Raw genomic sequence first — 213,749 nt, forward strand, 5'->3', positions numbered from 1 at the left:
CTCCGGGCGGAGCCCCTGGTGGGGGTCGGTGGGAAACTTCGGGTGCCAGCTGTGGCCTTCGCCCTATGCCCCACCCTATCCCCACCCCACCTCCCCGCCCTTCTGGAGAGATTACAACCCCACAGGGACAGGAAGAAGGGGCGGAGGGGGCCAGAGAAGGCAGTGTCAACGCTGGGGAACTGATGAGGGTGGGAGGGGGACCGGAGGCGAGCAGGGGTAGCTTTGGTGACTGCCACGGAAGAGGAAGCATTGAAAAGAGGAGATAAGGAAGGGGGCATAGAGCTGGCGGCGCTGTGGCCTGGGAGTCTGGCCGGTTGAGTTGCATAATGGAAAAGCCCCCTCCTAGCTTCATGGTCTGTTGTGGGTGACCCTGGACACCTGCCCTCTCAGAACCAGTCTACGAACATGTAAAGTGGGATATTAACACCAGCGTGCAGAATTGTTCCTAGGTGTTTGCTGGCCTACCCCGAGTGCCTGACACACAGTAGGTGTCCAGTGAATGTTAGCCCATACTTCTGCAGGCTTCTGGGTGTCCTGTAAAATCCTGGCTGGGACCCTGAGATCCCTTCCTGCTTTGCAGGTGGTGGGAGAGTGTGAGGTCTTTCCCACCCCCTCACTGCTGGGATTTGACTAATTGGCCCTGATAGGGCCCTAATATTGGTGTATTAATGGGAGGAAAGGAAGCTATCATTTACTCTGATGTGATTGTGAGTCTGTAAACATCTCCTGTAATTATGCTCAGAAGCAGTTACCTACGCTGGTTTTACATAATTGGGAAAGGATATCCCAGTATAATTACTATAATTGTGTCCAGATCGGTGGATGGTTGAGAAGAGGAAGTGTTGATGGGCAGGCAGGGTGGTCCAGGGTCTGGACAATGTTAGGAATTAGGAGAGTTGGATTAGGGCCCAGAACCTTCCTCCTGGCCTTGGCCTCTGGGCTTCACCCTCACTCCCACAGGGGAAGGAGAGGAAGCTACCTGCTGTTTCTGCTGAGGTCAGGGACTTGAGAGGAGCACACCAGCGTCCTGCATGATGACAGGAGGCTTACCGAGTGAGCCGGAGAGGACCCTAACCAGGATGGAGAGTCCGGGTCTGGCCACTCTCTGCATCCATTTCCCCACCTAGAAAACAGGGGTTCAACCCTCCCACATGATCTCCAGTGCCTCTCCTCATGATGATGCCCAAAGCACCTGAATTTTAAAATTCAGGCAAATTCTGCATTTGACTCAATAAGTCTTTGTGTTTAGTTTACTATAAAACATAATGCTATAAATTACTTCCAAGTAAAACAAACAGTCCAGGAAGATGCATCGGATGGTTTCAGGGTAACCCCTGTTCCCACATAGCTCTTTCCAGCCCAGTTTGGAAAGCAAGGCTCTAACATTCTAGGGCCACTGAACAGATTGGTAAACTATGGAATCAACATGCAGCGTTTCAAGTACGTCCCCACTGCCCCCCCCATTAGACTATAAACTTCATGAGGGGGTGTATGGTGTGCCTGGCACTACTTGATGCTCACAATTCTATGAGATAAATGCTCTTTTCCCTTTTTTTTTTTTTAATAAATGAGCAAACTGATAGTTGGAGAAACTAAGTAGTTTGCCCAAATCCGTTGCCTCCTCTGGACTTTGGCCTCTGATTCCTCCTCCTCCAGCCCTCCCCAAAGGGAAGCTAATATGTGGTAGAGCCAGAGTGTGGCCCTTGATTCACTCTTCATTCATGAACTGTTTGTGGAATGTGCCATGCATGCATGGTTCTAGGAACTTACAAATCATGGTCAATAGGACAAACGGAGCTGTCATTTCAGTGAGGGATCTCACTGGCAGAAGACGAGTTTACCTGACAGGCTCTTTGGACAACATAGTTATGTATTCCTAGTAGAATTAAAATTAATAAAAATGTAAAAGTAGTAATGTTGAGGAGACCTCTATAAATATAAAAAGTCTAATTTCAGGCAGTGATAAGTGTTATGAAGGAAATAAAAGTGATGGAACAAAGAGTGATGGGGGCAAGTGTACTTAGAAAGAGGCTCTTCAAGGAGACGACCCCTGGGCAGAGACCTGCAGGGGAGGACTCAGCGATGTGCGGTGTGTGGGGAGAGCCAGGGGAAGGGCCACCCAGGCAGAGGAGGCGGCAAGGACAGAAGCTGGGCCTTCCTGAAGCACAGGAGCAAGGAAGGACAGGGTGCCTGGGTTTGGGTGAACAGGGAAGGAGTGGTGCGGACCGTGCAGGCTTGTGGCTAGGGCTGAGGAGTTTGGGGAGCTGGCAGAGGGCTTAGGAAATGAGTAACGGTACCTACTTTACATTTTTAAAGGTCACTGGCTGTTGGATGGAGTTGTTTTGGAGTGAGACAGGAGCAGAGGCGGGGCATCCCATTATTGGAGTAGGTCAGAGAGAACGGATGGTGGTTGGACTAAGGTGATGGCAGCAGAAATGAAGAGAAGTAAAGGGGTGGGAATTCCCTGGTGGTCCAGTGGTTAGGATTCCACACTTCCACTGCAGGAGGCCCAGGTTCGATCCCTGGTCGGGGAACTAAGATCCCACAAGCCATGTAGCATGGCCAAAAAAAATAAGAGAAGTAAAGGGGTTCATCTATATTTGGAGGTAGAGCTGACAGCACGTGCTGAGGGACGGACTGTGGACAGTGGAGGATCCAGGATTACCCTGAGTTTTGGGGCAGGTCTGTTTGTTCCACCCTCCATGCAGCCCACCTCCCCACACATTCTCCAAGGGTTGAGAAGACTGGAGACCCCTTCTTTCCTGTCTCAACTTATTTGCAATACATCCTCCACCTGAAAACCAGAGTGATTTTTCTAAAAGACAAATAGATTCTATTACTGAGGCCCATAGGAGATGGTCATCTCCAGCTATGTCCCAACTTGGGCCAGTCACTTACCAATTTACCTCTTACAGTAATTTTTTATCAAGGAGAGAGGGAGGGAGGGAGAGAGAAGGAAAGGGGAGGGAAGGGAAGACAGAAAGTACTGATATTATTCCTGCTTTATAGATGAGAAAAGGAAGACACTGGGAGGGAAAGTGCCTAAGCCAAAGACATAAAAATAAAAGAGCTGCAGCTCACTCCTAAAGCCTCTGCTTGGCTGCTCAGGTAGTTGACTGTCAGACTGAAGTGTGAGTGAGTGGGTGGGTGGGTGGATGAGTTTTCAGCTCCTTGTTCAGCAAAAGATGTGAGGCTGACTAGTACACACCTTTGAGATCTTAAAGGTGAATAAACTAAGGAGCTTCCCTGCCTCTGCCCCAACCAGAAATCTGGGTGTCATCCTTGACTCCTCCTTTGCCCCCCTCATTCCATCTCAGTCCAGTCCCCTGCTTCTACATCTAAGTGTCTTCCAGTAAGCTGGAGAGGTAGGTAGGAGCCTGACCATGCTGAGCCTGGAGGGCCGTGTTAAGGAATTTAGTCTTTATCCAAAGATCAATAAAGAAGCTTTGAAAGATTTTAAACAGAGTGGTGACATGCTCAGACATATGTTTTGAGAAGACGGCTCTGGCCGTTGTATGAAATGTGGACTGGACATGGGCCTGAGGGGATGTGGAGGGGGTGACCAATTAGGAGGCAGTGTCAGCAGTTTAGGGAGGGATGGTAACTGCATTCCAGGGAGAAGATACTCAACAGCTGCAAAGCCAGGGAGGAAGGAAAGGGCATGACACTTTGGAAGGATTCAGATGGATCTGTGGCCAAAGCACAGAGAGGGGAGGGTAGGAGCTGGAAAGGAGGATGAGAGCCATATCCTGAGGAAGAAGGCTCACAGATGGGTCAGCTCCCCAGTATGGCAGGGGCTGCTTTACATTTGTCTAACAAGATCTCCAGTTTGTCTAACAAGATTTCTTTATGGTGGGCTTACTGGTATTTAACTAGGTGGACAATTCAAGGTTCTTATTTGTAATCAACAGAAACCAGTTCTGGCTGACTTAATCATACAAAGAACGTATTGGCAAGATAGTCATGTAGCTACTACTGCTGAACGATGGATACCACACTCATACCCCCACTATTGCCAGAACCAAACCTAGCCCTATTGCTACCCCAGAAACAAGATATGGCCACTGTCACCTCTGTCACCAGAATGGATTCTTTGCTGGCTCTACATCTTTGAGTCAAAGTCCCCTATGCATCTGATTGGCTGAGCCTAGTCATGTGCCCTTGCCCTAGGTCATGTGATCCTACCCTTGCAGTATGGAATCACAAATGCCAACCACACAGATTCTCAGTGTCCATGTGCTGCAAGGACACTGAGAATCTGTGTGGTTGGCATTTGTGATTACCATACTGCAAGGCAGGCTTTAACTTACTCCAAGACTAAAAGGGTGGAGGATTCCCCAAACATGAGTAAGGAGTTTAAAGGCTGAGTAGCAAAAAAAAAAAAAAGACAAATATCCCCTTTACTGTGAAATGCAGTAGAAGGGAACTTCCTCAACTTAATAAAGAGAAACTATAAAAAGCCTACAGCTAACATGACACTTAAAGTTGAAGTACTGAATGATTTCCCCGTAAGATCAGGAATAAGGCCAGGCTTTCAGTCCTCACCACTTATATTTATTTTTTAAAATAAATTTATTTATTTGTTTGTTTTGTTTTTTGTTTTTTGGCTGTGTTGGGTCATCGTTGCTGTGCGCGGGCTTTCCCTAGTTGCGGTGAGTGGGGGCTACTCTTCATTGTGGTGCGCGGGGGTCTCATTGCGGTGGCTTCTCTTGTTGCGGAGCACGGGCTGTAGGCATGCAGGCTTCAGTAGCTGTGGCACGTGGGCTCAGTAGTTGTGGCTTGTGGGCTCTTGAGCGCAGGCTCAGTAGTTGTGGCGCATGGGCTTAGTTGCTCCATGGCATGTGGGATCTTCCCGGACCAGGGCTTGAACCCATGTCCCCTGAAATGGCAGGTGGATTCTTAATCACTGCGCCACCAGGGAAGCCCCACCACTTATATTTAATTTGATACAAGAGATCCTAGCCATTGCAATAAGAAATAAAAAGAAATAAAAGGCACAAAGATTGGAAGGAAATAAGTGGAGCTGTCTATATTTGCAGATGACATGATTGTTAACACAGAAAATACTAAGGAATGTACAAACAACTACTAGAATTAATAAATGAAGTCAATATATAAAAATCAGTTGAGTTTCCATATATAATACTAGCAGAAAAGAACTGAAAATGAAATTAAAAATTCTGTTTACAAGAACATCGAAAAACATAAAATCCTTAGGAATAAATTTAACGAAAGACATGCAAGACCTTTGCTTTACACACTGAAAATTACAAAACGTTGAGAGAAATCAAAGGAGATCTAAATAAATGAAGACATATACCAAATGTATGGTTTAGAAGACTCAGTATTAGGCTGTTATTTTCCAAAAAAATCAATCTATAGGGCTTCCCTGGTGGCTCAGTGGTTAAGAATCCGCCTGCCAATGCAGGGCACATGGGTTCGAGCCCTGGTCCAGGAAGATCCCACATGCTGTGGAGCAACTAAGCCCGTGCACCATAACTACAGAGCCCGCTCTCTAGAGCCCACGAGCCACAACTGCTGAGCCCATGTGCCACAACTACTGAAGCTCGCATGCCTAGAGCCCGTGCTCCGCAACAAGAGAAGCCACCACAATGAGAACCCATGCACAGCAACGAAGAGTAGCCCCCGCTCACCACAACTAGAGAAAACCCTCGCACAGCAACAAAGACCTAACACAGCCAAAAATAAATTAATTAATTACTTTTAAAAAATCAATCTGTAAATTCAATACAATCCCAATCAAAATCCCAATAAGCTTTTTCTTTAGTAGACCTTTATATGAGAAATTTATGTGGAAAAAGCTAAATCAATCTTGGGGAAAAAAAGAGACAAAGTTGGAGAACCCACACTACATGATTTAAAAACATAAAATCAAGCTATAATAATGAAGACAGGGACTTCCCTGGTGGTCCAGTGGGTAAGTCTCCACATTCCCAATGCAGGGGTGCCGGGTTCGATCCCTGGTCGGGAAACTAGATCCCGCATGCCTGCTGCGACTAAGAAGTCCTTATGCAGCAGCTAAAAGATCCCTCATGCCTCAACGGAGATCCTGCGTGCTGCAACTAAGACCTGGCACCCAAAATAAATAAATAAATAAAAATTTTTTTTTAAAAAGAAGAAGACAGAACAGTACTGGTGTAAGAATAGACAAATAGATTAATGGAAGGGAAAGAGGCCCACAGGTCAATTGTCAACATTCCCTTCTATATTGTAAACTCCATTTTTGTATGTGAATCTGTTTGGTCCCTTGCTGCATCCCCAGAGTCTAAACAGGGCTGAATTAATGAAGAAGTGTAATGTAACAATAATCAAGAGTGCAGTACATAGTAAGTGCCCAATAAATACTTATTAAATAAGTGCATTTTAAGGAATGAAGTGGGCCTAACAATCTGGTCTCCTCCCAAGGTCAAACTGTATGCCCCTCAGCAGAAATAGAGACATAGATGTAGAGAACAAACGTATGGACACCAAGGGTGGAAAGTGGCGGGGGGTGGGGGGTGTGAGGTGATGGGATGAATTGGGAGATTGGGATTGACATATATACACTAATATGTATAAAATAGATAAATAATAAGAACCTGCTGTATAAAAAATAAATAAAATAAAATTCAAAAATTCAAGAAAAAAACAAAACAAGAAACTGTATGCCCCTCAGACACGCAATTTTAGAGGCAAAGAAACCACCCTACCTTAATCTACCCCACGCCACCTCTCCTAGCTCCATTCCTTGGAGTCCTCTCTCCCTTCACCTTAGCCATCCAGAAATCAGAATCACCAGTTCCCTGATCTTCACCCTGCCTAACCTACTACTGCAGACCCTCCAAAATTCAGAAAGTAGAGCATGCTGTCAACTCTAGAGATGACTCCCACGAGCCGTGGGTTCCTTGATCTCCTCCAGCAGAACAAAGACTGAGGAGAAGTGACAGATGGAGCTAGCAATTGTCCCCTCGGAAAGGGTGACCAAGTGCCCAGGTTTGCGCAGGACAGAGGGGTTTCCTGAGATAAAGGACTTTCAGTTATAAAACCAGTATAATGGCGGGCAAACCAGGAAGGTTGATCACCATACCTCCCAGGAATCCTACCTCCACCTCCCTTGTCCTGAAAAGGAAAGTCAAATGGACTAGACCCTTCCCATGGTGGGGAGTGCCAGCTCTAAGGTGAGCAGTCTTTTGTAAGGGATTGATTTCAATTTCAAGGGCAAAGATGGCTCCCTATCCCCAGCTCCAAAACAGGATCTGAAGCTCAGCAAGTGCTAGGTAAGCTGTTGGATGAATGAACATGCTAAAGGAGCAGAGGGAAGGGGCCCTGCCTCTGGGAACACCTCTACCCAAGCAGGGCTGTGTTCTGCAGCCACAAGCTTACACACCCTCAGCCTCATCCAGCCCCGTCATTGCCATTCCCACCTTGCGCATTCTGTCAAGCACTAGCTTTTGAACCAATGTTCAACATTTACATACATTTAAATTATTTTTATAAAATATTACTTTAAAAACGTAATATATATTTTTAAATGCTTTAATACAGAATGTTACTAAGGAAAAAGTCAGTCTTACTCCACCCCATCCCACCCTGCTCTAGGCCCCCTCTTTAAAGGAAACCAGTAAGCTTTTCTGATTTGAGATGTGATGGCTTTTACCGTCATCAGATTGATCAAATCTGGCGAATATGCATATACCTCCATTTCTTGATTTATCAACTGGATTAATATTTAGTGACCCCCCTCATGAAAAAAATGAAGACATCTGCTCACTTACACTACTGCTCATCTTCCAATTTCTTCCACATTGTGGTAGTTATAGTGTTAGTTTATTCTGTTCATTACTACTTCAAGCTCAATGAACCTTTATTTCCACTTTCATCCACTTTAGCAATATCTTGTGATTTCTACTGTATAAAATGAAGAAATTAGCCCCTGTACTCTGTTCCATCTCTCCTCCACCCCAACCTTCTGACTCTGACAGCTATACTGTTACTTTTACATTGCCAAGAGTTCTAATATTTACATATACTCTGTAACCGTAATTAAGTCTTTTGTGCTTTATTTAGAGAGTAATTCTGATCATTTAAATCCAATAAACAGCATTTACAACCTTATGATTAGAAATAAATTCTAATTTGACATTATATTGGATCCATACAACAAGAAAGGACTCCTGGTAAAAAGAATCAATCAGAAAACAGGAAAGAAAAAGACAAAGATGGTGGAGTAGAAGGACGTGCTCTCACTCCCTCTTGCAAGAACACCAGAATCACAAGTAACTGCTGAACAATCATCAACAGGAAGACACTGGAACTCACCAAAACAAATACCCCACATCCAAAGACAAAGGAGAAGCCTCAATGAGAAGGTAGGAGGAGCGCAATCACAATAAAATCAAATCCCATAACTGCTGGGTGGGTGACTCACAAACTGGAGAACACTTATACCACAGAAGTCCACCCACTGGAGTGAAGGTTCTGAGCCCCACCTCAGGCTTCCCAACCTGAGGGTCCAGCAATGGGAGGAAGAATTGCTAGATGATCATACTTTGAAGGCTAGCGGGATTTGATTGTAGGACTTCAACAGGACTGGGGAAAACAGAGACTCCACTCTTGGAGGACACACACAAAGTAGTGTGTGCATCGGGACCCAGGGGAAAGAGCAGTGACCCTAGGGAGACTGAACCAGACCTACCTGCTAGTGTTGGAGGGTCTCCTGAAGAGGTGGGGGGTGGCTCTGTCTCACTGTGAGGACAAGGACACTGGCAGCAGAAGTTCTGGGAAGTACTCCTTGGTGTGAGCCCTCCCAGAGTCCGCCATTAGCCCCACCAAAGAGCCCGGGTAGGCTCCAGTGTTGGGTCACCTCAGGCCAAACAACCACAGGGAGGGAACCCAGCCCCACCCATCAGCAGTCAAACAGATTAAAGTTTTACTGAGCTCTGCCCACCAGAGCAACAGCCAGCTCTACCCACCACCAGTCCCTCCCATCAGGAAACTTGCACAAGCCTCTTAGATAACCTCATCCACCAGAGAGCAGACAGCAGAAGCAAGAAGAACTACAATCCTGCAGCCTGTGGAACAAAAACCACATTCACAGACAGATAGACAAGATGAAAAGGCAGAGGGCTACTATGTACCAGATGAGGAACAAGATAAAACCCCAGAAAAACAACTAAATGAAGTGGAGATAGGCAACTTTCCAGAAAAAGAATTCAGAATAATGATAGTGAAGATGATCCAGGACCTCGGAAAAAGAATGGAGGCAAAGGTCGAGAAGATGCAAGGAATGTTTAACAAAGACCTAGAAGAATTACAGAACAAACAAACAGAGATGAACAGTACAATAACTGAAATGAAAACTACACTAGAAGGAATCAATAACAGAATAACTGAGACAGAAGAACGGATAAGTAACCTGGAAGACAGAATGGTGGAAATCACTGTTGTGGAACAGAATAAAGAAAAAAGAATGAAAAGAAATGAAGACAGCCTAAGAGACCTCTGGGACAACATTATATGCAACAACATTCACATTATAAGGGTCCCAGAAGGAGAAGAGAGAAAAAGAGGACCAGAGAAAATATTTGAAGAGATTATAGTTGAAAACTTCCCTAACATGGGAAAGGAAATAGCCACCCAAGTCCAGGAAGCACAGAGAGTGTCATACAGGATAAACCCAAGGAGAAACACATCGAGACACATAGTAATCAAATTGGCCAAAATTAAAGACAAAGAAAAATTATTGAAAGCAGCGAGGGAAAAAAGACAAATAACATACAAGGGAACTCCCATAAGATTAACAGCTGCTTTCTCAGCAGAAATTCTACAAGCCAGAAGGGAGTGGCATGATATACTTAAAGTGATGAAAGGGAAGAACCTACAACCAAGATTACTCTACTCAGCAAGGATCTCATTCAGATTCGATGGAGAAATCAAAAGCTTACAGACAGGCAAAAGCTAAGAGAATTCAGCACCACCAAACCAGCTCTACAACAAATGCTAAAGGAACTTCTCTAAGTGGGAAACACAAGACAAGAAAAGGACCTACAAAAACAAACCCAGAACAATTAAGAAAATGGTCATAGGAACATACATATCAATAATTACCTTAAACGTGAATGGATTAAATGCTCCAACCAAAAGACGCAGGCTTGCTGAATGGATACAAAAACAAGACCCATATATATGCTGTCTACAAGAGACCCAATTCAGACATAGGGCCACATACAGACTGAAAGTGAGGGGATGGAAAAAGATATTCCATGCAAATGGAAATCAAAAGAAAGCTGGAGTAGCAATACTCATATCAGATAAAATAGACTTTAAAATAAAGAATGTTACAAGAGACGAGGAAGGACACTACATAATGATCAAGGGATCAATCCAAGAAGAAGATAACAATTAAAATATATATGCACCCAACATAGGAGCACCTCAATACATAAGGCAACTGCTAACAGCTATAAAAGAGGAAACCGACAGTAACACAATAATAGTGGGGGACTTTAACATCTCACTTACACCAATGGACAGATCATCCAAACAGAAAATTAATAAGGAAACACAAGGTTTAAATGGCACAATAGACCAGATAGATTTAATTGATATTTATAGGACATTCCATCCAAAAACAGCAGATTACACTTTCTTCTCAAGTGTGCATGGAACATTCTCCAGGATAGATCACATCCTGGGTCACAAATCAAGCCTCAGTAAATTTAAGAACATTGAAATCATATCAAGCATCTTTTCTGACCACAACGCTATGAGATTAGAAATCAATTACAGGGAAAAAAATGTAAAATACACAAACACATGGAGGCTAAACAATACATTACTAAATAACCAAGAGATCACTGAAGAAATCAAAGAGGAAATAAAAAAATACATAGAGACAAATGATGATGAAAACAGGATGATCCTAAACCTATGGGGTGAAGCAAAAGCAGTTCTAAGAGGGAAGTTTATAGCTATACAAGCCTACCTCAAGAAACAAGAAAAATCTCAAATAAACAATCTAAACTTACACCTAAAGGAACTAGAGAAAGAAGAACAAACAAAACCCAAAGTTAGCAGAAGGAAAGAAATCATAAAGATCAGAGCAGAAATAAATGAAATAGAAACAAAGAAAACAATAGCAAAGATCAATAAAACTAAAAGCTGGTTCTTTGAGAAGATAAACAAAATTGATAAACCATTAGCCAGACTCATCAAGAAAAAGAGGGAGAGGACTCAAATCAATAAAATTAGAAATGAAAAAGGAGAAGTTACAACAGTCACCGCAGAAATACAGAGCATCCTAAGAGACTACTACAAGCAACTCTATGCCAATCAAATGGACAACCTGGAAGAAATGGACAAATTCTTAGAAAGGTATAACCTTCCAAGACTGAACCAGGAAGAAACAGAAAATATGAACAGACCAATCACAAGTAATGAAATTGAAACTGTGATTAAAAATCTTCCAACAAACAAAAGTCCAGGACCAGATGGCTTCACAGGTGAATTCTATCAAACATTTAGAGAAGAGCTAACACCCATCCTTCTTAAACTCTTCCAAAAACTTGTGGCGGAAGGAACACTGCCAAACTCATTCTATGAGGCCACCATCACCCTGATACCAAAACCAGACAAAGATACTAGAAAAAAAGAAAATTACAGACCAATATCACTGATGAATATAGATGCAAAAATCCTCAACAAAATATGAGCAAACAGAATCCAACAACACATTAAAAGGATCATACACCATGATCAAGTGGGATTTATCCCAGGGATTCTTCAATATACACAAATCAATCAATGTGATACACCATATTAACAAATTGAAGAATAAAAACCATATGATCATCTCAATAGATGCAGAAGAAGCTTTTGACAAAATTCAACACCCGTTTATGATAAAAACTCTCCAGAAAGTGGGCATAGAGGGAACCTACCTTAACATAATAAAGGCCGTATATGACAAACCCACAGCAAACATCATTCTCAATGGTGAAAAACTGAAAGCATTTCCTCTAAGATCAGGAACAAGACAAGGATGTCCACTCTCACCACTATTATTCAACACAGTTTTGAAAGTCCTAGCCACGACAATCAGAGAAGAAAAAGAAATAAAAGGAATATAAATTGGAAAAGAAGAAGTAAAACTGTCACTGTTTGCAGATGACATGATACTATACATAGAGAATCCTAAAGATGCTACCAGAAAACTACTAGAGCTAATTAATGAATTTGGTAAAGTTGCAGGATACAAAATTAATGCACAGAAATCTCTTGCATTCCTATACACTAATGATGAAAAATCTGAAAGAGAAATTAAGGAAACACTCCCATTTACCATTGCAACAAAAAGAATAAAATACCTAGGAATAAACCTACCTAGGGAGACAAAAGACCTGTATGCAGGAAAACTATAAGACACTGATGAAAGTAATTAAAGATGATACAAACAGATGGAGAGATATACCATGTTCTTGGATCGGAGGAATCAATTTTGTGAAAATGACTATACTACCCAAAGCAATCTACAGATTCAATACAATCCTTATCAAATTACCAATGGCATTTTTTACAGAACTAGAACAAAAAATCTTAAAATTTGTATGGAGATACAAAAGACCCCGAATAGCCAAAGCAGTCTTGAGGGAAAAAAGCGGAGCTGGAGGAATCAGACTCCCTGAATTCAGACTATACTACAAAGCTACAGTCATCAAGACAATATGGTACTGCCACAAAAACAGAAACATAGATCAATGGAACAAGACAGAAAGCCCAGAGATAAAACCACGCACCTATGGTCAACTAATCTATGACAAAGGAGACAAGGATATACAATGGAGAAAAAACAGTCTCTTCAATAAGTGGTGCTGGGAAAACTGGACAGCTACATGTAAAAGAATGAAATTAGAACACTCCCTAACACCATACACAAAAATAAACTCAAAATGGATCAAAGACCTAAATGTAAGACTGGACCCTATAAAACTCTTAGAGGAAAACATAGGAAGAACACTCTTTGACATACATCACAGCAAGATCTTTTTTGATCCACCTCCTAGAGTAATGGAAATAAAAACAAAAATAAACAAATGGGACCTAATGAAACTTAAAAGCTTTTGTACAGCAAAGGAAACCATAAACAAGACGAAAAGACAACCCTCAGAATGGGAGAAAATATTTGCAAACGAATCAATGGACAAAGGATTAATCTCCAAAATATATAAACAGCTCATGCAGCTCAATATTACAAAAACAAGCAACCCAATCCAAAAATGGGCAGAAGACCTGAATAGACATTTCTCCAAAGAAGACATACAGATGGCCAAGAAGCACATGAAAAGCTGCTCAACATCACTATTTATTAGAGAAATGCAAATCAAAACTACAATGAGGTATCACCTCACACCGGTCAGAATGGGCATCATCAGAAAATCTACAAACAACAAATGCTGGAGAGGGTATGGAGAAAAGGGAACCCTCTTGCACTGTTGGTGGGAATGTAAATTGATACAGCCACTATGGAGAACAGTATGGAGGTTCCTTAAAAACCTAAAAATAGAATTACCATATGATTCAGCAATCCCACTACTGGACATATACCCAGAGAAAACCATAATTCAAAAAGACACATGCACCCCAATGTTCATTGCAGCACTATTTACAATAGTCAGGTCATGGAAGCAACCTAAATGCCCAACAACAGACGAATGGATAAAGCAGTTGTGGTACATATATACAATGGAATATTACTCAGCCATAAAAAGGAATGAAACTGGGTCATTTTTTGAGACGTGGATGAATCTAGAGACTGTCATACAGAGTGAAGTAAGTCAGAAAGAGAAAAACAAATATCGTATATTAACGTATCTAGGTGGAACCTAGAAAAATGGTACAGATGAACTGGTTTGCAGGGCAGAAATTGAGACACAGATGTAGAGAACAAACGTATGGACACCAAGGGGGGAAAGTGGGGGTGGGGGTGGGGGTGTGATGAATTGAGCGATTGGGATTGACACATATACACTGATGTGTATAAAATGGTTGACTAATAAGAACCTGCTGTATAAAAAATAAATAAAATAAAATTCAAAAATTCAAGTAACAAAAAAAAAGAAAGAAAGAAAACGGGAAAGAGTTCTGGGAAATGAAAAATATGATTGCCAAAATAAAAAATATGATTTGAAAGTCTAGAAGCTAGTGCCAGAAAGTAAGGAAGTGCTTAAATATATAGGATGGGGGTGTGTCAAAGGGACATAGACGCCAACCTGAAAGAGATCTCAATAGCCAAAGCTGGGACAATTTTAGCAACAAAATAATGGAGTATTACAGTATAACCCAAAGTATAACATAAATATACAGGAGTCCATGCTAAATAAGTGATTGAATAAATAAATACATGGGGAGAAGGGACAAATCTTACTAACAGAAGAATTCCAAATATTATATGTAGATACTCTCCCCTCCAGATGGAGCTTAATTGGCTCTCCGCCCGTAAATGTGTGCTGGACTTAGTGACTCACTGCTGAAGAAGAAAGTATGGAAAGGGAAAAAATAGTAATTTCACACTGGACAAATCTGACAAACTGCTTTAATCAAGTGATCAAGGGTACCATCACCAGCTGATGTCATGTGATGAGAGGGGCACCTCACCTTTGTGATATTCTCCCCCAAGCACCTCATCCCTGTCTAATCATGAGAAAAAAATTCAAATTGAGGGACATTCTACAAAATATCTGACAAATACTCTTCACCACTTTCAAAAGAAAAAAGACAGAAACAAGGAAAGACTGAGAAACTGCCCCAGAGGAGACTCAGGAGACAGGATAACTAAATACAATGTGGTATGCTGGATTGGGTCCTGGAACAGAAAAAGGATATTAGTGGAAAAACTGTTGAAATTCTAATAAGAGCTAATAAAAATTTTGGGAAACAAGGGCAAAAATAAACAAATGGAACTACATTAAACTAAAAAGGTTTTGCACAGTGAAGGAAACTATCAACAAAGCCAAAAGTCAGCCTACCAAATGGGAGGAGACATCTGCAAATGACATATTTAATAAGGAGTTAATATCCAAAATACACAAAGAATGCATAGAACTCAAAATCAAAAAAAAAAAAAACAAAACCCAATTGAGAAATGAGTAGAGGATCTGAAAAGATATTTTTCCAAAGAAGACACACAGATGGCCAACAGGCAGACACATGAAAGGATGCTCAACATCACTAATCATCAGGGAAATGCAAATCAAAACCACAACGAGATATCACCTCACATGTGTCAGAATGGCTATTACCAAAAGACACAAATAACAAGTCTTGGTGAGGATGTGGAGAAAAGGGAATCTTCCGTGCACTGTTGGTGGGAATGTAAATTGGTGCAGCCACTATGGAAAACAGTATGGAGATTACCCCCAAAATTAAAAATAGAATTACCGTATAATCCAGCAATTCCACTCCTAGGTATTTATCCAAAGAAAATGACAATACTAATTTGAAAAGATATACACACCCCTACGTTCATTGCAGCTTTATTTACAATAGCCAAGATATGGCAGCAATCCAAGTGTCCATCAGTAGATGAATGGATAAAGAAGATGTCATACACACACACACACACACACACAATGGAATATCACTCAGCCATAAAAATGAATGAAATCTTGCCATCTGGGACAACATGGATGGACCTAGAGGGTATTATGCTAAGTGAAATAAGTCAGACAGACAAAGACAAATACTGTATGATTTCACTTGTATGCAGAATCTAAAAAGCAAAACAAATGAACAAACAGAACTAAACAGAAACAGAGTCATAGATACAGAGAACAAACACGTTGTTGCCGGAGGGGACGGGAGAAGAGAAACAGTTGAGGGAGACTAAGGGGTACAAACTTCCAGTTGCAAAATAAATGAGTCAAGGGTACTAAATGTACGGCGTGGTGAATATAGTCAAGAATTTTGTAATGTCTTTGTATGGTACCAGACAGTAACTAGACTTATCATGCTGATCATTTCAAAATGTATAGAAACACTGAATCACTATGTTGTGTAACAGGAACTAACATAGTGGTGTAGGCCAATTATACTTCAAAAACAAACAAACAAACTCATAGAAAAAGAGATCAGATTTGTGGTTACCACAGGCGGAGGGTTGAGGGAGGGAGAATTAGATGAAGGTAGTCAAAAGGTACAAACCTTCGGTTATAAGATAAATAAGAACTAAGGACGTAATGTACAACACGATAAATATAGTTAACACTGCTGTATGTTTTATATGAAAGTTAAGAGGGTAAATCCTAAGAGTTCTTATCACAAGGAAAAAAATTATTTTCCACTTCTTTAATTTTGTATCTGTATGAGATGATGGGTGTTCACTAAACTCATTGCAGTAATCATTTCATGATGTATGTAAGTCAAATCATTATGCTGTACATCTTAAACTTATGCAGTGCTGCATGTCAATTCTATTTCAATAAAACTGGAAGGAAAACAATTTTTTAAAGCAAAGGATAATACCATGGTCATAAGTTTTATATTTCTATTTTACTAAGGATTATTTTGTCTTTTGTCAGGTTTCTTCCAACTATTAAGTACATCGTATCCTAGATTATTCAAGCGCAAAAGATGCTGCTTTTCCCCCCACCTGGAAATCTTGGAATGTTCTTGTTTTTAATCATTATTTGAGACTTTCCATTCTGTGTAAATTAATCCAATGACACATTTGTGGCGTCAGAAACTTGATTTGCAATTGGAATTGTATTTTATTTCAGTTAATGAAAATAAATTAATTTTGATATATTCTTTATTTTTTAAATTAATTAATTTATTTATTTTCAGCTGCGTTGGGTCTTCATTGCTGCGCACGGGCATTCTCTAGTTGTGGCGAGCAGGGGCTACTCTTTGTTGCAGTGCCCAGGCTTCTTATTGCAGTGGCTTCTCTTGTTGAGGAGCATGGGCTCTAGGCGCATGGGTTTCAGTAGTTGTGGCTCGCAGACTCTAGAGCACAGGCTCAGTAGTTGTGGCGCGCATGCTTAGTTGCTCCGCAGCATGTGGGATTCTCCCGGACCAGGGCTCGAACCCGTGTCCCCTGCATTGGCAGGCAGATTCTTAACCACTGTGCCACCAGGGAAGTCCCTTGATATATTCTTTAAAAAACTAAAGTCTCTTCGAGCCCTGGTCCGGGAGGATCCCACATGTCACGGAGCAACTAAGCCCGCGCACCACAACTACTGAGCCTGTGCTCTAGAGTTCGCGAGCCACAACTACTGAAGCCCACAAGCCACAACTACTGAAGCCCACGCGCCTAGAGCCTGTGCACCTAGAGCCTGTGCTCCACAACAGAAGCCACCACAATGAGAAGCCTGCGCACCACAACGAAGAGTAGCCCCCGCTCGCCGCAACTAGGGAAAGCCTGCGCGCAGAAACGAAGACTCAACACAGCCAAAAATAAAAATAAATTAAAAAAAAAAAAAGAATATAGAGACAGAAAAGATTTTTTTTTAAATAAGGGGGGAAAATTGAATCATAAAAGATCATTTCAAGAGGCCTGATATTTTTCTAATGAGAATAACAGAAAACAGAAAAAAGAAGCAAGAAAATAATCAGAGAAATAATAGAAGGGAAATTCTCAGAGCAACCAAAACAAACAAACAAAAAAGAAATTAAAAACCCTCCTAACCACCCTTAGATTAAAAATGCCTACTGATGGGAATTCCCTGATGGTCCAGTGGTTAAGACTCTGGTTAGGTGCTTTCACTGCCAGGGCCCGGGTTCTCAATCCTTGATCAGGGAACTAAGATCCCTCAAGCCAAAAAATAAATAAATAAAAGTGCTCATTGAATGCTGAGCAGAGCCAAAAGGGGGGAAAATGCATAACTAAGGGCTCACAAGGTTTCAGAAAGCCTAACAGCTTCTGGAACTTAAAAACAAACAGGTTATCTGTAAGGGGAGAGAATAAAGCTAAACCTGGCATAGGGCTTCTCTGAAGCTAGAAACTATGAAACGGCCTGCAGAGTTCTGAGGGAAATGTTTTTGAACTGGCCTAATGAAAGGCAAGTGTAGGGGCAAAATAGACTTGTACCTCCCATGCATTCATGCTGAAAAAATTACTTGAGCTTGTAGTCCAGGAAAACAAAAAAGTAAGATGTCATGTGCTGCTTTGGATTCTCAAAGTATAGCTCCAGAAGCAGCATCTGGCAACTTGTTAAATATGCAAATTCTCAGGACCTGCCCCTGACCTATTGAATCAGAAATTCTGGAGGTGGGGCCTAGTGATCTGTGTTTTAACAAGTCCTCTGGGTGATTCTGGTACACACTCAAGTTTGAGAACCACTAGAGTGGTGGATGGTGCTCTCAAATCCCCCCCCCCACCGACCTAGCGTACCCATTGCCCCTGCTGTGAGTTGCTGCACAAAATGCCTCCTTATCTCAAGGGGGAATGAACTCCAGCATCTCCAGCCAAGAATACTTCCCTGCTTAGCTTTCTTCCCCTGCTTTATCCTGGTGACAATGGTTAACTGAGAGAGTGGTCTCACTTTCACCAGAATCCTTGTCTCAGGCTCTGCTTCTGGGGAGCCTGAGCTAACACACTTAGTATCAATAAAAATAGAACTAATCCAGACACACGTTGAAAGGAAATCCTAGAGTGATAACTGTTTGCCTAGAAGTATTTGCTTTAAATTAGAACAGGAAAACAGAAGGTTCTGATAACAACGTCTTAAAAAGGTCTTCAAGAATTGAGTTCCAGTCAATAGATAATACAATTAAGGAGCTAGAACTCTTGGGACTTCCCTGGTGGCACAGTGGTTAAGAATCCACCTGCCAATGCAGGGGACATGGGTTCGATCCCTAGTCTGGGAAGATCCCCCATGCCGCAGAGCAACTAAGCCCGTGTGCCACAACTACTGAGCCTGCGCTTTAGAGACCACAAGCCACAGCTACTGAAGCCCACACACCTAGAGCCCGTGCTCTGCAACAAGAGAAGCCACAGCAATGAGAAGCCCATGCACTGCAATGAAGAGTAGCCCCTGCTCAACACAACCAGAGAAAGCCCACACACAACAACGAAAACCCAACACAGCCAAAAAAAAAAAGATATAAAAATATCATGAAAAAAAAAAAGAAGCTAGAAGCTCTTAGTCATATGGTAAAGAAGGCACAAGTTTCTTCCCTCCCAAACGAACAGGAAAAGTGCCAAGAAACTCCAGGAAAAACACATAGCTGCACCAGAAAATTGTGATTCACATGTGAAGGAAATAAAAATGTGGCATGATTTTAAGCAATTGATGATATGTAAGGAAAGGGAAGTATTTGAGCTTAACATATGAAACAGTCTATTTGGAGGCCTTATTTTACTTTTATTATGGAAAAATTCAAACATAGGCAAAAGTGGAAAAAAAATAGCAAAAAGAACCATGTACCCATCACTCACCTTCAACAACTATCAAGCTTGGCTTCATCTCAAATATCCAGTCAGTTTTCAAATTTCCCTAAATGTCTCATAGTTTTTCCTTTTTGACAGTTGGCTTGTTTGAATCAGGATACAGACAAGGTCTCTTTATTACATTTAGTTTCCATGTCTCCTAAACCTCTCCCAGGCTGCAGGGGAATGCTCCACTTTGGACAGAAACAATCTAGGGACTTGACACTTTCTTCTCTACTGATCCAGTCACCAGCTCAAACCTGCAGGGATTGTTTTGCCCCTGCTTTAAAGGCCAAATCCCTTGTTTTAATCACTATTGTTTCCTGGGCAGTTTTCAAGTTCAGGCTACTTCAAGCTCTCTCAAATCTTCAGTTTCTTTAGAGTCAAAAGAATCTCCGATTTCTTTCAGCCTTAAAGGACCTTTTCTTGGTGGTCCCGTCCCTATAGAAATTTGAGATCCCCCATTCCAGCATAAACACTGAGGCAGGTGTCTAGCCTAGAAATCTTCTGGACTTTTGTGTTTACCAAAGTTTATTAGGAGCGCCCCTGGTTACACACACTGTGAATACTTGAGTGCCAGATGTGATTAAAGATATCCAAACAATGCTCTAATTTATAAGTGAACTTCTCAGAAAATCCAGAAAGTTCAGGTTTGGAGCCAAAAGGTGTTTGGAGCTGCTGCCATGAATCCCAGGTTTTGTTATAAACAGCCCACTTGACCATGAAGATGAAGGAGGGGCCTGTCCTGGGGCACACAGACTGCCATTATGGGATCTTCTGTCTCTGGCCCAAACCTGGGTCGTAGGTTCTGGACTTTACCCTTTCCCTCCTCTTTATCAGGGTGGTTGGTTATAGGAGGGGCAAGAAAAATAGGCAGGGCTGGAACACAAGATGAAGGGAGCTTTGACCTTAGTTTCCCAAGACCTCACAGCTACTCAGTTGCCAGGCCAGAGTTTGAACCCAGGTCAGTCTGGCTGCATATTTTAACCTCTTCTTTCTCCCCACTCTCGTGGAAACTGGAAGCCAACAGGAGATGTCCTCATGGGACCTGGGGCGTCCTCAAGGGGCCCAGAGGGAATCAGAATGGCCAAGTTTCCTGCAGTTAAACAGTTGACTCAGACAAATATCAACAGACACTCCTGGAAACGTGAAGCCAACTAACAAAAGTGGTCCTTTTGACAGGTGAGAGAAATCGGGGAATTATTACAGTCAACTTCTTCACCGTTGCCCTAGAAGTCTGGGGAACTCAAACATTAACCTGCTAATTTGGAGGGCAGGGGTAGTGAATGTCTTGAACATGCCAGAACCTGAGTCCCTGCCCACAAGGAGATTTGCTGGGTGCTCTCTCCCCAGGAATGATGAGACCTGCCGGCAGCTACAATTTTCACCATGTTCTTTTTTTTTTTTTTAATTTATTGTTTTTGGTTGCATTGGGTGTTCATTGCTGCACACGGGCTTTCTCTAGTTGCGGTGAATGGGGGCTACTCTTCATTGCGGTGGCTTCTCTTGTTGCAGAGCACCGGCTCTAGGCGCGCGGGCTTCAGTAGTTGTGGTGTGCGGGCTCAGTAGTTGTAGCATGCAGGCTCAGTAGTTGTGGCGAATGGGCTTAGTTGCAACACAGCATGTGGGACCTTCCCGGACAAGGGCTCAAACCTGTGTCCCCTGCATTGGCAGGCGGATTCTTAACCACTGCACCACCAGGGAAGCCCGACATTTTTCTTTAATTGAGGTATAGTTGTTTTACAATATTGTGTTAGTTTCTACTGTACAGCAAGTTCTCATTAGTTATCCATTTTATATAAGTTACTGTATATATGTCAATCTCAATCTCCCAGTTCATCCCACCCCCCCTTTCCCCCGTTGGTGTCCATATGTTTGTTCTCTACGTCTGTGTCTCTATTTTGCCTTGCAAACTGGTTCATCTGTACCATTTTTCTAGGTTCCACCTAGATACGTTAATATACGATATTTGTTTTACTCCTTCTGACTTACTTCACTCTGTATGACAGTCTCCAGGTCCATCCATGTCTCTACAAATGACCCAATTTCTCTCCTTTTTATGGATGAGTAATATTCCATTGTATATATGTATCACATCTTTATCCATTCATCTGTCGATGGGCATTTAGGTTGCTTCCATGACCTGGCTATTATAAATAGTGCTGCAATGAATATTGGGGTGCATGTGTCTTTTTGAATTACGGTTTTCTCTGGGTATATGCCCAGTAGTGGGATTGCTAGGTCATATGGTAATCGTATTTTTAGTTTTTTAAGGAACCTCCATACTGTTCTCCATAGTGGCTGTATCAATTTACATTCCCACCAACAGTGTAGGAGGGTTCTCTTTTCTCCACACCCTCTCCAGCATTTATTGTTTGTAGATTTTTTGATGATGGCCATTCTGACTGGTGTGAGGTCATACCTCATTGTAGTTTTGATTTACATTTCTCTAATAATTAGTGATATTGAGCATCTTTTCATGTGCTTCTTGGCCATCTGTATATCTTCTTTGGAGAAATGTCTATTTAGGTCTTCTGCCCATTTTTTGATTGGGTTGTTTGTTTTTTTGACATTGAGCTGCATGAGCTGTTTGTATATTTTGGAGGTTAATCCTTTGTCCGTTGATTCATTTGCAAATATTAGTAGACATATTTTTAAAGGCCTTCCTGGGTAAAGCAGGGGAAGCAGAGGAGAGAACAACCAGGGTTAGTACAGCATTGCTGTATCTGCTGAGGAAAGGCTTTCACTTTCTGGAGCGGGTGTGGGACTGGCGAGGACATTGTACTGTGTCCAAGCCTTTCCAAGAATCCACAGCCCTGAGGTTGGGAAGGAGGCCGACTCTAGAACGGCTGTCAGGAGTGTATCTTCAGGCTTCCAGGAATGGGTTCATTCACTCACTCAACACGTATTTATTGAGCACCTACTATGTGCTGAGCCTTGTTTGAAGCACTGGGGATACAGCAATGAACAAAAGTTTAAAAATTCCTGTCCTGTCATGGAGCTTATTCTAGCCATGAGAGCAGAAAAAAAAAAATTAATAAGTGAGCTATAAATGCATTTACCCCTTAACCCAGTAATCCCATTTTGGGGACTTTAGCCCAGAGCTTCATCTATACAATAAAATGATGCAGGCACAAGTTTATTCATGGCAGAGATATTTGTAATAGCAAAAGACTGGATACAACTTTGACTCTTGAACCATGTGAATATATTATCCACTCAAGTCAAAATAATCATTTTAAAACTTCAATATAGGTATTATGAGATGATGATAGATGTGTTATGGAGAAAAATTAAGTAGGGGAGGGACTAGGTAATGTTGGGAGGGGGTGCTGCTATTTTAAATTGATTGTCAGGAAAGGCCTAACAGAGAAGATAACATTTGAGTAAAAACCTAAAGGAGGGACTTCCCTGGTGGTCCAGTGGTTAAGAATCTGCCTTCTAATGCAGCGGACGTCGGTTTGATCCCTGGTCCGGGAACTAAGATCCCACATGCCGCAGGGCAACTAAGCCCACGTGCCACAGCCCGAGAGAAGCCCGTGTGCTGCAACAAAAAAACCCCACGTGCTGCAACTAAGACCCAACGCAGCCAAATAAATAATTAAAATAAATAAATATTTAAACAAAAAAACCTAAAGGAGATGAGGATGTATTGAGGAAGTGTTCCAGGCAAAGGCAACAGCAGGTGCAAAGGCCCTGAGGTAGGAGCCGGTCTGGCATCCAAGGAACAGCAAGGAGGCCAGCTGGGTTGGAGCAGAGTGAGCCAGGGGCAGAGGGTGAATCAGCATTGCCACGCCAGGTGCTCGGAGTCTGAGGGGCTGCGTCTATGGGGGACTCTCGGGCCTGGGAGACTCCTTTCCCATGCTGGCATCCCCAGTTCATTCAAACATTTCCCTGAAAGACACCTGGTCACCCCTGGATCTTCTCTGCTGGTGAATGTTCGTCCTAAAGTGTGATGCCCAGAACTGTGCTGGCAAGTGGGCTCAATGCCCTCCATCCATGTCTCCAGCTCACCTGCCCTCTCAGCTGTGCTGCTTGCTCTCGACCACTCCTTCTTGGGAACTCTCTTCTCCCCCGGCCCTCCCGAGGATGTCAACCCCTATCTACCTCTCTGACCATCTCTTCTAAGTCTCCCGCACTGCCCCTAAACAGGGAGGCTCCCAGGCTCTGTCCTCACCCGACTCTCTCTCTTACAACTCTGGCTACCCCACACCCCACCAGGGCTTCTGCCCACATTTCTCTCCCAAGCCCAGAGCCATGGTTCTTCTTCTCCTTGGACATCTGTCCCAAATGTCTCCAGCGTCTTGGACTCTGCATATGTCCAGAGCTGGACTCACCACCCGCTGATCACCTCGCTGTCCCCAGACCAGTCAGGCTGGCCCTCTGGATGCCCTCTCCTGACAATGCTGATCATGCTCCCTGCCTGCACCTTCCACACCCGCTCACCTGGGCAGGGACCAGCTCGGCCTGATGGCTGACACCTCCCCAGCACCTAGTGCAGCGCCTGGCACACAGTGAGCACTCAATAAATGAACTTTATCAAATGACCGGCCAGTCTCACCCACTGCCTCTAGGTTCTGAACCTGCTCCCTCTCCCACTGACCCCTGCCAGGCCCAGTGGGCCCACTCCCAGGGTCCCCAAACTGGGAGTTAGGGAGTCCCCGTGAGCCTGCCCTCAAAGCAATCCCAGAGCCCAGGTGTGCCTCATTGGCAGTTTCGAACCCCAGGAGGCCACCAGCCCTTTACACTTGGCAGCTGGAGACTCAGTGTTGTTCTCTGGGTTTCAGTGACTTCTGCTTTCTGGGGGACAGAGTGTGAATAGGCCATGGAGACTCTTGGGGGGAGCGGTTTGAGCCTGAGGAGGAGGGAGAAGCAGAACCAGGAGATGAAGGACCCAGCCAGCACCTGAGGAGCTTTAGTGGCACATATGAGCGCCACATCCTGCTGTGAGATCTGAGATGAGATCGTAAGCCTCATGAGCAAGGATTTCCTCTGTCTGTTCCTTTATGTCTGATACCCTATAGCAGGAGCTCAACAGAAGGCCATCCCTTCACCCCACCCCTAGGTTGCCAGATAATATACATGCTGCCCAGGTAAATCTGAGGTTCGGATAGATAATAATTTTTCAGTGTGTCCCTATTCATTATGTCCTCTAGGACACACTTATACTAAAAAATTATTTGTTGTTTATCTGAAATGCAGATTCAAATTTAACTGGCTGTCCTCTATTCTTCTTAGTTGAACCTGGCAACCCTACCCCCAGGTGACAGTTGGTAATGTCAGGAGACATTGTGGGTTGTCACAGCTGCAGGGAGAAGGGTGCTACCAGCGTTTAGTGGGCAGTGGCCTGGCGTGCTGCTCAATATCCCACAGTGCACAGGACAGTCCCTCACAACCCAGAATTATCCACACCAAAATGTCAGAAGTGCCAAGGCTGAGAAACTGGCCCTCTGGTACCCAGAGCAGACAGAACTCTCCACCCCCTGCCCACATGCTTTCCTTCCCTCAGGCCATTAAGAGATGTGGAGAGAAACTCATGGACCTGCCACAGATGTTAACCGATGCCAAGTTATAAAGTTATTGGAAAAATAGAATACAAAATTGTGTAACTTCTCAACATAGCTCAAGGGTAAACTATGAGGAAAAAAATACAATGGAGGGAAAATGGCTAAAATGTCAAAGTGGTTACCTTAGGCGATCGAGATGTTTCTTCCTCTCTGTTTCATTTTTCTTTTCCTCCACGTTTCCTGAGAACACGTTTGTAACATATTTTTTTACCTTTTATTTCTGGCCGTGCTGCACAGCTGGTGGGATTCTCCAACCAGGGATTGAACCTGCGCCCTTGGCAGTGAAAGCGTGGAGTCCCAACCACTGGACCACCGGGGAATTCCCAAAATATATATATATTTTTTTTACTGAAGACTTTCATGTATTAGCTTGTTTGCTTTACCTCACATTCATGTAAGGACAGTTTTTCTTCCACTTTTACAGGCGAGGAAACTGAGATCTAAAAAATTACACGTTTTGCCTAATATCACAAAACTGATGAGATATGAGAGAATTAATTCAAGTTTTCTAATTCCTAGTTCAAGACATTATTTGCTATACCACATGGTTTATCATTTAAACAAACAAAAGTGCTTTTTTAAATTGAAGTATAGATAACTTACAGTGTTTTGTTAGTTTCTAGTGTACAGCAAAGTGTTTCAGTTTTATCTATCTATATTCTTTTTCATATTCTTTTCCATTCTAGTTTATTACAAGACATTGAATATAGTTCCTATGCTATGCAGTAGGACCTTATTATCTATTTTAGATAATAGATATAGTATCTATATTTATATATAGTAGTTTATTTATTTATTTTTTAAACATCTTTATTGGAGTATAATTGCTTTACAATGGTGTGTTAGTTTCTGCTGTATAACAAAGTGAATCAGCTATACATATACATATATCCCCATATCTCCTCCCTCTTGCATCTCCCTCCCACCCTCCCTATCCCACCCCTCTAGGTGGTCACAAAGCACCGAGTTGATCTCCCTGTGCTATGTGGCTGCTTCCCACTTGTTATCTATTTTACATTGGTAGTGTATATATGTACCTGCCACTCTCTCACTTCGTCCCAGCTTACCCTTCCTCCTCCCCGTGTCCTCAAGTACATTCTCTGTGTCTGCGTCTTTATTCCTGTCCTGCCCCTAGGTTCTTCAGAACCATTTATTTTTTGGATTCCATATATATGTGTTAGCATACGGTATTTGTTTTTCTCTTTCTGACTTGCTTCACTCTGTATGACAGACTCTAACTCCATCCACCTCACTACAAATACCTCCATTTCGTTTCTTTTTATGGCTGAGTAATATTCCATTGTATATATGTGCCACATCTTCTTTATCCATTCATCTGTCGATGGACACTTAGGTTGCTTCCATGTCCTGGCTATTGTAAATAGAGCTGCAATGAGCATTGTGGTACATGACTGTTTTTGAATTATGGTTTTCTCAGGGTATATGCCCAGTAGTGGGATTGCTGGGTCGTATGGTAGTTCTATTTTTAGTTTTTAAAGGAACCTCCATACTGTTCTCCATAGTGGCTGTATCAATTTACATTCCCACCAACAGTGCAAGAGGGTTCCCTTTTCTCCACACCCTCTCCAACATTTACTGTTTGTAGATTTTTTGACGATGGCCTTTCTGACCAGTGTAAGGTGATACCTCATGTGGTTTTGATTTGCATTTCTCTAATGATTAGTGATGTTGAGCATCCTTTCATGTGTTTGTCGGCAATCTGTATATCTTCTTTGGAGAAATGTCTATTTAGGTCTTCTGCCCATTTTTGGATTGAGTTGCCAAAATATTTTTAACTTTTTAAAAATAAATTTATTTATTTTATTTTTTAAATTTTTGGCTGCATTGGGTATTTGTTGCTGCGTGCGGGCTTCCTCTAGTTGCGTTGAGCGGGGGCTACTCTTCATTGCAGTGTGCAGGCTTCTCATTGCAGTGGCTTCTCTTGTTGCGGAGAGGGCTCTAGATGCACAGGCTCAGCAGTTGTGGCTCACGGGCTCTAGAGCGCAGGCTCAGTAGTTGTGTTGCACGGGCTTAGTTGCTCTACAGCATGTGGGATCTTCCCAGACCAAGAGTCGAACCCATGTCCCCTGCTTTGGTAGGCAGATTCTTAACCACTCTGCCACCAGGGAAGTCCCTCAAAATATTTTTAACTTTTAAACCTTATATTTAATTATACAACTAATGCATGAATACATTCTCCTTGGATTAGAAAAAAAGTTGGAAACAGTACAGTGAGGCCTGTCTCCTCCGACCAGCATCTCTAGTCTGGCCTCAGCGCCCCGCAGAGGTAACGGCTGCCAAGAGCTGATGTTGAGCTAGGGTAGGGACACAGCTCTACCTCTGGCTTTGAACTGACCTGGAAAATGGGATCGTGCCAGCATAGGGCAAATACTAGATAAAGCCAAGTTGTTTTAAAGTTAGCTGTAGCAGGACTTCCCTGGGTGGTGCAATGGTTAAGACTCTGCGCTCCCAATGCAGGGGGCCTGGGTTCGATCCCTAGTCAGGGAACTAGATCCCACATGCATGCCACAACTAAGAGTTCACATGCTGCAACTAAGGAGCCCACGTGCCACAACTAAGACCCAGTGCAACCAAAATAAATAAATAAATATTTTTAAAAAATAATAAAGTTAGCTGTATCATCTTACTCTGCCCCCAACGAGGTGTTACAGGACCGGCGTGAGCCAACACTTGACACCAGACTTGAAAATGCTGGCCAATCTGACGGATGAAAAGTATAATCACCTTGTTTTAATTTGCATGTCCCTTATTACAACTGAGGGTTTTTTTCCCAGCTTTACTGAGATACAATTGAAATACGACGTTGTGTAAGTGTAAGGTATTCCACGTGATGATGTGGCAACTGTATATATTGCAAAATGATTACCACAATAAGATTAGTTAACACATCACCCCTCACGTAGTTAACTTTTATGTGTGTGTGTGTTGAGAACTTTTAAGATCTACTTTCTTAGCAACTTTCAAGTATACAATACAGAATTGTTAACTATAGTCACCATGCTATACATTACCCCCCCTGTACTTCTTTAGCTTCTAACTGGAAGTTTGTACCCTCTGACCAACCTCTCCCCATGTCTCCCATCCCCTTAGCTTCTGGCAACCACCTTTCTGTGAGTTTGGGTTTTTGTTTTATAGATTTCACATATAAGTAAGATCACACAGAATTGGTCTTTCTCTGTTTGGCTTATTTCACTTAGCATAATGCCCTCAAAGTTCATTTATGTTGTCACAAATGGCAGAATTTCCTTCTTTTTTTATGACTGAATAATTTATATATATATACATATCTTCTTTATCCATTCATCCATCGATAGACACTGAGGTTATTTCTTTGTCTTGGCTTGTAAATAATGCTTCAATGAACCTGGGCATACAGATATCGCTTTGAGAGAGTGTTTTCCTTTCCTTCAGATATATACCCAGAAGTGGATTGCTGAATCGTATGGTAGTTCTATTTTTAATTATTTGAGAAACCTCCAAACTGTTTTCCGGAGTCGCTGTACCAATTTACATTCCCACCAGCTTTACACAAGCCTTCCCTTTTCTCCACATCCTCCCTAACACTCATTAATTGTTGTCTTTTTGGTAATAGCCATTTGACAGGTGTGCGGTGATATCTCATTGTGGTTTTGATTTGCATTTCCCTGATGATTAGTGATGTTGAGCATATTTTCATATATCTATTTGCCATTTGTATATCATTTTTGGAAAAATGTTATGACTGAGATTAAATATCTTCAGGTGTTCACTTTTTTTCATTTATTTATTTTATTTATTTATTTGTTTATTTTTATTTTTGGCTGTGTTGGGTCTTCGTTGCTGCACGCGGGCTTTCTCTAGTTGCATTGCAGAGCATGGGCTTCTCATTGCAGTGGCTTCTCTTGTTGCAGAGCACGGGCTCTAGGCACGCAGGCTTCAGTAGTTGTGGCACATGGGCTCAGTAGTTGTGGCGCACGGGCTTAGTTGCTCCTCAGCATATGGGATCTTCCCGGACCAGGGCTCGAACCCATGTCCCTTGCATTGGCAGGCAGATTCTTAACCACTGTGCCACCAGAGAAGCCCCAGGTGTTCACTTTTATTTTTAGTTAAAATTTTAATTGATATACATGCATATCATACAACATTCAAAAAGGGTAGTCAGTGAAAAGTCAGCTTCCTAACCATATCTGAAGCCCAGCTCTGCAGCCCCCTAGTTTCTGGCATTTCCTTCCAGAGATATTCAATCTACATATAAGTACTTACACATATAGCCTTTCTTTTTAGTTTTTATACAAATTGTAACATTTTCCACACTCTTCTGCACTTTGCTCTTTTTTTTTGGAAAGTGGTTCCTCCCACTGTACATAGAGCCATGTCATTCTTGTTCATGATTTCATCATATCCCATCTGATGGATATATTACAATTTGTTTAAACAGTTTCCTAATGTTTGACAGTTTGGTGGCTCCCAACCTTTTCTTACAATGACTTTCTTGTGCATATATAGTTTCTCACATATGGGAATATAGTTGTATATAATTCCCTAGAAATGCAATTGCTGGGTCAAAGGGCAAGTGTATTTAATGAGTTTCAGGTTGTAACCAAATTGCCTTCCATATCAATTTACTGATTATGCCATTTTATGGTTGTAAGGAAACTAACATATTTTAATTCAGAGAAAAATATAACACAGTCATTATCTTTGATGCTAAGAAGCCAGGATTTGTAAAACATCCACTATGTGTCAGGAACTTTACACATAGGGCCAAAAGCACTCATGACACCTTTGAGGCACAGCAAATTAAGCTTTTTGTTTAAGGCACCCACAAAGTAGGTTCCAGAGCCAGAAATCAAACCTATCCAGCTCCCTACCCTGGGCCTGGGCCTGGGCCTGGGCCTTGTCACCAGGCAGGAGGCTGACACGCTGGTATGAGGAACTAGATTCCAGCATAACTCATGGCGATGTCACATGACAGGTGACTGGCGGTCTGACCCAAGCACCTCTGGGAACACAGGACCAGGAGCACACAGGCCCAGGGGTGGGGCTGAGCTGGGGGAAGGAGCTTCACACAAGGCCTAAGGGTTGAAGGAATAGATTTTGCTGGTGAAAAGTAGAAAAGGGTGGCCCATGCTGACTCTGCAGCCAGGCTGTCTGGATTTGAATCTAACTTCTGCCACCTCCTACTTGTGTGACCTGTCTCCTCATCTGTAAAATATAGACTCTAATTCATAAAGTTGTTGTGGAAATTCAATGCATTAGAGCACGTTAAAAAAAAAAAAAAAACCCACCTGGCACTTTGCAAGTATTCAATAAGCATTAGCCATTTATTAGCAAATAACTAAATTATTTTTAAAGGTATTTTAATTGGTAAACTTTTTCTTTATGTTGTTTAAAAATTGTAGCTGGCAGACTGATAATGATGGGATCCATTTGGCTGGTGACAGGAGGTACTATCATAACAGCCCAATCCAGGCACCACAAACAAAGGTTTAATCGGAGCAACTCCAGGTCCAATACAGCAGCTGGCAGTTCTCAACAGTTTATGTATTTTGCCAAATAATAATTGTTTAAAAGGGTTAACATGCAGTTATGCAAAAGTTGATTTTTAAGAGTTAATATTTATTTAGCTCTTCCTATGTGCCAAGCACTGTTATAAGTATCTCATTTAATCCTCACAACATGCCTATTGGATAAGGACTATTATTACCTCTATTTTACAGATAAGAAAACTGAGGCACAGAGACAGCTTTAAGCCATTTGCCCAAGGCAACTACAGCTGGGATCCACACCAGGCTTGGTGATAGCAGAGCCTGCCCTCACCTCTCTGAGGGTCTGCCTCTCTCAGTGGGAAACTGAATATACAATCCAATCTAGCAATTGCTGTTATCATCTTCCCAATCACTGAAGGTAAACGATCTAAACTCTCAAACCTCTTTAAGACTGACCATCTCTGGTCGCAGACCAGAGGAGAGCGGAAGGGACACCAGGAGCCATGAAAGTTTCCTAATCTAGGGCCTGACATGCTGAGCTGCATTTCAGTAAGCAGCTCTGTGTAGCAAGGAGGGGCCTGAGAGATGAGCAGAGAGGTAGCAGCGCCCCGGCAGAAACCTGTACAGGAGGTGTTTTGGGGGAGGGGTTGGGGGTGTAGGTCAAGGCTGTAGGCTGGGCCAGAAGGGGTCCTTGGCCTGACCTTTTCCCTAGGATGCTACTGGAATCCTCATAAGGCCTTTGTCCTGCAGGAAGTACTTACCTGGAAGAAATTAAATATCTATAGTCACGAGTGGCTACTGAACCCTTGAAACATGGCTAGTCCAAACTGAGAAGTGCTGTAGTGAATAGAATATACACACCGGTTTTCAAAGACTTAATACCAACATTTTTTAAAGTAAGCTATCTCAATAATTTTTATATTAATTATGTGTTGAAATGATAACATTTTGGATATATGTGGGTAAATTTTAAAATGTTAAAATTAATGTCACCTGTTCCTTTTTTTTTCTTGTATAAAGTGGCTACTAGAAAACTTGAAATTACGTAAGTGGCTCATGTTGTTATTTCTGTTGGACACCGCTGGTCCATAACCTTCTTCCAGGCACCTGCCTCCCTTGCCCTTCAGGAGAAGCTGTGGGATAGGCGGTCAGTTCCCCCACCGCCGCCCCCCTCTCCCCACGCCCTAGGCCCGCCAGGCTTTTTCATTTGGCTTCTCTCGACATCAGGGCCGCGGTTGGGGTTCCCGTGACCGGTGCGGGCTCGCTGTGCTCTGCCGCCCTCTAGCGGTCCCTCTTCCAAGCTGTCCTGCTCTTCAGCAGCCATCCCATCTTCGCGATGGGACTGGACTGGACTAGGTATCCTGAAACACTTTGTGGTCCTCAAACATTTATTTCACTCATCTAGTGTCCTGTTTTGACTGTAGTTAATTCAAAGTCTCTTTAAGGAAAGAATTTAAGAATCATTCTGGTCCCTGGTTACTATCTTCTCAATAGGTCTCATTACAATTAAAATGAAGACATCTTCAACTTCTCTTAACTTCTCCAACTGTGGCTTCTTATTGGTGGAAAATTATCAGTAACGTCTGGAAAATGAGGTTGCCTAATCCTTTAAATTCCTGGATATTCATAAGTAATTTTATTTAGGGGGATAGATTTTGGGTCTTAGAAGACACTTTCCTTTTGTTGGTAAAATGGGTTATAGTGTGATAAATAGGTTAAACTGCATGGTGAGGATTATCGGGCAATAATGTTTATAAAGTACTTAGAGCAGTGCCTGGTACATTATAAGCTCTCGATATATGTAATTATTAGTGTGTGAAATTCCCTGTTGTTTACATAAGCAGCAATCTTTTAAGAGTGTTGTGGTTAGAAGCACCTGTGCCCCTGCATGCTAGGACCCTGGTTCAGACTCTTCTTGATGAACAAACAAAGGGTAATGGAAAGGAACTAAATTTCAACGGGTCACCAAGCTAGAAGAACACCCAGCTGGTTTGGGATCTTCCTGGAAAATCACTCCGCTGAGACAAACCCGAGTTAACTCAGAGTGAATGGGGGACAGGTCATGGATCCACTTCACAGGGAACTCTGGATTTTCCAGGGCACATGAAGATATTCCTAGGGCTGTGCAGAATGGAAATATAAGTTCAAGGAGAAAATAAAACAATCTATAACGTGCAACTGTTCAAGAAAAACTTGTTGTCTACCTTTAAAGTGGATAATTGTGGGTTCAAATCACTGTGGCATTTATATTCCTATGGATACATTTAAAAGAATGACTAACTGCTTTACCTCAAAGAGTTGACATTACGATAATACTGGAAATAATAGTCTTTTCAAGTTTGTTTAAACTAAGGGTGAAAAGTTCTACCTATGTTAAAGTTCTACATAACTTAGAATGTACAAAAGAAAACCGCATCCTTCAAATTCTTGTAGAGAGAATGCGAGCACAAAAATTTGAAGATCAGGGCTCTGGGCTGTATACCCAGGAGTGGAATTGCTGGGGTTTGGGGATGCACCACCCACATTCCTCAGGATACCAAACTTTCCAAGGCAGTTGTGCTAATTAACATTCCCCCCAGCAGTGGAGGCGAGTTCCACTGCCCCCAGTCCTCCCCAGTGCTTGTTGACTGTGTGGAGACCTGCAACATTCACAAGGTAAACATGGCCATGACTCTCTGGGGAAGCACAAGGCTAAGCAGAGGTTACTTGGAGCCTGAACCCCTTCTGAATCTTCTGAGCCTGTGGAATCAGGGTCTGGAGAACAAGATCAGATGATTCTAATGGCTTCTCTACAAAAAGCCAAAGCACTCACTGTTAAGAAAGAGGCAGCCAGCCCCCGTCATACCCCTGTGTTGGCCGCACGCCAGCCCTTGGCTCTTGTCCTCTCCCTTTGTCTCCGAGCTAACGAACCGCCCCTTCACACGACCTGGCTCTGGGTAGGAAGCTAGGCAGTTGGTAGCACTGGCTTGTTACCATCTTGTTCCTGTTCTCCAGTCACCTGAAAGGAGTCATGGTAAATTCAGCCCTAATGTGTGGACTCCGCTAGTCAGATTCTGCTAAGCCAGCCTCCTGCCTCTTGTTTCTGTGGAGGACTCTCACCTCCCTAGCTATGTTTTGTCCCACATTCTCAGGCCCTTGAATGGGGTTAGCCAAAGATGCCCACTTGGCCAGTGGACCAGCTGAAGGGGTGGAGAACTTCTGCGGGGAGAGCAGCAGTCCCGCCCCTTTCTGGGAAAGAGGTTGAACAAGGCACTGTAGTTGCCAGTTGTGAACGCCAGAGGAAGACATATGCAGAGCTTTGGGAGAGCCGGTTTAGGAAAGGGGGAATTTCATGTTCTAAGATCAAACTGGACAAACTTAACTCTTTCTGGGTACTGCAGCTGTGTTCCCCGTCCTTGAGCTGGGCTTGGTAACATCCACTCAGGAAAGGTCCAGCTGGTCTTTTTTACCTGCCTGCCTACCCCCTGCCCTCTCCCTCCTAGCCCTTACTGGCCCTGGGCAGGTCCCTGTTACAGCTGTCGTCAGGCAGCATCTCCCCTGACCAGAGGCTGATCTCACACCCCTGGAAGAAGCCTGATGAGTTGGGACCTCCTTGGCCTTTTTCTCTCCCTTGGCCATGTCTTTCTGCTTCTGCAGCCTGACCTCTGACCCAATTTTCCCCACATCTTTCTTTAAAGAAAGATTTCTCTGCCCTACGTAGCAAATAGCACCTGGTGTGTGTGAAAGGTACTGGTGTGTTACGGCCTTCTGCAAAGAGCAGAGGTGTGGGCCTATGTGTTAGTGTTGGCAAGGTGACACCCTAACCAAAAACACTGAAGACTAGCATAAACCTAAATGCCAAGTTCTTTATTTGCCTTAAAAGCCGTGATAATCTGTCCCACTTAATGAACACTTTCCACATGCTAGGCACTATGATCAATGCTTTAAAGACACCATTTAGGGACTTCCCTGGTGGCGCAGTGGTTAAGAATCCGCCTGCCAATGCAGGGGACACGGGTTTGAGCCCTGGTCCGGGAAGATCCTACATGCCACAGAGCAACTAAGCCTGTGCACCACAACTACTGAGCCTGCGCTCTAGAGCCCACGAGCCACAACTACTGAGCCCGTGTGCCACAATTACTGCAGCTCGCATGCCTAGAGCCAGTGCTCCGCAACAAAGAGAAGCCACTGCAATGAGAAGCCCACGCACTGCGATAAAGAGTAGCCCCCGCTCGCCGCAGCTAGAGAAAGCCCACACACAGCAACGAAGACCCAATGCAGCCAATAAATAAATTAATAAATTAATTAATTTTAAAAAATAAAAATATAAAGACACCATTTAATTCAATCATAGAAATCCTATGAGGTTAATGATCATTTCTCCACTTTCCAGATGAAGAATCTGAGACTCAGAAACGTTAAGTGACTTGCTTGAGATCACAAAGCTTGTAAGTGGTAGCACTGGGATATGAAACAGATTGAGCTGGCTTCATTATTTCCCCACTGCCCCACCTCTGACCAAGCTGTCCACTCCCTCGGCACCCTCCTGGTAGGACACCAGCATCCTTCATGGCACCCGTGCATTGCGGTAACCCCATCTGTGTGACATTGCAGGTGCACACCATTCATCACAGTGCATCTCACTGCCTGGAAAGAGATCTGGAAACACGTATCCCAAAATGTTTACACTGCTTAACCAGAAGACTGTTGTTTTCATTTGCTTCTCTATCTTTTCAATGTTTTTTATGAATGTATTTTATTTTTTGAATAAGAAAACTAGTTTCATAATGGTGGGGGCAGGGGGAGTCCTTCTTTTGCTCCCATTCATTCTGCCTCATGTGTCTGTCTGTCTGGCAACCACCTGAGTATCCTGTGAGCCTCAGTCCAAGGATTGGAGCTCTGTGACATCTTTTCCAACACCCTGCCCTCCTCAGTGCCCTATTGTCCCTATTTTGATACTTATGATGCTTATCACACTTATTTACTTGTCTGTATCCCCAGCCCCCAGCCCCAGCTCTGAGTTCCTGGAGGGCAAGAGCAGTGTCAGATTCATCAGTGTCCCCAGGACCTGACATAGGCAGTGGTTCCAAGTAATAGTAACTAATGCTAACTGAACACTTACTGAAACGGAGCAGGAGCCTATGGTCCTTGCCCCCCATGTCCTCAGCCTGCCTTTTGTCTGTGGAAAAACTTTAGCCAAAGAATAAGTTTAATCAGAGAAGTGAGGAAATGCAGAAACAAAGGAAAGCAGTCCAACAAGACTAAATAATAATAGTTAAGTCATTAAGCATAGTCCTTTAGCTCCTCTTCAAGGGCTATTTTTAACATTCTGAGCCATATCCTGGGAGCTGTCTTATAGATACTGAAAGCCCCACCAGGTGGAAAAAGTTAACTTCATGATGACCAGACTATAACCATGACATAAACTGCCACAATTCTGAGACTTGGCCTCAAAGAAATGGGAACAAACCGACCCTGGAACTAAAGACTAACTGTACTTAAAACAATCAAGATGACACTGATCAGACCACTGCATGACTAATTTCAAGATGACTTTCAGAGCTGACTGTGCTGTTTCTGAATGTAGCCCCCTCCCTCTGTCTATAAAAGCTCTAGCCCACTGATGGTCAGTGGCGGGGAGTCGGCCTTTGGATGGGAGTCCGCCCTCCCCCCTCCTAAGATTGCCAGCCTCCAAAATAAAGCAAACTTTCATTTCCACCAACTTTGCCTCCTTATTGGCTTTTGAGCGGTGCAAGCAGCTGGGCCTCCACTTTCGGTAACATTACTATGTTCCAGATGCTTTACTATGTGTTAAGCACTTTCCCTGTATTAATTAATTTAATCTCACCACCACTCTATGGGGTGGGTTAATTATTATTTCCATCCCATTTCACAGATGAGGAAAATTATGCAGAGATCACTTGACCAAGGTCACATAGCTGGCAAACAATCAGACCAGCGATGTGAACCCAGGCCATCTGGCTCAAGTCTGTGAACTTAAACACTATGCCACACTGAATAGATGCTTAGAAAACTTTTGCTGAATGAAAAACCCAGAGTTTCTCTAAAATATCATTCAAACTGAAGGATGTTTTGGCTGGTCCCAAAGGCAGGGATTTAAATCCATACCCCAGGCCGCTGTATGGATCCAGTGACACACAGGAAGTTTGCTCAGAAGAACCTGAACAAGGTTAAATGGTTGTTCTCACTGAGTTTGGCTCTATTCATTTGTTGGACTTCGTTGGGCCTCAGTTTATAGAAGAAAAAGGGCTTGTGTATATGGAAGAGGGGGCTGTGACAGTCTCACTTTCCTTACTCCAGGAACAATACTGAATTCTGCCTGAGGGGCCTCGTCCACCCTAGCTCCAGTCTAGAGCTGATCTGGGCCAGGGTGGGATTCCAGGAATCCACCGAGCTGAAACAGTTCTGAGTTTCCCAGTGCCCCAGGCAAACAGGTAAACAAGATTGGTATGTAACACTCCACTGTAATCTTCTGTTCATTAAGTCTGTGAACAATTACTAAGTGCCTACTCTCTGCCAATCACTGTGCCTAATCTCATGGAAACAGAGAAGAAAGACATCATTGATTTCTGTGGTTGAAAGGATTACAGTAGCATTATCCAAGGGAAATATAAGAGCCACTAGTGGAAGCCATATATGTAACTAAATTTTCTAGTAGCCACATGAAAAAAAAAAGCAGAAGAAACAGGTGAGCTTAACTATAATAGCATATTTTATTTAACTCAACGTATCTAAAACGTTATTGTTTCACCATGTAACCAATATGAAAATTGAGTTGTTTTTTTTTTTATACTTTGAAGTCTGGAGTTTACACTTATGGCCCTTTTCCACTCAGACCAGCCACATTTCAAGTGCTCAGTAGCCCTGCCAGGCCAGTGGCTGCCATATGGGACAGTACAGATTTATAGTCTGATTAAGAGAATAAACTTTTCTTTATCCTGAGCTTCCAGAAGAAAGGATTATGGGATTTGGTGTTGGAGGCTGGGACATTCACATTGTTTCACAAGCCACGTGATCAGAAATCCTATCTGTATGCGGCCCTTGAATATTTTTCCATTTTTATTCATTTTAAATTTCACAAGTGGGACTTCCCTGGTGGTCCAGTGGTTAAGACTCTGCGCTCCCAATGCAGAGGGTATGGGTTCGATCCCTGGTCGGGGAAGGTACTGCATGACGTGTGGCATGGCCAAAAAATAAAAAAATAAATTTCACAAGTGATACATGAAAATATTTTATTATAAGAAAAGTCAAGCAATAAAGTAAATTGCCCCTAAAGCTCCCCCAATACTATTGCAATTCCCCAAGTAAGCTTAGTTATCTATCGGTTGGGTATAGATCCTCCTATGTGTTTATATGCATATCCGTTTTATTTTATTGTACGTAAATATTACACAGTCCATATTGTTCTGAAAATAAGTTTGGTCACAGTGATATTTCTTGGTGCTCGTTTCACGTACCTACATATATTCACCTCATTCTTTTTATCACTACATAATATTCCATAACTATTTCCCTACTGCAGGGCTTTCAGGCTGTTCTTAATTTATGTTTTCATTGTTACTAATAGTACCATAATAAACATTCTTGCACCACTTTCATTTACATTTGTGTGTTTCTCTGGAGTAGATAAAAATGAACATATTTGCTGGGCCAAAGGGAATTGACATCTTAAGTTAGAGTAGGTACCGTCAAGCTGCCTTCCCAAAGGAAGCCCAGTTTACACCCCACCTACAGGGGGAGGATGCTCTCTTTCTCACACCCTTCTGTACACTGGATCTTATTTTTATCAGAAGTAGGGGTAACAGAAGTGTGAGTCTTTTAGCAATGATACAAAACAATAAATTTTTTAAATTCTTGGGGCATTCCCTGGCAATCCAGTGGTTAGGACTCAGTACTTCCACTGCCATGGGCCCAGGTTCGATCCCTGGTTGGGGAACTAAGATCCCACAAGCCATGCAGCGAGGCCAATAAATAAATTAATTAATTAATTAATTAAAGTTCTTTAAAAATTTATTCTATAGTATTGTTCTCTTGATATCCAGAGACTCAGTTCAAGGCCCAGAGTGAGTCACTGATGAATTTTAATCAAATCATTGAGAATTTGATGGCGTCATCGTATCTCGCTTGGAGGCATTATTATCTAAAGGAAGTGATGACCAAATATAGTCGATATTATCCTAAAACAATAATCTCTTAAGAGGTGCTCTAGTGCAGGACTCCCCAACCCCTGGACCAGTGTCGGTCTGCAGCCTGTTAGGAAGCGGGCTGCACAGCAGGAGGTGAGCGGCGGACCAGCAAAGCTTCACCTGCCGCTCCCCATCACTCGCATTACTGCCTGAACCATTCCCCCCACATCCTGTCCGTGGAAAAATTGTCTTCCATGAAACTGGTCCCTGGTGCCAAAAAGGTTGGGGACCGCTTTGTCTAGTGGAGACTGATGTACCTACCTTCTCTCTGTCATTCCAGTTTTCCCTCTAGGACTGGCACAGATCCCTGATTCTTCGGTTGAACACTGGAAAAAGTTGTTGGCTTATTCAGAGGTCTTGCAGGAAAAAAACATAAATCGCTGAACACTCAGCCCAGCTAGATGCTCACCCCAGGAGAGGTCCTCGGGAAGCAAGACCTACACAGCCTGGTTAAGCAGAAGGGCTCCTCTGTCCTCCCACCTCACTGAGCAGGGAGACAGGCACACCCACCGTCACTCACTCTATTTATTTATTTATTTATTTTTAAATTTATTTATTTATTTTTGGCTGCATTGGGTCTTCATTACTGCGCACGCGGGCTGTCTCTAGTTGCGTGAGCGGGGGCTACTCTTTGTTGTGGTGTGCGGGCTTCTCATTGCGGTGGCTTCTCTTTGCTGTGGAGCATGGGCTCTAGGCGCGTGGGCTTCAGTAGTTGTGGCACACGGGCTCAGTAGTTGTGGCTGGCGGGCTCTAGAGTGCAGGCTCAGTAGTTGTGGCCCACGGGCTTAGTCACTGCGGCATGTGGGATCCTCCCGGACCAGGGCTCGAACCCATGTCCCCTGCATTGGCAGGCGGATTCTCAACCACTGCGCCACCAGGGAAGCCCGGTCCCAACTTACTTTTTTTTTTTTTTTTTAAATGAAGAGTCAGGTGATTTTTTTTTTAATTAATTAATTTATTTTTGGCTGTGTTGGGTCTTCGTTTCTGTGTGAGGGCTTTCTCTAGTTGTGGCAAGTGGGGGCCACTCTTCATCGTGGTGCGCGGGCCTCTCACTGTCGCAGCCTCTCTTGTTGCGGAGCACAGGCTCCAGACGCGCAGGTTCAGTAGTTGTGGCTCACGGGCCCAGTTGCTCCGCGGCATGTGAGATCTTCCCAGACCAGGGCTTGAACCCGTGTGCCCTGCATTGGCAGGCAGCTTCTCAACCACTGCGCCACCAGGGAAGCCGCCAACTTTTAATTAGAATTCAGTGTAGGGACTTCCCTGGTGGTCCAGTGGCTAAGACTCTGAGTTCCCAATGCAGGGGGCCTGGGTTAGATCCCTGGTCAGGGAACTAGATCCCACATGCCGCAACTAAGAGTTTGCATGCCGCAACTAAAGACCCTGCATGCTGTAACAAAGATCCTGCACATGGCAACGAAGATCCGGCGTGCCGCAACGAAGACCCAGTGCTGCCAAATAAATAAATAAATATTCTTTTTAAAAAAAGAATTCAGGACTTCCCTAGTGGCACAGTGGTTAAGAATCCGCCTGCCAATGCAGGGGACACGGGTTCAAGCCCTGGTCTGGGAAGATCCCACATGCCGTGGAGCAACAAAGCCCGTGCGCCACAACTACTGAGCCCATGTGCCACAACTACTGAGCCTGTGTGCCTAGAGCCCGTGCTCTGCAGTAAGAGAAGCCACTGCAATGAGAAGCCCACACACCGCAACGAAGAGTAGCCCCCACTCACCGCAACTAGAGAAAGCCCTCGCACAGCAATGAAGACCCAACGCAGCCAAAAAAAATAAAAATTAAAAATTAAAAAAAAAAAAGAATTCAGTGTATTGTGACTACTATTATTTTTACAGCGTTATTTTGAGTAATATAATGTCTTCTTAATAATAGTTAGATAAAGTGAAAGGCATTATGATAAAGATAAAGGTTTCCTTCATGGGCTTTCTCCTGGGACCAGAGGACAATACCCAGGCAGGCATCCTCTTGTGTCATTGGGGAAGGGCAGCAGATGAGCTACTGTGGAGACTCCAGAGGTGACGTTTACCTCAAAGAACTTGCCATGGTCTGATCCTCAGCTTTGAGTCTCTACAACTTGGTTTTGTGGGCAACCCAGGTAAGATATGGCACTTGTAAGCAAATTCATATGAACCACACAACCAAAAAGTGATCTAGAATTCATGCATTGATTTGCTTGATAATCAAACTTTGATTGACACTGGGCCTGAGCCAGGCCATATCCTAGACTCTGGATGTAATGAACAAAACAGGCTTGGTCTCGGCTCTTACGGAGCTTACAGTCTAGTGGGAGAAATGTATTGACAGGCCATTCCAACCCAGTGAGATGAGTGTTATGGGAGCAACTAGGAGAGGCCCAATCCTAGAGGAAGTGACAGAGAGAGATGACACATGGAGAAAAAAGCCTGTTCCTGATTTCCTTACCTCAGTGAGCGTTGTCACTAAGCATCCACCCCTGGTGTCATTCTCAATTCCCCCCTCAACCTCAATCCATCACCAAGGCACAGCAGGTCCACAGCATGTCTTTTTGGTTCATCCAATTCTTTCTATCTTCCCTGGTCCCTCTGTACAGCTCCCCCCAGAACTCTGTTAATTCCATGATTTTAGGACAGAGCTCAGCATCAGAGTTGTTTCAGTGCTGGGGAAAAGCTCAAATGGCTTCTAGGACCAGACAATAAGTAAGTGAAGCTGCCAGAGACCTTGGCACATTGAAAAACCCTTTTCCATATAATAGGGAAGGAGAGTGCTGCTATGAGGAAATGTGGGCCCAGTATTTTGCTAGACTTTTCTATATTTTTAAGAAAACCTAGTTTTATAGAGAAATCTGATTTTTAAATGGAGGCAAACTATTCAGATTTAAAATAAAACTGTTCATCACAAGGAAAAAATTTTTCTTTCTTTTTTTTTGTATCTATATAAGATGATGGATGTTAGCTGAACCTTTTGTGGTAATCATTTCTTGATTACCACAAGCCATTTCATGATGTATGTAAATCAAGCCATTATGTTGTATGCCTTAAACTTATACATTGATGTATGTCAATTATTTCTTAATAAAGCTGGAAAAAAAACCTGTTGGTGAAGTGTTAAGGAGTGAAGTGTGCTGATGTCTTCAAGTAGCTTTGAAATGCATCAAAAGATGCATCGTTGTGTGGATAGAGGGATGGATACATATGTAATAAAGCAAATAGAGCAAAAATGTTAATTGCAGCACCGAGGTGATGAATATATGGGTGTGCACTGTACAATCCTTCCAACTTTTCTGTACGCTTGAAATTTTTCGTAATAAAATGTGAGGGGAAATTTTTTTAATTGAAAAAGAATTGTTTTAATAGATTTTTTTTTAATTTATTTATTTATTTTTAGCTGTGTTGGGTCTTCGTTTCTGTGCGAGGGCTTTCTCTAGTTGAGGCGAGCGGGGGCCACTCTTCATCGCGGTGCGCGGGCCTCTCACTATCACGGCCTCTCTTGTTGCGGAACACAGGCTCCAGACGCGTAGGCTCAGTAGTTGTGGCTCACGGGCCCAGTTGCTACGCGGCATGTGGGATCTTCCCAGACCAGGGCTCAAACCCGTGTCCCCTTCATTGGCAGGCAGATTCTCAACCACTGCGCCACCAGGGAAGCCCCCCCCCAAAAATTGTGAGCCACTATTGTGACTTCTGTTACAAGTTGTGACAGACTTTATGAAAGTGAGGTAGAGGTAAATGGGTTAATAATATAAAGGTCATTAAACAGTCCTTAGGCGGAAAAAAACCAGTCCTTAGAATATTTAATACATATTAGATACTATTATTATTATCATTTGGAACAGAGGAAATGGACATAGATTGGAAGAGATAGGCGCCTCAATGAATTTCATTGAGGGCTTTCAGCCGATTTGCATTACAGCGTAAAGTGTAGGGACCAGGGTTCTATGCATTTGTTGTGTGAGCTTATGCCTGTAATTTCCATCTCTGTCGGCCGTTGCTCGTTTTTAAACTGATGAGAATTTGACTCTAAGCTCCCTTCTAGTTTTTAAGTTCCGATTGATCTGATCCTGTTTCTGCCTATAGGTGTCTCCATTACTCTTCTCTCTCCTTTTACCTCCTTCCTAAAGTAAAAACTACATTTCCCATGAGCGCCTACAGGCGTCGACGTCGCGCAGTTCTTTGTCGTCGTACAGAGCCCTTTATCCGCACTTCCGCCCACTCGCCACTTCTTTTCCTTTCGGCGGCGCGTGGCGGCAAGATGGCGGTGCAGATATCCAAGAAGAGGAAGGTGAGACACACCGGGGCCCGGTTGCAGGGAACTTTGGAGTCCCGCGGTCAGGAGCTTCTCTGGGTGCCGTCGCGAGCCCCGCGGCTCCCTGCCATGCCTCGGGCAGTGGCTGGGCCGCGTGGCATTCCCGTGGGCCGCGGATGGAGGTTGATTGAGCGCAGGCCCGAGCCGGGCGAGCGCAGTATGGTGGGGATGGGAGAGAGAGATTTCTGCCGGTTCCGGGCGGAGAGCAGAGATGAGCACCGGGGACCCCTCCTGCCCCGGAGAAGGCGCTTGTGAGCATTTCTTGGTCAATAAAACTAGTAAACGTGTGGTGTTTTGAGGGCATGAGCCGTTTCCCTCGTCTTAACTGTGGCTTTGGGAAAGGGCGGTAGCAGTGTATTCTTGCCTTTTTACTAGTCCTGTCGGGGTGCAGCCTTCTGACCCCAAGGACCTTAGTCGGGAAGGTTACTGACAATTTCTTGTTCCATTTGGGGCCAAGGAAAAGTTCTGGGGAAATGGAGGGGGGACCTGGGGAAAACGCTTCCTTGAGTTTAATTTTTTGCTTTTCCATGGGAGAGAAATGTGTAAAGTGCATTTGCTTTTAGACAATTTGCCATTTTGTGTACACATGACATCGATGTTAAGGTGAAATCCACAAGCTTTTGTGAGTTAGGATTTGCCGACGTTGTGAAACACCTGGGAATAATTAAGGCGATAATTAAGGTGACTGGGATTCTTCTCATGGGCCCGGTTGTGTCTACAGGTGAGACTGCTTAACTAAAGTCACTATCTGCTCTTTTTGCTGGTTGCAAACATAGTGTTCCTGCTGTGCTGAATTAGTTCTAAATGTGCCATTTAAGAGCAGTTTTTTGTTTAGCATGTGTACATATAAATGACAGTTTTAAAACCCTTCAGTGAAGAGAAGATGACGAGTCTGACTGGAGGTGTTCTCTTTGTCCATGTGGCCCCTACTCTGTGCTGCGTTCTGTGGCACAGTTTTAAGGGCCCTGGGTCAAAGTAACTTCCAAAAGATGACCTAGAGGCATTTGTCTGAGAAGGGTTGCCATGTTCCCTCTGGAACAAAGGTAAAATAATCGATGATGGGTCATTTGTTGGAGGTGTTGAGTTTTGATGAGGGTTGCATTGGCTGAAAGACTGGGCTAGAAAAAGTGAGCCTGCGCCCACATCCTAACTTTGAATTTACTTTTTGGTTAGTTTGTTGCTGACGGCATATTCAAAGCTGAACTGAATGAGTTTCTCACTCGGGAGCTGGCTGAAGATGGGTACTCTGGAGTTGAGGTCCGAGTTACACCAACCAGGACAGAAATCATTATCTTGGCCACCAGGTAAAAATTCATTTTTTCTGGCCATCACCTATAATTGTCATCTGTACTGAGGTGGTCTGTTCTGTAAACTTAAGGGGACAACCAATGAACTTAGTCTTAGTGAATGTAATTTTTTTAAGCTGCATTTAGAAAAAAAATTAACTCTAGTTCTTGTCATCCAAAATTTATACTTGGCTTGTGTCAGATGAATGAGATTTTACTACCACACATGCGCAAGATTTAAAATCACATCTGGAATTTTACGAGAGCTGTGAATTGTCATTCTTTATTTTCCCCAGGACACAGAATGTTCTTGGTGAGAAGGGCCGGCGGATCCGGGAATTGACTGCTGTGGTTCAGAAGAGATTTGGCTTCCCTGAGGGCAGTGTAGAGGTGAGTGGTCCTGGTTTATGCCAGAGGTTCCTGTGGGCCTGGAAATGGCTCTTTAGGATGGTACTTCTGAAAACCCATATTATCACCCTGGAAAGTTATTTGTGATCAGTGAGTAATACAAATGGATTGGTATTTTGTTGAAGTTCTTCTAATAAGCAGTTAGCAGGATTTTACATTCACCTTGGGTGTAGTAATGATACATATGAGGGATTGGATGCCCCATCGGTCTCCTTGGTACGGCCATAGAAAGAGCTGGGGGTGGGGGGGCAATGAGGACTAGTTCAGCCTGTGTCACTGAGTGTGTGTTAGGTGTGGGCATTAGAAGTGCTTTAGTACTTGGGTAGTACAACGATACATAAAACGGCGTATGCTTGTATGATGGATGTACTGGTTTTTTTTTTTTTTTTTAAGAGGGCTTGAGTTTTAGCTCAGTTTTGTTTTTGTTTTTTTTAATCAATTTATTTATTTTTGGCTGTGTTGGGTCTTCGTTTCTGTGCGAGGGCTTTCTCTAGTTGCGGCAAGCGGGAGCCACTCTTCATCGCGGTGCGCGGGCCTCTCACTGTCGCAGCCTCTCTTGTTGCGGGGCACAAGCTCCAGACGCGCAGGCTCAGTAGTCGTGGCTCACAGGCCCAGCTGCTCCGCGGCATGTGGGATCTTCCCAGACCAGGGCTCGAACCCGTGTCCCCTGCACTAGCAGGCAGATTCTCAACCACTGCGCCACCAGGGAAGCCCCTGGATGTACTGGTTTTTATTTGAAAACAGTGGCAAAGGTAACAAGTTTAAGGATGTCCCTTGTTTCCTTCTTAAAGCTTTATGCTGAAAAGGTGGCCACAAGAGGTCTGTGTGCCATTGCCCAGGCAGAGTCTCTGCGTTACAAACTCCTAGGAGGCCTTGCTGTGCGGAGGTAAGCGTGCTGAGATTTTTAATGGTTGTGTCCTTTTGTGGATCAGAATATCAGCATTTTGGTCATTTAGTAAATGAACTCTTTTTATGTGACAGGCTCGGCTAGTCTGTGAGGGTTTTAACAATAAGATATTGCTAATCCATGTCGTCACTGAACTGGAAGCCTAGTAAGAAAGACTTGTAAAGAATCAAGTTTTAAAGAGTGGTGGGTGCTCTGATGGAGAGCTATTCTGGGTGTGCTTTGGGAGTAAAACAAAAATAGAACGGGGTGGTGCGGGGGAGTGGGTTTTTCAGCGGAGGAGGGACGCTAGAGCTGTGCTGTAGACAGGTTGACATGGTGGAGTGCTGTAGGCAAGGATGTGCAGAAGACTGGCCACCTGGTTTGAATGCCAGCTCTGCCGCTTAGAACAGTGATTCTCAGAAGTTTGGTCCGTGGGCCAGCATCACTGCCATCACCCGAGGAGTGGTTAGAAATAAAAATTCTCAGTCTCACAGACCTACTAGAGAATGGACTTGAGGATATGGAGAGGGGGAAGGGTAAGCTGTGACAAAGTGAGAGAGTGGCATGGACATATATACACTACCAAACGTAAAATAGATAGCTAGTGGGAAGCAGCCGCATAGCACAGGGAGATCAGCTCGGTGCTTTGTGACCACCTGGAGGGGTGGGAGGGAGGGAAGAGATATGGGAACATATGTATATGTATAACTGATTCACCATTGTAAGGCAATTATGCTCCAATAAATATGTAAAAAAAAAAAAAATTCTCAGTCTCCAACCCGGGCTCACTGAATTGGGAAATGGGGGGTGCGGCCCAGCAGTCTGTCTTCATAATCCCTCCAGGTGAATTTTGCACACACCAAAGTTTAAGAGTGGTTCATTTTAACCTTGAGACGATCCTAGTGTGCAGCCAAGGTTGGAAAGCACTTGGTTAGAAGGAACTTGGTGTGTTTCCCTGAGGAATTCCCTAAGATTAGGTGTGATGGGAGTGGAAGAAAGTTTCTAGCTCTTGGGTCAGGCTCTGGTCAAACTTATTCTCCGTTAAAGGAACATTGAAAGTAGTCAGTGCAGGCTAATGAGTGTTTTTTCTTTAGCAGGGTGGGGTTGAGCAATCCTGTCTGGTGATAACACAAATGGCCATTTGTCTCTTGTGCTCCCAAAGGGCCTGCTATGGTGTGCTGCGGTTCATCATGGAGAGTGGGGCCAAAGGCTGCGAGGTCGTGGTGTCGGGGAAACTCCGAGGACAGAGGGCTAAATCCATGAAGTTTGTGGATGGCCTGATGATCCACAGTGGGGACCCCGTTAACTACTATGTTGATACTGCCGTGCGCCACGTGCTGCTCAGACAGGGTGAGCAGCCAGGAGTGCTTGGGGCAAGGGGCTTTTTAAACGGGTAGATGTGGTTTTATATACACACCTCAGTGTTTGGGGGATTTGTCTGGGAGTCGTGGAGCATTTTTTTGTTTAGCTTCGTTGGAGAGAGTTGGTTTGTCCTTGTCTCGGCCACTCGGTCGAGTGTACCCTTCAGTGATGACACGATGACGAGTCAGAAAGGGCACATCCTGCTCTTGGTCCTTGTCAGTGCCACGTTCTGTGGTGCTGTGCATGGGTTCCTTTTGCAAAAGTGTCCTCTTCATTGATTGATCAGAGGCATTTGTCTGAGAAGGGACCAGACCCAGGGCTGCTTGAATAACTTCCTTTTTCCCTTCTGCCCTGTCCCGTCGTGTAGTGGGGGGTGATGGAACCATAGCTCCGTCTTAACTATGGCATCTTCTAGGTGTGCTGGGCATCAAGGTAAAGATCATGCTGCCTTGGGACCCAACTGGTAAGATTGGCCCTAAGAAGCCCCTGCCTGATCACGTGAGCATTGTGGAACCCAAAGATGAAATACTGCCCACCACTCCCATCTCCGAACAGAAGGGTGGGAAGCCAGAGCCGCCTGCCATGCCTCAGCCGGTACCCACAGCATAATAGGTATGTCTGTAAGGCCCTCTTGGGGCAGAATAGGACCCTATTCCATTGTCCTTGTTAACACTTGTGTCCCATGCTGTGAGAGCACCTAGTGAATAAAAATTGGATTACACTTGCTTTACATGCGAGAACACAGGTTACAGCCAGGGACTCATTTAACATGGTGTGCTATTGGGAGGAGTGTGTGCCTTTGGTCTCTTTAAGACGTTCCTGCGTTTACCACTGTTTTAAATAAGAGTTCTTCTTTATTGTCCTCCCTTAACTTAAAATTTTCAAGGCACTCTTGCTAGTAATTAGCTGTTCTAAAGCAATCCCCTTAAAACAGTAACAACAAGCCTCTCCTGTGCCCAGCGCCTGTTGTGTTGTTTGTTTCTAGACATTCTTTGTGTATTAATTTTCATGCAAACCCGATATTCAGGTGTATTTTCTGTTCTTATTGTACTTTATTTGTTTTATTTGGTTTCAGGGTCTCCTTGGCCGCTGGATCTGGAGTCTGGATGTTGCTCTATAAAGACCTTTAATAAAATCTTTTTAAAAGACCTGTGGCCTGACTAGACTCTACATCCAGTATTCAGACTGATGGTCATGTCACTCCATGAGAGCATTGCTTGATAGATTCTTAGGGCTGTCTGGTTCACAGTGTTTGTGTGCTTTCCCTAAAAATCCTGTTGGTTTCAATTGTACTTGTGAGGAGAGGTCCAGAACAGGAGGACCCAGGCAGAAGTAACCAAGAAAATATCTTGTGGGGGAGCAAATCTGGTGACGGTGATGGCTGATTGTTAACAGGACAGCACCCTGATTGACTCAACCTGGAGTTCAGGGTTAGAGGTTTAGAAGGACGTATTTAGGATCATTTTCTCTATTACACATAGAAAATATAATGACCGTTATATTTTGGGTTATACTGTGCTCTAGGTGGTGTTCATTTCTAGGTATATACATTCTCATTTAATCCTCAGCATCTCTAAAAGGGAATTTGATTGCGCTGCTGATGAAGAAAGAGCCTCATGCTCAGAAGTGAGTTTGCCTAAGCGTTATAGAGCTGCGATTAGAATCCACATTTCTATGTCCTGTTCTCTTAACCATTACACTCTAGAAAAGTATAAAGAACATTTAAATTATCTACAGTTTTATCTGTGATATTTTGAAGGTGTTTGCTGATACGTATTTATTAGAAATTGGGTGCTTTTCATTTATTCAGGTGAAACTAGTGAGGGACAGACTGGCATAAACATCCTACAAGATTAATTAGAGGTAGTGAATTATGTTGAGAGCACGCTGACATTATCTGTGTGTGTGTCCCCTTTTAACAGAGCCTTGGATGTTTCTACTGTCTAGAGAGTAACATCTCATTGTTTTTGTCAGTGTTAATGGAGTTGAGACCATGTCTCAGTAGTAGAAATACTTCTTTACAATTTTCCAACCACTGAAATAGCTAATGTGTTAATGACCATTTACTGTGTTCCAGGGAGTGGGTTCATGTAAATGTTTTATCTTGTGGCTAGGAACTAGAGCCTGAATACAAAAACATTTTTCATTTCCCTGTGCTTCGCCTTACCCTGGGGTGGCACATTTCCAGGAATGAGCCCTTTCTCAAGCGAAAGAAAGTTTTATGGAGAGGGCTGAGAGAGGTGGTTACTGAAAAATGTTAGCGTGTGAACTGAGCTAAGCTGATTTATTCCTGTATTTATTTCTGGGCTTATGATGTAGTTCATTTATGAGTAGACTATTGGTAGTGAAACCATTTCAACTAATTTGAGCCTGTGGAGTAGTGGTGCTGGAAACAGGTTAAGACAGTTCTGGTCATCTAGGATCTTAGTGTCTAGTACTGGCATTGCCAGTCAGTTCTTTGCATATTTGATCAGGTGATCCTTTAAATTTATTTTCCTAGTGAGTTTTCTGCAAACTTAAAACTGGAGGTCAAATCTGTGATTCAGTAGTGCTGTTAACATCCCACCAGGTGGTGCTGTAACAGGAAAGGTGCACCAAAGTAGCAGCTTGGGGAGGGAGAAGTAAACTCATCGAAGTATAACACATGTGCAGAAAAGTATGCAAATTATTAGTGTGCAAGTATACAGCTTGAATTATCAGTGTGAACTCTGTCTACCCATTACTCAGAGGTGGAGGAGGGGTTAAATTAAGTGTTTACTTAAGAAAATCACGTAATGTAGCGCCGAGATGAGCATTCCATAATCACAGCTCATCAAGAATTGCAAACTACCTTAGAGGATGTCATCACTACCACCCCGAGATTCCCAGTGAATGATTTTTTCAGCCGTCCTTTTCTTTGCTTCACTTCCTTTGAGGTTCAGGTTTCCAGGTGTGCATCTGACGTCTAACCTTGTGGCCAGACTCATGCAGTGGCCCCTCCCCTCAGTAGGCAAGGTGTTGATGCTGGTCAGCCAAGACCATGTTGTGAAATGGCCTTGGGACCGCCTGGTGGGAATAATGGCTGTTGGCAACATGGAAGCAAGTGCTGAAGCCTTCCATGGACTCTTCACCAAAAGGTTATTGTCAGGCTCTTCAGAGTTACTAGGTTCTGGTCATTAGGACTCCTGGCAGCTGGTGATGGGGGCCTCAAACAAAAGCTGGGTGCTGATTGAACCACTTGCCCATCAGGCAAGGAAAGAACACCTGCTGGCATGGGAGAGTGTGGGAATAGGCCTAAAGGGCAAACAAAGGTTGGAGACCAACAGACAGCACTGTAGAACCAGGAAAGGCACAGGAACTGGTGGGATCCAGATGATGGTTAATTTTAGGGAGGTGGGTTCCACCCCCAGACAGTCTGGTTTTGCAAACCACTGTTGAAAAGGCTGTTATAACCCACAGCAGAGTGTAGGCTTGGGGCTGGCACACCCTCCCATCTCCCCACCGCAGGTCAGTTAATGTCCACTCCTAGGTGGCAGATGAGGCAAAGGCTGTGAGGATGTCAGCAGAGTGAGAGTGGAGGCTACCTTTCTCCTGCAGAGCACTTTACAAAGGAGACTCAGGGGGTTGTGGGGAGAAACTGGGCTTTGCAATCAGAGATCTGGGTGTAAATGCTGGCACCAGCACTGATTCACTGAGAGGATGACTTTGGACTCTTCTGATCCTCAGTTATCTCACAGGGCTGTTATGGGAGTTAAAGGAGATCTAAATATCAGTATGTTTCCCTACTATTTGTCATTTATATCATCTGGAGACAAGTTACAAGTCCAGGCCTTCAGGTCAGTCTGTCTGGATTCAAAACTAGATCCACAACTTTTAGCAGTACAAGCATGGGCACATCAGTTACATACCTGTGCCTCTGTTCATCTGCATGTTCTTAGCAGTGCCTGGCTCATAGCAAGTGCTCAGTAAATGCTAGCTGTTATTACTACCTACTTAGCATATCTATCCTCTTGGAAATCATTAATAGCTAACTTCATGGTAATGGATTCTCCCCATCCTAACTGTAAGGGCCCTGACCACAGGGGCCATGCTTTCTGCTTCTACAGGGAGTGGGCATAGCTGGGCAGGTATCACTAGCCCCATTTTACATGGCCTTTTTCTGTGCCGTGTTTCATTTAGTGATTGTTTCTGAGCTCCAGTGTGGCTACGTATAAATGAAGCTGTTGTATGTCAGTAAGGCCTGTCAACATCAGACCAAGAAAACATTTAGGTATCATTGATAGTCAACATTTTCTGTCTCAAAAGATAGTTTTTCTTACTATTTTCTCCCTAAGAGACATGAGATCTTGACATTATTTTATGAAATGGCTATTAAGCCTTTTCCCTATTTGTTACTAATCAAAGCTACATTTATTTATAACTTGATAAGCAGCATGACCATGGTGAGGAGATTATTGTTACATGCCCTGAGCCTGCTGTGGATGTCTCATTGAATCTTCCCAACATCCCTGTTATGGGCAGATTCCATTACTAACTTCATTTTATAGCAGTGTTGATTAACCCATGCAATACATCTTAGGCTTTGGAAAATACAGTTTGACCCTTAACAATGGGGGCATCAGGGGTGCAGACCCTAACTTGACAGTCAACTCTGTATATGCGGTTCCTCCATATCTGCTGTTCAGCATCTGTGGATTCAACTAACCCCGGGTAGTGTAGTACTATAGTATTTACTATTGAGAAAAATCCACATATAAGTGGACCGGTGTAGTTCAAACCCACATTGGTCAAGGGTCAACTGTACTTAGACTGTCTTAGAGAGATTACCACTTCTCATTTGAGAACAAGTAACATTAGATCCTAGACTGGCAACAACTTATCTGATCCCAAACTCTTGTTTCTACAACAACAAAAAAGATGGAGACCTGTAGCTCTGAAATTCAAATGAAACCACACCTCTGCTGCTCAGTCCTGTATTGCACTAATAGTTCAGCCGGCCAGGTGCAGCTGGGCCTTTGTCCTCTGGTGAGGACAGCTATAATGGGTTCATCCTGCCCTCACTGGCAAGCCATTGACTGCCCCCATGACGAGCTTGCACCCGACAGTCCTTTGTGTGGTGAACCAGAGAAGCTGGAGCCATTAAAATCCAAAATTGCCTAGAGAGAGGGTAGGGCTCCCATAACCTTTAATAATGTATTTGCTTTACAGAGGGAGGGGAAGGGAGAGCATAGGTGCTGTAGGGGGGCTGCTTTCCCATCAGGAGGGGGACCAGAGGAAATGGATCTTTTACTCACTGATTTTACCCTTAATATACCAAAAAAAATAGCCATCACTATTTACCACCTGGGCCCATAAACACCCCCCTTTTATATTTTAAGTCACTTTAAGTAAGAATAAAGGGATAGTGAAAGTCAATTTTATTATAAATTTTAACAAGTATCCAAAAATATTAAAAATTTAGCAAGTATTAACAGCATAACAATATACTAAAAACATTGGATTGTAAACTTCAAATGGGTGAATTTTATGGTATGTGAATTGTATCTCAATAGAGCTGTCATATATACATATATATGTATGTGTATGTATACACATACATATATGAGTTATAACAGCAAACAACTTCACATTTTCATTGTCTAGAAGGATATATACCCCAAATGAGCAATGTTACTTGAAGGCAGTGAAATGCTTATCAACTGCCATGAAGTGAAGGTATTCATCTTTTAGCTGCTGATTCCAGATTTCAAATACATCTCTAATAAGCTCTAGCTTCTGGGGCTTTTTTGGTTTTGTTTTGTTTTACACTTGGATTGTCAACACGCAGTGCCTTAAAAAATTTTGGTTGCTTATAATTTTGTTGGAGAGGATAGCCATTTTCTTTGCTTCATAATTTTAAAACATTTTCACTTTTAGATTTATAAAGGTCAATTCAAATGACCAATCCAATGAATTTTAAAAATTTCTACAGCATCTGTTTCTCTCCACTCATCTTTATGTACAACTGCCTTCAGCTTGTCTCTATGAACTGTAACAAACTACCACGTAAATTTGGGGGCATAGGCATCATAAAAGATACATACTGTCACATTATCTTTGAGCAAACCGGGATAGTCCAGGTTTTTGTCACGAAGAATTGGGTGATGAAATCTTTCCTCTTGAACAACTTAATTGAATACAGTAGTCCCCCCCTTATTTGCAGCGGATATGTTCCAAGACCTCAGGGGATGCCTAAAACCGCAGATAGTAGGGAACTCTACATATACTATGTTTTTTCCTATACTAATGGGTGGGTAGCGTATACAGCATGGATATGTCTCAGATTTACAAAAGAATCCAAGTCCATATAGTGATTACAAAATATAAAGTTTTATTCTATTACGTAAGAAGTAAAGTTATCCTTGTTCTTTGAAAGCCGACTAAGAAAGAGTTACAGTCATAAAATACCAATCTTTACAAATAGATCTACTCAAAAAAGAAACTCAAAAATTAAATTTGGGTTCATCGCTTTCTGATTGCATACCAAGAGTTGTCTCTGTTCTCAGCCGGGGAGAAGATGGCAAACCCATGTGTGGCTGAGGGGTCATGGACTTGTCTGGCTTCCCTCCGAACTGAATGGTAACAGTTCACATTCAGCAGGCAGCCTGGGGGGCCAGAGAGCAGTGGACTAGGAGCCAGGGGGATCCTCTATATGTGGTCTCGGTCTAACCAGTAGTCCTGGAAATTAGGACACGTGGCTCTCACCTTTTGCTTGTGTTCCTGTGAGCCTCACTCACCAGGGACAAGCACCATGTCTCTCATCAAGTCGGAAGCCCAGAAGGTCAGGGACAGTATCCTATCCGGCTGGAATTTCCCACGGGGAAATGATGTATCTCCTACTTCTAAACAACTGCTTTGCTGTGCCCCACACCATTTTCTCAGATTAGCAGAGGCTGCATGGAGGAAGCAGACTTTGGAGATAGCTGGACCCGAGTTGGAATCCTGGCTCTGCCACCACTCACCAGCCCTGTGACCTTAGTTAGCAGGTCACTTCACAACTCTTGAGTCTGTTTACTCATTTGTAATCGGAGGTGGGAGGGGGGGAGGGGAGCAGTAGTACCTACCTCACAGGTATTACGAGATAGAAATCCAGGAAACCTTGATTTAAGATATTCAGTGGAAGGGTTTGTTCCAGGTACTGGAGGACCCAGAGATGAAGATGACACCTTTCCTGCCTCAAGAGGCATCCTATGGGTGTGTCAGGAGAGACCAGAGATGTCACACAAAGGCCTGGCCATATGTCAGGTGATGGAAGAAGGGCTGATAAGGAAGGGGTACAAGGAGGGAGTGGTCAGCTCTTGGGTGGAGGGTGTCAGGTCTGCCCAGGCAGACAGAGCAGGAAAGGGCATTGGCACTTGCATGAGCAAGCACTGGGGCACAAATGGCCATCATGGGGGAAACTGGGCAATCTGGCTGGCTACACAGAAGTGCTGAGCCTGGGTAAGATGCCCATGTCTCCGGGGAGAGCTTGCCCTGGATTTGCCCCTACCCTTTCCACTCCAGCTTTCGCCTGGGTAAGCAAGCAGTACAGCACCTTTGCTTTGTCCTGGGTGTTATGCATGGGGTGGGAGCAGGAAGGCTCTGAGGCTGGGCCTCTACCCCACTCCCCTCCCCCTCTGCCATTATCAGCTGTGTCCAGATGGTCACAGGCTCCCTAATCCGGGATAATCGGAGGGTAGGAGCTCAGCTGGGACCCGGGCCTTTATGCTGCTCTGTGATGGGTCAGCCCCAGCTGGAGAGATCCCGCAGACAGGGCCCTGGGGCTTTGGAAGATGGCGAGGGGCATAGGGCTGGCCCTGTGCTGGAGGAGATGGAGGAGCAGATGACAGCTCTTCAAAAGGCAATCTGAGTGCAAATAAGGGGAGCCCCAGATGGGGCCTGGCTAGCTCCCCTGGGCCTCAGAAATACAGGCACAGAATCTGAACCGCTGGGCCTTGATTCACAGAATCTGTGGCATCAGTCCTTTGTTCCCTCTCTTTCTACTGAGTTCACCCCTCCCGACCCAGCAGTTTTATGTTGCTGCCCTTGAGCCCCAGACCAACTCAGGTGCTTATAATGGCATCAGGAGCTTGTACCCCATGTTGATGTTGGGGATCTCGCACATCCAGGTGCAGAGCTGGGCTCATTGGTGTTTGAGAGGCCTGTGGCTCTGGTGCCCACTACCCTGGGCCTCCAGTTTACTGTGAGTCTTGACCCCCGAGGCTGCTCAGGGTTCTACAACTGTTCTGTTTTGTTTCAGCTTCTTTCATAATAAGGGGAGCCCCACCTTGGCCCAGGCTTCTAGCCGTGATCCTGGTTTGTCATCCTGGTTTTAAAGCCTTTATCCCAGAATCTGAATTTAGAAGCTTGAGCTTCTGCCTTATGTTTTACAATTCTGTTCTGGTCCTCAGACATGTTTGCTTACTTATAAGCCTATGCCTCAGTTGTCTGGCTTTTAATTTTATCTATCATTGCTAGGTGTTTGAATTGGAGAGGGTGGTTTAGAAAGGAAGAACCATCCTGACCCAGAAGTGTCTCATAGATTCTAAAGCTTCATGAAATCTATGAGTCATAGATTCTGCCTCTTACTAAGTATGTGGCCTTGGGTGAGTCTCCTTATCTTTTAAAATCAGTTGCTTCTCTGTAAAATACAGATATTAGTAACTAGCTCACTAAAAGTTTTTTTTTTTAAGTGCCGATAATCTGAAATTTAAGAATAGTGACAATTCCTGGGAGGAATGTGGGAAGGGATGGGTTTGGAAATAGAGGGGCCTACAAAGGCATTTCTTAAGCTAGTGATCTATTTCTTAAGCTAGGTCGTGGGAACACAGATATTTATTTTATTATAATTCTTAAACTGTACAAAATGTTTCTTCTTTTTATGCATGAAATATTTCATAATTTTTTAAAATGTCCACGCTGCTATTATGAAGGTAAACGAGGTAACATATGAAGGTGCTTTGTAAAGAGTCAAAGCAGGGAGCAGATATTGGGCATTACTTCTCCAGGCAAAGGAGGCTTGAGCTGGAACACAGACCCAACCTTTGAAGGTTTTATTTCTACAAGAAAAGGGGCAATAAGTTAAGAGGCTGTTTACACCGAGGTGCCATGAGGGGAGCAGTGGTGAACCTGAGTTCTCCCTCCCCTCCCCACCTCCTGGTTCAAGTATGAGTCACCTGCCCAGGCTCTGGACGATGGTGACGCAGCCATGGGAGCTGGTGCAGCGCTGCAGGGATGGCTGGGCCTCCACCTGCCCACTGCTGGGGTCAAAGGTGAAGATCCTGTCGGTGCTTTCCCCATGATCGTCCCGCCCGCCAAGGATGTGGACTTTCCCATCACACACAGTCACGCCACAGCTCTCCTGGGTGGACAGACAGAAAGACAATTAGCTATAGGGTCCAGCCTGGAGCTCCCTCTGTCCCTAGCTGGCCAGGCCAGACAACAAAACCTTGACCCACAGAATATGAGTAGGCAGTCTGGAAGGTAGAGAGGTAAGAATTGGGTGGACCTGACTTCAAGCTCTGGCTTGACCCTTACTAAATGAATGGTCTTTGACAAGTCACTTCACCTCTCTGGCCTCAGTTTCCTCATCTGCAAAGTAAGAAGAATAATAGTACCTTCTTCATAAGGTTCCTTTAACAGTTAATGAGATTAAGCATGTAAAGCATTTTACATAGTGCCTGAAATATAGTAAGCACTCCAATAATAAGTACCACCAGAGTCAGAGAAGCCAGAAATCTCAGGCTCTTAGAATCACCGGAGGCCAGAACTGGCAGGGATCACCAATCTATTCTTACCCCTATATAGTCTCTTTGGAGAGGGAACAGAACAGTGTGGGGAGGCAAGGAATGCAGGGGTGGAGCGTCCAGGGCCTAGACCTCCCTTCTCTGATATCACTGGGGCAAGGGAAACTTACCAAGTCCCCTCTCCATTCTCCCCCCTCCTCCAACAGTAAGCTACCACCTGGTAGCCTACAGATCAGGAGAGACTGCAGGGTCATTGAGACCAAGCCCCCCATCCAAAGCTACAGCACTTGGGACTGGGGTTCCAGGTTCTGCCTTACATGGCTTTACTGGTGGCCTCAACCTCTCTAAGGCCAGTCTCCTTATCTTTGAAGCCCAAGGCTGATTATCATTATGGGACAAAGCTAGAGAACTACGTAATTTTAGCCTAGCATGGAGTCAGACACAGGACTCACTACCTCTGAGAACCAGATCCTTAGAAGTGGGTTTTTACTCTCCTAAATGGAACCAGTGCCAGGGCTGTGCCCAGGACCCTCCACTTACCACAGGGCTGGGGAGGACAGCTGCCTCCCCCCAGACATCCATGCCAGGGTTGTAGGTGAAGATTTTGCTCATGAGGCCCCCAACCACATAGATGGTGTCCTCCAGGGAGACAGCCTCGAGACACCGCTGCGAGAAGGGCGCTGGTGACCGCAGGCTCCACCGGTCCTCCTTGGGGTCAAAGCACTGCACCTGAGAGGAACGAGTGGCAGAGGTGAAGCCTTACCCCTCAACTGCCCTGCTGCCCACACCTCCCATCTCTCTCGGTCGGGGGGACTCATTCAACACATTTGCCTATGTCCACCAGGCCTGAGCTTGCGTGTCTCCCCTCACATGTGCTCAGTCTGGTTCCACGTTCCAGCTCCTCCCCCTGGACTCCCGTTGTCAAAAGCCTCCTCATCTTTCAAGGTCCAGGAAGAGGTCTGTATCCCAGGAGGTGGAGCTACCGTCTGCATTCGTGCTGTAGAGGGTTCTCAGAGCTCCCATGGAGATGCATTCCTGGCTGCATATACTGTCAACCCTCTTCCTCCCTGGTGTGCTGAGGTCATGCCCAGATTCCAGCTGGGGTGTCTCACAGCCCCCACTTCTGTAGCTGTCCACAGGCCTCCTAGGCCCACAGGTGTTTACGACGCCTTTTACAATTTCTGAGGGTTCATACCTGTAATTGCCTGCTCACCGTACTCCCTATTTCCTCAGTTGTTTCCTTGGAAACCCCCAGAATGGCCTATTCATGTCAGTGCTGCACAAGAAGGTGCTAAAGGGCATTCCCCCAGCCAGCCCAGGAAGGTGTGCTGGGAGTGGAGCGGGAATAAGGAGGGTGAGAGATCCTAGTTCGGGGAAGAGTCAGATCTCAGGATCACATGCCTGTGAGGCCATCAGGGTGGGGAGGGAGCTGCCACAACGAAGATCAGTTTTTATTCACAGAAAGCCTAAATGTACAATAGAAAATTTGGTAGACTGTGATTCATCCAGTCCATTGACTGTTACACAGACATTGAAATGATGGCTGTGAAGAGTTTCTAAGCATGTAGAAAGTGCTTATACTTAGAACAAGAGAAAGCAGAATACAAAATTTTACTAAAACTAAAACAAAAGCAAAAGTCAACTCAGAGGAAGCCTAGAGGGCAATGCACCAAATATTAATGGTAGTAGTTATCCTTAGGTGGTGAGATTATGGATGATTTTTTTTTCTATTTCTCTGTTTTCTAAATTTTCAATAATGAGTGTATTTTTTTTTTTTTTCGGGCACACCACGTGGCATGTGGGATCTTAGTTCCCCGACCAGGGATCGAATCCATGCCCCCTGCAGTGGAAGTGCAGAGTCTTAACCACTGGACTGCCAGGGAAGTCCCAAGCGTATTGTATTTTGGAATGGAGGAAAAGCATTTTAACTAGTCGCACCCTTGCCCTCACTTAATTTTTAAAATCTATGAAACCAATATGGCACCAGCCCAAACGTCCAGGTCCAGACCTACTGTGTGACCTTTGGGTCATCTCTGAATTCATTTCCTTGCCTGAAACATGGGGATGACTCCTCAGTGCCTGGACGAGGACATGAAAGACCCAGCTCTGCGCCAGGCACACAGCAGGCCTCCACCGCCCTCTCCCAGCCCACCTTGTTGGTGCTGACGCCGTCCCGCCCGGCGCCTCCCATCACGTAGAGCCGGCCGGCGCAGGGTGCCACGGCAGCTGAGCTCACTGCCTCTGGGAGCGGGGCCGCAGCAGCCCAGGTGTTGGAGAAGGGGTCATAGCGCTCCACGCTGCACAGGCGCTGCAGGCCGTCGAAGCCGCCCACCACGAACAGCTGTGGATGAGGGGGTCGCCCAGAGTCAGGGCTGTCTGCGTTTCGGCCCCACAGCCTCTGGCTGTGTGTGGAGAAACTATCCCACCAGGGGCTCATCCCAGCTCCTGGCTCTGCGTCCTGACTTCCCATTACTGAACCTCCCTTAGCAGATTTTCCTGTATCTAACGGGATGATACTGGTTTGTAGGATGGGTGCTGAATACAGATTAGATGTGTAAAATAACTGGCACCAAGTTGATGCTTAATAAAAATACCTACTAATTTCTTAAAGGTTTACCACCTTACTTAAGTGATCCTAAGAAGCACTTTTATTTGCATTTCTGAATTAGGGATGTAGCTTGCAAAGATAATTGGCAGATTTTTTTTTCCTTTTTCTTTTTGGTCTTAAGTGGCAGAGTCAAGATTCAAACCGAGGCTCTTTGGCCCCAGAGCGCACACCCTTGACCACCTGACTACTAGGCTGTACTATTACAATAATTACTATCATTATTAGCATTAGCATCATTATGCAACTTTGGGCAGGTCCTTTTTCTTTTGGGGGCCTCAGATCCCTTCTTACAGAGAGCGGATTGTAAAGGGCCTTCCCCCAGGCAGTCCATAGATCTCTACCTTGAGCCCAAGGCAGCAGCTGCCGGGTGTCCCTACCTGCCCTTGCACGACCGCCATCTTGTGCCTCCACCTGCCCTTGTGCAGCGAGGCCACCTTGATCCAGGTGTGCAGATGGGAGCTAAACATCCACACATCACGGCTGTTGATGTGGCCTCCTAGGGAGAGAGAAGCAGCTGTTGTTCCCAGGCCCTCTTGCTATCCCCAGGGCACTCCAGGGGAGCAGGGACTGTGTTTTATTTTCTTGAGTCTTTAGGGCTCGAATCTCAGGGAGGGCACCCTTCATTGGTATCAAACCGATCTTTGCCATTGTCAAGACAACAGGGGAAATTCTTAATTTCCCTGTAAAATTGAGTTGTAATGGGAATTAAATAACTAATGTAAACTGCTTAGCATAATGCATAGCACATGGTAGGCTAGTTAAAGAGAAGTGATCAATACTAATCTGAGTTGAAGTCAACATTGCAAGGGTGGAGTCACACCAGTGATTGGCTCTGCAGTACCACCTCAGCCAGCAAGGGTGGAGTCACACCAGTGATTGGCTCTGCAGTACCACCTCAGCCAGTAACTAGGTTATCAGGACCGATCTGCTCCTATAGCCTGGTTGGAGGGAAGAACAGAGGGCGGCGCACGGGAAGTGATGTACCAATCCTGTGGGACTCCGGCTATGGCTCCGCCCTCACCAGAGACGTAGATGTCATTGCGGAGAGTGCAGGTCGCGAACTCTGAGCGCGCGAAGCCGGGCATGCCGGGCAGTGGGGTCCAGCGCCGGCTGTCTGGATGGTAGGCGTTGGCGAACGGCAGCTTCAGGAGCCCCTTGCGATCGCAACCGCCGATGACCACGATCACTTCAGCTAGGTCCATGAATCTGGCGTGGGGACAAACCCAATGCCGGTTAACCCACACACGTGTTTCAGCCCTCTTTCACCCGCTCATGGACTGCACTATATGGTCCTGCTGCCCTTCCGTGCGCTTCTGCCCCACCCTCCGCATGCTGGACTCTGCCACTTTCAGCCTCCCCTCTGGCTATTGAGGGGAAGTGGGGCACTGCTCCTTACCCCATTCTACTGACCTCTAAGTTACGGGAAAAAAATCTTTACAGAGTCCTTACCCTTACCTAGAAAAACCACCGTGTTTAATCCTGACTTTGGCTTGCAACAGTCATGTAGCTGTAAGAGACAGAGCTGGAATTCAAGCCCAGGTTGGTGTGCCACTAACTCATTCTCTTCACCCTTTTCTGACCTCCATCGTGGACTAATTTGGCTGTGCCCCTCCTCCTATAACCACCTCCTAAACTCATCCCCTAATCACTGACTCCACTGAACCAGGCTACACAACCTTTCAGCAAAGCATTCTCCCCTCCCACTGACCCCTCAGACTTCTGGCCCCACCAGAATTTCCAAACCCTTTAGCCAATTCCTACCTAATTCCTTTGACAAATACTGAACATCTTGTACCGGGTCCTGAGCTTACTGTTGGAGATGAGGCGATGAGTCAGACAGAGTCTGTCCCTTACTCCTGTGAGGGTGACAGACCGTCTTGACTACTCCACCCCAAGTCTTCTGGTCTGGTGTTCCAGGGGTGAGAATAAGCCTCTTTCTTTTTTTCCCCCAAGCCCTGCCTATTTATACCCCTTACTAGACTGCGCTCCCTGAGGGTAAAGGGTGTTTGCAAATCACTCCTGAGTCCGCACTGAGGCAGAATGTGCATGAGATGTGAGATCCCTGCATTTCCCCCACTGGACTGTGAACTCTTTAAGGACCCAGCACCAAGCCTATGAAATGTCTGTTGAATGTATGACTGAATCTCATTCAAGAGGCATGATCAAGTGATAGGATTAAAGGATGATGGAGGGCTGAGCAAGCGGTTGAACAGGGGAATAACGTAGGAAATAACGCACGGCAGGAGGCAAGGGGCGGCTGGGAGGGAGGGGGCGGGGCGTACCTCCGTGGCCGGGCCCGCAGTGTGCCGGTCTCGCGGCCCAGGATGAAGCAGGCACGGGCCTCTAGCAGCAGCGGGCGGCACTCGCCGCAGGCCTGCAACAACTCGTCAGCCTCTACCTTCTCCAGGAAATAGGCGGGCGCCAGCAAGGGCAGGCGCACGTGCTCCAGCAAGCGCCGCAGCTGTCCGCGGCGGGCTGGCGGGTCGTGACGCACCCAGCGCATGGCCGCTTCGAACACGGCCTCCTCGTGCGCCACGCCCAGCGCTGGGTCGGCCAGAAGCGCTGCCACCTCGTCGGGCGTCAGCTCCAAGAAGTCGGCGTGGCGCGCCACCTCGGCGAAGGCCTGGCGCAGCACGCGGCCGCAACGCTCGGCCAGAGAGGCGAGGGAGAAGGCAGCGGCCACGCGACGCAGCGCCAGGCTGTTAGCGGCGCGCAGGCGACCCTCGAGGAAACGCGCGCAGGCCTCGCGCAAGCCCGCCACGCCCAGCCGCTCGGCCAGCGCCAGCACCGCAGCCGCCTCGTCCTCCGCGCGCAGCCGCACGCCCGCTCCGTACAGATAGTCGAGCACCACGGCCAGCGCCGTCGCCACCGCTGTCCCGGCCGGGCCCGGCGCCTCGGGTACCACGGGCACCATGGCCAGGCCACGCTCTGGCTGCCCAGCCGCGAACAGGCTGCGGAAGTAGGTGCTGCCCGCGCTGAGCGCGGCGCGGTGGCATGGGAAGTCGCGGCCACCGGCACGCAGCACCACGTCGGTGAGGGTGCTGCTCCGCCGATACGCATTCAGGGTCTGCAGGATGCGCTGTGCGTGGCAGGACCCCGCGCACGGCGCCTCGGAGCCACAATCCCGCTCCGGCTCCTCCGGCACCGGGCCCTCCAGCGTCCTGCCGGGCAGAGAACACAGACCGCGTCGTCGGCAAATCCACCTGGCTGGGGCCCGGTTAGAGGGCAAGAGGCCTCTCACCCACCATTCCTGCCGTTGGTTCACTGGTTTAGTCAGGCAGGCGCGCATTATCTTAACTAGTGTGCTTTCATTCATGCAACCACTCTTCCTTCCATCCACCCGTCGAGATTCCTAATGGCCTCAATGAGCTAGTCCCTGCCTACCTGAAGGTCTAGACCCTGTCTTAGCTGTACCACCTCCTCCTCCACATACGCAATCAGCCATACTGCTGTTTCTGTTCTTCAAACGTGCTAAGCTTTTTCCTATCAGTATTGGCAGAAGACAGATGGCATGCTCTCAGATGGGGTAATTTAAGAAGATGCTAATAAAGGAAGGATTTACAAAAGCATAGACTGTTTTGGGACTCCCACAAGGGATAGAGCAGTGCCACATGGCTACCAACAGCAGGGAGACGTTACCTCCCCAAGGTCTAAAGGCGGAGGGCTGGGAGGTTATTGGAACCTGCACAAAATATCCGTATAAGGAGGGCCCTCTGACAGGAGCTGTAGCCTTTGGTCAAGGAGTTCAGTCGACCCCACAGAGATCCAGTATGTGCGGGGGGGTATAACTCTACCCCCATCTCCTCACCCCGTCCACTCTACTTGGGATCTCCGGCAGGTGATCCCTATTGACCACACCCTGATTATTCTATTTAATATCTGCCCCTCCCCAAGAGTACAGGATCTGGCCCATAGTAGGTGCTCAGTTAGTACCTGTTCAAGGTCAAGTGAATACATTAAGTTACTATTTATTGAGAGCCTTTTCTGTGCCAGTCAATGAACAAGATACAGTCCCTGCCTTCCTGGAGCTCGCAGTTTGGCAGGGTCCCATGGGGAAGTACAGAGCATTAGGGGAGCTCAGAAGGGGCACTGAACCCAGTTGGAAGGGAGTCAGGGAAGGCATCCCTGAGTGGAGACTGAGAATGATAAGTAGAATTAGCCAGGTGAAGGGAAGGGAGTGGAGGGAGGAAGTCTCCAGCTGAGAGAACAGCCTGTGCAGAGGCCCAGAGGGAAAGAGGACAGGAGGTTAGAGCCCAGGCTGAGAGGGAAGTTGACCTTTTTTGTAAGTTTTTTGTTCTCAAGGAAGCCCTGTGGGGGAGTGGAAAGAGCTGGCTCTAAGGAATGATCCGGGTGCTAATCTTGCCTCTGCCACTGACTCGCCGTGTGACCTGCTCAAGTTACTCCCCTTCAGGTTCCTCATCTAAAATGCGGTCATAATGCCTCTCTCACATGGTTTTTGTGACTTGGTGACTGTTAAATGGAATGTATGAAAAGTGCTAGGTATACAATACAAACTCAACAAATGTTTCCTTAACATGTTTTTACCCAAGAGGAAGGGAGCACACCCCATGTGTTAGTTGCTTTTATGTACATAATTTCATTTGATCCTCACAAACCTGAAGAGTTTCTTTAGACTCCTTCCCCTCTTCTTTTCTAAGTTTGTCATGAGGAAACGATCACATTGATGGAACCTGCCCTTCAGAGGTTGCTGTGAGGATCAAAGGAGGGGTGTTTGTGAAAGCATTCTATAGCATGAAGGGCTGTGACGGATTGGTTATGGTTTGGCCATTATGAACATATAGCTTCTGCTTGCATACTTCCAGGGACAAGGAGCGCACACACCTTTATGTAGCAACTTACTCTAGGGCAGCAGACCTTTGCTCTCTGCTCCTTGCTTCTCCCTCCATTCTCCTGATCCCAGCTGCTCTGCCTCCCCTGAGACTGCTTTGCCCTGGAGGTCAGATCTTGCCCAGTAGTCAGTCTGGCTCTCACTGTTAATGCCTGGGCCATCCAGGGTGGTGGGTCCCCTGTCTTAGCATCAAAGGAAATGAGCTCCCTGATGGGCAGGGTCCCAGGAAGTTAACTACTTTGCCCAAGTAGAGGGGCTGGGCCCTGAACCCACCTGGCTGTAGACTCTGCATGCCTAGCGGCTCAGCCACACTTGCCAAGGTTGGGGTGTATCCCAAGGAGCAGCGCAGGACCACTGGAAGGAGTTGATAGGGGTCATGGGAGCATGCTGCCTTCATTCTATTTTCCACTGGCTGAGAAGGCAACCCACTCTGAGGTGAGATCCAAGAGGGCAGGTCTCATCAGCGTCAGGTGGGACTTCTCTCTGCAGAGATGTCCCGGCACAAGGGGCTGCCAGGGGAGAGGGAGGGAGTCCCCTCCTGGGAAGTGTGCCAGTACTTTTTCATTCATTCTCCTGCTGTCTACTGCACTGGGCACTGTGGACACACTGGGACATCAGACCCAGTTTCCACCCTAGGGATTTCCAGTCTGGGGGCCGAAGGACACCCCATTGGAACATGAAAGGTAGGGATTCCCAGGCAGGGCTTGATCTAGTTTTCTCTTATCCCAGCTAAGAGTCTAGGCACCTCAAGCCGAGGGTGCTGACACAGACTGAGGTACCCAGCCCCTAGAAGTTGACATGCCACCCTGTTTCTTTTTCACAGTCACACCTACACCCACAAACACACACTCAGACTTGTAGACATGACACAGCCAGGGGAGTCCTGCATCCTAAGTCCCCAGAGGTACCTGGCACTTACCTGGCCATGACCTCTCCCAGGCTCTCTGCAGCGGCTGCTCCTGCACTGACCACTCCTGTTTGTCCTGCCGCCCTGCACCCCTGGCAGCCTGGGCGCAATGTCCCTGCCGCTCTGCCTGCCTGGACTCCCGCTCAGGCTCAACTGCAGGAGGACAAAGGGGATGGACGCTGGCGGGGGGGTGGGGGGGAGGGGGAGAGGAGAGTTCAGGGGGAAGGGGAGGAGGGGACACAGGGCTTTTGTTCTACTCTTGGATCAGCCCTGGGAGGGGGAGAAGGGAGGACCCGGGAGTAGGCGTGGGATTGACTGTGTGTGCAACTCTGGGAACCGTGTGGCTGGATTGGGGGTGACCTGGTGCTGGTTGTGCCCCTGAGTGATACATGGATGTGAGGGTGTGTGTGTGTGCATGCAGGCATTCCAGGGTACCTGTATGTGAGTGTGGGAGTGCATGGGGACGTGGTGACTGTGGCATCGGGGTGGGTGTGATTGAGTAGCTGTAGGTGTGACTAAGAATGTAACTGCACAGCTTGGAGGTCTAGGTATCCCTCCTGCCTCTTTGTGACTCTGTGCTGTATCTGTGTACGTGCTTGACAGCAGACATGTCATTGTGCGACTTTGTGTATCTGGTTATATGCATTGTGTGTCCCTGTCTTTGTGTCAGCATCTCTATATGATCATTTCTGTGTGTGACAGGGGTCTGTCTGTGCACAACAGGGGGCTGTGTCTTGTGGACTGTGTGTGTGGACAGCGTGTGGTCCTGGGTCTGTGGTATGGTATGGTTGAGGTGGTTTTCACTCGACAATGTACCCACCTTGGAGGGGGCACAGTGAAGTGGGCATGGTGGTACTGGGCCAGCCTGGTGGGGGTGGGGAGAGAACGAGGCAGCTCTGGGCTGGCCTGGAGCCAGAGGGAGGCAGCGCCATAGGCTGGTGTCTGTTCATTTGCTGCCTCTGCGAAGGGCCATAGGGCCTGGTGTCTGTGGGGCAGATGAGGAAATTTGCTTTCACGGAAGAGGGCAGCAGTTTGGGAGGAGGTTGCCTTGATGAGAGCCCGGATGGGCACAGGGCACCTGGGAGCTGGTACTGGCACTGCCGGGATTCTGTGCCGCTCCAGGCAGATCACTAACCACCCCTTAGCCCCAGCTCTTCATCTTGGCAGGAGCAATAGTCTAGTCATGGTTCCTGCTCTGCCTATCTTACTGAGGTGCTGTGAACTCAAGAGGGGTTTGTAAGTGAAAGCCATCTGCCCTGTGGAGTCGGTGAGGCTGGGATCCTGTAGGAACCGCCCTGTCCCCGCCCCCGGCAAGGCTTAGGCAGGCCGAGTTTGTGGGAAAGTCGTGATGGGAGGGGTCACTGTGATGACGGCCAAGCATGTGTCCTGAGGCCTGGGGGAGGGTCTGTTCTGGGGACTGTTCCAGGGAATGGTGTATCCTGCTTCCCCCTAAAAATGGATTGTATATATTGCTGTATGTTAAAGGATGTGAGAGATTTGGGCACCTAAATACCTGGAACAGAGGGGCTGAGGGTTCAGGGAGGGCCCTCAGCCTGGAGGGGCCTCACCCGCTAAGGTCCTAGGGAGGAAGCAAGGAGTGGGTCTGTAGAGATGGCAGTAAGGGAGAGGCCCTGTCTCCGGTTTCCCTGTTAAGGGCAGTCAGGCTGTCCTCAGTAGACAGGGAGAGGTCACGAGGAGGGCATTGGGAAGGTGGCCTTCTCAGTAACCCCTCAGGTCAAGGGACAGGAGCCAGGGTTGACCACAGGCTGTGGGCTCAGCTGAGGGTGAAGGGCTCAGCTATCGGCCTAGCTGGGGGATGGCCTCCATCCTCCTTGCATTGTTTGGGGTGAGGGGAGACCGCTGGACTGCCTCTGCACTGGGGACTGGAGGGGTGCAGTGTAGGGCCCTGGTGAGCGTGGGCTGCTGACAGGCTGCTCCACTCAGAACCCCCAGCCCCTTCTCCCTGCTTCTGAAAGACTCTAGGATGACTCAAGTTGCCCAAGTGTGGCCAGGAGCCCGGGACATGCAGCCAGTGGACCCAGGGGCACTGACTGAACAGGGAGGGGCTAGCATGAAAGATTGGTTCTGTTTTCCTGGGCAGGCCTGCCAGACACTGGAGAGGAGGTTACTGGGGCATTTGGGTAGGGCAGCGTGCCCCACTGCTGACCCAGACAGTCAGGTTTCACATACATTTCCTCATGCCCAGGGAGAGCCGGGAGCTGACCTCTGCCCCAGGAAGGGAGCACTTGGCAAGTGTTTGAAAGGGGGAAAGGAGGGTGAGTCCCCTGATAGTTCCCAGAGGGGCAGTCCTAGAGGTTAATATGGGGGGCCCAGTCTGGGTTCCAGCATTAGGAGGGGTTTCTTTTCCTTTCCTCCATGAAGGCTCCAGACCCCAAGAATTCTATCCAGAAGGCCCCTGTTTGGAGAAGAGACACATCCCTTGGCTCCCAGGAAGCACCATGTTTATTTAATGTAGGATGAAACTGGGGTTCAGCCCCCTCCTTTCCCCTAGGACACACCCAAGACCATGCAGACTTTTATGACAAAGATGGGATTTACATACCCCTTCTCATGGAGGGCAGAGGGCAGAGGTCCAAGGACTGAAAGACAGGGGCATCTGTGGTCCCAGGGGCTGTATTTTGGCTTTCAGCCCAGGTGCCCCACTGTGCCAGGAATGGGAATGGGCCTCTTCAAAGCTGAACCTCCGCCATGGGGGAGAGGCATCTCCTGGCTGAGGGCCTGTCCCTCCATAGGCCAGGGATCTCAGAAAGCCTCCATGTGGCCACAAAGGGACCTGCTCATCCCACTGCCCAGTCCTATGTCGGACCAGGGAGTCCTCCCCATCTGCCTTACCATTCCCGGCTGGTTACGGAAGGCACACAGAGCCTGAGTGGGATTCTGGCTCTGCCAGTTCTAAGCTGTGTGGCTCTGGATGGTCACTTTACCTCTCCAAGACGGTCTCCTCCACCACAGTATGAGGACACTTGCCCCCAAGCCCAGTGCTGTTAAGGAAGCCCCAGTGCCATGTGATGCAGGGGAGGGGCTCCACCACCCTGCCACTTTCCCATTCATTTCTGAGAATGGTTCTTCCTCAGTCATGGGACCCGAATCCAAACCCAGCAAGCTCTGTCCCCACCCTCCCACTGACAATTCAGAGATGACACGTGTCAAGATGGCAGCTTTAATCATCTTGGCCAAGGCCCCTCAGGCTCCCTCCGCTGAAGGCCTCCTTGGCCATATACCCACCCCTGACCATGCCTGAACACTTTTCCCAGGTGGCCCCTGCCCTTGGCCACTGACGTGGGAACCTGAGGTCATGTCAGTCTGTGCATCTCCTGGGTGTGGATCCAACAGCCATGTCAGTCTGTGCATCTCCTGGGTGTGGATCCAGCAGCCCCGAGCCTGCTCTTGCCATCTCCAGCTGCTCCTAGGGGATATGGCTCAGACTCTCTCCCGGGGCAGGGCCAGCGGCAGCAGGAGGCTGGCAGGGGAGGAGTGTCTCCACCACTGTAGCAGGCGTTGCTCCTGGGCCAAGCTTCCTTGTGCTTTGAGGCTGATGGAAGAGCAGAGGTGCTGGGGCAGAGGCCTAGCGCAGGCCCTTGAGGCAGGAGAACCACAGAGAAGGTGGTTTCCTCACAGCACAGACAGGAGGACAGACACACGTGGGCACACGCAGGCTCCACATCCTCCACTGCCGCAGGGGGCATGGCACGGCCCAGTGACCCTTCAAACTTCCAGGTCAGGATGCAAGGGAGGGCCTCCGGGAGTGGACCAGGCCCCGAGCCCCGAGCCCCAGACTTCCCAGAAAAAGGAGCCCCAGGCCCGCAGGGGCATGTGAGAGGCTGGCGAGGGGAGCCCCCTCCAAGAGAGGCCATGGCTGACAAGGGGCTGGAGCCAACAAGGAGACTGGGGCGCCAGCTCCCAGAGCATGCTCCTGCCAGCTCTGTGGGCTTCCCCGGTCTCCACATGAGGCACAGGCTGGACAGACGGGTCTTCAGCTAACGCCCACTCCGCTCTGTGAGGGTCGTGGCGCGGCTGCCGCTCCCTTGGGGGCCCATAGGGGAGGTGGTGCTGTTGGCATATGTGTCATAACTGTTGTCCGAACATACAGAGAGCTCATCGGAGACCTCCATGCCGTCGCTGATCTCTGTTGGGCCAGAGGGAGGCAGAATGTGAGTGCAGGAAGGAGAGGGGTGGACAGGTGGCTGGCAGATGCGGTGGGAAGGGGTGGCCTGGAGCCACTCCTGGTCAGCCACTAGGAGGAATGAAACCTGGGGTTTCAGGTGTGCTCTCGAGCTTGGCATTCAAGGCCCTTCTCAGTCTCTGCAAACACTCTGGTTGCACTTCAGTCTCCTCTCCCTGGAACTCCACCTTCCAGCCACAGAAAACTATTTGCACCCTCTTAAGCTTGGCACGCATGTGTTTACTCTCCTCAGGGCTTTGCACATATTGGCCTGTCTCCTGGGAGTGACCTCCCGATAACACTTCCTTTTCTTAAAATCTGGCTAAATTCTTCTCATTTCTGTTTTTGCCCCCAGGCTGGGATGGGGCCTCCTCATGACCACCCTGTTCCCCCCTGCCCCACCTGTATTGTCACCGTCTATGGCCCCCATCGGCTGGAGTACTTAAAGGACAGGGATGAGGTCTGGGCATCAGCGTCCCCAGTGGCTGGTACAGTCCTGGACACACAGCAGAGGCTTAGAAAAGGTCTGCTGAGGGGAGCTAAGCACACCCCAAGGGGACTCAGAGCACCTTGGTGGGGCTGAGGGTCCCTGGAGAGGACCTCTCAACCAGGAGTGGGCAGGGGGTGAGGCCTGCGGCGACTCCTCAGGGCCAGTGATGAGAAGGTGCTAGATGAATGAATGGCCTTTGGCACTGCAGAGAGGCGGGGGTTGGGGAGGTGCAGGACCTGACAGGCCCAAGTGCTGGCCTCCTGCCTGCCATTCATGCTACCCGCCCCTCCTGACTTCCCTGGGCCAGGCACAGTGCAGGAGCCTGGGGACTCCAGGTGCCCTGGACGGGCTCCTCCTTCCAGCAGCTCCCCAGTGTCGCCAGAGAGCTGTGGGAGGCCGCGGGAGGCCCTCCAACCCAGCTTCGGTGCTCAGGGAAGGCTCCCAGGAGAAGGAGGGTTTTTGAGCAAGGGTAGGAGGAATTAAGTACCCCAAAGGCAAGAATCTGTGTATCCTCAGCACCTAAAACAGGGCCTGGCATGCATCTGTTGAAGGAAGGGATAAACAAAGGAGTGAATAGATGAGTGGATGTTCACACAGTCGCTGGAGCCGGCCCCACTAAACCCACAAGCACCCCTCACTGGGCTCTGGTTCACTCGGGCAGCATTTACCAAGCACCCGTCTGGGCCAGGCGTGGCACCAACCCTCACAAGTACTCTGTGAGGGGGAGCTAGCCCATTTTACAGAGGAGGAGTCTGATGGTGAGGGAGGTTAGGTAATATGCTCTTGTTCACACAGCTCGGGGGATAAGCTGGGATTTGAATCCAGGTCCATCCGGCTTCTAGATATCTCTCAAATCTCTCCTCTCCTGTTTCCATGCCCACAATTCCCATCTGAATTATTGGTTTCCTTGCCTCCAGCTTCCCCTTCTAACCCACCCTCCACACTCGTTAGAGACTGAATTGTGGGGAATTCCCTGGCAGTTCAGTGGTTAGGACTCTGCACTTCCACTGCAGGGGGGCACGGGTTCGATCCCCGGTCAGGGAACTAAGATCCCATCCCACAAGCCCTGTGGCGCCGACAAAAAAAGAAAAAAAAAGAGGGATTGAATTGTGTTCCCTCCAAATTCGTATATTGAAGTCCTAACCTCAGCATTTCAGAATGTGACCCTCTTTGGAAATAAGGTCATTGCAGATGTAATTAGTTAATATGAGGTCATTAGAGTGGGCCCTAATCCAGAATGACTGGTGTCCTTGTAAAGAGGGGAACTTCGGACACAGAGATGCATCTACAAGGCAACGGGAGAGGCCAGGACCAGATCTTTCCCTCACAGCCCTGCTGACACCTCGATGATGGACTCTTAGCTTTCAGAACTGTGAGACAATACATTTCTGTTTTTAAGCTACCCAGTTTGTGGTACTTTGTTATAGCCCTACTGTAACAAAGACAAATCTGTCTGTGACCTTCCTCTTATTTCAGAACAAAGCCCAAGCTCCTGACCACACACTTGAGGCCGAAGTGCCTCCCCAGTGCCATCTTGGGGTGAGTCAGCCAGAGGCCCTCCCTTCAAGCCGCGTGGAATGATGTTTAGTTCTTGGTGCCCGGCAAGGAGTGTTCCCTCACTACCTCTGAACACATGCTGTTCCTGCCTTGAATGCCCTTCCTTCCCTCTGCTCGCCCAGCCCTCACCTCAAACCCATCACCCTCCTACCCTTCCTTCCCATTTCAACTACGTCACCTCCTCACAAAGTGGGCCCCAAAACCTTCCTCACTGCCCCAGGGAACTCTGAACCCCTCTCTCCTCGTTGCACCCCACTCTGGCTATTACAGCTCAGTGACACCTGATTTTCCATGTATGTGTTTATACAGCTGCCTCCTCCATCAATCTGGGAATGTCAACAGGCAGCAAGCAGGGGTGAAATCAACATTTGTGGGGTCTGTGTATGAACCAGCATGGCAGGATGGGCCTCCAGCCCTCCCCCCACCCCTGCATGTCACCCTTGCCCACTACCCATGGGGCTGACACTGAGCCACAGGACCTGGAGTTGATGGCTGCATGTGGAGGGGTGTGCATTTCTGTGTGTGTATGTGTACGTGTGCCCCTGTACCAGTGTGAGCGTGAAGCTAGGTGGGTATATTGATGTCTGTGCCGTGTCCCTACCTGTATGTGCTGTGTGTGAAATGTGTGCACACACACCCGTCTGCATGTGTGAGGTGCAGAGGACAGAGCCCAGAGCCTGACTCAACCTGTCTGCGGAGCTGCACACCTGAAAAGATGAGCTTCTCCTTCATGATGCTGACGTCCCGGCTGGTCCGGTGCACCGCGGCACTCAGCATGATCTGCTCGGGGTTGTAGCTCCGTATGCCACCCAGGCGCCACCTGCAGAGATGGCCCCGTGGGCATCAGGTCCTTCCCCACCTTTCCTTGGAGAAGGGATCCTGCCCACTTCCACAGACTCTCTGGATTTGGCCTGAGAGACCAGCAGGACTCTTGTCCGACTGTACAGACGGGGAAACTGAGGCCCAGAGTAGGGCAGAGCTGGGGCCTGAATCAAAGTCTGCTGACTCTCAGCCAGGGCTCTCCAGCCCTCTTACCTCCAGACCCCTAGATCTGCTCCCCTTGCCCAGGAGGATGGTTAGGGGTTGGTTAGTTATGTGTCAGGTGCCCCCAGTTATACACCTGGACAAATTTGGGGGTGGGGGCTTAGCAGGCATGACTGATGACCCACCCTGGGGTACAAACCAACCTAGGGGAGTCCCAGGTGACGTCGCCTACAGCTCCACCATCAGGACCAGGCTGAGTGAAGCCAGTGAGGAACCCCAGAGAGGAAGTGAAGGAAAGCAGGGAGGGGAGGGGAGACAGCGGGGAGCTTGTCTTATGGGGTCACAAGGCAAGGGTGCTGGAGTGACCTGGGGTGGGGCCTGCTGCTGCTCTGTTCCAACAGCCCTGGAAGAGTGGGGTGCATATTCCCTGGTGGAGAGGGACAGGCCGGAGCGTTACCCCTTTGATGGCTGGGGCAAGGTGGGAGCAAAACTGAATGGGCTGAGAGGTAGGGCTGCATAGGGCGTGCAGGGACCAGGCAGAGCCGGGAGGACTTGGGTTCCTTCGTCCAGCCCAGGGCACAGTTTTTGCTGTTACAGTTCCTCTGAACTAGACCCAAATCCCTGGCCTCTGAACTTAGATTCTTCCTGCAACCTAGACAGAAGGACTCACCGGACCCCCAACCCCACTCAGGGAAGTGGGGAACAGCTTGGAAACAAAAACCCAACCCCCAGGGCCCGACGCCCTGCTGCAGTTGGTGGAGGGAGCCCAGACTCCACGAGAAGTCAGTTGTTTCCAGATGGGATCAGCACAGCAGAAATGGACAGACAGATGGACAGGCAGACAGGTGGATGAACAGAGCAGACAGACAAGGGGAAAGCAGGAGGCAGAGGGGAAGGCAACCTCTGGCTGGGCTGGCCACCCTACGCATCCTTGAGAACAGCAGTAGGGTCTCTTATTTATCACTGCGTGCCTGGCACCAACCCCAATGCCTGCTGTGTGGTGGGTGCTGTAAGTATTGTTGAGTGAATGAATGGAAGAATGAGGCCCACAGGGAAATGAACTTCTCCCCCAGGGTCCTGTCCTCCATCAGGCCTTGCCTGACCCCCAGGAAGACGATGATGCCGCCCTGGCTGTACCTTGAGTGGCCCAGCGTGTCTGTGGAGCACCCTGGGGAAGAAGGCCCAGCACAGCACCAGCCAGCACATGTGGACATCTGCCGACTGAGAGGATGGTGGAGGGACCAGGCAAATGGCCCTTTGCTGGGCTCAGTCCTACAGTCAGTGAGCACAGAGTTCCTCCTCCTAGAAGCTGGTCAGTGAAGGTGCCTGACCTAGGAGGGCCCAAGGCACCTGACCAAGGGGAACTTGCATCTCCAAGACCAAGGTCTCATCTTGGAAATTAACGTTAAACCCAGGAGGAAAGTGTCAGGCCCGTGTCTCTGCAGCGAGGTACATCTAGGACAGGAAGCTCAACCACTGGGGGTATTTCCCAGGGGAAAGTGCGGGAGGCTGTGCTCATGGGGGGAGAGCAGTGGGGTGGGAGTCAGAGACAGAAAGTGAAAGAGAGAAAGAGAGAAGAGAGGTGGAGAGAAAGATAAACAGAGTGAGCGATGGGAAAGGCAAACTGGGAGTGGGAGGGCCACAGGTGGCAGGGAGAAACAGAACTTGGTAGGCTGTGCGCCGGGCACCGGGGAAGGCCTTGCTCAAAGTGCCAGGCTGTGGGGGGTGGCCCAGGCAGAGCCCCTCCCCAGAGGGAGACGCTCTGGTGCTGAGAGAGGCCAGGTCAGCAACCTGCAAGGAAATGCTGGTTCCCTGTCTGCGGGGGGATGGAGAGAGCAGAGGGACACACACGGCAAGATGGGGAGAGAGAAGGGAGGACTGCAGGGGAGAGGACGGGAGCAAGGACGGGGAGGAGGCTTCAGGCAGGGGAGGTGTCTGGGAGGGCGACCTGGGCCTAGGGCTCCTCAAGAGGCAGGCTTTCAGAGGGAAGTGGAGAGGGGGCGGTGAGGAGGAGGGAGAAAGAGGAACAGGAGGAGGAGGACCACACCAGAATTACCTGATCAAGTGATAGCTGTGAGATGCCAGAGTGCAGCAGAGAGTGGGGAGGGGGGAGAGAGAGGAGGGACATGCGCCGGATCAGAGCAGTATGGGACAGAGAGAGAACGTCAGTCAAGAGTAAAACCGCAGCCTGCTGCTTCACGGCTGGGTTGGGGCCCCGCCTGGCCCTAAAACCTCCCCAGGACCAACCCACTCCCGCTGCGACCGCCACCCCCAGCTGTCGTCCTGAAGGGTGGGTGGGGAGGCCTGAGCCCGGCACGAGTGCTGTGGAAACCTGTGCCCTGGGTGACAGGCGGGGAGACAAGCCTAGAGAGGAGCCCCCCTGGAGCTAAAACTCACCAAAGAGTCTACACAGCAAATCCTGGCCCAGCTTGGCTCTTGGCTCCCGGCTGGGTGCCCATTCCAGAAGCCACTGGGCTCTGGCTGAGGGGGACGGGCTGGGGGCCACAGGGAGGCCTCCTTCTCCCCAGAACAGGGTGGTCTGGTCAGGACATCTCCCGGCCGAGGGCTCAGGAGGACATTCACCTGGCTGGGGTGGGAGCTGGCCTGTCTCGGGCAGGGAAGGCCACGGAAGGTGGTCAGGGCCTACTCACTTCTGGAGCACGAAGATGCCAACGATCAGGATGAAGGAGATCAGGTCGGCGGTGACCCACATGAGACAGTACTCGTCCGGGGGCTGTGGACAGATGGCCCACGACCAGCTTCCAGTCACGGCTGGTCCAGACCAGGGCTCCAGACCAAGGGCCCATGGGCAGGAGGATCACACGTCACCATCAGGGAGGGGCAGAGGAGGACCTGGAGGAGGCTTGGGGGCTTGAGGTTATATTTTGTAGGAGTGGGCCTGGGGTTTGGGGGTGGGGGGTGTGTGTGTGTGTATGTGTGTAGGATAAAAGAGATCTGTGCAGTGTTCACTGTAGAGGTGGTGTGTTTTAAACCTAGAGGATGTATATGCTTAAAGGGGCTTCATGCAAGAACCAAAATATGAAAGACAAATAGATGAATGAGAGGGTGTGACGTGACAAGCAGGTGCGCAGGTGGGTATGTGAAGAGGCATGTGGCATCCGTGTGCATGTAAGAGTACATGCCATTGTAGGGTGTGGAGCGTGGGAGCTTGCCCTCCAGGGGACCACAGAGGGGGGCCCAGCAGGGCAAAGCCTGCAGAGCAGCCAGGCCTCGCACCCCCTTGACCTCAGGTAAACTGGGGAGGAGGGGCAGGGGTGGGCCAGAGGCACTTTTTGCTTTTTGTCAGTTCCTGTGGCCTGAAAATCAGAGTGTGCTCATAGCTACTGCTGCCACAGTCTGTTATTTCATCTCATTCCGAGCTGAGCCTTCAGAGGTTTTAAAAGACAATGGGTGGGTGGATGGAGATAACCACCCAAAACCTAGATCTGATTCACTGACACGGCATCATCTTAGCCATAATGAGACCCTCCATCTGCCTTTCATGACCTCAGGGAAGTGGCAGTGGGAGCACAGGAGGGAGGTCAAGGGCTCCGCAAGCCCCCTGGTTGGCAGAGCTGGGACTGGAACGCAGGCCTGTCTTCAGGTGCTCAGTTGGTCAACCAACTGAAAACTGGTTTTATTGGCTGTAATCTCTGAGCAGATTTTAATGTTCCCTATTTTTGCCCCGTTGCCCTCTTTTCCCAATGACTTCCCTTCCTTTAAAACAAAATATAATAATCTCCAAACCCCCCAAAAACCCAAGTAGTTGTTTATCTGTCTAGAGCCTTTGGTGCTTTTCCCCATGTGGCTCAGGCCAAGGTTCCTCCTACCCCCCAGACCTTGGTGCAGGCCCCAGAGGTCAGGAGAGTCCTCTTCATGCCTCAAGCCTGTCCCCTCAGGTGCTCCCCCCACCCCTGAGACCTCACCAGAGAGAGCCCGGGTGTGGAGCCTGCCCCCCAGCCCTGGAAGCCATAGGCAGCTCTCTGGACCCACAACAATCCCCAACTCACCATGATCCAGAGGGGGGAGGGCACCTGGGATAAGGTGTGGGAGTTGTCAGAGGTGACAGACGGGACCCCCGCGCACCACAGCAGGGAGAAGAGCCACGGGGCATTGACCGTGTAGAGGTTCACGCTCAGGTTCCAGGATGCATAGTCCCTGTGGGGCAGGGACAGAGGCTGGTCGGCCCTTTGGCCAGTGTGGGAAGCCTGTAAAGCATGGCCCTTCACAACCTCACGCTGTCCTCAAAACTGTCCCTGGAGGAAGGAAACTCCGCTCTCAGAGGGCCAAGCTCACATACAAACCCAGGTCTGCCTGATGTTCTCAACCTCTCCTCTTTGCACCCTGAGCCTCTGAGTCCAGTCCTCTGGGTGAGCCTGGCAGGATGGGGTGGGCACCTGAGCTCCTGGCGGGACACCTGAGTGTAGCGCAGGTTCAGCCGCTGGATGTGGCCTCTCCGCAGGCTGGCAGCTGCCTCCTTGGAGCCCGATGTCTGCTGGAAGCCGGGAGCCACCTTCTGCACGAAGGGCCTCTGCCTGTCAGGCAGCCACAGGACCTGCAGGCGGGAGAGGAGCAGCCTCTGATTTCCCTTCTGTAAAATGGGGTTAGGGTGTCTATCCCTCGTGGTGCACCTGGAGGGGTTAAAAGAGGCGGGACCTGGCACGCAGTGAAAGCTTTCAGGTAGTAATCACCTCCGGCCAAGGCTGGGAATTGCTTTGGCAACACCTCAGGAAGTTTCCCCTCCAGACCCTAGTCAGGACAAGACCGATAACGCCCCAAATGTCAACTACTGTGCATGTGGCCACCAGCGTCTAGTGTGCTGTCGTAGTTGGTATCGTATTTTTCTGATCCCCAGGTATCATGTAGGTAACACTTCACGGAAGTACCATGTTCCGAAGAATATGGCCCTGCTCCTGCCCTTTGTACATTTTATTTTTTTTTCCTTTGTACATTTTAAACGACTTTCTTGTTTCCCTCTTGGCCCCATGATGACCCTGTCAGGGAGGCGTGGGGCATGCTACCCTCATTTCACAAATGTGGAACCCTGAGGTCTGGAGAGGGGACACAGTGAGTTTACCGCTTGAGCGGGACTCCAGGCAGGCCTGGTCTCCCTGTGGGTGGGGCAGGGCTGGGCGTAGCTCAGCGCCTTGGGGACAGAGCTGGGTGGGACTGGGCTGCAGGGCCTCACCTGGTGCTGGGGGAAGCCCGAGCGCAGCAGGGCCTCCAGCGTGACGTTGAGGAAGCTGCCGCGGTAGGGGTGCTCCCGCGGCGGGTCACGCAGGTTGAGCAGCAGCGTGGCATTACCCTTGGCCAGCTCCAAGAGCTCCATTAGGCTGCAGATGGACTGGTTTTGGGCCTCCCTGTGGTCGGATGGTGACAGGGAGCTGGCCGTCCAGAAGGGGTCCGTCTGGCAGAGACAGGGACACACGTGGTTGTCTCACCAGTCCGATGGAGCCTCCACATGCCTTCCTGGCTATGGAACTTGGAGACGACTGAGCTGCCAGTGTCGGCTGGTGTGTGCAAGTCAGGCACATTGAAGGCTGGGGCCCTGTGGGACCTCTAGGAGAACCCAACCATAACTTCTCTATCCCAGTCTGCTTGCCAAAAGAATGATTTGCTTGGAACATATCTCAGACCCCAGTCCATTTTTCTCTCAGTAGCGTTTCAGACCAGCGAACCAACTTCCTCTAGAGTTTTACAGTGTTAACGATTTTAACTATTAACTATTATAATCAAAATCAACTTCTTCTGGTAGGGGAGGCAGAACCAGAACAAGTAGTGACAGCCATGATATCTGGGCTGCAGTGGCAGGAGCCCAAGGAGGCGGCCAACCAGCCTGGCTGTGAGTCAAGGAAGCTCGGCGTGTGAAGGTCACCTGAGCTGAGGGCTGCCCCTGGCCCTCTCCAAGGAGTCCCTGACCATGCTTTCCATGCCTAGGACTGGGACAGGTGCTGCCAGACCTTCAGGAACCACTGGCCAGCATTGAGCCTCTGCAGCAGGGTCCAGTTGAGCATGGAGGCGGGCCTGCGGGCGAGCTCCGGGAATTCCTCCTCCACGTTGGTGGTGCGGCGCAGAGTGGCATCGTGCATGAGGAAGGGCACGCCATCCAGGCTGTGGGAGGGTGGGGCCACGGAGTCAGTGCCCACCCAGGTCCCTCACCCGCTCCTCCCACACGCTCCTCCCCACCCACTTACACCAGCCCACCTAGGGACCCAGGCCCGCTCTGCACCTCTTTGGGCCTCAGGTTCCCCATCTGCATAGGGAAGTCAGTGGGCGGTAGGCAAATCTCTCGGTTCTCTCTGAGGGTCAGATGGGGGTGGGCACTGCTGAGGAGGGAGGGCTGAGCGTGTTCTCTCAGCAACCCTGGGAGGTAGAGGCTATCTCATTTGATAATGGGGAAACTGAGGCTGGAGACAAAAGTATCAAACTCAAGGCCTACCAGCCAGTAAGTGGTGGAACCTGGCTTAGAACCCAGTCCCTGTGATGCCATAATGAGAAGAGTGCAAATGCAGGCCCCTTTGACAAGTTCCACCCCGCTATCATCCTGGTCTACCCCACTGCTGGGGCTGCCAGTAGCCCCATAAGGTGCCTTAGCGTGAAACAGTAAAAGGCACCTGTGCTCCCCCTCCTCAAGGCATTTTTCTACCATCTGCTAGATAGTTTTGATAAATACACAATTCTATAATGTCTACAGTGGGAACGGTATCCTCACACTGTGCTACCCCTGTTCAGTACCCTGCCCCCCTCCCCTTCTCAGACATGATGTTATCAGATCAGTATGGACACTTCTTGCCCTTTATACAAACACATACTTACATATCTACATGTAGAAATTGTATAGATCACTTTTATGTGGTCTTTAAAAATATAATTGACATCACCGTGAACGTATCGCTCTGCACCTTGCTGATTTCACTCATCAGAGTGTTTGCGCTCCATCTTGCTGAGCCATATAGATCTAGTCTTTCCATTACGTGGATCTGTGGCAGGACTCCAGGTCCCCACCTCCACCCTGCCTGAATCAAGTGTCTGTTTTTTTCTCTATTTTATATCCTGGAGTATGGCACAAAATCTATTTGCATAAACATGGTGCCTGCCCTGCAGTGGACAGTCCAAGCCTCTGCTCTCCCATCTCGAAGACTCTGGGACCAAACAGGTCTCCAGCAGAGACCCGGGTGTGGTTGCATGGAGGAGGAGAAGAGGTGCTGTCCTCCCAAGCCCCACGCTTACCTGATGGTGACGTCAGCCTGGAGTCCATACAGCTTCTGCTCTAGGGCCTTCCTGAAGGACATCAGCGTGTGCTCTGGGGCCAGCTGGGGAGGAAGGTGGTGGTGAGGGAGAGCCAAGCTTTAGCTCAAGCGCCGCTCCCCAACCCACAGAAAATCTTCCACGTTGGGAGGCTGGGGTAGACCTGGTTCTAATTCCCACTCCTCTAAGCAGTAGCTGTGGAGCCCTGGGCATCCACGCAGCTTCTCTGAAGCTCAGTTTCCTCATCTGTTAAATCATGCCTACCTCATAGATTTTTTTGGTGGGGGGGGAGAGAGAAGCAGGGATGGTTAGTGTTGATGTATCTAAATGTGGAGGGTGGAGGCCTTTTTTACAGTCTTCTGCCTCTATGCAGTCTTGGGCTGGGCTGAATGCCAAGTTTCCTCCTGGTTATACCTTGAGTCCAGGTGGAGATCCCCAAGGGAGAGGACAGGGTAGATAGCATGGCAGAGTTTCAGTGGGGTGACTGGTTTCTTCATCTATACAGACATGACAAGACCATCTCCTAGACTGTTATAAGGATTAAAAGCCCCTGGCACGTTGCCTGATATACAGTAAGTGCTTAATAAATGACAACTGTTACCCTATAGCATATACATCAGAAAATCCTAGTTCTAGTCCTGACTCTGCCATTAACTAGCTTTGTGACCTTTGGTGCATCTCTTTATCCTATGGGCCTCAGTTTCCCCATTTGGCCTTTGGCAGTATATGTACACTGTTCTCTGAGTGTCCTTCCAGTTGGGGGAGTTGGGGTTCCGAGTCTCCCTAGTTGTTTGGTCTGATGATCCTGTCATACCCGTTGCTGCCACTGGGGGTCAGCACCATACCAAGGATTGGGCTAGGATCATGTGCAGTGCGGGATGCAAGACAGGGAAGACTTCTGGCAGTGAGGGATGGTTGGAAAGGGCTCCCATGGCTCATCCCATTCTCACCGAGACATGCTCATTCCCATCTTCTCTTCCTCCGGCCATGCTGTTCCCCAGCACGAAACACACTCCCCTCCTCTAGGAAGCGGCCTGGCATGGCAAGGGCTTTGAAGCTGAGAAGGAGCAATTCCCCTTCCCAGTCACCAACCTGGGCCATCACACCTCACCTTCTGGACCTCGGTTTCTTTAGCTATAAAATGGACTAATATGACCAAGCTCATAGATGAAGTAACAGACGTCAGCAGTCTCTGAAATGTGAGTTCCTTTCTTCCCCTTTCTGCAGGGCAGAGCAGCCTTGGGGGATATGCTGCCTTGTCTCCCGGTCAAGTGGGCTGGGTGAGACCCCACAGAGGCATCCAGGTGTGGACTTGGTGGGGTTCCTGCTCAATCACCTCTAAATGCCCTGTGGCCAGGTGTCCCACAAGTGACCACCAGAGAGGTACCAACACCCGCTCCCATGTGGCAGAAGGTAGACTGTGGGTAGACACAAAGAGCGTAGCAGGGGCTATGAAGACCCATGGGGGAAGGAGGAAGTGTTTGGGAGGGGCAAAATCTCTTTTCCGCAGGCTTTTTAAACTCAGGTCTCCCTGCGTTAGGTGCTGGTCTCCTTGAGAAAGAGGGTTGCTACTGCCTCAGGCCTAAAGGTAGATGAGGCTATACTGTCAGAAGTGTGCATGTGTGGGTGTGGTTGTCACAGACTCATGGTGGTGGACCACTGTGGTTAAGAGGCCCAACTTTGGAGTCAGTCTGACCAAATATTAAAGTATGCACACACGCACAGGCCACCCACATAGGAAGGACACCCCTGCCCAGGGCACACAGATACCGTCTCCAAGACAGGGATGAGCACTTGGGCTTACCACACACAGATGTGTGGACCCAGAGTCAAAACCTCCCACAGGCAGACATATACAGGTGTAGACACTGGTACTTATGCATTCACAGTGACACAGGGAGGACTTGTGTCAGACACCCACACCAGCCCCTCAAGGACCACTACCAGGATGCAATCAGCCAGATGCACAATGGGAGAAATTCTACAGGACAAATGACTCAGTTTCTTCAACAAATAAACAGCATATGGGGAAAAAAAGGGAGGGAGATTATTATAGACTAAAAGATACTTAGAAGACATCCCAGCCAGCTGTACCACGTGGACCCTGTTTGGATTCTGATTTTTCACAACTCAACTATAAAAAGATATTTTTGAGATGAAGTAAAGCTGAACACTGATTCAGTATTAGATAGTATTAAGGAATGGTTATTAATTTGGTTAGGTGTAATAGTGGCAGTGTGGCGTGGTCCTGATTTTAAAGTCTTTATGCATTAGAGATACATCCTGAAGTCAGCATGGATAAAATGATACAATACCTGGGATTTGCTTTAAAATGTTAAAGCAGGGGGAAAGACAAAGCAGGGCGATAGATGAAACAAGAATGGCAAAATGTTGATAAATGGTGAAAGTGGTATTGGATTCATTATACTATTCATTCCCCTTCTGTGAATGTTTGAAATCTTTCTGCTAAAACAACAATCCACATGGGGCCACCTCACTCCTTCCCTTTGCCCCCGCTTCCTGCCTCAGCACACCCCACCCTCTTGTCCTGTGGCCTCCAGAGCAGGTGGGGTGGGTAATACGGGTCATGGAAAGAAAAGCAGCTATAATCTGGGGCCCTGCCTCCTGGAAGGCTTTCCTCCTAATTTATCCTCACAAAAGCCAGCAGCAGGGAGGCTTGGAGGGGACCAGCAACCCCCCAGACACACGGGCAGCATGTGGCAAAACTGGACCCCAAATCCAGATCCTCTGACTCCAAAACCATGGCCTTTCTAGCTGGTTGCCTCCAAGAGGTGCCGGGAGCAGCATGGGGTGTGATGGGAGGGCACCAGCGTCCAGCTCAGGGGCGCAGGTCTCTGAGCCTTATCTAGGAAATGGGCACAATAATGGTGATTTGCAGCCCTGTCCGACGTGACACCTCCTTTAAATGCTTACTTCGTGAGGCCCCCTAGACTACCCTGAAATTCAACAATACCATGGAACTCCCAATTACTGCCAAAACCAAGAAAAAGCTCTCATAGAGCCCTCAAGTGCTCCCTGGTGGTGATGAGTGGTACTGCATCTGTTGAGAACCAAAGTTCAAGGCTTCCACAGGTCAGGAAACCCAGTCTAGAGAAGCAGGAGGGCTTGTCCGAGGTAACAGGAAAGCATAACTCTTACTTTCTGTGAGCCAGGCTCATACCTGGGCACATTACACATGCTAACTCTTGCTTCCTGTGGCCATACGGTGCAGACACTCCCATCATCCCAGGGGACAAGATGAGGAAACTAGGCACAGAGAAGATAGAATAGGCCCTGACTCCCACAGCTGCCAAGGGTCCTGGACACCTGGCTCTGGAGCATACTCCCTCGAGGGGAGGGCCTACTGCGGGGTCACAGGGGTGGCAGAGAAGGAGCAGGTGCTGACTTTGACTCCTTCCACTCTCCATCTCACCCCGGTGCAAATGTTTTCCTTTAGCAGTGGGCTCAGAGCTGCACCCAGCTCTCTTGCCTGCACAGCCTGGAGGGCTTTTCTGCTGCTTTGTCCCAGCCCCCCAGCCCTGCTCCCCTCCCCACACCCAGCATCTCTCTCTCTCCTGGGCCTTCCTAAACTACAACCTGGCAGTATCTGGCCCTGGCCTAAAACCCTCCTGCATCTTTCCAGGGCCCTCAGGATGAAAGTGAAATCTTTCAAGCAAGATGCCTTCAGGCTCTTCAGGACTTGATCCCATTGAAACTCTCCAGCCTTTTCACCAATCCTTTCCATTAAACCCCTCCCACGCCCACCCCCCAACACCACAACCACCAAAAAGGGCTAAAAATTGTGGCTATTATTACATTACATGTATTATATACATTTCCCTGCAAGCTCCTCCCTACAAGGAGATAGGTTTTTGCCTGTCTCCCCTCTGGAGTGGCAGCTCCACCCACCCCTCACCCCAGTCTTCAGGGCCCACAAGTGGCACTCACCATGGGGGCCCCGCGGTGGCCGATGAGGGCAGGTTTGGGACCCAGGTCCTTTTTCTCCATGATGCAGGGAGAGGAGATGGTGAGAGGGGCCAGGTAGAGGGCAAACACCACGGTGAAGAAGGTACTGAGAATGGCCATCTGGGAGGCTGCAGACATGGGCCCAACCATGAGCCCCGGGCAGCTTGGCAGGGCATGCTGGATCCCTCCTCCCTCCACTTGTCAGGACCCAGATGCTTTGAGGGGACCCTGCACCAAGAGGATTCCCCATTCTTGCTAGGAAGGTGAACCTGGCCTCTAACTCACACACACATGTAGAGACACAGAGGAAGAAACATGCAAGGCCGAGGCTGCAACCTCTGTGGAACCTGCAGGCCACTCTGAGCCAGGACTCCCCACACTGACAGCAAGGGCCGCACCGTATCCCCAGGCTACCTAGGTAATGTCCAGGCGGGGGCAGGACAAGCTGGCCTTGGTACTTGGAGCGCACGGAGGGTAGGTCCTGCCCAGTCATACTTACAGGATCGCTCTGCGCGGGCAAACTGTCCTGCCACGATCCAGGAGAGCGCAGTGACGGCGACCAGGGCCCCCATGTGCAGGAACGGCGCTGTGCCCTTGTGTGCAGGAAGGGGCAAGAGAGACTGCTGGTTCCCAGCTGTGCCCAGACCCTCTGGTTACCAACGTCCTTACGGCCTGTCTCTATCCATGGGGCAGGCAAGTGTCTCCATTTTTCAGTGGAGGAAACTGGGAGTCCAGGTACCCTGGATTGTAGCACCCTCCCTGCCTCTGAGTTGCTATGTGATGTGGACCCCTCCCTACTTCCTCTGGACCTTGATCTAGAGAAATGGGAGTGACCGTAAGGCACTGTCTTGTTTTGAGGGTCCTGGGGAAGCAGCCACCCCATCCCCACCCCCACTCACCTGCAGGGAGATCAGCAGCACCTCCCACTCGTCCTCCCACAGCTGGGCCACAGCTGACATGGCCACCACTGTAGCCACCAGGATGACCACCAGCCCTATCTGGAAGGGGAAGAGCCACCAGAGGGTCAGGGCAGCATCAGAGCCCCATCGGCCCAAGGGTCCCCAGTGTGTCTGAGAGGGAGGGCAGAGGTAGAGAGACAGAGAGAGAGGCTGAGATGCGGAAAGGGGAGAATAGAAAGTACAAGAGAGACCGACAAAGCAGGGCAGAGGCAGGCACTGAAAGAAAGCCAGAGGCAGCCGTGCAGAGGACAGTGAGAGAAGCAGAGGCAAGAGAAGGCAGGTGGACCCAGTGAAGAAGGGACCGCAGGAGAAACAGAAGGGAGGGTGGAGAAAAGACAGGTGGGCTGGAGCTGGGGTAAGGTGGGGTCATGGCCCCAGGGCTCAGGGTGTGAGGAGGGAATACATTCGGCAAATGGGGGGCCTCCCTGAGCCCAGTAGGTCCCATCCCGGGCCTTGCCCAGTCACCTTTCATCCAGCGTGACAGGTGAGGAAACCAAGGCTCCCCAGGAGATGGGGCAAAGGGGGACCTGCCCAGGTTGCAGGGCAGCAGGCTGAGGAGCCAGGCCCTCTGCAGGAGGCTGACACCCAGCCCGGCCTTCAGGCTGGAGTGGGCAGAGGTGAGGCAGGGGTCTGCCCCCCACGCCCCGTTGCCAAGGCCTGCTCTCGGCCTCGGCCTCCTAGCTTCCAGCCTCTCATGTGTTACAGGAGCTGCCTTCCCAGAGGAAGTGAGGAGCACGGCTCTGATGGAAGACCAGATGGAACCTTCATGGGACGGAAAGCTTTGGGGACAGATGGGATCTGAAATACGTCATGTAACACAAGATGCTCCCCCAAACTAAGTAATGCCTGGTTTCTGGTTACTCAGCCCCCCAGGGTCCCTGCCTTGGGCCCTGGATCTCACTCTGCCCAACCTCTCCACATCGCCAGGCCTGCCTCATAAAACTCAGGTCACACCTCTACCCCGAAGCCATTCGCAGCCCCCCGCAGCCCCTCTCTCCATAGGCGCCTGCCAAGACCGCCACATCCGGCCCTCCTGACTTCCTACTGCCTGCTCCCAGCTGCTCTCTTTGCCAGCAGGGCTCTCGCCTTCTTTTTCTTCTAACAGTGCCTTTCCTGGAGACAGCAGCATTGTGAGAGCCCTCTAACGACCAAACAAGCTCTAAATTGAGTTTCTAGCTCATCAGGGCAGAGACAGAGGCTGATCCATCTTCGTTCCCTGCCAGGCAGGGAAGATTCATCCCCGTCTGGGATTAAGTTTGCCTTTGGAGGTTTGTCGTTCCAGCCCATCAGCCTGGAAACAAATGTTCCAATAAGAAGCAGTAATAAGGCTGAAATGGATAGGAGCCCTTACGGACTGTGACATGCCGGTCCAGAGGACACGGGAATGAGAGACATGAAGGTGCATGGAGGGCCCGAGTGTGCCTGGCTCTGCGGGAGGCATTCCGCTTGCTCCTCATGTTTATCCTCGTAAAATCCCAGCTGAGATGTTATCATCTTCATTTTACACATAGGAAAATGGGGCTCAGAGAGCCTAAGGGTTTGCTTGGTCATGTAGCTTTGAAGGGGGGCAGATTCAGAAGCAAACCCCATTCTGCCCGTCTCGGAGGTTGTGCTCTTTCTGGGATGTCACAGTGCAGTGGAGGGAGCCCACGAGTGTCCTAACCATCCCTGCGCATCCTCCCAACCCGCCCACCCCAACACGCAGGCTCCCTGCCCCCTGCTGCCCTCCAGGCCATAGCAAGCATCTCTGAAGGGTCACCTCTGAGCATTTTATTACAGTATTTAACTGCTAGTGGAAATACTTGTAATAAAACTGATTTCCAAGGATCCTAATGCAATTAAAAATTTTATCCTCTCTGAATTCTGCAGTGGCTGTAGTGGCAACCTTATGCTCCACAGCATTACTGCAGTGGTCAAGTTCTGTGGGATTTCCCCACACACGCCGTGTCCTTAAGCCACGATAACAGCCCTGACTCCCAACAACTCTACCACCCTTCCTCAAGTCTGACTGGAAAGGATACATCCCACCCAGAAGGCCCAGGGGAAGCCTCTGAGAAAGCGGTCTCTGGTTTTCTGTGCTGGAGGCACTGTGGTTTGTAACGACGGTGGGAGGGGTGGAGGATACAGGAGCTACGTCCCTTCATTCAGTGAGCCTTGCCTGGGTGCTGGGACCCGGAGGAGCTGGAAACCAGCTCTGCCAACAGGTTGGCTTCTTGCGGGGGTAGCTGGAGTCTGGGTTCTGTGGTCCAAGTGGCAGATTGGCCCAGGGTTCAGGGACCCACTTATGTCACATCCCTCGGTGACTGTGCCTAATGGGGGTGGTTAACTTCTCAAAGCATGTTTCCTGAGCTGTGAAATGGGGAGAGTGAGCGCCTACCTGAAAGGGATTCGGAAAGATAAATGAGAAAATGCAAGAGAAATGCTCAGCACCATGGCTGGCACCAAAATAATAAGTGCTTACTAAATGTTAGTGGCATAATTTTTAATTTTTAAAAGTGGACATAATATCAAATAAACAGGATTATTTCAAGGAGTAAATGAAATACAGTGTGGAAAGCGCCTGACATGTAACCCAATAAATGATGGTTGTGGCACCGTACCTGACACGCAGGATGAATGTGCCTTCCTAAACCGCAACTAGAGGGATAGAGGCTAGACACCAGGAAGAACTGTGGAGCCTGGGCCGGTTGTTTGGAAGGAAGTCTGGATTCACTGGGGGTGCTGATGGGGACGGCCTAGGGAGATGGGAGCTGTGATCAAAGCCCCTCACAGCGGTGGCACCTGAACTGATGCTGGGGTGGTAGGTGGGGTAGGAGGGGGGGTATCTCAGGGAGACCACCTCCTATTTACTTCAAAGCCCCCAAGTACCCTTCCACCTTCTTCTTCACGTCCTGGACCCCTGGACTTCTCCTGGAGGCTCACCTGGGAGGGGTTTCTGGGAAATAGGAGCTTTGGGAGGACCGGGGAGGAGGGGGAAGGGCCCCAAGTAGACATCCAGATCCACTCACAGTACCCAGCCTGCCGCAAATAGCTCCCTCCCTGCACTGCCCAGAGGCCCTCTGTCCTCCAGCCCTCCCCTCCTCAGGACTCGGGGGGAACTGGAGACTCTCAGAATAAAGATTGTGATGAAAACATAGCATAAACTATATAGCATTAAGTATGGTACTGGTATAGGACCAGAGAGATAAATGAAAGTAAATAAAAAGCTTAGAAACGGATCTAAATACATAAAAATATTTAGTATATGATAAAAGTGGCATCTCAAATTAGAGTGGAAAGGATGGATTACTCAACAGAGAGCTGGGAACACTGAGAAGCCATCTAAAAAGCACAAAGTAAGATCACATTGTACCCTAAAATAACTTCCAAAAGGACAACAAATTTAAATGTTAAAAAAAGTAGAAACATAATTACCAAATGATACCACAGAGAAATTTTTTATCATCTTGGAGTGGGAAAGACTTTTCTGACACGAAACCCAGGAGCCAAAAAAGAGATGACAGAATCCCTAAGCATAAAAAATCCTTAAGGATAAAAAAATTCCTGTGGCAAAAATACAACAAGCAAAGTCAAAAGATGAATGACAACTAGGAAGGATGATTTGCAGTTCATCAGCCAAAGGCCTCATTTTCCAAATCTATAAAGAGCTTCTGCAAATTAATAAGCAAAAAGCAAATCTCACAGCAAAAAGGGCAAAAGATGTGAAGAGACAGTTTATAGAAAAGGAAATGTCAATGACTTAAGCAGATGAAAGATGCTGAACTTAACTCATCATAAGGGAAATGCAAATTAAAACTACACAGTATGGAGGGACTTTCCTGGTGGTCCAGTGGTTAAGACTCTGCGCTCCCAATGCAGGGGGCCCAGATTTGATCCCTGGTCAGGGGACTAGATCCCGCATGCTGCAACTGAGACCCGGCGCAGCCAGATGAATGAATGAATGAATGTTTGGGACTTCCCTGGTGGCGCGATGGTTAGGAATCCGCCTGCTGCTGCAGGGGACACGGGTTCAATCCCTGGTCCGGGAAGATCCCACATGCTGCAGAGCAACTAAGCCCGTGCACCACAACTACTGGGCCTGCGCTCTAGAGCCCGTGAGCTACAACTACTGAGCCGGTGTGCTGCAACTACTGAAGCCCGTGTGCCTAGAGCCCGTGTTCTGCAACAAGAGAAGCCACCGCAATGAGAAGCCCGCACACCGCAACGAAGAGTAGCCCCCGCTCGCCACAACTAGAGAAAGCTGGTGTGCAGCAACGGAGACCCAACGCAGCCAAAAATAAATAAATTTAAAAAAAAAACAAAAAAAACCCCCAAAACTACACAGTATGGACATTTCTTAAAAAACTAAAATTAGAGTCACCATATGATCCAGCAATCCCACTCCTGGGCATATATCTGGAGAAAACCATAATTTGAAAAGATACATGCACCCCAATGTTCATTGCAGCACTATTTACAATAGCCAAGACATGGAAGCAATCTAAACGTCCATTGACGGATGAATGGATAAAGAAGATGTGGTACATATATACAATGGAATATTACTTAGCCATTAAAAAGAATGAAATAATGCCATTTGCAGCGACACAGATGGACCTGGAGATTGTCACTCTGAGTGAAGTAAGTCAGAAAGAGAAAGCCAGACATATGATACCACTTATGTGTGGAATCTAAAAAAATGGCACAAATGAACTTATTTACAAAACAAAAATAGCGTCACAGATGTAGAAAACAAACTTATGGTTACCTACGGGGTAAGGCAGGGAGGGATAAATTGGGAGATTGGGATTGGCATATACGCACTACCATCTATGAAATAGATAACTAATAAGAACCTACTGTATAGTACAGGGAACTCTACTCAATACTCTGTAATGACCTATATGGGAAAAGAATCTAAAAGAGTGGATATATGTATATGTATGACTGAATCACTCTGCTGTACGGCAGAAACTAACACAACACTGTAAATCAACTACACTCCAATAAAAATTAATTAAAAAAAAAACTACACTGAGGTACCATTTTCACCCATTGGGACTGGCAAAGTCAGGAAATCCCTGAACACTTCATGTGCAAGGGTGATTTTATAGGCACAATCATACATTACTGAGGGAGCATGAATTGGTGGCACCTGGCAAGGAGGCAGTTTGGCAGGAACTATCCAAATTACAAAAGCACACACTCTTTACCCAGCAATTCCCCACACAGGTCACTGCCACATTGTGCAGCCAGTGAACTGAAAGTTAACTGGGATGTTGATCAAGCCCATCAACAGGGGACCGGCTAGATACCTCGGGAGCTAGGGATCAGATGGTGGGACAGGAGCAAGGGATGGACACCGATGGGCATGCTCTTATTGTACTGAAGGGGAGGGAGCTCCAAGAATTTTCTGTGGGGAGAGAGAGCGGGGAGGGGCATGATGGGGGTAGGGGATTAAGAGGTACAAACTATGATGTATAAAATAAGCTATGATGATATATTGTACAACACAGGGAATGTAGCCAATATTTTATAATAACTATAAATGGAGTATAACCTTGTGAATCAGGGGCTTCCCTGGTGGCGCAGTGGTGAAGAATCCGCCTGCCAATGCAGGGGACACAGGTTTGAGCCCTGGTCCGGGAAGATCCCACATGCCGCGGGGCAACTAAGCCCATGCGCCACAACTACTGAGCCTGCGCTCTACAGCCCGTGCTCCGCAACAAGAGAAGACACTGCAATGAGAAGCCTGTGCACCGCAACGAAGAGTAGCCCCCGCTCCCGGCAACTAGAGAAAGCCCTCACACAGCAACGAAGACCCAATGCAGCCAAAAATAAATATAAAAATAAAATAAATTAATTTAAAAAAATTGTGAATCACTATATTGTATACCTGTAACTTCTATAATATTGTATCTCAACTATACTTCAATAAAAAAAAAAATACTACCCCAAATTTTTTTTCTTAAGGTGCAAAATAGAGGGTATAATAGGCTACTACTTGTGTTTAAAGAAAAAGGAAATGTGTGTGTATGTGTTCATATATATATATATATATATATGCACACATACACACACATTTGTATGTACTTAAAATATCTCTGGAAAGATAATAGGGAGATTTACATTTTGTACTTCTTTGTACCTTTGTAATTTTGAACCATGTCAATGTATTAATGGTCAAAAGTTGGTTAAAACAAAACCAAAAAGAATAAGAATTCCTTAAAATCTTAGAATCAAATGATAGAATCTTGGAAACAGAAGGGTAGAATTTCCAGCCCCTGTTTGAATACTGAGCCCCAGGGAACTCCCTCCCTCCAGGTGCAGTGGGTCCAGCCATGGATCAGCTCCGCCTGGAAGGACCTTCCTCGTGCTGACATCTCTTGGGAAGGATCAGAGGGGAGAGGGAGGCAGGACCGGCACCCTGGGAGCTGGCACCAGTGCAGATGAAGCGACCTGAGCCCCCTTCCCCCAGGAGAAGACTCCGTGCACTGATCTGCTGCCCTGGCTGGCTCGGGCCTCCGGACGCCTCTCCACTGGGATCAAGCAGGTGCGCCCTGGCCTGCTGAGAGCCAGGCGTGCCCCGGAGGAGGTGGCTGCGGTGTGCGCCAGCCCCACCTGGGGTGCCAGCGGGTGCAGTTCTTTCAAAGTGTCAGCTTTGTAGGTGGGAGAAGAAAGTTCCTCACAGTGGGGACTTCAGAAGCCCAGAGGAGATCTTAGGAAAGAGTGACAAGCAGGAGGAAGGTGGGAGGGGACCAGAGGTGGCTCACTGCTTTTTTTTTTTGGCTGCGTTGGGTCTTTGTTGCTGCATGCGGGCTTTCTCTGGCGAGTGGGGGCTACTCTTTGTTGCGGAGCACGGGCTCTAGGTGCGCGGGCTTCAGTAGCTATGGCACGCGGGCTCAGTAGTTGTGGCTCGCGGGCTCTAGAGCACAGGCTCAGTGGTTGTGACGCAAGAGCTTAGTTGCTCCGCAGCATGTGGGATCTTCCCGGACCAGGGATCGAACCTGTGTCCCCTGCATTGGCAGGCGGATTCTCACCCACTGCGCCACCAGGGAAGTCCCATGGCTCACTGCTCTTCATCCCTCCAAGATTTCAGTCCCCCGGGTCTAACTCCTCAGTTCCAGATCTCAGAGGTCCCCCTGGATGCCCACAGGCACCTCCCGCTCCACGAAGCCCAACTGGAGCTCACCACGTTCTTCTTCCGGTTCCTGCTTCGTATCTTTCTAGCTGAAAGTGAGCGCCTCCCCTCAGAGTCACTCTGGACCCATCTCATGGGCTCGTGGTTATTTCTGGACATTTCTGCCCCTTCCTAAATGGCATGCTCACTCTGAGTCAGGCTCTAGGAAAAGAGGTGGCCCGTCCTTTCCTCCAAGGCCCAGGTGTTCCTGGGAGGGAGAGGCTCTCTCTTGGTCAGCTCTGTGCCACCGCCACCCCTGCGCCCACTAGGCCCTCAGAAAGAGCAGGCATCAGCCACATGTATTCAGCACCATGCGTGCCATGAACAGTAAGCAAGAGAGCCAAGGATCTGGAATGTATGAAGCCTCTTTGCTTTGGGCCCAGTCCTGCGTGGGGCACCAGGGACACGGAGATGGAAAGTCAGTTCTGGCCTGCATGGAGCTCCCAGACCAGGCACGGCTGGGGTCAGGGAGACAGATGGAAATGGACAATGAGATGTCAGGACTGTGGCAGGGGAGCCTGAGGGGGCTGGGGGAGCCTAAGATGCCAGGTTGTGTAGGTGGGGAGGAGAACCAAGGAAGGGTCCAGAAGAGAGAGAAAGGGAGGAGTGAAGGGGTAAAACAGAGAAGAGGCAGACATGCTGGGAGGGCCTGAGATGTCTCATGTGGCAGAAGCTGAGGGTGACAGTCCCATGAGAGCAGTTGGGAGACCTCAGCTGGGGCCAAGTCACGCAGAGCCTTAATGCCGGGTGGGGGAGTTTGGATCACCCTGGGAGCAATGGAAGTGGTGGGAAGGGCTTTAAATTGGGAAAAATATCACTGGATCAGAGTTTTAAAAGGAGCTCACTAAAAAGGAGGAGAGGGTGAGACTGAAGGCAGAGCCAGCCAGAGGGCCGGAGCTGTGACCTGTGCTGGTTAAGTGCACGGCTACAGAGCTAAAATCCTGGACCCTCCACTTATTAAGTGGGAGACCTTGGGTGAGTTACTTAACCTCTTTGTACCTCAGTTTTCCCAACTGCAAAATGGGATCATAACAGTACCTAACATCGCAGGGCTGCTGTGAGGGTTAAATGAGTTCATACAGTCTAGACCGTGAGAACAGTGCTGGGCACACAGTGAGTTCTCAGTGTTAGCTACTAGAACAATTATAATCACGATGCAGGAGAGGGAAGATGTGTCCGGGTTCCTCCTCCGCTGCTGCGGCCTCCGGCCTCCCCGCTCCTCCCTAAGCCCCCACGGAGGCAGCCCTTACCTTGTGCAGCCAGTGCAGGTTCATCTGCTGCCCCACGGCAATGTGACATAGTGCCAGGACCTGAACAGGGGGCCCACAGGGCTAGAGTCAGGCACCAGGTGTGACCTGGAGGTTTCTGCCAGTTCCCCAGACGCCCTGCTCCCCACTGCTCTCTGGGCCCGGCTCAGCCAGTCAGCAAACCTCCCTGAAGGCGATGGGAATGCCCAGCCCTGCCCAGCCCAGCCCAAGCCTGGCCTCCTCCCAGATTATTCCAGGCCTCCAGGCTCCTCCTCCTCTAGGATTTTTCCCTCAAGAGGTCACTGGGCCCTGCTTCACTTGGACTGCCTAATTAATGTTTTGGGAGTTCCAGGCTCCAGGATTCTGAAGCAGACTTCAGCCTTGTCCCCCAGGATGCCCCAGTCCAGCCTGGGGACTAACCTGAGTCTGAGGGAGTAGCGTATTGGGAGCAGGAACCAAAGCAGAAGTTCCTGGAAGAGGAAGTCTGCAGTGGGGCCTAACGGTGGGGTGTTCCACGGGGTCGGGGGAAAACATGCCAGGATGGGGCAAAGCGAGAGGACCTCCCACCTTGAAGGAACCAAGCCCCAGCAGCCAGGAGAAAAGCCAGCTGCCCTCCTCAGACCAGGGCGGGCCCCTCCGTCAGCCCAGCACAGGCCAGGTCTCCCTTCCCCTGGGCACAGGGCCACCTGCCCTCTGAGACAGCCCCACGTACCTGGAGGCCTGCGACGTAAGTGAAGGCGGCTGCTGTGGTCATGAGGATGGGCACGGACCAGTCGCTCCAGGAGCCCGTGCGGTTGTAGAGGTACCTGCCAGGAGGAGAAGGGGCAAGGGTCACACCTCCACCAGGGAGCCAGGACGCTCCCTCAGGCCGGCCAGCTCTCAGCTCTCACGCGGCCCGCTCGGTGACCCGGCCCTGCCCACTCAGTGAGGAGGTCATTGTCTCCCTGGTCATAGGTCAGCCTCTGGATGGCTCACGGGGGACACCTGGGCATGCCAAGAAGCATGAACAAGAAGACAATTCCCCTTAATTCTACTGCACAGAAGTAACCATCACCAAAACTTTGCTGACTCCTTCCAGTGGGTTCCCCCCTCTGCTTATATATATATATATATATATTTTTTTTTAAGAAGGCTGCTATTTTATAAATTTATTGTTTGTTTATTTATGTATTTATTTATGGCTGCATTGGGTCTTCGTTGCTGCGCGCAGGCTTTCTCTAGTTGCAGCAAGTGGGGGCTACTCTTCGTTGCGGTGCGCAGCTTCTCATTGCGGTGGCTTCTCTTGTTGCAGAGGACGGGCTCTAGGCGCTCGGGCTTCAGTAGTTGTGGGACGCAGGCTCAGTAGTTGTGGCTCGCGGGCTCTAGAGCGCAGGCACAGTAGTTGTGGCACACGGGCTTAGTTGCTCCGCGGCATGTGGGATCTTCCTGGACCAGGGCTTGAACCCGTGTCCCCTGCATTGGCAGGCAGATTCTTAACTACTGTGCCACCAGGGAAGCCCCCCCGCAACCCTGCTTATATATTTGTGTAAACAGCAAAGCCAGGACCCCGCTGCATACAGCACAGCAGTCAGAGTTCAGGCTTTAGAAGGAGGCACGCGCAGATTCAAATCCCCTGGCTTGCAGGACTCTGTGGAGGTGACAGTCTCCCCTGAATCTAAGATGCCATTGATTGTGACATTCATCTCAATTTCAATGTTAACATGTGAAAAGATGAGGTCTTAGGATTGATAAAATGTAATACCTGACTTCCCTGAGCCTTAGTTTCCTCACCTACAGGATGGGGATAACAAAGTGCCCTTCATAGTGTTTCCTGAGGATGAAGTGAGGTGAGGAACATGGTAAGTACTCAATTCTCTGTGCTTATTGACACAAGCATTTACTGAAGTCACTAAAATCCTGAGGAAATGTGATTTTTTTAATAGTCACGTGGTCTTCTATTGAATTAATGTACCATATGAAGCCAACTTCCTACTAACGACAATTAATAGTTTCCAATTATTCACTATCATAAATTAACAGGTTTTTTTTTTGCACATACCTTTCTGTATTATTAATTATTTCCTCAGGATAGACTCCTACAAATAGGATTACAGGGCCAAAGGGAATGAACTTTTTAAGGCTCCTGATAGATGCTGCTTAGTTGCTCTCCAGGAAGACTGAACCACCCATATCCTCCCTGTACAACTGGGGAAACTGAGGCTCAGAGAAGGCAGCAACTTGCACACGGTTGTCAGAGAAACTGAGCCGGCGCCAGGCAGCTTCAGGCCTGCTGCCGTCTTGGGCCTGGGCAGGGGGCTGGGAGGGGACACCAGGAGGACACTATGGGGCATCTGCCCTCCCCTGGCCCTCACCCTCAGATCCCAGTGGAAAATCTGTTGGGGAAACTGAGGACCAAAGGAGGGTAGGCCCCGGCCCTGGTGACTATTCCTGCAAAGTGTTCTGGCTCCACTTGTCTCTCCCCCCTTTTGGCAGGGAGCCCCCCGCCCCGGACGGCAACAGCCCAGATGGTCCCTTCCTGGCTTTCCCTGTCTAGCCCTGACCACCTCGGTCTCACTCACCTTCTCTTGCTTCATGAGCTATCCCTGGAGACTCTCTAGACCCTGAGGACCAGGCCAGGGGCTCCTGAATCCCAGCACCGACTCCAGGAAACTGAGGTGACAGGGTGAGGGAGCTGCAGGTCCTCAGGCCATCCCTAAGCCCCAGGCAGCCCTTCCCTCCGCAGCCTCTTCGACAGGGCAGGCCTCCCTCCTCTGCTTGAGCTGCCCAGTGACAGGGAGCTCACTCTCTGGGCAGAGTGGGGTAGCTCCGTGGACAGCATGATACAGTCAGGGGGGTTCAAGTCCCTGTCCCAGATTTGACTGCATCTTGCTGTGTGACTTTGGAAAGGCTATTTAACCTCTCTGAGCCTCAGTCTCCTCGACTGTCCCCAGTATGTGCATTTGGCACCAACTGGTTGTGTGGCCCTGGGTGAGTCCTACCCCTCTCTGGGCCTTAGCTTCTCCTTCTGTACATGTTGGGGGTAGACCATCACCTGGGCAAAAGACCTGCAGTTCAGCAGAACTGTCCAAGGTCTACAGTCGAGGGCCAGCAGGGAATGTTCCCATTTGCCCACAGCAGTGCCTGTGCTTTGGATACCTGAAGGATGAATAATTGATTTATGGCATTTAATAAAGGCCAGGGGCCACCTCTGGGACTCGGCTGGGGCTCCGGCTCATCTTGCTGGGCTGCGGCGGGACGGCAGCCGGTCCTTTATTGCGCTCATTAATAACAGAAGCACAGCCTAGTGCCACGCAGAGGGGAGTGGATGCTCAGGCTCCAAGAACCGAATCTTAGGATCATCACAAAATCCTAGGACCACAGCCCAGCAGAAGCCCAGAGTCCAGAAGTCCTAAATTCTAACATAATGGCAGCTGGAGATTCGGCCTCCCAGGAAGCAGCCCTCGGGTTTAGGTGAGCTTGGAGCCCTCTCGTGTCCATCATCTTATTTCATCCTCAGAAAGACCTGATGAGGTCAGTTATTGAGGACTCACACTTATGTGCCCATGGTCACACTGAGCTGAACTTCTTTTTTTTTAATTTATTTATTTTAAATTTATTTATTTATTTATTTATGGCTGCATTGGGTCTTCGTTGCTGTGCGCGGGCTTTCTCTAGTTGTCGCGAGAGGGGGCTATGCTTCATTGTGGTGCACGGGCTTCTCATTGCGGTGGCTTCTCTTGTTGCGGAGCACAGGCTCTAGGCGTGTGGGCTTCAGTAGTTGTGGGACGCGGGCTCAGTAGTCATGGCTCACGGGTTCTAGAGCGCAGGCTCAGTAGTTGTGGCGCATGGGTTTAGTTGCTCCGCGGCATGTGGGATCTTCCCGGACCAGGGCTCGAACCCGTGTCCCCTGCATTGGCAGGCGGATTCTTAACCACTGCGCCACCAGGGAAGCCCCTGAACTTCTAACCAAAAGGAAAAGGCAGCACTGGATGGAGAGGGAGCACTGGCTGCCAAGCCCCAGCTCTGCCCCCCAACTGGTTGTGTGAACGTGGGCCTCAGTTTCCACACCTGTCAATGGGGGAGTTCCCACTAGAACCGAGGGAACGTCCCCTCCTCTGTGCCTTTCACTGTTTAACAAAGGCAGACAATGGGGGAGCAGGGGTGGGGGTGAGGAAGAAACAGGTGCCCTCGTGCACCCAGGTACCAGCCTCGGCTCTGCCCTTGGACCCGAGGCTGCTGTCCACAAAGGACCCTGAGCTTTCCTAGAACCACCTACCAGCCCTGCCCAAGGCCCTGCTCAGGGAGCTAGGAGGCCTGGGGTCTGGGGCCACCTTCTCTGCTGAGGCCTTGGTCTCTTTGGGCCTTGGAGTCCTTGTCTACAAAGGGGTCCAGAGGTCCCAGCCCCCAGCTGAGCCCTGCCCCCACCTTACATTCCGATTTTCATGAGAGCAGCATGAGGAAGGAGTTCCCTGTTCTCCCCAGCTGGTCTCAGCTCCTCGCTAAGCCTCTGTTCTCTCCAGAGGACTGTGCCCCCAAGGCTATACAGAGATTTGGTGGCCAGTGGTGGCAGAGCCCTGAGGACCAGCCTGGGAGAGAGACTCAAACCCAAGCCCTTCCCCCACCCCGTCTCAGCCGCCGGATGACCAGGCCCCAGGCCCCCGCCCCCTGATACCCACTCACCAGTTGAATTCATCGTAGTCGTTGTGGACTTCCCACCAGAAGTACAGCCAGGTGAGCGTGAGGCCGAAGGTGAAGGTGAGGAGCAGGAACCAGAGGCGCTCCCACTGGAGGGGCCAAACGAGGAAAGGGGTCAAGCGGGGCAGGGATGGCCCCTCAGGCCACCTCCACCCAGAATCTTCCCACCCCTCCCCCTTTGTAGCCCAACTGCCAGGCAGGGATTACTGCCCTCTTCACACGGGTGGGGACCTGAGGCTCAGAGAGGGAAGTGACCTATCCAACATCACTGAGGCCGAAGTCACAAAACAGTGGGGAGCCAGAGCTGGGCCCTTTGTGCTGCAGCCTGAGGCCCTGCCAGTGTACACCAGTCTCCAGGAGCAAAGGCCATATCTGCCTAAGCCTTCACACTGGGAGGGTGAGCCGCAGTCTGAGGGGTCACATTCCTCACCTTCTTCCCTCCTCACACACGCCTGCAAAGTAGGTGTTCTTCCTCACCTCTGCCCCCTGCTACACGGAGGCCCAGAGAGGTGAAGTGACTTGCCCAAGTCACACAGCAAGTTAGAAGAGGATTACAGAGCAGTGCCCCAGCCTCTCGAGTTGAAGGAATGCGGTGTTCTACAACCCCCAGCAGGGGTGGCCTCTCTCTCCTGGCGGGGGGGTGGGCAGGGGGGTGCTGACGCCACCTCTGCTGCTTCCCGAGAGGTCTGCAGGCACTTCCGCTGGGCCCTTGGGCTCATCTCTGCTTTCATCCGTCCCCTTATCTCAGAAGCACAACAAGCTTGGAACATCCTGCTCTCTGGGAAACTGCTGAGATCATCAGTACAAACAACAGCCCTTGAGGGGAAGTCAGTGCAGGAGACAACCAAGACCACCCTCCACCTTGAGGGGCTGGAGGGCTTGGAGGAGCTCAGCATCTCTCACCCGGCCACTTCCTGGGCCCCTTGCCGGGCTCCCCGCAGCTTTCCGGGCTTCTTTGATCCTTCCTGCGCCGGACAGCCAGCTTGGAGCTACGGTTCTAATCCCAGTTTAACCTCTTGATGCCTCCATCTAGAAAGCAACCGCTCTCTGGTCCATAGGGCAACCCTCCTCCTCCCGGAGGCCTGCCCTGTCCCAGCAGGGCGAATCCCATCTCCTCAGAGCTTCCATAACTGTTGCACCCATGTCGGTTAAGGCACAGACCCTGCAGTTCTAGAACTGTCCTTCTATATGTCGGTCCCCCCTGCTACACTGTAGGCACCTTGAAGATCTGGGTGGTCTTCACATTCCCAGGGTAGGTGGCAACTTAGGAAAGATTCGATAGTGGGATGGCAGGTGAGCAAAGATCCTCTCTCCTACTCTGGCATGAGTATGCCCACCCAGGAGAGATTTCACCGGGGGCTTACCACCCTACCCCCACAGAGGAGCCCTTGGTCTTTTGTGAACCCCGAGTCAGCAGTGGTGAGTGGCCATCTGTCCACAGAGCTCACTCTGCCTCAGCAGGTGAGAGGCCTCTGGCCACAGGACAAGGTTCTGAGAAGGGCCCGGGGGAGGGGTAAGCCTCCGCCTATGATGGGTCCTGTCCCAGGCCAGCAGCATGGAGTCCCGTGGGACCAGGGAAATAGCTGCAGGGACAGTGGCAGGTAGAGAACCCGCCACAGGTGCCGGGGGGTGGGGAATGTCCTATGGTGATGTGTGATGCAGGACCCAGGGGCAATTCTGACAGGTGGCCAGAAAGACCGCAGGTGTCAGGAGGGCCCGCAGCACACAGGGGTCCTGTGCACTAAGGGCCACGGTCCTCACTTGGCTGGATCCCGAGAGTGGGGCAGGGAGGACAGGGCAAGAATAAGGGGCTACCGCCCCTCCCTACCCCTGGGAACCGCAACAAAGAACTAGGACCCCCATTATTGGAACCAGGCATGAGCTGGGGCTGGGGGCCACCCAGGGATGAAAGTCCCGGGAGCTGAAAGCCAGAGGTCCCATGGCCACAGGGAGCCTGTACATGGGGATGAAGAGGCCCCATCCACAGTAGGGATGGAGGGGGCAGGTCACTCTAAGAACAATCAGAGGAAAAAACTGAATGGCAGGGGCTGGAAGAAAGGGGAGGAAAGGCCAGGAACTGGGGGAGGAAGTGGCCTGGGGAGCAGCTGCACTGACAAAGAGGCTCCAAATGGCACTAATGGTCCTTGTCAGGGCGTGTTACAGGAGAGGGGCCTGAGCCAGCTCCGCCCCGCAACAAGCCAGCCTGGCCCTGCTCCAGAGAGGCAGGCTGTGAGGCCACGGCCACGCTGGCAGGGATGGGGGGGCCACTGGCCCTCCATCACCTCCCAGTCTGTACAATGCCTGGGTATTTATCCCCAACTCAGAGCAAACAAAGACACCGAGACTCAGAGAAGGGCCACCACATATGGCTGAGCAAGAAGTGCCAACACTAAGAAGTGCCACTCACATCATGGTCACCATTGATGTCCTTATTTGTCATGACAGTTTTCTAGCAGATAACAGTCAAGATCCCTGGGGAAGGGGCACTCTTTGCTAATTTGCAAATATGGATGAGTGGAGGTGAGTCAGAGATTGAGCAATGCATACAAGGTGACCAAGTTGGGGAGCAGTGGAGGTGGGGTTGAATGCAGGTGCCCCGGCAGGAGGCAATCCTCTACCGCCCCATTGGGAACCAGCCCCACACAGCTCTCCCAAAACCCACCCTTGCCCTCTGGGACCCAGGCATGTTAATCCCAGACCCAGCTCGGCCCCCTGAGAGTCCTTTATCCTCTCTTGCTGGAGTCCACACTCTAGGCCAAGCCTTCTTCTCCTTCAGGAAGCTCTCCCATCCCTCCTGCTCCCAAGACCTCCTTTTCTTTTTTCTTTTCTTTCTTTTGGCCATGCCGCGTGGCGTGTGGGATCTTAGTTCCCCTACCAGGGATCGAACCCACGCCCCCTGCAGTGGAAGTACGGCGGGGAAGTGGAAGTCTTAACCACTGGACCACCAGGGAAGTCCCAGGACCTCCCTTTCTTAACTGCTTCTGCACAGACTCTTGGTACCCATCAACTTGACTGTCAATCACATTCTGAATTGTGGCGGTGGAAAGAGCTCAGGCTCGAGAGGGAGATAGACCTGGCTCTGCCACTTGGGTGAGTTACTTAACCCCTCTGAGCCTCAGTTTCCTCACCTATAAAATGGGAATAACACCCCCTACTGTGGAGGGTTGATGTTCAATGAGGTGATATACATCAAGCGGCACACAGTAGGTGCACACTAAGGGACAGTTCACTGGGCTATGGACTCCTTCAGGGCAGGGATGGCTGAGGTATCTCTGTGCACCCTGGGCCCACATCCCTCGGATCACAAGGCGGTGCTCAGACATGCTGTGAGGAACAGAAGAAGGTGTGGACGCGGTGGGGATGCAGGGCGGTCTCAGGGCCACCAGTGGACAAGGACATCATCCAACCCCAGATTTATCCTCAGGTGAAGCCTGGGGTCCCCAGGGAACCAAGGGAAGGAGCTCCCACTGTGACACCACAGCCCCTTCCTTCCAGTCTTGCAGCTGCCTGGGAGCAGGATGACGGTCAAGGCGCAAGGAAGAAGGGCTGAGAGCAGCTGGGGAAGGGGACGGGCCCTGGCTGCGGGTGGGGCAGGGGGCTCCATCCCTGTTACAGGGGTGACTGTGGCGGAGAAACCCAGAGGCCCGGCCCCACCCCGTCTCCTCCACTCTTGCCCCCACCCTCCAGGAAGACGAGACCCTCCATCCCACACCGGGCAACCGTATGCCAGTTTCTCCTGCTCACTGTCTCCCGTTGGCTGTCACGTCTTCTCCTCACCCCTCTTGTCTCTGTCGCACCCCCAGCCTTCTGCATTTAGAGGAGAATGTGTGTGTGGACAGAGAGCCTATGAGCAGCTGGGGCTCACGGGGTCACAGAGCGCTGCAGCCACAAACCCCAGCCCCGCACAGGACGCGTGGGCGCAGGCCCCGCTGCTGCCGCGTGCTGCCCGCTGTGGGCCCCTGCCCACCCCAGACCGTGGCCCTGGGCCAGAACACACACAGACACTGCTCACGCTGCTGGGGTCCCCCCGGGGTCTGGAGCACCTCCCTTGGGTCCCCAGAATTGACCCTGGAGACTGAAATCTGCGTCAGGACGGCCCCTGAGCGCGAGCCGCCTCCCCGCCCTTAATGCCAGCATGACCTCAGGTTCACTGGCGGAGGCAGAGCTGTCTCGCTGGACTCCTGTTCCCTGCCTGTCCTCCGGGGCAGAGACGGGCACTCTCCCTGTGGGTGCTACAGGGCCCTCCTCTGGGCTGAAAATTCTTCCCTCTGAGACAGCAGCCGGATAGAGGCAGGCTGTGTTTGGGAGTCCAGGAACACTGGGTGTGACTGGCCACCTACTAAATGGGTGACCTTGGAGAAGACATTGCTTTATCCTCCCTGAGCGCCGGCTTCCTGCTCTGTAAAATGGGGATGGCAGTGTTGGACAGAAGTATCTGGCAACGGCAGGGTGTCAGAAGTTGTTGTCCTTGCCTCCATCCCTGCCTGAGGTGCAGCTGATTTCTGCCTCCTCGGCTGCCACCCTGCAGCTGGTTCTCTGACACCACAGAGAACAAGTCCAGCAAAAGGGCAAGAACATTGGGGTCAAATGACCAGGGCGTGGGGGAATACAATCAAGAGCTGGATTTTCATTCCCCACCCTCTACCACTAGCCGCCTGGCTGCGGGCCAATCACTCAGGACCTCAAGCCTCAGCTTCCTCCTCTGTTCGTGAGGATGACATCACCTCTACCTCACAGGAGGACTGCCAGGCTCAAATGGGATTACAGATGTAAGCTGTACGTTGCCAAATCCATGATCGTTCCTGTAATTATCATTTCGTGTCTGACAGCCCTTTAATTATGTGAAGACAGTGATCAAGTCTTCCCCGCCCCCAGCTCTACATCACATTTCCCCAGCTGATGAAGACAGCCAAGGAGATCACCTCCTCCCAGCCCAGGGTCGGTGCCAGGGTCAGGGGGATGCAGAGGTCAGGCCCAGCTCTGCAGGCTGCAGTCCTAGCAGCCAGCACGGCTGAAGGAAGAAGATCCCACATCGCTGGCCACGGAGGACAGAGCCCTATGTGAGCACTTAGCAGAGTTGGGGGTGGGGCAGTCCTAAGAGCCCTCTACCTGCTCCTTCGCATCTTGCCCTCTCCACAGCTCTGCAAAGCAGACGGAATAGTCGGAGGAAACCAGGACTCAGAGAGGGGAAGTGAGCTGCCCAAGGTCACAAAGGGCAAACATAATGATGGAGCCAGAATTCACACCCAGCTCTGGGTGCGTCCAGCTTCTTCAACTATCCCAAAGCAACAAGAAGCAGGACATGTAATTATCCTTGTCTGACCAAGGAGGAAACTGTCTCAGAGAGGCAAGGCCTTGCCCAAGGTCACACAGCAAGTCACAGGCAGTGCCAGGGCAGGAACCTTGGAATTTCAGAGTTAGAAAAGATTTCAGAGATCATCTTGCCTCATCCTCTAAAGGTCCAATTAAGAACTGGAGAAACTGAGACCCAAAGACAGGGAATGGCCTGGAAGGATGGACACAGGATTAATACCAGGTAAATTAGTACAGAAAGGATGGAGAATTCAACAGATGGTACTGGGACATCTGGACATCCGTTTGGTAAAAAAATATATAATTAGACCCCTACTTCATACCCCACACCAAACTAAATTCCAGCATCTCCCCTCCACATCCACGCCACCACTCTCTTCCAGTCATTCTACACACGTGCTGAGCCCTGGACACTGGGAGACAGATCAGGCTTGGACTCTCCTCTGAGCAACCTGCACAGAAGACTGACCAGCCAGCAGGCAACGCCAATCCTAGAAACGAGCGTGGCGAATGGGGCAAGCAAGGGCTGCCAAGGAGCACACTTCCAGTTATGGGGGAAGGGATGGTCTGGAGGGCTTCCTGGAGGAGGAGATGCTTGCAGCAAAGCTGAAAGGAATGGGCTTGCTGGAATGGGCTTACCTGACAAGGTAAGGGCAGAGGGAGGGAGCGGAAGGTGCAAAGGCACAGAGCCTGGCAGCTTTTGTTTGGGACAACTGGCTTCTTATGGGTTTATAAAAGCTTTCTCTATGTAAGAGTAGTAACTTTCATGTAGATTGTCTATTTTTTCTTATTTTATCAGTTGACTTTAATTTTGTTTTTCATGCTTTTTGTTTAAAATATTTAAATTTTTACTCAGTCAAATCTACCCCTCTTTTCCTTTATGGGTTTTTGCCTTTGGTATCGTGTTTAAGGAAGGTGGCCCACGATCATATATTTAACTCATATTTTACACTGATAATTTCTCTTTGTTTACACTTGAATCTGTAATCCACCTATCTATAGCTCTATATGTGTGTATACGTGTATGGAGAGAGGTTTTAAAGCCTTTCCTCTAAAGCATGAAGATTAGAATTTCTTTTACTTTACATCTTTCCGAGTTGTTTGAATTTTCTCAACAAATGTGTGCTTCCTAAACAGAAAAAAAGGAGCTTAAAAAAAGAAGAAAATACATTTTATCCATCTGGAATTTCTTGTGATTTGAGTTAAAAGACAGAGATCTAATTTTACTTTTACCAGATGGATACTTCAGCTGTCCCTGTACGGTTTGTGATATTTGCAATGATTTCCATGATTGTCTACCACACAGCACACTCTCAGATGTGTGTGGGTTGTTTCTAGGTTTTCTAGTCTGTCCCAAGGCAGCCCTTCCCCGCGTGCTGGCTCCGCCTGGCACAGCTCCTTCCACGTGGCTGAGCTCAGCTCCCTGTGCCACTCCTGGGGTCCCGGCTCTGCTTTGAGGCCCCAGAGTCCAGCTGTGCCCTCAGCACCACACAGCCTTGCAGAGACTGGAGAGCGATTGAGGGGTGCCTCCCCGCTTAGTCTGTCCACCTGCAGGCTGCACCTCGGGCACACTGGCTCCTCCAATCATCCGCCTGTTTCATCCTCGCCAGGTTCCTAACGGGGAGACTAGTGAATGTCAGCTGGGAACGGAGTGTGGAGCTCCCAGAAGAGAGAGCTGGGCAGCCCTGGCAGGATTACTCTGGCTCTGACCCAGGAGATTTGGGGGAGGGGGCAGCCTAGGGAGGTTTGAGATGGATCTCAGCATTAGGGCCGAGCAGGGAAAAGGATTAAAATCCCCACCCCCCAGCCAGCTCCTGACAGCCTAAGAGGCTGGATTTATTTTTCTGGGCTACAGGGAGCTGGGCAATTAGGCCTCTGTCTGCCCTTGCTTCTGCCAGGGTGCACTCAGAGTGGCTCATTAGGCAGGAGGATGAAGCCAGGCTCAGCCTGGAGCACCCCATCCTTCCCCGACCATCCTGTGGCTTGCATCTGCCCTTGGGGAGACAGGAGCAGAAGAGCTGGGGGCCCTTAGGAGGGATTATCCCAGCGCCCTGCAGGGGGCCTGGCCAAGGCCACAGGGTGGGGAGTGGCCACAGCCTCTTGCTGACGCCCATCACCTCCTGCCCCATACATGCTCCCTAAGCAGACACTCAAGGTGGTCACAGAGGTCATGAACAAGAGCTTATTCGTCTCCCCTGGAGCGTGGCACGACCACGCCCGGCCCCCTCAGTGCCGTTCAGAGAGGAGGAGGTGGGGTGCGGGGGTTCCCAAAAGCCAGCGACGGCCTGGCTTTATTACAGCAATAAATCCGTAGCTCCCTGCGCTGCAGCCTCTGCCAGCCTCTCCTCTCTCTCATGGATGCAATAATATCATCTCCCATTTTCTTATCCTCATGGCAAAACTGCAAGGTTTATAGGATAAAATGGCCCTTATCATCGCCAGTTTAGAAGTGGGAGAATTGAAGCTCAGAGGGCTCCTCTCTGACCTGCTGGGTCCCTTTCCCCCAAAGCACCGGAGAAGGGAACAGCCATCCCTTTGAAAGTGTGTAGGGAGGACACGTTTTCCCCAAGTTGGAACAGTGGTCTGTCCTGTTCAGGACGTGAGACACGTTGGTATCTGTTATCTAACTGGACCCTTGGGGCGTGGGTTTGTACCTCCACCTCACCCACAGCAAGCTGAGGCCCAGAAAGGGTCTGGCCTTGTCTAAGGCCACACACTAAGTCACTGGAGGAGGCAGGGTAGAGTTCAGGCCGCAGCTCCCTTAGCCAGGAATGGCCAGGTGCATCTGGCTGACTCCAGTCACACCCTGGAGCCTATTCCAAAGGCCGCTTCCTCCAGGGAGCCCACCTTGATTCCTGAGCGAGATCCACTCTTCCCTGCCCCATAGCCCTGTCACAGGCCCACGTGGTGTTGATAGGACAAGAACGTGGGGAGCCAGCTGGGAAACTCACGCCCTCCTCCTCCCACTGGCAGAGCCTGATTCTCCAAGGGTGGCCTGGGAGGTCCCTTGGCTGAGTCAGCATCCCTCCCTGTCAGCCACAGCCAGGGGCACTGGAATGCAGCATGCGCCCCTACTCTCCACACCACCCAATGCTCCTTGGGGTGCTCACCCGGGAGCTCATCGGGGGTCCAGCCTCCCCGCCCTCACTGGCTTCCTCACTTGCTCCTCAAGTCACCGGCTCAGTCATCCTCCTACTCCTTGCCTGAGGTCCTCCTCTGAGCCAGGCCCTGCCTTCAGCACACTCACAGTCCAGCGGGAGAAACAGGATGTCACGACCCACATGGGCAGCCCAGGCCCGAGGTGCTGCGGGAGCCCAGGGGAAGGGGAGAGGAAGGGAAGGAGGCCTGACTCTTTTGTCTGAAGGGGACACTTCTTAGAGGAAAAGAGATCTGCGATGAGCCTTGAGAGGCAGAGACCAGAGAGAAGGCATTCCAGGCAGAGGGGACAGCGGAGCGAAGGGCAGTGCTGTGAACTGGTGAGGTAGGTTATCCTGGGATGGCTGTGTGGAGGGTGAAGGGTGAAGGAGTGCTGATGGATTTCCCAGCAGCAGGTGTCTTCCTGCCATGGTGGAAGGGGCTCCCATTGACAGATGTAGGCAATGGTGGGGTGGAGGGGGGGGGTTATTTTGTCTGTGTTCCACCCGCCCCCACTGCGCTATTCCTGGACACTCCTGAGACCGCGCCGCCTCTCACACACCCCCTGGGCACAGCATGGTTTCCCGACTCCAGGAATGGCCTCATCCAGCCAGGTGGAAATCATGGGATGAAGGGAGGCATCATCAAAATTCTCTTCTGCAGCCAGTCTGCTGAATGCACCGTCTAGGTGCCTCTAGAATCCCTCCCTTTGCTACTTCTTTTCAGACCCCTCCCCCTAGTTGAGGCCTCAGCCTTTCTTGTCTAGCTCCCTGCCGTCCCCGCCTCCACTCAAGGCCCTTCAGCGCATTCTCCGTGATTGAACCAGAGTGGTCCTTGCACAGACCAAGTCCGACTGGGCTCCCACCTCCCAGGATGGAGTGCAGGCTCCCCAGCACAGCCTCTGGCTCAGGTCCCCTTGGCCACACGCTCTCCCTCCTAACACCAGAGCTGCACTGGGCCAAATCGCTTTCAGTTCCCAAACACAAGACACTCTTGTAACACGCAGCTCCCCTGCCTTCCCCACTCTGGCGTGACATGATGGGCTAACTCTCTCGGACACCAGCTCAGGCAAGCTTTCCTGCCTGCGGTGTCCCTGGGCCCCGGCACTGATCACCCTGGGTGGTCTGGATGTCAGTTCTGATCTGCTCCCCACCCACTTAGGAGCCCTTCAAGGGAGGGAGGAACCAGGTTTGATATACCTGTGACCCCTGGACTCAGGGCAGGTATCAGGACAGGTTTGTTGATTGAGTAAGTAACCAACGCATCCCAGACAAGACTGTTTGGTGTGGAACGGGGGAGAGGGCACAGGACTGGGAGTGCAAGCCGTGCCTTCAACTCCTCGGCTTGAATAAATCACTTCCTCTTCCTGAAGCCCCATCCGTAAGAGAGAGGGGGTCAAAAGAAGCTTAAAACACCCTTCAAAAGGCAAACATACTATAGAAGTGCAAGAGAGTTGACTGTCTCCTTCAATGTCTCGGGCTGGAAGTTCCACCAGGCATCCGACCTGTGTCCCTCTTGCTACAGAGAAGCTGGTTTTGACACTGTGCTGCCTCCCACAGATGCAGAGTCTTCAGGGGCCCCTGTGGGGATGGCCTGAGAGCTGCCTTCTGTCCTACCCCATCCTTAATTGGCAATATTAGAGTAATGAGTCACAGACAACAACCAATTAATTATCCCCAGTTAGAAAAAGCTTTTGCTTCCCCTTCCTAGCTGTCGAGTGAGCCAGCCTTCTGCTGCCAGGCTCCTCCACTCCCTCGGTGTTGGGGGGCAGGAGAGGATGTCATTTCATCTCTCCGGTCCTCAGTTTCCTGTTTCCTTATTTGTCAAGTGTGTGTCCTAGGGGGAGGGGACAGTGTGAGCAGAGGGTTGGAGGAGGTGGGAATGTGAGGGGCGGGGAGGGGCAGGAAGGAAGGAGGCCAGCCTGGATGGAGAGCGGCGGGGCGGGGGCTCATTCCCAGGCTCCCTGCACCCCTCTTCCCTCCCCAGGATCCCCGTCCAGTACCGCGGGGCCAACTCTTAACCAGGGAAGCACTGAGGGTGCGTAGCCTGGCATTCAAGCCATTCCCCAACTTGTCCCAAATGCTCCTGGTCCCTGCTCTTTCTCTCTGTCAGGCAACTTCCCAAGTCCTCCTCCCTGTCCCGCCTTTCTTCTCCTTGTAAGCTCTCCTTTAAGCACACCCAGACTTGGGGCTTCCCTGGTGGCTCAGTGGTTAAGAATCCGCCTGCCAATGCTGGGGACACGGGTTTGAGCCCTGGCCTGGGAAGATCCAACATGCCACGGAGCAACTAAGCCTGTGCACCACAACTATTGAGCCTGTGCTCTAGAGCCCCCAAGCCACAACTACTGAGCCCACGTGCCACAACTACTGAAGCCCACGCACCTAGAGCCCATGCTCCGCAACAAGAGAAGCCACCGCAACAAGAGAAGCCACCGCAACGAGAAGCCCGCACACCGCAACGAAGAGTAGCCCCGGCTCGTCGCAACGAGAGAAAGCCCGCGCGCAGCAACAAAGACCCAACGCCGCCAAAAAAATTAATTAATTTAAATTTATTTATTTATGGCTGTGTTGGGTCTTCGTTTCTGTGCGAGGGCTTTCTCTAGTTGTGGCAAGTGGGGGCCACTCTTCATCGCGGTGCGCGGGCCTCTCACTATCGCGGCCTCTCTTGTTGCGGAGCACAGGCTCCAGACGCGCAGGCTCAGTAGTTGTGGCTCATGGGCCTAGTTGCTCCGCGGCATGTGGGATCTTCCCTAGACCAGGGCTCGAACCCGTGTCCCCTGCATTGGCAGGCAGATTCTCAACCACTGCGCCACCAGGGAAGCCCCCAAAATTAATTAATTTAAAATAAATAAATAAATAAACACACCCAGACTTAAAACCTGCCTGTCTTCCCAGCAGCCTCCAACTTCCTGACGCTCTTGCTGCAAATCTATCACAGACGGGGCTTCAAGCCTTGATTTCCCCATCCATAAACAGGGCATAAAAATTAAACATGCCCCAGCAGGGTGTTAGAACAATCAGCAGGGCAATGCCTGTAAACCATAAGCTCCCTGCATACAATAGGTGCTCAATAAACATTAACTGTCACTCTCACACTTCATTCCCAGCCTGAGGATGAGTGCTTCTGTGACTCACCACCTGTGTGTCACCTCACTGCACACAAGAGGCCCAGAGAGGTTCAGCTTCACTGAAGAACTTGACCCTAGGCTTCCCTGACTTGGGAGACACAAGAGGCTCTCCCAAGAGGTCCTGAGGGGAGGCAGTGCCTGGTGGGGGCATGGGGGGTGGAGGGGTAAGGGGATGCCCAAAGGAGGAGGAGAAGGTGGGGATGAGGAAAGGCACAGGCCCAAAGCTGGGCCCGCTCCCCCTGGCCAAAGCCTCTCCTCCACCCTCCAGGCCCGAGGGGCTCTCCTTTCACTCCCCAAGCTGCACTCCCAGAACTCACTCTGGGCCTCTATTTGTTCAGCAAAATTTACAGAGCAGCTTCTCTGCACCAGCCGTGACTTTGAGACACGAGATTGCTGTTGCCTTCACTGTGTCAGGCCTGGAGCCCAGCCCCCATCATGGTTCTGGCCCAGCTGTCTGGGGAGGGACTGGGGAGAGAAAAGAGAAGGGAGGAGAGCCAGGGAGAGAAGGGTGAGCCGGCGGAGGCTGGAACCCAGGAAGTGGGAGGGGAAGCAGGAGTGGAGCTGAGTTAAGGGCCGGGCCCACTCATCCTCAGCTGGGAGGTGCGGGTTGCCTAAGGTGAGCTCAGCCCTTTCTGCAGAGGCCCTGCCACCCAGAGTTGCTGCAAAACCCTCTCCCCTCTCCCAGCCTCTCCCAGGCTTGTGGCCTGCAGCCTCCGGCCATTGCCCCATACCTGGCACCTCAGGCCTTGGCATTTGCAGAGCCTACGCCGCTTGGGCCCCCAGTCAACTCAAAACCGGCCTCAGCCTACCACTTCCTCCAGCCTGGGACCTGGGCGGGCCACAGCCAAGACCCATCACTTCCTGACTCCACAGCCTGGGACTGGCTGGCCCCGGGCCCACCAAGAGGTGTGAGGTGCCCTGGGAGAGAGCCGCCTTCCTCCAGTGTCTCTTCTGACGGCCAAGGGCTTCCTGCTTGGGAGCTTAGCGATCCTTCTCCTCCCTTCCTCAGCCTCGGCTGTCTTCCCATCCCACCCCCACCAAGAGTGCTGGACACCATGCAGGGCCAGATCCGAGCTCTGCCTCTCTCTAGCTGTGTGACCTTGTCCTGGTCACGGACGTCCTTGGCTTCTGTTTCCGCATGTGGAGCGGTGGCGATGACATCTAGCTCACGGGCTTGGGAGCAACAGGGGTGGCCGCGTGTCAGCGCTCAGCTCAGCGCCCGGCACACAGACAGACACCTGGGTGCCAGTGGACTGCGAGCTCCTGCCCTCCTGACACATGGAGGCCCTGCTGCCTTCCTTCCGCTGTCTCAGGGGAGAATGGAGCTCGGAGCACAGCACATAGGACGGACAGGCTGCCCTGGGCAGGCCCCTCCTCTCCCTTGCCTCAGTTGGGCATGTTGCCTCCTGTGTGCTAGAGTGGGTACACGGCAATGAATCAGGCCAGGTACCCACAGGTGGTACCTGCTTCTTACCATTTGGGGGTCATGAGAACAGGCTCCCGACTCAGTCGAGTGCTCTGTCCCTCTGTCCCTACCAGCACAGGCAGAGAAGGAGGGCAGGGAGGTGGACAAGCTTCCCCAACCTCCACATCCAGATAGTCTGGTGATGCTTGGCCTCTGACCTCCGGCCCTGGCCACTCCAGCCTGTATTGGGGCTGGCTGAATTTGGAGGCTGGCCTCTTTGTTCAGACAAGCAGGAGAGAGGAGAAAGTTGTTTTCCAGGCAGCAAAGCTTTTAGATAAACACCATTTATCTCTCTCTCCGTTCCCTCCTGAAGGAATTGGGTTCCTTCAGAGAAGAAACTGGATCCACTGGCTGATGGTGCCCCAGGGACGGAAGTGTGGCGTGGGTTTGGCTTGGGGAGCCGAACACTAAGGGAGGCTTTCTTTACCCAGCTGAGCACCTGCTGCCAGCCCTGGCAGGCTTGTGGCTCAGGTGACTGGGCCCTGGTGCCAGGCCATGGCCCTGCCAGCTCCCAGGCTCCGGGATGGCCTGGCCCAGCCCTTCACCCTCCCCTTGAAGAGCCACCCGTCTGCTTACCTGCCCATCAGGATCTGCCAGGAAGCTGAGAACTTCTGCTCACCTTGGGGGACCCCACCCTCTTGGAGCAGCCCTCCCTGCCCAGACCTCAAGAGCAGCCCACACCCCACACTGTCAGAGGGGAGTCAACAACTGGCTACACCCATGTTCCTTGCCCACCTAGTCAGGTAGATTCGGGAATTTCCATAGGCCCATTTTACAGAAGGAGAAACTGAAACCCAGAAAGGGCATTGGCCTGTCCAGAGCCACACAGCAGGGTGTCAGAGCTGAGACCCCTCCCCCAGGCCCTGGGGCTCCCTGGGTCCTTTGGCCCCATCCCAGCACAGCTCACCGGTGTGGTGTCATCGTGAGAGCGCTGGTAGCGCTTCCAGCGGCAGCCGTAGATGCCCGTGAGGCAGGAGAGGCAGAGCTGCGGCTCATAGTACTGCAGGGGCTGGTGTCTCACCATGCTCGCGCCCGCGGCCCTGGCGCCCTGCTCTCAGATGCCCATGGAGGCCCCCGGCTGGTCCTGGGGGAGGAAACAAAGTACTGTGAGGCGGGGGAGGGGTGGGGACTTGGCCCCAGCACAGCACGTGTCACTGCAGTCTAGGTCAGGGAGGGTCAGCCTCTGCTCAGAGCCCTGCCGTGCGTCCTTGTCTCTCTCGGAGTCAGAGGCCCATCCTTGCAAGTCCCCTAGGACAGTCCCCTGCCACCCACCCATGACCTAATCATCCAACAAAAATCCCCATACCTATTAGCAGTCACTCCCTCACTCCCACCCCCAGCCCCAAGCAACCTAATCTACTTTCTGTCTCCACGGATTTGCCCATTCTGGACATTTCACATAAATGGAATCATATGATATATGGTCTTGCGCGTCTTGCTTTTTTCACTTAATGTTTTCAAGGTTTCAAGGTTCATCCATGTTATAGCATGAATCAGTACTGCATTTCTTATTATGACTGAAAATTATTTGATTGTATAGATATACCATTTTATCCACTCATCAGCTGGTAGACACTTGGGTTGTTACCACTTTTTGGTTGTTATGAATAACTCTGCTATGAACAAGTTTTTGTGTGAATGTATATTTTCATTTCTCTTGAGTACATACTTTGGGATGGGATTGCTGGGTCATATGGTAACTCTATGTTTAACTTTTTGAAGAACTGCCAAAAGCTGTTTTCCAAAGCTGTTGTACAATTTTACTTTCTCCAAGTGTTATCATTATCATCCCCATTTTACAGATGAGAATTCTGAAGCACAGAAATGTTTAGCCAGTTGTCAAAGGTCACACAGCAGAGCCTGGCAGTCTGGCTCCTTGTTCTAACCCAGGGGTTGGCAAACTATAACTCATAGCCAAATCCAACCAGCCACATATTGTGTGTGTGTGTGTGTGTGTGTGTGTGTGTGTGTGTGTGTACACATTTAGTTTTATTGTAACAAAGCAACTTGTATAATTTTAAGGTTTAAAACTGAGCATCATCTTCCCTTTCCAGTGAAACAAAAAGAAAAATTTTTAAATAAACAGGAACAAAATTACAATAGAGAATGTCAATTGCAAATAAGATCCTACAGGTTCTGCTGCTTCTCCCATCGAGTGGCAGGGCTCAAGTCATCATTAGGAGAGAATTTTATTTTAAAAGTGTCATCTTAAACTGCAAGGATGTCCGTTAAACATCACAATTAAACACGCCAAAGGAGAAGCCATGTTGTCAAAATGCCCACTTAACCCACCGACACATCTCAAACCCACCCTTTGCTGACCTTCTATAACCTCATTTTTTAAAGTTTTTTTTTCTTTTTTTAAACAAGAGAAAGTAGACAGATACATGTTGGTAAACGCTAACTGTCCATATTCACATAGAGACACAGTGTAATCTCTGAGCCCAATATACAGAGAAAGGAGGGAAAAAGCTAGAATTCTATGCACTACTACACAGGGGCCTAGCACCCTCCAGCTTCCAGCAGAGCTAAGGGAGCAGGAGGTTTTTCTTTTTTCCCACAGAGCATGGTGGTGTTGATTCCATAAAGTTTTTTTGAGACAGGAAGGGATAAAAATGAATTTGGAACAGAAAGGGGTAGAGATTCTTTTCCCACTGAATTCTGCTCAAGGTATTTCTCCCCCAAATAAGTTGTGAGCCGTGGTATAAAGGAGAAAAGAGACCTCAAAAACAGGGCGACTGAGCACAAGAGGAGGAGAAAAAAGAAAAAAAAAGACTGCAACTCGCTCCCAGGGACTGGAGAAAATTAAAAAGGAAGGTTGGAATCCATCAGTGTTCCATTAGTCATCTTCTCCTTCATCTTCCTCTCCTTCCTCCCCCTCATCATCATCTTCATCTTCTTCACCTTCATCCTCATCCCCTTCTTCATCAGTATCTTCCAATCCTTCTTCCTCTTCATCGTCCTCTTCTTCTCCTTCCCCTTCCTCATCATCCATGTCCGGAATCAAGTAGTACTGTAATGGATTTGGCCAAATATCATCTTTGATGACCTCTCCTAACTCATCTGCACCTGCATCAGAATGATCGGTAAACCAGGTGAAGAAGCTTTCTGGTTCCTCATGCTGTCTCTTCCTGCTGGCTTTATGCTACGTTTCACTTGAACGTTTTGTCAAATCCTTTCCGGATTTCCTTTTGATTTCAGTGGACTTTGAAGACGGATCACCACTCTCATTCAGATGAAATTCTTTGGAGAGAACTTTATTTTCGAAGGGTTTTCATCAAAATAAAAATCTATTCTGTAACCTGATTTAATATCTTCAAATTCTGTCACTTCGACTCTTGTCAAATAATGCAGCACCTCTTCATTCTCCTCCCCAAGGAGTACAGACACTTGTGGATGGTTAACAAATGCTGTTACCCCCAAATTTGGGATTTTGGCAATCAGTTCCGACCTTTACTGAAAAAATGGTTGGCGGAGTTTGTTATATTTCTGTTCTACTTTCAAAATCTCCTCACTGGCTTGTTCGTTAAGTCTGTCTGTTTCATTTTGTACTACATCAATATATTCAATTGCTTCTTGCTGTCCTTTTTCTTCCTTCAGCAAGTTCGGAGAAGCAGACGTTTCCTCTGGCCTGGAGGCAGGAGTCAGTCTCGGTTTCTTTGCTTGGGGTGGAAGTGAAGACTGGTGTTTGGGGGCCATGCTGGGAGAAAAGCCAAGAATCCACCCAAGGGAAGAAGCTTGTACCAGGAGCTCTGAGAACTCCAGCCACGTGTTTTTATATAGCCCACAAGCTAAGAATGGTTTTTACATTTTTTAAGTAGTTGGGGGGAAAAACCAAAACAAAAATATGTTTTGATCCGTGAAAATTATACAAGAGTCAAATTTCAGAGTCTGTAAATAAAGGTTTATTGGACGCAGGCCCACTCACTCATTTATGTATTGTCTATGGCTGCTTTAAGTATAACTGCAGAGTTATGACAGAGACCATATGGCTCACAAAGCCTAAAATACTTACTGCCCAGCCCTTTATAGGGAAAGTCTGCTGACCCTGCAACCACGGGGCCACCATGGCTCCTGAACCGGTATTGTAAGTGCAGCATATGGTTGAGAAGGGAAAGGGTGCTGTGGGCACTTAATAGGTACAGGGAGGGTCAGGGCATGCTTCCCAGAGGCAGTGCTGAGCTGAGGCCTGTAGGATGAGCTCCCGTCTCTAACGCCCCAGAGGCCACACCATAGGGGCACCGGGATTCAGGCCCACCAACTACTTCCACATCTGGGCCTTGCTCAGGGCGTCTGCCCAACACCCCCTATCTCCCTCCCACTCTCCAAGTGCTAACCTCAGCACAGGGATTACAGCCTCCCGTCCGAGTGTGGAGACGCATTAGGAGATTGCTGGGCACGCTGACCGACCTGGAGCCTCCTAATTGCTGGGAATCGTCTGGTGCAGCCTCTGTGCCCGTGGCTGCCTGAGGAGGCATGTGGACACGGTGCGGCTGCTGGGGGCCCTCGGAGCCAAGCCGAGCCCAGGGCTGGGGGACGGTATAGGATGGGGATGCTGCGGCAGTCAGCTTAGCACCCATGCGGTTGGGGAGGTCGGGGTGGGGTCAGCAGGCAGGGGATCCTCTCAGCTTTACTCCTCTCTAGGAGGAGTGTGTGGGGAATTCCCTGGTGGTCCAGTGGTTAGGACTTGGCGCTTTCACGGCCAAGGGCCTGGGTTCGATCGCTAAGCTGGGAACTAAGATCCCACAAGCTGAACAGCGTGGCCAAAAAAAAAAAAAAATTAAAATTAAAAAAAAAAAAAATGGAAGGCGTGTGTGCTCACATATGTACTCCCACATTCACAGCCTTCCAGAGGAGGTAGAAGGCCCGAGTCCACAGCCAGGGACCACGTCTCACCCTGTGCACCCCGAGATGAGGGTCTCTGCTGTCAGGTGGGCCACAACACCTGCCCCTACTTCCCCCGGAAGGGAGGAAGCAGCTAACATGTAGAAAGGGCCCTCGATTCACCCTGCCTTGGCCAATGACTTGCCCTGTAGCCAGAGCCACTCAGGGCTCTTTGCTGAGCCTTGGTTTCAGCTTTTGTCTTGACTTCTAAAAAAGGTCAGATGACTGGGGGCTGGGGGAGGGGCGGCGGTGCCAGGAGGGCACATGGCTGCAGTGACTGAGGCACGGCAGGTGGGCATTCTGCAGGCAGGGGCCCTGCCCTCCCATTCCTTTCCCAGGACCCCCCCGACCCTGGGACTGATTCCCATGTGTCCCCTGCTCCCCCACCCCCCATGAATGAGCATTACAACCCACCCAGGAATGGAATTTCCATTTCAAATCTGGAAAAGAGGGAAGTAGAGCTGCCTGCACCAGGCCTCGGGGCGGGACTCAGCTGACTGTGGCTCTTGGAACTATTCCCCTCCCCCCACATCCCCACCATGAATTTTCACACTATTCAGAACTACAGAGGTTTGAGAGGCAAACCTCTTTTCTTTCCTCTGCATGTTCTCCTGGGGCCATCAAGATAGACAGCAGCTCCTTGCTGTCTCCAGGGGGGTCACCCAGACCCAGCATGGGCACAGTAACCTCATCACCCCCAACCTGCCTCTAACATCCCTCAAGACCCTTTTCTCAGCACCCGCTTGGCCACTGCCACTCACCTCTCCCCTGGATGGGGAACCCCTGCGGTGGGCCTTGCCCTGCCAATCCAAGGTCTCACCTGCAGTCAGAGTGAGTTTTTAGCAGACAAATGACCAGGATCTGGCTCCTCTAGCCTCACCGCTCCAGAACCTGCTGTCCCTTCACCTGGCTAACACCTCCTGATCCTTCGAGTCTCCGCTCAGATGCTACCTCCTCCGGGAGCCTCCCCTGAGCCCCAGGTTTGGCTAGAGGGCTCCCGGCATCCCTCCTTCTTCCTGGGCAGCCTGTGGGAGCACCGCTGACATGCCTGCTCCCGCAGGGGACAGCCTGAGTTATTCCCACTTCCCCAGTGGCCAGCACGGGTAGCAAGGGGAGACAGCCCTGGGGGCGTCCTGGACCACACTTCCGAGAAGGCCCGGAAGTTCCTGCTGCCCAGACCCTGAGTGGTCAGGACAAGCCCCCAGAGACCAGATTCTCCCCAGCCGCCCCCCTCCTGCCAGGGCTAATGGCATCACTTAGCATCAGTTGACTTCTCCAAGCCACCTCCCAGAGCTGCTGATATCAGCCAAGTTCCAAAGAAATCCCCAGCCTGGAGCCCCTGCTGGCTCTGGGACAAGAGAAAGCCCCACCTCTTAGCCCGATGTCTGAGGGCCCTCCTCAGCCCAAAGTCTCATTTTCTGGCTCAATTCCTGGTCCCTGCCCCCAACCGCCACAGCCTCCTGTTTGCACAGGGAAGGGGCTTCAGGAGGGAGTCAGGAGGGAGACGGAGTGAGGGTCCGCTATGGAGTGGGCGAAGGATGCTGGGGGTGGGCATACACCTCCAGGGGCCTCGCCCATCCTTACACCCTGGGAACGCACCTCACCCACTTCCCGGCTCCTCATCCCTCCCCTGACTGGCAGGTTGCCCGGCCCTCACTGCCCCCAGACCCCGCTGCCTCAGGCCCCAGGCCTGCTCTGTTTCCTGAGAGTGGAAAGAGTCTCAGGCCAGGTGTCAGTGCCTGGATTGCAGCCTGGTCTCCTTCAACTGACTTGCTGTGTGTGAGCTTGGAGATTTATCTTTTACCTCTCTGAGGAATGGGCACTAGATGGAATGACACAAAAAGGACCCAAGGCTGCAATCAAAAGGAGTAAAACACTGACACATGCTACAACGTGAACGACTCTTGAAAACATTATGCTAAGTGAAGGAAGCTAGTTACAGAAGGTGGTGTGGGAGCTTGTGGGGCACCATGCTGAGCACTGCACCTGTGTCATCGCCTGATGACAGCTGTCCAAAGCAGAGCTTGACAGTCTTCTTTTACAGGTTAGAAATATGGTCCCCAGGTGGATGGAGGAACAAACGGGTCCATCCAGACAATGGAATATTACTCAGCAGTAAAAAGAAATGAGCTATCAAGCCATAAAAATACATGAAGGGACCTCAAAAGCATATTGCTAAGTGACAGAAGCCAATGGGAAAAGGCTGCATACTGTATGATTTCACCGTATGACATTCTGGAAAAGGTAAAACCAAGAAGTGGTAAAAAGATCAGTGGTGGCCAGGGGTTGGAGGTGGGGAGCACAGGGGATTTTTAGGGCAGTGAAACTATTCTGTATGATACTGTAATGATGGATACATGTCATTATACATTTGTCAAACCCCACAGAACATATAACACAAAGAGTGAACCCTAATGGAGACTATGGACTTCAGTTAATAATATTGTAGCAACACTGGCTCATCAATTACAGCAAGCCTACGCCCTAAGATAAGACGTTAGTAACAGGGAAAACCGTGGGGTAGGGGAAGGAGAGTATGTAGGAACTCTGTATTTTCCGATCAATTTTTCTAAAACTGTCACCAAAAAAATCATCTATTAATTAAATACATATGTATTTAATTTAAATATCTATATCAATTGATCAATAGACAGCTGGATCAATAGATCTAGGCCTGAGAGATTACACGATTCACCCAAGGCCAGACAGCTAACCATGGAGAAGAGAGGATTTGAAACCAGGGCTGCCAACTCTAAAGCCTAGTCTTTCCACGGCCCCAGCCCTAGATGGAGGGTCCGTCTGCCCACGTTTCTACCGCCTTCCGTGTCTATGACAGCTGTAGCATGTGTCACTGAAAACTGCACCTCAAAGGGCCAAGTTCAATATTTTGGTTGGCACCAGGGCAGCAGGGGCATGGAGTGCGACCAAGAACTCTGGGCAGGAAAAAGGACCTCCCCACATACAGTGGGTGCAGGGCTGGGGGAGACGGAGACCTGACCTCCTCCGGCAGCCTTCCCGAGGCCCAGGGAAGAGGGCAGGGCGCACATGTGGAGGTGGAACCACGCCCTCCCCCTTCCCGCCCCCCCCCCCACCCAGCCCCGGGCCCGTCTTCTTGGCCATGGCCGCCCTCACTGCGCCTCAACCCCAGCCCAGACCCGGGGCTGGAGGGCTGAGGCTGAGCTCAGCCACCAGCAGGCTGGGTGACCTCCACAAGCCTCTGGTCTCAGCTTTCCCGTCTGTATCATGGGACGGTGTGAACAACATCGGATGATCTCCAAGGGCCTTTTCGGCGCTCAGCTTCTAAAAACCCTTTATCCACCTGCTCTCTCCCCATCCTCAGGAGATAAGCAGAGGTGAGGTTGCTCAAGGAGGATGGAAGGACAAATCCCACAGTCCTTGCCTTGTCTGGCGGGAAAGAGCCCCCTCCATTCCCAGGACCAATGGCTGGAAGTCAGGAGCCCGCTGCCGACTGGAGAGCAGTCAAGACGAGGTTGAAAGCTGCAGGAGGACCTGCGACAAGGTTAGAGGCCTGGTCATCCTGAGCCCCAGGCCAGGGCTCTGCCCCTGTCCAGGTGCCTCTACCATCTTTGACAGGGACTAAGGTATAGGTAGTCACGGCCTGGATAACTCACAGTGATGACCCCAAACTTGACTTAGAGTGAAACCCAAGGAGTAGAAGGCACAGGGCTGTGGGGACTCCTTCCCACAGTGCTCAGGGAACATGGCCTTGGAGCAAGACCAGGGCCTCCCTGTGGTCCTTCCTCGCTGCATGCCCATCCTCTGTTCCCAATGCAGGTGCGCCTGTGAAACCACCTCAGCTCTGGGCTCCTCTGACCACCTTGAGGCTGGAAAACTCCTGCTCACCTCAGCGCAGCAGCTCCTCCTCCAGGAACTCAGTCCTGCCTAGGTCAGGGTCTCTTCTGGACCCAAACTCCTGTGCTTCCTCTAGCCACGCTGCAGGGCGGCTTCCTGGAGAGCGTGGATGTCAACAGAACTCAGAAATAAGGGAGGATTTGTAGCACAAGGGGGAGAGAGAAGGGGGCTCTAGGTAAGCGGACAGCACAGGGAAAGCGTGGTGGCAGGGGGGTGAGCAGGGCCTCTCCCAGGGCCGAGGGCTCCGGCAGCAAGTTAAGCCCCGTGTGGGTTCCATCTGGTTGTGACGGTGGTGTCTCCTCCAACAGTAGCCTCCCAGCCCGCTGGGGACCCAGGGGCAGCAGGGCACCGCCGGGCAGCTTGCCAGCTGGGCTGTTTCTCCAAATAATTGACCAAACCCAAATCCACAAAACAAATCCCTGGCCCCAGAGCTGGGGCTGGAGATGTGGGGACAGAGCTGATTCTGGGACCTCCCGCTCCCAGACCATCCGATCCCAGGCCCCACCCTACTGCTCTCCAGCACAGCCTCTGGGGCTTAGCTTTTGAGGAACGCTCCAAGAGTCACTACATTCCCCGCTGCACGGGCCTCATCAGATGGCTTAAACCGAGAGATGTGGGCTGCTACATCTCACTGTGTGGCCCTGAGCAAGTCACTCCACTTCTCTGGGGCTCAGAGAAAGCCCTAGATTCTAATGAAATCAGCAGAGAAGATAGGCAGACGTAGGGAGGAAGGAAGTCTGTCACTGAGGCAGCTGCCGGTGGGGAGAGGCTGGGGGAGGAGGTGCCCCGAAGGAGGCCTGGTGGGCCAGTGGCCCCGTCATGGCCACTCATTCTTTGGGGGAAAAGCTACTCAGTGGTTTAGGCTGGTGCTCAACAGGAGCTGTCAAAGAATCAATCATGCCATAATTACGGTCATTGTTAATCTCTTTCCACTGTGGTGCCAGGGCCTCCTGTTTACCCAACACTTCTGTCCCAGAAGACTTCTGATTGCTCTTCCTCTGGGGAAATTCCCAGCAGGCTTGCTTCACCCCAGTTGTGGGTCCCCTTCTGTCCCTCCGGGCTGCCCTCCTGTAGGGAGCACTTCCTGCTTCTCCTTCGGGAAGGGCTGGCTTCCTCGGAACCATGGCCTCTGGTATTATCTGTTCCATACCCAGTTTACTCATTCAGTGTATGTTTAAGAAGCCTCTGCTATGTGCCAGGCACTGCTGGGACCTGAGAGAGATTCACCGAGAATCCGATGTGGTCCTTCCTTTCAAGGAGACAGTCTCATTGCAGCAACAGCAGCTACAATTATAACCACACTCACAGCGCTTTGCAGTGTACAAGGAGCCTCCACACACATCGTCTCCTTGAAGCGTGGCCCCAACTCCACGGGTAAGTACCGGATCCCCATTTTATGGATGAGGAGGTTGAGGCTGGTGGAGGGCAGGACAGGTTTGCTGAGCTGCACCCTTGGTTAAGGCCCTTGGGGGACAGACCTGCATGTTTGGGGCCATAGGCTGAACGGGGATCAGGCTCAGGACCCTGCCCAGGGCCCTTGGGTTCTCTTGGCACAGAGAGGACCTCTCTTTGGATCTCTCTTTCCCCAGGTCAGGGCTATGAGCTTGGGCTGAGCACTCACCAGGAACAGCCTGCACACTCTCTAAACCAGAGTCTTAGAATCACCTCCCCCAGGGCTCTTACAATCATGGAATCCTGGCACAATCCAACAGGGATCTTAGAACTAACCCTGGATTTCAGAATATGAAAGTCATCAAGTGTCAGCACCAGGAAAGATCTGGAGCTATTCCATCCAGCCTCCCCTCCCTGCAGAAATCCTCTGCACAGCCGCTAGTGGTGGTTCCCCGGCAGAGTGGCCTGCATGGGCTTGCCTACGCCTCTTGACAGGCCCCTCCCTCCCCGGAGGGCTGAGCGGTTCCCTCTTTAAACGGGGACAGAAGGAAGGCCCTCCTAAGAGGAGTGGCCTGCCCCCAGCCCCCCCTCCGCCCACCAGCACAGACAGGTTCTCCCTGGAGTGAGCAAAGGGCCAGGCCAGGGGCCTGGTCAGGGGAGAGACTTTCACCATCCTCTCACCCCTGGTGGATGCCCCAGCCCCTCCCAGGCACCCAGTGATTCAGTCACAGGAACCCGGCTGGCTTTTTCCGATGCCTCTCCCTGGGTCTCTGGAAGGAGGGGGCCCTGAAGGGGAGGAGGAGAGGAGGAAGCTGAGTCCGGCAGAGACACGCACTGAGCAAACTCGCCTCTGCCCAGTTTTTAGCCCCTGAGGGAACGGACAGCAATGATTTATGTTATTTATTTATGTAAAAGAGCAGAGTTGTTATACAAACAGGCTTCCCAGGCAGGCCCTGGGGATGGGAGGAGAAGCAGGTCCTGCCATTTTAGGAATCTCTCTGCTTCCTTCCCCTCACACCTACCTGTCTAGCCTCACCTGCCCCTGCCCCTCCTCATGCGGCTGTGCTCCAAGCACACGGCACCTCCCAGCCTCCCCCCTCCCCCGTAGCTTTGCTCATGCTGGGCCCTCCGCCACGAGAGCCCTCCCCCCACCCCCCCAATCCAAATCCCAACCATCTTGACAAATGCACCCTGGACAAAGCTTGGTCTGATCCCCCCGCAGAAGCCCACTGCTTCTTCCCTTTGTGCTCGAATCACCAGGCAGAGCTCTTGAGACATGATCATAGGCCTCTGTGCACAGTAATTATCTGCTTCCGTGGCTGCCTTGCCCACCAGGCTGGGAGCTTCCCCAGCCAGAGACTTCAGATCCATTTGGCCCAGCTTTTCTGAAGAGCCACAGTATCTGCAACCCTGCAGGTGATAGGGACACGCGATACCCCAGGCCCCGTCCCTGCTAGAGGAATCACTGGACAGGGGACCTGTGTTCCTGCCCTGGGCCAGCACCAAGGAGGCGCCCATTTATATGTCAGTCAGAAAAGCTGGTTAAATGTGCAAAGGAAGGAAAGAAAGAACCCATCAGAGCCTCTTAAACCACCCAATTGCAGGGCCACTTCGGAGCCTGTTCCCAACTCTGCCTCTCAATAATTATTAGCCTTTTCCCTATTTACAGGAAAAATTTAATTACTAAAAAAACTCTCAAGTATTTTCTCCCACAATTTTTTGAAACCTCTGATATCTGTTCCAGGTCTAGTACAAGATGACCTCAGATTTAGCACAGAATACTGACTTTCTCACTGCCACTTGCATCTCTCTTCATCACAGTGCTCTGTGACAAGCAGCAGCCCTGCCGCTCAGGCAAGTCTGAGAACCTGGGGCCTAAGCTTCTCTTCCCCTCTTTCAGATTTCCAGGTTTCCTTTCTAAAAACCGACCTTGCCTGAATGCTGAGGAAGAAAGTCCCAGGGGTTGGCTGGTCCAGTAAACCTTGAAGGTTCATGCTCAGTCCATGATTCAAGGCCTCTAATTCCACCATTTACCATTCATTCCTTCGGCTGAAGCATCACTTACTCTGGGATTCTCTCTTAAAATACAAATCTCCCCTGGAAATGGGAGCCCATTAAACCTCCATACTGAAGTTCAAGGAAACTTAGTTTAATGCCTGGCTCTAGAGAGGCAGTAAATCATAGGGGTTAGGAATGTGCACCCAGAGCCAGCCTGCCAAGTTTGAAACCTAGTTCTACCACTTACTAACTGAGCAGGTTCCTTAATGCCTCTAGACCTCAGTCTCCTTATCTATAAAGTGGGGATAATAATAGCACCAACCTCATGGGCTGTTGTGAGGATTGAATGAGCTAATATGTGTGAGGTGCTTTAGATAAGTACCTAGTCCACTGGAGAAAGCAAGAGACAACTCTACTCAGAGTTTCTGTTTTTGTTTTTGTTTTTTTCTTGCTTGTAAAATGGAAAAACAATCCTTGTTTCCTCTGCCTTTTACCATGAACTGTAGAGTACAGCTCCCGTGAGAGAGCGAACATCATTCTAGAACCCAGTGGGCTGCTCTCTGCAGCTTCCCTCTAACTCCTTTCCCACCCCCCTTCCTTGCTTTTTCCTTTACCTGGAAGAAGGCACCAGTGGCTGTGAGCCGGGCTCCTGGGGGGTCCTGTCCACCGAGGTGGTGATGTCACGTCAGTGGGAGAGCTGAGGGGACAAACCCAGTCAGATTACACATCAGTCCATCCTGCCTTCTCCCCTCCCACCCGGCCCTGAGTGAGCCCCCGCCCTGTGCCCACCCTGCGCTTGGTATGGGGACCAGGGATGGGTCACATCTAGTCCCTGCCCTGGGGAAGCCGCCAAGCCGGTGGGAGAGCCAAGGAGACGTACGTGACCCAGTCGTGTGCTGTGAGACCCCACACAAGCACCTCCACACATGCTGCCCCCAAACCAGCCCCAAACCCAAACCCAGTACCACCTGCTGCCTGAACCACTCCTGCCCCACCAGGACCCACAGAAACATGATCCAAGGCCCAGCCACCCTGGGGTGAAACCTGGGGCTATGCCTGGCTCCTGGGAGGCAGAGGCCCATTCGTGCTGACCAGGGACCTGCTTCTTTGGAGTCAGACGCCAAACCAGCTGTTCTAAAGCAGTCGCTGAGGGAGGGCTGGGTGGGCTGGAGGAGGGACCTGGGGCACCGCAATTATGTGGCTGACTTCTGACTCATGCCCCGCCTCCCCCATCACCAGCTCCTACAGCTGGCAGGGCAGCCCTCCTGCCCAGGAACTGGGAGGAGAGATGGTACTGACAGGCCCTGGGGAGAAGGGGAGAGGGGGAGAGGGAAGGGGTGCTGGGTCAGCACTGCAGGCTTCAGAGGATGTCGCCACATTGCCCACTAGGGGACACTGAGGCTGGCAGGGCCTATGTCACCCAGAGAGTCAGAGTCAGAGCCAGGGTGGGACCCAGGGCAGGGGTGGCTCAGGCCTGGTGTCCAGCCCAATCCCATTCCGACATGAGAACTTTCTCCAATCTGATCGGGCCCTGGAGCTACATAGCAGCAAGAAATACAAACAAGACTCAGCCTTGGATGGGAGGGGGACAGAGGTGGACGCACAGAAGCTTGGAAATGACATCCAGCTACTGAGAGATGGGCTCCGGGGGCACCCCCAGCCCTGCCTCCCTCCACTTCCAGTCCCCAGGTTTCTCGCAGAGCCCTGAATGCACCACACTTTACAGTTGATAAAACACTTATTTTCTTCATCTCCCACAATGATCCTAAGGCCTAAGCGACAGAGGGAATATAAATAGAGCAGGGCTTCTCAAACAAATCACCTAGAGATCTTGTTGAAAGGCAATTCAACTCAGTAGGTCTAGGCTGGGGTCTGAGATTCTACATTTTTTTACAAGCTACTGGGTGATACCTTGCTGCAGGTCCAGGGACCACAGTTTGAGTAGCAAGAACATAGTTGTTAACGGCATGGACACTGGGGTCAAACTGCCTAAGTTAGGATCTTGGCTCTTACTGTGTGACCTTGGGCAAGTTCCTTAACCTCTCTGTGCCTCAATCTCCTTATGTATAAAACAATAATCATAATAATAAAACCTACCCCATAGGGTTGATGTGAGAATTAAATTATGTAAAATGCTTAAAGTGATGATGATTATTTCAAATTTTTAAATGGAGGCTCTGAGAGATGGACACACTCAGCAAGGTGGCAGAGCCAGAATTCAAACACAAATCTCTTAATGGAAATCCTGCAATAACAACTTGCCACACGTCACAGCCAGCAAGCCCTCCACCATTAGACAGACATGGATACTGAAGCCCGGAGAGCGGCTGGGAACTGACAAGGTCACCAGAAAGTTGGTGTCGGAAATTCAAGTCCATGACCCCCGGCCTACTGATCTTTCCATCACACCTCACTGCCCTGCAAGGAAGAAACAGCATCACAAGTTCCCCCTGAGGGGGACCCAGCTCTGCTGTCGGCCCCCACCTGGGCAGCAGCTACCCTGGAAACCAGATGTGTGTGGGAGTGGCTGGATGTAGAGGCTGCCCTCATGCCCACCGTGGCCCCAATTCCCCTGCACTCTCAGAGCCCTGCCTGCCAGGCTGGGCGAGAACAGTCTAGCATCCTCCTTCCATGGCCCAGCTCCTACAGCCAGTCTGTGGCACTGTTCCGTTTCAGGGTCACCCAGCCTGGGTACCAGGCAGGGCGGGATGCGGCCGGGGCCCGTCTCCATCCCCACCTTGGCTTCCCAGCATGGGGCCAGTGGGAGCCTATGAGTCACCTGAAGGAAGTGCTTGGCCCCAAACAGTAAGTGGCTCTTCAGGCAGAACCCCTGACCCCCACGCCCAGGAGCTCCCCAGGGCAGGTGCCTCGGTGACAGAGGCTGGTGAAGGAAGGGAAGCTGATTGGGACATAGCGACACCTATTCAGATTTTACCTGAAACTCAAAAGCAACACCTATCGTCTGCATTGTGAAACCCGGCCGGAGGGCTCTCTGCTGTATGATCTTATGTACATCAATGCCCCTCTCTGAGCCTCAATTCCCTCATCTGTAGGATCACGGGGCTGCACTACAAGAATGCTACAGCCTGGCATTCTACAATGAAATAAAGGATTGGAGGACGTGAATATAGGTTTTAAATAAATGAACAAAAGCATATGTGAAAGAGGTGAATGAGTGTATGCCGATACCTAGATTTAAGCTGCAGCTCTAGCGTAAGCACCGTCATTTATCTCTCATTAGCTGCAGGATAGACATCTATCTCATGGGCAAGAAGACATCCCCTGAATCACCCTTAGGTGCAAGGAAGAAGGGCTACTGTCCTGAGCCCCACACATCACAAACACACGCTCACAAATAAATATATTACAGAACATACAGGAGCTTCTGTCACACAACATCCATGGGACCCACAAGCCTAATCTGCTCCCCTAACACAGCTCAGGCCCCTGAGAAACTCTTCGTTTCTTGGGTTTGAAGAACAAAAGGTGATTGTGTCCAGATGAAGGTCTGAGGGTTGCACAGTGGCTGACAGGGGCGAGGGTGGGGTGGGGGGTGGGAAAGGGAGGGAAACAGGATGCTACGGGGTGGGGGGGGGCGGGGAGGGGAGGGATGGAGGAAGGGCACTAAGTGGCAAGAATGTTTAGCAGGGCAGACAAATTAAACTTGTCAAATCCTTTCGGAGAGCAACAACTTCTTACATAACAAAGTATCCGCTTCCCAGTAATGTTGAGCATCTTTTTTTTTTGGCTTTTCTCCCTGTTCCAATTTGTGGTTCTAAAAGTACTCATGAATTAGTGTGGTATTCACAATAAATGCACATGGCAGCTGAGGAACATCTTACAGTATTTAACAATTCATATTACTTGGATTAATGTAACATGAAATGAGATACTAATTCTTTTTTTTTAATTTTATTTATTTTTTGGCTACATTGGGTCTTAGTTGCTGTGCGTGGGCTTTCTCTAGTTGTGGAGACCAGGGCTACTCTTTGTTGCGGTGCCTGGGCTTCTCATTGCAGTGGCTTCTCTTGTTGTGGAGCACGGGCTCTAGGCGTGCCAGCTTCAGTAGCTGTGGCACGCGGGCTCAGTAGCTGTGACTCGTGGGCTCTGGAGCGCAGGCTCAGTAGTTGTGGTACACGGGCTTAGTTGCTCTGTGGCATGTGGGATCTTCCCGGACCACGGCTCGAACCTGTGTCCCCTGCATTGGCAGGCGGATTCTTAACCACTGCACCACCAGGGAAGTCCCATGAAATGTGGTACTAATTCTTTACACTGGCAACTAGATGGACATTAATCACAACTATGAATAGTTTAATTTTTATAAAATCTTCAAAAATTTGAATTACTATAACTATTTTTAAATTGGATATTCATTAATTATGATGTCTATAGTTTTAATTTCCTAGATAATTTCAAGGAATAAAAACAACTTTTGAAAATATAAATTTTCCTTTCTTTACATTCAATTTACATTTTTGATGGAAATATATTCAAATTCTATACACTCTAAATACAACTGCATTTTATTTTTGATCCTTTAGATTATTACCATCCATACACAATTTTCAAATGATGTGAAAAATCTTGATTATAACAATTATAGTGATCTTGCTAAAATGAAGACAATAAAACATATTTTATGAAATATGTCTTATTACTCATCCAAATGCCACCAGCCCACCAACAAAACACCCAGATGTGTAATAATAATTAAATTGTCTTCCTTGATATTTTGTCCCTTTCAGTTATATAAAACCATAACTTTACAAGGTGGAAAAATGAAACTATCTTATTTAATACTTTCTTGGTTTGTTTTGTAACCTTCCAATATCTGACAAACATATACTGCATGGGCCTCTGTTTGTATTTTTGTCCTGGGCCCTGCAAATTTTGGGCCATGCCTGTCTGCCGACTCCCTGCCCACCAGCTCCCTTTGGTGGGGCCCAGGCCACCCGCGCTGGTCGCCTCTCCTCGCTAAGGATCAGCTGGGTGTCGAGCCAGCCCTGTGTTCCTGAGTCTGCCTTTTAGAAAGTGCTCCTCACATGAAAAGTCCTCATGCTTAGATGTGGGACTTATTTCCAGAGCTGATTCGAATATCCTTCAAGGGCAGTGGCCATGACTTGACTACCATCTCCCACAGACCTGGTGCTCCTTAAAGTCCCTTACATTCCAGCACCATCAGCAAAGGGACCCGGATGGGAGGGCCCAGCAGCCTGTGGTCCACCGGGCTGGTAGCCCCCATTGGCTCAGACTGAGCGAATGGCCCATGGCCCCCACAACTGGTTTTCTCCTCTGCACCCTCACTCCGTCCACCTCTACCCATGACCCCCTCCTGCCCCCTTACTCTGGGCCTACCGGCCACAGTGACCCCCTTTGGGCTAAAGCCACCAGAATGCACCCTCAGCCCCATGACATCTGGGCTGACAAACCTCCACATTCTGGACTTCCCTGGTGGCACAGTGGTTATGAATCTGCCTGCCAGTGCAGGGGACACGGGTTCAAGCCCTGGTCCGGGAAGATCCCACATGCCGCGGAGCAACTAAGCCCGTGTGCCACTACTACAGAGCCTGCGCTCTAGAGCCCACGAGCCACAACTGCTGCGCCCACGCGCCGTAACTGCTGAGTCCATGCACTGCAACTACTGAAGCCCACACACAACAAAGAGTAGCCCCCACTCACCACAACTAGAGAAAGCCTGCGCACAGCAACGAAGACCCAAAGCAGCCAAAAATAAACAAATAAATTTATATATATAAAAAAAAATCTCCACATTCCCTGCCTGCCACCTTCCCAGCCTCTTTCACAAAGAGCTTCCAGAACCTGGGTTCTGGAAGGGGTCAGGGTAGAGGTGTTGGAGACTGAGAGCCTGGAGACCTGGGTCTGGGTGTGGCCTGGCCACTGAAAGGCAGGTCGGTGTCATCTCTAGGCTCAGGGTCTTCACTTGTCAGATGGGGATGCTGTAACCAGCCCAGAATGCCTCATGGGATGAACAGGATAACCCAGTGAGCAGGACCTGATGGGGCTTTGGAAACTGTAAAGTACTGAACCATGTGATGGAGGCTCACCTCATCTCTTGTGTTTCCTACTCAGCCTGGCCCATGTGGAGTCCATCTACTAAGACACCGTCCACCATTTAAGGAGGGCTGGCCACAGCCTTGTACGAGGCTGACATTCCCTGTCTGTCCTCTCACTTACCCCTCTTAGCCTCCCACTACAGTACATTCTACAGATGCCAAAGCGGAGGCTCAAGGGAGTTTGGGTCCCATGCTCAAGGGCACAACTAAGCAAGTGGCAGAGCCAGGATTCATACTTTGTCTGACTCCCAAGCCAGGCTAGATAACATAAATCCAATCACCAACACACATTTCCTGAGCTCTCCGGTGTGCCAGGGGAGGCCTGAGGCTGGGTGGACAGACCTGCTGGAGGAGCCCACAGTCTACGGTACAGACAGATGCGCGGAGAGGGCGTGTGAACAAAGGAGGCATCCTGCCTGGGGAAGGGTGCAGGAGGGCCTTGGTGGTGGATCAAAACCACCTCCCAGCCTAGCCCAGGCAGCAACAGATACCCAGGAGTGAGCAAACCTGTTTCCCCTGCACCCACCACCTGGCCAGCCCCTCATGTCTGCTCCTGGGCGGAGCGGGGCCCTAGACATTTCAGACCACCTCCTCCTCTGGGGCCCCTACCTCATGTCCACCTTCACCCCTAGGGTCTGCAGATTCCCCAGGCTTCAGGACAGGGTGCAACCTTGCAGCAGACTAGACATGAAGCCTGGTGAAAGAAGGATCCTGCCCATCTGAGCATGCAACCCCTTACCCAGTAGGTGAGCAGAGGAGCTAATGACTAAACAGTAGTGACTGACCACTCTGGTACCCGGCTCAGTTCATCCTGACTGCAGGGAGGTTAGCTCAGGTTCTGAATCAGACTGAGGCTGGTGGGGACCAGAGCAGAGCTGGTAAAGAGTAAGGCGCTCAGATAAGCAGTCACAGGCGGGTGGGGGTAATGGGTCCTGACCCTCTCACCTCCACCCTTTCACTATGTGAACAGAAGCAAATCACTCTACCACTCTGGGTACGAGTCAAGCTGGGATTAACACCACATTGAAATCACCTGATTTTAGGTGGGCGCATATAAAACTTTGGTCAGAAACACGGGTCACGGAGGCTCAGAGAAGGCAGGTGACTTGACCAAGGTTACAAAGCAGGTGACAGAGTCTGGACTAGAACCCAGGCCTGTCATGCTCTGCGGGGCTAGACTCCCAGAGGTCAGGGTGGAGAGGCCAGATTAGGGTGACATCCCTTGTGATAACACAGGTGCAGGAGAGGGGCTGGGACAAGTTCCATCAGGGCCGACGCAGGCTGACATCACCAGTTAAAGTCATCATAGTCAGAGTCGTGGAAGCACAACTTCTGTTTATTTGTTCCTGGGACACGCTGACCAACACGAGCTCCATGAGCGATCCCTGAGCACGTTCTATGGAAAAAGCCCCGTAGAGCTGAGCCTGCACTCCACAACTACTGAAGCCCGTGCACCTAGAGCCCGTGCTCCGCAACGAGAGAAGCCACCACAATGAGAAGCCCGTGCGCCGCAATGAAGAGTAGCCCCCGCTCGCCGCAACTAGACAAAGCCCGCGCGCAGCAACGAAGACCCAACGCAGCCCAAAATAAATAAATAAGTAAATAAATAAATAAATAAATAAATTTATTTATTAAAAAAAAGAAAGAAAGAAAAAGCTCAGTAGACACAGTGGGGCGGGGTGGGCTGGGAAGAAAAGCCAAATTCAATTCAGGTGGGGGATAGGCCCCTGGGCCTCAGTTTTCTCCGTGGCGCTCAGTGCTTCCATGGCCCTGTGCCACCTCCTGACCGTCACTAATCCTCGTTAGGCGGTGCAGGCAGGGCTGGGGGGGGGGGTGGTGGCACAGAGACAGACTTCTCTGGAAGGGGCTATATCAGGGCATCAGACCAGCTCTGGCACGGCTGGATCGACTGCCTGACGTCAAGTAGTCAGGAAGAACCCTGGGGGCTGGGGCCAGGTCCTCTGGCTGGGGAGCTCTGAGGGATTCTGCCTCTGGGAGCTGAGAGACAGTGACAGCGCCTGGGGCTGGGGGAACAATGGGGGCTCAGGGCAGCTCTCAGAAGGTCCTGTCTGCTGCTGCCTACACGATCCTGGGGCACCCATTCTGCACCCCCTTTCTAACAGGTGGGCAGAGCTGACACTTAATCGGTGCTTCCTGTGAGCCGGGCTCCGCCTGGAGAACTCTGCCTCTGTTGTCTCCACCCACGTCCCCTGGGACCCCCCTCTCTGTTCTGAGTCATTCCAGGTTGCACTGTCCCTTCCAAAAGCCGAGAACTGCAGGGGCGTGTGGGTGAGCTGCCGTCAGGCTGCCTGAATCCCTTCGCCTGTGGGCATGGCTGTTGCCCAGGGCCCCTTTACCAGGGACCCCCTGGGCGAGGTCTAAGTGCTGCAGCACCCTTGCCCCTGGCAGCCAGCTCTGGGGACTGAGCCAAGTATCCCCTCCGAGGGGCTTGGCTTGAAGTCACACTCTTGCTTCTCCTTCTCTTTCTGTTTCTACTTTCCCTATCCCCTTAGCAGTTTTCTTCCCCCTGGAAAACTTCTTAGTAAGTCACTCTCACACGAATCCTTATTTCAGGGTCTGCTTCTAGATCCCCCAACCTCAGACAGTTATGAGGTAAGTGCCATTAGTTTTCCCATTTCAGAGATGAGGAAACTGAGGCTCAGAGACTCAAAGTTGTCAAAGACCCCCACATGGCAGGCATCAGAACACAGGCTTGAATTGAGGTCAGCCCCGTACAAAGCCTGAGCACTGACCCCTCTTGTCCACCGCCAGTATCATCTGAGCCTGTTTACATCTCAAATGCCATCCCCTCCCGGCCATCTGAGCTAATCTTTCTTTTTCTTTCTTTTTTTTTAATTGGAAGGAAAGCAGGAGAATCTGTAGATGATCCAAGGGGGATGACTAAGTCCTTAGATTCCTCTCGTTGGCTCAGATCCTGTTTTGGTCAATCCTTGTGAATCAGGGTGGGTCTGACATTCTGGGAATGCAGGGAGACTTCAAACCAACTTCACGAAAACAAGTTGTAAAAACACTGGCCGCCACTCAAAGCGGCCTGCTGATGAGCTTGGCTCCACGGAGCAGGGTTGAACAAGTTCACCAGAAGGGAACACACAGCAGGAAAGACTTAGGCTAGACCCAGAGGAAGAACTTCCCAGTAATTGGGAGCTGGCCCAGGCATGGTCATGGCCTCTTTGGGAGCAGGTGAATTGATGTCCTGACCTTCCCAGGCCTTACTGGTTTGAAGCATCTATGAAGTCACCTTGGTGAGCACTGAAGACAAAACCACAGGAGGCCAACTCCGCCAGCCCTGAGCTTCAACCACTGACCTGGAACCTGGTTTATGAGGATGCTCTGAGTTTGTGGGGTTTCTGCCTCCTAGGAGGTCAAAAGTGGGGGCCCCCGATCCTCACACCCACACCCAGTGTGGATGGAGGCCCTGGAGCTGGCAGAACTCAGGGTGGCACCGAGGGCTGCCACCTGGCCACCTCCTCTGCCCCTGCTCTCTGCAGCCAACCCTCGGGGGTGCAGAGGACCACAGCAGGTGTTTATAGGTGCGCATCTCTAGCTCCTCCTCCCTCTGCAATAAACAGGCGGAGTCTCACCCAGTTCATTCCCCTCCACCCCTTTCCAGCTAGCACTCCCTTCGTCCCTTCCTTCTCATCCAAACTTCTGAAAGACCTGTCGACACCCACGTCCCCACTTCCTCCCTCCCACCTGTTTCTAAATCCACCGCCCTCTGCTCCCACCAAGTTCAACTATGCCCTCCACGTGAGGAAGCCGCCTGGACGGTTCAGTCCTCCCTGACACATTGGCCCTCGCCCTCCTTCTGGAAACGTCCTCCTTCCCTGGCTTCCAGGACACCAGTTGCTCCGGTTTCTCTCCTCCCCCTCCGGCTGCCCCCCTGCGCCTTAGCTGGCTTCCCTCTCTGCCCGGCCCAGCCCCTCCCTCCTGCCCTGCCCTGCACACTCTTCTAGGGCGATACCACCACTCCCGTGGCTTCAGACACCCCGTCCCTGCCTGGACCAAGCACAAGGCCCAAGTATCCAATGGCCCTCTGATCATCCCCCCCACAGGGACCTCACACCCACAGTGGCCAAATGGGAACTCGTCACATGCCCCTGAACCTGCTCCTCCCCCTTTCTCCCAACTCAAGGTGCCTCCATCCTCGCAGTCTTCCAGGCCTGGAAGACCAGACTTACCCTCCCTACCTCCCCGCTCCTCACACCCCCAAATCCCACCCGACACCAAGCCCTGCTCTGCTCTCCCCGCCCCCGTCCCCTCACCTCCCACCAAACGTCCCTCACGTCCCTCTGCTCAGGCTCCTCTTGCAGGAAGCCCTCCTTGACTCTCCTGGCAGACTCAAGCCGGCCTTCTTCTGTTTCCGTGTGCCCTGTACAGCCCTAGTTCAGCAGCCACGCTGGTGACTGGCTGCACATGTGATGGCCACAGGCTGGTTCCAGAAGTGCAGGGCCAGGGCCTGGTCTGACTCTGGGTCCCGGCACCCAGGCCAAGCTCAGCGCAGAGAGGCCCCAGGAGAGGTTTCCCAAATCTGGGAATTGTCTTTCTGCTGAATTTGCCCCATCAGTGAGGTCTGGATCTCCCCACAGCCCACAGGCCCCCTGGGGCAAGGGCTATCTCTTTGTTCTGCTAAAACACATGAGCACTTAGTCCCCTTTTAGAGGCATTCTAACCTGTCTGCCTTTACAAGATGTCGCACAGGGCCTGCAAATGCGTATATGTAGACATACAAAAATACACCAAGCGCACATTCCCAGACAGACCCAGGCAAATGCTCATGCTTACTCGGTGCAAGCACACGGGCTCATGGAGTACGTGCAGATGTGCAGACAGGCCCACACAGACACAGCTTCCTGGAAGTAGCATGCCTCCTTTGGGGCACCAGCCTCCCTGGGCATCATGGGCTCCAGGAGTCAAGGTTGGCTTGGCCAGGGCTGGATCTCATGGATGCAGTGCAAGGGTCTGGGGAATGCCGGACCCCGGAGGACCTCTATCTGCCTCAGCCCTTCCTTCCCTCTGTTTCCACAAACTCTTCCTCCAGGAAGCCCTCCCTCATCACGCCCTTCCTCTCAGCGCTAGGGGAGGAGGCTGCCCACACGGGGGATGCTCCCTGGATCCCACCCCCATCTTTCCCTTGGACCCCTTCTCATAGATTATACAAGGGAAGGGCTGCACCAGCCCAGTCACAGCTCAGAGCTTTTAGGATCAAGATCCCCTCCTTTCCCAGCCCTAGTCCTGCCCTGCCTCCAAATCACAGCTCAAATGTCCCTTCCGAGTAACCCTTGGCAATTCCCTTTCCAGGTTCGGCACCAGCATCAGAGAGCTAACAAGTCAGCACTCGTGGGTTCATCTGATCCTCAGGACGACCCTGCTGGGGTCGGTGTTCTCACGCTCCTTTTACAGATGAGAAAACTGTGGCTCAGAGAGACAAGGTGACTTTCCCAGGGCTACACAACTGCTAAGACTTTCTTTTCTTTCCTTGACATCATATTCCCAGCCATGACCTCTCTCAGGAGGGAGCAGTGGCCTTAGACGGGGGCTGGGAGCGGTGGGCGGAGGGCCTGGCGGGGAGGAGTCCTGAGCACCACCACACGTGGCTGCAGCCACACGAAGGGCCCAAGGCGGGCTCCTTAATTAACTTGCTGCGGGATGTGGAGCAAGTCGCTGGGCCTCAGTTTCCCCACCTGTGATGTGAGGGGGGCTGGATACCACGACCCTTGGGGTCAGTTCCATCTGGACCTTGCCAGGTTGCAGAGGAGGAGGGCTGTTGGAAGGGGAGACCACGAGGGGTGCAGGGGCTGTTCTCCACATGGGGTGGGGACAGAGGAGGTGGCCACTGGGTGTTCTCTGGCCCTGCCGGCTGCCCCAGGGCTGGCTGCCAAGGCAATCACCACCACCCCCAGAGGGTGGTAACCTTCTACCTCCCTCTGCAGGAGAGCTAATCAAAGCAGAGAAAAAATGGCAAAGTATCCGATATACTGGCAGGGGTGGGAAAGCAAGCCAGGGGGATGCGCGCAGCACATGCAAAGCTGAAGCAAACGCCCCAGGCGAACACCTGGGTATGAGCCCCGTCATTCCTGTCCTCTCTCCCACCCCTGCCCCAGCCCTGCTGATTCCACCTCAGAAGTGGCTCCTCCGGTAGGGCACTCCAGCCCCGCATACTTCAGCCAAGGGCTCCCTGGGACCTATAGGAGCAAACATACCCCATATACAAAGCTGTCCTCAACTAGGCCTCAATTCACCTTCCTGGCCTCCCACACAGGAGAGCCCCAGCCAACCGGAGCTAAGTCCCTGCCTCAGGGACTCCACTCTCCAGCTCCAAACCTTTACACAGTTGGTTCCCTCTGCGTGGAATGTTGACCTCCTATAGATCCCTCAGTACCCAAATGGGAAATGCTGCTGGTTAATGAACTGACTTCTATAGTGGGAATCAGGTCCTAAAGTCAGCACACCACAAGTAAATTGCATACGGTCAAAATCACCCTTGACTATATATAGCTATCATTTATTTACAATGCCTAGGCATTGTTCTAGATATTTCCTGTGTTTTGATTCATCTAACTCTTACAACTCCGGCAGATTGTATTTCCAAAGACATCTGCAGCAATATCTCCCATCCTACACGCTCTCCTTATAACTCTGTCCCTTTTGCCATGGAGAGGTGGGGTCTATGTTATCACCCCCTGCACATGAATCTGGGAAGGCTTGGGACTAATAGCTAAAGTGACACTACGAGACTTCCAAGGCCAGGTCATCAAATGTGATGCATACTGTGGGGAAGCGCAGATGAGCTCGCAGAGAGAAACAAAGCCCTGAGACCACGTGAGTAACCATGAGCCAGAACTGCTCAGCTGAGCCCATCTTAAATCCTGACCTATAGAAACCATGGGGTTAAAGTGATTGTTCTTGCATAAAGTCACTACGTTTCGGGGTGATTTGTTATGTAACAGTAGTAACCGGAACATCATTATCCCATCTTTAAAGAAGAATCTGAGGCACAGAGAGGTTAAGCAACTTGCCCAAGGTCACAGAGCTGGTAACCAGCAGAACCAGGATTTGAGCCAAGGCAGTTTAGCCCCAGAGTCCACACTATTCACTGCCATGCCATACTAAATGCCTCCAAGGTCTGACTGGTCTCCAGGCCCACAGCAGGCCTCAGGGAGTGGTTGCTGAATAAACGACCAGGGAAGGGATAAGCAAAGGAACAGCTGAATGAGTGTGAACGAAAGCAGAGTGAGCTCCCAGGTGCAAGGCAAGGACCTTAGATGAGCCCAAACCATGTAAATGAGTCTGACACGAGCCCCTTGTCACCTGGAGAAGGCGGTGATCAGAGGAGCCTGGCAGATGCCACCCACCTCTGCCTTTCACAGATAAGCCTGAGATGCTCGTCTCCCTGCTCCCTACCTCCCTCAGCCCTGCATGCTGCAGAATTATCCCCTGGAGAGCCAGTCCCTCCTAAGAACAAGGCCTGCGGATCCTGGAGCCTGCAGCGGGAAGGTTCCCAGGCTGGGAGGCTGGAGACCTTGGTCTCATCCCAGCATGGCCAAGGCCTGGCTGTGTGAACCTGGGTGAGTCCCCGACCCTCTCTGGTCCCAGGTGCTCTCCAGTGACACTGTTCTAAGACTCACCAGATGCTGAGCTGCCCTGGTGGATGGGGGTCAAGGTGAGCTTCAGTATGTGGGTCCTATAAACCCCAAAAGGGATCTGACGCTAGGAGGAAACTGGATAACAAGAATGAATCCCCCTACCGCTCACCAGGAGCTTGCCGTGTGCGGGGCATCTTTCCGTGCATCCTTGCAGCAACCTCATTAGGCACAACAGCAAGTGACAAAGGACCCAGACCTACCACTCAAGTGATGCTGGAAACCAGGATCTGACCCAGGCCCACTCAACTTCAAAACTTATGCTCTTTCCACAACAGCAAGAAACAGAAGCAACCTAAGTATCTACTGACGAACAAATGGATAAACAAAATGTGGTATATACATATGATGGAATGTTATTTGGCCTTGAAAACGAAGGAACTCTTATCAGGTGCTACAACATGATGAACCATGAGGACATGATGCCAAGTGAAATAAGCCAATCACAAAGAGACAAACACCGCATGATTCCACTTACATGAAGTATTTAGAGGAGTCAAATTCATAGAAACAGAAAGTAGAGTGGCGGTTGCCAAGGTCTGGTGGGAGGATGGGGAGTTGTTGTTTAGTGGGTACAGACCTTCAGGTGTTTGAGATGAAAATGTTCTTGAGACCTGTGGTGCAACAATGTGAATATAGTCAAGACTATCAACTATGCTCTTAAAAATGATTAAGATGGTAAATTTTAAGTTATGTGGGTTTTTTAAAAAAAAAAAAAACCACAGTTAAAAAAAGATTCCCACTCTTGGAGTAGAGAGGGAGATTAGGAGACGTTTTGTGGGGGAGAGTCCAGGCAGGCTTCACAGAAGAGGGGACATTTAAGTTGGGCAGGGTTGGCGCAAGCATAGATGAGTCTGGGGCACTACAGACAGAGGCTCGGGCCTTTGGCCCTTGCCTCCCTGCCTGCCAGGATCCAGCTGACACCATCCCCTGGCCCACCCCAGGCCCCCCAGATCTCCACACAGAAGCAGCACCCCACAGGGGAGCAAGCATCGGCCTGGATTGAAGAAGGGATTTCTTGAACACCTACTATGTGCTCTCAGGCCCACTTACTTCATGACCTTGGGCCAGTCCCTGTCCTCCTGGGGCCTCAGTCCTCCTGTCTGTACAATCAGAAGGTGACCCGGAATTCCTTCCAATTCGCACACTGGGAATAACCTCTGAGGGGGAGGGGAGGTGGGAGGCACCAGTGACCTGCCGAGAGGGGGACCAGGACACTCCTGGTCAAAAGCCCAGGAATCGGGGCTTCCCTGGTGGCGCAGTGGTTGAGAATCTGCCTGCTAATGCAGGGGACACGGGTTCGAGCCCTGGTCTGGGAAGATCCCACATGCCACGGAGCAACTGGGCCCGTGAGCCACAATTGCTGAGCCTGCGCGTCTGGAGCCTGTGCCCCGCAACGGGAGGGGCCGCGATAGAGAAAGGCCCGCGCACCGCGATGAAGAGCGGTCCCCGCACCGCGATGAAGAGTGGCCCCCGCTTGCCGCAACTGGAGAAAGCCCTCGCACGAACCGAAGACCCAATACAGACAAAAATAATAAACAAATAAATAAATAAATAAAAAAGAAAATCCTTTAAAAAAAAAAAAAAAAAAGCCCAGGAATCAGAAGCTGCAACCTCAACCCCCAGGCAGCCTCTGCTCACTTCACAGAGTGGGAATCTGAGACCCAAGGGATTTGGTTTCATTCCAACTCTACAAACAGGGGCCTGCACCTACTATGTTTGTGACAGGATCACAATCTAACCTCCAATCCAGTACCGTAGCAACACAACTGCACTGAGAGACAGCGTCCTCCGTGCCCAGGGCTCTCGCCAAGAATCCCACTCTCACCTCTCCCCTGACTCAGGAGTCCTTTGTCCCCAGAAAGAACAAGGTAGGACAGTCCTTGGTTTCAATCCCAGCTCTGCCAAGCACAAGCTGGGCCTCAGTGTCCTCGTCTGCATTTTGGGGATACGGATACCTCCCCTGTGAGAGTTAGAGGAGGCAAGGGCACAAAATGCTGAGCCCAAGGTCTGGCATGCAGTAGGTGCTTAATAAATGGCCACCATCCTTGGCTCTCTCTTTGAAGACGAAGCCATTTTCATTGATCTGTTCGTTCCTCTCAGAGGCTGGTTTGTTTGTTTGAATTCTTCCCAGAAGAGATTTTCCCCAGCACTCCTGGGGAACGCTGAGTGATGCTCTCCAGCCAGCCCCAGGAAGGAGAAGGGAGGAGCAATGAGCTTTACTTGATGGAAAAAGTCAAATCATCATCATGTGGAAACGGGAGACAAGTCCTAGGGAAGCCCGGCGGCTGTCCCAGCACCCTTCACCCACCCTCTCCCTCCACCACCCAGGAGGACCCATGGTGACCCCAGATCCTGCCTCATAAGCTCCCTGAGGCCTGGCTGGGAGGCCTGATATGATCATGTTGCTACTTAAGTGGCACAAAGCCTTCTATTCTTAGCTGAGCAGAGCCCTAGCGCCCTCCCAGCTGCCTGTCCGAGCTACCAGCCCCGGAGGTGTGGGCCTGGGGGTCAATCATGACCACAAGGAGGCGGAGGGCGGCCTTGTGACCTGACTGAAGCCTGAGGCCAGCACGACGGGGCTGCAGAGTAAGCCCCTGACCCTGGGGTGTCCAAGGGGTCTGCAGAGGGGCTACATAAGGCTGGTTGGAGATCTGGATCAGATGACTCCGAAGGTCACTTCTGATTCTCAAAGTCTTCATTTCAAAGAGCCAAGATTCCGAGGTTCCATAATCCAACGCTTCCAAGATTTGGGAAAGATTCTGTGGTTCTAAAGGATCAAGTTTCCAAGATGCCGAAGAAGATTGGAGGCTGGCTCTAGTGTGTGCACCTCCCCTTCCATTTAAGAAGCAGAGGATCCTCAGCTCCATCCTCACCCTGGGGCGCCTGGCACGAGTGACACATACAGCCCTGGTGGACTCAGCACTGAGGTCAACAATGCTCCCGGGCCGCCCAGATCTGCTGGGGGCAAGAGTTCTTGGGGAACTTCTGGGTACTGCAGGAGAAACTGGGAAAGGAGGAGGGGACAGGCTGAAGCTGCCCTGAGGCCCACCATCACCAGACAGCGCTGGGCAGGGCATCCACTCTCAGTGTCTGCCCTGTGCTAGCAGGGCCAGCATACCCCCGTCAGACAGGCTTGGAGAGGCTGGGTGACCTGTCCAAGGTCAAGGCTGGGACATGGAGGAGCCAGAGTGAGAACTCCAGGCCTGGCTGGCTTCAGAGATCATTCCTCGCCTCACACTGCTTCATGTTAGCCCACAGCTTCCTGGGATCACCTCTCCCAACATCCTCTTTTAGATGCAAAACTGAGGCCCAGAGAGAGAAAGGTCAGGTGCTCAAGGTCACAGGGAATTGGTAGCACAGCCAGGCAGAATTGTTCCCACTGACTGTCCCCCGTCCCCTGACCAGGTGCCTGTCACTGATCCTTCTCTGGATCCTTTCTGCCCACCCAGAACCAGGCTCCTGGGGCAGAGCTGTCTCCTGCTCCTTCGGTCCCCAGCACAGCAACTGCTCCACGGGGTCATCTGAGGGATGAGCTGAGACTCAGGGGATGGGGTGGTGGGTCACAGCCTCATGCCCAGGGCTGGCCAGCTGAGCACAAGGGTGACAAGGTCTGGAGAGGGCTGACCCTGACACATGTCGGGAAGTTCACAGGGGCACTTGTCAGGAATACTCAGAGGTTAATTAACCAGCTGTCCCATTAAGCAAAGCAAATGAGGCTCCACTGAGCTGGCTGTCACAGAGCCTGCTGGTCACCAGAACGGGGAACAAACAAAGCCTCGGCTTCCTGAGCCACTGGCCTGCACCCCAGGCCACCCTCCCCCAAGCACCCACTATATATCAGTAGTGCTTTTTGTTTTCCAATAGAGTTTACAGGTAATTTCTCATCCGAATCTCACAACCCTGAGAGTTCGGTGTCCTTTTATAGGAGCAAGGAGACCAGGGACTCGCCCTAGGCCACTGGCGAGCACGCAGAATCAGGACTCACACCCAGGGCTGCTGGGCTGCCTGGTCCCAGAGACGAGTTCCTGAATGCCCCGGCGAACTAGAGCCTCCTGTGCTGGGCTCATGAGTGTGAGAATGTATCTAAGCTGCACTGACCACTTCATGGAGCCTTAAGTGAAATTTCCTCTTTCCTGCTTACAGAAATCACAGGTCAAGTAATCTAAAAACCCAACTGCTTTGCTCTGGGCTGGAATTAAATCCTTTCTGCAAATAGGTGGCCTATTACATGCCCGGCACCCTAGTAGGTGTCCTACCCACTGGGTGGTTTGATTTGACCTCGCACCAACCTTGTGAACTTCAGCCTAGGCTGAGTCTCAGACTGGTCATGTCACAAATCCAAGGTTGCACAGGCACGGGGTGGAGCTGGGACAGGAATCCAGGTGTGTCAGGGCTTTTTAAGGTCGGCGAGGGGGATAGACGTTTATGTTCACTGGGCTCTTCAATAAACTGTTTAAGTTTGCGCTGCTACTCTACTAGTATCCTGCTCCTTGCCTGCCCCCTCCCTCGCCCCCAACTCCATGCCAGCGGAAGCCAAGGGAGCATCTGTGGTACCTCCGGGGCCAGCCTATCCCAGTCTGCCTCCAACCTGCAGCCCTGGTGGGGCCAGACCATCTGGGAGACACTCAGGAACAAAGGCATTGAGAGGGACCCTCAGAACTCTTGGGGAAAGGAGGCTGGGTACAGCCCAGCCCTGCACCCCATCCTGGGCAGGGTGGCTTTGACCAAACACTCTGTGTGACAGGCTGTGGGCCTCCCAGAGGGGGTACCCCAGGCCCTGCTGAAATAAAGCAGCATCCACACCAGAGATCTGAGTCGCTCCCACTGATGCCTCCTGGGAAGTGGAGGGATGGAGGGTGACAGTCTTGTTCTGCCCCCAGGGATACAGGTCAGAGTCCCCTGTATAAGACAAGCCCTGTTGGACCCAGCCTGTGAGCAGAACAGACAAGTTGGGGAGGGGGAGTTCCTGACATATGCCCCTCACCCTTCCCCAGAAGCCAGACCCAACTCTCTGCAGGCCTCCGGGGTACAGCTGGGGAGGGGTGGTGTCTGGTCCCAGGGCTCAGGAGAACGGAGGGGCAGCGCCATTTCTCCTCCAGTTGGAAGGCACACAGACACAGGAATGCAAACACGCAGGCCTGGCCTGCATGTGCAACATGTACATAATTCATGGGCTCCTATCGCTTTGGCCTGGATAAAGTGTACCCAACAGAAGTCCGCGTGGAGATTAGTGAGTGGCCACCAGGGAGCACTTCCGGGAAAGGGGTGAGTGGGTCAGAGGGCTAGAGGATTGGGGGGAGGGGGGTTGGTTTACTATATGCTTTCACAAATTTTATCTCATTGAATTGGCACAAAAGCCCAGTGTGGGAGTTAATATTGTTCCCATTTTACAGATGAGGAAACTGAGGCTCAGAGTTCAAGTAACTTACCCATTTTCACACAGAAGGAAGAAGCAGAACTTCCTACCCTACACCAAGCTGCTTCATGCACACAACCCTCAACCCCAGCCTGGCTCAACTCCCCCCACCCCCCACCCAGTCTGGGGCCTTAGAAGAGCCATCAGTGAGCACATCAGGGCACTTCATCCTGAGCTCAGCAGGCTAACTGCTGAAAGAAAGAGAGAATGAGGAGCGAATTCCTCCAGCAGAGCCAGCCTGACCTCCGCCCCAGCAAACGTCTGACCCCCAACCAGGGAGCCTCTGGCCCCTGCCCAGCTAGGGCAGCCCAGGAGACCTCGAGGCTGGGGAAGAAACAGTCTGGTCCTCCCCTGCATACATGCCAAGAATTCCTGAGAGCCCTTCAGAGCTGGAAGGGACACGCTAGGTGACCTTGCCTGACTATGAGCATGAGGAACTCAAGGTCCAGAGCAGGGAAGGACTTGTTCAAGATCCCAGAGCGGAAGAGTCCAGTCAGTCCATAAACCTACCAGGCAGCAGCCAGGTGCTGGGCACACTAGGCTGAATGGCCTGGCCCTGAAGGTGTTCCCAGTCATGCAGGCACCCACTCAGCTGGTGTTCGGACCCTCGTGAGCTGCCCCAGCCAGCTTCTCCAGCCCCATCTCCAAAGTCCCCCCTTTCCTCCCTCTTGCCCCCATCACCCCAGGTTCCTCACAGTGCCCTGAAGGTGCAACCCACCTGTTGACACCTTTGTACATTTGCTCCAGGCTGCTGCTTTTCCAAGAGTGTCCTCCCTGGCTGGCCAGAGCCTGCCCAGCCCTCCAACCCACAGGTAACCTCTGTTCTTCTGTGTAGAGCCTCACCCCAGCTCCCTCACCCCCCAGCTCAGGCTGATGGAGCCGGAAGTGCTCCCTCCCCCCGCTTCCCTCCCTCCCTCCTCCCTCTTTCCCTTCCTCCCTCTTCTGAGCTTCCCCACACTCCTGACAATATCTGCACTCCCTGCCCAGGGTAACTGTTCCTGGAACAATCTCCCTTACACCCCTCAGGACTCGGGACTAAAGAGCCACTGAATCAAGTAACTGTGTCACCCACCCACCTGCCATGAAGACCCAGAACAATGAAAAAAAATCACTTCTTCCTTTTAAGGCTAGCATTTGTCTTTCTTTAAAAACCCTTAGTGTGCACGGGGAAATGAAATGGAAGGTTCTTAGTCAGACGCGTCTTGGCATTTCCAAACGCTGGCTCTGTGCCTGGCACACAGTAGATGTCTGAGATATGTGCGTTTGGTGGGTGAAAGAATCAAAATATCTCCACTTTCCACTTCCCCTTGCTGCCTGAAACTCCACCATTATTACCAATTCTTTCCTGGGGCAAAATGGTGCTCCCTGGGATCCTCTCTCAAAAGGCAAGCTGCCCTGGGCAAGAAACAAGCTCTAGCTGGAGGCTTCTGTGCAAAATGGGAAAGTGAGGGTTCGCTGATCAGCTCTGCCCAGTGTCTTCTCTAGGCTATCCGCCCCAGACCCTGCTCTGTGACAAAGGAGCTGCATGTTCAGACAAGCTTGGGAAAGGCTGGTGGCACCCGTGCCACCTGTCGGGGATCCCTCATTCATATCAACACATTAAAGGGAGAAGACCCATTCTGACTTATGTGACCTCGCATTTCCCAAATCTGTATGCGTCCTGGGACCCCTAACCATCCCAGGGAACTAGGGCTCCCCAGAGCCCTAGTCCGGAGAGTGGGGACTAGATGGTGTGCCCACGTCCGCCGCAGGACAAGTATGCGCACTAAAGGGTGTTTGAAGCAAGCCCATACTCCCCCGCGCTGACCATTCCAGAGGCAGAAGATCCCACCCAAGCCACCAACAACACTCCTTTGTGACAGAAGCAGTAAATGAACGAGGCATCACGTGGCTTGCAAACGGAGCCCAGAGGAGGGAAGAGGTAACAGGCCAGCCTGGAGACCTGAGTTCCCATTGCAATTCTGTGTTCACTGCTGGCCACTGGGCAAGGGACCTTCTCCTGCTGAGCTCTGCTTTCATTGTCTGCAAAACAGGGATAATGCTGTTCTCAGGGCTGTTGTGAAAATGCAGTGTGGTACTGCAGGCAGAGGTAGATTATAAACTGTAAAGTCCTGTACTGGCCTTTGCTATGTACATCATGATTTCCCCGCATGTGCTGCCAGGAGGGTGTGGTCACGTCTTGATTGATCACAAGCCACTGCAGAGGTCCTCAATCAGGATGGATGGATGGATGGATGGATGGATAGATGGAATCCCTAGCAAGACCCAGGGTCAACAATGGCTGGTTGAATAGTTATGAATGAATGAATCAATGAACCAATTCTAATAAGCTCCATTGTCCCATTTCTCAGTCCCCAGCTGGTAGAAGCAGCAAATTAGGAAACACACACAAGAGCAAGAGGGGAGGAAAAAGAGGTGCCGGGCTGCTGGAGGCAGGTCTGTGGGCAGCAGAATGAAGGTGCAGGGGGAGAAGAGTCAGGAACCTACAAAGGCAGAAGCTGCTGCTGAACAGGCGAGCAGCCCAGGGCCACGGGGTGCAGGGACCAGCTGGTCTCGGCTCTCCCAGCAGCTCAGTCAGTGTTCACAGGGCCCATCCCGGGACTTTAACCATGTGGGCCTCGTGCAGGGAAAGGAAGCGATCACTCCTTTTCACAAAGGTTTCCAACCAAAACTATTAAAGGGTTGTTTTTAAAGGGAACAGGGAGCAAGAGGAAGCCTCAGGGACACAAGCCTTAGCTGCCTGAAAAAATACTTCTTACATTTTTATACCTACTCATCAACATATTCAGGCACAGGACAAACATTTTTAAAGTACCTACTCTGTGCCAGGCAAGTGCTGTTAGGCACTGGGGGGAGGGGACACAAGGCCTCCTCAGTGTCACACATTAAAGACCTGGATAGATCAATGAGGTGTTGGGTCACTTGAGGACAGAGAAGGAGGTGTTGGAGAAAAAAGGCCACAGACAGGAAGTCTGGAGGATGAAGCTAAATCACCACGTGACCTCAGGCAAGTCACCTCCCCCCTCTGAGCTTCTACATTCCCATCCATAAAGTGGGGTGGATGATAAAAAATAAAAATAAAAAAATCACAAAAACTACTACATTGCACCAGGCACTGGACCAGTGGTTACAGACCTTATCTAATGTGCACAACCAGCGAGACAGCTAACTATTTGTTGCAGGGAACGATCGTCCCTTTCACAGATAAGCAAACTGAGGCTCAGCTGGTTACTCACCTGCCTGAAGGCAGAGAGTTGATGGGAGCTGGAATTTAAACCTAGGTTTGTCTGACTCCAAAGCTCACCCTCTCCGGCCCTCCCAAACAAGTCCCACACCGCCTCTCACAGATTGCCGGGAGGATTCGGTGACATCATGAATATCAAAGTGCTTTATAAAAGGTAAACTATCATGTGTCCAGAGCCAACAAGAAATCAGTCTTGATCCTCCACAAAAGCAAACACTAAAGTTCACAGGGGCATTCAGAACTGGCCGCAGCCCAGAACTCCTGGGTTCCTGATCCCTGCACCTCCTTGGCCAACTTCTTCCAGGGAAAGGGCAGTCCCAGGAGCCCCAGCTAAGCCCCCGCAGCCCATGGGGCCCCCTCCTAGACCAGAAACGGCCTCACTCCTGACCACCTTGTGTTCCACCCTGCTGAGGACCCGGAGGGCATGGCTGGGCCCGGGGGCCCTGGGGGCTGTGCAGAATGAAGAGCCCCAGGCTCCTTCGCCCTACTGACATGCCGGTTGCCTCATCCCTCTGAGCCTTGGGATTCCCACCCACAAAGTGGGGGATTAAAGGAGACTTCACATGGGAAAGGATCTACTCCAAGGAGGGACTCAACAAACATGACTGACCTTTGGTTGGATGAGTTTAACTGGGTGAGCCGGAGGAAATCCAGGCTCTCAAAATCCCTGGCTGGGGCTTCCCTGGTGGCGCAGTGGTTGAGAATCTGCCTGCCAATGCAGGGGACACGGGTTCGAGCCCTGGTCTGGGAAGGTCCCAAATGCCGCGGAGCAACTGGGCCCGTGAGCCACAACTACTGAGCCTGGGCATCTGGAGCCTGTGCTCCGCAACAAGAGAGGCCGCGATAGTGAGAGGCCTGCGCACCGCGATGAAGAGTGGTCCCAGCTTGCCACAACTAGAGAAAGCCCTCGCACAGAAACGAAGACCCAACACAGCCAAAAATTAATTAATTAATTAATTAATTAAAAATTAAAAAAAAAAATCCCTGGCTGAGGAGGCAGGCGCTACCCCACCCACCAGGAATCCCCCATCTATCTAAACTTAAACTCACCACCTGCCCTTGGGAGCCCTGGCCTGAGAGGTGGACTCAGCTCCTACCATTGCTGGCACCAGAAGGACCCTAATCTGCTGGCTTCCCAGGGTGGCTGGGGCCCAGGTAAGTGAGATGGAGGAAAAGGGGCTTCAGACGAACTGCACTCATCTTTACTGGAAACACCTGGGCCCCAGGGGACAGACATCCTCACAGGCCTACTGTGGCCTAGAGAGGTTGCTAACTGGCTTCAGGCCACACAGCAAGTCAGCAGTCAAGTGGGTGCTGGGACCCAGGCCTTCTAGGCCTAGCGCAGGGCTCTCTCCACTGCCCCAGGGTCCCAGTTTTGGAGCATGGATAAGACTCAGAGAGGAAGAACAGTGAAAACAGTCAAGATGAGGCACCCACCCCCACGTCATGCTGGTCAGGAGGCCTTGGCCATTGACAGCGGGGCCCCCAAGACACAAGTTGAAAACCAACACTCAGTTGCTCTGTTGTTGCCTGCCTCGCTCACTGCAGGTACTGATGGGGCACATTTGTATAGAGAAATGGCTCAGTGTGCTTCTGCAGAGTCCTCAACAAGAGGAAGGAGGTTCCAATTGCAGCATAGTGGATTTAAATTAGACACAAGAAAGAACTTCCTTAGGCGGCATTAGAAATGAACGGTGCACAGACAAAGGGAGCAGGATGAAGGTGGTTATGGAGTCGCTTGTGAAATACAAGATGCTATCTCATCCATTATGTCCTTTTAGCTTCAAAACAGACCTGGAAGGTAAGTGTGGCTGTCCTTATTTTCTAGGTGGGCAACTGAGGCTCAGAAAGTTTAAGTGACTTGCGCAGTGTCTTCAAAGCTCTGCTGTAAAGAGGTAGAGCTGGGCTTTAAAGCCAGGACTGACTCGGAAGCCCACACACCTCCCTTCTCAGGAAGGCCTCCGAGATCAAAGCGCTACCACACCCACCATGGGCATCTCACCGCTCCTCCTCAGACACCCAGGGCTGAGCTGTCGGAGATGCCACGAGCATTCCCGCCAGGGAGAAGAGGGAGTGCTCAGTGGTGGCCAGCTATAAGGAAAGGGCTCTGCGTGCCACGCCTGCCCTGCTGCCCCCAAGACGCCACGCCCCAGGGGCCTCACCGATGCTTTCCATGCGATGTGGCCTGACATCTTCTGTCTGACTGTGCACCTGAGCTCACCCGACACCAGCCTCCCCGTAGCCTTTGCCCCACTCCGGAGATAAGGCTATCCCCAGCAAGGCCACCCTGGAAGCTACCTGCACCTGATTTGCGGGAGGAGGCATGGGCCAAGGAGGGCCCCTGGGGTCCCTGCCTGCTCTGCAGCAACAGGGTGGAGGGGAGGTCTGGCTCCTCCAGCCACGCTCAGCGCTTTGTGAGTCACCGTCCCGGCCCTGGAGGGCTTAGTCCTGTTCCACTGCTGGGGAAACGGAGGGTCAGAGCAGCCAAGCCACTTGCCCACAGTCAAAGAATAAGAAATAATTCAATAAGAAACCGAGCCAGGATTCAAACCCACATCTGCCTGATTCCAGAGTCCAAGTGTTTCGCCAGCACATCACTCTACCTTTGAGTGCAGCTGCTGCTCGGCTTGCTGCGGCCCCTAGGGCCACACCTCCATGCTTTATACTCACCCTTTCCCCATCCTAGGATGCCTTTCCCATCCAATCTGAGCCAGTAGAGTTCCCAGCCTACCTTCAAGACTCATTTCAAATGCCCCCTTCTCCATGAAGCCCCCCCTGATTTCTCTCATTCTCATCTGACCTCCTCTGTTTTCGTTTGTCTCCTGCTCGGAGCTGCCTGGCCTGCCCTGTGAGGAAGAGACCTGGCCTGTGCCCCAGCCACTCCCTGCCCGCCCCCCCGGCCTCAGGGCTCCTCCAGGGCAGCGACACCCGAGTCCTCTTCTCCCCAGCTCCTGGCACAGACTGGGCAGCAGAACTTGGGGACATCTTGTCCAACTGCTTTCTTTCACAGATGGGGACACTGAAGCTTGACAGAATGCGAGGCCACTTCTCACAGGACATGGTTTGCGGGAGAGGACTGGGGGGAGGGGTGGATGGCTGACAGCTGAGTGTCCATAATGGGGCCAGGCGGTGGGGACTGTCACAGCCTCATCACTGGGGCAGAGTCTAGACTGAAGGCGGTGACGGTGCCCATCCTCTCATCAAAGGTCTGGCCACACCGTGGGTTCTGGGCTCCCACTGTATTATTTGCGACCATGGTAAAGGCTGTCATTTACCAGGCACTTCCTGCTCGCCAGGCACCGTCCTAAGCACTTTCCGTTCATTCATTCATCAGTCTTCACAACACCCCTATGAGGTACTCTCTGTTATTCCCATTCCAAAGATGAGGAAACCCAGGCACAGAGAGATTAAGGGCCACATTGTTTAGTTCTCCAGCCATATTATGGCAGAATCAGGATTTCAGGAAAAAAGTCTGGTTTCAGAGCCTGTGTTCTAACTGCTACTCCATGCTTCCAGACAAAGAGGGACAGAGACACAGGCTGGAAAAAACTCACAGCCAGGTCCTCTGAGGACCAGCGACGGCAGAGCTGGGCCAAGTGGTGGGCGTCGTGGCCAGGGGCCTGGGCACCAATCTCAAAGGGGTGCTAAGGCACCTCTGGTGAGGCAGAAACAGAAAGATGGGTGCCCCCAGAACTCCTCTCCCTGAGAGGATGTGGCAGTTGGGATGCTTTGGTTCATCTCTGGGGTGAGGGCTGAGACCCCCTTTACAAGGGATAAGCTCAAGTACCAACAGATGAGCCTTAAACTGCATCCCAAGGAGGGTGAGTCCAGCGGACCTCATGGCTTTTGACTGACTGAGGAAAGCCAAATGGAAATTTGCCTCTCTGGGCCCAGTCCTCTCTACGTGGGGCCCCAGAGGCTGATCTCAACGGACTGCCTTGGGTTAATGTGTCGTTGGCTTTCAGAAGGTTCACCCAGAGGGAAGCCCCAGTGGGAGACTGGAGGAAGGAAGAAAGAGAGTGGAGGTTTTATTCCCCTGCCAGGTCTCCTGGGTTAACAGGGTCCCTTGGTCGCAGCCTCTGTCCACACAGCTGACACCTTCCTCCAGGGCAACTGCAGCCCTGGGCGGTAACTGCCCCCAGGTGCTGCACTCCCTTTGTTGGTTTGCTCCACCCCGCTGTCGGAGCAGCTCACCCTGGGCTGATATACCCTCTCTGGTGGGGCCAGAGCAGAGGAGACCAGGTACTATCGCCAGTGGCCCCTTTCTACAGTCTCCTTCTCACCCTCAGAGCCTCCTCTAAATGTGCATGGAACAAATGATCACAGAATCGCGGTTTGCAGGGGTGCCTGTTACTAAGCGTGCAGGCCTCCACTGTCTCAGCCTGGCCTGGCCCAGCAGGCCATGAAGGGAGGGGCAGGAGGCAGAGTTCAGTGAGGACAGCCACGGCCAGTGTGCGCACTCACTGTATGGTAGGCACTGTGCACTACACACCAAGCACTTCATTCACTTCTTAAAACCCCCCCAAGGGGGACTTCCCCGCTGGTGCAGGGGTTAAGAATCCGCCTGCCAATGCAGGGGACACGGGTTCGAGCCCTGGTCCGGGAGGATCCCACATGCCGCGGAGCAACTAAGCCGGTGTGCCACAACTACTGAGCCTGCGCTCTAGATCCCGCGAGCCACAACTACTGAGCCCGTGCACCACAACTACTAAAGCCCGCGTGCCTAGAGCCCGCGCTCCACAACAAGGGAAGCCACCTCAATGAGAAGCCCATGCAGCGCAACGAAGAGTAGCCCCCACTCATCGCAACTAGAGAAAGCCCCTGTGCAGCAACGAAGACCCAACGCAGCCAAAAAATAATAATTAAATAAAATAAATTAAAAAAAAAAAAAAAAAACCCAAGGAGGCCAAGGAGGTATGCCCTATTTGTGCATTTTACAGAAGAGGAAAGGGGCGCTCCAAAAGCTGAAATGACTTTCCCAGGGTCATATTTCCAGTAAGTGACAAAGCCAGGACTCAAATTCAACTTTCTCTGCCTCCAAAACCCATCCTGGTAGCTACCTTGAAATAATTTTATTGGATTGGCTTTCAACAGAGGCAGCTGACTTAAATGGGGTCAATTATTGGTGAGGGCCACACAGAGGTCTCCAGTGTCTCCCCAGTACCCTCCCCCAAGATGAAAAAAAACCTCTGGCGTTCTTCAGTTCTCCCAGGTGGGATGGGGGCCCCAAGTGGGTGGCGCAATTGGGTGTCTGGGTTGGAAAAACAAGCAGATCCAGACAAGGCTTCATTGTTAAGGAGAGCCTGACTCTTTGGCCATTTAAACAAAACCAAGCAAGACAAAATGCTTGCTGCCTTACCTCTTAGAGAGAAGGGGGATGGGAAGGGCCCCAAGACTGGGTGTTGATCCTTCCCCCGCCAGCCTCAGGTGGTTGGGGCACTAGAGAGAGCACTGCAGGGGGGTCCAGGGTCTGAGTCCAGCAGGCTCTGCCACTGTCTGTGACCTTCTACTGCGCACTGCCGACGTGTCCGGCACTGCACCGGTGCTTTCTGCGCACGGCCCCATTTGGTCTCTATGAGAGATTATTGTTATTTCAGAGAGAGATTACTGTTATTCCCGTTTTCAGACAAGGACACCGAGGCTCAGAGAAGACACCCAAGCAGGGAGCAGAGGGGTGCTGGAACCCAGGTTTATCGGATTGCAAAGTCTTTCCACTTCACTGTTTCTCCAGGGAGAGCAATACCGCAGAGGAGGGAGCAGCCTGGAAGCAATGAGCTCCCTGTCCTGGGGATGTGCAGTTATAGTCTGGGGATGCTGTAGGAGGCATGCTGCAGGAGGTGGCCAGGTGGTTCTCAATCTTGGCTGTGCTTTGACATCACCTGCAAAGCTTTAAAAACTACTGATGCCTGGGTCTTGCCCAAACTTTTAAAAGTTCCCTAGATGATTCTAATGTGTGCAGCAAATTTGAGAGCCGTGGGCCCAGATGCCCACTACAACCTCTCCCACCCTACACCTCTTGAAGGAAAGAAGGGCTTTGTTACTCTGACCCATTTACGAGAGGGGCAAAAAACAGGTAAAACGTAAGGGCCGAGGTCGTGTTCTCGGGGCCCCACCACCAGCCACGAGTGTAGGCAACATGAGGGGACCCTGACTTCAGAGGTGAACTCCTTTAAGATACTTGGGGGTCCTGGCTCCCTTGTCAGTGGAAGAAAACTTTCCCTTTGAGCCTCCTGGGTGGGAGGGTGAGGCGAATTCTTCATGGCCTTTTTATTTTTTCTTTAGTAGAGTTCACTCATTCAAAAGCTAAACAGCTGTAGGATTAATGCTGGAAGACCACCTCCGCCGGTGGGCGTGTTTGGGAGCAAGAAGATAAAAGAACTCTGAGTGAGGCCTGTTTATTCTTTTCTGTAGGAGATTTGGTTCTAGGCCTGGGAAGAGCTGGGACTCTCAGACCTCGGCCCACACTTCCTCCCACCTGCCTTCCTTGTGCCCTCCAGCAGAATATCACAGATGGCAAGACAGCGTGGGGTGGTGGGAAGAGGGAGGCCTGTGGAGTCCAGCAGACCTGGGGTCTGCCCAGACGCTCCTCTTAGCTGGCCACCCTGGACAGGAGCCACTCCTCTCTGACCTTATGCCTCGTGCTGACCTCACAGCGGTGCCCGGGTGCGTGTGCGCACATGCGTGTTAAATGATACTTTCCAACTTAGCGCCAGGAGCACCACCTCCAGGAAGCCTTTCCTGACTCCCTCCCCGCCCAGCACTGGACAAACCCAGCCCCTGGCCTTCTCTGCCACATTCTGTCACATTCAGTGTCGTCACTACTTCTGCGTTCTCCCCTCCTGATGAGGTCGCTCGTTCATTCATTACACAGAGCAGCTGCCCTGTGCCTGGGATTCATTCCATATGCCCTTCCCGAGCACCTGTTCTTTCAGACTCTGCTAGGAGATACAGGCAACAACAGCTAATATGCATTGAGTGCTTATTATGCGCTGGGTATTTTTCTGAGTGTTTTACATGTATAATGAATTTAATCCTCACCACAACTATAACTGTCCCCATTTTACAGATGGGGAAACTGAGGCCCAGAGAGGTTAAATCACTTGCCCAAGTCACATGGCTAGTAAGTGTGCACTCGGGCTGTGATCTGAGCATTGCCCTCTACCACCATCTACAGACGTCGATGGGACCGGCCCCCGCCTTGGGAGCTCTCTTCACAATTTGGAAGTTTTGTATCTGTGTTTACTTGTTGAATGTCTATTTCCCCTGCAGACCAAAATCTCCCATCATGTTACGTTTTGTAATACGTCATCATGTGTGTATGCAGGGGGAGAGGGAGACCAAATGAACACTGCTTCCCTTGAAGCAATCTTCAAGCAAATCACAGCATCTGCTACCTGGACCCCAGACGGCTCCTCCCAACTGGGTCATTCCTGACGCTAAGGCCTGAGAAGAACCAGGCCCCTGGACATCCCGGTCCTGCTCCCTGCCTTGAACTTAGCTTGGGGCCTGCTCACTGGGAAGGTGGTGGGAATGGCAGCTCTCCCAACCCCGTCTGACAGAGTCCTCCCCAGGCGGCGAAGTGTCCTCCTCCGGGAAGCCCTCCTTGCTGCCTGGCACATCCTCCCTCCCGGCCTCACTGGATGGGCTCTTCCATCAGCTTCTTACTGAGTCACTTGATCACGAAGCTACTGAAGGGACCGGCAAGGGGACTCACGCTGACAGAGTACCTGCCTATGTGTCAGGCCTGGCACCTGCCGCCCGTTGTCTCATTTAACCTTCACAACACTGTGGTTGCCAGTGCCACTTTATAGAGAAGGAGGCAGAGGTACAAGGGTTGAGCGACTTGCCCAAGGGGCAGCTCGCATTGCCTCTCCTGGGTAGGGGTGGGGGCAGCCACTTTGTGCCAGGCACCCTGCTAGGCACTCTGTGGGGCGGAGGGGAGAATTGGGGTGGCAGAGAATCTATTTCTGACTGGCTGGCAAAGGAAGCACATCTACACAAGTCCAACCCACAGACCACAGTAGGCGAGTGAGGGCTGTGGATCTGTAGGGGAGGAGTCCTGGAAGCTTCTGGAAGGAGGCATCTTCAGGCCTGGCTAGATTCCTCACTGCTGCACTCCCATGACCGCCACAGGAAGAAGGGCAAGCCTTGGCCTACAAAGCTCTGGTGCCCTGCGGGTACTGCCCTGGAGGCTGCAAAGGGAGGAGAAGCAGCTGCCCAGCCAGCTGCCCTGCCAATGACCCCACTGTGGCCAGGTCCAGCCTGCCTCCAGCCCTGCCAACCTGGCCTGGCCCAGCCGGCTCCCAATCACAGGGTCTTCTCTGCCCAGCTAATGACCATGCTGCCAGCAGCCCTGGCCGCCACCCTCCTTCGGGGGAGGCAGCAGCTAACTACAGAGCCTGCTGGCCCAGACAGTGGCCGGGCCAAAAATCACAGCTGCCCGTCACACCACATCCTCTGGCCCTGAGGCTGTGGTCTCTTCCCCTACCTTCCAGGGTCACGAAGGACACTGCAGAAGGCTGGAGCTCTGGAAGCTCAGACACCATCCCCCTCACCACAGACCCGGGGAAACAGGACCACAGCATGGGTCTGATTCACCCCAAGTCACACAGCCAGCCAGTGCAGAGCCCAAGGCCCCCTTCTCAACCCAGCACTGCCCTTCCCTAGCCCTGAGAAGAAGGCTCATTTCCAGGCTTTTTACCTGCGCAGCATGCTCTCGAGGTACGTGGGTAGAGTTGAAGAGGTGGGACATCTAAGAGCTATTGAGCTGTCTGTTCAGTCACAGATAAGAGCACACTCTTGACTCCTCACTCCCCACTGTCTAGCTGTGTGACCTTGGGCAAGACAATGTACCTTTCTGAGCCCCGTCTTCCAGGGCGTAACAGTAGCTACCACCCAGAGTTGTGAATGAGAGGATCTGTAAAACACTTAACACAGTGTCTGGCTCAGAATAAGTTCTCAAGAGCATTAGCAATTGCTCATATCACCGTCACAATATTATTAAATGAGCATGTAGGGGCTTCCCTGGTGGCGTAGTGATTAAGAATCCGCCTGCCAATGCCGGGGAAACAGGTTCAAGCCCTCGTCCGGGAAGATCCCACATGCCACGGAGCAACTAAACCCGTGCGCCTCAACTACTGGGCCTGCGCTCTAGAGCCTGTGAGCCACACTACTGAGCCCGCGTGCCACAACTACTGAAGCCTGTGCACCTAGAGCCTGAGCTCCGCAACAAGAGAAGCCACCGCAATGAGAAGCCCCGCAACAAAGAGTAGCCCCTGCTCGCTGCAACTAGAGAAAGCCCGCGTGCGGCAACGAAGACCCAACGCAGCCAAAATGAATAAATAAATTTATAAAAAATAAAAAAATAAATGAGCATGTAGATGCATTTTACAAACTGTAAAATGTGATGCAATGGTAGGTATTGTTTATCACTAGTACTGTGAAGTGTTAAAGATTCAGAGGGGGTGTGACCAGAGGGTTGGGTAATCCAGGAATGTTTCTGGGGGGATTTATGACCTGAATTGGGCCTTGACTGATGTGGAAGTGTGGAAGTGAGCAGAGCCGAGGATGGTATGGATGACCGGAGGAACCCCATAAACAAAGGGGCCACACATGATGTGTTTAGGAGACAGTGGTGAGCAATGACCAGGGGTCCATACAGTGGCTGCAGTGGGCAAGGCCTTAAATGCACAACAAAGAGGCCTGGTCTCCATCTTACTGGTAAGAAGGAGTCACAGAGGGTTCTCAATTGGGGCCCCATGATGCTTTCTGCAATATGAATTCTGTCTGGCATTCAAGGCCCTCCACCGTCTGGTCACTCACCCACCCCTCTTCTCCACACCCCTCTCTGACCCCACAGATCCACCGTCATCACCCCAGAGTTCTCCCCACCTCCCTGCTTATTACACCATCCATCTTCCCCACCATTAGCCCACCTCACGGTTCTCGTTCACAGTGAAGCACCCTTTCATTAAGTACCTTTCGTGCCATCTGCTTTACATATATGACCTCACAGTCACCCGTAACTACCCCCATTTTACAGAGGAGGGAGCAGAGGACTGGCTGGGTCGGGTATCTTGCTCACAGTCTCACAGTGAGTGAGTGGCACAGCCAGAATTCAACCTTGAACTGATGTCGGGACCCCTACTCTCTAAGGCAAGTTGCCTCTAGCCTTAGCCCAGACCCCTTTCTCCTTGATAAAGCCTTCTGGGTTACTCCAGTCCCCAAGAGCCTCTCCCTGCCACCCCTCCTGACCCATTTGGAATCGGAGGCCCACAGCTTGAGCCTGGTTCATCTATAGCTTGGTTTCCACTGTTTCCTGCGGGTCCACCTTGCACCCCAGTAAGAGAGCTGGGCTTGATATTAGGTCACTTTCTTCCTGTCGCCCCTTTCCCCCGTATCTGAGACTTTGTCTAGCACTGACGGGAACCACCTGCCTCCTCTGGTGGGGTTCAGAAGCTCAGCTGAGCACACAGCAATCAATTTCCCTGAGCCCACCTCGCAGCGAGGGGAGCCATAAATTATTCACCGCACCCTTGTGCCTAGGGAGGCCAGAGGGAATGAACACCCTCTCCCCACAATCCCAAAGAAAGCCAGCAGCCCTGGGATGAGGGGTCAGAACCCAGAGCCCCTTGCCAGGGTCCCCAAGCAGATTCCAGAGAGCTGTGGGCCCAGGGAGGTAGCATAGGGGAGCCTGACCCATACAGCTGAGCAAACCCAGGTCTGTGAATCTGCAACAGTAGCCTCCATTCCAATCCAAGGCAAGTCTGAGAATTTCTCTAGATTTCCTGGTCAAAATCCAAGCTTCCTTTTCTTATAGGGAAGGAAATAAATTATCTGGCCACGTGCTGTATATTTATATCTCATTTAAAGCTCACAGCAACCTTGTAAAGGAGGAATTCTAATTTATAGAGAAGCAGCTGGGGCTCAAAGGAGTGAAGTGACTTGCCCAACACCACACGGCTGGTGGGAGGAATCAGAGCAGATTCACGCCGCCTGGTCTGTCTGACTCACTGCCGTCTGCCCGTGCCGCTTAGCCCTCCCCATTGGGAGCTAGTCACCACAACGCCTTTTCCATCTGGGTAGCTTCCAGGGCACCTGGTACGCAGTCAGCACTCAGTTCCTGAAGCAAACTTCAAGGCCCTGTGCAGGAGGTTTCACCTCTCTGCCCCTCAGCTTCCTGCACAAGGTAGCCATTAGGAACAAGCCCAGTCTTGGCAAACACCAAAAATTCTCTAGCACTTGACAGTGTGCCGGATATGACGGCTCCATTATCTGAGCAGGTAACAAACAGCCTGCCTTGACCCCATTTTACAGGTGAGGCTTGGAGCCCTGGATGCATCCAAAAGGTCCCAGGTGGCTCCCCAGCCCCGTTCTGCCTCACTCCAAGTTCCAGGTCCTTTCCACCCCACCGTGAAATGAGATCACAGGTGTGAAATTATCTCATCAAAGAGCAGCTTTGTTTAGATGCAGGGATTATTATGAGAATCTGAATCCCCAGGGATGGTGGAGGTGAGGCTGGAGAATCCCAAGCCCCTCAGTCACTTTCTCTTCCAGTTCCCCCAAACACTCCACCCCTAGGACTGAGCTTCCAGCCTCCAGCCGACCTCTCCACCCTCCCCCACCTCCCAGGGGCTTTCCAAGGTGGTTTCCCCTTGACTCCAGGAAGCTGGGCACAGCAGGGGTTAACCAGTCCCGGCCAAGGCCACCGGGGTTCCTACCTAGGCCACATCCCCTCCCCCTCCCCACCCAGAACAAGAGCCCACAGAGTCCATGCCAAGCACTCTTTCACAACACGCCTCTCCCTGCACAGCCCCAGGGGGGCAGCAGAAGGAGTCCCTGCCTGGGAATCCAGACCCTCAGACTGTGCCCCCAGCCCTGAGACCTTGTGCAACTCGCGCCCCTCCTGGACCAGAGGTGTCTTGCAGGTTCCCTTGCCCAGGAGAGGCTGAGGTCAGACCTGAGGTTGGGGCCAAAGGCTATGGGGCTGCTGATCTGCCTCAGGTCCCAGCACCTTGCACACAGATTCTCACAACAGCCTGATACGGGGTCACCCAGACCTCACATCAGGGGTGGGAAAACCCCAGCCAGTCACCCAGAAGATGCTAACTTGGGAAGGGGAGTGGACACCTTGAAGGACGTTTGGGAAGGTTTTCTCAAGTGTACTTCTGGCTCAACTACTCACTTGCTTTAGGACCTCAGCAATTGGCACCCCCTGTCCCCAGGCCTCAGAGTCCCCCTTACTAATGTGAAGGATGTGAGCTGGGTGAGTGCTGAGGGGCCGCATCTCCTGCAGTTCTGATGGGCTGTGACTTAGGGACCTCTACAGTGTGTTCTCCCATCAGATAAGCAGCGTGTCAGGACCTCCGGAGCGTCTTAGAGACACTGGAGTCTGGCACACAGGGTACAGGGGCAGCTGCTCTGTCAGGGAGGGAAGCTGTGGAACTGGGAAGCTTCCCACTTCTGCCCTCAACTCTGGGTCACCTTTCCTGGGAGGTGACATGGCAATGGAGTGGGAGGGAAAGAGGCTAGGAGAAGCCACGTCCCAGCCTCAGGATCAGCTCTCCGATGCCCCAGTGGCCCCCACCTCGACCCCCCCGCCCCACCTCCTGCCATGCGGCTCTGCACTTCCTTTCTTTTTCTCTCCATTCTCTGCTCCTTTCCTTCTCCAGCATAACACTCCTCCCCAGTCTCAGCACCAGAGTAAAAAGAGCAGGGTCAATCAACCCCGTTGAACCTCAGTTTCCCCATCTGTAAGCGCTCTTAACAGCACACAACACCTTCTATCACACGGAGTAGTGAGCCATTTGCGCAAGGGTGGGGCGCGGAACGGCACACAATGGGCGCTCAATAAGTGCCCGTTTTCTCCCTTTTCCTCCTCCCTTTCCCGCGCCCCCTCCTAGCCAGTTCCAGCCTCAGCTAGTACCCAGTGCACACCCGCAGGTGGCCCCAGCGCTGCCGGGATGGGGTCGGAGGCCGCCCGGCATCCGGGACTCTCTCACCTGCACTTCTCGGCTCTCTCTTGTGTTCTCTTGGGGGCAAGCGCTCAGCCCCTCGCCTGGGGCGGCAGGCAGGTGGCAGCTTCGACTCGAAGCACCAGCCCGGTTTGGTTCAGTCCGAGTATCCAGCCCGCCTTGGACCCCTCACGGGGCGCTGAACTCGGGCCGGGGTTTCCTGAATGTTCGCACGGTCCCAAGTCCGAAGCACCGGATCGGAGGCAGCTGAAGGTTCGGGTTTCGGGGAACCAGAGTCTGGAGGCGTCCGGGCTGCTTTGCACTCAGTCAGGGGGCTGGGGGCACCCCGCCTTAACCGCGGTCGGAGGGCTGGGGGCTCCAACACACACTATAGAAAGGCTGGGAATGAGCCCTTAACCCTAGAGCCGTATGGTGGGCCAGGAGCGTCCCTCTCCGGTGCACTGGATCAGGGTCGGGGGCTCGGGGCGTCCCGGCCACACGCCCCGGACCGCAGGGCAGGGAGCGTCCCGGCGGAACCCGGGGCTGGGACAGGCGGGGCAGGGCAGGGCGCCGGCGAGGAGGCGCGGAGCCCGGCGGGGAAGTCTTCTTAGGTTCGGATTCGGCTCGCTCTGCAAAATGGGGCGGTCCCCGGCGCGGCAGCTGACTCCAGAGCTCCGGGCCGCGGCTATACTTCCTCCTCTTCCCCCGGCTCGCTAGCCGCTCTCGCAGTCCCGCGCCGCAGCCGCTGCCACCCCCGCCGCCCACCCCCACAGGAGCTGCAGTCGAGCCGGAGCCGAGCAGAGCCTAGGTAGCGCCGCTCAGCGCCGGAGCGCCTGCCAGCGCGGCCCCGCCCGAGTGGGGGCGGGGTCAGCCTGAGGCCCCGCCCCACCCCGGCCACCGGCAAGGGGCGGGGCGAGCTCCAGATCCCCTCCCCCCGGTCCCGCGCCGTCGGGCAGCGGGAGCCAATCGGAGAGTGGGAAAAGAGCGGAGGTCTGCGGAATGTGGACTCTACTTCGGAGAGGGCGGGGCAGAAGTGGAGAGGTGCCGCCCGAGAGAGGACAATGGAGGGGGAGGATGGTTTAAAGAGCTGAGCGAGAGGAGAGGGTAACCTGGGGACCCGGATGGAGGGAGAGGTGGGGAGGGCTGGTTTGTCTGGGACCTGGGGTGGAGGAGTCATGGGGTAGGAACAGGGGTCGGGGTGGGAAAAGGATTAGGAGGTAGGCTAGGTGAGTTATCCGGGGGTAGTGGAGTCCCCAGGGATAGTGGAGCCCTCGGGACTGGTGGGACACACCCTCACAGTACCCTTCTCCTTCCCAGCTAATAGGGCTCAGCGCAAGGAGGCGAGCTTGCATGCAGTGAAATATTCGGGTTTCAGGAAGCAGTGAAAAACAAGTTTCTGAAGATAAAGAGCGGATCTTCCTTCAACATTTCTCCTTTCCCAGCGCCCATCCGCGGGGAGATGCGTCGTTGTCAGTTTTAAAAATAAGAAGTTAAGAGCAGAGGTGTGTGAGGACCACACACACACACACACACCATAAAGAGTACTGAGTTCTGCTCCGAGCTCCTGCCCCTCCCCTCTCCCCCCCCCCCCCACCCCCAGAGCTTTGGGTTTGGAGCTGTGTCTGATTTATCTCTGAGTCCCAAGCACCCAGCACGGGGCGGGGCACAGAGCTGGTCTTGGAGGGTTTTGATGTATGAATGAATGAGTGTTGAATGTCCTGCAGGGGCCATGTGAAAGCCACTAATTGGTCTGGGGAGCGAAAGAATGGAGGCCGCAGAGGACAGGTTATCTGTAAGCCTCACCACGAACCTTACGCAGTAGGTACTCCATTTCACTGATGAGGCCACCAAAGCAGAGAGAGGCCAAATGATGTTCCCAAGACCATATAGCTGGCACAGGATTCCATCTACTCATCACTATCACTATCTATAGGTCAGGGGACTTCCCTGGCGGTCCAGTGGTTAAGACTCCATGCTTCCGGGGGCTTCCCTGGTGGCACAGTGGTTAAGAATCCGCCTGCCAATGCAGGGGACACAGGTTCGAGCCCTAGTCCGGGAAGACCTCACATGCCGCAGAACAACTAAGCCCGTGTGCCACAACTGAGCCTGCACTCTAGAGCCCGCGAGCCACAACTACTGAGCCCGTGTGCCACAACTACTGAAGCCCACGCGCCTAGAGCCCGTGCTCCACAACAAGAGAAGCCACTGCCATGAGAAACCCGTGCACCGCAACGAGGAGTAGCCCCCGCTCGCCGCAGCTAGAGAAAGCCCGCACGCAGCAACGAAGACCCAACACAGGCAAAAACAAATTAATTAATTAATTAATTAATTAAAAAAGACTCCGTGCTTCCAGTGCAGGGGGTGCAGGTTCCATCCCTGGTCGGGGAACTAAGATCCCACATGCCGTGCAGCGTGGCCAACAAAACAACCACTAACATTCTAGGGCAAAGCTATATGGCTTTGAACAGGTTACTCAACCCCTCTGAGCCTCTGTTTCCTCGTCTGTAAAAGGGAAATAAAGATGTTGCTACTTGGCAGGAACTGGGCAGGCACCAGGCTTCAGAGGGTGGAGGGAAGGTTCTTCCTGGCAGAGGAAATAGCATGTGCAAAAGCATGGAGTCTGAAAGAACACCTCTGGGGACCCCTGGCCTATTCTGGGGGGGATTAGGAGAGTCTTCCCTCAGGGCAGACTCAGGCCAGAAGTAGGGGTTAGTTAGCTTAGGAGGGAACCTCAGGGAATGGACAGTGCTCTGTCTGGGCAAAGGCCAGCCTGGGCAAAACCCTGGAGGTGGGGGAGAGCACTGCCCTGTTGAAGAATCCCCGACAAGTTCAGGGTAGCTGGAGCTCCCAGAGAAGGGACAGCAGAACAGATGGGAAGAGGCAGGCGGAGCCAAACAGGAGAGAGTTCAGACTTTTTTCTAAAGGCCAAGAACTCTGTTGGGGTCTTGCTCATGACCCTGAACCCAGTAGGGTTTTGCTGAGGCCCCAGCCTAGAAGCCCCTGAGTCTTGACTCACTGGTTATCAGAGAGGCGCCCTGGGAAGTTTTTAAGCTAGGCGTTGTTATGGGAAAGATAGCACTTTGTAGGGAAACCAGGTAGCATGAAAACATTTAAAGCCCACAAGAGGCAAATAGTGTGGGGCAAATGGTGTGAAGGGTTGGAGTCCTCCATGAGGCCTGGACCCAGAGCTCTGCCCATCCCCTCTTTATTTTTTATTTTTATTTTTAAATAAATTTATTTATTTATTTTTGGCTGCACTGGGTCTCCGTTGCTGCGCGCGGACTTTCTCTAGTTGTGGCGAGTGGGGGCTACTCTTCGTTGCGGTGTGCAGGCTTCTCATTGTGGTGGCTTCTCTTGCTGTGGAGCAGGGCTCTAGGCGCATGGGCTTCAGTAGTTGTGGCACGTGGGCTCAGCAGTTGTGGCTCACGGGCTCTACAGCGCAGGCTCAGTAGTTGTGGCGCACGGGCTTAGTCGCTCCGCGGCATGTGGGATCTTCCTAGACCAGGGCTCGAACCCGTGTCCCCTGCATTGGCAGGCGGATTCTTAACCACTGCGCCACCAGGGAATTCCCCCCATCCCCTCTTTAGAGTGCACCAGCCTTAGAGTCTGGTTGGGAGAACAAGGAAGAGGGTGAGCTGGAGGCTGAAGTCCAAGCTGGGTTGGGGGAGGGGAGGGATGCCTTCTCCTGGCCAAGCCCAGGGGTGGGGGTGGGGAGATTGGCCCAGGAAGCTTGCACTGGTGGCTGTGCAAGCTGGAGGGCTTGCAAGCTATTTTGCTAAGAAGCCTTGTGACTTCTTCCTCTGCTCAGAACCTTCTGTGGCTCCCAGTTGCCAGCGTGATCAAGTCCTAGGTTCCTAGCCTGGTATTCCAGCCCCTCCATTGCTGCTCTCTGCCAACCCCACACGCTTCGTCTCCCAATTGCTTCCCTTTCCCCTCACATCAAACTTCTCTCAACTCCACCCATAAGCAGGATACAGTCTCTCCCCTCCATGTGGTTTCTCTAGCTTGTCTGGGGGACCATGTTCCCCTTTTCTCCTGAGTTAATTCCTATTTCCCTGCTGGCCTGAAGGGAAGAAACTTTGGGGCAAATGCCCGTCTGTCCTCCTCTTTGCTGTATCCTCAGAGCCTAGCACAGTCTGGCACGTAGTAGGTGCTCAGTAAATAATTGTTGAATGAATGCTCCATCTCTCAAATCAAGTGTCTCCTCTGAGAAGCCTTCCCGGACTCCCCCAGAAAGTCTGTCTTTGGTCTGGCATCTCTCGTCTTGAAGGCTCTGTAATCAGGCATTTCGTGTTTTGTTGGACTCACTGGGGCAGGAGCACCTCCGTGGCTATGCGTCCCGCACCCATCACCAGCAGAGAGCCTGGTGCCCTTGTGAGACCTCAGCACTGGGAGATGAATGAGGCTCTCACAGAGCCCCCAAAGCGGGTCAGATGAGCAGAATGCCTGCATGAAAAGGAGGCTTTCAGAACAGACCCTCCATGACCCATGAGGCCCTGGAGAGAGGTGCCCAAGGTTACCAGGAGGTGACCAGCACACAGTTCTCAGACGCCCACATTTGCCCTCTGACTACCCTTCCGGGGGAGAAAGTCTCCTGACGCTGGAGAATCAGGCCTTTTTGTGGCCAGAGAGGCTCACAAAGTGGGACAGAGGCATGGTCACGGTAGCTTGTCTGAGGGTGATTGAGGGCTCAGAGGCCGGCTCTGAACCTGGGCCTCGGGGCTGACAGGAAATGCTAGCCTTGTCAGCCTGGTGCTGGGCTCCAAGAACCTTCACCCTCCTGACATTCTTCTGACCTTACTTTCTTCTGCAGCTTCAGCTCTGTTGCAAGCTCCTTCCCAATCTCAGTGCAAATGAACATTCACTTTCATGACTACATTTACATTAACAATTTCACATTTTTTTTTCTTAAATAGGGCCACCGAATTGCGTAAGGCTTCACACCCTGTGAGATCTGCTTCCAACAAATCCTTACAAAGCACCCACCACGTGTAGGCACTGTGCTTGGTGCAGGCAGACGCGGCCCTCCTGCAGCTCACTGTCTGGTGTGGGGTTGATAGGCTCAGCTGAACTTGTTGGCCCTCACAATACATCCTGCTTTCCTGCCTCTGCCTCTGCCAGCCCGGATTCCTTTCCCCAGCTCTCCTGCCTGCATGCCCCCCACCCGGCCATTGGACTTCTCTCCATCCTCAAGGCCCAGTACACAAATTGACCTCTCTGAGAAGCCTGCCTGACTCCCCCAGTGGGGGGCACGGCATCGTCCCACGGAGCTGGTGATGCGGCTCTTTGTGCCTCTCTTAGGGCTCTGATCTGCTTAGATGTTGGGCTCTTTCTGGGTTGGTGTTCCCACCGGAGTGTGAGCTTCTAGAGAGCAAGGAATGCAGTCTTGTTTCTCTCTGTCCCCACCCCACCACCCCGCCCCGCTCATCCCACATTTACCAAGAATTCTTAGGCTGGATGAAGTCCCAGACCAAATATTGGGCATCCAGGGATGGGACAATCAGGGAGGAGCCGCCCTTGACATCAAGGAGCCCAGTCCCAGGGCTCTCTGCAGTGGCGGTGTACACAGAATGCGCCTCGAACACAGAGGAGGCTGCCTGATTCAGCAGGGGGAGGGTGGGGCAGGGTCGAGCCGGCTTCACTGGGAAGGTGGCACTTGAGGCAGAGGGAACGCTGAGCACAAAGGCATGAAAGTGGGAACTGGCAGGTGATGGGTGAGAAGTTCGGTGTGTTTGGGGGAATGGGAATGACACAGGAAGGAAGAAATGGAGGTCGCACTGGGAGCAGTTAGAGCACAGACTCTGGACCCACATGGCCTGGGCTTGAATCCCGGCTCTGCCATCACTAACTCTGTCATTGCTTTGTGCCTCGGTCTCCCCATCTGTAAAGTGCGAATAATACTAGTACCTACTTTGTAGTCTATTTATAAGGATAAAATGAGTTAATTTCTATAAAAGCTTAGGGCAGTGTTGGTACATGATAAGCCCCACTGTGAGTGTCTGATAAACAGGACGGAGCTGGAGGGGACTGCACAGGCCATGTTAGGTGGGGCTTTGAGTTTGGCCTTTATATCCAGAGGGTACCAGAGCGTTAACAAAGGGGGAGGGGTGAAGGGGAGGAGGCGGCTTGGCTTAGATCCAGCCTTGCTCCTCCCAGCCCACGAACACCCAGAGGGCCTCCTGCTGGCCCCCAGCCCTGCCCACCTCTTCCCTTCCCTGGCCTTCCGGTGCCCCCAGTAGCCCTGTGGCATCAATTGATGTATAGTGGGACTGTAGGGGCTGGGGCCACCCCTACCCCGGAACACCCGGGGAAACTTTATGGCCTGATTAATTGCCAAAGGAGGTCAAGGAGGGGCACCGAGGAGGACCAAGGCACATGGGCAGGGGCTAGCATCCAGGACCTGGCTGGGCTGAAAGGATGGTGGGAATGGATCCAAGTGTGTGTTCAGTGGGGAATGGCTGGGGGGTGGGGGGAGAAAGTCAACTGCCAGCACTGCAGGTGAAGTTAGATATCGGACACTTGGGGCCTGATGCAGAGGGCTCGGGAGCCAGACGAGCATCCTGGCCCAGGCACCTCCCCTCTATGCCTCGGCTTCTCCGTGAGTAAAATGGAGACGAGAAGCGTGGCCCCTTGAAGGTGGTGGGAATGGAAGGAGAGGCAGTGCTCCGTCACCAGGCCTGAGGTAGCATGGTGCGTGTGCCGACACCAAACTCAATTCCACGGCACCGAGGCAGAAAGGCCAGGAGCATCTGTGGCTGGAGAGGTGGCAGGGGGACGTGTCACATGTTTTTGTCATTGAGTTTGGCTTCTTTGCTGAGGGCAGAAGGGACGCATGGGAGGGTCTAAGCGGTGGTAACAAGGTCAGGTTTGCTCTTCAGAGCTCAGCCTGATCACCGTCTGGAGAAGAGACAGGCACGGAGGCCGGCTGGCACCTGTTTTAAGAGTCCAGGTGATAAGGAGAGATAGTCTGAACTGGGCCCTGGCCGTGGGGCAGGGGTGGGAGGTCAGGAACCTTTTGGAGTTGGGGGAGAGGCAGGCCGCTGATGGTGTCTCTGTGGGGTAAGGGGGAGAGAGAGTGAGTTGGGTGCGGAGCTCAGGAGAGGGACCAGGCCCGAGGCCACGGCCTGAGACAGGCTTTGGGATGAGAGGGTCAGCAGCCCCAGGGAGGGAGTGGGAAATCCACAGGGAGAGGGGTGGGCAGGGGATGGGGCCCAGAAAGAGCCAGAGAAGGACTGGTCAGAGAAGGCGGAGAGAGGGGGGAATCACACACTGAGCGAAGAGTGAGCAGCAAGGAGAGGTGAGCATGGCCAGGACGGAAGCATCCTGGGGTCAGTGGCTGGGACTGAGGGTGGCCCGGGGGAGGTGGAGGCAGGAGGAGGGGTGCACTTGGAGCTGGTGTGGGTGCCCTCCCCAGGGTAGCTGCAAAGGGTGCATGCTTGGGTGGCAGCTGGAGGAGGAGGCGGAGGTAGAGGCTTTTAGAGAGGACTTAAAACCGTGAGCACGGACGAGATAACGGGTAAGGCTAGAGAGGCAGCACCTCCACTTCAGGGGCTGGGGGGACCCTAGTGGGGGTGGGGCAGGTGAGGAAGATCAGGCCTGGGGTCTCAGCAAAGCAGGAGGCCAGGGGAGGGCCAGGTGGGGCAGCTGAGGCAGAGGCCTGAAGCTGGGAGCCTTGCTGTGGAAAGTGAAAGGGGAGGGAAAAAGTCTGACTGAGATGGAAATCTGTGGCAGCTCCTTTCCCCTGGTGGAGGGGTTGGGGGCGGCTTCGGGGAATGCCTGTGTCAATGATACCGGGCCCCCCTTCCCATTCTCCTGGATCCCTGCTCAGGCTCCAGTCTTGAAAGGGCGGGGAGCTTCAGGGCTTCTCGGACCCCAAAGTCTGTGGGCTTCCTCCCTCCCACCAGGCCTTGCCACCAGCAGATAGGAATTTTCGTGATCCCAGTAACGCCAAGCTTACCTTTACCAGCACCTCCTGATGCTCACGAGAGGGGGTGTCTGGGCTGGCTCCACCACCGTCAATTGCCAGGGTCTGCTACCTGCTGGACCATGAACTCCTTGTCAGATTTACTTTTGTGTCTCCAGTACAGGGTATGAGGGATACCCAACAGGCAGGCGCCCAGTACCTTTCACTAAAGAAAGGCAAAGGGGATGCCTTCATCTGGCTGCCTCTGCTGCCCCCTGCTGTATGATCCTGATTAGTGCAGAATAATAATCCTAATTGCTAACACTAGAGCACTGGTTCTCAAACTTTTTGGTCTCAGGACTGTTTTTCACCCCCTAAAAATTATTGAGGACCCCAAAGAACTCCTATTTATATGGCTTGTATCGGTATTTACAGTATTATAAATTTAAACTGAGACATTTAAAATATTTAAGTAATTAATTTAAAATAGTTATAACAATCTTAGTAAATGTTAATGTATCTTAATGAAAAACACCTACATTTTCCAAAACAACAAATTACAGGTGGGCTTCCCTGGTGGCGCAGTGGTTAAGAATCCGCCTACCAATGCAGGGAACATGGGTTTGAGCCCTGGTCCGGGAAGATCCCACATGCTGAGGAGAAACTAAGCCCATGCACTGCAACTACTGAGCCCGCGCTCTAGAGCCCGCAAGCCACAACTACTGAGCCTATGTGCCATAACTACTGAAACCTGTGAGCCTAGAGCCTGTGCTCTGCAACAAGAGAAGCCACTGCAATGAGAAGCCCGCGCACCACAACGAAGAGTAGCCCCTACTAACTGCAAGTAGAGAAAGCCCATGCACAGCAACGAAGTCCCAAGCAGCCAAAATTAATTAATTAATTAATTAAGGAAAAAATAAAGCATTCTTTAAAAAAAAATTCGAGGCATTTTTTTTTATATGTTTACAAAAAATGTTAATGGCTGGCCTAATAAATGACAGTTGGATTCTAATACCTGCTTCTGAATTCAGTCAGATGCAATATATTGTTTTGGTTAAAGTTTACAAAGAAAATACAGGCTTATACTGATATGAGTTAGAAAAGGGAGGAGTATTTTATGGGCCTTTTCAAATAATTGTGGCTATTATCTGATACTAACTTAATCTTGAAATATTTCTTGAAGTTTAGTTACTATTAAAATCTGAAACCATGGGACTTCCCTGGTGGCGCAGTGGATAAGACTCCGCACTCCCAATGCAGGGGGCCCGGGTTTGATCCCTGGTCAGGAAACTAGATCCCACAGGCATGCTGCAACTAAGAGTTCGCATTGCCACAACTAAGGAGCCCTGGAGCCACAATTAAGGAGCCTGCCTGCCACAACTAAGGAGCCCACGTGCTGCAACTAAGGAGTCCACCTGCCGCAAATAAGACCCAGTGCAACCAAATAAAAAAAAAAATCTGAAACCATATCAATGAGATTTTCTTACTTAGTTACATTAAAATCCATTGGTCTCTTTTGCACTTTGTATCTTTTACCATGGATGATTTTGTAAAAAGCATGCATTGGCCATTTGGGAGAAAAAGTGGTTCACCGAGTCATGCAGATCTTTCAAATATTGATAAATTTCAGTATATAATATTAAAAATCAAATTTGTTAATGTAACCACCAATCTCATCAGAAAAGTCTTTTAAGTTTTTGGAAGCTGTAAAGCTCACAGTGGTGAACACAAGTTTTCCAAAATTCTAATTTTCATTTGAAAGCTTGAGTTTTTTTTAAAATTAATTACTTAATTACTTAATTTTTTGGCTGCATTGGGTCTTCACTGCTGCACGCGGGCTTTCTCTATTTGCATCGAGCGGGGCCTACTCTTCGTTGCGGTGCGCGGGCTTCTTATTGTGGTGGCTTCTCTTGCTGTGGAGCACGGGCTCTAGGCGTGCAGGCTTCAGTAGTTGTGGCACGCAGGCTCAGTAGTTGTGGCTCACGAGCTCTAGAGCACAGGCTCAGTAGTTGTGGTGCACGGGATTAGTTGCTCCGCAGCCTGTGGGATCTTCCCAGACCAGGGCTCGAATGCGTGTCCCCTGCATTGGCAGGCAGATTCTTAACCACTGCGCCACCAGGGAAGTCCCAGAAAGCTTGAGTTTTATCATTAGCAACAAATACTGTCAGTTTACCTTGAAATGACAGACTGATTTTATTCATTTTTGAGAAAAATGTCTGCCAGATACTCAAGTCTGCATAACCATAATATCTGTCAATATTTCTTTCAAGTAAAAGTGGTGTTCCATAAAAAAAGTGGCTAGTTTAGCTCACAATTCAAATAATTGCACAAATGCTTTTCCTGGAGACAACCACTGTGCTTGAGTCTGCAGCAGAAGTGCTTTATGGTACTTACCATTTTGTCACACAGAATATTAAAAAGATGTGCGTTTAAATATCAATATAGAGTGAATTAAATGTTTTATCGCTTCATCAATGACTTTCCTTTTTTCTTTTTTCTCTTTTTTTTTTGGCCGCACTGCACGGCGTGCAGGATCTTAGTTCCCCGACCAGGGATCGAACCCAGGCCCTTGGCTGTGAAAGCACAGAGTCTTAACCACTGGACGACCAGGGAATGCCCATCAATGACTTTCTCAAGTGATACTGGCAGTGATTTACTGTGAGGGCATGGTGGCAGAGGATACGATGACTTCTAGTACAGTTTGGAGCCGCTGCTCAGATTTGTCCTGAGGTGCCAGCAGTTTTACCACCATTGTATTTGCATCATCTGTGAAATGTCACCCCAGTGAAAAAGACAAAGGACACCTTAGTATCATTATGAAGACAGTTTGGACCTCGAAGACCACCACCTCCCCCTAAAGGTTCTGCTCTGGAGTGTGTATTGTGTACTAGGTATTGGTCCAAGCATTTACTCTTTAAAAAACTATTGTTTTTTTCTCTTCCTGACTTACTTCACTCTGTATGAAAGAAAAAAAAAATGGTACTGATGAACCTAGTTGCAGGGCAGGAATAAAGAGGTAGACATAGAAAATGGACTTGAGGACATGGGGTGGGAGGGCGAAGTGAGAATAGCATCGACATATATACACTACTGAATGTAATATAGTTGGCTGGAGGGAAGCAGCTGCATAGCACAGGGAGATCAGCTCGGTGCTTTGTAACCACCTAGAGGGGTGGGATAGGGAGGGTGGGAGGGAGACGCAAGAGGGAGGAGGTATGGGGATATATGTATATGTATAGCTGATTCACTTTGTTATACAGCAGAAACTAACACACCCTTGTAAAGCAATTATACTCCAATAAAGATGTTAAAAAAAAATCACACACACAAAAATGAAGATTAAAAAAAAAAAACAACAAAACTCTTCCATGGCTCCCCATTCCTGGCCCCTGCTAGACCCTCTACATGGAATGCCTTTTTCCCTGGCCAACCTGGAAGACCCAGCTCTAGTTTCTCCTCCTCTAGGGAGCCTCCCTCAGACTGTGAGGTAGCTCTGCCGTCTGTGAATGGAAAGAGGGAAGGAAGAATTAAGTAGGAAAAGCCTCAGTGAATACAGGGCAGCTCTGAGAGAGTCCCGCCAGCCCGGTGGGGAGCCCAGAGTACAAACTGCCTATTAGAGGAAACGCCCATTGGGCAGAAATGGCCAGGCCCTCGCTCTCCCGCTGCTCCGAGTCATTGGCTGGAGCAGCCCAGGAAGGACGTGACCTCATCCTGACCACTGCCGTAGATCCCAAACGGGCTGCAGCGGGAGGCTGTTGCTAAGAACACCCCGCCCTGCAAGCTGTCTCTTGAAGGGAGGGCTGAGCGATACACCTCCAAGGCTTGACTGATGCCTAAAGTTGGAAGGAGTTTAGAACAAGCTCTAGGCCAGCAGCTGCCACGTTTTACATATGAGGAAACTGAGACATGGAGAGAGGATGTGATTTGCTCAAAGTCATCCAGCTGGTAAACCAACATGCAGACCCAGGTAGTTCTCCCTCCACATCTGTGCTCTTCAATCTCACTGCTGCCTCAAAGTCAAGTTGGACTTAGCCTATAGAGGGGCGGAGATTGGCAAGGTGTGGCTTCAGACAGGGCTCAGGTGTCACCACCTCATGGAAGCGCCTCTGGGCTCCCACAGGCCCCAGGGCTTCCCTCCGTCCTCTCATTTACCAGCCGCTTCTGTGAATGTCAGCTTAGGTGTCTGCTTCCACCAGGCCACACCTGGCAGCTGGCACAGGGCCAGGTACATCGTGACACAGTGGTGGTCATCACTGCCCCTGTTTTACTGCCCTCTCTGGGCAGCGCAACCCTCCTGGGCAGTGAGAGCAATTCCTTCACTTATTCATTGCTCCATCCCTTTCTTCACTCTTTAAATACATTTGTATTGAGTGTTTACTTTGTGCTCAGCATGGTTATAACATTCTAACACAGCAGCAAAAATCTCTGCCTTCATGAAATTTACTTTCCGGTAGAGGAAGGTAGACAATAAGGAAAAAAAAGAGAGAGAGAATGGTATATATTAGATAGGACACGCGCTTTGGACAAAAGAAAGAACAGCATAGACAGAGGAAAGTAGGGAGTATCGGTGAGGGGGTTACCATTTTAAACAGAGTAGTTAGGGAAGGTGACATTTAAGTAAAAACCTGAAGCAGATGACAGGTGCAAAGGCCCTGAGGTGGGATGTGCCTGGTCTGTTCATGCCAGGAGGCCAACATGGCTGGAGTGGAGGGAGTGACAGGGTGGAAGGACGTAAAGGATGGTGTACAAGGTCACTGAGATCAGATCACGAAGGGCCTAGAGCCCATGGTGAGGAATTTGACTTTTACTCCAATTGAAATGGAAAGTCACTGCAGACTTCTAAGTCATTTGCCTTATGAGTCAGACCAAGGGGGAGAGGGTAGAAGCAGGGAGAGCGGGCTTCCCTGGTGGCGCAGTGGTTGAGAATCTGCCTGCTAATGCAGGGGACACGGGTTCGAGCCCTGGTCTGGGAAGATCCCACATGCCGCGGAGCGGCTGGGCCCGTGAGCCACAACTACTGAGCCTGCACGTCTGGAGCCTGTGCCCCGCAACGGGAGGGGCCGCGATAGTGAAAGGCCCGCGCACCGCGATGAAGAGCGGTCCCTGCACCGCGATGAGGAGTGGCCCCCACTTGCCGTAACTGGAGAAAGCCCTCGCACGAACCGAAGACCCAACACAGCCAAAAATAAATAAATAAATAAATAAAGTAGCTATAAAAAAAAAATAAAAATAAAGCTGTTCTTAAAAAAAAAAAAAAAGAAGCAGGGAGAGCAGAATGAGGCATCAGATGAGAGGTGATGGTGGCTCAGACCAGGGCAACAGCAGGCATGGTGAAGTAATCAGATGCTGGGGTGTCCTTGGGAGGTAGAACCACAGGATTTTCTGATGAACTGAACATAGGTTGTGAGAGAAAGAAAGGAGTCAAGTATGGCCCCAAGTTTTTGGCCTGAACACCTAGAAGGATGGTGCTGCCATGATCTGCCATTGAGGAAGGTGACAGCAGGAGCAGATTTGGGAAACGGAACAGAATTTGAGTTTGGACATGCTAATTCTCAGGTGTCTCTTAGACATCCAAGTGGAGATGTCAGGCATACAGCTGGGTTTAGAAGTCTGGAGGCTGGGAGAAGTCCAGAAACTCAGGAGCTGTTGCTTGTTCCTTCTCTTCTCCTGTTGTGAGAGCCCTGGAGCTCAGTCTTTGGGCTTCTCTTCTCCAGCAGAACCATTTGCTTGTCAGGCTCATCCAATTGCAAGGCTTTAAATACCTTCTCTGTGCCTACAGCTCTCATAGATGTGATGGTTGGGGCTCTAGCCACCATCTTGGTCTTTGAAGACATAGGTCACACCCTAGGGTTGGAGGAGCCATGAGCTGGAAGGAGCCTGAACACCCGAGGACTTAACAAAGCAGAGCCTCCATACCACCCTTGAACCATCTATTTCCAGCTTTTATGTGAGAGAGAAACAAACTCTCTTGTTGAAGCCAGAATGATTCTGTTATTTGCAGTTGAGCTTAATCCTGCAATGATACCTCCTGTTCACTGCGTTATCTCGTGTTCATCCTGACAATGGCCCTGTCGAGTGGACGTTACCCGCCTCATTTTAGAGAAGAGGAAGGGGGGCTCAGGGATTTTCGACAAGTGGCCAGTGCAAGGCTGAAGTGGGCTCAAGCCCTGGGCACTCCGACTCCTGGCCCTGCTCTCTCCACCAGCCCCTGGGGCCACACCCAGGCTGACCTCCCTGTGTGCACTAACGCCTTCTGGGTTTCCCAGCGTCCTTTATCCAGGGCCCAGAATCATCTAATGAGCAGGAGGAGCTGTCTTGGGGTCAGAGATGTTGCAGGGGGACAACTGCCCCGGTTTGCCCTGGACTGTCCCTCTTTTAGCACTAGGAGTCCTACATCCCTCGGTCATGGGCAAACCCAGACAGGTGGTGACCCTAGAGCTCTGGTCCAGCCAGGACCCATTGCTGGCCCTGTGGATACCCAGACCCTGAGCCATTACAACGTACCCACTTCCAGGCATTTATTCCCTCCTCATCCCTGAGCCCTGGGAGCTTCCTGAGCTGGGGCCTTGGGTGGGAGGCCCTGAGGTCTGGTGAGGGGCTGGGGCAGGGGTTAAGGCAGCAGTCCTCAATATTTTTGGTACCAGGGACCGGTTTCATGGAAGACAATTTTTTCCAAGGAAGAGGGGAAGGTTTCAGGATGATCAGGCATTAGATTCTCATAAGGAGCATGCAGCCTAGATCCCTCGCATGCGCAGTTCACAGTCGGGTTTGTGCTCCTATGAGAATCTAATGCCACTGCTGATCTGACAGGAGGCGGGGCTCAGGCAGTAATGTGAGCGATGGGGAGCAGCTGTAAATACAGATGAAACTTCGCTCCCTTGCCTGCCACTCACCTCCTGCTCATGGACCGGTACCGGTCCACGGCCTGGGGGTTGGGGACCCCTTGGTTAAGGGATTAAGGAGATGGGGCTCGTCCGTACTGGCAGGAAGTAACAGTCCAAATTCCATCTTGACTTGACCTTGCACTGGTCTCAGAAGTCAGCAGCCCCCATACCTGTCTTGACCTTTATTTAATCCCCTGACTCTCTGTATATCCTGTAAACCACCCCCCCTCCCGCCCACCTCCCACCAAGAAAGCACAGAGTCCCAGCCTGCTGTGGACTGAGGCAATCAGGCTGGCCCGAGGGTGCCCACCCACTGCTGTCGCCCCCCAGGCACCCATCAAGCGTGGCTGGGCCCTGACTCAGAATAGCACAAGGGGCTCTGCACTCAGAAGGACTCCTGTAAAATTCTGGCTCTCCTACCTTCTCCCCAAGTGAACTTGGCCAGTGATTTCACCTGTTGAGCCTCGGTTTTCTCATCTGTAAAACAAGGATAATAGTACCTACCACATTAGGCTGGGGCAGGGGTTAATGAGATAATGCCCCGCAAAGCTTGACACATGGGTAACACCCATAAAGCTGTTGTTGCGTTACCCCTCCTCTGTGCCAGGGAGCCTTTGTGCTGGATGCCAGGGCCCCAGTGATAAACCAGAAGACATCCAGGGACTCCCCAGGGAAATCACAATCTGATAGGGACACAGGACACAAGACAGTTATCAAAAATAAAATAACTGTTCTAATGGAGGAGTGAACAAGGCGTGGTGGGAGCACCAGGGAGGAGGAGAGTCTCAACGGGCCCCATGGGGCCCGGAGGAAGTCCGTCCTGGAGGGGGCAGAGCATGAGTGGAGCCTTGCAGAGGAGCAGATTTTTGCCAGGCAGATCCAGGCGATGAAGGAGCCTCTTGCGACTCACTGTGTCTAGGGTTCTCCTGTCCTGTAATAAGGGTGGGGTGGGAACCAGGCTCGTGCTGCTGGCTGGCGTCTCTGCAAGAGGCTCCAGAAGCTTCAGACAAGAGGGCCCCAGCACCCCTCCCCCACCCCGTCCTAAATGGAGGGTCAGACCATCCTGTAGGACCAGACCATCCTGTAGGACCAGCAGGAGGTGTGTTCCCAGACCTGTCCTGCCAGCCTCCGCCCATCACCCATCCGTGTTAAATCAATTTTTTTAAGGGAGAATTGTCAGTCTGCTCTGCTTCCCCTCCCTCCTGTAAGTGAGGAGGACTGCCAGAGAACTGTTGGGAGAGCATGATATGTGCACCTAGAATCTGGGGGACACGGGGACCGGAACTCCTCTCACACACTGCAGAGTCTAACAGCACGGTTTGTGTGGGGAGGCGGAATGGGGTGCGGGAGGCCAGGGCTACCCTGGGAAGGGCTCGCTGCCAGCTAGACCACACAAAGGATGCCTGACTTGCCTGTTGGCCAGATGAGGGCCTGCCTGCCTAAGGCCGTGTCCAGCTGCCTGAGGACCCCTTTGGGGGAGGTGAGGAGATTTCATGAATTAAAGATCAACTTTGGACATCAACCATGTCCAGAGGGTCCCCAGCCAGATTACAACTGTGTCAGGCAAGGAGGGCTTTTTCTGCCCTCTCTCCCACTCTGCACTCCACCCTGAAGCGGCCGCAAGTAGTAGCCAGAGATGGTCATAGAGGGAGAGAAGGAACTTGTCGGCACGCTCTCCAGGTTTCTGGTTTCTGAGGTAAGCCCAGCCTGAAAGAAGGGTCTCATTCTAGACTAGAAAGATTTTGGAAGTTTGATATTACTTTGAACTGTATTTTTAAAAAAGAAATGTGTGGATGATTTCAAACATATATGAAATTAGAGAGATTAGTATAATGAATCTCCTATGTACCCATCCTTCAGCTTCAACATTAGTCAGGTCAGGTCAATCTTGTTCAATCTGTGTCCTCGGCCCACTCCCTCTAATGTAATTTTGAATCAAATCTTCAAGAAAGAATAAAACAACCTCCTGCTTGCCTTTGAAAAATTAAAAATAAAAAAAGTCAGCATCCTCCCCTGTTTGATTAGGGCACTAGTCTAGGGCATAAACCTGAGATCAACGTGGGCAGGACCCACTAAGTCATTCCACTGAAGGCAGGGTTTATACCTGCTTCTTTCATCATGTGTTCCCACCACTCAGAACAGTGCCGGGCACATAGTAGGTGTTTAATAAATCATTCTGGAGCCTCTCCTCCTCCTGCTCCTCTGTTGCATCCCAGACAGCAGCTCTTCTTTGGGCATCAGCTGGAGCTGATACTCAGCCCTCCATCCAAGGCTGTGGGCCGGTCCTGCTCATAGCACCCCACCCTGGGGCATATGCCAGAGGCAGGATTACTGCGCAGAACACAGGAGCTGATGAAATCAAGAGCCTAACTCAGTGCTCCAGATGGCAGATGGCTGTTATCGTAAAAGCAGTGGTAAGGAGACACCCAGAGGAAAGCTTTGAGTGGAGAGTGACAAGGGCAGACATTTTGGGGACTTCATTTCACTCTGCGGAAGGGGGTACAGAAGGGGTGAGAATGAAGCAGCAAGACAGTGAGGAGACAGGTAACGGAATCTGGGGAGAAGGGATGAAGGTTTGACTCCTGGGAAGGAAGCAATGGGGGATGTGAAAGATGGGGGAGCTGGAAAACTTAGAGGCACAGCTCAGCTGCTGTGCCCTGACCCCTCCCACCTTTAAGCTCTGAGTCCTTCCTAGGACTAACTACCTGTGCAAAGTGAAAACTACCGTGCTCCATGTCCAAAAATTAAGAATTTCAAGATAAAAATTGCAAATATTGCACCAGATGTATTTATACTAAAAAATTCGTTGTTCATCCGAAATTCAGCTTTAACTGGGAGTCCTGTACGTTAGCTGGCAACTCTACTAGGTGCATCCTGGTATCTCCTCCATTACCTGGGGCTTCTAGGAGAAGGACCCTCAAACTTCAGCCTGCATCAGAATCACCTGGAGGGCTTGTTAAAACAGATTGCTGGGCTCCATCCCCAGAGTTTCTGACTCATAGGTCAGGGTGGAGCCCAAGAATTTCATTTCTAACAAGTTCCAAAGTGATGCTGATGCTTTTGGTCCTGGGGCCACATTCTGAGAACCAAGGTTCAAGCGTCCATTACCATAGTGAAGCCCATGAATAGGACCCAGAAAAGTGCAGTGACCAAAAATAACCACCAGAGGGCAGAGGCGCCCACTAGTCAGGCCTCACAGGGAGCCCACTGTCTTGGGGCGGGGCTTGCCCCTCTGCTGAGCGATTGCTCTGTGCCTGACCAAGTCCAGGGCCCCGGCTGTGATGAAAACATGGGTCAGACTCAGTGCCTGCTCTTGAGGAGCTCAAGGTCTGGTTAGGGAGACACAGGTGTTAACTGGCAATCATAATTGGTGCTGAGGTGCTGGGAAGCACAGAGTAGAGTGGGTGGGGATTCCGTGGGAACCCAGAGAAGGCTGGGGGTAGTCAGGTAGGCTTCCTGGAGGAGCTTGTGGCCTGAACCATGAGTAGGAGTCACCCAGGTGGGGAGAAGAGGAGGAAGGGCATTCTGCACAAGTACAAGGGCATGCAGGCTGGGAAATGTCAGGTGTTACCAAGGACTAGCACAGAGGCAGGGGAGAGAATTGGTGGGTGAATACCTGGCAAGGCTGGTGGGGGCTTGATTGGATCCTAAAGGTCTCAGGGAGCCCCAGGAGGGTTTTAACTGATGGTGTGTTAGAATGATCCCCAGGCAACGGTGTGGAGGAGGAAAGACCAGAGGCAGGGAAGCTAGTGAGGAGGCTGGCACAGTGGCCCAGGGAAGGGGTGACCAGACAAAGCAAGAATGGCAACAGTCTCATTCATTCATCCATCCACTCATTACACACATTTATAGAACAACTTCTCTGATCTAAGCCCTGGGCTGGATGCTGGGATTTGGTGGCCTTCTCAGAGAGCTTACAATCTAACAGGAAAGGCCACCAACCAACAGCCCATGGCACAGTTAGCCAGCCAGTGATATCTGTGGTCCCTGAGGGATCAATACAAGGGATGCTAAGGAAGCCAAATGGCAGGGTCTGGGCAGAGGTGGGGGTGGAAGGCATCTCCCAGGAGAACCCCTGACCTGGGCATCCTGACCTAGCAAGCACAGATGCCTCATTCAGCCAGACCTTGGCGCCCTCCCCACTGCAGCCCAGAGCTAACAATATGGCCATTGAAGTTTGCTGCCACTGCTCGAGGTCCAGCCTTTCCTGCTCCCATCCTCCCTCAGCCACACAATCCTGGCCTTCAGCAGGGAAGAAAGAGCAGAATTATATGCAGGTACCAGGGGCTGGGGCCACTCCTCGACCACAGTCAATCTGGCCCCCAGATCCGGGTGGGCACCTGGGCTGGCACCTTCCTCAAACACGCAGGGCTCTCGTTCTAAGCATGCGAAGGGTTGGCCAGCTAGAAGCAGGGGGAGAGAGGAGATGACCTTACATGCCAAGAGAATGCTCTCGAAAGACTGTCCTGGCTGCTCAGGGTTCCTGGAACACACCACATTCATCTACAGGGGTGAGATTGGCCCCATGGATGAAGTGAATTAAAATCAAATTAACTAGAGCACTACTCTCTAGAAGGGTGGCCTTTTGCTATACTGAGAACATGCTTAGTTTTGTTTTTTTTGTTTTTTTGTATAAAAGCTTTTTTTTTTTAATTTTTTAATTTTATTTATATTTATTTTTGGCTGTGTTGGGTCTTCGTTTCTGTGCGAGGGCTTTCTCTAGTTGTGGCAAGCGGGGGCCACTCTTCATCGCGGTGCGCGGGCCCTCTCACTGTCGTGGCCTCTCTTGTTGCGGAGCACAGGCTCCAGACGCGCAGGCTCAGTAGTTGTGGCTCACGGGCCTAGTTGCTCTGCGGCATGTGGGATCTTCCCAGACCGGGGCTCGAACCCGTGTCCCCTGCATTAGCAGGCAGATTCTCAACCGCTGCGCCACCAGGGAAGCCCGACATGCTTAGTTTTTTCTAGCCTTGGGGCCCTCGCATATATAGTTCCCTCTGTTTGGGTTGCTCTCCTCCACTCTAAAGTATTCAGGGGGTTGGCTTCGTTGGTAGGCAGAAGAGTGGCTCCCAAAGACATCCAGGTCCTAATCCCTGCATATGTTAACTTACATGGTAAAGGGGACTTTGCAGATGTGATTAAATATTTATTTATTTATTTGGCTGTGCCAGGTCTTAGTCACAGCACATGGGATCTTCATTGCCGTGTGCAGGATCTTTAGCTGTGGTGTGTGGGATCTTTTTTTTTTATTTTTTAGTTGCAGCATGAGGGTGAGGGATCTTTAGTTGCGGCATGTGAACTCTTAGTCATGGCACGTGGGATCTAGTTCCCTGACCAGGGATCGAACCTGGGCCCCCTGCATTGGAAGTGAGGAATCTTAGCCACTGGACCACCAGGGAAGTCTCCTACAGATGTGATTAAATTATGGATCTTGAGATAGAGAGATTACCTGGTGGCCCTATGTAACAACAACGTTCCTTATATGAGGGAGGAGGGGAGGGGAGTCAGAGAAAGAGATGTGATGACAGAAGCAGAGGCCAGAGAGAGGGGCAGCTATGAAGATGCTACACTGCTGGCATTGAGGATGGAGGAAGGGGTCATGAGTCAAGGAGTGCAGGCAGCCCCCTAGAACCTGGAAAGGGCAAGTAACAGACTTGCCCCAGAGCTTCCAGAAGGAACGCAGCCCTACTGACCCATTCTAGTCTTCTGACATCCAGAACTATAGGAGGATAAACTTTTATTGTTTTAAGCCACTAAGTTTATGGTAATTTGTTGCAGCAGCAATAGGAAAACAGTACAGCCTCTCATCATTCAGTTCTCAGGTTATACCCCCTGTAAGGTACTCATCCCCCCACCTCCAACCACTGGCTTTTGTTTCTTCGTAGCGCTTACTATTACCTGGAATTATCAGATCTGTTTCTTAGTGTATAGCCTGTCTCCTCCAGACGCATGTGAGGCTCCTTGAGAGCGAAGGCCCTGTGTGTTCCCTCCTGTGTTCTTTGCACCCAGAATAGCGCCTGGTACGTAGTGAGTCCTTGATGAATGTTGGTTGCATAAAAGAAGGAATAAATAAAATAAATAAAGGGCTTAGTATGATCTCTCCCTCCTGTGCGCACTGAAGGCAAGGGAAGGGAGAAGCTGTGGCTGGCTGGGGGAGCCTCCCAGGCTATGAGAGGGCAGAAGGGTTCTTCGGAGCTTGGAGGTCGGAAGGAGAGAGACATGGAGGGTGGAGGAGCCAACCTCTGCATGCCTGTGGGAGCTACAGCGGCACCTAACACAGAACCAGTGCACAGACTTCCTAGCGTACAGGCCTCTCGGGTTTCAAACTCAGCACCTTTTATTTTTCTTTTGTCTCTCAACCTGGAAGACAGGCTGTTGAAAGGAACCATTGTTCTCACTTTGCAGATGGGGCACTGAGGCACTCAGTGACTTGAGAGTGGGAAGATATCCAGGTGCATCTCCGGCAAGGGCTCATGGGATCTGGGAAGTGCCTGAGGCTGCCCTGTCCCCCGAGCCTTCCCCAGGCCCCGCAGGCTTCCAGCTGCTGGACAGCCCTTCTGTCTGTCGTCTGCCTGGGATGCCCTTCCACACCTTGCCTTCTCTCAGGGCTGGGACTAGGGTGAGGAGAGTGAGACATTCACCCTGGGTGGAAATTACAAGGGGCACCCCAAACCTTAGTAATCAAAAGAAATAACCTTTCCATGCAATACTTTTTAAAAATCAAAGTTAATGCCAAAAAAATCCATGATGAACAAAATATCAAAATTTTAAATAAACACTTTTCTTTCTCATTTGGCTCAGGCTCCAACATGGCTTGACACAATACTATTTTATTGTTCTTGTCCAGGACTGGCTACGTGATGTGTGAGGCCCCTCCTTCAAAAATTATTCCAAATTTCAAGATGGCAACAGCAGAACATGCAACCAAGAGTGGCACCCTGTCAGACTGCGCAGGTTGCATGCCCAGGAAGTTGGCCCTGATCCTGTCTTTACTTAAAACGTTGATATTTTGTTCATCATCTATTTTTTTAGCATTGATTTTCATTTTTTAAAATATTGCATGAAAATATTACTTATCTTTATTACTGTGGGTTTTGGTGTTCCCATTGATTGTGCACCCGAGGAGGCCACCTCCCTTTTCTCACGCTCCCCAAGCCTTCTCTGCTTGAGGTGAGCTCCTTCTCCACCCCAGGCAGCCTCCTCCAGGAAGTCTTCCCTGCTCCCATCCCTGCATGGGCTCTGGCAGCCCTCTGCCTTCTCCCCTCTGTCACAGCCTTGAGCACCCTGTGTGAGCTCCGTTGCTTAAGGACAGGGAGCGGATCTGGTTTGTTTCTGTGTTCCCAGGACAGGGCCTGGCTCAAAACAGTTGCTCAGGAAAAGTTGGTTTCGAGTGAAAATGAGTGGCCTGCCAGCGTCTGGAATTCTATGTCAACATGATGCCTTTGTCAAGTCCTTCTGTCTCGAGAAGGACCTTGGTAAAACCCCCTGGAAATGCCCAGTGGTGGCAGAGCCAGCTCTGTGGGCACTGGGCCTGCTTGTCCCCCACACCCCTCCCCCAGGACACTGTGGGAGACCCAGTCCCACTCCAGGTGGCAGGACAGACCTCCAGCAGGACGCGGGGACGGGCCAGTGCTGTGGGTGTGGATGAAGGCAGAGAGGGCCCCCTGTCAGGACTTTGGTATCAAGGCAGCCTCACCTCTGCGCTGTGCTGCCCCCGCCTGTGGCCTGTCACTGACCCATCGCTCACTGTACACGCCGCACTGAGCTGCTGGATGGCTCCTAGCCTCAGGGACTCAGTCTTGCTCCCATGACGGGGCTTCCTGTCTTGTTCCTGGGACCAGGCTTGTCTAGATCTGCAGCTGAGACCCTTTCTGACACTCAGCCCCACTCCTGCCGGTCTTCCAGGGCTGGGTCCCTGTGTCAGGGAGCTTGAGGGAGTGCCTGCAGGTCTCTGAGCTTCAGCCTACACTGATCCCTTGAGATCGCCCCTTTTAGATCCTGGGACTCTGTCAGACCTGGCCACCACTTGTCCAGATCCCCCTTCTTTGTGGCCCTGACACTGGGGCCTGGGCAGGGTTAACGAAGAAGAGACTTGTAGGCAGTGCCCAAGATTTGGACAACTCTGGGTCCTGGGCATCAGTGATGCTAGTGTGAGACTCCCCAGTTGGCTGCAGCGGACAGAACCCTGGACCCCAAGCAGGGAAACCTGGCTTCAAATCCAGGCTCTATCATTCCTGGGCTTTTTGAGGCTCAGTTTCTTGATCTGCAAATTGGGAATTAAAATGCCTGCCTCGCAGCAGGGATATGGGAGTTAACAGAGAATGAAAGCGCTCCCTGTACAAAGCGGGCATCAATAAATGCTCGTTCCCTTTCCCCTGTGTCTACTTTGGGTGCCCAGACTGGTCAGCTGTGCCCCTGGTAACCCCCTTCCCCCTCCAGCTCCCAAGCCTTGAGTTCTTTTTCACAACTCTCTGTCCTAGTGAAAGAGATGGGGAAACTGAGGCTCAGAGGGATCAGGGACTTGCCCAAAGTCACATACGGAGTCAGAGGCTGAGCACAGGCTGGTACCCAGGACCCGACGCTCGCCCTGGGCTCTGCAGGCACCAGCCTGCTCCGCTGCCATCTCCCCATCTGGCCTTGAGAATGCTGAGCCTGAGGAGGACGGCCGGGCCGCAGGATCCACTGGGGCCCCTCCCCCGCCTCACACACATGCACAGAGCGGAGGGCTCTGGGTGCTTCCATGAAAGGCCTGTTTCCCTCCTGAGTCAGAGCACACCCAGAGCAGACAGCTCCAGCCTGCCCTAAGAGCCGGTCCCCCCTCCCCACTGGAACCTCTGGGCAGCGGCCAGCACAGCTGCATCCCCTCAGCAGGGCCTGTAACGATAGGCCCACGTTGCATCAGCTCGGCCTGTCCCTGCGCCGGCTCCTGCCTGCCAGCCAATGGGGCCCGGCCGAGTGTACAGATCCTGGCTCTGACCCACCCCACCAGCCACGGAATCACCACGCGGCAGCCTGGTGCTCCCTCGGCATTCTCAGCGAGGGAGGAGGGGACAGAGGCCATCCTGGCTCCATCGCGTCCAGCATGGCCTTCCTCCCTCTGCCCGCCCGCCCACCCCACTAGCGGCCCGGCCAGCTCCTCCTTGATTCTCCCTCCTGGAGGTGGCAGACGATATTCCCCCCTCCGCCTGGCGTGGGCCTGTTTCTCCCCAGCCTCTGTTCTTCTCAGCCTCTGTGCCTGCTCTCACCCACACCGACCATCCCATGGCATCCATTACTCTCCTGTGCCACAGTCCCAAATCCCAGCCTGGCCTCTCCTGAGTGCCAGACTCACGGATGCTACAGCCTCTTGGATGCCTCCTATCTACAGACAACGGAGCTCACTACCTTCCCCCTAGAGTCTCCATCTCAGAGAGGGGACCGTTTGCCACCTGTTTACCCAGGCCAGACCCCCGAGAGTCCTCCTTCCTCCTTCTCCCTGGCCCTCCAAGCCCCAGTCCACTGCTGGACCCTCTTAGCCCCATGGCCCCTGCCCGGGTCCAGGCACCAGCATCCTGCTCTGGGTTCTTGTGACATTCTCCTCTCTGGCTTCCCTCTGTCACTCTCCACTCAGCAGACACAGAACTCCTTTAAAAACTCCAACGAGACCTTGTCATTTCCCTGCTAAACTGCCTTTAGGAGGGGCTCCCAAGTTCCTGCTAGACCAAGACTGGCCTGGCCATCTTCTGCAGCTCTGCCCACACATGCTCCTGTCCCCTCACATGGTGACCTTTGGCAGGACTCTTTTGTCCCCGCTGGCTGCTGCCCATGAAATCCTGCCACAATCAAGCTCATTTTAGCCTGAGGCCATGGGGGTGGAAAATGCCGGGCCTGGCCAGACGGTCTCCAGCTCCAGCCTCCCAGGCTCCCCAGAGCTGCAGTGAGGGGCCCCGAGCCCCAGGCCCCATCCCGGCCCGTGCTACCCCAGCACCTACTCAGACATGGCCTTCAGGCCTGGCTTGATCTCTCACTGGATATTGCTTTTCTATTTACTTTATTGATTGTCAAAAACTAATTATAAAAGTAATATATACTATTGAAAAAATTCAGAGAAGCAGAGAGTTGAAAAAAGAGATAATGTGTATGTCCATCTCCAAAGACAGTATTAAACCATTTAAGAGTACTTCCTTCTGGCCTTTTTCTATGAATATTATGCATATCTCTCTATATTTTTGAATACACATTCATTGAGAAGAAAAGCTCGAAATAGTAGAAATGGTTTAAAAATTAGGTGGAGGGACTTCTCTGGTAGTGCAGTGGTTGAGAATCCGCCTGCCAATGCAGGGGACATGGGTTTGATCCCTGGTCCGGGAAGATCCCACATGCCGCGGAGCAACTAAGCCCGTGCACCACAACTACTGAAGCCCGCGCATCTAGAGCCCGTGCTCCGCAACAAGAGAAGCCACCGCAATGAGAAGCCTGCGCACAGCAACGAAGAGTAGATCCCGCTCGCTGCAACTAAAGAAAGCCTGCATGCAGCAGTGAAGACCCAAAGCAGACATAAATAAATAAATATATTAAAAAAAAAAATTAGGTGGAAATCACCTAGTAACAAGAATTGACTTTTTGGTGAAATGTAAACATCCTTCCACACATCTGTGCCTCTGCACATGGAATTTTCGTAAACATGCTGTTTTATAAGCTGCTGCGTTTTTTATCCACCAATCCATTAAGCTCTCCGAGGATTAAAATGGCTTCCACCTTTATGGTGGCTGCCAATAGTCCTTGCCTTACTGACACTGTCTGTAATTTTTGGCTCTTACAAATGCGTCTATAATGAACATCCTTGTACGTGTATCTATGCTCATATTTTTATTTTTTAATTTTTTTAACATCCTTATTGGAGTATAATTGCTTTAGAATGTTGTGTTAGTTTCTGCTGTATAACAAAGTGAATCAGCTATATGCATACATACATCCCCACATCTCCTCCCTCTTGCGTCTCCCTCCCATCCTCCCTCTCCCACCCCTCTAGGTGGTCACAGAGCACCGAGCTGATCTCCCTGTGCTATGCGGCTGCTTCCCACTAGCTATCTATTTTACATTTGGTAGTATATATAAGTCCATGTCACTCTCTCACTTTGTCCCTGCTTACCCTTCTCCCTCCCCATGTCCTCAAGTCCATTCTCTACGTCTGCGTCTTTATTCCTGTCCTGTCCCTAGTTTCTTCAGAATCATTAAAAAAATTTTTCTTAAAAGAACAAATAATTTAAAAATTTAAAAATGTGTGAATAGGTAATGCATTCATATAGCCTCCAAATTCATACGATGAAAGGTAAGTCTCACTCCTCCCCCTCTCCCTCTCACATCCAGTCCTTCCCCTGCCAGCAAGGAATGTTACCAGTTTCTACCCACCTGCTGGGACAATCTGTGCAGATCTAAGCAACACCCTCCTTCACTTCAGCTCAGAGATGGAATCAATATCAAGACATAAAGAACTTCCTTGCTTTTTGTTTTTCCCAACTTCCTGGTATTCCCACCCCCCCACTGATGGACAGTTAGGTTGTTTCCAAGTTTTGCAATTACAAACAATGTTGCCGGGAAATAGTACAATCTTTAAACCTCCCAGTGCAAACTGCCTTCTAGAAAGGGTGTGTCCATTTCTTCTCTTGCCAACAGTGGGGACGAAACTAAACTTTCCCGTTTAAAATGAAATCCCTCAGATCCTTCCAGATCCTCCTCATTTCTCCACGTCACAGATGAGGAAACGGAGCCCCAGAGAGGTGCAGTGACTTTCCAAGGTCACTTGCTGAATGGTGGCACCCAGCCTCCCTGACTCCCGGGCTGGATTCTTTTCGCTTTGCCAGGATGCCACCCTTGGCCTGTGCCTCTTCTGAAAGGCCCCACTCCAGCCCTTTGCTTCCCTCCTGTGTATGTGCAAGGCCAGGTGTGAGTGGAACTGACAGGATGGTGATCAGAGCAGGAATGGTCAGAAGTGGCTTCTTAAGGTTAGGAAGGATGTGACCAGGTGATGAAGAGGTGAGCAGCGTGCAGCAGACATCCTAATGCCATGCAGAGTTCGCAAAGTGCTCTCCAACCCATTGTTTCATCTGTGCTTCTCATCATCCTCCAGATCATCACTCCTATCTGACCGAGGTGGGGAGCTAGACCAGCTAAAACACAGCAGAGCTGGGCCAGGATCCCAGGTCTCCTGACCCCCATGCCAGGGCTTCTTGAATCCTATAACACTGGGGTGGCTGCACTGGGCTGAAGCGGATTAGGGCTGGGAGTGGGGTGGTCAGAGCTCAGGGACCCTTTTCTGAGTGTCACAGACCCTAAGACAGGGAGGGCAGCCCTGCGGCTGATCTGGGCATCAGTATTATTACAGCTGTCAGCGTCACCTGGGGGAGAAAAGAAGAGCTGGGTGCTGGGTAAGGGGGTGGGTAGAGAGGCAACAGGGGAAGGGAAAAGGCAAGGTGGTACTTAAAAGCCGTCTGACCACCCCAAGGGCTCTCCAGGCAGCTGAAGCTATTTCCATGAGTTGCCGAAGGAGGCCTGGGACAGGGAGACTGGCAGAAGGAAGGGAGCTCCAGTCCCAGAGCTGAGCTTTCTTAAGAGCATCCTCCCCTGCTGTGGCCCTAAGAAGGCAGAGAGTCTCTGCCCGAGAGCACCGAGGACCTGCACTTGCAAACTGGCTTGCTGCAAAGGGCCACCAAGGGGCTTGGGCTTTCTCGAGGGGCTGTTGGGAGCCACAGAAGGGTTTTGAGCTGGTGCAATGGACTGAGCCCTGGGCTGGGGTCAGGAGTCCTGTCCCTGTGTTCTGCACCTGGCTCACTCCCCACACATGGTAGATGCTCAAGAATGTCTGCAGGTTTTGGGGGTGAAGGCAGGGGAGAATGTCAACCGGCAGGGAGCGGGGTGGCAAGGAGAAGTCACACCCTCTCATTTTACAACTGGAAACTGAAGGCCAGAGAGGGAAAGTGACTTCCCCAAGGCTTCACAGCTAATAAGGGGCGAAGAGAGTGGAATCCCGACTGCGGGTTGTCCTCCCCGCCTCCCCTTGAGCCTGAGCCTGTGTACAGGTACCTGTTAGGCATGTGTGCCACATGTGGTGCATTTGTATTGCTAGAGAGTTATGCAGACCTGTGTATATGTGGATTGCATGAAGGGGCCGCAGTGGGTGGGTGGACATGTGTGTCTGCAGTGTCATGTGTCAGTGGACGTGTGTCTCTGGGGTGTCCTGTCAGCGTGTCAGGCGTGTGGGTGAAGGCCCTGGAGTTGCCTCAGCACCAGGAGGATGGTAGGAGGGTGGGGCTTGCTTTGGGAGGAGGAGGGAGGAGTCATGCGTCCGCCCACCCCTCACCAGCCTCCCAGCCTCCCACCCTCCAACGTGGCAGCTCACAGGACAGCCCTTTGGGTCAGGAGGCCCCAAACTCCACGAGAGAGAATCAGAGATTGCAGAAGCTGCGTTTCCCTGACTCATGCTTGGGGCTGCGAGCACATTCTTGGCTCCTGGACAGCATCTCAAAGAAGAACTGCCAGTGGCAGCCCTGGTTTCCCAGGGAGAGGGCCCACCATGGGCTGGCTATCCAAGCCTTTCTTGGCCACAGTTTTATCCTGTTAAAAGAAGAAAGGAATGACACCTCCTTCCAATTAACGTCCAATAATTAAAAGTGAGATATTGTTTAGGGTGCCTGGCCACAGCAAAGGGCCCCATGAATGTCTCTTCCTTGTCCTCTCCCTGTCCCAACTCCCCATGTTCCACAGACAGTTCAAATCCCAGTTCTGACTGCAATTTGCTGTAAGGTCTTGAACTTAGCCTCCCTGAACCTCAGTTTCCTTGTGTTTAAAATGGAGACATTCTTACCTAACCTGAGAGTATTAAATATAATAATATGAACGTGCTGGGCACTTAACATGTTAGTTTTTGTCCTAGGATTCTGTAGGGTGAGGACTGCCTGAATCTAGCCACTGGGGCTAGAGAGCCGTTTCTGCAATATCTGCCAGAACTGGGCCTGCCTACCTGGAAGGCCCAGTTAGAAGATGGTGTGGGAGAAAGAGGGCTGGGGCCCAGGGCATGGGCTCTGGCCCAGCTCCACCTCTGACTTGCTGTGTGACTTTGGGCAAGTTCCTGCCCCTCTCTGGGCCTCAGTTTTCCTCTCTGTATGGTGTGATGCAGTTGGATTCCACGGTTTTCTATTTCCTGCTGCCCACACCTCTTGGGACCTGGGATTTCCAGCTGAGCCCCTGTCGGGGGTGGGGGTGGGCAGGAACCGCTCCTGCTGGGAGCAGAGGCACTGGACGAAGTCAGACCTGAAATGCTGGAGAGTTTCTCTGCATTTCAGACTCTTTCCTCCCTCCAAAAAGAGTGCTTTTTCCAGAAAGTGCAGCTTGGGAGTGTGGGGGAAGGGCTGCAGTCAGCAGGGCCTGGGCTGGGCTCAGAGCTAAGAATAATGTGGCAAAGGCTCTCCAAACTTTTTTTTGCTGATCTTGGAAATTTAAAGGAGCCGTTGCCTTTCTTTCTTCAGGGAGGTTGCAGGGAGGCTGTGCTTGGAGTCCAGTAGACTCAGGCAGACACTTCCCATCACTCACTCACTGGCCACGCTCATCATGTGCCTTTTCTGGGCATGCCGTGTGCTGGGTACTGGGGACTCAGAGTGAGAAGAAATCTCTGCCCATCCAAAATCTCCAGTGACATTCAGTGACCATACAGGGTGATGACACAGAGATAACACAGCACAATGCCATAGAGGAGGCTTCTGACTCAGTCTGAGCTACAATATAGGTCTAGTGAGGCTGGTAGAGGGTCTCCAGACCCAGCCCCCTCCCTAGGCCTCAGCTTCCCTATCGGTATATGGTGGGCATTGGTCCTTTCTACTCTGACCTAGGATTCTGGGTTTATCTAACAGCGTGAGCCTCAGTTTACCCTTCCCCCTCAGGGCCGTCGCTGAGAGTCATAGCACTCAGCTTTCCCCTAAACTTCTGGTGAGGCTTCGGAGAGCTAAGAAATGAAAGGGTGTGGAGGAAAGGAAATCTCTGCAGGATTTTGACATCTGGACCTGCTGGAAATCAAGGCAAACCTCTCCTTCATTACACCAGCTTTGATGGACCCTTAGCTGACTGGCCAATTACCACCTGAGGGACAAGCTGGGGGTGGGGTAGAGGGTGGAGTTGGGCCTGGGACCCAGGCGATTTTCTCAGTTTCCTTGAATAGCAAGGACTTATTCTTAAAAGCAATACACAGATGAGGCAGAGGGAAGTACATGAAAACCTGGACAGCTGCACCAAAGAGATGGACACCTCCCTGAGGCTAAGAGATTTTGCCAACCATCAGACCTGTCCTAAGAAAATGATACTGGGCTGCCTCTGAGGGAGGTGAGCTCCCTGTTCTTGGAGGAACCTGGGCGCTTGCCTTTTTGGGGTACTGCAGAGAGGACTTCCGCCAGGGGCTACAGACCGGATTCCATGACCTCTGAGATGCCTTGCAGCCCAGAGTCTTCAATACTTTTATTCTAAGATTCTTTGACTCTGAGAGTTAACATTCTAAGATTCCTTGGATGAATTCAAAAATTTCATGGGGATATCATAGTCTGTGATGACTACCTTAAGGTTCAAGTGATCTCTGATTCTTTGACGCTGATTCGAAGAGTCTGAAGCTCTTGGGATCTAAGATTTCACACAATCCTTGTAATCAGACTTTGAACATCAGCAGCCTAAGCCAGACTGAGAAGTTAGTCACTACCACCAGGCTGGGGTGGCCAGAAAGTGCCCTCCCCTCACCTCTGCTGCCAGGGACCTGGATGATTCATCTTTTGAGTGCTGGGCTTCATTTGCTCCCCAAGATCCAGAGATGCACCTGGAAGCAAGAAGATGTTCAGCACAGTTTGTTGATTGAATGAATGAATGAGTGAGTGAAGTATCTGTCCCTTCTTCTCCATACTGGGGCCCATGGGTTATCTATGATTTACCTATTAAAGATTTGGGGGAGGGAGGGGGATGTCCTAAATAATCTTCTACCTTCTCAAGTTCCCTACTAAGATGTGCATACTCCCCTCAGAATGTTCATCCTAAGGGCAGGGACTTTGTCCTGTTCTTGGCTGTGTCTTCCGCACCTGGAACGGAAATGAATACCCCAGCTTAGCTCAGAGCTCAAGAGGCTATCAACTGGGGAAGGGTGGGGCAAGAGGAGTTGATAGTGAGACCTGTGGGAGAGGACCCAGACAGGGAGGGGGCAGGGACGACCAAGGACAGAGAGACAGAGACAGACAGAAACAGACAAGGAAAGGAAGCAAGGAATGACATTTCACAAAGGAACTGAGGCCCAGAAAGGAGAGTAACTTCTTTAGGGTCACACAGCATATTACTTGGTGGACAGCCAGGGTTTTCTTCCTGTGCACCCCCCAGGCCCAGGCAGACCACGTGGTGTTTCCAATACTTTCCTGGGTGAGGGTCAGGTACTGGGACTGGCCTGACCACTCTTCCTGTCGGGGTGGCCACTGAGGTTGAGCTCCAAGGTGCTCAGGATAAACTGCACATGGAGAAGGGTGCTGCCTCCCAACCTCTGACCACCTCCTCTGAGAGGAAGGAGAGGGGCCCTGACTGAGGAACCCAATTAAGTTTCAGCTCAAAAATGGGGGACTGGATCCACTTGGAGGCGCAGGGAAAGGGGTGCTGGAAGGAATGTGCAATCAGGGGTAGCTGGCTTGTGCAAAGAGCCTTGGGGTGTTAGGGGGCTCCTCTCCGGGGAGTTGGACCCTGGAGACCCATGTGCCCTCCAGCTAAGCGTTCCGAGCTCCCACTAAGGTGCAGAGTCTCAGCTGAATCGAAGGATGCCCGCTCGCTCTGCAGTCGTGCGAACCCCGGGCACCCAGCCTCAAGGCAGGGGCTCCCCGGGTGCCGCGACCCCGTCCGATGAGGGGGGCAGTAGGACCCAGGGGCCGGGTGACTGCCCGCAGAGGGAGGGGTGGGAGCCGGGGCGGTTTGGGGGAGGGCTTTGGCTTTTTTTGGCGGAGCCGGGGCGCCCTCCGGAAGCTTTTCTAACTTTCCAGAAGTTTCTCGGGACGGGCGGGAGGTGGGGTGGGGGAACGCCATATATAGATCTGGAGAGCGGGGCCGCGGCGGAGAGTGGAATCCGTTCGCGGCTCTAGTGCGGCACTGTGACTGCGGTCCCCGCGCCAGCCCAGCCCGGCCAGGTGAGGGGCAGGGGCGGGGGCGGCCGGGGGGAGCGGCGGGAGCTTTGGGGGTGCTCAAGAAAACCAGAGGGGAGAGCGGCCCGCGGGAGGGTTTAGGGGCCACCCCAGAGCCCGCAAACTGGAGTCCCTGGCACTTTGGGGACAGCTGGAGGGTTCGGCATGGAGAACCCGGGTCTGGGTGGTGATGGCGGAGCGAGCCCGAGGGCCAGAGCAGAGATCAGAGCCGGGATGGAGAGTCGGGGCACTCAGAGGGCCCGGAAAAAGTGCAGGGTTCCGCAGAAGTGTGGGGCAGGGGTGCTGGTGGCAGAGAGGAAACAGTGGCGCTGGGAGCCGGTATGCTGAGGCTCGTCCCTCTGCAGGACCAAGGAGGGAGGAGATGGGGTCTGGAACGCCTTCCAGCAGGGACAGGGAGGCCAGGCTGGCTTTGCATGTCGGGGTGCCTCCAGTTGTGGGGTTGAGGCCCAAGGGCCAGTGGACCAACCTCTTCACAGGCTTGCTGGGGGGCATCTGAGCCTCCTGAGGTAGGGTGGTAGGAAAAGGAGGTGAAATAGTCTTGACTTTTACTTGGCTCTTGGGGTCCCCATGGTTTGGGAGGACCGCGGCTCCATTTCTGATCAGCAGCCTGCACGTGAAGGTCATGGCAGCCAGCACCGGTCTCCCCCACCTTCCTCCAAAAAGCGGTGAGGAGGTGACCAGGTCTGCATCCCCCCGCAGAAGGGAGAACGGGGAGCTCCCTCGAAGGCTTTGAGTCACCCGCTGTAATTCTGTCCACCGCCACCTGGTTCCTGGAGTAACTGCAGGGTTAAGGCTACTTAAGAGGCCGGGGTTCCCTGCCCCCAGCTTAGGGACATTCCTGAGGCGGCTGGAGTGGTGGAAGAAGAATGAAACCGCTTCCAGCATGGCCAGAAGGCCCGGCCCCTCCTCTTCCCGGGCTTCCGGCTGGTCCCTCTGGTCTGCAGGGCCCGGATGGAGGCCGGATGGAGGCCGGAGGAAAATCAGGGGGCTTTGGTTCCCTGGAAGTCTCTGGCTGGGACCACACCCTTCTGTCCTCATGCAGTTTATCTGCCCATCCCCCCTTCCTGAGGCCTCCGGCTCCCCTCCTTTTGTCTCTGGTCACCGGGATTCCCAACAGAAATGTTTTTTCACGGGCTGTGTAACAGGACACCACATCCAGCCCTCCGGAGGGGCTCTGCGGGTGCTTCTGGGAGGAAGGAGCCCTGTGCTAGGAAGCCGGACCCCCACTGATCCCTGGCGGACTGGAGGTGGCTCCCTGCCCCCTCTCTGGCCTCAGTTTCTCCCGCTGTTTGGTGAAGTGAATGACCTCCAAGGTCCTTGTAGGTCTGGGACTGGTTACGTCTTCCTTCTGCCAGGGGCAGTGTAGACAGGGTTCCGTACGGGGGCTGGGCCTACCAGGCCCCCTCCTCACCACCACGCCAGCTCTGCCCTATCCCATCCTCCTCACTCTTCTGTTTTCTTTCAGAATGAAAAAGGCAGGCATTGACCTCCCCCTGAGGCAGTTTCAAGGTACTTTAGCCCTCCTCAAGTGTTTGAGAGCCCTTCTGGTGGTCCCCCCCTAGCATCTGCTTCCCTTCCCTCTACTTACAAAAATCTGGAACCCAGTCTCAACTTGGCCTGGCTAGCTGTGGGCACAGCCCTTGGTTCTGGGATCGTGTATTTTTCTCTGTGGGAGTATAAATCTTCTAACCTTGGCCTCAGGGCTAGGATTTCTCTGTGGCAACAGGGGCTGGGCTGTGGGAGGCTGGCTTGCTTGCAGTGACTTGCCTTCCTCCGTTCCTGCTGCTGGGTTAACAGGGCAGCCCTTCTCCATAGCTGCACATCTCCCTGCGGAGAGTGACGTTGTGGGCTCGAAGCTAGGGCCAGGGAGGCTCCATGACACCCCCTGGGACCTGAACCCAGGCCTCCTGCTTCCCGGGTTGGAAGCCCCCCTCTGCAGGCGGGTGGAGATAATTCAATTTCCAGCATGCCACGTCACCCGGAGCAGGAGCAGGAACAGGAGCGCAGCTGTGTGGCTGCCTGAGGAATCCCAAACTAGTCATTTGGAGCTTTCTTAAAAAACCCCTCCCAGCCCTTTAAGGTTCTGGTTGGCTGGGGGTGGGGCTGTCAAGATAGTGCCTGCCACGTGGCAAGGCTGTGAACTAGACTCCGAGACTGCCTCTCAAGGGGATGCTGGTGGCCTCTGCAGAGGTCCAAGCTCTGGCATCAGCTGTCTGGACTAAAGGCAGCCTTTGAATAGGATGACCATATGCCTGTTGTCCTGGCCTAATAATTAGTAGTGTCCCATTTTACTCTCTTAAGTGTCCTTGTTTGTACAATAATTATATGGCCACTCTGCCTTTGAGGTTCCAGGCCTGGTGGGGAAGTAGCTAGGGCTGGGAGGAAGGCAGCCTGGGCCCTGAGATATTACCTTCCCAATCCGTTCTTTAGGGTGAAACTCGGTCTTACCTCCACAATCCATACTCTAGGCTACAGATCTCTTTGATACCTTCCCCCAGGCAGCTGTGGGGCTCAGTGGCCTTCCCTCCTCCCACCACCTCTACCCATGTACCCTTTGCTTCTCCTCTGCACTGCACCTCCAAGGAGGTGGCAGCCCAGGGAGGGGGGACTTGGCTTGGTTCACAGGATGGCTGCAGCAGTACAGTCTTCGCAGAAAGCCAGTGCTCCCCAGGCAGGCTCAAGGCCTGAGGGTCGTCCACCAGGATTCTGAGTTTTCCATCTTCTTGAGGACCACGAGATGGGATCTGCCAGAGCCGTGGGATCACCGCGGTTCCTTCCAAACCTTCCCTTTGCCATGTCATCTCCTCTTCTGTTGTGCTGCCTGGAGAAGTGGAAATGACCTCAAAGTGGAGGAGTGTGGAAATAAGTCCATGTGGAGAGACTGTCCTGATGGGAGGACCCAGAGAGGGGAGAGGGGCTTGTCCTAGGGGCCACTGCTACTGCTGTGGTTTGAGGAGGGGACCTGAGGGCAATCTTGAAGCCACAGAGTAGATGGGCATGTGTGGTGATGACTGTCAGATGGGAGGGCAGAATGGAATCTGAGGTGGCCCAGCTTCCTGGGAGAATGAACACACATCTGGCCACCAGCCTCTGGTGAAGGGGTGTCGGTGTCATTGTTCCTTTGAGCTGTGACTTACCCTCTCCCTTAGTATCCTTCCTCTCAGGAAACCTCCCCTGCCTCCCCCCCAGCTTTTGTCCTGGGGATTTCACACATCCGCTCCAGGGGCTGTGGGCAGACAGGCAGGCAAGTCCCTGCCAAGACAGAAGCCTGGGCATGGAGACCTAGACCCGTACAACTTGGAAAATGGACCTGAGGCTCAGAGAGGGGTGGGCACACACACATGCACACATGCGAACTCAAGGTCACCCTTGGGGCAGCAGAGTAGGGCATCTGGACTCTCTCATTTAATGAGTGAACCAACTGGTGACTCATTAACATCCCAGGGCAGAAGGAAAGGCATTCGGGGAGGAGCAGGCCTACACCCCCGCCCCACATGACATCCTTTGTCCAGGCCCCTGAGTTTCATGCAGACCCTGAACCCATCTACCACTTTTTTTTCCCCCCCACTGGAAAAGGGCCCCAGGGTTGTATGAGATCAGAGCTAATAACTGAAGACCCCAGGTTTGGGCAAGTGGCCCTGGTTTCTGTTCATTCAGGAACAGCTGAAGCCTGTTGTGTGCCAGGCACTGGGGATATAGAGGGAAACCAGACTGGCTAGGTTTCCAACCCTCCTGGAGGTCAGACTAATTAGGGATGGAAACAGTACATAACAAACATAAGTCTAAATGTTAAGTTCAGTGCAAGAAATCAATAGGGCTGAGGTGGGGACTTGCCTGCTTTGGCTAGGGAGTCAAAGAAGGCCTCTGAGAGAGTGGGCAGACGGAGACCCCCAATCTGGGCAACCCGGAGTTAGGTCCGGGCTCCCTAGAGCTCTGGGTCCTCTTACTCCCATCTCCAAGGGACTTGGTGACAGCCAGAAGGCTAGGGATGGTTGTTGGGGAGGAACTACTAGGGCTTCAGGGCCGCCCTCTCTCTGCCACCCTCACAGGTCCTCCGTGGTGCTCACAACCCACCTCCCAGCCATGCGTGCCCTCATGCTCATCAGCACCTTCTGCCTACTGGCCAGAGCCCTGGCCGCCGAGGTGAAGAAACCCGCGGCCGCAGCAGCTCCCGGCCCGGCGGAGAAGCTGAGCCCCAAGGCGGCCACGTTGGCTGAGCGCAGCGCCGGCCTGGCCTTCAGCCTGTACCAGGCCATGGCCAAGGACCAGGCGGTGGAGAACATCCTGCTGTCGCCCGTGGTGGTGGCCTCGTCCCTGGGGCTAGTGTCGCTGGGCGGCAAGGCGGCCACGGCGTCGCAGGCCAAGGCGGTGCTGAGCGCCGAGCAGCTGCGAGACGAGGAGGTGCACGCGGGCCTGGGCGAGCTGCTGCGCTCACTCAGCAACAGCACGGCGCGCAACGTGACCTGGAAGCTGGGCAGCCGCCTGTATGGGCCCAGCTCGGTGAGCTTCGCAGACGACTTCGTCCGCAGCAGCAAGCAGCACTACAACTGCGAGCACTCCAAGATCAACTTCCGCGACAAGCGCAGCGCCCTGCAGTCCATCAACGAGTGGGCGGCGCAGACCACCGACGGCAAGCTGCCCGAGGTCACCAAGGACGTGGAGCGCACAGATGGCGCGCTGCTGGTCAATGCTATGTTCTTCAAGCGTGAGTCCGGAGGGGCGGGGCAGGGCGCGGTGGGGCGGGGCCTCCTCTCCCCGGAGCCCCGCCCCTGGCAAATCAGATCAGTGTTCCCGTGATGAGCATCACTGCTGGGGCTCCTTCAGTCCTCATTAACAACCCGTGGACCCAGAGGGAGGCACTGTTATTGAACTCTTGTTACATATGAGAAACTAGATTCAGAGAGGTGTAGTGTTGTGTCTAAAGGAATGGGACAGAGAGGCAAGCCCCTCCGAAGGACTCCATAAAATGTGCTTCTACTGTGTTTCATCACATCAGAGTGTTGTTGCTTGTCTCGGAATCAAATTTAGTAATCAATTCTATCTCAGTAATGAGCTGGAGAAAGGCTCCACATCTGTGATCATTACTAACCCTCAAAGCAACTTTGGGGGCAGGTGGTGTTACCTCCATTTCACAGGTGAGGTAACTGAGGCTCAGCTAGGAGGAGAGAGCCCGGACTCAGGTCCAGGTGCATCTTGAATTGAAGATTCGATTTGGGCTTAATGTGTATTTTTGAGTACCTGTATGGATAGCACTGTTCCTCTCACGGCATGCTGTGAGGATGAGGTGACCCCTGTTTTACAAATGAAGAGACCAAGATAGGGGTGAAAGGTCTTGCAGCCAGTTGGTGACTGAGACTGAATTTGAATACAGGTCTGTATGTGACATAGGGCAGGGCTCATGCCACTGTCACATATTCATGGTTTTTTGGGTCATTTTTGGGGGCACAGAGACAGGGCTGGCAGACAAGAATTAATGGTGGTCTTTGGGCATCCCCTGCCCAGGGCACAGACCTCAGTTAGCAGGTGGGGTGGGAAGTCTAGCTCAGCGCATGTTGCACAAATGCCTGACAGTTGTCAGGGCAGAGGTGAACATGGTGGTAGCTGAGCAAGGGTCCTCCTTCTGAAGGCACCCCCTGTCATGCGGAAACAGGTAGGCCCTAAATATAGAGAGCCATATCTTCAGGCAGCATGTCCTGGGGCCAAGACCCACAACCCCAAAGCAGGGAACATGTACTCTGTGGGCTGGATGCTTGGGGGGAGGTGGGCTGCAGTTGAGCCCTGAAGACTTGAACAAAGGCCTTGAGCAGGGAAAAATCCAGGGTGTGCAGTTGAGGGGAGTGTCTTGACAAGATGGGGGCATCTATTTCTGACCTTGTGTTCTACTTCCCACTACAGCACACTGGGATGAGAGATTCCACCACAAGATGGTAGACAACCGAGGCTTCATGGTGACCCGTTCGTATACCGTGGGTGTCACCATGATGCACCGGACAGGTAGGTTCCTTGCAAGGCAGGGTTGGGGGGGCAAAGTGGGGGTTTGAGGGTGCTTGGGGCCTGGCCCGCCCCCGCCCCACAGTGTGCCCAGCGCCCTTTCTGCTCTTCTCCCAGGTCTCTACAACTACTATGATGACGAGAAGGAGAAGCTGCAAATTGTGGAGATGCCCCTGGCGCACAAGCTCTCCAGCCTTATCATCATCATGCCCCACCACGTGGAGCCCCTTGAGCGCCTTGAGAAGCTGCTGACCAAAGAGCAGCTGAAGATCTGGATGGGGAAGATGCAGAAGAAGGCTGTTGCCATCTCCCTGCCCAAGGGTGTGGTGGAGGTGACCCACGACCTGCAGGTGAGGGATGGCCCAACTCAAGGGCCTGCAGGGCTTGGAGGGGGGCATGGCACATGGGGCACCCATTCACCAGCTCAGCAGGTCTGTCCTGAACCCCTCTGGGTGTCCAGGCAGTACTGGGCTGTGCTGGGGGAGGAGGCATGGTCCCTGCCCTTGGGAAGATGGTGATAACATCAATAGCTAAATATTGGGTTGGCCAAAAAGTTCGTTCAGGTTTTTCTGTAACATCGTACGAAAAACCCAAACCAACTTTTTGGCCAACCCAATATAATTGAGCACGTGCTGTATGCTAGGCACTCTTCCTAAGCACTTTGTATGTATTAAACTCTTAATTCTCAAAACAACTTTATTAGGTAGGACTATCAGCCTTATCTTACAGATGAGGAAAGGGAGGCTCAGAAAAGTTAAATAACATATCCAAATTCACATTGTCAATAACTCAGACATCTAGCACCAAGCCATGCCCTTAATCTTAGGCTGTGCTGCCTCTCAGAGTCTGAAGTGCCCCAAAGTGCAGGTATGCCTCGTTTTATTGTGCTTCGCTTCACTGCGTTTTTTTACAAACTGAAGACTTATGGCAATCCTGCATCAAACAAGTCTATTGGCTCCACTTTTCCAACAGCATTTGCTCGCTTCGTGTCTCTGTGTCACGTTTCAGTAATTCTCGCAGTATTTCAAACCCTCAACCAGCAAAAAGATTGACTCCCTGAAGGCTCAGATGATGGTTAGCATTTTTTAGCAATAAAGTATTTTTAATTAAGGTATGTACATTGATTTTTTAAGACATAATACTATTGCAGAGTTAATAGACTACAGTATAGTATAAACATAACTTTTATATGCACCGGGAAACCAAAAAATTCATGTGACTCACTTTATTGCAATATTCACTTTGTTCTGGTGGTCTAGAACCGAACCCGTGATATCTCTGGGGTATGCGTGTATAGATTGTTCAAGCTGGAGGATTGTCCCCCATGCAGTAATAAGACTAATAATGGCTTTCAGCTCTGAGTCACTTGGCTGGAAACTTAACCAAACCCGCTCAACATCATTTCTCCCTCATGACCACTCTGGGTGGTGGGCAGCAGCTCGGAGAGAAGCAGTGACTCGCTAAGGTCACCCTAGCTAGTGAGCAGTGGAGCTGCAGTTAGTTCTCAAGGTGAAAACTCAGGGTGGCCTTTTTGTCAATCAGGAGAGAAAGATTTTTTCCTCTACTCAAAAGGGAAAACTTTCATCTCATTCCTCCCTTGGATTCCAGAAATGATTCCTTGGCAGGTCTCTCACCTACAGAATTGTTTCAGACTTGCTGCTGAGAGAGCGTGGAGAGAGAAAGCTTGAGATGAGATGGGGCTTAGGCTCCAAACCAGAGACTAGTGGAGCTTGTGTGGTCTGTACTGTAGACAGCACTGAGGGTTTCCAGAGAGGAGCCACCCGTCTCCTTCTTGTGCTTGTCCCGACTCTACCCCAGCCCCTTCTCCTGCAGTTGCTGTCATCTGACTTCCCTTCTTTCTCCCGTGTTTTTCTGGCACCCTGGGTGGACACACTACCCGCTACCCTGCAATAGATTGAGTTGGGAAATTCCAAGAGGGTGATGCAAAGTCATGGGGACTGGAATAGCTGGGCCTAGAATGCCTGTCTCAGGACACCCCGACTCTCAGATCCCTAGGTCTCGTGCCCGTTTGGCCATGCTGGGGAAGTGCACTGTCCCGCAGAAGCCTGGGCCCTGAAGGCTGCTGTTCACTCAGCCGAGAGTCCTTTACTGCCACCTCTTCTGCACTGAGAGCCAGGGAGAGCCCTGAATATGGGCCCTGACTTGAGGGAGCTCTGAGCCAGGTGCGAGAGACAGACAGGACCACACACACTGATAGACAGAGGGAGGCCAGGGGTGCTGAGGCCCCGAGAGGCGCGGCTCCAGTCTTGTGGGATAGGAAAGCCTTCCCAGAAGACATGGAGTCTAAAGGGCCCTACAGAGACAGGGTAGCCACTGAGATGCCATCGAGGATGCAGTTTCAGGGAGGCTGTTGAGTGGAGAGCAGAGTGGGACATGCTGAGGGTTAAGGCTGCAGTGCAAGCACAGTTCACAGGAAAGAGCTTGTCCTTGGCTTCCAGGGGTTGTGCAGAGCCTTGGAAGAGGGCGTGTGTGTGTTTGTGTGTGTGTGTGTGTGTGTGCGTTTTAACTTTTTACTATGGAAATGTATAAAAATATATTAAAAATAGAGATTAGTATCAGGAACCCTCATGTATCCATCACCCAACATCAACCATCGTCAACTCATGACCAATAAGGATTCATTTATACACACCCATTCCTCCCCCATCAGATTATTATTATTTTTTTAAATTAATTAATTAATTTATTTATTTTTGGCTGTGTTGGGTCTTCATTTCTGTGCGAGGGCTTTCTCTAGTTGCGGCAAGCGGGGGCCACTCTTCATCGCGGTGCGCGGGCCTCTCACTATCGCGGCCTTTCTTGTTGCGGAGCACAGGCTCCGGACGCGCAGGCTCAGTAGTTGTGGCTCACGGGCCCAGTTACTCCGCGGCATGTGGGATCTTCCCAGACCAGGGCTCGAACCCGTGTCCCCTGCATTGGCAGGCGGATTCTCAACCACTGCGCCACCAGGGAAGCCCCCCCATCAGATTATTTTGAAGCAAATCCCAGACATCATATCACTCTGGAAAGGTTTTAAGCCCCAGAGTGATGTGGTCATAGCTGTCCTTAGGACAGTCTTTCTCAAACTTGAGCGTGTCAAGAATTACCTGGAGAGTTGGTTCAGAAAGGTTCCCAGCCTCCCCCCAGAGATTGTGATTCAGTGTCTCTGGGCTGGAGTCAGGGAACGTGCGCTTCATGTAAGCCCCTGGGGCATGCTGATGCTGGCGGTCCACCACCCACAGTTTGAGAAGCACAGGTCAAGGTGGCTCGGCGGGGCCAGGCATAAATTCTGCCTTTTCCCCATGAGCCTTAGTTTCCTTATCTGTGAAGTGGTGATTGGAAGCTCTTGCAGGGTTTTCATGAGAATTAGGAAAGCAGTGCTTGGCAGTGCCCACGCCATGTCTGGCACACAGAAGGTGGCAGGGAGTGGTAATCTCTGCTCTGAGGAAGAGACGGGAGGAGACAGCAGGCGGTGTGGGTGGAGGGTGAGAGTCTAGGAGCCTTACCCACCGTGGCCTCACCGGCACTCATCTGGTCCTGCAGAAACACCTGGCTGGGCTGGGTCTGACTGAGGCCATCGACAAGAACAAGGCAGACCTGTCTCGCATGTCTGGCAAGAAGGACCTGTACCTGGCCAGTGTGTTCCACGCCACTGCCTTCGAGTGGGACACAGACGGCAACCCCTTCGACCAGGACATCTATGGGCGTGAGGAGCTGCGCAGCCCCAAGCTCTTCTACGCCGACCACCCCTTCATCTTCCTGGTTCGAGACACCCAGAGCGGCTCCCTGCTGTTCATTGGGCGCCTGGTCCGGCCCAAGGGTGACAAGATGCGAGACGAGTTATAGGGCCCCAGGGTGGGTGTGGGATGGCAGGGGGCAGCGGGAGGCTCCTGAGACACATGGGTGCTATGGGGGTGGGGAGCTGCGGTACTGACCTTGGATAGTCCACGGGGTGGGGGGTGGGAAAACAGGATGACTGGCTGTGTCTGAGCAGACCTTCCCAGCCAGGATTCAGTCTGCCTGGACACGGGCCCCCAGATGTCAGGATGCTGAGCCCAGAGACCCCACATCCTGTGGGAGCTGGGCAGTAGTCGTGGAGCCCTGCCCTCAGCCCTGGGATCCAGCCTGCCTCCGTCAGTGTTCATATTTATAGCCGTGTGCTTTCTCATCTGTGAGACGGAATCGAGCTGGGGGTTCAGCCAAGCCCTCATGGAATGGGGGCCCTCTTCCTGATACTACCACCACCTCAGCCCCTCCCCAGCTCCCTCCCAATCTTCTAACTTCCCTCAACTATAAAACTAGGTGCTGCAGCCCCTGGGACACGTACCCACCCCCCTCCATGGGTCTCACCCCAGTGAGGGGGTCGGGTATAGCTTATGGGGGGCAGGGGGAGCTCTTGGGCAGACTCCAGTCAGGCATCATGGGGATGAACTTTTTTTTTCCTTTTACAGATTTTCAAAGATGGGGAGGAAAGGGGGGAAATGAGCCTTTGTTGCTGTCAAACAAAGAACTTATTTGTACAATTGTTTTTTTCAATAAAATTTTCCAGTGAAATTTTGTCAGAGCATGGAAGGGGATTGGATCAGAGATTCCCATCTCATTCTTCCCCGGGGATAAGGGCTCCTTCTGTTAAGCCACGTTTGCTACTAATAGCCCTTGTCAGGCCCTGAAATCCTAGCAGATAACTGCAGATAATACCGTGTGGCAGGCCCACTATGTGCTGAATCGGAAATTGTTTTGGCGGTGGCTGCAGAGCGGGAATGACAGTGCTGGACCTGGAGCCCAGAGCTTTGCTGTCCTGCTGTGCAGGGCCCCAGGGTCCCAGTCTTCAGCCCCCTAGGCTTTCACTTAAAGCTGACCTCATCCACATCCAGGGCCAGAGGGCACAAGCTCAGGCTGCCCAGCTGGGCAGGACTTTGTGAAGAAGGAGCTCGTGGGAACCTTGCTCTGTGTTTGGGTTTGCAGCAGGAGACGAGGGACCTGATAACAGCCCTCACATTGGTTACCTTTCATGGTCCTTGGGGCTCCTGACATCACAGCTCAGGGAGGGAGAGGGCAAGTGGGATGCACGGGACAGAAGACCAGTGGCCAGGGAGGAAGAGGAACAGAGGAAACTGGATTCATGACCCATCTCTGCTGTTTGCTGGCTGTGTGACTTTGGGCAGGTCACTACCTCTCTCTGGGCACCTCTCCAGCTTCCGTTTGCCAACAACTCTGCCCTGGGGGTTGTTGGTCCAAGGAGGGAGTCCCTGCTTGGCTGGGCAACCTAGTTGGAGTCCTCCAAGATGTGAATGGGGCTGCAGAAGGGCCAGCTGATTCACTGCCATTATTACCATAATGCAACACAGCTGTTCAGAACTCTAGGTCTGTTCTGTGCTGTGAACCCAATAAATTAGATCTCTGCCCTCAAGAGGCTTCATCTAGAAGTGGAGACGTAGGGACAGTGACAAGTATGCTCGGTACTCACTGTGTTCCAGTCCCCTGGATCATTCTGTTCCCAGACAGGCCACACTTACTCTCCTGCCTCAGGGCCTTTGCACTAGCTGTTCTTTCTGGCAAGTGGTTCTTCTAGATCTTTGCAAGACTGCTTTTTTGTCGTCCAGAACTCAGCCTAAAGGTCATCCACTCCACAAGGCCTTCCCTAACCACCCAGTATAAGCAGCTCCTCCACAACATCAGTTTCTTTACTATGTTTTCTTGTTTTACTGACTCAGTGCTCCTAAATTATCCACCTATTGACACATTTGGTTTGTCCCCACTACTAGAATGGAAGCTCCACGAGAATAGGGATGATGACTTTTTTAAAAAAAAATTATTTATTTTTGGCTGCGTGCAGGCTTTCTCTACTTGCGACAAGCGGGGGGCTACTCTTCGTTGCGGTGCGCGGGCTTCTCATTGCGGTGGCTTCTCGTTGTGGAGCACGGGCTCTAGGTGTGCCGGCTTCAGTAGTTGTGGCATGTGGGCTCAGTAGTTGTAGGTCACGGGCTCTAGAGCGCAGGCTCAGTAATTGTGGCACATGGGCTTAGTTGCTCCACAGCATGTGGGATCTTCCCGGACCAGGGATCGAACCCATGTCCCCTGAATTGGCAGGCAGATTCTTAACCACTGCGCCACCAGGGAAGTCCCCATGTCTTTCATCACTGTATGTCCTGCACTCAAATTCAGTGTCATACACACATAAGGCACTCAAAACATATTTTATTAAGTGAAGGAGCTGTGTTAGAAGGGCACCAGGGCTTCGGGAATCCAGAAGGGTGCCATGGGTGGGTGCCATGACTGCCATGGGGAGATCAAGGAAGACTCCCAGGAGGAAGTGACATGTGGGCTGCCTTGAAGGGTAAGTAGGCATTTCTTGATCAGAATAATGATTTTAATAATACCAGCTGGTCCTTCCTTTGTATTTTGCCTCTACTATGTGCCGAACACCATGTTGGTCACTTGATATATATATAAATTTTATCACAGCCTCCTAACAGCTTGGCTAGGTAGGGATTATTCCCATTTTACAGGTGAGATAACCAAGGCTGAGAGAGGTTAAATGACCTGCCTGAGGCTCCACAGCCAGTAGGGCTGAGCTGGGAAATGCTCCTAGCCAGCTGGAGCGTTGTTCTAACTCCATGACACACAGAAAGGGCAGGAGAGGAACTGGCCAGATTTTAATAGGAAAGGTGCATAACCTCACAGTCTATATACGTTGTCCCACTTAATCCCCACAATAGCCCAGTTAGGTGGGAAGTCTTCCTACTCACACAGGTATAGTTCAGAGATGGGGAGACTGGACTAGAAGTTGGGACTCCTGGACCCAAAGCTCAGCCTGCAACAGCTTCCCCACCAGGTGGGCATGGGCAGTGAAGGAAGGCAGGGCTGAGTGTGGGGCTGCCCAGATGACACAAAGGGGGCCCTGAGGCCACCTGCCTCCATCCGGGCACAGGCGGGAGGTCTGTGCTCCCACCTCACAGTGAGGCGTGGGGTTGCTGGTGTGAAGGGCAGGTGGTGGAGGTGGATAGGTCAAGGTTGGGCTGGGGCTGGACCAGCCATGTCAGTGCCCTTGATGGCCCATCACAGCTCTGTGTGGAACTTTCTTGCCACCTGGAGGCCATTGAAGGGACCTCCTTGTTATTTCCACCACTGCTTGCTAAAAGTCTCAGAGCGATGATGACCTGCTGCACTGTGTGGGTCCTGGATGTGAGTGCCACTGTGGGGAGATGGGGATTAACTTTTATTGAGCACCGACTATGTGCCCTGCACTGCCGGGTACCCCTGAGGGAAGCTCTTAATTATTAGAGCTTCCCTCAGGGGTAGCTATTACCATCCCAAGTTATAGATGAGAAAACTGGGGTTTAGAGAATAACGTGACCAGCCCAAGGCCACCTAGCTGGTCTGTGACAGAGCCTGGCACGTATGGGAGCGCAGGTCAGCTGGCTGCGGAGGAGAGAGGTGGTCGATACGCGTGAGCTCCGTGCTCCACGGTTTATAGGAGGTGGTCAGTAACCAATGGGATTCTATATAATCTTTACTCCAGTCCCCGCAGCTAAAACCTCCTTGAGAGTAGCCCTTGTCTGCCCACGCCCTGGCCACATCCCCAAACCCAGCACAATGCCTGGCACATAGGAGGTGCCTAATAAATGCTCATTCAAAGGAAGTGGTCCAGTGGGTGCTTTGGTGCTTTGCAGCAGAGGCATTGGAGCCTGGCAGACCAGACTGGAATCCCTGTTCTGCCACTCCTAGCTGTGTGGCCTTGGGCCAGATACTTAACCTCCCTGAGCTTCAGTTTCCTCACTAGTAAGATGGGAATGATAATAGTAAGTACCTCATAGAGCTGTGCTGAGAATGAAATGAGGTAACCCATGGTACCTGGCAAATAATACGTGGCCGAGAAATATTAACTATTAATAAGAGAAGGTGAATAAATCAAGATCATACTGCAGAGCTGGGATTTGAACCCAGATCTCCACAACTTTAAGGCCTGATTCTTTCCATCATGCCATACAACCTGGGGGTCAGGCAGAGCTGAAATGGTCAGGGAAGACTTCCTGGAAGAAGAGGTGCTAGAGGTTGGTAGGAAAGAGGGGAAGAGGCATTCTGGAAGAGAGGCCCAGCGTGAACAGAGGTGCGGCCGCTGGAAGGGCCACGGGAGCTTGGGACACAGCGAGGGGCCTGGGGGAGGGTGGGGGTGAGATAGAGGGAGGCCTGGCTGCCAGGTGCTGGGCTGAACTGCTCTGAGAGAGGCTGGGAGGAGGCGGCTGACGGGGAGGCCCCGAGGTCAGTGAACGTTTCTGCAGGAGCAGAGCAGTTGGTTTTGCCACTCCCACCGCTCCAATTTCCCTCCTTTTCCCACAGCCCCGGCTTGACTTATCCCCTCCCCTGGACTTTCCTCCCTCTCCTTTTGCTCATGTGGCCTCTTCTGCTGGTATCATGTCTCCCCCCACCCCTGCCAGTGGAGCCCTCCTCATCCTTCAAAGCCTGTCTCAAAGGTTACCGACTCTCCAGAGACCCTTCCTGGGCCCCTGTCAGAAGCGCAGCTGCCTCTGTGCTCCCAGAGCTCTGGGGAAGCATCTCTGGGCAGCACGCGCCGCATTTCCCCTCCAGGTGCTCTTGGGGGGACTTGGTCCTTCCATACCTCTTGCTGTCACCTTTCTTCCTCTCTCTCTGTGACATGGACATGTCTGCTCAGCTCCCCTACACGCCTACCACGAGTGTTTCATTTGTGGGGGGAGCACGGAGTCCACATGTCCGGGCACGAGCTGATCCACCTGGCTGTTCCAGCAAGAATTAGAAAGTGTTCTGACACTTCAAATACACCTACTGAGAAGCGGTCAGCTCTCAGACTTCCTTTTTTTTTCATGTCATTCTTCTGTCTTGGTGTAAACCAGAGATGACAAACTCAAGAGGGGAGGCGAGAGGAGGCCCAACAGGAGGGGAGAGCTAAGCTATGTTATATAACTTATCAAGACAGGAGTTTGATGCTGCAGTCAACAAATTACATTGTCAGTTTGTCAGCTGAAATCACAGTGCTGCTAGATCTCAGGTGAAATTTAGGGCACTGATCTCAGGGAGGGAATTAGAGGCCATATGGCAGGATTTGGATGATTTAGAGCACCCCCAGCTCCAGTAAACCCCTGTGCAGCACAAGCTGCCTTGCCTGAAGACCTTGAAGTGACCTTGTCTTGGAAGTTACCCTGCAAAGTGTTTTAGTTGCTTATTGCAGAGAAACAAGCCACTCCACACTTAGTGGCTTAAAAATGACAATTCATTCTTTTACACAGTTCTGCGGGTTGGCTGGGCAGTCCTTCTACTCGTCTTGTCTGGGTTCGCTTGGGTGACTGCATCCACTGGATGCTGGGCTCAGCTGGGATGGCTGGGCGCTGAGCCACTCTCTTATGTGGGCCTGCATCCCCGGCTTCTTCCTGGCACAGTGGTGGCCTCAGGATTCTGAGAGGATAAAGGCAGGAGCTAAGCCTCTGAGGCCTGGGCTCCGCAGCTTATATCATGTCGCTTCCATCACATCCTGTTGGTCAAAGCAAGTCACGAGGCCAGCCCAGATTCAAGGGGTGAAAAAGAGACTTCACGTCTGGATGGAAAGAGCAGCAATATATCATGGGCACGATTTCAATCTACCCCACAGGGGGAGGCCAAGCCTCTTCACGCAGCAATCCCATTGTCTCCAGTCCCAAACTGGAATTAGACACTTTCCTGTCTCAGAAGACTAGTTCTAGAGTCAGATGGGGGAGGAAGAAGCAGCCCCATCAAAAGAATTGCAAGATTTTGCTAATTTATATCACCAAAAAGTCTGGATAATACATGTGGGAATGTTTTCTGTGGGTGCTAGTACATGGAGGGAGGAGCACAATTTTCACTGGGCTGGATTTATTAATATGGGTTCATTTACCTAAGATTCTAGAGTCAGTGTGCCAGTTTGAGCAGCTAGGAGTGGTTTGCATTGTTTGCTTAGCTGGTTGACTGAAACCTGGATTCAACTGAGGCCTATGCTTAATTGATATTGAAATGCCAGAATTCCTTGCTTTAACATAGAGGAAAGAATCCAGTGCTAAGGCAGGGAGCAATGTTGATGTGGATTTACCCTGTGTGACCCACTCACATACTCCCAAGCCAAGTTCCACACTCCCGACTTCCTCTTATGGAGCCTGGAGGAAATTCCCTTCACCAAGGCATGGAGAAACATGTGAGTGAGGGGAGCATCTCAGAAACATGATGTAGTACTTGTTCTCTGCAGGCTAGGGATACTAGTGAAAGACACTGCCACAGAAATGGGCTCCATGATCTTAGTGGAAATGATGGGATCCCAGGGGAGCAGAGCACAGACAGCAGCACTTGGCCATCTGGGACGTCAGATGCCAAGTGGTACTCAGAATGGTCTAACCCACAGATGTCTTTAGCAAAGACTAATTGTTTAAGGGCCAAATAGGACCAAAGGGACCAAATAGATAGGCAGCCTCTAAGTCCTCCTTAATGTATAACAGAAACAACAAAGCAAAACAACAAACAAAACCCTCCAGGCCTGGTAGCAGAAGCCTGATTTGACCCACTATGAAAGAGAACTTTGGTCCCTCACCCAAAGCCCCTTGAATGGAAGAGAGGTCAGTACCCTTCAGAGCAGCCCCTTCAATACCACCCCAGATACATACTGTAAATCTTCCTTTTAGCAGCCTACCTTTCACAAAGGGCCCTAGGCCATTTGCCAGAGAACTGTGCTCTGTGAAAGGAAAATACACAGGCTTTTCAGGGATTAGCAGACCTTGAGTTTATCTAATGCTAATTCCTGAGGACATAGAAAGCCACTGTGTAGAGGCTCAGGTGGGTCAGGTGACAACTGGAGTTTTGACTCAAGTCCAGGCATGGTGCCTGGACTCATCCTACAATTGTATTTTCTGTTTCAGGGTGTATAATTGAAATTTACAGCACACATGAGCCTCTAGACCTGCGGAATAAGGGCCATTATGGTAGAAAGGGCCAAGTGGAAGCTTCTGGAACTTTTTCTTCTTACCAATCAATAAACTGGTACAGATCTGGGAGAATCACAGAAACTTGTGCCCTCATCAAAACTTGAGAGATGTAGGTTGGTTTCTATTACATCCCACTTAATTTACTTCTTTGGTCTGTGAAGAAGGCACAGGTCTTGGAGAATGACAGCGAATTATCATAAGCTTACTCAGATGATTCCAGCAGCTGCTATTCTAGGTATGGTCTTTTTATGGGAGCAAATAGACATATATTTTGTTACTTAATATGAAACTATTTATCTGAAAAAGAATTTTTTTTTAAACTTCCTCTGGGGAAAATACCAGAAGCAGCTTTCTTTTTCTTGGCAGGGACAGCAATACAGCTTTCTCATCTTGTCTTGAAACTCCCCAAGTCTCTGATTCTCTGTTACAATGTAACCTGTGGGGATTTTGATCATCCTCCCATAACACACAACATCATACTTGTCTACTACACTGATTACATCATGTTCCTAGGATACAGAGAGTGGAAAGTAGCAGGTACTTTAGATGCATTGATAAGATACAAATGTGCTGAGAATGGGAGATGAATCCCATAAGAACATAGGGCCCTGCGCCCTGAGTGAAGTTTCTGGGTGTTCAGTGGTCTGGATCGTGCCAGGAAAGATATATTAGTCAGGGTTCTCCAGAGAAACAGAATCAATAGAAGATACAGCTATAGATACATGTATATAGAGATAGACACAAAGAGATGTATTATAAGGAATTGACTCACAGGATTATGGAGGCGGAGAAGTCCCGTGATCTTCTGTTTCTAAGCTGGAGACCCAGGAGAGCCAGTGGTATAGTTCAGTCCAAGTTTGAAGGCCTGAAAAGCAAGAGAGCGGACGGTGTTTAGTTCCAGTCTGAAGGCAGGGGAAGACCAGTGTCCTGGTTTGAAGACAGCCAGGCAGAGAGCAAATTCTCCCTTACTCAGTCTTTTGTTCTATTTCAACAAATTAGATGAGGCCCACCCCCACTGGGGAGGGCAATCTGCTTTACTCAGTCTACAGATCCAATGTTAATCTCATTCCTTACAAACACACCTGGAATAATGTTTGACCAAATATCTTGGCATCCAATGGCCCAGTCAAGTTGACACATAAAATTGTCACATCCTGAAAAGTGAAAGGAATTTGCTGTTTTCTGCCCCTAGTAGTAGTAAGAAAGAAGCACACTTGTTGGGCTTCTGTGTATTTTGGTGGCAATGTATGTCACATTTTGGTGTTCTGCTCTGATTTATGGAGTAAGTAGTAAGGCTGCCAGCTTTGAGTGGAGCCCAGAGCAAGAGAAGGCTTCCAGGTGTCCAGGCTGAAGGGCAGGCAGCGCTTGCTCATAGCCCTGATGACCCAGCAGATCCAAAGGTGATTCAGGTATCTGCAGCAGATGGGGATGATGTCTGAGCCTGTGGCAAACCCCGAGAAAAGAACCGCAATGGAGTACCTAGGAGTTAGGAGCAAAGCCAGGCACCCCTTGGCATGCAATTTTCCTCCTTTTGAGGAAGAGCTCTTGGCTGGCTGCTGGGCCTGCTGAGAATGGTCCTTGTGTGGGAGGCACCAGCAGCTATGAAAAATTAATGCCTGTCACACACAATCTTCTCTTTTCTCAGGAATACTTGGGGTATATGTGCCCAGTGATTGCTTCCTGGAATATTAGTGAATCATGCATCAGGTATGATAATACATGATTTCTCCCCTTTTAAAGTCCCCCATTTACTGGAATTGGGTTTCTGTTCCCTCCACTCCAGAGACTCGGCAAATGCCAAGTTCACCAGTGATCTCCTCATTGTTAGTGCAATGGATACTTTAAAAAATTATTTTGGAAATATGGAAAATTTCAAATGTGCATGAAAGTTGAGAGAATAGTGTAATGAACTTCCACGTACCCATCACAAAACTTCAATATGTATTGACATTTTACCCATTTTGTTCAATGGACATTTTTAATAATCCATCTCATAGGGAAGCACTCATGTCTCTGATCCTGTTGACCCGTTCCTCCTTGATGCTTTCTCCAAGGTGGCAATCTTTTCCAGTTCTCTTCTGACCTCTCTGCTGCGCTGTGGCAGGCTCCACTCAGGGCCTCCTTCCTCTCCTGTCCCTTAAATGTTGGTGTTTCCCAAAGCTCTGTCTTGGATCCTTCTCTCACTTTCCACACTCTCCTTGGGTAAATGCACCCTTTCTTATGGCCTCACATAACTTCCCAGGGCTAGTGAGGCCCACATTTTAATGAGGTCCCCATCTCTACCTTCATCCTAGACCCTGTCCCAGGTTGAGGCCACTATATCCAGAAGTCTCCTAGATACAAAGCATCTCCCACTCAACATGTACCAAACTGAGTTCATCCTCCTGCCCAAACCTTCCGTTTCCTGTTTTCCTATTCATCCACTCAACACATAGTTATTACATATCTATTGGGTGTGTAGGCAAGAATGGAAGATTCTGTAATAGGCAAAGAAATCACTGCTATAATAAAAATGATGGACAAGAACAAGTGTTGACAAGAATGTGGAGAAACTAGAACGTTCATATGTTGCTGGTGAGAATATAAGATGGTGCAGCCCTTGCCCCCCAAGAATCAGGTCTAAGCTCACAGAGGATGTTAAACTGGATGGGCTGAGATGGAGAGGGGGTAAAAGTGTAGGTGCTTTGATGGATGAGGTGGTACAGTGGCCTGACTTGGGAATGGGGGTGTGTAGAAAGGGCAGGGAGCTGGGGGTCTGGATTATGGGGCCTCTGAGGGATGGGCTCAGATGTGGATGGCTACAGGAGTATTTGGGGAATGGCATTAACACCACACAACCTGGGCAGTCTTTGGGAGCTCCGCAGCCAAACGTGGTGCAGGGGGTGTGGGGCAGCCATAGTGACAACCTCTGTGTCTTCTCAGGATGGCCTAAGCCTCCTGGACCTAGGGACAGGGTGAGGCTCCAGGAAAATGACTAATATTAGAGTTTCTGCCCACCTTGGCAGTGAGAGGAGGGGCTCCAACTTGATTTAATTTGATTTATCAGAATAAAGAAATGCCTCATTTCTTACACCCTGAGTGCCATCATGTAATTCACATACAGAATTACAAACTGTGATATGTGTGACGTAAGAGGGGGTGGCCACAGAGAGAGAGAAAAGAAGGCAGATTCACCATTTATTTAGCTGGTAGAGGGCGCAGGTCTTAGTGACGGATTGGAAGTGGAGGGCTGGAAATTGTTGCAAAAAATTATTTCCAGGTTTCGGACTGAGAATGGCGTGCATTCCCCATCCCCTTCCTCTAGATGATCCATCCTCGCCGCGACAAAGACAAAGACTACGGAAGGTGCCGCTGCAGTACGACTTGGTCCCATGGTCTATCCTGAAACCGCACGCACCGCTTTCTCACTACACAAAAATGCCAAAAAGTGCCCAGGCAGTGCGGGGATCACAGCGCGAGAGGAGTAAAATCGCAGTCTTTCCCTGGATCCGCCACCAGGGGCTCCAGCGAGGCCTCAGCCCAGCTCCAAGAGGGCCCCCCAGACCCGCCTTCGGGTGGCGCGCGCCCGCGGGTCCCCAGGCTTCTCTAGCCAGCCCGCTCCCGGGCCCTGGCCCGACCCCGCGCCGAGAAGCTCCGGCAACTGGGCCCGGAGCCCAGACGGGGAAACTGACCTGGCCGCACGGGCAAGACGGTGTGCGCGTGCGCGGACGGCCGCGGCTGGGGACTGGGGCTCAGCGCCGCCCGGCCGGGGGCCATGTCGGATCCCCAGCTGTCAGATTCAGAGCCGGGAGCCTGGTTAAGGGCTTTTGGGTGGAGCCTGGGCATCTTCGGGATCCGAGTTTCGGATGCCTGCGCGCTTCCGAGGCCGCTCCGCTGGGAAGGGGCGCCGCCCTCCCCTCCTTCCCTCAGGCAGCCGCGTCTGGACGGGTGGGGTTACTGGCCGCGGCCCGCCGGAGTCCTTTATCTGGATTCGCCAGGCCGCCGAGGGGAGGGATTGAGAGGGGTGGAGACGATGCGTGCTGGGGAGGGGCTGGGAAATGGCTGCAGCTGGGAAGAACCAGGCCAAGGATGAAGTCTGCATCTGAGAAGGGCCAAGAGCATCTAGTTCATTTCCCGCCTTTCGCCGCCCCATCCCAGGGCGGGGGCCTGAGCCGACCACCTCCGTCACTGGGCCTTCTTCCAATGCAGTAGAGAGCTGGGAGTGATGCAGTCAGTGGCCTGCAGCTCAATCCTGAGCTGGAGGTTTTCTGCCTCAGGATCACCTCTTATCATCAGAGCCACTTTATCATCTGGAGGAAATTGAGGTGGCTGGCGCTGGGCTGGAGGTCGATCTGCTTCCACCACCGCCGCCTCTCGGTCATCTGCACTCTCTCCCTCAGCTTCGGACGCTGGGCATCGCTCTCCTTATTGAATCGCTCCTGGCACCGCAGGCCCTGGTGTCTCCTTACAGCTTTGGGCGAGCCCTTCCTCAGCTTCCTTTGTGCCCTTCTCTTCCTACCTTTAAAAAGTCACCAGAGCCTTGGGCTGGGCCCACTTCTCTTTCCATTCTGACACTGTCCCTGAGGGAGCTCAGCCTCCCCATGTGGGGCTGACCCCCGCACCTTGTTTCCAGGCAGCTCTCTCTTCAGAGGGGATGCCCTGGTAGCCAATGGCTATCTGGACATTTGCCCCTGGATGTTGCCCATCTCAGAGAGAGCACCATCTGCCTGGCCCGTGGGAATGTGTGTGTCATGGGACCAGGTGTGTGAGTCAGAGGGAGAACTGAAAGGAGAGGCGTGGTGCCCATACACAATACTTCTTTAGCCTCAGCGTGGTCTTTTCTTATCTGCAGGGCCCCATTAGAATTCATATGGCAGCAAACTCTGTGTTGGGTGGGCCAGGAAGAATCCTCATAGTGTGTGTGTGTGTGTGTGTGTGTGTGTGTGTGTGTCTGTGTGTGTGTTTATAGAGGTGGCTTGTGGGGCAGAAAACACTGGTGCTATTGAGAGTGGGGTGAGGAAGCAGAACTGGGGCCTGTTGCTCAGAAAACTGCACCATTTGGAAGCCATCAGTACTTCCTGTGATTTCTCTGTTAGAACCAAGCTGAGCTTCTTTAAAAAGAGACGTTTAAAAAAGAGACCTTTAAAAGGGGTTAGTGTTCATAATGGGTCTCAAAGGTCTTAAAGGGGTAGGAGTGTTCCTTGGGAGCCAGCTTTGGTGGGGTCAACAGGTGGAGCTCTCCCCACACCCCCAGGCCCCTGAGGGCTCTGGGTTTTAAAGGGGAGGCTACTGTGACCCACACCAGTGGGCTCCTAGCAGGACCCATCTCTGAGCAAGGCTGAGCCTTAGCCCCCAGCCTTCTTCCCAGTAACACGCTCACAGCCTACAGGACTGACCCCCTGACTCCCTCCCTGAGGTCCTGGGGTTCAGAAAACTGGTCACCCCTCCCTGGTCTCCGTTGTCTGCCCCAGAGGCCTGCTACACCCCTTGGTCAGGCCCTCATGAAAATCAGGTTTCTTTCATTCAAGGACATCCAGAGGGGGCTTACCCTGGCCATCCCAGCCACATCCATGATACCCCTTCCTACCCCCGCTGCCTGGGCTGTCTGTACTTCATAGCCACTTTCTCTGAGAAGCCTTCCTGGATACCCCTACTAGATTTTCTTTCTTCACTGTCCTCTCAAAGCCAGGCCTTTGGTTGTCCTAGGGCCTCATCCCACGCCACATTTTATTGTCATAAGACTGGGACTTCTGTACCACAGTGACCTCATGCCCAGCACTGAGCGAGGCACAAAGTGAGTGCTAAGGACAAGTCAACTGCAGGCATGAATGAGTGGGGGACTTGAGGCATTGTTTTAAAAGCCCTGGCTGAGCTGTCCTGGATACTGAGTGAGGACCAGCAAATGTTAGGTTCTGCCCTCATGAGTGTCCTGGGACTCTTCTGATCAGAGGCCTGGTTTACTCAAGAAGCATGACCTCTGGATGATCTTTAGGACTGAGCCCTTGGCAAACAACTGTCATCCAGGATTATCCTGGGCCAGCTGGGTCCCTGCTCCTGTTTCCTCTGCAGGTTTCAACTCTGAACAGTCCAGGGCTCAGCTTGCTGCAGTTTGGTACCTGTTTGGTACCTAGGCTTTCATGGAAACTGACCTGTGAAATAATAGAGCTCTTAAAACCCTTGAAATTTCCCGGGTTCTAGCAGTGTCTTTTGTTTTAATGAGGGGACTCTTGGTGGTTTCTGGATCACTTCAGGATGGGGGCTGGTCACCAGAAAGACCAAGTCACGATTAGAAGCTTGGAATTTTCAGCCCCACCTTCCATCCTCTGGGAAGGGGAGAGGGGCTGGAGATTGAGTTAATGATTGATTATGCCAGCATGATGAAACCTTCATAAAAATCCCCAAAGTTTGAGGTTCGGAGAGCTTCTGGGTTGCTGGAGGCACTGGCAGGGTGGTGTGCTTGGCAAGGGCAGGGAAGCTCCGTGCCCCTTCCCCTATTCCTTACCCTATGCATCTCTTCCATCTGGATGTATTCTTTATCCTTTGAGGATAAATAAGTAAACATAAGTATGTGTTTCCCAGAGTTCTGTGAGCCATTCTAGCAAATTACTGAATCCAAGCAGGGGCTTGTGGGAATGCTGGTTTATAGCAAGTCAGTCAGAAGTACAAGCGATAGCCTGGGACTTGCAATTGGCATCTGAAGTTGAGGGGGTGGGGCAGGGAGACAGTCCTGTGGGACTGAGCCCTTCACCTGTGGGAGCTGACGCTGTCTCTAGGTAGATAGCGTCAGAATTTGTTTCAATGTAGGGCCCCCCCAGTTGGTGTTAGATAATTGCTTGATG

General features: G+C 51.1%; 5 protein-coding genes, 1 long non-coding RNA gene, 2 other non-coding genes and 1 pseudogene across 19 annotated transcripts; 4 read left to right on the forward strand and 5 right to left on the reverse strand.

Annotated features, from left to right (window-relative positions):
- The first annotated feature begins 42,808 nt into the window (after positions 1-42,808).
- On the forward strand, positions 42,809-48,043 carry RPS3 (ribosomal protein S3). The gene is made up of 7 exons (XM_057553825.1): positions 42,809-42,931; positions 44,129-44,259; positions 44,538-44,631; positions 45,441-45,535; positions 46,698-46,885; positions 47,313-47,509; positions 47,973-48,043. The coding sequence occupies exons 1-6, from the start codon at positions 42,902-42,904 to the stop codon at positions 47,504-47,506; spliced, it is 732 nt and encodes a 243-aa protein (XP_057409808.1). The 5' UTR covers positions 42,809-42,901; the 3' UTR covers positions 47,507-47,509; positions 47,973-48,043.
- On the forward strand, positions 43,823-43,972 carry LOC114236681 (small nucleolar RNA SNORD15). The gene has a single exon (XR_003622555.1). It is a non-coding gene; the product is annotated as a small nucleolar RNA SNORD15 (small nucleolar RNA).
- LOC114236680 (small nucleolar RNA SNORD15) lies at positions 47,058-47,202 on the forward strand. The gene has a single exon (XR_003622554.1). It is a non-coding gene; the product is annotated as a small nucleolar RNA SNORD15 (small nucleolar RNA).
- An 8,023-nt stretch (positions 48,044-56,066) lies between the features above and the next one.
- KLHL35 (kelch like family member 35) lies at positions 56,067-65,237 on the reverse strand. Of its 2 annotated transcripts, XM_057552479.1 has the most exons (7): positions 65,017-65,237; positions 61,531-62,409; positions 60,270-60,454; positions 59,626-59,744; positions 58,793-58,981; positions 57,181-57,369; positions 56,067-56,255 (listed from the first exon to the last, which is right to left on the reverse strand). In XM_057552479.1, exons 1-7 carry the CDS (start codon positions 65,022-65,024, stop codon positions 56,067-56,069), a joined length of 1,758 nt encoding a protein of 585 aa, XP_057408462.1. In that variant the 5' UTR covers positions 65,025-65,237. The 2 variants fall into 2 exon arrangements, with proteins under 2 accessions (XP_057408462.1, XP_007194135.2); XM_007194073.3 differs by lacking the exon at positions 65,017-65,237 and having other exon boundaries at positions 61,531-63,022.
- Positions 65,238-68,171: 2,934 nt separating this feature from the next.
- Positions 68,172-158,855, reverse strand: GDPD5 (glycerophosphodiester phosphodiesterase domain containing 5). Of its 8 annotated transcripts, none has more exons than XM_057552480.1 (19): positions 158,058-158,855; positions 136,872-137,007; positions 123,273-123,355; positions 111,419-111,595; positions 97,457-97,560; positions 93,510-93,603; positions 92,801-92,881; positions 84,332-84,430; positions 83,932-84,025; positions 83,415-83,560; positions 79,449-79,531; positions 78,179-78,329; positions 77,407-77,625; positions 76,616-76,773; positions 76,229-76,376; positions 74,870-74,952; positions 74,275-74,289; positions 71,942-72,054; positions 68,172-69,151 (listed from the first exon to the last, which is right to left on the reverse strand). In XM_057552480.1, the coding sequence occupies exons 4-19, from the start codon at positions 111,533-111,535 to the stop codon at positions 69,003-69,005; spliced, it is 1,854 nt and encodes a 617-aa protein (XP_057408463.1). In that variant the 5' UTR covers positions 111,536-111,595; positions 123,273-123,355; positions 136,872-137,007; positions 158,058-158,855; the 3' UTR covers positions 68,172-69,002. The 8 variants fall into 8 exon arrangements, with proteins under 8 accessions (XP_057408463.1, XP_057408464.1, XP_007194136.1 ...); XM_057552481.1 differs by lacking the exon at positions 136,872-137,007 and adding an exon at positions 150,416-150,628; XM_007194074.3 differs by lacking the exon at positions 136,872-137,007.
- LOC130708817 (protein SET-like) lies at positions 113,208-114,210 on the reverse strand (annotated as a pseudogene).
- Positions 158,856-188,327: 29,472 nt separating the features above from the next.
- On the reverse strand, positions 188,328-191,023 carry LOC130708804 (uncharacterized). The gene is made up of 2 exons (XM_057552340.1): positions 190,443-191,023; positions 188,328-188,625 (listed from the first exon to the last, which is right to left on the reverse strand). The coding sequence occupies exons 1-2, from the start codon at positions 191,012-191,014 to the stop codon at positions 188,508-188,510; spliced, it is 690 nt and encodes a 229-aa protein (XP_057408323.1). The 5' UTR covers positions 191,015-191,023; the 3' UTR covers positions 188,328-188,507.
- Positions 189,802-200,521, forward strand: SERPINH1 (serpin family H member 1). 2 transcript variants are annotated; one of them, XM_007194071.3, is made up of 6 exons: positions 189,872-189,961; positions 191,442-191,485; positions 194,026-194,681; positions 195,872-195,970; positions 196,085-196,317; positions 199,511-200,521. In XM_007194071.3, exons 3-6 carry the CDS (start codon positions 194,060-194,062, stop codon positions 199,811-199,813), a joined length of 1,257 nt encoding a protein of 418 aa, XP_007194133.1. In that variant the 5' UTR covers positions 189,872-189,961; positions 191,442-191,485; positions 194,026-194,059; the 3' UTR covers positions 199,814-200,521. The 2 variants fall into 2 exon arrangements, with proteins under 2 accessions (XP_007194132.1, XP_007194133.1); XM_007194070.3 differs by lacking the exon at positions 191,442-191,485 and having other exon boundaries at positions 189,802-189,961.
- Positions 200,522-202,903: 2,382 nt separating this feature from the next.
- Positions 202,904-211,597, reverse strand: LOC103019286 (uncharacterized). Of its 3 annotated transcripts, none has more exons than XR_009009191.1 (3): positions 210,106-211,597; positions 207,704-207,796; positions 202,904-205,399 (listed from the first exon to the last, which is right to left on the reverse strand). It is a non-coding gene; the product is annotated as an uncharacterized LOC103019286 (long non-coding RNA). The 3 variants fall into 3 exon arrangements; XR_009009190.1 differs by having other exon boundaries at positions 202,904-205,538; positions 210,603-211,586; XR_003621673.2 differs by having other exon boundaries at positions 210,603-211,579.
- Between the last annotated feature and the right edge of the window lie 2,152 nt (positions 211,598-213,749).

This window comes from Balaenoptera acutorostrata, chromosome 9 (assembly GCF_949987535.1).
Source record: "Balaenoptera acutorostrata chromosome 9, mBalAcu1.1, whole genome shotgun sequence".
Taxonomy (NCBI): domain Eukaryota; kingdom Metazoa; phylum Chordata; class Mammalia; order Artiodactyla; family Balaenopteridae; genus Balaenoptera; species Balaenoptera acutorostrata.

What these genes read in the sequence shown, in the direction of transcription:
- LOC130708804 (XM_057552340.1), bottom strand. Translation starts at nt 191,014, where the DNA reads ATGAGGACAGAAGGGTGTGGTCCCAGCCAGAGACTTCCAGGGAACCAA. An exon ending in CCCAGCAAGCCTGTGAAGAG is followed by an intron (nt 188,626 to 190,442) that starts GTTGGTCCACTG and finishes TCTTGCTTCCAG; the next exon opens with GTGCATCTCTGGATCTTGGG.
- GDPD5 (XM_007194074.3), bottom strand. Translation starts at nt 111,535, where the DNA reads ATGGTGAGACACCAGCCCCTGCAGTACTATGAGCCGCAGCTCTGCCTC. An exon ending in CTCACGATGACACCACACCG is followed by an intron (nt 97,561 to 111,418) that starts GTGAGCTGTGCT and finishes TGGCCCCTCCAG; the next exon opens with TGGGAGCGCCTCTGGTTCCT. An exon ending in CTTACGTCGCAGGCCTCCAG is followed by an intron (nt 92,882 to 93,509) that starts GTACGTGGGGCT and finishes GCCTGACTCTAG; the next exon opens with CCCTGTGGGCCCCCTGTTCA.
- SERPINH1 (XM_007194070.3), top strand. Translation starts at nt 194,060, where the DNA reads ATGCGTGCCCTCATGCTCATCAGCACCTTCTGCCTACTGGCCAGAGCC. An exon ending in CACCATGATGCACCGGACAG is followed by an intron (nt 195,971 to 196,084) that starts GTAGGTTCCTTG and finishes CTCTTCTCCCAG; the next exon opens with GTCTCTACAACTACTATGAT. An exon ending in AGGTGACCCACGACCTGCAG is followed by an intron (nt 196,318 to 199,510) that starts GTGAGGGATGGC and finishes CTGGTCCTGCAG; the next exon opens with AAACACCTGGCTGGGCTGGG.
- KLHL35 (XM_007194073.3), bottom strand. Translation starts at nt 62,564, where the DNA reads ATGAATGAAAGCACACTAGTTAAGATAATGCGCGCCTGCCTGACTAAA. An exon ending in CTGCGGGCCCGGCCACGGAG is followed by an intron (nt 60,455 to 61,530) that starts GTACGCCCCGCC and finishes TCCCCACGCCAG; the next exon opens with ATTCATGGACCTAGCTGAAG. An exon ending in ACGGCGTCAGCACCAACAAG is followed by an intron (nt 57,370 to 58,792) that starts GTGGGCTGGGAG and finishes CGTTCCTCTCAG; the next exon opens with GTGCAGTGCTTTGACCCCAA.
- RPS3 (XM_057553825.1), top strand. Translation starts at nt 42,902, where the DNA reads ATGGCGGTGCAGATATCCAAGAAGAGGAAG. An exon ending in GGAGGCCTTGCTGTGCGGAG is followed by an intron (nt 45,536 to 46,697) that starts GTAAGCGTGCTG and finishes GTGCTCCCAAAG; the next exon opens with GGCCTGCTATGGTGTGCTGC. An exon ending in CCACGTGCTGCTCAGACAGG is followed by an intron (nt 46,886 to 47,312) that starts GTGAGCAGCCAG and finishes GGCATCTTCTAG; the next exon opens with GTGTGCTGGGCATCAAGGTA.